Below are 273,375 nucleotides of genomic sequence, written 5' to 3' on the forward strand. Positions count from 1 at the left end.
GGGATTAGTAATAGAGTGTGAGCACCGATTCAAATTTGACCTGGGTTAGTAGTAAGCAACAGCCCTAAACCTATTAGCTGCTTGGTGATCGACATGAAGGAGTCAGTGTTTTCATTCCCAGTGGATATTGCCCACATCACAACTACCTTGCTGGCAGTCTCCACAGAAGTGCTGGGTATTGGATATCCATGGAGACAGAGCTTGTGCTTTCATTCCTGCAAGCAGACCCTCCCCATCAACGCACAATGGTGCGGGAGCTTGCATTGCCATCCCCTGTGCTGTAGGCAAAAGAGGCTTGTAGGGCTAGGAAACCAGCACTTTTTTTTTTTTTTTTTAAAAGCATAGAGCATAGTCCCTGTCTGCAGCAATCAGTGCAAGATGGGTATCATGAAACTGCAGCAGGGAAGAGAAGATTCTTATATTTGCTGACAAAGGTATAAATAGGTATAACTATCCCCAGGGCTCTAATTGTAAAGGAGAATATTTACACCCAATATGCTACACAGAAACAGTTAATCCTTGGGAAAATCTCAGCCCTGGTCTACACTAGGCCAAATTTAGCAGCGTTAAATCGATGTAACCCTGCACCCGTCCACATGACGAAGCCCTTTTTTTCGACTTAAAGGGCTCTTAAAATCGATTTCCTTACTCCATCCCCGACAAAGGGGATTAGCACTAAAATCTGTTTTGCTGGGTTGAATTTGGGGTACTGTGGACGCAATTAGATGGTATTGGCCTCCGGGAACTATCCCAGAGTGCTCCATTGTGACCGCTCTGGACAGCACTCTCAACTCAGATGCACTGACGAGGTAGACAGGAAAAGGCCTGCGAACTTTTGAATTTCAATTTCCTGTCTGGCCAGTGTGGCAAGCTGCAGATGACCATGCAGAGCTCATCAGCAGAGGTGACCACGATGGAGTCCCAGAATCGCAAAAGAGCTCCAGCATGGACCAAACGGGAGGTACGGGATCTGATCACTGTATGGGGAGAGGAATACGTGCTATCAGAACTACGTTCCAGTTTTCGAAATGCCAAAACATTTGTGAAAATCTCCCAGGGCATGAAGGACAGAGGCCATAACAGGGACCCGAAGCAGTGCCGCGTGAAACTTAAGGAGCTGAGGCAAGCCTACCAGAAAACCAGAGAGGCAAATGGCCACTCCGGGTCAGAGCCCCAAACATGCCGCTTCTATGATGAGCTGCATGCCATTTTAGGGGGTTCAGCCACCACTACCCCAGCTGTGTTTGACTCCTTCAATGGAGATGGAGGCAACACGGAAGCAGGTTTTGGGGATGAGGAAGATGATGATGATGAGGTAGTAGATAGCTCACAGCAAACAAGCGGAGAAACCGGTTTTCCTGACAGCCAGGAACTGTTTCTCATGCTGGACCTGGAGCCAGTACCCCCCAAACCCACCCAAGGCTGCCTCTCGGACCTACCAGGCGGAGAAGGGACCTCTGGTGAGTGTACCTTTTAAAATACTATACAAGGTTTAAAAGCCAGCATGTTTAATGATTGATTTGCCCTGGCATTCGTGGCTCTCCTGGATATACTCCCAAAGCCTTTGCAAAAGGTTTCTGGGGAGGGCAGCCTTATTCCATCCACCATGGTAGGATACTTTACCACTCCAGGCCAGTAGCACGTACTCGGGAATCATTGTAGAACAAAGCATTGCAGTGTATGTTTGCTGGCGTTCAAACAACATCCGTTCTTTATCTCTCTGTATTATCCTCAGGAGAGTGATATCTTTCATGGTCACCTGGTTGAAATAAGAAAAGGAGTACTTGTGGCACCTTAGAGACTAACAAATTTATTAGAGCATAAGCTTTCGTGAGCTATAGCTCACTTCATCGGATGAGCTGTAGCTCACGAAAGCTTATGCTCTAATAAATTTGTTAGTCTCTAAGGTGCCACAAGTACTCCTTTTCTTTTTGCGAATACAGACTAACACGGCTGCTACTCTGAAACCTGTGGTTGAAATAGGGTGCTTTTCTTAAGGGGACATTCAGAGGTGCCCGTTCCTGCTGGGCTGTTTGCCTATGGCTGAACAGAAATGTTCCCCGCTGTTAGCCACGCGGTGAGGGAAAGCAAAATGCGACCTTGTAACAAAAGCACATGTGCTATGTATGTAATGTTAACAGCAAGGTTTACCGTGAAAGAGTGTACCCATTGTTCTATAAAATGTGTCTTTTCAAATACCACTGTCCCTTTTTTTCTCCACCAGCTGCATGTGTTTCAAGGATCACAGGATCTTCTCCTTCCCAGAGGCTAGCAAAGATTAGAAGGTGAAAAAAATGCACTCGCGATGAAATGTTATCTGAGCTCATGCTGTCCTCCCACACTGACAGAGCACAGACGAATGCATGGAGGCAGACAATGTCAGAGTGCAGGAAAGCACAAAATGACCGGGAAGAGAGGTGGCGGGCTCAAGAGAGGGCTGAAGCTGAAAGGTGGCGGCAGCGTGATGAGAGGAGGCAGGATTCAATGATGAGGCTGCTGGAGGATCAAACTAATATGCTCCAGCGTATGGTTGAGCTGCAGGAAAGGCAGCAGGAGCACAGACCGCCGCTACAGCCCCTTTGTAACCAACCGCCCTCCTCCCCAAGTTTCATAGCCTCCTCACCCAGATGCCCAAGAACGCAGTGGGGGGGGCCTCCGGCCACCCAGCCACTCCACCCCAGAGGATTGCCCAAGTAACAGAAGGCTGGCATTCAATAAATTTTAAACTTTTAAAGTGCTGTTTGGCCTTGTCTTTCCCTCCTCCACCACCCCTCCTGGGCTACCTTGGTAATTATCCCCCTATTTGTGTGATGAATTAATAAAGAATGCATGAATGTGAAGCAACAATGACTTTATTGCCTCTGCAAGCGGTGATCGAAGGGAGGTGGGGAGGGTGGTTAGCTTACAGGGAAGTAGAGTGAACCAAGGGGCGGGGGGTTTCTTCAAGACAAACAGAATTTTCACACCGTAGCCTGGCCCATCATGAAACTGGTTTTCAAAGCTTCTCTGATGCGCACTGCACCCTCCTGTGCTCTTCTAACCGCCCTGGTGTCTGGCTGTGCATAACCAGCAGCCAGGCGATTTGCCTCAACCTCCCACCCCGCCATAAACGCCTTCCCCTTACTCTCACAGATATTGTGGAGCGCACAGCAAGCAGTAACAACAATGAGAATATTGATTTTGCTGAGGTCTAACCAAGTCAGTAAACTGCGCCAGCGCACTTTTAAATGTCCAAATGCACATTCTGCACTTGCTCAGCCTGTAGCTGAACAGCTCCTGACTACTCTCCAGGCTGCCTATGTATGGTTTCATGAGCCATGGCATTAAGGGGTAGGCTGGGTCCCCAAGGATAACTGTAGGCATTTCAACATCTCCAACGGTTATTTTCTGGTCTGGGAAGAAAGTCCCTTCCTGCAGCTTTTGAAACAGACCAGAGTTCCTGAAGATGCGAGCGTCATGTACCTTTCCCGGCCATCCCACGTTGATGTTGGTGAAACGTCCCTTGTGATCCACCAGTGCTTGCAGCACCATTGAAAAGTACCCCTTGCAGTTTATGTACTCGCTGGCTTGGTGCTCCGGTACCAAGATAGGGATATGGGTTCCGTCTATGGCCCCAACACACAGTTAGGGAATCCCATTGCAGCAAAGCCATCCACTATGATCTGCACATTTCCCAGGGTCACTACCCTTGATATCAGCAGATCTTTGATTGCGTTGACTACTTGCATCACAGCAGCCCCCACAGTAGATTTGCCCACTCCAAATTGATTCCCTACTGACCGGTAGCTGCCTGGTGTTGCAAGCTTCCACAGGGCTATTGCCACTCACTTCTCAATTGTGAGGGCTGCTCTCATCTTGGTATTCTTGCGCCTCAGGGCAGGGGAAAGCAAGTCATAAAGTTCCATGAAAGTGCCCTTACGCATGTGAAAGTTTTGCAGCCACTGGGAATCGTCCCAGACCTGCAACACTATGCGGTCCCACCAGTCTGTGCTTGTTTCCCGGGCCCAGAATCGGTGTTCCACTGCGTGAGCCTGCCCCATTAGCACCATGATGCCCATATTGCCAGGGCACATGCATTGAGAGAAGTCTGTGTCCATGTCCTCATCACTCTTGTAACCGCGCTGACGTCGCCTACTCGCCCGGTTTCGCTTTGCCAGGTTCTGGTGCTGCATATACTGCTGGATAATGCATGCGGTGTTTAATGAGCTCGTAATTGCCAAAGTGATCTGAGCAGGCTCCATGCTTGCTGTGGTATGGCATCTGCACAGAAAAAAAGGCACAGAACGATTGTCTGCTGTTGCCCTGACAGAGGGAGGGGCGACTGATGACATGGCTTACAGTGTTGATTTTAATTCCCTGTAAACCAACCAAGGGGGTGCTTTTGCGAGAAACTGAATGGCCGCCTCAAGGATAGAACTCAGAATCTCAAGGACAGAACTCAAAACTGGGTTTAGCAGGCCATTGATTTCACAGAGGGAGGGAGGGAGGGAGGAGAAAATGAATACAAAACAAATCTGGTCTAATTTCTTGTTTTGAGCCACTTCATCTATCTTTATACATCTTGCTGGCAGCAGACTGTGCAGTACAACCACTAGCCATCATCACCTCCTGGGTGCTCGGCCGAAGACGGTGCAGTATGACTGCTGGCCATCATCTTCTGCTGGCTGCAGATTAAAAAACAGTGTACTGCCAGTAGGACTCAATCGCCATGAGACGAAACAAGGGAAATGACCTGGCTGAGTCACTTCCATGTTTGCCCAGGCGCCTGGTTAAAAGAGCACCCAGGACTACGTCGACAACGGCTACCAGTCATACTGCACTGTCTGCTGCCAAAAGGCAAAAAACTGCTGCTGTGTAGCAATGCAGTACCACGTCCGCCAGCACCCAGGAGACATACGGTGACGGTTAGCTGAGCGGGCTCCATGCTTGCCGTGGTATGGCGTCTGCACAGGTAACTCAAGAAAAAAGGCGCAAAACGATTGTCTGCCCTTGCTTTTACGGAGGGAGGGAGGGAAGGGGGGGCCTGACGATATGTACCCAGAACCATCCGCGACAATGTTTTAGCCCCATCAGGCACTAGGATTTCTACCCAGAATTCAAATGGGCGGTGGAGACTGCGGGAACTGTGGGATAGCTACCCACAGTGCAAAGCTCTGGAGATCGACGGTTGCCTCGGTACTGTGGACACAGTCCGCTGACTACATGCACTTAGAGCATTTGTGTGGGGACACACACACTCGACTGTATAAAAACCCTTTCTACAAAACCGACTTCTATAAATTTGACCTAATTTCGTAGTGTAGACATACCCTTAAACATTGTCCCTCACAAAGCTTCAGTCAGCATCCCCACAGATTACTTACCAGCAAGGGGAGGCAGAGCTGCCTTATTCAGGAGTCAGATGATTCCCTTGTTGCTCTGTGATCTCTGTTCTGCAAGCCCCACCACCATTGTGAATGCAAACTGGCCAGTGAGAGCAGCACATTTTTTGATGCTAAATGCTGCAAGGAGCAGTGTTGGAATTATGTCCCAGGTGATCATTAAGGAGCACCTGCCTCTCCTCAGCCTAGCTTGAATGTAGTTAACATGACTATCCCCTTTACACTGGCTACTAGCCACTATGGATGAAAACTCTGGACACCTGTCTGCTTGAGTTCTGCCACACTTCAGTTGTTCTGTGGTACAGTTACAGGTCTGATCCTGAAAGGGTGTGTTGAATCCACAATTTGTCTCCCTCTGAGTCAATGAGAGTAGCAGGTACTCCACCATTAGCCAAATTAGGGCAAAAATTGACAGGCAAGAACCTTGCCTACAGAATAACTTCATGTCTATGGCCCCTTTCACTGAAGGGAATCACAGCACTTTACTTGGATTAATGATGCCTTCCAATAACCCCGTGGAGTGTGTTCAATTCCACTTACTGTTTCTCAGATGGTAATACAAACGCAGGCCAGGAGATCTGTTCTCTTCATAAAGCTCCATGGAGTGGAGAAATCAGAGGTGAAATAATTTGTCCTATTTTAATATCAATAGGAAATAGATAGGAATACTGATTCTTAGAACTACATGCACCATATGCATTAAAACTAAAAACTCATGCTTTTTCCCTCCCTACATGACTACAAACATCTTAAAGAAATTGCACAAATAAGATCAAAATGTTAGATGTGACCTACAATGAGGAAAAAACACCATGGAGCAAAACCACAGATATGAAAATAGGCCTGAAAAATACATGACAAACCAAAGCAATCCTGTAGAGTGTAAACATAGCATCCGATGAAGTGAGCTGTAGCTCACGAAAGCTTATGCTCTAATAAATTTGTTAGTCTCTAAGGTGCCACAAGTACTCCTTTTCTTTTTATAGAAGAGAACACTAACTTTTGCTATTGTTACCAGCTAACCAGTCCGCGCAGTTACAATCTGCCCTATTAACAAACAAGAAGCCAGAATTTGCTGATGAGGCAAATGTTAACTGAGGATATTGATTTAAGCACTGTTTTGAGGTCTGCAGAGGGATGTTAGTGGTGCATAGGCCTTGTGCTGACCCTCTGCACAGGTATGAATTTCACACTATTGTAAATATTTGATTCAGAGGTTAAGATATTTGGAATGTATTAGTTCCAAGAAGCTAAACATACACTGAGACACTTTTAATGAGCTTTTTTTAATAACCTAATTCATGTCCTGAAGTCCCAATTCAGTTAAATCATAAAAATGATATGAAATCAAGCTTCAGTTTAATTAGCGTGAAAGGTTACACATAGGATCAATATTGCAGACAGTGAGATAAAATACACCGCCTGCTGAATGCAACTAACTTGGATAAAAACACAGTATCGTATTGTTTTAACAGGTCTGGCTTGAAAGGGTAACATAGGGTCAAATCATCTGAACGCACTCAAAGCTTTGATTGTTTACATGTTCTCCAAGGAGCCCTTGGTACCATAGTCTTGGGATCAGATGTTTGCTAATAGAAGGTATTAGCGCCCTTCACTTACAGAGACACCACCCATTACAATTTCCATGCCAGCCCCAATCTACTTCCATAAATCACTGCTTATGTTGAAATAGCTCATAAGACGACACACTGAGGATGCTCACCAAAAACGCTCTAACAATTTTAAAGCATCAGCAGAAAAGAGACCCAGAAGATAGTGTCACATTTCACACAATGTCACATGACCATTTAGTACTGAGAAATCCTTATAAATTTAAGGAAAAAAGATATTAAAGATTGCATACTATCTTGCAATAATTCTAACAATTTATATTTGTCTACATAGACAAAGCCCAGCAAAGCAACTTAAAGTATTTTAAACTACCTGTTTTTATTTCACTTTCATCTGAAATATTCTCTCACACACTCCATTCAAGAATATACTGAGGCAGTAGTGCAGACCTAGAAGCCCAATACACATTATAGAACTTGACCAGTTACTAGGGGTGAATTTCACACCATGCACCACTTTAAGTCCACAATCCAGGGCCTAGAGCCCTAGATATTATTTAAGACTGTCTAACAAGACACAGAACTTTAGAGCAGAGGGTCTGCCCAAGGCAGAATTTCACCTTAGGAGCATACAGACCAGTCCAGTCTGTTATTATCTATTAAGGATTTCAGAACACAGGCAGTATTTTACCACTCTTATATAAAACTCATCTGAATTGGCTTCATTACAACCAGATAACACACACACACACACACACATCATTGCAACCACTTCTACAAACAACAAAAGTTCACAGCAGAGATTAAAAATATATACTTTAAAAGCAGGTGGTTCCGTGGGAATTCTTATATCATGCTCCCAATGAGCCCAAACAATTAGCAATCAAATCACAATGTTTAAAATTCAGCTAATTAATTTGTGCCATTCGTTCTACTTGAGGTTTTTGTGCTTCTTTCTTTTTTCTTCCTGCAATGCCCTCTTGGAAGATTAGACAAAGGAACATACAAAATTAGGATATTTATCATGGCTGGAATGAGAGACCTGGATTCCATGATTTTTAATGTTTAAATAAAATCTCTCTGCCTTGAGGCCTTTCAGCAAGGTGAATTAATGGTTAAATAGCATTAACAGACAACAGCTCATAGACTTTGGAAGAAGAGATCAAGGATGACATGATAGGCACAGAATGGAGCCGATTTATGGATTTGTAGTGGTGCTGCCAGTTGTAAGACCATCAGAACAGGCTGAAGTGACATAGAGGAAGAAAGGCACTGCCTAAAACTTGAAGGTAATGTTTGCGGATAAACAAAAATGTAGAAGAGGAGGAGCCTAGGAGTATGTAAAAAGTGAAAGGAACAGCAGTCACAAGGTGCCCCTAGAACTATAGAAATTGAGAGACTTTTCCGTACTGTGAACTGTCACAGTGACAGAGTTTTGCAAGGTTCCGGCAGTTCCTGTGGAACATGTATGGTTCCAGTCCCAGCAGCTACATGACCATATATTAGTTACCCCCTAAAACAATATTCTGTTGGGATGAGATCTCTGAGTTGCCTTTTAGAACAGGAGACACATTTATTTCCACAAGTCATGTCAACCAAACATACAGACTATTTAGCTGCATCTCCTTGTACTGAGTTCACATCAGGGATGATTATTATATTAGAATTGGTCTGATTTCCTGTAGAGTCTCTATAGATTAGTCACAGGAACCATCTTTCCAACCATCTCGCCAGCGTTCATCCACTTGGGAGCAGTCAAATTCAGACTTCCCCAACTTCCTGTTGACGTCATTATGAAGCAGGCACAGCCACTGGGATAAACTATTCCTGCTGCTGGCATCAGGCTGATTTGTGCGTAATCTGCAGAGGGAAGAGGAATCAAATGCTGTTTACTACTTTATAGGCACTGATTTCACGCTCCAAAGCAGGTGTGTGGCCCGCAGATGGTCAGAGCCTCCCTCATCTTCTATTTTGAGACATCTCACAGAGACCATAAAGGCCAGCATACTGAGATCTGTATTCATTGCAGGCTGCACCTCCACGATAAACTCTGAAATTGACATGGATGCATGTGAGTTAGGTGCACTCCTGAAGCTCCTTATCAGTCACATCCTTGGTTGGGAAAAAATTAGATGCCAGTCAAAACAGTTTATCCATGGCAAAAAGTATTCAGGCTCACAAATAATTTGATTTGAGAGAATCTCTTGGCAAATTAAGAAAATAATAATGAACATCTTTTCTATGTTGGCCTCCATCAAGGTGTTTTAGTCACTAACGAGCTCTCAAATACAAAGCTATCTTTTTTTTGCACTAGATAATTCCATTTGAGGATAATGAATTGGCTTGGGTGTACGGAAGATGGAGCTCCGCCCTCTAGCAGACAGAATATATATCAGCCCTCCTCATGTGTTATATTCAGCCATTCCTTCTGCTGCCTGAGCTAGCGTAAGCTGATTCTTTCAGTCACTGAGGCAAAGCTGTTTTTGGAAGCTCAAAATCATTGATTCTATTTCCCCAATGTGACACAGGCTGGCTAACAACCACAGATCTGCATTATGCAGTTGCTAATCGTGATAAATTGGTACCCCCTCCAAAGCAGTAAAAATATCATTACTGGAGTAGCTTTTTAAGATCTCTTTGCTCCGGTGAAAGACAAGAGGATTTCTCATCTCCACGTAACAAATATGAAGCTCTGTATTGAATCTTTAGTTCCCTTTTGAAAGAAGTACGCAAACACTTCTATAAACTTCTTCATGCAGTTCACTTTTCCTGCTAGATTAGGATATTGATTTGATACCAGAGATTCTTAGCTTTGCGTGACACCGTATGGAATATGTGGAATACTTTATTATATTGTTAATAGCAATATTATAAAATTGCAAGAAATCTGACCAGATATGACATGTAAGGTATCTGTTAAAATGTTATGATTGGCCAAGTAAGATAATCTTATTTATATGTTTGTATTACCTTTTTATTGTGAGTTATAGATATGTATGGTATATCTGTATTTCAAAACTTGTGCTGTGTTTCTGGGCGACACCCCCAGACAGACTGGCATCAGCACTGCCTAGTCTGTCATCAGCAGTACAATGAAGCCATGGAATGAAGCCTGGGGATACACCTTATGAGTCAGCAAGATATGTAGGGGCTTGCCTGTGGACAGAGAACTCAAAGGCTTTTCCATGCCATGTGCTGTGAATTTTGTATTTGGGACAAAAAGTACAAGCCACATGGCAAAAGAATATAAAGAGTAGCTGCATCTTCTCCATTTTGTCTTCATTGCTGCTTCTTACCTCTGGAGTAACTTTTCCACAAACGAAGCTCTGAACAAAGGACTGAATAACCCATCCAAGCTGTGGACATGTTCCAGAGGGACTTTCAAGCCAGTGAACTCACCAACACTGCTAAGAACTTGATAGATGGACTTTATAGTCTTATGTATGTACCTAACTGCTTTACCATTTAACAACTATTTTCTCATTCTCTCTTTTTTCTTTATAATATACCTTTAGTTTTAGACACCACACTGCCAGCCAATCCTTTAGTATTTTGGGTAAGCCTAATATTGACCAACCTAATATTGACCTGGCAATGTGGCTGTCCTTTTGGGTTCAGAAGAACATTTTGTATAGTGAGCAGAGTTTGGGTAGTGAACTGGGAATGAGTGACAGGAAATGGATCACTTGATGATTACCTGTTCTGTTCATTCCCTCTGGGGCATCTGGCATTGGCCACTGTTGGAAGACAGGATACTAGGCTAGATGGATCTTTGGTCTGACCCAGTGTGACCATTCTTATGAGCCAGATTCAAAGCAGCAAACAACAAAACTCCTTTCACTAGTTCTTGGAGCTATTGTGCTGTCTGACAGCAGTAGTGTGTGTGTCCTCTGAATGTGTATGTCCTGTGTCCTTGTTTATGATTAATTCAATCAAAAACTACATTTTGGCAAAAAAATATATACACAATACAGAATAGCCATAAAGACACCAACTACTGGAAAAGTTGATCTGCAAACCAGACCATTAGAGTCCAACACTTTAGGTTGATCCCTTACCTGTAGATATATTTTTTTAAAGACTCACCTTTCCCTCAGATCTTCTGCACATTCTTCACAAGGGAAAAACTTGGAAAATAAGTTAATGAACTGTGTCATATCTTGCTGCTGGGAATTGCTTGGGTGATCTGGGTAATATGCTGCCATAGTGTGAAGGAAAGACCATGTGTTTCTCCCAAGTTCTTCTCTGTCTAAAGGACAATCTGGAGGCTTCTCCTTCTCCTCTTCAACATATGCTTCCTGGGTCAGAGAAACAAGAGGGTTATATGTGCACATTACTACTCGGGATAAAAAATTAACATACCTTACACTAACGCCATATGCTTTTGTTTCTAGCGCACCTTCAATTCAAGGACCATACAGATATTAGCTAATTCCACCTCCTTAAATGAGGTGGACAAATATGATTACTCCCCTTTTTGTTGATGAGGCACAGAGAGGTTAAGTAACTTGCCTACTGTCTCATACGCCTTCTGTCCATCAACCAAGGCCTGTGAAGGGGAGGTTCTGGGTGGGGAGTGCCTCATTCCTACCCCCTGTGAACCATAGCCCGTGAAGGGGAGTTTGGGCAGGGGGTCATCTGTACTCCACTGTTAACCATTGCCGGTGAAAGAAAGTTTGTTTTGTTTTTTTTGTTGGGGGGGGGAGGGTCTCATTCGTATTCCCCCATCAACCACTGCCTATGAAAGGGAGTGCTGAGAGTGTGTCTTATTCCTACCCCCGTCAACCATAGCCTGTGAAAGGCTGTGCAGGCAGGGTGGAGATTCTCATTCCCACTATCCTGTAAGGGGAGTCCCGGGGAAGGGTGTCTCACTCATATGCCCCCCTCCATCACTGAGTGAGGGGAGGGGGAAAGGGGGCTCATTCGTACTCCCCTGCCAAACACTGTCTGTAGGGAGAGGGGTCATTCCCAGGGGGCACATTACAGGGGGTGGAGAACTCGTGAAGGGAACCATTCTCCCCCTCGCGGCGGCAGGGGACTGGGGATCGCTGGGGCTCATCTCTCCCCACAGCCCCGCCCGCGCTGGGGAGGGGGGCGCCGCTCCCCGGCCACCCCCTCACCCCGCTCTGCGAGGCCGTCTGCTTCCGCTGCTCCCGGATCCAGCTCCTGAAATCTGTGCAGGCCCGGCACGGCTTCTTCCTGGGCTGCTCCTCCGCCCCGGCGCCCGGCGGCCCGGGCAGGGGGAAAGGGAAAGAGCCGGGGCCGGCGGACGGGCCAGAAGCCGGGTTTGCTCGGCGCTCACTGGGCGCCGCCATCTTGGAACCGCAATGCATGTTGGGCCGGGTGGCCTTCTTCGCGCCCCGCTGCAACTGTTGGCCTCGGGCCGGGGAGGCGGCCTGGCAGGCGGGAGATGCCTCTGAGCGAGGGGTGAAAGGGAGGAAGAGGCGAAGGAAACGGAAAAGAAAAAGGGGGAAACTTTTTCTTGGGGGTTTCCCCTTCTGTGGTAAAACCCCAGCGTTCTGTGCCCCCCTTCCCCTGGGCTTGGCCCACCCTAAAGCAGCTGCTACAGAGAGTGAAAACTAGAAATTACCATGAAAACTGAAGCCAGAGGAGTCTAAAGCCCCGATCCTTCACACACATACTTGACCTGTTTCAGAGTAGCAGCCGTGTTAGTCTGTATTCGCAAAAAGACAAGGAGGACTTGTGGCACCTTAGAGACTAACAAATTTATTTGAGCAGAAGCTTTCGTGAGCTACCGCTCACTGCACGGGAAACTGAAATCAGTGCAAAGGACTTCCATGGGCTTAGCATCAGGCCCTCAGGGCAGGGCTGAGTTCGCAAGGAGAGGAACGGAAATCGATCAGGGGAGATATTAGTGATACCGACCCTGCTACGGCTATTGTGCAGGGGTGTCAACAAACTCCTCCGTCTGTTAGAGCAAGAAGACAGGTTTCAGAGTAGCAGCCGTGTTAGTCTGTATTCGCAAAAAGAAAAGGAGGACTTGTGGCACCTTAGAGACTAACAAATTTATTAGAGCATAAGCTTTCGTGAGCTACAGCTCACTTCATCGGATGCATTATGCATACTTGACCTGTTGAACCTGTAGAGCTGCTCATGCATTTAAAGCTGAGCACCAACATCTGTTCGCCCAGATGCCCATTCCGTGCCCCTCCCAATTTAACAGACAGGAAAAAATAGAAACATTCACTAACATGCACCAAGGGCTGGCATAATCATGTAAGCACTCACTTTTGGAATTAGTTGGTACACAGCATAGGCTTCCCCCACCATTTAAGTGCCTTAGAAATATTTAGATTTATTAAATCTATAGAACCTAATTGGAAGCTTGTTGAACTCAATAGAAAGATTCCCATAGTCTTTTATGGCAGAGGTTCTCAAACTGTGGTCTGCGGACTAACAGTGGTCTGCGAGCTCCATTCAGCTGGTCCGCAGACAGTTCCCTCTAAGGTGTGGGCCTGGGTGGCCACACACAAGAGAATGAAGGGCCACCACCTAATTAGTGGAGGCGTGGCTCCACTAATTAGGTGCCTGGACCCTGAAGAAGATGCACATGTAAGGTGAGATGGTGGCCTTGTGGGTGGGATAAGGGGTAGGTGGGAAAGGGTAGTGGTGTGAAAAGAGGGAGTGGAGAAAATTTGGGACATGCAGGGCTGCGGCGGCCAGAGAAAGAGGTGACTTTCCCTAGCTCCAGGGCTGCGGTTGTTGGGGAGAGACAGCCCTCCTTCCCAACCTCAGCTCTGTGGTTGCTGTCCTTCCCAGCCTCAACTTGGAGGCTCCTGCAGTGGTGTAGGAGAGAGGGCACATTCATTGCATTAGAAAGGTAAGACTACTGATGTTAAAATATGAGTTGTGTGCTTTTATTTGTGGAATGCTTTTTTTTTAGTTATTATGTTTTTTTTATATAGTTTTATCCAAAGCACTTTACAGTAGTTAGCTAACAGTACAAACAACATTTGGAAAAATCATTAGATGGTCTATTGAGACCTCCAGCAATTTTCAAGTGGTCCATGGATTTAAATAAAAGTTTGAGAACCATTGTTTTATGGGCTTTGAATCTGGCCCATAGACAGACTGATTTTTAACAGGATAAAAGAATCCACAAGAGTCTATACAGATTTGTCTGTAGTGAGAATCTGAACAATAAAGACAGATTTTTGAATAAAATCTTTGCATCCATTTCTTGTCATAGGTTAAAAACAAAAAAATTTCTCATTTACAAAATTCTGGTTATCCAAGGTTTCGACAGGGCTACCCAAAATGGCTGAAGTTTGAAATTTGGTTTGGATGAGATGTTCGCTGAAGCTTTGTGTCTTTGCTTGATTTAGAAAATAAAACTGTTTGAGCATGTACAATACAGGATAACCATGTAAATCCATGTTTGTAGTTAGCAGGGAGAGCCCCATGTTTAAGTTTTTAAACAAAAATGTTACAATCCCCCATGTTCTCAAAAACTTAATTGAGGCTAAAGGTGATTTCATTATTTCAGTTCCCATTAATTAGGCTGAGATGCTGGCATCTCTGAGTAAAGGAAACAAAAAGAAGGAAAACACAACTTAAGGTCATGCTCCTTTAAATATTTATTAACATGTTGACATCAGTGGACTTTTGGAATATTTAAAGGCTTGATCTGATAAAACTTGTCACAATTTCTGTCATGACTTATGACCGTGTTCCCATGACTGGCCTAAAGTCCTAGTCTTAGCAGCAACATAATCACTTAAAATTGGGTTCGTCCCCTGAGAATTCAGCTGGGGAATGAGCTCTCTGAGTTGCAGGTGAAAATAGGAAGCTTCTTGAGAAAATAAAGCCATTTAGGACACATGTACACATATGTTTACTTGTATTGTTTTTAATTATATTGCACCAGGTTCAATTCTTATTGTATTTAAATCATAATAACATCAGTCTTATTTCCAATGGCATCTCCATAAACTAGACACAAGAGCCATCCTTCCAGCCCTCTCGCCAGCGTTCATCCATCTGGGAGCAGTCATACTCGGGTTTGCCCAACATCTTGTTCACATCATTATGAAGCAGGCACATCCACTGGGATAGCTTCTTCCTGCTGCTGGTGTCTGGCTTTTTTATGCTTAAGCTGCAGAGATGGAAAAGAATCAAAACACTACTTACTCCAGTCCAGAATCACTGATTTTACTTTCCAAACAAGGAGTCGCTAAAGTGCTTGCAGAGTTTATAGAGGTGGCCAGAGGCCACTCCCATCTTCAATACAGAAATTGTTCTTACAGAAAATATATGGTCCATCTTGCTCTGAGCAACCTCAACTCACCAAGGTGAAACACACCATGCAGATTCTTGTCTTCTATAGGCCATATCTTAATAACTGATAACTCTCATTAGTGATGAGGTTCTGCAATCTGTTCTGTTTTATAGCCCTTCAGGCTCCTGGCAAGTTATTGATGCTCCCCAAGCTAGACAGAGTTTGGATGCCTCTGTCCAAACTGCTTTGCCTCTGAAAAAACAATCACATTCTCGGGGCTCACTAATACTTTAAAATATCCCCATTGATCAGCATCTTACAGGAGAAAACCTGTTGGCAGATTTGATAACATTTAGCTGATGTTGTGTATTACGGGCTCCTTGTAATTTGTTTTTACAAAATCAGTCTCTATGTCTCCAATACAAACCCCCGCCTTCTCCTCGTTGGTTTCGTACACTTGACTGGCAAGGGCTAAGCCTTCATAGCTATACTTAGAGAGCACGTAGCACATTTTTGAGTGCTACCGTAATCATAACAATAATAATAATAATTAATATAATTCCCATTGTGGGTAATGAATAGGCTCCAGTTTACAGTAGGTGTAACACTGCCCTCTAGAGGAGGGAATATATACCAGCCTTGCTCAAATGTTTACCTGCTTTCTGCTCGTTAAGCTTGTGGAACTGATCATTTTACTTGCAGGGTAGAGGTTGTTTCTGGAAGCTGAAAGTCATTGTTTTCCCCAGCATGACACAGGCTGACTGTATCCACAGTGTCTGTAACGGGTTCTCACAGATTGTGATAAACTGGAACCCATTCAAAAGCACTGAAAACACCATTGCTGGAAGAGTGCGCTCAGGTCTATTCGCTCCTGTGAGCAACAGGATTCCCCGCCACAGAGCCTGTGTTGTCTCAGGAGTTGTGTGCTACTCGTGATATGTCTTATGATGCATTTAAACACAGAATATATCATTTGGGGATGGTGAAAAGGCATCTGCACCCCTGGGAAACAGGTTGATTTACATCCCACATTAACAGAGACCACTGCCTGAAACTAGCTTCCTGCATGTAGATTGTCTTAATGCTTGTCTATATGCAGGGTTGCACTAGTTTCATGTAAGGTGTGATTTTTTTTAAACCAATTTAAATATAAACCAGTGCAAAAACAGGTTTAAGATTAACTGGATATTTTTATTTAAGTCTAGCATTGGTTTAGTTAAACAGGTGCATGTTTGTGAGCAGACTAGATCTTATTCCACAAGGACTCACCTTTTCCTTAAATTTTTTGCACACTTTACACAAGGATAAAACTTGCTCAGTAAGTCAATGAACTGAGCCATCTCATGTTGCTGGGTGTTGCTGGGATGATCTGGGTAATATGCTGCCATGGTGTGAAGGAAAGCCCATGTGTTTTGCCCCAGTTCTTCTGTATTGAGTGGACAGTTTGATGGTTGCACTTTCTTTTTAACCTGGGATCAGGAAAGCCAAAGGATTTGCAAGCACATTAAGATTGTGATAGAACAGCCCTTTCCACTCAGCTTGCATTTAAATCAGCTTGTTCAGTCTAGCATAGGGGTTCTCAAATTGGGGGTTGTGACCCCTCAAGGGGTTGCAAGTTTATTACTGGGGGTCGTCAGTTGTAAGTCTCCACCCCCAAACCCTGCTTCACTTCCTGCATTTATAATAGTGTGAAATATAAATTTAAAACATTTTTTTATATGGGGGGGTCACATTCAGAGGCTGCTGTGTGAAAGGGGTCACCAATACAAAAGTTTGAGAACCCCTGGCCTAGCACCATATTTAAGGGAAAAAACAAGGACATTTAAACTCCCAAACAATATGGATTTATGAGAGAACCCCAGGCCTGGTCTATACCTTAAAACTTAGGTCAACCTAGCTACGTTGCTCAGGGCTGTGGGGGGAAAAAAAATCACACACCTTATGTGACATAATTAGGTTGACCTCACCCCTGCTGTAGGTGCAGCTAGGATGATGGAAGAATTTTTCCATCAGCCTAGCTATTGCCTTTCCAGGGGGTAGATTACCTACAGTGATGGGAAAACCCCTTCGGTCAGTGTAGGAAGCATCTGCACTACAGTGCTACAGAGGGACAGCTGCAGCATTGGACCTGGGCTGCTGTACTGTAGACATTTCCTAACCGTCCAAAGCTCTTATTGGGGACTCTGAAGACACAGAAAAATACTTCCAGTACCTAGAAGCCTCATTTAAATGCATTGGCTAGATGAGTTTGTTTGGAGGGTTTGAACTGAAACACAAGAATTTTTCTCCCCAGAGGAGAGGAGGAAGAGTTGACCAGGAGCGAATGTGGAGCCTGCAAACTGTATGAGGATGGTTAACAATCACAGGGTTTGTAGCTCAGCCTTAGCTGGGTCATCTATAAAGCTAAGAGTCCCTGTAAGGATCTGCAAATAAGGTGAAATTAATCTGGCAGTTTTTGAGGACAAATATGAAATGTCCCAGGAATGGAGGAAGAAAGTGAAGAGAATGGGGGTGGGAAGTAAAGAAAAAGGTGAGTGGCCATTTGGTGGGGAGGGGTTTGGAGGTCATACAGGCTCTCAGAATGATTTGCATCAGTCATCAGCTATTCTTGAGGTTAGCGGGGTGTGACTTCTAGATATGCAATTGCTATATAGGTAGTTCATGCTTCCCACATTAGCACTGGCTCTCGTTGAAGCAGCCTCTTTTGAATATTACAGACACGGAACATCTATAGAAGCATGGCATTCTCTCTCTGGATCTGGAATGCCTACCTTCTTCCCATGTGGGGCCCAGCCTCCAATTCCTGTCCTTCAATGCCACCCACTCATAGTCCCCACCAGCCACTCATTTGGGCTAATCCCAACTTTCCCCCCGGCATCCCCATTATCCCTTCCTTGGGAGGCTGCCCTCCCCCACCCATTCCTGTCGGTGAAATGATCCCCCTTCCATCAATTATTCCTCAGGGACCATTTCTGATCCCCCTTCAACCATCCCCATGCGGTGACAAGAAAATTCCCCAGCCCCTTACTCAGTCCTGCTCAGACCTGCGCTGTCCAATTGTCCTTACCCTGGCTGCTGAACCCGAATCCCTCTTCCTCTTGCCCGTGGAGTCTTGGCAGACTGGGCAGTCTTTCCTCTTGAACCTATTCTCAGCCACAACAAATGGGGCTCCTCCCAGGAGGCCAGACAGAGCTCTGTTCTCTGGGGCAGGCCAGCTAGACGAAGCTGGGCTGCCTTTCTTCTTGCGGGGTGCTGTCATCTTAGATCCACCGGGCACGTTGGGCTGGGTGCTGCTGCTAGGGGCACTGGTCTCAGTGGGACTAGGAGAAGGTGAAGATGCAGAAGGCTCTGAGGGAGGAGAGGGCTGTTTCTTCCCTTGCTTGTTCTTTTTCCAGTAAAACACCAGCATTAGGTGGCTCTTTTTCCTGGGCTTGCCCTGTGCTAAAGGCTTGGTCTGCTGTGGCGGTGCCATGAAAGAGGGTTTTTAAACTGAGGCCACAAAATGAGTCTTTCACCTCTGACGCTGCTATTTAGAGGGTGAAATAAGTATCTGTCTTCCCCCTTCACATCCTGCAGTCAAAGGAAACAATACGCTAAATTTGTTTATAAGTTGTACTGGGCCTGTCCAGAACGATCTCCCTGGCTCCTGCCCTAGGGCTGGATCAGTACAATGATGGACTGATGGAGAGGGTGGGAGTTAATTGTATAGACTTGATGTGGCTCCTACACAGTCCTTAGCCCTTAGCCATGGATGCTGTGGCAGTCCAGGGTGGAATATGATGACAGCGTTATTTGACATCACAATGCCTCCTTGGGACTGGTGGTTACATTTTGGCATGAGCAGGTGAGTCATGTGGGAGATGGAAGGAGCTGTTTGGGTGGATACAGCTTTGTCTCTCCTTATCTATTCCTGGCTCTGTCACTAACTCACTCAATGACCTCTGGGGAGTCACTTCACCCCTCCGTAGCCAAATCTGTAGAACCAGCATAATTATGGGAAGTGTGTTGTATAGATAGTTAGCTAGCCCATGTTGTGTGTTGTATAAATAGTTAGCTAGCCCATGCAACCTTTGACCCCAGAAAAGTAGGGAAGTGTTTCTCCATTTTACTAGTAGGAAAACTGAGGCACAGCTGAAATGACTTACCCTCACAGTGAGTAAGTGGCAGAGCCAGGAGTACAACCCAGATGTCCTGACTTGCAGTCCCCTGCTCTAACCACTAACTATACTCTTCCCTTCTTGGTGAGCAGATATACGTTTGGTTTCCCCGCAGGAAACTTTTAGCTAGTCTTACAGAAATGCTAATGGACAATGGAGCAGAATATGTTGTAGAACTATTCAGTCCGGGTATCCCATCACCTAACTGCGCTTCCTGACATCGGCTAAGAATGGACACAGGTAGGCTGGACACCAGAAAAACCATTAATGCAAGACAGGACCAATTAGTGTGTGTGTTGATCTGCCCAAAGTTTAATTGTGATCCCAGCACTAACATGTGTGGGAGTAGATAAAGATACACTAGCTGGACTGAGTGGAGGAAAGTTCTGCACACCTCCAGGAGGTTTGGTTTGAAGACCCAAGGGAATTTTACAAACCCTGTTCTTCCTGATGAGCAAAATCCCCGCTCTTCCCATTTCAAGACAGCTGAAACAACAATAAAAACCAGGTGAAGAAACAAAGTCTGTCTGCGGAGTCTCTCCGTACAAGTCAGGCAGTACAGAGCCTTTACCCTCTCTGGGGGCCTGATCCAAAGCCCATTGAAGCCAATGAGAAGACTCACTGATAGGCTCATCCAACCCTGGATAGGAGAAACCTATCATGAATAGGTCGGAATATGAACAAGAGGCTACTAGGCAGCTCTCCAACACCACTTTCTACAAGCCATTACCCTCTGATCCCACTGAGAGTTACCAAAAGAAACTACAGCATTTGCTCAAGAAACTCCCTGAAAAAGCACAAGAACAAATCCACACAGACACACCCCTAGAACCCTGACCTGGGGTATTCTATCTGCTACCCAAGATCCATAAACCTGGAAATCCCGGACACCCCATCATCTCAGCCATTGGCACCCTGATAGCAGGATTGTCTGGCTATGTAGACTCCCTCCTCAGGCCCTACGTTACCAGCACTCCCAGCTATCTTCGAGACACCACTGACTTCCTGAGGAAACTACAGTCCATTGGTGATCTTCCTAAAAACACCATCCTAGCCACTATGGAAGTAGAAGCCCTCTACACCAACCTTCCACACAGAGATGGACTACAAGCCGTCAGGAACACTATCGCCGATAATGTCACGGCTAACCTGGTGGCTGAACTTTGTGACTTTGTCCTGACCCATAACTATTTCACATTTGGGGACAATGTATACCTTCAAATCAGCGGCACTGCGATGGGTACCCACATGGCCCCACAGTATGCCAACATTTTATGGCTGACTTAGAACAACGCTTCCTCAGCTCTCGTCCCCTAATGCCCCTACTCTACTTGCGCTACATTGATGACATCTTCATCATCTGGACCCATGGAAAAGAAGCCCTTGAGGAATTCCACCAGGATTTCAACAATTTCCATCCCACCACCAACCTCAGCCTGGACCAGTCCACACAAGAGATCCACTTCCTGGACACTACGGTGCTAATACGCGATGGTCACATAACCACCACCCTATATCGGAAACCTACTGACCACTATTCCTACCTACATGCCTCTAGCTTTCATCCAGACCACACCACACGATCCATTGTCTACAGCCAAGCTCTACTATATAACCACATTTGCTCCAACCCCTCAGACAGAGACAAACACCTACAAGATCTCTATCATTCATTCTTACAACTACAATACCCACCTGCTGAAGTGAAGAAACAGATTGACAGAGCCAGAAGAGTACCCAGAAGTCACCTACTACAGGACAGGCCCAACAAAGAAAATAACAGAACGCCACTAGCCATCACCTTCAGCCCCCAACTAAAACCTCTCCAACGCATCATCAAGGATCTACAAACTATCCTGAAGGACGACCCATCACTCTCACAGATCTTGGGAGACAGGCCAGTCCTTGCTTACAGACAGCCCCCCAACCTGAAGCAAATGCTCACCAGCAACCACACAACAGAACCACTAACCCAGGAACCTATCCTTGCAACAAAGCCCATTGCCAACTGTGTCCACATATCTATTCGGGGACACCATCATAGGGCCTAATCACATCAGCCACACTATCAGAGGCTCGTTCACCTGCGCATCTACCAATGTGATAGATGCCATCATGTGCCAGCAATGCCCCTCTGCCATGTACATTGGTCAAACTGAACAGTGTCTACGTAAAAGAATGAATGGACACAAATCCAGACATCAAGAATTATAACATTCAAAAACCAGTCGGAGAACACTTCAATCTCTCTGGTCACTCGATTACAGACCTGAGGGTGGCTATCCTTCTTCAACAAAAAAAAAAAAACAACTTCAAAAACAGACTCCAGCGAGAGACTGCTGAATTGGAATTAATTTGCAAACTGGATACAATTAACTTAGGCTTGAATAGAGACTGGGAATGGATGAGTCATTACACAAAGTAAAACTATTGCCCCATGTAGTGATTTCTCCCCCCATCCCACCCCCCACTATTTCTCAGATGTTCTTGTTAACTGCTGGAAATAGCCTACCTTGCTTGTCGCCATGAAAGGTTTTCTTCCTTTTTCCCCCCCCTGCTGCTGGTGATGGCTCATCTTAAGTGATCACTCTCCTTACAGTGTGTATGATAAAACCCATTGTTTCATGTTCTGTGTGTGTGTGTGTGTGTGTGTGTGTGTGTGTGTGTGTGTATAAATCTCCCCACTGTATTTTCCACCAAATGCATCCGATGAAGTGAGCTGTAGCTCACGAAAGCTTATGCTCAAATAAATGTGTTAGTCTCTAAGGTGCCACAAGTCCTCCTTTTTCATTTCAAACATGAGATCTGTACTTCCAGCATCAGCCACTGGAGGGCAGTGTAAGTGTCTTTAACCCTTGCAAGGATGTGTGTGTAATGAGAAAGGGGCCTCATCCAACTGGGGAAACAGAGGCCTGACTCCTGAGATGAGGGGTGTCACAGGTTGCTTACTGGTCCCTTGTCTCCGGACAGAACCTCTTATGTGACTTGGGGTGAAGTGCTGCATTTTTTTGTGATTGCTGTAGAAATGGTATTTCACTCCAGCTGGGGTACCTGCCTCACAAGCGGAATATTCTCTTTGGCGTCCTCTGAGAAGGGCCCTCCTTGTTTGTAACCCCCCTGGCGTTTTAGTTCTTGATGATCCTCTCGACAACACGTATCGCTGCAGCCTCTGTGTCTTGTATAAGAGCATCTGTAGCTGACCTCAGAGAATATCACTGCAGTAAGCTACATAACAGCATTCTGGGGTGGGTCCTTGCCCCCTTTTCCTCTCGACCTTCTACTTGTCTGGCACAAGCCTCCTATTTCCCTGGGCATGAATCTTCGCTGCCGCCACCCCTACCATCTGGAAACAGCCTTCCTCTACTTCTCCATCTTGTCCTTCTTCCAGCTCATTTCTTATCTCCGCTGAGAATATTTTTCTCTTCCCGCCCCCATGCCCAAGCTTCTAAATGGCTTCTGCTAGTAGGGTTAATTCTACTGCATTATGAACTCTGCAAAGGATTGAGGGAGGGGCATTTTGTCTGAAAGCTGCTGTACAAAATAAAGTTCCCTGGTAAAGTGTTCTCCTCTGATACTAGATAGTTAGCACTGTGCAAAGTAACATTTGCAGTAGGCAATGGGCTGCCCTCAGAAGGCTTTGGAGGCTCATCCTTGACCAGCATTCTAAACCTCCTGGTTTGGTTGGCTCTGACCTGGATTCCTAATATTCTCTAGGCCTCATTTTTTTTATTTTTTTTTTATAAAGGGGTCTTTACCCGTCCCCCCCTTTCTGTGGGTGAAGTTTTGTGGGAAAATTTATTTGACACCAATGAGGAAATATACGTTACTATTTTTCCTGAAAGAAAAGGAGTACTTGTGGCACCTTAGAGACTAACAAATTTATTTGAACATAAGCTTTCGTGAGCTACAGTTCACTTAATCGGATGCATTTGGTGGAAAATACAGTGGGGAGATTTTTTTTATATATATATATATAACACACACACAGAGAGAGCGAGCGTGCAAACGAACATGAAACAATGGGTTTTATCATACATACTGTAAGGAGAGTGATCACTTAAGATGAACTATTACCAACAGGAAGGGGAGCGGGGGGAGAAGGAAAACCTTTTGTGGTGATGATCAAGGTGGGCTATTTCCAGCAGTTAACAAGAATATCTGAGGAATAGTGTGGGGTGGGGTGGAGAAATAACATGGGGAAATAGTTTTACTTTGTGTAATGACCCATCCACTCCCAGTCTTTATTCAAGCCTAAGTTAATTGTATTCAGTTTGCAAATTAATTCCAATTCAGCAGTCTCTCGTTGGAGTCTGTTTTTGAAGTTGTGTTTTTTTGTTTTTTGTTGAAGAATAAGCACCCTCGGGTCTGTAATCAAGTGACCGGAGAGATTGAAGTGTTCTCTGACTGACTGGTTTTTGAATGTTATAATTCTTGACATCTGATTTATGTCCATTTATTCTTTTATGTAGACACTGTCCAGTTTGACCAATGTACATGGCAGAGGGGCATTGCTGGCACATGATGGCATCTATCACATTGGTAGATGCGCAGGTGAACGAGCCTCTGATAGTGTGGCTGATGTGATTAGGCCCTATGATGGTGTCCCTGAATAGATATGTGGACACAGTTGGCAATGGGCTTTGTTGCAAGGATAGGTTCCTGGGTTAGTGGTTCTGTTGTGTGGTTGCTGGTGAGTATTTGCTTCAGGTTGGGGGGCTGTCTGTAAGCAAGGACTGGCCTGTCTCCCAAGATCTGTGAGAGTGATGGGTCGTCCTTCAGGATAGGTTGTAGATCCTTGAGGATGCGTTGGAGAGGTTTTAGTTGGGGGCTGAAGGTGATGGCTAGTGGCGTTCTGTTATTTTCTTTGTTGGGCCTGTCCTGTAGTAGGTGACTTCTGGGTACTCTTCTGGCTCTGTCCATCTGTTTCTTCACTTCAGCAGGTGTAGTTGTAAGAATGAATGATAGAGATCTTGTAGGTGTTTGTCTCTGTCTGAGGGGTTGGAGCAAATGTGGTTATATCGTAGAGCTTGGCTGTAGACAATGGATCGAGTGGTATGATCTGGATGAAAGCTAGAGGCATGTAGGTAGGAATTGCGGTCAGTAGGTTTCTGGTATAGTTGTTATGTGACCATCACTTATTAGCAATGTAGCGTCCAGGAAGTGGATCTCTTGTGTGGACTGGTCCAGGCTGAGGTTGATGGTGGGATGGAAATTGTTGAAATCCTGGTGGAATTCCTCAAGGGCTTCTTTTCCATGGGTCCAGATGATGAAGATGGTTAAATTTCCTGGTTAAATTTAAGTGCTGTGGGTGGATTTGTTTGGTTGTTGGTTTTGTTTTTGGTCCCAGGAGTAGGGTGTTACACTTACTGAAAGAAGGGTGGCCAGAGGGGACTTTCCAGAACACTTTACAGTCCAGTATTACAGTAGTTAAACACGGGGAGAGGATGCCTGGAGGCCAAAGTTTTCTCAGTAGTGCATAGTTAAGTCTCTCTACTTCCTGGTCTTGGATTTTTTTATTTTATTTTTTTACAGGAGTAAGGACATATAAATATGACTGCCTGCTTTAAAAACAAAACCGGCTGCATTAGACAGACGGGCATGGAGGAGAAAAGGCTGAAGCAAAACTTTCCATTGGGGGGATGGGCAAGTGCTTAGTTCTACTCCAGAGTGCCTCCTTCTGGTTCGTGAAAAAACAGTATATGCTGACTGGTCTGTGCAATGTGGGACATAGAGAGTAGCCAGGAGTGCAAAGGGGGAAGTGAAGAGGCCTTCACAGCTCCAAGGGAGCCAGGAGACCCACCTTACCTTCAGGAGAAAAGGAGCTGTTTTACTTCAATCAAAAAATAAAAATATAAACTTTTGATTTTTTTTTTTTTTTTTTTCCTATGAGGGAAGGAATGTGGTCTAGTGGATAGAGCAGTGAATTGGGCATCAGGCCTCTTGGGTTCCACTCCCACCTCTGCTACTGACTCATTGTGTGACCTTGGGCAGGTCAGTTAAACTTTGAGCCAAATTCTGCCTTAATTTACAACCCCCTTTTTGTTCCATGGACTTTAGTGGGTTCTCCGGGGTGTAGGTCAGGACAAAATTTTGCCTTCCCACTTGCTGAACAGAGATGATAATACTGGGCTACCTCACACAGGATGATGGGAGGAGTAAGTAAAGCTCTTTCACGGACTGTCAATGAAATAAATTCTAGAAATGCAAAGGAATGATGTTAGTTATTTATTAACAACAATAAAATGACTATTAAAATAGAACTAATAATGAATATTAATATCTTGTCATAGAATGACTTAAAAACATTATTTCACTCCATTCCTCCCCCCTTTGTTTCTCTCCCTTTCGTTCACTCTCTTTTGGGCCCATCTGCTGATTTTGGTGTTTTACTTGGTAACCCATTAGAAAGGCATTTCTTTACAAGTCGCTTTTCAGATTTCTTTTAGCCATGATTTTCTGTACTGCAGCCAGCTGGGGGTTCTGCCACTGGAGTGCAATCTGACCTTCCAACCAATCACGGCATCTCTAAGCTCCCTCCTAGGCAGCGAATTGTTTCATGTCACCTTTTAAAAAATATTAAATAAGGCTTCTGGATTGAACAAGGTGTCAAATCCTGATGAGGACTTTGGGACAAGCAGTGATAATTAAGTTTGCAGATGACACAAAAATTGGGAGAGTGGTAATAATGAGGAGGAGGACTGGTCACTGATACAGAGCGATCAGGATCACTTGGTAAACTGGGTGCAAGCAAGCAGTATGTATCTTAATATGGCTAAATGTATCTATCTAGGAACAAAGAACATAGGCCATACTTACAGGATGGGGGAATCTATCCTGGGAAGCAGTGGCTCTGAAAAGGATTTGGGGTGTCTATGTGGTGGATAATCGGCTGAACATGATCTCCCAGTGGGATGCTTCAGCCAAAAGGGGTTATGCCATCCTTTGATGCATAAATGGGAATCTCAAGAAGGAGCAGAGAGATTATTTTACTTTTGTATTTGGTGCTAGTGTGACCACTGTTAAAATACGATGTCCAAGTCTGGTGCCCACAATTCAAGAAGGGTGTTGATAAATTGGAGAGGTTTTGGAGAAGGGTGACAAGATTAGAAAACCTGCCTTATTGTGAACAAGCTCCTTGAGTGTAAGTATTTAGCTGAACAGAGAAAGTTGGGGGTGACTTGAGTACAGGCTAGAAGTACCTACATGGGGAATAAATATTTAATAATGGGCTTTTCAGGCGAGCAGAGAAAAGTATGATGTGATCCAATGACTTGAAGTTGAAGCTAGGCAAATTCAGACTGGAAATAATGCGTAAACTTTTAACAGTCCAGTAACTAATCATTGAGCAGTTTCCCAAGGGTCAGGGTGGATTCTTCATCACTGACAAATTTTAAATCACAACTGGGCGTTTGTCTAAACGATCTGTCTAGGAATGATTTCGGGGCAGCTCTCTGGCTGGTGCTGTGCAGCAGGTCAGACTAGATGATCACAAGGGTCCCTTCTGGCCTTGGAATCTAAGCAGCCAGTAGCTCATCGCAGTTTTTACATTGAGGCCAGTGGAACTTTGGTTGCTTTAGTCTTTGTTTCTCAACCAGCTCCGCAGTTTAACGAGCGTCCAATAGATGCACCCAGAGCACAAGTTCATACACAGCCCTCTCAAATCTCAGGGCTTTGATTTCAGGAGCTGTCAATAACCGGGGACATGACCGACACTGCTGCAAATAGAGGGCTTTTTGTTTGAAAAAATTGCTTCGGGAACATATTTCTTGGAGGCAATAACCAGAGGGCTCCCGTTTCTGCATTGTTGTCCCCCTTTCCCCCATCAGAGTGTTACCTGACCCTGTAATTTAGAGCAGCTGGGTTTAGTGAAGGCCTGTAACTTTGAAATGCTGGGACTTGCCAACAGTGTATCTTTTTTTAAAATCTAATTTATATCTAAAAGGATGGGACATGGTGAATTCTGTTGAATAGGCACCTCTCTTCCTAATTGCCTGTTAATCTGAGTGAAACAGCGGTAATAATACTCAGGGCTGTGATGAGACTTAATTAAATAATTGCTATTTGTATGACTATATTGCCTAGTGTCATGCTGTCTGGAGTGGCTCATAACTGTGAGTGCCGACCTCAGGGCAGACTGTCAGAAAACAAGAGCAGACACCACACCTTGGTGGTACGTTCTATCGTTAGATTTTACCATGCCAGTAACAAGTGTGAACTCCTGGATCACTATCCCAGTCTTACCAGGGAGTTGCAGACAGTCCCCTTAGACACTCCAGTCTATCTTGCCACTCAGACAAACAGGACTTTGATAAAAGATCACTTTAAACCCCCAAATCACACCACGTCAGGTTGCTTCCAGTCCCAAGAGACCAGTCATGTACTCAGATCTTACACCAAAGACAACGCTGATAGCCAATTCTATAGTAAACTAACTAAAGATTTATTAGCTAAGAAAAAGAATGAGTTATTGAGAGGTGAAAGGTAAAATCAATGTAAAGCTTATGCTCAAATAAATTTGTTAGTCTCTAAGGTTCCACAAGTACTCCTTTTCTTTTTTGCGAATACAGACTAACACGGCTGCTACTCTGAAACTTACTTCCTTGTAAGAGTTCAAACAGTTCAGAGGTGAAGCATCTTTCTTTCGATCCATTCTTCTGTCTTCTTCTCACAGAAGACAAGCTGACAGTCTACCTACCTACCTACCTGGGCTTTTTCTTTGATGTCGGTGAGGGAGGAATGCACTGTGAGTCTCTGACCTCAAGTCATCACACACAATGGCCATTTGGTTTGGAATTAGCACCTTTTCTGATAAAAGTCCTTCATTTGCATTCCACAAGGCTTCTTTGATATCTGATGAGTTATTTAGTTAAGTGGTGTTTGCAATGTAAATGTTTGTAATTACGTTATGACAGGACACACAGATAAATACATTTAAAAAACATGTAACATCCCATTAGTTTTATGAAGATTAAACACCCCAAATATGAATCGCTTTGATCTATACTAATGCACAAGTGAATTGACCTGAATACACTCTCTCACATGGCTTGTTCTGCCAGCATCACACCTAGGAGCCCTGATCATGGCTCAGGACCCCATTGTGCTAGGTGCTGTACAAACCCAGAACAAAGGGAGTCCCTGCCCCAGATAGCTCACCACAGAGTGCTTTTAGCTCCTCGAGTGGAAGGTGCTATGAAAAGGCAAAGGATGTTTTCAGAGGGAACAGGGTATATAAGTGCAAATGAGTCTGGCTGCAGGCTACAAGACAGGGCATTAATCCTATTGCTGAGTGACTGAATGGAGGATCTCCAGTGGAAGAGTGGTGTGTGTTTTGGTGCAGGAGTCCTGAGGGCAGTTAGCTGACAACTCTTGCTCCAGATCCTGTGACGCACTGGGTACAAGAGTCCTGAAAGGCATTTCCATGCTTGCTAAAAAAGCAGTCCTGGAGCATTTAATAGGGTTCTACAGAAATGTAATACTCTGCAAATCTGTTAGGCCAGACTCTACTGGCATGAATTGACTTCAGTGGCGCATTACCCATTTACCCCAGCAGAAAATGTGGCACCCAAATAGAATACACATTTTCAAAAGCACGTAGGTGACTTAGAAGTGCAAGTCCTGTTGACTTTCAGCCTAAGTCAGTTAGGCACTTTTGAAAATGTTACCCAAGATCTCTTTTAAAAAAAAAAAAGAAAAGGAGTACTTGTGGCACCTTAGAGACTAACAAATTTATTTGAGCATAAGATTTCATGAGCTACAGCTCACTTCATCAGATGCATTTCCCCACTGTATTTTCCACCGAATGCATCCGATGAAGTGAGCTGTAGCTCACGAAATCTTATGCTCAAATAAATTTTAGTCTCTAAGGTGCCACAAGTCCTCCTTTTTCTTTTTTGTGAATACAGACTAACACGGCTGCTATTCTGAAACCAAGATCTCTAGGATTTCTAAAAATTATTTTATACAGGTCTCCAGCAGGGAGCTATTAAATTCTTTAGAATGACACAATACCTCCACAGAAGTTATCATGGTCTGTTCAGTTCTAGAGGAATTGTCCATAAAACTAGTGAATCATCTACAAAGCACTAGTAAACCAGCCTTAGGAATTTGTCATAGAGATGCTTGTGGAATCATTACCAGCAAGGAAACAGAGCAAAAATTATTGCACCAGGGAAAAAATCCTATGTATTGACATACAAATGAATCATTGGTGGGAAAATTAACACAGTAAAATTCTGTAAATTAACATAAGGAAGAAGCTTAGCTCTATAGGGTGGGGAGGGGGAGGGAAGAGGCTTTGTTATCACAACTTAACAGAGCCCTCGCCCGACAAGAGGACATCTGCCACAACACTGACCCAATGCCTATACATGCCTTTCTACTTGTGACCCTCATGAACTGTCTGTTGTATAGAACACTCATTAGTCTCCTTTCAGATTTGTTCACTGGCCAGCTAAGGTACAAACACCACTTTGTCGCGTCCTGATGAAGGGCTTATCCAAACACAAGTTGCACCCCTTTACTTTAAATTGGCTTAGTTAAACCAGTGTAATTTGTGTGTGGATACTCCCATATAAGCTTTAAACCTGGCTTGTAATTATTAGTTTGTGCCCAGCCAGCTGCTTATTGATCACAAATGCTGTGACTTTAAAAAAAAAAAAAAAAAAAAAAAAAGTAGCTCTATAAAATCAGATGGGAAGGTTACAACTGGAGGTTCCTTTCGTCAAAAATATTTCCTGCATCTCCCCATCTTTATGCAACTCCCCCTGAGTTTAGTGAGCATTTTTTGTCCTTTATGATAGAGCCAGTGGGGCTAAGAGGAAAATTTGAATTCCGTAATTAGGGCAGGAGGGAACCAGTTTGGCTCCAGTAAGAACTGGCTTGATCCTTAATTGAATATGTGCACCTTTTGAGCTTTGGGAAAGTTTTTGATAAAAGTTTTTCTTTAGTTTAGTGCCTTTGCATTTCCCATGGGGAAGGGCAGTTTATGTGTGTTCAAACATTGTTCATTTTAACAGTAGAACAGATGATTACATACATTATCTATCAAAGTGCTTACTGCTGTGAAAACCTTCCCTCCAAGGACGTCAAGGTGTAAGACTAACACTAATGAATTAACCCTCCCAGCTCCCCCAGGAGATGGGTAAGTATTAGTGGGTAAGCATTGTCCTCTCAATTTTATGGAGGGGGAGAATGGAACAAAAAGGCCTTCCCCTTCACTAGGAAGTAAAGGGGTCTATAACTACAGCAAGCTAATACCAGGTAAAATCCTAGTGAAGACAAAGCAGCTTGTAGTTTTCACATGTGCCAACAAGTCAAGGTGAATGCTAGGGTGGAGGCTAGGCCAGCTTACATGTGAAAACTACAACTGCCTTGTCCACAGCAGGATTTTACCAGTGTTAGTTAACATGAGGTCAGAACATACCTTCTTCCCTTGTGAAGACAAGGCTTGAGTTACGCTGGCAGGAATTCAGAGTTACTACATGTTGACACTAAGGTGCATCTGATGAAGTGAGCTGTAGCTCACAAAAGCTTATGCTCAAATAAATTTGTTAGTCTCTAAGATGCCACAAGTACTCCTTTACTTTTTGCAAATTAGAATTTGGTACAAAGGAATGCACTGAGACTTGGGACCCTGTCTTATTCATTATGAGATCCCTGCCTCATTCAATTCACACCATTCAAACCTCACTCCTGTTGCCTTTCCTCTTAAAGGATTTCAAGGTGCTCCAGAAAGTATGTACTGTGCAGCACTGCTGAAATACAGCTGCTTCTGGGGTGGAGAGACAAGCAGCGTATAGCATCATGAAAGTTTTTGTTTTGTTGCCTGAGAAGCTGCTTTAGAAACTACAGCCATGCACCCTTGAGACCCAGAGAACCATCCTGAACACTGTCTTCATGTCTTCCAGTCTAGCCCCGACACAAACATGTCCTGTGCGGACATCCTGTCAAATCCTTTTGAAGTGTGATCTTCGATCTCCTTTTCTTAGAACACAGCAGGAAACTTTTGCCTGCAATGGAGCAACTTTCCTCACCGTCGTAGCTGGAAATTGTGTTCCTAAATGTGTCCCCTGCCCCTTGCATAACCTCTGACAAATGGACAAAGAAAACACAACCCTTAGTAAAATGTGGTGGGCTGCTCCCAAAGGGATGAGCCTGTTGCAACTGATGCTTGTTAATCAGTTTAGCACCTGGTATGTTGATTTCACAAGAAGTCACAAAGGATCTCCCTCCCCACCGGATTTAGCTTCTGAAACCAGGGAACATAAAAGGAAATACAAACCAGTTAGCTGTGTCACCTTTGCATTGTTCTGTACTTTTACCCCATTCAGCTGGGAGCTTCTGGGGGGCAGATGGAAAGACCTGATCCTCTTGAATCTCTGAGTTCCCTCCCCTAATATTTCAGTCTGGAGAGTGACTTTCACCAAAGATCTCAAAGCACTTAAACATTATTGACCCCTCGCATTTACCTTTCCAGGGAGTGGCCAGGTATTATCCCCATTTATAGATGAGAACTGAGGGAGGGAGGGAGAATTTATATAGGTAAAGGTATAGGTAAATTTATGTAAGCAGAGTCAGGATGAGCTCCACCCTGACATCTGGTAGTGAGTTGTGGCAAGTTGTGGAAAAGAACTTCAGGGGCTGATCTCATTTGCATAGGCACACCCACCCCATCTAGCATAAGCACATTGGCTGCTGTGGGATCCCCAGTTTCTCTGTTATTGGGACAGGAAGAAAAAATTATTGTTATCCTGATTATGTGAATCAAGGACCGTGGAACTGTACTTGGCCTTTTGTTATGATGGAGGGACTTGCCATCAACTAAGTAGCACTCGCTAGGCAAGGGACATGGGTTCTAATTCTCAGTGAATTGAGAGAGGTTGAGGACAGGTATTAATACTTGGTGATATTGGTCCCCTGGTGAGGGCCTTACATGCTAATTGCATTTCCTCCTCTCTCCACTGTGGAATATCAGAGCTAATTTTGATTTCATTAGGAGTTTAGTTACAGGCTGCTGAGCTGAATTCACTTTGGGCCAATGGTGCACCAGCACTGGGGCTTCTCTACTACAAGCTGAAATCACAGAAGAGCTAAACTTACTAAGAGCTGAAATCACTGAGTATTGTGTTAAGTAGTGGGGGAGCCTGAAGATATATTGCGGAGCAGTTTGTAGGACGGCTGGCAGAGCAGCTCTTGGAGCAGAGCAGTTCACAGGATGGCTGGAGCAGCTCATGGGGTGGCTGGCAGAGCAAAGCGATTTGTGGGATGGCTGGTGGAGCAGAGCAGAGCCCCATGGAGGGGTTGGGGCAATTGGCTTTGGACCACGTAAGGTGCCCCTTAACCCCTCCTCCCCATCTCCACCCAGGTTGGGAGGTAAAACTCTCTGCAGATAAACTTTCAAACTCTGGTGCTGCACTGACCAGGGACAGAATCTTTTGGGTTGTTGGACTTTTGGGACTTCGGGTGATTTTAGGTTACTGGACTCAAGAACCAAAGGGAAAGGACATGCCCCAATTTGCTTGGGGTGGGTTTTTTTGCTCATGGGTTGTGTTATGAATCCTGTTGGTGCTGTTTCCCCAACATAATGCCACATTGTTTCTCTCTGTTATTAAAAGGCTTTTGCTACACTCAGACTCTGTGCTTGCGAGAGGGGAAGTATTGCCTCTTGGAGGCACCCAGTGGGGGTGGTATATATTTGTCCCAGGTCACTGGGTTGGGGCTCAAGCCGGTTTTGCATTGTGTTATTGGAATGGAACCCCTAGATACTGAACCCGGCCCTTGTTGCTGCCAACTCTGATGGGCAGAAGGGTTACATTTTATATTTTATAAAGGTAATAACAAAATGTTTAAGTACAGCAGAAGCAGGAAGCCTGCTAAACAACCTGGATGATCGATACAAAAGAGCGCTTAAAGATGATAAAGTCACGCAGAGAAACTAAATGAATTCTTTGCTTCAGTCTTCCTGGATGAGGATGTTGGGGAGATTCCCAAACCTGAGTCATCTTTTGTAGGTGACAAATCTGAGGAATTGTCACAGATTGAAATGTCACTAGAGGAGGTTTTGGAATTAATTGAGAAACTTAACAGTAACAAGTCACCGGGACCAGATGGCATTCACCCAAGGGTTCTGAAAGAACTCAAATGTGAAATTGCGGAACTATTAACTATGGTGTGTAACCTGTCCTTTGGGTACAGTAGCTGATTTAATGACTGGAAGATAGCTAATATAATGCCAATATTTAAGAAGGGCTCTAGAGGTGATCCTGGCAATTACAGACCGGTAAGTCTAACGTCAGTAACGGGAAAATTAGTTGAAACAATAGTAAAGAATAAAATTGTCAGACACATAGAAGAACATAAATTGTTGGGCAAAAGTCAACATGGTTTCTGTAAAGGGAGATCATGTCTTATTAATCTCTTAGAGTTCTTTGAAGGGGTCAACAAACGTGAGGACAAGGGGGATCCAGTGGACATAGTATACTTAGATTTCCAGAAAGCCTTTGACAAGGTCGTTCACCAAAGGCTATTATGTAAATTAAGTTGTCATGGGATAAGAGAGAAGATCCTTTCATGGATTGAGAACTGGTTAAAAGACAGGGAACAACTGGTAGGAATAAATGGTAAGATTTCAGAATGGAGAGGGGTAACTAGTGGTGTTCCCCAAGGGTCAGTCCTAGGACCAATCCTATTCAACTTATTCATAAATGATCTGGAGAAAGGCGTAAACAGTGAGGTGGCAAAGTTTGCAGATGATACTAAACTGCTCAAGATAGTTGAGACCAAAGCAGGTTGTGAAGAACTTCAAAAAGATCTCACAAAGCTAAGTGATTGGGCAACAAAATGGGAAATTTAATGTGGATAAATGTAAAGTAATGCACGTTGGAAAAATAACCCCAACTATAAATACAATATGACTAATTTAGCTACAACTAATCAAGAGAAAGATCTTGGAGTCATTGTGGATAGTTCTCCGAAGACGTCCATGCAATGTGCAGCGGCAGTCAAAAAAGCAAACAGGATGTTAGGAATCATTAAAGGGACAGAGACTAAGATGGAGAATATCTTATTGCCCTTATATAAATCCATGGTACGCCCACATCTTGAATACTGCATACAGATGTGGTCCCCTCATCTCAAAAAAGATATACTGGCATTAGAAAAGGTTTAGAAAAGGGCAACTAAAACAATTAGGGGTTTGGAATGGGTCCCATAAGAGGAGAGATTAAAGAGGCTAGGACTTTTCAGCTTGGAAAAGAGGAGACTAAGGAGGGATATGATAGAGGTCTATAAAATCATGAGTGGTGTGGAGAAAGTGAATAAGGAAAAGTTATTTACTTGTTCTCATAATATAAGAACTAGGGGCCACCAAATGAAATTAATGGGCAACAGGTTTAAAACAAATAAAAGGAAGTTCATCTTCACTCAGCATGCAGTCAACCTGTGGAACTCCTTGCCTGAGGAGGTTGTGAAGGCTAGGACTATAACAGGGTTTAAAAGAGAACTGGATAAATTCATGGAGGTTAAGTACATTAATGGCTATTAGCCAGGCTGGGTAATGAATGGTGTCCCTAGCCTCTGTTGTCAGAGGGTGGAGATGGATGGTAGGAGAGAGATCACTTGATCATTCTCTGTTAGGTTCACTCCCTCTGGGGCACCTGGCATTGGCCACTGTCAGTAGATAGGATACTGGGCTGGATGGACCTTTGGTCTGACCCAGTATGGCCATTCTTATGTTCTTATATATTCTGTTCTAGATGGGTTCTTATACCACCCTCCTCTGAGCACCTTCCAAGAATACATTAAGGACATCGGTCGCACATGGTTTGTTCTTTCTCACAGCCTCTCGCTAAGGGGAGAGTTGTTTGTGCAGTGGACAGGGAGGATAAATATCTATCATTTTAAAGAAAATCTGATTTTTTTAATATACACTTTTTAAAATTTAAAATAAATACAGGTTTAATTTTTAAAAAAATCTATTTAAATTTGAAACCAAACACTTATGTTAAGGCCTAAACTCACTACATTTGTTCAAATTTTCAATTGTATACCTAAAATAATGTTAGCAGTACATGTTTGCTGCCAGGTTTTAAGGAAAGTCAAACCACCTAATCAGTGGAAGTCAGTTTGAAGTACTAAACCAGCTTTTGGCAGTAGCACCTTCTTCTGCAACAGCGGTTTATTCAACTATTTTCGTGACTAGTTCATTCAAAGCTGAGACACTGATTAGAAGCTGAAAAAGCAGGAAAGCTTGTTTTCTTCTTCCAGTCTAAGAATAAAAATTAGGGGTGAGATCTACTAGTTCTAAAATCTTGAAAGACAATGGTGACCAGAAACAAACAGTTCAATTCATTAACTACATGTAACATTTCCTTTGTTTATTAGATGAGCTAGTTTTAAATGTAAAACACAGTTTGGTAAACTTTTTTTTATTTATATATCCAACACTTTTCAGGTAGCTTTATTTAATAAAAAAAAATACTAAATGCTGTTTTTATGCATTTTAATGGAATTTTCATTTCCATCGAAATGGAACTGGACACAAACTTAAGGAAAAAAGTCGATAAACGCATCATTCACCATTTTTAACATCAAAAATAAGAATCAGACTAAATGCAAGTTAAGCTATATAGTTGCTTAAATGTATTTGTCCTGGGTAGCAAAAAGAAACACCAAATTTACAGCAAAGGCTCTATTTAGCTGCAAATCAACATGTTTTAGTGGTTACTGTGATGGGTCTTGGAGTACCTAGGACTGAGAATCATCTTATTATCTATCTGCTGACTCCAGCAAGAGGTAGACTTGCCAGGGGTGGCTGGGGTTGAGCTCCCTCGCCTGCCAGCCACTCATACACTTGCCTCTAGACTATGCCAGCCCTGTCTTTGCCTTGCAGGTTAATGATAGGGGCACCCCAGTCCCCGAGTCCCCTTTGGAGGTTTCCTCTGTGACATCTAGCCCCTGACACTGGCTGCTCACAGAAATCTCAGATCCTCTGCCCCCAAAGGAGCAGGGTGCCCCCAGTTTACTAGTTTTCCCTTAAATCACTGTCTCTGTGTAACATGCAGCACTGGTGGGCACTTATCATAAAAACAAACAGGGTTTCTGTGAGAAAGGATAGAGATTCCACGACAAATGATAGTGATGGAAACAAATGGTTACAATGCAAAACAAAACCACAAAAGGCAAACTAGATCCTACACTTAACTATTATCTCTCCTATCTAATAAAGTAGGTCCCCCTGCCCCCTAAGTTCAGTCTGTTGCAGAGCTGGCCGGCTTTACAGGAACCAAACTTTCATGAAGCACCCCTACTCCACAAGAGCTCTTCTCTGTGAATGGATACCAAGTGCTTCCCCTGCTCTGTTATACTGAAAAGATTGTAGCTAATCTCCTTATATAATCATGTAATTGTGTTATCTATTGTTATGGTTATTCCATATGTAATCAGTGTCTAATGAATAGATTTAAACTGCAGGAATATGTGGGATAGGATTGAGAAGCCTGTATTGGTAAAAATGTGTTGGGTATATAAGTAAGGCTTAACGCAAGATCTACAGGCTTTAGGTCGGTAAGATATGAAGGTTGGTCATAGAATGCCTAAGGCCTAAAACAGGTTGGCATGACGAGTTGACCGAGAGATAACCCTGTACCAGTAAAGTGTAAGCTTACAGTAAAAAATGTGTTAAGTGCTGATGTTCTGGAAACTATGCAGCAATAGATAGGAAAATATGCCGCAATGTGCCACTTAACACCACAAGGTAGTAAAAATAACATTTTTGGGGATTCTGTAATAACCTTAAATTGCTATGGTAACTCATTGAGCTAGATGTGAATGAGAAAAGTGGAACTAAGGGGATAGCCAATGAAAACTGGGGCACCCCTCGCCATTCCAAACTGTGGTTTCTTGCAATGCTTTTTCACCTAGCAGAAAAGCAGCTTGAGGACGAGCTTGCTATGGACATCCATCCATGAGGAACTGAGCTGAGATCACCTCTTTGTTATATATACACACACACACACACACACACACACACACACACACACACACACACACACACACACACACACACACACACACTATCAAACAGCTATCACAAGGAGTTCAGTGTTGGTCAGATTTGACCCAGTGACGTAGGATTATTTAGGTGAGTAAGTGACACACAATAACCATCCCAGCACTATTTGAGGGCCCTTTATCTGGAAGGATCCTGAAGACCTTACAAAGTGTGCCTAGCATCACTGAAATTCAGTTGTGTCTGGAGGATGAGAGGGACACTTATGTGAGAGAAGCACTGCACAAGATACAGACGTGCACTCAGAATGCTGGAAACATTTGAGTGGGATTCAAACAGCCACAGAGAAATTAACTATTCTATGCCACAGCTGATGGAGTTAGAGGAAACCAAACACATTCCTAAAGTTCTCTGCCAGATGCTGGCAAAACCTCTCATCCCAGCTGTCATGAAAGGTTACATTTCTTATCCTTGGCCCTTGTAAACAATATACTTGTAGTCAGCTCCAAGCCTTCTTTTTAAATCAGGGCTTGTCTTCGTTGTTAACAAATGTCTAAAACTTTTCCTTTGTTCTCTTGCAATCAGCCTTTAGGCAGCTGGGTTTTTCATTAAGGGCGCTGATATGTCATGTCTTTTCACAAATGACTTCCAAGAGCTGCAAAGGGCAGGATTTGATTCAGAACATATTGTGGGCAGGGAATTAAGCTCTCACATAGACAGCATTCCAGGTGTTAGCTGCCCCACCCCTGCTCTGCCCAGGGTAGGTACTGAAACTGTTCTCTCCTGGAAGTTGATTGTGCCTCTATAGCATCTTGAGGCTGGCTTGAGAATTTCTCATTTGTGGCTTTTTTGGGGGTGTTTTTTCTGGGAAGCTTGAAGCAGGTCAGAGTAAGCAAGCCACTCTCGTGTGTACCCTGAGGACTCCCCAAAACAGTACAGATTACTAAACAGCTTGGACCTGAATCAAACACATGCTAAACAATACCCATAGGTTTCAGTGGTTGTGTAGCTGTAAGAGGCTCATTGCGGGTTACTGTTAGAATCTGACTTCTATGGAACTATGCTGATTTACCTAGATTGAGAATCTGGCCCTGGATATCCTTGTGTATCTTTGTTCTGAGACTCCAGTTTGGTCTTTTATGTGGTGCTAAAGATCTGAGCTAGCACCACTAGCTCCTCCCACTTACTCTGCTTTGTGCATTGGTGTAATGTCACTGATATCAATGAGTTATTCCTGATTTACACCAATGGGAGAGGAGAATCAAGCCCTTCAAGTTCACCTGCCGGGGATATTTCACAAATGATGGAGAGGCAGGCTAGTGGTTAAATGAAGTGGGAACTAAAGCAGCGGACTGGGAGTCAGAGGATGTGGGCTCTATATCTGGTTCTGACACAGACTCCCTGTATACCTTGGGCAAGTCTCTGAAGCTCTGTGCCTCAGTTTCCCTTGTGTACGATGGGAATAATAGCCCTGTCTCCATCCAATTGTCTGTCTTGTCTCCCTAGACTGTGACCTCTTTGGGGCAGGGAATTACCATGTGTTTGCACAGAGGGGCCCTGACTTTGGTTGAGGCCTCAAGGTGCGATTCTAATACAAAGAGGTGCAGCTATTGTCTCTCACATCAGCAGGGCTCAGAACGCCACCGCTGGGGGGTGGGACACATGGCTTCCTGGCACATACTCTCAAACTGGCTTTGTTTGGGGCTCTTTGAGGGGTATTTGTGTGTGAAAATGAGCAAAGGGAAATCTGCTAGCAGTGAGATCTATGGGGTGTATGGACTACACTCCCCAACAGAAGAGGTATCAGCTTCATTGCTGGGGACCTTTAAAACTAGGTGGGGCCAACACTGCCCTCCCTCCCTGCTGCATCTTGTGGGCCTACCAGGGCTCTCTCATTGTTCAAGTCTGCGGGATCTGATGCTGCGAGGTGTCTGGGGAGGATGGAAGAGCCTGGAATGGGGGAACAGAAGATGAATGGGATGAGTGTGACAGGGAGGTGGAATACAATGTCCTCTGCTCTTCATATCGCCAGATTCCCCCCCCCCCCCCATGTTGTTCTCCTGTAGTTGCCTACCCTGCCCTGGGTACCATGGCCTCTGTGGAATCCTGCGCACTGAGCGCCCTTGGGCCTGGCACATCATGGTCACATTGTTAACTCCTCGGACATGGCAGCCTGTGAGCGCCAGACCGACGCTGGGGTTTCTGTGCAAAGGGAGGTGCTGGCAGCCTGAGGCAGGCACCTGACAGTGGCTCTGTGCCCCATCCTCTTTCTGTCCCTGCATATCTGTCAGAAGGGGCCCAGGTGCGGGCAGAGCTCTCAGATGCCAAGCCAGCTGGGGCAGCTGCCCTGCAGCAACCACCCCCTTTGAAGTGAGGGCTGCTGGTTCAGTGCAGCAGGGAGGCAGACAGCAGCCTGAGCCAAGCCCTGCACTCTTCCCTTCCCTCCAGCTGCCTGCACGCACAGCCCAGGCACAGAACAGCCTGAGGGCATGGTGCGGCTCATGGCCAGGCTCAGTTATGAGGCTGCATCTCCGCCTGCAGTGAAACCACAGGCCCAATCCAGCAGGGAAAAGATGTGGCCTGGGACCCTTCACAGGGAAAGGGGAGGAGGCATGGTAGTGTAGCTCCTCAGCAGACGTCACACCTGTACCGCCAAGAGGGAGAATGGAGATCCAGCCAGCTGGAGGTAAAACATCCCTACCCTGCAGCCCCTGCACTGGGCCATAGGGACACCGCACGAGGCAATGCCCCCGGTGCATGCGGCTGTGGCCTACCTGCCCTGCCATTTCCGTATCGGAACAGTGCTGTTCCTACGGGGTCAAGGTGTACCCATGGCAGGGGAGGACTTGGCCCAAACACATCAATCCAGGCACTCCTGTGTCAGCGTGGTTCTTGCCACAGAAGAAAATCTATTGTCTCTGCAACTGGGGTTTAGGAAATTCCAGAGAACTGGGAAACAGGGAAGGAGGGCAGGGAAGCACCTCGGCCCCTGGACGTCGCTCTGACGTGCAGAAGGAGCCAAATTGTATTTGCTGGACATTGGATCAGAAAAGGTAAAAGGGAAGAGGTTTGCCAATTCCTAGCCCGAGGCAGTTTAGGGCTATGTAAATCCTGCAAGGCTAGGCTTCAGACCTGTAATTGCCTAAGGGCTCCAGAGGCAGCTGGGACATAGGTCACCTCTTGTAAGAACAGATCTGCTGCTCTGATTCCTGTTCTCCCACTCTCTGCCCTTTAAGTGCCTCAGACAATGTGGAGTCCATCCAGAAACCTCTTCCCTGCAGGGCAATGTGTGCCTGAGGGGCAGGGGGTGAGTTATGGGGCTTTTCACCTCTGACTCACAAGCATGGCTCTGGCCCTGGGTTGGCGGAGGCTGAAAGTCCTTCCCCCTTCCTGTTAGGTGGCCTCTGAGGGGAGCTGGCACTGCAGCTTGCTGAACGGGTGATTACATCACCATCCTGTTGGAAAGCGACTGTGCCCCTCATGGCTGTCAACTACGGGGCTAACTGCACCTCTGTCCCCATTCTGGTCTCTCTGAGTGCACCTCCTCCGGTGTTTGGCCTCTTGCCCATTCTTGGCCCCTGGTGGGGTCTCAACGTTCTCCTAGCATCAGCCCAGGAGCTGGGGACTCTACTCTGTGTACAGCAACTGCTCGTCACCCTGCAACTTCATCTGACTGCACTCAGGCCCCTACATTTCCTCCTTTTGGGCACCTGAGCTCAGTGATGGCAACCAGCAGCTGCCGTGAAAGCAGGTGTTTTTATTTAGCAGATGGAATAAAGCATTAGAGAGAGAGGATTTTAAAACAATTGAAGGCCGCCCCAGCCAAATACTAGCCCACATTCAGTCTCCTCTAATCTGATGCTCCATTGCAAGCTACGTGCTAGGGGTTCTGCGTAAGTCACAGGAGCAGAGCGGGACCAACTCACATGAGCCCAGATCCCCCTGAGAGTCTGGGAAGCAAGTGGCAGGTTTTGGAATTGAAGGGATGGGAATCTCAGCCCCAGGGGATTGTGGGATAGCACTGGCAGACTTTCCAGACCTGAGTCTGGCAACCTGGACTTGAGCTGCATCTACACTGCAGCGTGCCTGGGCTCTGATGCGCATCACGGGAGGATCGGGCTCTCACTCACCTGCCTCCATGGGCCCAAGTCAAGAGGAATTATTGGCCTGAATCAGACTCCATTCTGTATGGAGGGAATGGGAGCTTGGGCTTGAACCTGAGTCTGCACCGAGCCTGCACTTAGTGTGCAGTGTAGACATACCCTGTGGGACTCTGGCTGGTTCCTCTGGTGCAAACAGGTTTGGGTGCTCCCCAAGGAGCTATTAAGGCTACTTGCTGTGACATTGTCTCTTAATGACCCTTAAGTATAAGCTGTTAGAAAAGCCTCCTCTCTCTTGCCCTAGCTGGTAGGCTGTGCTAGCCAGATAGACCCTGGGGCTGACATCCACCTCCATTTCTGCTACAGTCACATCATGCTAGAAACAGGGCTTGTTACAGCATTAATGATCACCAAAGAGCACCCCCAGATTTATCAGAGCTTATTATTGTCCAGATCTATGGAAGCACAGTTCTTCCAGAGGAATTTATTCAAGAAATTAACTGTACACTTCAGACTCAAAGAAAGAGGCACAACTTGAGTTCCAGGTTTGTCCGTCTTGTTTACCAGGACTATACCCTGGCTGGAGCTCATGCAGAATGCAGTCACAGCTAGAGGCTGAGTAATATATGGGAAATACTTAACCATTATGATATTTGTGGTCTGGAAAGGTCGCAGAGCACTCTAAGGTGGAACTGAGCAGATTTAATAGCAAATCTACACAGCGTAGGATAGGATGTGAACAACTGATTCAACCGAAAATGCAGGGGAAACTGTCCCTACCACCTTGGAATTTGGCCAGGGCTTTGGGGTGAACATCTCTTTCCTGGTAAAAAGCACCTCAGGGGCTCTTTAGTCAGGCCCTCGGTATTACAGCTTAGCCCAAAGACGGCACCTTTAGCAGCACAGTGCCTCCTAATGCCTGACTAGGGCATTGGTTCAACAGTGACTGAGGGAAGAACCTCGCCTGCTGAATCTTCAGTGCTAGTTCCTGGAGTGCCTGGCCGCCCCAGCCAAATACTAGCCTAGCTCAGCCCTGGTTAGCTAAAGGAATCTGGGGGCATGCCTTGCAGCACAAGGTGGCATGGCTTCTGGCACCTCCCATAACTGACCCGGCGTGGCGCCTCAGCTACCCCATCACCCCTAGGTCAAGCCTGAGACACCCTGGCATGGGGGTTTGTGTTTAGGAAGGTTGCCCAGCCTCTTGCCTGTGCTATCACCACAAGAAAGACAAGGTGGGTGAGGGAATATCTTTTATTGGACCAACTTCTATGCGTGAAAGAGACGCGCTTTCAACTACACAGAGAGCGCCTCGAAAGTTTGTCGCTTTCACCCACCAACGTTGGTCCAGTAACCGATCTTACCTGACCCACTCTCTCTCCCACATCCTAGGACCAACATGGCTACAACAACGCTGCAAACTATACCCGAACGTGACATTAACTCTCCATAGCCCTCTGCGGCTAAGTGCACTGCTGCATTAGTGAGCCGAATGTGGCATTATGCGTCCATTGCAGTGGAAGCCAGTGGCCCACACAGTGTGAGAGAGCACATTTTACACTGCTGCCTCTCCCCGGCCCCCAGCAACTTTCATTGGCGGCATGTTCAAATTCTACAATTAGTTTGGTCTGTCCTAAAAAATCCCTGTATTTGTCGCCCAGGCACACAAATTCCACTCGTCGCCCAGGCACACAAACTCCACTCAACGCCCACGGATGCCTCGTTTTCTGTTGCTCTGCTTGAAAACAAAGAGCCGGACAACATAAAGGAAGCTTCCCCCCAGCATTTGTGACTTCACGCTCCAATACTGGCAGACAGTCGTACTTGCTTCTCAAGGGAGCAGCCTACAGTGTTGTCAGTTGAGAGGCATGTCGAAATTGGCAGATCTTGGAATTTCTGGACCTTGTAAATTTCTGGGTGGAGCAGGAAACAAAAATTGGTAGTTTAGCTTAAATCTGATTGGCTGGAGCAGCCAGGGCCCTTCCCTCCTGCTCCTAAATATTTAGTCTGCAGAAGGCAGGTGCCATAGTAGACTCTGCAGAGCTTGAGCCAGTGTGCAGTGAGGGCAGCATCTGCCTGTAGGAGAGATGAGCTGTTGCCGGTACCCTGTTAATGTGAAAGCTGTTGGCTTGATGCAGTGCAAAAAGCAGAAGGTACTTTGATCTGAGTCTCTTTCCTGGAAATATATTGCCCACTGCAAATTAGAAACTTTAGGGCTTTTTCTTTTACAACTAGAGCGTCATGTTAGCTCTTCTGCTTGCCAATAGTGGGATCACAAAGTTATCAGCTGGGACAGGAAGAATCTAACTTTCAGGGCCACATCTTAATAGAATGGCTGCCTCTTGGCTTCCCTGCCTTTCCATCCGTGATCCTGTACATTCCCTCTAGCTCCTTCAGTGATTCCTTACAGAGAAAAGTAACTCTAGGAAAGGATTTAGCTTTTTTTAATTATTATTATTTTTATTTTATTATTTTAAAAGTGCCTTGGCAGCTGGAAGACAGCACTCTTGTGTCTGAATAGCTCTCTGCAGACCCCCAGCAAGTGCTCGGTGCACCCCCAGTCAGGGAATCTCAAACCGCAGCTAAGGTGATCAAAGCCTATTTTATTCCCTTTTTCTTTTTCAGAAGTACATGATGGCTGTGTCCTGGTCAGATCGAAACAACATTCTCATCTATAGGACTTCTGAAGAGTTTAAGAAATTCCATGTAAGTTAACAAATCACCTGGAAATGATTTCCATACTGGTGTTATTTTGTTGCTGCCATTATTGGCAGGGGGGAATGCCATTGCTCATTCTCTCTCTTTCCTTTCTTGCTCTCTGGGGTCACTCAGAAAGTACTGAAGAGAAAATTCCCCATAGAAGGTGGTTTACTGAAGAAATCTGACCGGAGCATTCCAAAGCTTAAAGGTAAGGGGATTTGATAAACAGGAGAGATGGAAGGGAAGACCAACAAAAATGACTGGAGGGGTTGGAGAGAAGGCACTGATGTGGAAAGGGGACTAGAGGTCAGTCACTGGGCCAGAGCTGCAGCTGGTGCTGATTTACACCAGTGCAGAATCTGGCCTATTGTTGGTTTAGAAAAGGAACACATTTGGTAATTAACTTTCCAGTTTAAATATTGATCCAAGCCCTTTGCAACATGATACAGTGCAACCTTCATGTATGATCAAGGGCAAATGTAAGGCTTGATACAAAATAGCACTAACTCCAAGGCACAAGCCATTGAAAATGGTGAGGAGAGACACAGCAATATTTACAGTAATTGATCCTTGTTCTATAGATGAAGTCTCATACTGGGATGGGAATTAGAGATGTGTTGGCAGAAGGTACTGTGTACAAAGCAGTAGCACATTATAGTCACTTGTTTTGCTTCTATCACTTCAAAGATGCAAAATTGATGCAGAGAAAGAGCAGGAATTTGAGCAGGTCAATGGAGAGATTGAAATTGCTGGAAACTTACTCCCAGGAGCTGCTGAAAGCGGATGCTAAAGTCTCCCAGAGCGAAGATGTGATCCAGTTTTTCAAAGCGCAAACCCAAGACCTAGATCCTTCCTTTCCAGAAAACAGGTACTGGTGAATTACACTTCCCCGGCTTTTCACATTTCTGTTTCATAAACAGGGGGAAGGGAAATTTCAATACAAAACATGGAGAAAATTATTTTTTTTTCCCCCTGGAAAATGTTTCCCATTTTGTGATCCACTCTGATTTAATTAGTAATGCAGGAGGACTCAAGTGACATTGGATGATAAAAACACTGATAAGTTTTCTATAATGCTTCCCCCTGTTCTCCTTGCACCTTGATCCCTTTTTCCATTCTCTCACTATTTTCAGGATGCAGAACTTTGCATTTTCTAGATATTGCTGGTTTCACTCAGACCACTGGTATATTTGTGCAACAGAGCAGAAATAAAAATCAGCCAATATTTTCCTTAGTAATAATGTCTCTCAGCAATTCATGATCTGCTTCCCTGCCTGAGATTCTGTATTAGCAACTGCTTTTCAAATCTGAGAACTAGCTCATTTGAAAACATGGTTTTCAATTGGCAAACAGCAAAACAATAATTATTAACATATTCAAAATGAGGCAGTTTTCATTCTAGATCAAAGCACACTCAGAAACAAAGTGAATTTCAGGGTTTTGATATCTTGCTTAATGCAAAATGGATAGAGCAAGTTAATTACACTTTTGCAGTCAGACAAAAAGCAAACAGGCAGGCTAACAACCTGTGTGCAACATGCTCTGACTCTTGCAATTCAGAAGGGTCATTACAAACCCCTGCAAAGTGGAAATGCAGATACTGTTAGGAGTGTGGGCCAGTGGTAAGAGATGGAATATGGGAACCAGGGCCTTTTGAGGTTTATTCCCAACTCTACGACTGTTTTACTGAGTGAGTTTGAGCACCTCTCTCAAATTCTCTGTGCCCCATATCCCACCTGTGAAATGGCTGTAAGAACTCTTGTGAGAGGAGAGCTATGTTTGGGAATGTTTTTGCTGAATGCTTTGAGATCCTATGAAGAAAGAAAAGGAGTACTTGTGGCACCTTAGAGACTAACAAATTTATTTGAGCATTAAGCTTTCGTGAGCTACAGCTCACTTCATCGGATGCATTCAGTGGAAATTCAGTGCATTCCACTGAATGCATCCGATGAAGTGAGCTGTAGCTCACAAAAGCTTATGCTTAAATAAATTTGTTAGTCTCTAAGGTGCCACAAGTACTCCTTTTTTCTTTTTGCGAATACAGACTAACACGCCTGCTTCTCTGAAACTTGAGATCCTATGACCTTAAATGATGCCTACCTGTTGTCCTGGCTTTCTGCACAGGGGTGAATTGCATCCAAAGGATGTTCCTGAAATTGATCCTAAATGCAGTCTCTCTCCTGGCTTCAGAACAAACCAATGTCACACTTTACTTTCCAGCATTATAATTATGCCCTCAGAAATGGGAGATGGAAAGAAAGACCAGCCCAAGCAGCAGAACCCCTCTGTTACTCAGCCAGTGGTCTCCCAGAGCTACAGCTGCATTGAAACCTATGAAACCAAAGACACAAAGAATAGACCCTTCAAAGTTGCCAAGAAAGAAATTGTCGAAGTGTTAATCAAGGACATGACCGGTATGTCTTGTATGGTGGGTTATTTTCTGGTTTTGGATGTGAATTCTAGAGATTTTTAGACTGGTTTGTGGCCTGACAAAAATGTGTGTTTGTGTTTTTTGTAATATGGGGTGTGTGTGCTGAATGGTATAACTTACCTTGTTTACGATTGTAAATATTTTATCAAGAAGAAAAGAACAAGTGAAGTAGGATTTTCTGGTTGGTGGAACAAGGAGTGCAAGTGTCAGGACTCCCAGGTTCTATTCCTAACCTTGGGAGAGAGCATGAGTTGGGGGCTCCAAGATCCTGACTCCCATGGCTGCCCCATTTATAAAAACAATGGCAAGTGTTAGGCAACTTTAATATGGGGTGGTTGCCATCTCCTCTATAATAATTAACATGGGCTGCAAAACTTCAATAATGAACGGCTGAGAAGCACTTTGACAGCAGTGTCCAAGTGCAATGTATTGTGTTATTAAAAGTGTTCCTACATTACATGCTCCCTCCTGCTGTTTGCTGCAGGGTGGTGGCTGGTGGAGAACAAGGATCAGCAAATAGCCTGGTTCCCAGCTCCGTATCTGGAGGAGAGAGTAACTGGGGAGGAGAGTCCGAATGCCAGAGAACTGGATGAGGAGGGTGAGTCTGTTTATCCCTTGCTGTGGCTCTCAGCTGCATGTCACTACACTGACATTTGTCCCCTAAAAGTAGGTCCTGCAAAAAAAATACATATTTCAGCTCAGAATGAAAAACAAACATATCACAGAGAGGAGGCACGAGCTGGTGGTTAACATCCAGGACTGGGACGTGGGAGACCTGGGTTCCAGTGCCCAGCCCTGCCACTGACTTAGTAGTAGTAGTAATAGGATCATAGAATATCAGGGGTGGAAGGGACCTCAGGAGATCATCTAGTCCAAACCCCTGCTCAAAGTAGGACCAATCCCCAATATCTGCCCCAGATCCCTAAATGGCCCCTTCAAGGATTGAACTCACAACCCTGGGTTTACCAGGCCAATGCTCAAACCACTGAGCTATCCCTCCCAACTTGTTGTGTGACCTCGGGCAAGTCCCTTACAGGGATGTCAATTTAAAGCTCACACTCATCTGAACACGTTTACCTGTTGTCATTACAAGCGGCCCTGCAATGACAATTTTCCCCAATTTGTTTCCTTTGTGCTTTTGACGATGACAATTACCCTGTGGGTCAGTTGGTCATTTTTCCGGACACCCAGCTGGTAATGGGACTCAGGGCTAGGGGCAGCACTTGGAACCCACTTTAACTTCCTGAAGACTAACTAGATTTGGAGTTGACATGGTCTCTTTTAGCCTCCAGGCCTCGGTTCCTCCATCTCCATAATCCTTACCCACTGCAGAGGGGCTTTGTGAGGCTCGATTTTCTAATATGTAAATTCACCCTTGTCCAGAGGGCCAGTCTAAAGTGGTGCCTAGACATTGGGCTGGTCCCTCTACCTGGGGTGAATGACCCCCTAAGGCTTGTAAGTTCTGCTGCCCAGGTGTTCCTACCTCTCTTGTTCCTACGCTCTACCCAGGGCTCTCTCTTACCTGCAAAGCAGAAATGACCCCTTCCTCTTTCTTCCAGGGACTCTGTATTACGCTGTGCAGGCCTACGAGTCTCAGAAGGCCGATGAGCTCTCCCTAAATGTCGGGGTAGTTGTGGAGGTGCTGGAGAAATCTGATAATGGCTGGTGGTTGATCTGGTAAGGAGGTTCTCTTCCCCCATACCCCTTCTGAGTCAGTGCTCCATGAGAGAGCCCGTTAGCAGCGGCTCACTCATTCCCAGCCCTGGGGAGGGGGTGCAGGAACCTCTCAGCTTTTGGCAGTGACCCAGACGGTTTTAGAGAACTCTCTCACCCAGGCAGGGATCTTTCCCCTGCCTTTCTATCTGGTACACAGGAATGGGCTGGACTCCCTTGAAGGGGGCGGGAGTCCAGGGATTGAAGGACTGCACTTGGGGACGGCTAGCCCTGTGCTGGTGAGCCTGTCCAGTGCTGCTTGGGAGGAATTAAGAATCCTCATGAAACTTCCAGGGCGAAATCCATCTCTCCCCTGCAAAACCCTGAGTGAACAGACTGTGTGTGGGGAAGCAATCGGAGACTGGCATGGAATTCATGCCTATGGGCTGGGATGGCAGCCACCAACCCCTGCACCCTGTACACTGGTATCCTAGCTGCAGAATCTGTGTGGGCATGGATAGGGTTACCCTGGCAGCACCCCAGTGACCCCTCTGTGCTTTTCCTCTGAAAGCTGTCACGGATCCCGCCAGGGCAGCTTGTAGGGCGCCTTCCCCTTGGGATGGATTCACCCCCAAAGGCTCTATATTTGAGCAACCATTCTACACGTCCCATGGGTCTCATCTGTCATCACATCATAAAAGATGAAGGTTGGAAGAGACCTCAGGAGGTCACCTAGTCCAATCCCCTGCTCAAAGCAGGACCAACCCCAACCTTGTCTCCCTTGGCTTTGGTGTCACCAGTTCTGAGCTTGCTCCTTGTCTTTCCTTTGCCCAGCCGTCCCCCAAGTTCTGTCCCTGTCTCCCAGGTCTGGCGTAGATGGCTGGTACCTAACACCCCGCCCCCCGTCCTGCATTTCCCTGGGATGGGAGTGCCCGTACGGACTCTGATCTCCCCGGCATGGTTGGATCACATGTGAAATTGCCCTTATCCTTAAGTATTGCTTTCCCCTGCCTTTCCTTCAGGTACAATGAGCGCACTGGCTACATCCCCTCCATGTTCCTCCAGCCCTATAAGAACCCGCACAGCAAGTTCCAAACAATGGTGGACACTGGCCTCTGTGTCTCCACCCTTAACCTGCTGCAGGCTGTCAGCCCCTCCAACTGCAGTTCCCTCCCCCAGCGCAAGACACCAGCAGGGGATGGGCCCCCGACTCGCTCAATGCATGAGAGGCTCATAAAGGGCAGGGATCCTCTGAGCAGAATGAGATCGAGATCTCTGAGAGGCCCGCTGCCTGGGGTGGAGAGCACAGCCAGCTACAACCTCACGTGTGAGCTAAACAGCCTGTCTGTTAGTTCTGGGAGCGGGAGCGAACACGGCTTCAATGGGGATTGGAAAGCAGGCTCATCAGGGTCTCTGCCTGGAGTCAAGCAGGCCGGAGCTGGCCTCCTGCAAGCGAGCCTAGGTCAAGCCTCGCCCAGTCGAGGCAGCAAAGCTCCTCACCTCACCAGCAAGGATAGGAATGATTCAGGCTTTGAGGAGGAGTCTCCAAGTGACTCAGATTCTTTCCTTCACAGCCCAGACTCTGCTGCCAGCATCCCCAAGGTGCCCGTGCGACCCGCGGTCCAGGAAATCCTCCAGAAATGCAGCACAGTGACCAAGAGAGCCGTGCAAAGGGCTGCACCCAGGCCAAGCCTGCAACCCTCACCTCACCTCCACCCCGGAGGGGAGACATGTGCAAAGCCGACTGATGCTCTAGAGCATGTGTGCCTCCGATGAGACTCCGTTATCGCCCTGAGCTGGAGGGTGGAGACTGCAGTAGCTGAAATTCCTGACATTATCCTGGCTCAGCCATCTTTTAATTGCCATGGTGGGAGGCTGACGGAGAGGACGGACTCAGCCTTTAACTCCTAGTTGGAAGCTGCTCTTGCATGGTTGCTTGACTGGCTGGTTTGCGCTAATGCACTGGACTCGCTGTTCACACGGGAAGAACTGGAGGCTGGAATGCCGAAGAATTGTCTCCGCTGCAGATGCTGCACCAGATCCGCAACTGGCATAAATGGGGTCTTTCCACTGGCTTCAGTAGAGTTGTTTACACCAGCTGAGGCTTTTGCCCATTAACTGGTTAAGAGGTTAAACTTTAGAATTAAATTAATCCCAGCCATCTACCTAAGGATTGCTTTACCCCATTATTGGGGCATGAAAGGAACTGAGTCCCAGAGGCTAAGTGACTTGCTCAAGGTTACGCAGAAAATAAGAGTAGGAAATTGAACCCTGATCTTGTAAGTGCGAGGCCAGCATCCAAACCACCAGACCAGCCTTCCTCTGAAAGACTTGTACTTAAGTGCAGTGTTAAATCAGTGCAGGCTGGGATCAGTTTGCTTTACACATTGTAACCACATCTCTCTCACTTCAGCACATGTATTCTCTTAGGGTTCACTGCAGCATTAGGCGGTTCAGTCCCCACCCTTGTAAACATTCAGACACTACTGGATGAAAGGATCACATTTGATGGGAGGAGCGGGAGTTCTCTAATCCAGACTTTCTTTTGCTTATTTTGGTAGAGCCAAGTGAATAATTCATAGGAATCATTTATTCAAACTGTCCAGTCCTCTGCTCTGTGAGCTAAGTGTTGACTGCCAATGAAGGTTCTCTAATATTCGCTTAAATTCACCCTTTACACAACCATTCCCACCTGTAAACTCACTTGTGAAGATGCTCATGGAAAAACCTATTTTTAATTCAAAGGCGCTTTAAGCTATCCTACCCCCCGAGCAGTAATTTAATTACCCTTCCATAAATTTGCTATTCTGACTTTCTGAGACATGCCTGTGAGATCACAATGAACCAAGCTGTTTTGTTCAGCTTGCAAGGAATTTATTGTTCTAAATTACATGTATTTATGCCTCGGTTTGATTAAACATATGATAGAACCTTTCTCTGTTTCTTAGAACTCGGACACAGTACTTGGTTTATTTTACTTTTCAAGGATCTGTTAGTTTTAGGAATTAAAATTTGGCAGGTGCTGAGTTTGGAGGGTGATGGGCACAGCCTAGGAACCTGGGCCAGATCCTTAGCTGCTGTGGATTGTCAGAGCTCCCTGGGGATGTGCAGGGAATCAGTCATCTAGGAACACAGAATTACAGACAAAAACTACATGAAAAGAACATTAAGGTTGCAAAGTGCCTGAATTCTGTTTGCCTGTGCAAAGAAAGGTTTCAACACATGGCCACAACCTTGGGTAACAGCCAAATGTCTGCCCCAGCATGGACTGTGATTTCTTTAACAGTCTTTCCTCAAGAGTCTTGTGACTACTCATTTGGCATACCTGCAAGACTGCAGCATTGTAATTGTCTCATGGCTGCCCTGGGGCAGTTCTTAGTTCGTTTTCTTAGACTTTGCTTCCTTCCTGACTAACAAATTTATTAGACCATAAGCTTTTGTGAGCTACAGCTCACTTCATCAGATGCACAGACTAACACGGCTGCTACTCTGAAACCTTCCTTCCTGACTAACCCGGGAGGCACTTTCTGTTTATTTTTAAACCTCTAAGCCTCCTATCCACTCCCCAGTCACTGCCCCTCTTCAATCACTTACTGCATCTCAGCTGGGGTGACCAGATAGCAAGTGTGAATAATCTGGACAGGGGATGGGGGAGTACAAGGCATCTATATAAGACAAGGTTCTGAATATCAGGACAGTGCCTATAAACTCTGGACCTCTCGGCACAAGCACACCCTTTGAGCATACTGTTTGTGCTGCAGCTTCTTCTTTTGAAGATTAAAAATTGAAATCGCTTATTATGGGAATTAGTAGCTTTAACCTGCTTCTCCTGCTATGACACATTAAAGCTTCTCAGCCACTTGAAAGAACGAGGAGTCCTTGTGGCACTTTAGAGACTAACAAATGTTTTTAGGCATAAGCTTTCATGAAGTGGGTTTTAGCCCACAAAAACTTATGCCCAAATAAATTTGTTAGTCTCTAAGGTGCCCTAAGGACTCTGCATTGTTTTTGCTGATACAGACTAACACGCTACCACTGTGAAACTTGTCAGACACTTGAGAAATTCCTGTTTCCATCTAACAGGGAGAAAGATGTGGACACGGTGCCAATGTCTGTGTGCAGAGAAATTAAAAGCCATTAAGAAGCAACTTCCTCCCTCTCTACTCTCTAGGGATCACATCTGCTTACACATGGCTGCAGCTGCTCTCTCTGCATGATGATTTTCAGCTCTGCCTCTCCACACCTGAGCTGTTGCTTGTCCAATCCCACAGGTCAGCCTGTCTCACTGACCTCTCCTGTTGCATCTCATGCCATCAATTGCAACTCAGCATGGCCAAAACTGAATTGGTCTCGATCCCTCACTCCTTCTTTCCCCATCACTGCTGACATTTCCTCCCATCCTCCCAGGCCCCCAAACCTAGGTGTCATCCTTGACTCTGCCTCCCTCTAGCCCCACACATCCGGGCTGTGTCCAAAACTCGGTGCTGCTGCTTCCCTAATGGTTCCACGAGCCAGTCCCTCTCTCTGTCCACACTGCTGAAATTCTCATCTCACTACTTGAATACAAAGAATGAAATAAGCCCGTGGCACCCATGTCGGGTGAGGGCAGGAAGCACTCCTCAGAACAACCCTACTGCCCTCTAGGGCCTGCCCCCAAACCTTTATCTTCTAATCCCAACAACCAGCCTCAGACCAATAGGAGTGACCTATCTTACGGGTGGTGCTGTCCATTGCAAAAGTTCGCTGAGTGGGACTGTCCCAAGCCTGTAAATTCTGTGACTGTGCAATTGGAGCGGCAAGCTGGTCCAGTGCTCTCCTTAACACTGACCGACTCAGCAAGTCAGCCCCTCCCAGGGCACGCTAACCATCCCTGCGCAGGCTCTGTACAGCTCAAGCCAGATGCATCAGTGTCACGGAGAGGTGAGCTGCCCAAGGCACGCTGCCGGGGTGCAGGCTGCTGGCTCAGTGCAGCCTGAGGACGCAGATGAAGCCAGGCTTTTCCTCTGAGTCGTAAATATATTTGTATCTTCCAAATATGTATTTTCCCTTCGTCTGGCAGCGCGTGGGAACATGAGATTGACATCCTGGTCAAGTCAAATGTATATGTAGGAAAGAGAGGCTGACGGGCCCTTTTAATGCACTATTGTAGGTGCATGGCTGTGGAGGTAGTGCACCTGAGAATATATGCTTAAGAGGCTGGCGGGGTGGGGGCAAGGGGTGTCGGATAATGGGGTCGAAGGGGTTTACAAGGCATCTATTTTGCAGTTCTCCCCGTTTCACAAACTGAAAACTAGCTTGTTGCCAACCCAATATATTGAGCTTTTCAGAATATGTTACGTGACAAGCGGCTACTCCAGCCTCTGAAGAAAGAGCAGTAGCGACAGCCAAAGGCTTCAGCAATCCGGAGAGAGAAGAGGGCTCACGGCTGCCTGCAGAATTCCAACGCAGTTTAAGCCAGTCCCTGTGCGGAGAGTCTCTGCTCAGCGATCCATTTCAGCTCAAAACCCGCAGAGGCGTTCTCAGAACGGAAGAGGCACAAACTGGGATGTGCCATTGTTATGTTAAAAAAGGCAAAGGACCCTGGCTGGCAGGCTGTAACGGGACCGGGGGGCGGGGGGGCAAACTTTTTGGCCTGAGGGCCACATTGGATTCCAAAACAGAATGGAGGACTGGGTTGGGAAGGCTGTGCTTCCCCAAACAGCCTGGCCCCTGCCCCCTCCCACATCCTGCCCCAACTGCCCCCCTCAGAACCCCTAATCCATCCAGCCCTCCTCCCTCCTTGTCCCCTGACCGCCCCCTCCTGGGACCCCCTGCTCCTAACCACCCCCCTGGGACCTCACCCCCTATCCAACCCCGCCTGCTCCTGGACTGCCCTGATCCCTATCCATCCCCCCTGACAGGCCCCCCAGGACCCCACCCCCTATCCAACCCCCCACAAAGCCCCTTTCAGAATGCGGCCCTGTGGACATGGGCGGAGGACTCAGGAGGAGCAGGGGCAGCCATGCAGCCGGAGAGAAGCGGCCGTTTCCCCTTCAAAGCACCGCTTTTCTCCGGCCAGCTGTGCGGCCGCCCTTGCTCCTCCCAAGTCCTCCGCCCGCGCTCCTGCCACCCGTGCCGCCTGCCTGCTCCCCTGTGGCTGCAGGTGAGCCTCCCTCCCTGCTCTCCCCTGCCCCCACAGTGCAGCCCCTCCTGTGCTGGCGGTGCAGCGTGCTGAGGCTCCGGGGGAGGGGGGAGAGCAAGGGAGGGGCCAGGGACTAGCCTCCCGGGCCGGGAGCTCAAGGGCCAGGCAGGACCGTCCCGCGGGCCATACTTGGGTGTAACACATGCATGCAGTGAAGTTGTAGCTGAGTAACAGATGCAGGCAGCGGCCAGCAGAGGTGACTTACGAGAAGAGATGGGGGTTAAAGCAGAGGAACTCAGACTAAAGGGCCTCTTGCTGCAGGTTACATTATAGATAACATGGTGCTTAGATTTTAAGTACTAGTAATGAATGCTTTGCAGTAGCGGAGACACTGGTTAAATGGGAAACCTGATTCGATTTAAACAGGGGACTCACCTCCATTCAGCCCAGTTGTTTTATCCTGCAGGTGAGCACCATATCTCAATGTCTGTACTTTGACCCGTTAAACTTTTACCCCCAATCGGGGAGATTTGCAGATTATGTATTCCTTACGCCACCCGCTCCTAAACTGAATTTCGCACCCCTTGATACTCTGTACCTTATTCCCTGATAACCAGAAACTTCTATGCCTAAACTCTGTACCGTTTTCTTTTTACTTCAACATTATCTTAATAAAATTATGATCGTTGCCAGAGCAGCAGCTCGATGTATTAGCGATACAGCAGATTCTAAGTACCTGAGAGAGAAAGGGAGAGAGACTCTGCTGCTGATTTGCTCCTGGGACCTGTTACAACTGGAGAGTAAAGTCTCCAAGGGTGAAACTGGTGTCCAGCTTTTCATGGCAGAGTTTCAGGATCTGGAGCCTGTGTTCTGCAGAAACCAGGACCCATCAGGCATACCTTTCTTCCTAATTAATTATCTTGCAAAACAGTTTAAAGATGTAGAAAGCTATACAATAAGCGCTGAGCAGCAGTATTTGTTCAGTCAGCACAGTTCTGAAGACCAAGGTTCCGATGAAAATACTCCTGTAGAGGCAGGGAGCTTTCCTCCAACAGCTCTTGTTTTACCAATGATTTTTGATCTGTAGATCTCTTTTCATAATGTCATTTGCATTTTCAAACAGCCCTGGGCTTATTAAATGCAAACAAACTAAGGTAGAACAACATTGCAGGGCTGTAAGAAACTGACCAGAGCAAGATCATTCCCTCTTTATATAAACCCATTGTCACCAGCTATCAGAGCAGCTATAAGCAGGATAGCTGACATGCTGGCACAACAAGGTGAGTAAATGATTGGAGAAGTAGCCTTAAGGATAATTGCAGTAATTAGCCCTAACATCTTATTTTGATACATGGCACTGGTCTTTCTCTAGTAACAAAGTTTTAAGGCCCTGATTCAGCAAACTGCTTTAGGCACATGCATGCTTATACCTGGTAAACAGCACAGATTATACCTATTCAGGGAGTTACCACCCCAGAGACTCTTTTCTTTCAGTTTTGTGATCATGCAACCAGCCCCAGGATCTGGGCAGAAGGTACAGCCTAAGCCAGGCAGCTGTTCCATCAGGCATCCAGCGATCTCCCAGGGTTACAGATGCATTGCAGCCTCTGAAACCAGACACAAACAGACTCTTTCAAGTTAACAAGGCTCCAGTTCCCAGTGGATTAATCAGGGCCACCAAAGGCATGTTTTCCATCTGTTGTCATTTGGAGCTTAAGCTGTGAAGTAAAAGATTAGCCACACTGGAGTCTCCACTGAAAGGTTTTGTGGTTGTGAACTGCCAACAAATCTGTTTGTGGGATCTGCTCTTATGGAAATGTATTTGATCAAGGGAAAAATGGGTTTGCAGTTCTTCTGGTTGCTGCACTGGGGTAGCTGGTGATGGTGGAGTACTAGCTAAGACTGGTTCCCAGTTCCGTTTCTGGACAGGACAATTAGGCCTGGTCTACACTACGAGTTTGTCGGATTTAGCAGCATTAAATCCGAATCAACCCTGCACCCGTTCACACAACGAAGCCATTTTTTCTACATAAAGGGCTCTTAAAACCGATTTCTGTACTCCTCCCCAACGAGGAATCGACATCGCTGTTTCGAATTAGGGTTAGTGTGGACGCAATTCGAAGGTATTGGCCTCTGGGAGCTATCCCCCAGTGCACCGTTTTGACCGCTCTGGACGGCACTCTGAACTCAGATGCACTGGCCAGGTGTACAGGAAAAGACCCGGGAACTTTTGAATCTCATTTCCTGTTTGGCCAGGTGAGCTCATCGGCACAGGTGACCATGCAGTCCCAGAATCGAAAAAGAGCTCCAGCATGGACAGAACGGGAAGTACTGGATCTGATCACTGTATGGGGAGAGGAATCCATGCTATCAGAACTACGTTCCAAAAGATGAAATGCCAAAACATTTCAAAAAATTTCAGAGGCCATGAAGGACAGAGGCTACATCAGGGATGCAACACAGTGCCACGTGAAACTGAAGGAGCTCAGACAAATGTACCAGAAAACCAAAGAATCAAATGGACGCTCCAGGACAGAGCCCTAGACACGCTGCTTCTATGCTGAGCTGCATGCAATTCTAGGTGGGGGGGGGGGGGGCGCCACAACTACCCCACCCCGTCCATGGACTCCGAGGATGGGATACTCTCCACTATGGCTGAGGATTTTGCAGATGGGGAAGATGAGGAAGCGGACGAACTTGGGGAGAGCACACAGCACACCGTTTTCCCCGACAGGAAGGATCTTTTTTTTTCACCCTCACTGAAGTACCCTCCCAATCCAACAGAGCCAGAGAAGGGACCTCTGGTGAGTGTACCTTTTAAAATATAATACATGTTATAAAAGCAAGCATTTTTTAATGATTAAGTAGCCCTGAGGACTTGGGATGCATTCGTGGCCAGTACTGCTACTGGAAAAGTCTGTTAACATGTCTGGGGATGGAGCGGGAATCCTCCAGGGACATCTCCATGAAGCTCTCCTGGAGGTACTCTAAAAGCCTTTGCAGAAGGTTTCTGGGGAGAGCAGCCTTATTCCTGAAGCACTTAGAGGAGAGGAAAGTGATCAGGAACAGTCAGCATGGATTCACCAAGGGAAGGTCATGCCTGACTAATCTAATCGCCTTTTATGATGAGATTACTGGTTCTGTGGATGAAGGGAAAGCAGTGGATGTATTTCAGAGTAGCAGCCGTGTTAGTCTGTATTCGCAAAAAGAAAAGGAGTACTTGTGGCACCTTAGAGACTAACAAATTTATTAGAGCATAAGCTTTCGTGAGCTACAGCTCACTTCATCTGTAGCTCACGAAAGCTTATGCTCTAATAAATTTGTTAGTCTCTAAGGTGCCACAAGTACTCCTTTTCTTTTAGTGGATGTATTGTTTCTTGACTTTAGCAAAGCTTTTGACACGGTCTCCCACAGCATTCTTGTCAGCAAGTTAAGGAAGTATGGGCTGGATGAATGCACTATAAGGTGGGTAGAAAGCTGGCTAGATTGTCGGGCTCAACGGGTAGTGATCAATGGCTCCATGTCTAGTTGGCAGCCGGAGTCAAGTGGAGTGCCCTAGGGGTCGGTCCTGGGGCCCGTTTTGTTCAATATCTTCATAAATGATCTGGAGGATGGTGTGGATTGCACTCTCAGCAAATTTGCGGATGATACTAAACTGGGAGGAGTGGTAGATACGCTGGAGGGGAGGGATAGGATACAGAAGGACCTAGACAAATTGGAAGATTGGGCCAAAAGAAATCTAATGAGGTTCAATAAGGATAAGTGCAGGGTCCTGCACTTAGGATGGAAGAATCCAATGCACCGCTACAGACTAGGGACCGAATGGCTCGGCAGCAGTTCTGCGGAAAAGGACCTAGGGGTGACAGTGGACGAGAAGCTGGATATGAGTCAGCAGTGTGCCCTTGTTGCCAAGAAGGCCAATGGCATTTTGGGATGTATAAGTAGGGGCATAGCGAGCAGATCGAGGGACGTGATCGTTCCCCTCTATTCGACACTGGTGAGGCCTCATCTGGAGTACTGTGTCCAGTTTTGGGCCCCACACTACAGGAAGGATGTGGATAAATTGGAAAGAGTACAACGAAGGGCAACAAAAATGATTAGGGGTCTAGAGCACATGACTTATGAGGAGAGGCTGAGGGAGCTGGGATTGTTTAGTCTGCAGAAGAGAAGAATGAGGGGGGATTTGATAGCTGCTTTCAACTACCTGAAAGGGGGTTTCAAAGAGGATGGCTCTAGACTGTTCTCAATGGTAGCAGATGACAGAACGAGGAGTAATGGTCTCAAGTTGCAATGGGGGAGGTTTAGATTGGATATTAGGAAAAACTTTTTCACTAAGAGGGTGGTGAAACACTGGAATGCGTTACCTAGGGAGGTGGTAGAATCTCCTTCCTTAGAGGTTTTTAAGGTCAGGCTTGACAAAGCCCTGGCTGGGATGATTTAACTGGGACTTGGTCCTGCTTTGAGCAGGGGGTTGGACTAGATGACCTTCTGGGGTCCCTTCCAACCCTGATATTCTATGATTCTATGATTCTATGATTCCGTCCTCCATGGTAGGACACCTTACCATGCCATGCTAGTAGCAAGTAATCTGGTATCATTGTATGACAAAGCCTGGCAGCGTATGGTCCTGGTGTTTGCTGGCATTCAAGCAACATCCTTTCTTTATCTCTCTGGATTATCCTCAGGAGAGTGATATCGTTCATGGTAACCTGGTTGAAATAGGGGAGTTTCATTAAGGGGACATTCAGAGGTGGCTGTTCCTACTGGGCTGTTTGCCTGTGGCTGAAAATAAATTCTCCCTGCAGTTAGCCATGCGGTGGGAGAGGGGGCCATTGGCGCCGAGCTGTTCGCGTTTGGCTAGCAAGGATCTTCCCTGATACCAGCCAGGCGGTGAGGGGAGGGGAAAAGCGATCATCCTAGAGAATTGGATGGGAGGAGGGGGTTAGTTTGGTTACTGCTGCTGCATGTTAACAGGAAAACTGCAGCAGTAAATGGCCAACCCCAATGGGCTTTGTTTGGTATGGGAAAGGAGGGGGCTGCTGTTATGAAGATTGCAGAAGTCAGAAGACTATGGCTTACCATGGCCGCCTGCAAGCCGAATTCTGTTGCCTGGCCCTGAGTGTGTGATCTCTTGTTGGATCATATTAAAGTAATTCTGTATTAAAATCACAAATGAGTTTGATTCCAGGGTATTACTAATTAAGAGGTCTCTTGGTTTTTGGTACTGTTTCTCTCCCTCTATGTGTGAAACTTGCAAGCTGCTAATTGTATTAGTACATTCTAAGACAGAGTCTGTTCTCAAACAAATCTTTGTAACCACTACTCTCACAGAGAGAGACTCAAAGCAAGGAATAGCTCAGTGGTTTGAGCATTGGCCTGCTAAACCCAGGGTTGAGAGTTCAATCCTTGAAAGGGCCAGTTAGGGATCTGGGGCAAAAATTGGGGATTAGTCCTGCTTTGAGCAGGGGTTGGACTAGATGACCTCCTGAGGTCCCTCCCAACCCTGTGATTCTGTGAATGGCTATGCAAGAGCTTCCAAATATACAATCCCAATACTCTGCAACAATAGAAATAGCATCCAGAGACTCCCTGCCCTTTTGTTGTATTCATCTCGCTTTGTTAACAATTGTGATTAAAATAGAGACTGTGGATGGATGCTTGGTATGGATAATAACTGAATGATCAGGGAGGTGCCAGCCTAAGAATCCACTGTCCATCAGCTGAAGAAGGCGTCAAGTGGAAATAACCAGAGGACCCCCACAGAGCAGATTGGAATCCACCCAACAGCCTCAAGAATGGGAGAACCAAAGAACAAGATAACATCTGGCAGCACGGAGCCGTCAGGAATGTGCCATCTGGTGATTGATTCCGCAACAGCATGATGAAGCCATTCCCATAGAATGGCATAGGAAGAAATTCCTATAAAAATGGACTCTAGAAAGTGAGAACTTTGGGGTCTGGTTCTGCAAACCAACTTCCAGGAGCAACAGATGAGCATCTGACGAGGCCCCGCTCCCTCCTCATGTCCAGGCCACCTGGCCAGAGGCTTGGCATGAGCAGCAACTCTAAGGCTGGTAACTATGATAACAACCTTGCAGAACCTGTGTGTGTGTATGAATGAATGTGTGAATAAATATGAAATTGAATGGAATGTTATAGTTATAACTAACTGCTTACTATGATTCTTTCTGTATTCACAATAAATGTGGCATTTTGCCTTTTCCCCTTTAATAAGATCCTGCTGGTTTTTATTTTATTGGTATAACATTTTGGTGGAGAATTGCAAAAGGGGGAATATGGGTAAAAAACCTCAGTTATTGTAAATATTGGTGTGCACACCGCCAGCTCTATTGAGCTAGGCATTTCTATTAGGTTAACCAGACCTGCTGGCCTCCGGGAAGGTAGCAGGGGACCTGCTGGCCTCCGGGAAGGTAGCAGGGGAAAGTGTATAAATTAAGCTAAGATTACTAAAAACAATCAGGTTAATCAGACCTGCTGGCCTCCGGGAAGATAGCAGGGGAAATCAGGTTAATAAAACCTGCTGGCCTCCAGGAAGGTAGCTGGGGAAAGCGTATAGATTAAGCTACGATTACTAAACCTAAATCCTATTGTTCACTGAGGTATCAGGGGCAGCAAGAAGGCCTAAGAGCCAGGCTAAGCTACTAGATGGAATAAGGAGTAGCAGGTTCAGAAAATCTAGGCTGTGTCACTCGCTGATCTGGGCCAGGTATGATGAGGAAATCTGATAAGCTATGATTTCAGAATCTAGGCTGGGTCACTTGCTGAGTAATACCAGGAGTGACAAAGAGATTGAAATATCCGAGTTAAGATGTTTAAATAAAAAAAACAGGGTAAGCCAGTACCAGAGGGAAGAATGGAGTCAGAAGGAACTCCAATCTCACCTTTTGATACAAAAAAATTACACCTTTTAAACAAATCTTTCAAAAATTTGGGCACAGTCCTTGGACTAAACAAGCCCTAGCTGATGTCTGCACTATTTTGGACCTAGAGGATAGATTGGCTCAATATATCCTCATATACAAACCTTCTAGTGCGGCCAAAAGAGATGCAGCAGCAATTTGGTTGTTGTGGGAGGCATGTAAGGATTCTTACCTCCGCTTGTGGCACTTTAGAGACTAACAAATTTGAGCATAAGGTTTTGTGAGCTACAGCTCACTTCATCGGATGTAGCTCACGAAAGTTTATGCTCAAATTTTAGTCTCTAAGGTGCCACAAGTACTCCTTTTCTTTGTGAATACAGACTAACATGGCTGCTACTCTGAAACTTACCTCCGCTTGTCTTCATGTAAAGAGGAAAAGGCACAAACGGAAAAGGGAGCAGACAATTGGAAGGTGCTGACTACAAATACCCGAAATCAGCTGAAAATAGTGAAAGAGGCACTCCAGGAATGCAAAAAGAAAGAAAGATTCCTGGCAGACCAAGCTAAAGCCTCTGAGAAAATTGAAAGAGAAAATCATGTGCTCCAAGGTATGGTAAAGAAATTAACCTTGAAGCAGGGCAGAGCACCTGCAAATCATAGTAGTTGTGAATCACTAATTAAGAGTCTGAGACAAACTTGGGCTTTGCCTCTAAACAGGTAGCAGCCATTACAGAAGGTGAAGGGGGAGAAGGTCCTATGTAGGGCACCCCCAGGCATAATTACAAAGAGAAAAGAGAGTGAAAAAGTTAACTCTGCAGAGGCTGGAGGGAATTAAGCAGCTAAACTTTGTGAAAATGTTAAAAAGGAAAAGTGTTAGAGAAAGCGCATTCTTGGTTTCTTTGCAGCCATTCTGAAGGAAAAATGGGCTCTTTTCCAAAGGAATGTCTGCAAATTAGCCAGGCAAAAATAAACTGATTAAAATCATTTGACTGGACAATTTAGTCAAATTTGCTAAAAGAACATGAGGGGATTCTATTGGAACTTAACTGCCTCAAATGTATAAAGGGAATGTAAGATGTAAAAAACAGAGCAGTGGGGAAGGGATGTTAAGGAAAAGAAAATGTGTATGTATCTATCTGTGTGTGTGTAAATATGTAAAGTTATAAGGACCAATTGGTTTTGTTTTTGTTTTAAATAATGCCACTAAAAATCCATTTGACTCTTTAATTCAAAGTTGCAAAACTGATAGACCTTTTTGCTAGACACAGGTAATTAGTGTTGTTTGGCTTTGGGATTTGGCATTTAACCCTTAAAAGGTAACTCAATGCTTTACAAAATTTAAAATGTTTTTAAGTTGTGGCTGCAGCGGGGCAGTCAAAATCAGGAGAATAGAAAAAAAAATCTGGATTCTTTGTGTGTGCTTTTTGTAACAAAATAGCAGATGAGAACTGTAGTAAATAAATAATAAATTAAAAAAGACAGTGCCCCTCTGAAGCAACAGCAGGGGTGAGGTGCACAAAACAAAAAGAAGCAATGTTAGAAACATTGAGTCTTAAAATTGCTCTGAGTAATCAGACTGTCACTTTGATAAAGGTACATGAAAACTCTAAGCAAAAAAAAAAAAAGTTTCACCTTATGTAAAAATTGATCTGGATAATGTTATAGAAAAACTATGGAAGGAATGTGCATTTGCCCCAGAACATGTGCAAGGTATATTGTAGAAGAGGCAAAAGAAATGCAAACATACCATGCTACTTTAATTAAAATGCTATTAGGGCTCCAAAGGGAGCCATAATAGGTTGGGTTTTCTTTTTCAGATTGCTGTGTTTTGGAAGCAGAAGTTAAAGTAATCAAAACTCTGGTGAAAGTTGATTGTGTCCCTTTTAAGATAGAGTCTCTGAGCTGCTGATAGGTTTCAGAGTAGCAGCCGTGTTAGTCTGTATTCGCAAAAAGAAAAGGAGGACTCGTGGCACCTTAGAGACTAACAAATTTATTTGAGCATAAGCTTTGTGAGCTACAGCTCACATCCGATGAAGTGAGCTGTAGCTCACGAAAGCTTATGCTCAAATAAATTTGTTAGTCTCTAAAGCGCCACAAGTCCTCCTTTTCTTTGAGCTGCTGATGGCTTTAAATCCAAAAGCAGGAAGCATCTGTGAAAATGCAAATTACCTAAATGATAAAGGAAGGAAAGAACTAGCAGCACAAGGGAGCTGCAGATAAAGGACATACCTAGTCAGCAAACAAAATTGTCTACATAAAAGGCATGGTATAACAAGATAATTTTAATAAATTTAATGATAATAAGTACCCCTGTAACAATGTATAGTGTGTATGATTTTTGGAAAAATCATTTAAGGTCATATGGTAATGATGCTTCTGAGCTATTACCTGTAAATAAACTTAAAGCTTAACACAGCAGGAAAAACGTTATAAACTTGGTCTGCTGTATAAGAAGAAAAACTGAGGTACCCCACCTCATGGATTTAATGACTAAACAGTGGGATAATTTCCCCATAACCCTTAAAAGATAGAAGCTATTGAAACCTGGCCTGCCTATAAAACAAAAACAGGAAAATATGGGGGTAATTCCTCTGTTTTGCCTGCAATCAGCAAGTTTGTAAAAGAAATATTTTAAGCAATAATCTGCTACCCCAAAAAGGGGTAAAAACATCTTTTGTCTTTCAGAAAATCAGGAAAAGCTGATGCCAGCTGAAGAGCAACCCAATACTATGAATCTACTGTCAGAATAGAAATTGTGTTTTGTGTTCTATGTGTTGTCTTGTCCTGTTGCTAGCACTGTTGTGTGTTTAAAAAAATAAAAATAAAATAAAAAAAAATACTGCAGACCTGCAGGTAATTAAAAATAAATTAAGCTCTCTGTCCCAGCTACAGGACAGCCTGATACAAAAACAAGTACATGCCAATGTAGACTTGGTCCAAATTGGTCTGGGTAATCTAAAAACCCGATGGAATCTTTGGAAATGGCTTAATACTACCACATGGCTTATGCATAAGAAAAAATTTAGAAATAGGAAACTACACAGCCATAGCTATGGGATGCACTGAAATGCAGATACTTGCCCCTAGCTACTTTGGAATATGAAATGTTCTGGATCATATTGGGAAATATTAAGGGTTTGATGCATTTGTTAAAACAAAGGAAGAGATCATTGTTTGACACTTATCAATATGAATGGATGCAATACGTTTCCAGTATTGTAAAACCAGACTTGTTAATTAGAGAAATTGTTGTCAAAATTGCACGCCAACAGTCCCCTGGAGGCAAAGGTATTGAAGATTAGCCCACTCCCCATATTACACATGGGACCCTTCTGGCTACCCTGGACCTCGAGCCAGTGGGCTGGGGAGGGAGGGAAGCTATTGGACACTACAGGTTGTACCGAATGGACTCCTCAAAAGTGGGTGTGCCTCACCTTGCCTGTTGCCCCAGAACTTTGTAGTAAAGATACATCACTAGGATCACGTATGAGGGATGAATTGGGTCACAAACTCAAATTTCCTCACAGTACTTTTTCCTGAATAGGCTACATAGAAAGTGACACTGACTATTATAAATCTTAGTGTCAAAAGGGGGATTATATTAAAGTAGTTCTGTATTAAAATCACAAACGAATTTGATTCCCCATAGTTTAAATTCCAGGGTATTACTAATTAAGAGGTCTCTTGGTTTTTGGTACTTTCTCTCTCCCTCTGTGTGAAACTTGCAAGCTGCTAATTGTGTTAGTACATTCTAAGACAGAGTCTGTTCTCAAAGCAATTCTTTGTAACAACAACTACTCACACACAGAGACTCAAAGCAGTACTCTGTAACAATAGAAACAGCACCCAGAGACTCCCCGCCCTTTTGTTGTATTCATCTCGCTTTGTTAACAATTATGATTAAAATAGAGATGGAAGATGCAGATGAAAATTCCTCCAGCAGCTGCAAATGTTTCAAGCCTCCCTCCTCCGTCCCAAAGGCTCTCTCAGTTAAGGCGGCGAAAAAAATGCACGCGCGATGAAATGTTCTCTGAGCTCATGTAGTCGTCCGGCACTGACAGAGCTCAGCAGAATGGGTGGAGGGACACAATAGCAGAGAACAGGAAAGTGGCCGATGAACATGAGGAGAGGTGGCGGCAGGAGGATCAGAGGAGGCATGAGGAAACGCTGGGGATACTGCGGGATCAAACAGACATGCTCCGGCATCTAGCGGAGGTTCATGAACGGCAGCAGGATCGCAGACTGCCGCTGCAGTCCCTGCTTAACTGCCCTCCGTCCTCTCCAAGTTCCATAGCCGCCTCACCCAGACGCCCGAGAACATGGGGTGGGAGGCTCCGGGCACCCAACCACTCCACCCCAGTGGACAGCCCAAGCAACAGAAGGCTGGCATTCAACAAGTTTTAAAGTGGCCTTTTCCTTCCCTCCTACCACACCCCACCTGGACTACCTTGTGAGTTATCTCCCTATTTTTATAATCAATAAATAAAGAATGTGTGTTTTTTAAACGATAGTGACTTTATTTCCTTTGCAAACAAGCTGTGATCAAAGGCGGGAGGGCTGGTGGCTTACAGGGAATTAGTCAACCAAGGGGGCGGGTTTTTGTCAAGGAGAAAAAAACAGAAGTGTCACACAGTACCCTGGCCAGTCATGAAACTGGTTTTCAAAGCTTCTCTGATGCGCACCACTTCCTGCTGTGCTCTTCTAACCGCCCTGGTGTCTGGCTGCACGTATTCAGGGGCCAGGCAATTTGTAGCTGCCTGGCGTTGCAAGCTTCCACAGGGCTATTGCCACTCGCTTGTGAACTTTGAGGGCTGCTCTCATCTTGGTATTCTTGCACTTCAGGGCAGGGGAAAGCAAGTCACAAAGTTCCATGAAAGTGCCCTTACGCATGCGAAAGTTTCGGAGCCACTGGGAATCATCCCAGACCTGCAACACTATGCGGTTCCACCACACTGTGCTTGTTTCCCAGGCGCAGAATCGGCGTTCCATGGCATGAGCCTGCCCCATTAACACCATGATCTCCAAATTGCGGGGGAACGCGGTTTTAAAGAAAAGCGTGTTCATGCCTCATCACTGTGCTGCTGTCGCCTCCTCGCCTGGTTTTTCAGGTGCTGGTTCTGCATACACTGCACGATAATGGTGTTTATAGCGGTCATTACTACTGTGGTGAGCTGAACAGGCTCCATGCTTGCTGTGCTATGGTGTCTGCTCCTGCTCGGGCAATTGTTTGACGTTGCTCTGGCGGAGGGAGGGGCAACTGACAACATGGCTTACAGCGTTGGCTTACAGGGAATTAAAATCAACAAAGGGGGTGGCTTTGCAAGAAGTAGAATGCCCCCTCAAGGATAGAACTCAAACCTCAAGGATAGAACTCAAAACTGGGTTTAGCAGGCCGTTGATTTCACGGAGGGAAGGAGAAGAAAATGAATACAAAACAAATCTGGTCTATTTCTTGTTTTGATCCACTTCATCTATCTTTATACATCTTGCTGGCAGCAGACTGTGCAGTACGACCGCTAGCCATTGTCATCACCTGGGTGCTCGGCCGAAGACGGTGCAGTACGACTGCTGGTCATTGTCTTCTGCTGGTTGCAGATTAAAAGACAGTGCACTGCCGGTAGGACTGAATCGCCATGAGACGAAACTTAAAAGGGAAATGACCTGGCTGAGTCACTCCCATGTTTGCCCAGGCACCCCTGACCTCATTGAGGTCGTTTAAAAGAGCACCCTGGACTACATCGACGACGGCTACCAGTCATACTGCACTGTCTGCTGCCAAAAGGCAAAAAACTGTTGCTATGTAGCAATGCAGAACCACGTTTGCCAGCATCCAGGAGACATACGGTGATGTTTAGCTGAGCGGGCTCCATGCTTGCCGTGGTATGGCATCTGCACAGATAAGTCAAGTCAAGAAAAAAGGCCCTTGCTTTCACGAAGGGGGGCCTGACAATATGTACCCAGAACCACCCGCGACAATGTTTTAGCCCCATCAGGCACTGGGATTTCTACCCAGAATTCAAATGGGTGGCGGAGACTGGGGGAACTGTGGGATAGCTACGGACAGTGCAATGCTCTGGAAGTCGATGGTTGCCTCTGTACTGTGAACACACTTCGCCAACTATATGCACGTAGAGCATTTGTGTGGGGACACACACAATTGACTGTATAAAAATGCTTTCTACAAAACCGACTTCTATAAATTCGACCTAATTTCGTAGTGTAGACAAGACCTTAGACAGGACAGTCACAGAAGAGGGTGAGTTTTAACGCAAGAGTTCCCATTTGATTTCTGCCATATCTATCCCATTTGCGCTGCATATCCAGACTGCATGCAGCACTTTGACCCTAAAGTTCTCAAAACACTTGAAACAGGCTGGCTGAACGTCATTATCCCCGTTTTACAGACTGAGGAAACAGAGGCCCAAAGAGGCTAAGTATCAGAGCTGGGGAGAGAACTTGGGCCTCTTGAGTTGGCCTTAATATAAAATGAAAAATCATTGATAACTTTCTGCTGGAATTTGGCAGTAATCAGCAGACCCCCCCCACAATCAGGTTTCTGTAGAGAGGATTTTCAAACATTTCAGGGTCTGAATAGGAGTGCTTGAAAACACATTCACACAAAAAGAGTTCTTGGCACAGTAAAACTGATCTGCACAATCACACGGAGTGGGTTAGAGAGCAGGGGATTCAGATAATTTCCCACTGATTTTCTACGTAGCCTTGGGCGACTCAACTTCACCTCTCACCCTCAGTTTAGCAGCTTGTCAAGCTGCCACACTGCCCTACTTCAGATGGTACAAAGCTTAATTAACAGTCTCTAAAGCATATCTCTATCCTCCGATGGAAGGTACTGAGTGCACAGTATTAGCACAGAACGTTGTATTTAAAAGGGTAATCAATACTGGCACCAAAGTTTATCGAGCTCAGAATGAAGACAAAACATTTGTTAGTACTGAAGCGATTGCTGAAGTGCTGGAAATAGCAAAGCCAGGTGAAGTTTGCATTCAATAAGATCCCACTCCTTTTTTTCCTGGTATTCTGCTGTTAATGTCCATGCAACAAAGATAAAACAAACACAGCGATGTGCAAATTTTGTTTAGGGTGCCAGAGTGCACAGCGGTGCAGATGTGCCGGGCTACTATTCAACAGATGTAGATTAGCAAGCACCTCAGTAACAATGAGATTTAGGACTTTACTCTTTTCCTGTGCGCTCCTATGACCCTCCAAACGGCATCAGTGACGCACGTCTACTAAATCTATCCCAGGAAACATTGCTTGCATTTGTCTGTCTTTTTCTCAGGCAGAATGGAAAGCTGGTAATGCCTACCCTCTCCATGCCCCAGGTTACCCTAAAGAAAGGGCTGTGCGCACCAACAAGCAAGGGATACTTCACTGGAGGTCGATACAGAGAATGAGCAGAGATACAGGCTGGTGCAGAGACAGAAATCGGGGGGTTGGGATGGTCTCCCAACAGGGTGCAATGCTAACGATAAGAGGACCTTTGCTCTAGAACAGACACAGCCTGTGTCCGACTTGGGCAGGCAGCCTCTCCCCTCCTTATCTACAGCACTGAGGAGACAGCGAGTCGAGACTGGACTCGCTCATTTATAAAATCGAACTTGAAATATTTATTATAAAAATACTCAAACTGCAACGTGGGCTGGAAGAGCCAAGTAACATTAGCGTCCGGCACTTTCAGGCAGTGTGCGTGCCCTTGGCTCGCCAGTCATTCCCCTCAGTATACTGCAAGCAGCATATAGATCATCCCAGACTCATGTCCTCTTCCCGCTTTGACACATCTGCTAGTCTCATATTTTGCCACATGAAATCGATGAACATGGAGGCTTGTACTAAGCGGCCTAGTCTCTGGAAATGGCGCTCTGCAAAGAGGAAAGAAAAATTATGGCTAAACAGAAAGGGTTAAGTTCAAGGAAAATCAGGAAGAATTCTCTTCTCTGCCCTGACTGAGGCTAAGGGGGAAGGAGAGGCTGCTGAGTGTGTATCATCTTCACAGACTTTGAAAAATTATGTTTCAGTGCTGGTAATAAGACGCCATGAAGCAATAATGCATTCCACAGTGCACAGGAATGAAGATGGAAGGGCTGATGGCCGAACACAGCTGGCAATACTGCAGTGTTCTGTTGTCTACAAGCTCTCTGTGTCCAAGGCACAGCTCAGATACCTGGCTCTAGGGCACAGCTGAGATCAGGCGCTGCGTGCTGGCGATGCTGGTGCTGGGGGAGTTGCCACAGGAGCACCTCTGGATGAGTGAGCCCCTGAGACAACAGTGCCACCGTTTTAACAGAGCCGAGATGCGGTCTCTTTTGTCACTCACCGGTGTAAGGCAGAAGGGATTCCACAGCAGTTTTAATCCCCTCATACTGCAGGAGACACTCTGGCGTTTCATGCTTTAGGAGGATTTCAAGGACAGCCTGAGCCTCGTGGCAGTTTCGAGAGTTTGTGTTCCAGGTCACCAAAAACTTCAACACTGACTCTACAGAGAAAAGCCAGTAATTCAGGTGTGTGCAGTTTACACACACAATCTCAAGGGCAACATCACCCCACAAGAGATGCCAGTTCAGGAGGGATCTGTTTTCATATCCGGCTGGCCAGGCATGACCGAGTGACAAGCTTGGGGGCCAATAGTAACTGTATATCAAGTCCCTCACTGGATTGACTGTGACACTAGTTGTTGTCAGTCAACCTATCAGTAACATATGGAAGTGGCCTTGTGAACAGAGACGGTGACAGGGATACAAGTGTCCGGGTTCTAAATTCCTAGCTCTGCTCCTGACCCAACTTGGGCAAGTTACTTATTCTCCTATGTGCCGCCATTTCCACATCTGTAAAAATAGGGCTAATAGAACATGGCTGCCTCCTAGCGGCGTTGTGATGCTTTGACACACCTGGATGGAAAATGCTACCAATGTGCAAAGGATCATTGCATGGCTGTGGTCTGTGGCCACAGACCAGCCTGTAGCAGGCTCAGGCCTACATCACCACTGGCCACCCTTACTGATTGCAGCAGCCACGCTTGGTGAGGGTGGGAGATCAGTGATGAAGAGTGAAGATTCTAGTCCTTCTAGTTTCAGTACAGAAAACAGGCTTCTAATCTAAAATACTCTTTTAGTCATACGAACAATAGCTCAACCAACCTTTCTGATCCTTCCGCAGTCTAAGGATGTTCTTTTCTAAGTTCTCTTTCCCGTTGGTTTCCTTAAGGATAACTAAAAGGGAAAGTGAAGAGACAGGAAATAATGATAAGATTAATTTCTAGAAAATAAAAAGATTAAAAATAAGAAGCCAAGCTTTGGAAGCAGGAAGTTTCCAACAATTTGGGATATTTAATGAGTGTGCAACACTATATCCTAAGGTGTGCTGTTGCGAAAACAGGTGTGCGCCTAGGAACTTACCTACACACAAAATAAGGTTTTGTTATGAAGGTTGCAAATTCAAACACTCCAAAGTTAGGAAATACCAGTGTTGCCCGTGAAACCTTAATTCTGGCCCCTTGTGCGGATGCATTATGATACAGTCTTTAATTACATGATCATATGGTTAAGGCAACCGAATGCTGCCCTAGAGAATTGGATTCTCTCTCTGCCTCTGCCCCAGATCTCCTGTGTTCTTTTAACCATTTTTTGCATACGATCAGAGAACGTTTAGGATACTGTACTATGTCAGTACCCTGGATCAGCCCAATTCCTCATCACCAATGAAAAAACATGAAAGCTAGGCCTAGTTTCTCTGCCAAACTCTAAACCTGAATTTGATCTTCAGGAAAACCAAATCAGCAACCTGACTCTCAGCACTGAGAAGAGCTGCTTGTGGAGTAACTGCCATGACCTAGGTGCTCATTTAAAATGCAGACAAATACTGCAAAGTAACAATTAACCTCAATAAAGATTGTGGTTTGAGGCTGTTGGCTTTAGGGATGAAAGCTGCCCTGTCCGCTAATTCAAGGCCCACTGCTCCTGGACAATCAGTCACTGTGCATGATGCTTACAGGAGCCATTGAAGCCTGTACAGTGCTGTGTTTAACATCGGTCATGCTCTGACCTTTTCTGAGATGTGCTTGTGCTGTGAGATCAGAGGAAACACTTGCTGTTGGGCACAATGCAGTGGGGCATTGGTGATTTCAAATCAGAAAATAGAGGTGACAAGAAAAGGGGAAAATAGAAGTGGGAGGCTCCTGGACTCTGGGTTTCTGTCTCTTTTACCTGACAGAAGGGGATGATTTGGAAGACACCAGAAAGAACTTTGACTGACAGTGGATACCTACCCTTGACCACTGTCAGCACTGTGTGTGGCCGATCCAAAGAGATTGCTAGCCCTAAAGCTTTCAGGTATTTTTTCTCATGGAGCAGGTTGGAAAGCTCTTGATCTCTGTAATGCAATCAGGAAGAAGAGGTTGTCAGATGTTCATTTACTTGACAGAACAAAATGTTATACAGAATGCAGCAAATTCAATGGTAACAATGCGTAGAGATTTAATGTCAAGAAGTTAATAAAGTAGGCTTCCCAGTGAAAATCTCAGTGCCATCATTGTGTTGATAATTATCCTGGCATTATGTTAAAAGGTTTCCTGAGCTATTCTGTGCTGTCTGACACAGGAGAAAATGAATGATGAGTAAGTTTCAATGGTCTGACTTGGGTTATCGCAGCAGTATAGAACCCTGAAGTTCATGGACTTCCAAGTTAATAGTTATTATATAAAGACTTTATGGGAAGCCAAGATAGTCTCTTCATCCACTGCTGTAGGTTAAGAGAGATTACGGGGCAGACAACCAGATAAACAACAGCTTTGCTTTATGAATAAGAAGGAATGGGACGGCTTTAAGTGTAGTTTCATGGGGATGGCACATGACAAGAGACAATATACTATCCATAGTATTGCTCAGGGTTACTCACTTCATAATCTGCTCCTCTTGCTTAGCTTGCTCCTCTTCCAGTTCAATTTCAGTGACATCCTTTAACAGATCACAACACAGCCGCTGTCAGTCTTGCTTAAACAGAGTTTGATTTCCTCTTTATTCTCTTTAGCAAGATCTTTATGTGGGGTCTCAAATGCTGAATCTAGCTGCTCCCCAAATTATTTACAGCACCATGGACTTGGCCCCTTCCAAGCCATCGCTGGTGCTCCCGTTATGCCTCTCGTTGCTTGCAGGCTGCTCAGGGCCATTTTCTGTCCCTGCCTTTAGAGAGAAGTGGCCAGTGCTGTTCTGGAGCCTTGGCCGAAACCAGTATCTACCTATTCCCATTTTACAGATCGGGAGGATGAGGAAAGCAGAACTCAGGCAGCCTGGCTCCCAGTCTGGATTTTGACCACTAGACCACACTCCCTCAATTCTTTTCTTAAAGCAAACTGAAGGAGGACCATGTACGATACCTTCCACAGGATGACACAGGAATCGCTGGATGCTGTCACGACCAGGTCATCCTGTTTGTTACAGTGGAGACCCCACACTTTATCTTCGTGACCGTCTAATGTTTTCACACACTCATTTGTTTTAATTGTCCAAAGTTTCAAGAGCCCATCAGAACCGCTTTTGGAAAGGAGAAAGAGAAACCAAACGTAAACCCCTAGACTTAAATCGGCACTGGACAGTCCTATTCTTGCTCTGCGACATCCTGTCAGAAGTGAGGGTTTGGTAAAAGCGACACTCTCAAACCATCAAGGGACCCTGTCAGGTTAAAAATCATTTCAAACTAAACCAAATGATGCTATGAACATCCCCTTCGGGTATTCTTTCCATCCCGGCTATTCACATAGCCCCGACCGATCATGGCAGTATCTGAGGCACTCAGAATCCGAATGTATGTACCCTCCCCCAGCACCTCTGGGAGGCAGGGCAGTGCTGTTATCCCCATTGTACAGACAGGCAACTGAGGCGCAGAGAGAGTAAGTGACTTGCCAGGGACAGGAAGTTGGTAGCAGATGTGGGAAATGAACCAGTGTCTCCCAAGACCCAGGCTAGCACTTTAGCCACTGAACCATTCTTCTCTGAACTAAGAGTTTTAAACCCCAATTTACGTCTCACTGTGTAGGTAGTTCATTGTTTTTTTCCATTTCTCTGCTTGGACAGTGTAAAGATCATTCATTCAGGTTTTATTTCGGTTTATAACCAGTAAAGGCAGAAAATCCTTTCCTTGAGGGTTCTGCATTCGTTTCCCTTTGGCTGATTAACCCTTCCTCTGCTGCTCATGCCAGCTACAATAGGTGAAATGCCCCTCCAGAGCTGCTCACATATTGGGTACATCTCATGTCCCAGATAGTTCAGTGGAGGTTATTGGAACACAGCAGCACAGGTGCTAGACTGGAGGACAAATAGGAGCGGAACTAGCACTTTAGGAAAGCTGAGCAGAAATCCCGCATTTTCTCATCAGCAAGGTGAACTTACAATTCACTTCTGGGAAAGGGCTACAGTCAAGGCGGCTGGTGCTGACTCTTCTGGTTGCTGGTTTAAGAACCAAATCCAATGTCAGTGTAAGCAGGTCCAACTCCCACTGACTTCAATGGGAGTTTCACCTGCTTCCTCCAGAGCTGAATGTGGTTCCCTCTCTCGTCAGAATCCCACCTGCCAAGCACACCTCTCTCCTCGAGAAAGGGGATCATCAAATCAACAACTCAACCTCCTGCTCAAGCCTCTGTTTGCCAGTTCGCTGCACTGGCCTAGCTTTCCCTAGGCTCCCAGAGAAAGGTCTTACCTACTAAGCAGCTGTGTCCCACGGCTCACGAAAACTATCTTCAGCACAGAGGCGTCGTGACCTTCAAAAGTCTGGGGTGGAAAACAGTAAGTATAAAAAGAAGTAACAGAATATTAGACAGCCAGGTCACAGGGGAAACCTTGCCTCACTGTTTGGGGCTAAGAGGCAGTTTGGAATGGCGCTCTTCTTTCACAAGAACAAAATCTGTACCCAGATTCTAGATAAAGAAGTTCCAAGCAGGCAGACCATATCCCCGGAACTTGTGTTTTGCTGCAGGGTGGGAGAGATATGAGGGAAGAAAAGACGCATCCCAATACTACTTTACAGACCTTAGTGTAACTGCTTGAACATGCAATCCAAGGATAAATCCCACATAGTGTGATCAGAGTGAGACATTTACATTAACTGGATCAGTCAGCTGCTGAAAAGTTGATTCACCTTCTTATTGTGTCAAGCAAACATTAAGATGGGAGATACCACCACCGGGGAAGAGCCAAATGGGGATCACAGCACTCGGACTGCTAAGTTATCTAAAAGTAGGAGCATGCAATAAGATGAGTGCAATTTAGCGTCATCCTCCTCCTTCTAATAATGAGACAGACTGACGGACTGGAGAGATGTTTCTCCATTGAAGACCAAGAGGCAAATTACTCTGTTCTATGCCCATTTCCTCCAAGATCCTGGCAGTGTCACATCAATCCTGCCTGCACTGCTCCTGGGTTGGCCAGAGTAGGAAGCAGGTTACTCAAGAGTACCGCTAAGGGGCTTGCTGCCTTTGCAGGTCTCCGATCTTGATGGCCTGGAGAACAAACCCAGGCCTGAACAGCTTTTCCCTCATCATGGGAGTGATGTTACACTTCTGCTAATCTGGCCAAGCCGTGTCTGTCTGGAGCAGCCCTGATGAATTTCTGCCACATTCAGTGTATGTCTAGACGACCCAGGAGTATGAATTTTCATTACCTTCAGACAGCTGAAGTCATGAAGTCCCCACAGCTTCACAGTGCCATCTGCTGAGGAGGTGGCCAAGACTTGATCCACAGGAGAAAACTGCACACACCAGATCCCACGCGTGTGTCCTGAGAAGATGCCTATCAGAGAGCAATCAGGACAGGACCACAGCTTGGCCGTCCTGTCCTGTGAGCCAGTGGCAATCAGTTTGTCATTTGGAGAAACCGCCACACTATTTATATCCTAGAGAAAGTCACACAGAAGGAACAAAGCAGTGAAATTCTTTTGCCAGCACTAAGCAAACACCTGGTTAGCCCAGGGCTGAGAACGGAGGAGCGAGAGAGGTACAAGTTCTGGCTATGCTCATTCTGAGACCTCAAGATTCATTGTTCCTGGGACTTTACCTGTTTTACAGCTAACACACCTGAGAAGATCTATTCTGTTCCAGCTCAACTAGAAACTAAATACAACATTTTCCCATGATGTGATCTCCCCAGCACATGAAATCTTTCCTTTTGTGCAGCTGTTCTATGCTTATATGTTGGTGCCCCCAGGCCAAGTCCCACTAACTCTATCAGTCTCAGACACAAATCTGTTTCTTGTCCTGATCTGAGATTCCTAGAGAAGAACTAAAACATCTGAATGAAAGCCACAGACAAAGAGGGGAGAAAAATACATAAAGTATCAGGGTTGGAAGGGACCTCAGGAGGTCATCTAGTCCAACACTCTGCTCAAAGCAGGCACAATCCCCAATTTTTGCTCCAGATCCCTAAATGGCCCCCTCAAGGATTGAACTCACAACCCTGGTTTAGCAGGCCAATGCTCAAATCACTTTGGGAATTTTTTTCTTTTTAGTGAAAGGAACAAATGGTTTCGGGGGGATTTCCGTAGCCTCCACCTTACAAATAAAGCACTGATTTTCCTTGTCTGATGTCAGTGGAAGTTATTTCATCAGTCACGTTATTGCCTGGAATCCATAAACATATGTTTTACAAAGTACTGAACCTTGAGGCCAAAGGCACTCAAAGCACAGAACACAAGAACTGCCTCGTTGAGCTTTCACAGAAAAAGAACCTTCTCAAGTCTGCTGAGATTTTACCTTGTCATGACCCCTCTCCGTCACGTGGGCATGAAGGATTTCAGGGCTGGAGACCAAGCCTGCTTTTGCTTTGGCAGTGAGGGACTCTGGGAGATTCCAGACTTTGATCGTACAGTCTTGGCTGGTGGTGACTACAAAGCTCTCTTTCATTCTGGAAGCGTGGGGGGGGAGGGGGAATAGGAAAAGGAAAAATGTCAAATGCAATAAAGCAAAACAATTGCTTCACCTGCACAGAGAAAATGGCTTTTCTTTCTCTAGCGCCATCCTATGCACTCAGTTGAGATTTCAAACAGCTCAGTGTTTTAATGTTTTCCAAAGCTTCAGTTCATTTCATTTCAACCCTTACAACAGACCCCACAGTTCAGCTATTTGCCACAGGCACCATTACTCCTCTGGGCCAAATCTCACTTACTGAATTGCATTTTTTGAATACAGAAATTGGGCTGCAAAAAGATACAAATGTGAAGAAAGGAAACAAGTTTATAAACAAGCAAGTTTTCTCAGCAAGTTCTCTTATCTCAGTAAAAAGAAAAGGAGTACTTGTGGCACCTTAGAGACTAACAAATTTATTAGAGCATAAGCTTTTGTGAGAAGTGAGCTGTAGCTCACGAAAGCTTATGCTCTAATAAATTTGTTAGTCTCTAAGATGCCACAAGTACTCCTTTTCTTTTTGCGAATACAGACTAACACGGCTGCTACTCTGAATCTTATCTCAGTGTTTCTCCTCTGTCCCAAACCCTTCCCCGTCTAATTCACTGTAACGTAATCCAGGAGCTAGACAGACCAAGGCTCCTGCAGCTTTTTGTTCTTCTAGACAAACTTGAACCAGGTGAACAAAGAGGAGAAGAGCAAATATAAGAGCTGGGGTTGGAGGCAACAGGGTGGACTAAAAATGCCTCTCTTCCAACTTTATCACATTACAAGCCAACACGTTCATCCTGACTGCCCTGGGCCATTGCAGAGGCAGCCGCCTTAGTTTACACAGACTGTGGTTTCTTCATTGTGAACACAGACCACATGTAAGAAGAATGATGCCTCCATTACCTTGAGCAAGAGAGTGCACCCACTCCATGGGCGTGACCCAATCCTTCGGCCATGCAGACCACCTTGCCGGCTTTATCCATCCGCCAAACCCGGAGGCTTCTGTCCTGAAACAGGAAAGGAGAGAAACAGTTATACTTTTCTGACAAGTGAACAGAGTAGTATTAATAGCCAGTATGCTTGGTATTAAAAAATAAAAAATAAAAAAAAATAAAAAAAATCTGTGCCTGCAGTCATTTCATCACCACCACCTCAGGGCACAGATAGAAAACTGTAATGAGGGATTCCAGCTTACAGTCCAAGCAATATTCATAGAGTCATAGAAATGTAGGACTTAAGAGATTACTTAAATTCACTCTCCTGTGCTTAAAAATCTTTGAAGGGGATTCCACAACCTCCCTATTATCCTTTTCCAGTGCTCAGCTATTCTCAGAGTTAGAAAACTATCCTAATCCAACCTAAGTCTCCGTTTCTGCAAACTAAACGACACAAATTAAAGTTAATTTTAATGGTAAGCTAAAATTTACGTTAGTTACTTCATTTCTGATCATCTATGCTACACACTGCTCCCAGCCACTTTTGCAGCAATTAATAGCTCTGAGCTCACATGCTGGAGAGAGAGACTTACTAACAGTAGCACGAATACTGAAGATCAAACAACTGGGATTTCCTGTTGGGACAGTATACTAAAACCAACCCATATTTTTCTAAGGACAATGTTAAAAAAATGATAGGAATAAGGAAATAGGATTTAAAAAGAGCTTGGATATCTATGAAATGTCTATTTCAAAGGTGAGGTGGACAGAAGTTTCCATCAGTACAAAAGCCCTTTCCAAAATCAAGGACAATGAGCAGAAAACTGCCCACAACGATAAAGATCACTGTAAGCAATAGGCCTTCCTAAGCATTCAGGAAAGGAAATATTATATTACCTTAGCACAGCTAGAAAACATCAAGCCCTTTCTGAAGACATCCAGGGCAAGAACCGTTTCTGAAAGGAAAGACGGCAGCGATTACTGTTAATTATTTGTAGCGCCTAGGAGCCCTAGTTGTGGGCCAGAACCCTATTGTCCTAGGCCTATTTCAAACAGAATAAAAAGATGAATTCTGAGCTCTTCAGAGCAGGGTCAAATATAAAACAAGAGCTAACAGATGGAGGCAGACAGATGGGGCAGTGCAAGGAAACAATGGAAATACTGGTCAGCATACTCCGCCCAGTAGTGCTGAGACCAGTGCTAACCACTGCCAAGTTGCCGTGATGGCTATGAAAAAAAAAGGGGAGTTTTAAGAAGGGTTTTGAAGGATAATGAGTTTTGTGGATGGTTACAGGGAGCACCTCCCACACGTGAGGGGCAGCAACAAAATATTGTATTTAGACAACAGACATGCATGAAATAATGCAGTCCGCCACCCAGCAGGGGTGAGAAGAAGCTCTGCGGGACTTAAAAACACACCTACACTGTGGACTCTGCCGTTTGCCAGTAAGTACTTGGCTAAGTTTGTGGACCTGGTGTGATTTGATTAGACGCTTGCAGTCACAAAGTGCACTACCACGCAGAGTTGGTCTTCGCCTCCACTCACCCTATCTAGAATTTAAGAAGATTTCAGTGCTGGCGAAAGATGCTAAACCAGCAGCCCTGGAGAATAAAGGCTTCTTTTTATGCAAAACAGGGACAGCATGGAGAGCAGCGGGAGCTTCCACACACACCGCCACAGAGCAGATGCCTCCATCCTGCTCTGGAGAACTAGAGGGCACTGCAGCCTCCACACAGATGAGTCTTGGGAGGAGAGAAGCCTGATCCAGGGGCGACCCACACAGTTCCTCACTGCCCACTGCAGAGCTGACAAGTCTCTAGGTCCCTGCATACCTGTGTGGCCATACAGGATCTGGCAGTGCGATGTTGCCAGCTCAAACACTTTCAGCTGAGGGCTGTTGGTAGCCACAACAATGTGAGAGTCAGCAGGGCCAAGGAACCGCACATCCAGAACCTCCTCATTGTAACCTGCAAACTGAGGGCAACAAAACAAGAGACAGCTTAACAGGCAAGGAACGAGCTGGCGAGAGAAGACCCAAATGACAGCCATGGTGGTTGGTAGCACTGCATTCATGTGCATTCCTCGGGATTTTTTATCTGATGCCATGCTTAAAAACAATCTGACATAGCACAGCCTCCATTTAAATACATAGACAGTTAAGGATGTGGAGCATTCCTCGATGGTCTGTCCCTCACTGCCCTTTCATCTCCGTTTCATTTCTTTAAGAAGAAATCCCTGCAAAGAACAACCTATAACTCCTGATGCCAGGTCTTTGGTTCATACTGCATGGGCTCCAAATCAGTACATTGCAAAGCTCTCCCAAAGAAACCATATCAAACCTGTGCTCTGTGCATTGGAAATAGATCTGAGTACCAAGGAGAAAAGGGTAAGAACATAAGAACGGCCATAATAACTGTTATAGTCTTGGCCTTCACAACATCCTCTGGCAAGGAGTTCCACAGGTTGACTGCATTGTGTGAAAAAATATTTCCTTTTGTTTGTTTTAAATTTGCTGCCTATTAATTTCATTTGGTGCCCCCTAGTTCTTGTGTTAGGAGAAGGAGTAAATAACACTTCCTTATTTACTTGCTCCACACCAGTCATGATTTTACAGACCTCTATCATATTCCCCCCTTAGTCATCTCTTTTCCAAGCTGCAAAGTCCCAGTCTTATTAAGCTCTCCTCATACGGAAGCTGTTCCATGCCCCTAATCATTTTTGTTGCCCTTTTCTAAACCTTTTCCAATTCCAATATATCTTTTTTGAGATGGGGTGACCGCATCTGAACGCGGTATTCAAGTATTCAAGATGTGGGCATAGCATGGATTTATATAGAGGCAATATGATATTTTCTGTCCTATTATCTATCCCTTTCCTAATGATTCCCAACATTCTGTTAGCTTTTTTGACGGCCGCTGCACATTGAGTCGATGTTTTCTGAGAACTATCCACAATGACTCCAAGTTCTCTTTCTTGAGTGGTAACAGCTAATTTAGACCCCATCGTTTTATATGTAGCAACAGCTGGGGAAGATGGAACCATTAGACAAAATGTTGTCATTGAACATGGAGTTGTCCCAAGGCACGGTGGGGGAAGAGAAGAGGCACTGAGGTTTGGTACATGGTACCTGCTTCCTGAGCTGAAGTGTCTGGGCATCATAGAAGATGATATTATGCTCTGCAGTCACAGTTGCGATCTCATTTTTCCCCGGCACCAGCATGCAGTGAGTCAGACTGTGTGCACTGCCCTGTTCTTTCTCCTTGGAGTCCACACATTGGTAGGGCACGGGCTGGGTGTACACGCAGGCAGCTGTGGCGGCATCCCAGATATGCAGGACCCCTAATGCATGGGATGTACACTGCCTGTAAGTTGCATTACAATACCTGCATAGTATACTCAGAAAAGTCCTCCAAGGTGTGTCCGTTCAAACTCCAGCCTTGTCTACAGGGGACAGCTGTGCTGGTTTACGTAACAGTGTGATTTTTAAACTGATTTAGTTCCCTGGATGTCAAAGGCTGCTTGGACACTCTGACTTTGGTCTAAGCCAAACTTATTTAAGGTTAGCTAAAATTGATTAGGAACAGGTTTAAGCTAAACCAAAATAAGCCACTCACACTGAAGTGTCTACAGAGGGGTTTGCGCTGGTTTAAAACTCAATTTCATTTAAACCAGTGCAATTTTCTCATGTAAACATGATGCCTAAAACAGAAGGTGTTTTCTACATTAAATCTAGACTATGAAATCTGAGCAGACATTCATCCCCCACTCATCACCGTGGTATCTGGGACTGTAAAGGCTTAGCAGAAATGGGGAGGGGGAGAAAGTGGTGCCTTAAATATCCCAAGAGTGACAGAACAGGTTCATTGAACTGGACCTGGCTTTCAACAGATACAAGACAATCTGAATAATGCTGAGCCCTGACAATGGCTGGCCACAGAGTGTAATTTACTTCTTCTTACACCTTGGAGTCTGGCAGCGACAAGACAAGAAATTTCAAAGGGCTCACTCACCTTTGCTGCCAGCTGTGAGAAAGTGAAGCCCTCGTTTCTTCACACCCAAGTGTGAGAAATCTCCATCCTCGGGTAACAATACTGCAGCCTCCACACTCTGTGAGAGACATTGACAAACAATGAGGTGCAATAAAAGATAAGTCTAATTTAACAGCCTGAGTAACCACTTGGAATCATGAGCAGGTCCCTTTTCTCCTGACTAGAAGTCATATACCACCGGGGAAGTAATCTCACCTCATATATAGGGACAGTCCTCTTGGCTTCTCTTGTTTTCAAGTCCCATACCATACAGATTTTATCTCGACCAGAGCTGCAATAAATGTTATAAAGAAAAATTCACTATCAGCACCTTCCAGCCAAGACTGTCAAAGCAAAGTCAGATGTGGAGCTGTGGCTAGTCAACCCCTCTCTAGGTCAGGCGCGGGATGAACAAAGCCACACACAACCCTGTGAGGTAGTTCAGTATTAACTCCAATTAACATATGGGGACACTGAGGCACAGAGCATGATTAGGTGAAACCCAGACCCTCAACATCTCTCTCTCGGAGCCCCACCTGAGCCTCAATGTGCTGTATTGTCACCCCTTCCTTCCCTCAATAGCAAACCCCACGGGCAGCAAGAGAATGCCATATGTTTCTTGGGGATGAGGAATCTAAATGGAGAATCTAAATGGAGATCTGATAAGCTCATAAGTCTACCTGATGAGTGTGTCCTTATCTGCAGCAAAAGCCAGAGAGGTGACAGCACTGTAGTGGCCGTTGAGAGAGGCGATACACTTGCTGGATTTCAGGTCCCAGATCTGGATTTTATAGTCCATTGAGGAGGAAAAGAGCTGCAAGCGGGAGATATCGGGATGGAACTCGACGATGCTAGCGAGGGAGGGAGGGAGGGAGGGAGGGAAAGAGAGATTAACACAATGCAGGCACAAATCAACCAGCATCGTCTCTGATACGGCAATAACGTAAATATCTAGCATCTATGACAGATCATTCACATTATCTAAACTGGGGTTAAATTACTGCACTCCTTTGTGGAATCTCGTTTATCCACAGTCTGCCCACTGAAAAAATTTACAATAGGTCTTTGCCCTTGGAAATGCTCTACAGAGTCCATAAATTGTCAATTGTGGGTGTCTCAACTTGAGTTCACAGAATTCCTTAACCATATCATCTCCCTCCCTATCTTTTCCTGCCAAAGCATAGCCAGTTGTAGCCCTGGTCCCTCCATTAGCAGATCAAAAATTGGAAACAGAGAATAGTTTTGGATCTGCTCAGTACAAGTCATTTTCATTCCCCTTACCCAGAACGCACTTCTTACTCAGTCATCTCAGGATAATACTAATGATCAGATGGGGATGGGGCTAAAAAGATTGGCAGTGATTGCAATTGTACAGCAAGATCTGCTAACAGAATTGGGGTCACAAACCCAGATTCCCAAGCTGCTGCTCCTTATTTCAGACAGAACACCTGGGTGGAAAATTGTCTCTGCTAGTTTCCCTAATGGAAAAGGGAGGCTAAGAAGATTTTCTCCTTACTGTACAACCCCTGAAGATCCTTTCAGGTTATGCGTGCAATACTGTTTGACTACATCCCAGATCTTAATGGTACTGTCACAGCCACCTACAAGAAGAAAGGATACGAAGGAATTAACAACAAAAATGGGCAAAACAGCAGGGCTGGGACACTAGCAGTTGTATCCGTTTCACAGGTTACAAAAGCAGAAGAGGCAAAATGAGAGAGAGAGAGAGACTCCCACATCATGCGACACTGAAGTCAGACTGTACCTGTGGCCAACAAAGTGGAAGTGGGGTCAAAGACCATGGCAGCCACTGGTGCTGTGTGCATTGCTTTCCATGTACGTCTACACTTGTTCTCTCGCCATTCCCACTGCTTTAAAAGCAATGCCCGGCTTCCCGTCACAAGAATCTAACAGAAACACACAGCAGGAAAAAGACAAAAATACAGAGATTAAGTTAGCCAGTACATTCACATTCTGCATTATGTCCACAGCGCAATTTAGAAAACCCAGAGACAGACAATAGCCAGGAAATGTCAGTTACCAAAAGAAGTTAATTCTGAAACTAGTTTATTTACCAGCATTTTCTTTTTTTTAATAGCAAAAGCCTGGAAGCCTTATAAATAACATAAAAATGTAAGTACATCACTGGACAGAAACGCAATGCTGTAATGCAACAAACAGATACAATTCCCACTCCCCTATATATATTAATTAAGTTTAGAAGCAACTGCTAGTCTTTCAGAAGCAGGCACTACAGATAATAACAAACAGCTAATAAAGGCCTGTTGTAATAATTGGGCCTACAAATTTACTGTAATTGTGAGATGTGACTAAGTTCATAAAATGTCACAATAACCTAGAACAATAAATGGTGATGGGGAAAAGATGCAAAAGGGATACAGAACCAATTAGGACAAACAAAAAGGCCTATTCATATAACTCATTGACTGTGTTAAAATTATGCCTGGTAAACTAGAGAAGGGTGGGACCAGAAATTGACAAATCAAAATTGGTGTGTCAGAAATTAGGCCTAATTGGTAAATAAAAGAATGAGGGAATGGGCTATTCCACCAATCGCTCCTTTTGGGGTCCTCAAAAGAAAAGACTTTCGGGGAAAATAAAAGTCAAGCTAACAACAATTGCTGGCTGGGAGAGAGGCGAAACAGAAGAAGCTAGCTACACCAGCATGGCTGCCACTCCCACCATCTTCTGGGACCCTGGGATCCACCATGACACCATTGGGCCTTTGTCAACCTGATCCTGAGAGATGTCCTGACCTGACCAGACCAGACCAGGCCAGGCCAGATAGAAGGACCCAGATGACATCATCTCTGCTGGCTCTGGCTAAATCTTGTTCAGATCCCAGAGTTTTGGTTCTTGCTGTCACCTTTCTCCCAATTGTGTGTTCTTTTTCTTTCCCACCTTCCTTCTCCTTTTTCTTACTTCTTTCTTTTTGTCTTCTGTCTAATAAGCATCTGGATTAGCCAGGCAAGACTATACATTTTGCAACATTGCCGTAAGTTAAAAGCAATGCCCTAAACAGCCTGATGCTGGTACACGTTTGCCAGGTCTTGGGAGTGGCTGATGAGACCATATGCCTATGTTTCTCCAGCAGTGAGGCTGCAAGTGAAAGTCAACACCAGAGACAGAGGCTGCATTTTTTCTCTCTACTATTCTTTTCTCTTCCCTCTTGTGTTTGCCTTGTTTTGTCTTCTAGGAAACAAACAGCAACTACAATAGCTCCAGTCCATTTCAACTACCTTCTCTTTTCCACAAAAAGGACAGTTATTACCACCTTTAAAATATGAAAGTTGTTAGAAAAAAAGCCTTAACATTTTACATGCTTTTGCGGTTTTTCTTTCTTTTCTGCATCTTTAGTAAAAGGTTAAAAAAAACAAACAAACTAGCAGTGTTTGCCAGTGTACTAAGCAGACTGATGTCTCTGTTTACGAAACCCCAAACTTTGTTTAAAACTGTTCAGTGTTGGACAGTGACTGGGTCACATTAACATCTTTGGCTCTTTGGGTCATAATATTCCATCAAAATTAATACCATAGGCTCCAATCCTGCAAACGCTTAAGCACATACATATTTGCAAGAATGGGTCTAGAGTTAGCTCAGAGTAAATTAAAATAGCAGCCGGTACAATCTATGCACATGCACAAATTGAGTATATTTGATTGTATACCTTTCCCTCTATGTTTTTTGTCTCCTTAGATTATAAGATTTTTGAGACAGGGACCATTTCCCTATATGTGTTTGCTCGGAGCTTGTCACAATAAAGTTTCAATTCAGGTTGTGACCTCTGGGCACTATTGTAACATAATTATTAAATAATAATTCTCTTTAATTTATATAGGATGCAAGTTTGTTGGAAGTAGCAATTCAGACTGCACAAAATTTATTAGAAAATCCTGTCAGAAATTAAAGATGGAAGAGTCCAAACAGACACCATATGGACCATTGTCCTTTGCAAGCGTTGCTGACATGATTATTCATGGGACCTATTAAAGTGAAAGGAAAATAAGGAACCAAGTGTAACTTGTAACATACCTCATCATCAGGGCTAAGAACAAATGATGTAATGTCCTCTTGATCATCCTATAAATGGAAGAAAGAGGCAGTTAAATCATCTGTGCAATATTTTTAAATGCCATGTTGCCCTATTCTCTTTACAGGTTTTACATTGCCTACACATGCTACATCGTTTCTTGGGCTCACTGAGTGTGCGCTTCATCACAGAATCTCCTGCCGAGGAAACTGCAGAATACCCATGAACAAATAAGACTAACAGGACTGGGTACATTGTACTGGGCTAAAGAATACTGGTTCCAACAATGTTACACTTCTTTCCTGGACTGAGCAGTTCCAACCTGTTGAGGTGGGGCAGAAACAGGGTGAAGTGTTTGAGTGAGATTCCCAGGGAGCTGCTTCTAGCTTTCATTTAGCTCATGTCACTGTCAAGTGCAGACTCTTCATTTCAGTGGCAATCCAGAGGTAAATCATTCCCAGAGAGACTGTTCACAGGCAAGTTTCCTACTCTGACCAGAAGGCTCCCATGCTGACGATATCACTTCAGCCCACCAGGATGCATGTCCGCAAGCACATCTCACCACCGGGGTCTGGAGTTTGAGACTAAATCCAGTTTCCCATGATAAATAACAAGTACATAAGAACCACCATGCTGGGTCAGACCAATGGTGCGTCTAAGCCCAGTGTCCTGGCCTCAGAATGACCAGTGCCAGCACATCAGAGGGAACGAACAGAACAGGACAGTTTCGAGTGATCTATCCCGTCGTCCAGTCCCAGCTTCTGGCAGTTGGAGGTTTAAGGACACCTGGAGCACGTGGTTGCATCCTTGACCATCTTGGCTAATAGCCATTGAGGGAACTATCCTCCATGAGCTTATCTAATTCTTTTTGAACTCATTTATACTTTTGGCCTTCACTGCATCCCCTGACAATGAGTTCCACAGGTTGACTATGCGTTCCATGAAGAAGTACTCTCTTTCGTTTGTTTTAAACCTGCTGGCCTATTAATTTCACCCAGTAACCCCTGGTTCTTGTATAATGTGCAGGAGTAAATAACCCTTGCTTATTCACTTCACACAGTCATGATTTTATGGACCCCTATCATATCCCACCCATAGTCATCTTAGTCCCAGTCTTTTTCATCTCTCCTCATATGGAAGCTGTTCCATCCCCGTGATCATTTTTGTTGTCCTTCTCTGCACCTTTCCCAATTCCAATAGATCCTTTCTGAGATGGAGTGACCAGAACTGCACGCAGTATTCAAGGTGTACCGGGGATTTATAGAGTGGACCATGACTGCACAGATCCCACTTGGATGGGTAGAAAAGTGGTCCATTCAAGAAGAAAAACCTGTGCGTTAGTACAAAAGTACTGGGAAAAGAACATTTCCTTTCATTCCATGTGCAGACGGTGCTTGTTATGGAAACTCAGAACTGCTTCTTTGCACCACTGAGAAAGGCCCTCTTTTATACTGAGACATGAAACTGTATTAGCCACTTCCTAGCAAGAACTAAATTTTGAAAATGTTTTCAAATCTCATTGTAGCCAGGGACATAGCAAATAAATAATGTATCTGTCTGGATTTAGATACATTTCTCATTCTTCAATATTCAAACTTTCTTCTCAATGCCTTTAGATGAATGCCCCAGTAATAAAGGTAAAACACCCTTTGAAAGTCATTTGAAAATACTGAATTAAATACATCACATTAGTAGATAAAAGTTAATCTAGAAAACTTAAGTTAGTTTGATTTTGCATCATCTCACCTGTTCGATGCTATGAACAAGTGCTCCTGTTGCAATGTCCATTATATTTAGTTTCGTCCCACAGGGGCAAAACACGTGTTTTCCATCTCGGCTGATCTAGAAAGAAAAACAAAAAAGTCTATGGCACCAAAAAGAGAGTTGATGTATGTGTCATGGTTTACTTTCCTCCCCCAAGATTTCAGTAAAAGAATTTGGGGCTTGGCATACCTGAACTTTCCCTCCTTTGTAGAAAGGCTCAATTTTCCTAGACACAGCATAGCTGAATGGAGAAAAAGAAACAGAAATAGAGGAACAGTTAAAATAGACTGATTTGTTTACACCATTTTCATTAAAAGCACTTTGAAGTGATTATTCATATGCAGGAATACTATATGTACACGTCTTACCAGAATTAAACCTGCTAGAAAAATTGTAGCTAAATAAATATCAGAAAATAAAAAAAGACCAACATGTGCTATGTATAGAAAGAAATGGACTATCTGAGTCATGTACCAGCAACATAAATTATAGTAAAATGCTTCTACGTAACTGCTCAAGTCTATTCCTGTAACATCTTTTCCTTTATGAATTCCTGCTTCAAGTTTGTGAAGACAAGAGAGTCCAACAACAAACTATTCTGGATTTCCCAGAACTATTTTATTGTTTTGTACAGGGACTATGAAAGTTGACAGTTTCTAATAGAGCTGCGCTATTCCACTAAAAGCATCAGAGGCTGACACAGCAAACATGTGCCACTCACTGAGACAGCATTGTAACCACCAGTGACTCAATGTGCATCATGTTATGTTTAGGTGATTTGGAACAAAAACTCTGATTCTAACATAGCAGAATCAGAATGTTGTACTGTTGTAAAACTGTAGCCTGAGCACAAAATCTGCTCACTAGCAGTGATGATAATAAGCACTGTTAAAAACCTATAGAATGTAACACAGGATAAGATCCTGTCAAAAGTGGGTCTGACAAATCCGACAGTTCTCGACAGTACAGAATCATTCTGTATTAAATCTACCCAGCTTTTTCTTAAGGAGATGAGACCGATATGCCAGAGGTAGAACCCTCACTCCCAATGTGTTCTGTGGGTGTTATTAAATAACAACTACTAAGAGGCGGCACTTTGGAAGGAAGGGAGAAGAGCCATGAGAGAGTTGTGGGTCACAGCCTGGCGAGGGGAAAGCAACTGGTATCTGAGAAACTCGATATTATGTCTATGTCACAGAATCCCAGGCTTGTCCCATCTGCACAACAGCACAGAGACTGCCACTTGCCTGGCACCCTCCCAGCCGCTTTCCTGGCAGACACCCCTGTGCCACAGCACCCCTTCCCGCCACAGCAACACCAGGGCTTCCACCATTGCACCCCCATGGCGATGGCACAAACGTGCCCCTCGCCATTGACAGCAGCACAGATGGAGAACGGCACCCCCAAAAGGCTTTTGGATCTCAGACACAAGGGACCCAAGGGGCCCTTTTTGCTTCCTGGGGCTCTCAGCTCCCATCCACGCTCCTTTGCTCCCTGGGGCTCTCAGCTCCCCACCCCCGCCGGCCCCTTTGCTCCCTGGGGCTCTCATGGCCCCCCCCTTCCTCCCTGGGGCTCTCACCCCCCCGGCCCCTTTTCTCCCTGGGGCTCTCAGCTCTCACCCCCCCGGCCCCTTTTCTCCCTGGGGCTCTCAGCTCTCACCCCCCCTTCCTCCCTGGGGCTCTCACCCCCCCGGCCCCTTTTCTCCCTGGGGCTCTCAGCTCTCACCCCCCCTTCCTCCCTGGGGCTCTCACCCCCCCGGCCCCTTTTCTCCCTGGGGCTCTCAGCTCTCACCCCCCCTTCCTCCCTGGGGCTCTCACCCCCCCGGCCCCTTTTCTCCCTGGGGCTCTCAGCTCCCACCCCCCCTTCCTCCCTGGGGCTCTCACCCCCCCGGCCCCTTTTCTCCCTGGGGCTCTCAGCTCTCACCCCCCCCTTCCTCCCTGGGGCTCTCACCCCCCCAGCCCCTTTTCTCCCTGGGGCTCTCACCCCCCCGGCCCCTTTTCTCCCTGGGGCTCTCAGCTCTCACCCCCCTTCCTCCCTGGGGCTCTCACCCCCCCGGCCCCTTTTCTCCCTGGGGCTCTCAGCCCCTCCCCCGGCCCTTTTGCTCCCTGGGGACCTCGCCGTCCCCGTCGCTCACTTGGATTTGAAGCGCACGGGGGCGCTGCCGCGGCGGGCGGCCGCCATGCTCCCGCCGGGCCCCCGCAGCAGCTCGGCCTCTCGCTTCCCCGCCCCCACCGCCCGCAGGGAGGCCGCGTGGTTCCGGCGCTCTCAGGTGGCCAAGGGCGGAAGCCTCACTTCCGGCGCTCCCTTGTGACGTCACCCGCCCCTCCCCTCCCCACGCGCCCGGGGAACTACGGGCCCCGCCACGGGGAGAGCGGCGTGTTCGGGGGGCGGAGCCTTCACCCGGCCCGACCGTGCAGCCACCGGGGGGGGGACGAGGCCGCCCGCAGCAGCGCCACAGCCCGGCTTAGGGCAAGAGGGAGAAGGGGGAAAATCAGGCTCCAGTTCAGCACCGGCTCCCAGGGGGCCGCAGATGCCCGCGCTGCCCCCTTGGGGCCCCTGCAGGAGCGTTCCCCCCTCCCCTAAACCCTGACTGCATTGTTCCCACCCCCTAAACCCCTCCCCCCCGTACCAACACACGGCTTCAAGAGTCCACATTCAAACAAGGCTAACAGTTGTGGGAAGGTTTCAGAGGAGCAGCCCTGTTAGTCTGTATTCGCAAAAAGAAAAGGATTATTGTGGCCGCTTAGAGACTAACAAATTTATTAGAGCATAAGCTTTCGTGAGCTACAGCTCGCTTCATCGGATGCAGTTGTGTGAAGGTAACATGAAAGCCGGGCCCCCGTGAACCGACAGGGTCCTAAGCCATTACTTCGGCTGCTTACAGAAAGCCTTCGCACTGCGCCATCCCCGGCACTGACAGCCAGTTGGGACCTGACGGGGTAGTCACTGACGAGGCCCAGAAAACGATCATCCTCGTCGACATCACGGTCTCCTTCGAGAACAGGACGCCGGCCGTGCGCAAAGCCCGAGCTCGTAAACTGGAAAAATACGCCCCCCTGGCCGACACCCTGAGAGCAAAGACTACAAGGTGCAGATGGATGCCCCGATCATTGGAGCCCTGGGCACTTGGGACCCCTGCAACAAGCGTGTGCTGCGGACCAGCGGCATCGGTCGACGCTATGCATGGTTTACGCGGCGCCTCATGGTCTTGGACACCATACAATGGTCCAGTGACATCTACATCGAACACATCACCGGCCACCGACAGAACCAGGAGGTGTGATCCGGTACGATTGTGCATCAACTAGGGGAAAGGGACTGAGACTTTTTCCATATGAACTGGAACCATAAACTCACTGAACATTAAATCCCACCAAATGAGGGGATCTGCTCATCATACTCCACACCTGAATATAGCCATTATATGGACAATATACCCCCATAGCTCAATGTCTGCACTTTGACTCATTACACTTTTATCCCCACAATCAGGGAGATTGCAGATTATGTATTCCTTACACCACCTGCTCCTAAACCGAATTTCGCATCCCTTGGTAATCTGTACCTTATTCCCTGAAAACCAGAAACTCCTATACCTAAACTCTGTACCGTTTTCTTTTTACTTCAACATTATCTTAAAAATATGTGTGTCTGGAAAAACTATAGTTACCTAAACTGGGATTTGGCCAGTACACCAGGTTTTACCCCCCTATGCTAGAAAGATATGCTGGGGCCAAGCTAACGGCTTAGGATACATTTTAAAAACCAATAATAACAAAAAAAAAAAAAAGTAAAGTATCATTGCCTCTTGTAGCCTATTAAAACTTTTTTTTTTTTTCAAACCAGCTTTTTCACCCAGCCCAAACTTTCGGGGGGGGGGGGGGGGGGAGAAGAAAGCTGGCACTGACAGCCACTACTTACATCCTTTATCCTTAGAGACTAACAAATTTATTAGAGCATAAGCTTTCGTGAGCTACAGCTCACTCCGATGAAGTGAGCTGTAGCTCACGAAAGCTTATGCTCTTAATAAATTTGTTAGTCTCTAAGGTGCCACAAGTACTCCTTTTCTTTTTGCGAATACAGACTAACACGGCTGCTACTCTGAATCCTTTATCCAGCAGATGGTCTGGCCTAGTAGCAGACCATACCCTGCATTTGGCCTTAATGTTCACAACAGCCCTTCTGGTTATAAGCAAGTCAGGTGGAGAAAGGTAAACATTTTCAAATTAGAGTAACTGCATGTGCAACTGTATTCCACATGCAAAAAGCATTTTATACACAAGACTGGTCAAGCATGGAAAAATTGCAGGCACATGTTACCCGCCCAAAATTCTGTTACTCTTACACTCTAGGGGCCCCCACCTTTATCCAGCTCCTAGGGCTCAAAGTGTACCCCTCTTAATTTATGCACCCACCCATACCCCATTCCTAGGACTCAGGGTACCTTACACTCTGTGGGATTGCAGGGTCTTTTACCAGTGGAAAGAGCCTCACACAGTAATATCCTTTTTACCCTTTATTTAACAATTACCAAAAAACAGAATGCAAATGCTACACATACAGTGCTCACCACTCCCAATAAGACAGATGAACTTTTCTTGATGGCCAGTCAGGATCAGGTCCATCTGGGGGACTACAGTTTCTGCATGGTGTCAGTGGCAGTGTTGGGGTCTGGCAGGTCTGTTCTTGGGGCTGTATCCTGGAGTAGGTTCCCAAAAAGCTTCCTTTTGGACCCAGTTTATATAGTGAAACTTGAGTCTTGCTTAGCTATACCTTAACCAATGATTTTACTAACCAACCTTAACATACTGTAATAAAATTCTCTAACCAATCATACCCCACCATTGTAAATAATTTTACATGTAGCAAAATTAATTATGTAACAATCAAGGAACCAGAGATCATACAGACAATAGGGAAGTGAGGACCATAAAGATAAAGTAAAGAAATGAGGATTTCACAACCACAACTCTTGATAAGTGATTTCTTGCCAGACAGAATGCTATCAAACTCTCCTCTGTTTTTTCCACCAAATGCATCCGATGAAGTGAGCTGTAGCTCATGAAAGCTTATGCTCTAATAAATTTGTTAGTCTCTAAGGTGCCACAAGTACTCCTTTTCTTTTTAAGTTTTCTTTAGCCATCTTAAGATCTGTTTCTTTATCTGGTGATAGTGGGTGCTATTAGGACAGGATCTCCTTCTTAACAACCTAATATTACATTGTTTTATGTAATTTAGATGGAATGCGAGAATGCAACTTCCTGCTTCTTAGATAATGACTGCTGCTCTTAATATGGCTGCAGACAAAGGCCTTATCCTTACACACATGGGTATAGGTAGAACCCCTTGGACAATAAGTAGCTCAATGACAAATGAGTGTAAACTTGTTCATTCTGTACTGTGTTCAGATTATGCCTCATTATGAGATTAATAAACTTGTACAACTGGGTATCTGAAAACATGATTGCTCTACAAGAGCACAGATTAAGTGTCAAACGCAATTGTGATTAGTGATCATTTGCTTCCTAGTTGTAAAGAAGCATTTGATAAACCAATTACAAAAGGTACTTCAGCCAGGATTAAAACCCCATTTGGAAAAGTCAGAGAAAAAACAGTGTCTACTCTTAAGACGGCTTTGAAAAGTAATAGTTTGGGGAAGGAACAGCCTGGGGCCAATAGGTCAGCTCTTACTGCAAATAGCAAGTTGTTTTCTGGAATAGTGAATGAAACCAAACTTTCAGTAAGCAAATATTTTATTACACACTGAAATACACAGGCAAACCAGACAGCTGCGTCAATTTATACTGTCCCCTAGAAGCAGCATTTTTAGCACGGGAAGACATTCTAATAAGTCTGACATATTTTACGCATACAGTAACCAGGCCACCACTTTCTCTAACCACCCTATTTAAGTGGTTTTCCTCCATAGAGGGGCAGCATTTCTGCTGCAATGCATACTGCTGAGTAGTGCATATGGAAGTAAAGCCCTTTAAATTGCTCCCTCAAATTAAATCATCAAACTTATTACAGCAGGGCACAACATCCTCTTATTCTGTAGATCAACGGTTTTCAAACTTTTTGCATTGCATTGACTCCTTTCACACACCAAGCCTCTGAGTGTGATCCCCCCTTATAAATTAAAAATGGGGAGAAGAAATTTAATTTAATGAGGGCTTGGGACCATCAGCCTTGTGACCTCCATGTAGCCACTTTGCAACCCCTTGAGAGGTCACAAGAACCCCTGCATAGACACTCTGATCTACCTGAAAGCATAAAATCCATTACCTTTCTACAGCGACCCAGTTTCACTATAGGCCTCTAGGCAATACTGGAATACAAATAGAATAGCCCTATCAATGCAATACCAAAAGAGCATCTTATCTCTTTGGGCTTTGTACTACACCACCATAATATGCTCTTGTTTTATAAGGCTTTACTACAGGAGGCAGACACTGTGGGTAAGGCACTGGATTGGAGTCAGGAGACCTGGGTTCTATTACCAGCTCTGTAAGTAGCCTGCTGTATGATTTGGGGCAAGTCACTTTACCTTTGTACAGTCTTGTCTATTTAGCTTGTATGCTTTTCTGGGCAGGGACTGTCTTGCTATGTGTTTAGAGCACCAAGCAGCCCAATAAGCATTACTCATTACAATTTGACTACTCATGCAAACAGCCATACTAATTACTGGTCAACTTATTTTGCTGAGTAAGGACTGGAGACTCAGATGTTTTCAGCATTAAAGACTATCGGTGTTTAAATGAGATTGTCTTCAAAGAGCCTCATTTATAAGCTGAGCAGCTGCATTTAGTATATTCATATAAAAAGTGGTACAGATGTGGAATGTTGCTCAATGGCTTTTCATGATTGTTCATGTGTGATCCATGGCTCTCCAGACTCCCATAGTGTGCTGGAAGAAAAACAAATGTATTGTTTTTAGAAATACCAGTTATACCAGACTTACCACCACCCCAATATGTCCCTCTCCTCCCAGGTTACTAGCATCTACCTCCCAAGGTCTCCCATTAGCCTGAGTTATAGGAACATGGGTTTTATTCCCCACACATTGCATCTGTGGGCAATAAGCTTAATGCTCCTGTTGCTGTAGGCACAGTTATCTCCCCAGGAGCCATTGCAAAGGCCAGAGGTGATTTTCAGACAGTGCCAGAGAGCAGCCTGTGCCTTCCCACAGCCCAATGGCAGTTTGTCTCTCCAGGGCCCTTTCCCCATTAGCACGAATTAGCCTTTCAGGCCTTTGAGGGCAGGCAATGAGCCAGCTCACCAGAATGCGAGACTCCAAGAGACACTAGACTCCATGCAGAGCCCAGGAAGAAGTGAGAGATCCTCTGCAAGGGCAGGTCCCTGGCAGCCTATGCATACTGGGGGCCCCAGCCCATAAGGCACCAGTAGAACTACACCTCCCAGCATGCCCTGCGGAAGCCAGCCCACAGCCAAGGAGGAAGGGTGGAGCAGGGCATGCTGGGAGGTGTAGTCCTTGTGACATGTGCCCATCACATGCAATAGAAGGCCTGAACTATCAGGATCCCCCCTACCCCTCATGATAATGCTCCATCACCAACACGGCACAGCACCTGGGGTGATAGTGGGGCTAACCTGGCCTTCTGCAGCCTGCTGCCAGGCTCCACACCATTCCTCACTCTTACTGGGATCTGCTCCCTTGAGCTCGCCTGCAGGAGGTGTTGCCAAGTCTCACAAGGAAGGAAAAAACTCCAAACCCCACCACACCCCACAAGCCCACCCCCTTTCAAAACAAGCTCAGCTCCTTTCAGGTAAAGGGGGTGTTTATACAAATTCCACAATTTTTTTAGTTCAGTTTTGCTGCATACAACGTTGTTACACATTAAAATACATTTGTGTGTACGTACTTTAAAAAAAAAAAAAAAAAAAAAGAAGGTTATCCTTACTCTCTCCATCCTCCATGATATGTTGCCTCAATGTAGTACATTCCTACATTGAACCATAACCTGGTGTGGGACAAAATCCTTACAACAAATCCCCAGTCTTCTTAACCAATAGCGGAGGTGCAGTATGCTGCTCAGAGTCCGGCAACCCATCCTGTTCCGGTGCTTGGACTTCTCTCAGGTGAAGAATGTGAACGCTTGTTCCACATCAGCATTACTCAGAGGCATGGTGAGTAGGGAAAGTGCAAACAGGGCTAGCTCTTTAAAGCACTGTTCACTACTACGGTCTTGAATATTGCATTGTCCTCATCTGTGCTCCTCCACTGCTGGAAGTTGATGGCTTGATACTGTGCATCAAAGGCCCCCAAATCACCTTTGAAAATTTTCAGCATAGAGATGTCATTAGTTGACGTTTTCCCTGAAAGAGAATAACTGATGGACTAGACATGGACATAGATTCCCACTGATTAATATTTTCTGGAAGTCTCAACTGTACTTGTTTAGCAGCTTCAAGAGCTTTGCCAAGTTTTGCATCTCCTAAAGCAACAGTAAACAGTTCTCCAAAATTAATAGCACACAGTGGCAAGTGGCTGGCTGGGTTACTCAAATTGACTTCAAGGAGTTCGCTATCAGATAAAGGGATACTTTCTGGAACCACTTTTGATAATGCATCCGATGAAGTGAGCTGTAGCTCACGAAAGCTTATGCTCTAATAAATGTTAGTCTCTAAGGTGCCACGAGTACTCCTTTTCTTTTTGCGAATACAGACTAACACGGCTGCTGCTCTGAAACTTTTGATATAAGAGCACAAAAGAAAGACTGGAGGCAGTCCAGCATTCTGAAGGCATTACAGCCAGAGTTGAATTGGAACAGTTTGAGTCCTGCAGAACTGGCCTTAGAAACCAAACACAGTTTACTGACAGGATCAAAATACATCTGATGCAGAAGTTCTGCATCATAGCATCGTTGTTTATTTTTTGCTCAGCTCAAAAATGCAACTTTAACTCGCGCTCACATCAATCATGAACTGAGAGCTGTCTAGTGTCGGATAGCTGATCAAGCTTCAGTGGCATGTTACCGTGATTAATCAGTTGGTACATCTTCACATCTCAGAGAGAGCGGTGATAAAACCAGCTATAGGAATGAGAGACTAAAAGCTCTCGATTGGCTGGCAGCATTTCTACAGCTTTACTGGAACACAGCTGGATAGAGTGACATATACATTTGATCAAACTGAGATTCCTATTCCTTTGGAGATGATGTGTCTAGACAGACTTTTTCTTCCCGATCATGATGCTATAGCCATCAGTCCCAATTCCAATCCACCTACTGAAACCGGATCAATACGGTCAAGAAACTGAATCAGTGCTTTTGCCATTTCACTTTCCAAACGGACTAATCCCAAAAACGTAGACAACGGTTTTGTAGAAGGAGGAACTGAAGTAGTGCACTACAATGCAAAGCTATTTTACCATGGCAATAGCTGTGCTCTCATCTATAACCAGTGAATACCGAGACTCATCAATGTCTGATGAGGTCAGAGAACATACAGGAAGCAATAACACTGTTTATTAACACCATGCATTTTGTGCGATGCAAATTTACCTTTTTCATAAACTGATCCAACAACTTCCCAGAGGTGATCCACAGAACTAATCTCCGAGTGGCAGGCAATGTAGCAGGCCAGATTTAAATCTGCTTGGTGCATCATGGTTGAAGGCTTTGACTCTATAAATCCAGTATCTGTCAGGTGCATAGAAGAAAACGGTGCTGCATTTGTTTTAGGTTTGTCAGTCCCTGTATGTTGCAGAAAGTCTGCATGATATGCACAAATCTGGATTCTACAAAATTTGCACGCAGCTTTACTATCATCACCAACCACAGACTTGATCTAATCTTCCAACTCCTTTTCTTTCACCCACACCTTTTGGTATTTGTTTCCATATTTTGCCCATTTTGTTGTTCGCATACTGCTCTTTTGTTGGCTTAGCCTCAAAATGGCATCTAAGCATGGCTTAACTGAAACATGATAGACTGTGTCAAGTGGGTGGGCCAGAAAGTTCACAAACTTGCCACCCACCCTGCAAGGAACTCTGGGTAGGGGAATAGGACTTGCATGCAGCATCTCCCACCCTCCCACCGTAAGGAGCATAGGGTAGGTGAGTGGGACTTGCATGCAAGTCTGCTCCCTCCCCCTCAACAAGGATTTCAGGTGGCTTTCCCTACCAGCACTGCAGTATCCCACGGGGGGGGGGGGGAGAGGAAGGAGGCTAGGTTTGCTCTCCCCACTCCCTCCTCAGTCATAGGCTGACCGGGCCTAGCCACACGAGCTACTTTGTATGCCTGCCTGAAGTTCAGAGGCCCCAAGGCACGGAGATGACTGAGCAGCTAGTAGCCACAGATGCACCCACCCCCACAACTACCCCGTCAGGGCCCCCCCCCCACCCCACCATGCACCACCACACCCACTGCCCCTGCCAGGGCCCCTGTGTAATCCCCCAGTGCTCTGCACGGTCTAATCAGACACCCCCCCCACCCTTCATTACACCAAGATTCTTACCACCCCCATTTCAGACTCTCCCCCCAAAAACAGCGTCTTTTACCCCCCCCCCCAATTTTCCCTCATCACATTTCCCAGGGGACAAGAGGGCCCCTTCTCCTCCTCATTCTGCCTCCATATCCCCCGCCCCACACACACACACATTCTGGGGTCCCCCTTTGGTGACACCTCTCCAGTGCCCCTCCCCCAGAGCCCATGTATCCCACCCCCCAGTGCGGATGCAACTGCCAGGCAAATCGCAGGCCGCTCTAGCCTCCCCCACCCCACGACCACCCAAACCGACCCCCACCCCCGCCCCCTCACCTAGTGAGCCGGCAGCCACGTGCTGGGGTTTGGGCGAGCGCAGGCGGCAGCGGCGGCCCCCGTAGCAGCCCGCAGCCTTTTAAAGCTTTTCGGACCAGATTGTGCAACCGTCAGCCAATCACGGTCTCGGGCGGGAAATTTAAAAAGCGCCCCTCCCCCCTCCCCAAGCGACAGGGGGCTTAAAGACACGACCAGGCACGTACCGAACAGGGAACACGTGCTCGCGGGCCGCTGCCCGGGGCCGACCGCTTTGCACATGCGCAGTGCAGCGTCTCGGCCTGCTCCAGACCGGTTCACCAATCAGGGGATACTATCCCCGCGAGCCTGAGTCACGCTCGAGCCGGGGCTCCGCCGCGGCTACCCACGCATGCGTGCAGCCGGGGCGGGACGCAGCCCCGAATCACGCCAAGCGGCGCAGGCGTTCGGCATTTAGGGGGCGGGGCGCTCCAGTGTCTGGGCGAGGGAAGTTCTCGCGGGACCTCGTTTGCTATAAATAACCAGCTGCGCGTGGCGGCGGCCTTCTAGTCTGAGAGAACACGTAAGGCCGCGCTGCTGGACCCGGGGATCCGCTGCCATCGGGCCTGGGCGCTGGGCGGGCGGGACAGGGCCCCGCTGCCGAGGCTCTGCCGGCGGTCCGCCTCCCGGGCACAGGCCTATTTCCTGCCCCGGCTGGGGCTGGGCCTCGATGGCGGCCGGGGAGAGGCCCGCGGGGAAGGGGCCAGGGGCGTTTGGGGCCTGGACCCTGCCCCGGAGGAACTGGTGGGAAGGGACAGTATTGCAGTGAAAGGGAGAGCCAACCCCGCTCCCCGACTGCAGGAGCCCAGCGTGCAGCCTCCAGGGCTGGCCTGAGGGGAGAGCAGCTGGTGCCACATGAGGAGAGCGTAGAGAAAGCTCTACCCTAAGAAGGGCTGAGAGTATCTTTCCCCCATACCTTGGGTTACCGAAACCTTTCTAGGCTGTGCCCTGTTTGAGGATGGCATGGCTGGTGGAGTGATGGAAATGGGAGCCACATTCCCTTGGGACTGTGGAAAAGGAATAAGAATCTATTTAGAAAAGCTAGTTGGAAGTGGATAAGGGATAGTGCGGTAACTGGAGCAAATGCTAAAAGGGGGCATGCTCCCTATGTTGTATCTTAGACCAGATCACTTCAGTTTGGGGAATTGCACAGGCCTGGTGCCTATGCTGCCCTTGGGAGTCCGTGCAAGTTAAGCAGTTGTGCAAGTAAATATGTATTTATCCCTTTTGTATAGCAAATGGCGGACGACGCCGGTGCTGCTGCTGCAGGAGGTGCGGGTGCTGCAGGCGGAGCTGCAAGAGGGGGCTTCCGCGGTGGCTTTGGCAGTGGTCTCCGAGGCAGAGGTCGGGGTCGTGGCAGGGGTCGTGGAAGAGGGCGTGGGGCCCGTGGCAAAGCTGAAGACAAAGAAGTGAGTCTTTTTGTCAACTCTGCCATCTTTATTTAGTCTTTAAAGACTGGGCCTTCTTTCTGTCTGTAGTTCTAAGACATGTATCTATGTTTAATGTTTTGTGATGTTTACGCGTTTTAATGTTCACATGTGGACACTAATGACAAATGCATTGTTAGAACTGGGAGCTCTGTTATACTTGGATAGTCTTGTGTGATTGCTAATAGAAAATAGCTACTGCATGATTGGTTTTCTAAAAAGGTTTTTTCAAGCTCTACATAAAGCAATTTTTTCCACTGGTGTTGCACTTTAATGATAAAATGCACGTTACTGATAAAGCTAAAGGAAAAATAAAAACTTAAAAGCTCTAAGGGGCACAGCATAGTTCTTGTATGCTTATAACAGACTGGCTGGTCACTGACATTTATTGGGCATTTGTTTTTTTTTTCAGTGGATTCCTGTCACCAAACTTGGTCGCCTAGTCAAGGATATGAAAATCAAGTCTCTTGAAGAGATTTATCTTTTCTCCCTTCCAATCAAGGTAAGCCTATATGAATTGTGTAGGTGTCTCAGAATTAGAGTGCTCACTAATAGATGATAAAATAAGTTGATTTGCAAATGTAACAGATGTCGCATTAGCCATTTGGGAAATTATGATTCTAAAGATCTGTCCCACTTAAGGGTTTAAGTGGTTGACAGTAGATGGGATTCATCTGCTCCCTTGTGATGGAACGCTGCAGTTGTCTCAAGTGGATTGAGTCTCCTGCCTTTCTTTGAGTTACTGGGAATAGGCTTTGTAAAGGTAGTATAATGCCTGATATAATGCAGCAGCTGTGTTCTGATCAAAGTGGAAAATCCAGGTTTCAAATCGCAAGTCAAATTTATTTTGACTTAAGTACATTGAATTGTACTGTGGATTATATGATGTAGTTTGAATGTTTAAAAACTTGTGTTTTCTATAGCAGATTATTCAAATTTTACCTAAATTTTGTTAATGCTATCACTCCGTATTGGTACATAGAACTGTTAAGCTTCCTGCAACACAGCACAGAAATTATCAATACTGTCTTAAGCCTGTCATGAGGTAATGGGTAGGTTTTGAACTGTGTGTGATTGATTAAGTTACTTTGCTTCCTGCAGGAATCAGAAATCATCGACTTCTTTCTGGTATCTTCCCTGAAGGATGAGGTTCTGAAGATCATGCCTGTCCAGAAACAGACTCGTGCTGGTCAGCGTACCAGGTTCAAGGTAGCTTTTTACTCTTGATTAAAATGGAAGCAGATTGTTTCATTGAATTGGAAACTGTTCCATCTTTTGGCTGATGTGATACTCATTCTCCTGGTATATGTTGAATAGTAAAGAATCTACAGTTACTTCCACTGGTGTTCACAACATTAGGTGGTATTGGAATTATTAGATGATAAATCATAGATGTTTATGAGCCCACCTACCAAATGTACAGAAGTCAGATCATAAGCACTGTTGTGTTAATTATTTATTGAATACCAGTTGTAGCCTTCTGAGTGTAGCCTTATAAATAGCTCTTTGGAAAATTCACAGTTCATTTATATTGCGTGATAGTGGTATGGTTCACCAGGAACTGAGTGTTGTGGACACAGTGTATTTGGTCCAAAAGAGGGAATGCCATGTGGCCAGTTTTTGAACCATTCAATGAAAGGCAGCCTTCTGGCCAGGAGGTGGCTGCAGAGGGTATTCATGAATCAAGATCCCCAATTCGCTCTTCAACCCGACCTATTCTTGGCTTAGGAACAGGGTTTGGGGGTAAAAGTTAGTTTAACAGCCTACCAGACCCCTGGTACAAATTTGAGTAGTTGGAGTTGCTGTAATTTATACTTGGCTGGAGTGGTGTGTAACTGAGTAAATGGAAGGTAGCAGTGCTCCCCTGTTGTATGGGGAGTTGCAAGGGTGGTGGCATAGTTGTAGGTATTGCCCCATGGAAGAACTCTGCTGCCTTTAATGGCCTCTTTACACTTCTGGAGTTGCAGTGCAGAATTTGTTGCAAGAGGTGTACAGCAAGTTTGAAAGACTGGAGATTCTCAAAATTCTGATGGAGATAAAGGACTCTACCATAACCAAGGGGCAAAATCTGTGCTGAATGTAGTCTGCAGTGGTAAAAGGGTGATAGGGTATCTTCTTATTGAAAGGAGGTTTGTAAGTGCAACATGTATACACAGCTAAAAAGTTTTTCTTTTAATTTTAGGCTTTTGTAGCTATTGGTGACTACAATGGTCATGTCGGCCTTGGTGTAAAATGCTCCAAGGAAGTCGCCACTGCTATTCGTGGGGCAATCATCTTGGCTAAACTATCCATCGTACCAGTACGACGAGGCTACTGGGGTAACAAGATTGGCAAGCCTCATACTGTACCTTGCAAGGTAAAGACTAATTTGCTTCACTAGAGCTCTGTGCTGAACTTCAAAGCATGAAGGAGTTACCAAAGCTTAAATATTCTCGTAGGATTAGTTGAATGTAACCTACTGTTCTGTTTAGGTTACTGGTCGTTGTGGGTCTGTTCTGGTGCGTCTGATCCCAGCACCCCGTGGTACAGGAATTGTATCTGCCCCTGTTCCAAAGAAACTGCTGATGATGGCTGGAATTGATGACTGCTATACTTCAGCTAGGGGTTGTACTGCTACACTGGGCAACTTTGGTGAGTTAAGTTTTGGGCCAGATGTCCAATCTGTTAACAATTTAAACTGTCTGGCTTAAAATCATACTGTACCTCTGGCCATTTTAGGTGCCTTTGTAATATACTCCCAGTGGATGACTAAATTACCTGTTTTATTTAATACTTATTTTAGCGAATGTTCAATTAAAAGCTCTTATCAAACTAAGAATTGAGCCCCGTATACTATCAGATTGTACAGTGCAGATTGATCCTTGCAAAATTTATTCTGAAGTTAGATCTGTCTTGTAATAAAGGCTTTGAGGCATTGAATTGTAAGGTGTCATCCTCCTATGTGTTCTGTTCAAAATTCTCTCAGCTCTGCTCAGTTACACTTGGCTGAAGTAGTGTGATTGTCGTCATTGGAGAGAGAGAGAAAATGAGTTCAGTATGCACGGCAGAGGGACCGTGTGATATGGTCTCCCTGTTCCTTTTCAAACTCTACATTGTTTTTAGATTGAGGACCATTAAACTCTGAGGCAGGCACTGGCTTTTGCTGTCTGTACTGTGCCTTGCACAATGGAGTCCCAGCCTTGTTGGGGCCTCTCATTAGTACTGTGTAACACAAAGTGCAATGTCTGACTTTTCTCAATAGCTAAAGCCACCTTTGATGCGATCTCCAAGACCTACAGTTATCTGACCCCTGACCTCTGGAAGGAGACTGTATTCACCAAGTCTCCTTATCAGGTAAGAATTAAATCAGTGCATCTGACTTCATTAGGAGTGGAATTCCTTAAGATTTCTATTGCAGTTAATAAAGTGAGGATGTAGAATCATAGAAATGTAGTCCTTGAAGAGACTTTGAGAAGTCATCGAGTTCAGCCCCTGTGCTGAGGCAGGTACACCTAAACAATTCCTGACAGGTTTTGTCTAACCTGTTCTCAAACCTTCAGTGATTGGGATTCCAGTCCATAACTACTCTTAGTTATTTTTCCTAGTATCTAACCTAAATTTTCCTTGCTGCATATTAAGCCCATTACTACTTGTCCTATCTTCAGTGGACTAAGAACAGCCATCACTGATCTCTTTATAAAAGCCCATAATACATCTGAAGACTTATCAGGCCCCGCCCAGTCTTTTTTCAAGATTAAATATGCCTAGTTTTTAACCTTTTTGTCATGTTTGTTGCTCTCATCTGGACTCTCCAAGTTGGTCATTGGTATCTCCTGGATGCCAAACTAGCTAGAGAATAAAAGGGGGGGGGGAGAGCTTGGAGTGTTCAGGGAAAGGTAAAATTAAATTTGTAAAAACTGTCTCTAGTTTAAAATGGATCAGCTCTACAGTGAGGCCTGCAACATCATTTGGTTCAAGGCAGTGAAATGTCTTATTCTTTTGCAGGAATTCACTGATCATTTGGCTAAGACCCACACCAGAGTCTCAGTGCAGAGAACCCAGGCAGCTGCTGTGGCAACTACTTGAATGTTTTTGTATAAAATAAAGTGACAAGTGAACAAGAGTTTGGTGCATTCTTAATTCATTGATGGGGGGATGCAGAGTCAGCTGACAATCCACCAGCCTGTGGATTTGTGTGTTTAAGTGAAATCTCTGTTCATGAAATGTATGGGTACAGTGAGAGGTTCAGCTGAACATATGCTAAATGTGATACAGTAACCAAAGTTACTTTTGGCTAATCCTTTATTTGCTAAACATGTGAATGACTTTTTAAAAAAACTTGCTACTTGAAAAAAAGTTTTCCTGATTGACTTGCCCAAACAAATGAATTCAGAGACAGCATTACTTGTTCAACAACCCACAATAAGTGGTGGGACAGAGGAAACACTTTCATCCTCAGAGAAAAGATTAAGTGAATTAGGTTTGAATGATCAGCATGTGATAGGATTACTGAAACAAGAACAGCCATGGTTTAATTTTTAGGAAGACTCTTTTTAAGAAATGGAAGCAGAGATCAAATGCAAGTAAAGCACTGAAGCCTCCCACTTAAGTGAGGCTGAAAGAAACCAGAAGATCTTTGAGGTTATGTCTAAAACAATACTGTTGGGAGTTACTGTGAAGATACCCACTATTCACTGATATGGCCCAGACTGAAACTTCCTTACTACTAATGGGGGTCTTCTGCTCTAGAAATGAGATCAAATAAAACTTATTTGTTCTGTAGGATCTGATCATAGCTTTCATGAAAAGTCAGCCTGACCACCTGCCTAATGTAGACCATACATAGGAACTAGTAAAACTAGTGTTAAATGTTTAAAATGACCTCTTAATGTGAAAAACCATTGATCTATTGACATAGTTGATGATGAAGGGGCCCCCTGAGTTATCTTAGCAGTTCAAGCTTTCATGCCAAACCCAGGGAAGTCTTCCTGATTAGTTTATAAAGATGAACAATTTTGCTTGCAATCTGTTCCTGGCTAGAGCACTTTTTCTAGTAGTGTGCATGACTGGCTGGGAAGGGAATGCTGCTGTTCTGCATACAAGGATGAGTCCTGCCAGTGTTTTTGCTCATTTCTTTACAACAATGGCATTGATAGTTCTGCTAATACATTCACCTCTTAGCAAGGCTGACAGCATCATAAGCTCTTGAACCTAGTTATTGGCCAGAGATGTTCTCTGCAAATGCTTTATTGTACAGTTGAGTAATACAACTCATACAAGCCTCAGCATCCAGGTACATTAGAAGACTCACAATACAATGAGGAGTAACACAGCTACCACTCAAAATCTGTCACATAATACAGTATTCAAACCTTAAACTTCAAATACTAATTGAAGATTTGAGCTTAATCTTTTGCTTCTACTTGTGCTTTTCTTTCTGCAATCATTCTATGTTTCTGCTTCATTAAACATTTTCTAGCAGTTCCATGGGCACCAAGATCAGCATCTAAAACAAGATTAGAAGAAATGTGAAGTGTTCAATCAGGTGCTTTAGCTTGATGCCCCACTGAAGACTTTAACAAGGTTTTAAATACCATCCACCCCCCTTCATTACAGTTCCATCCTCTGAAGCAGGGGTAGGCAAACTTTTTGGTCTAAGGGCAACATCTGGATGGGGAGATTGCATGCAGGGCTATGAATGTAGAGCTGGGGTGTGGTGTTCAGGAAGGGGCTCAGGCAAAGGAGGGGTGTAGGGTGTATAAGGGGGCTCAGGGAAGGAGGTTGGGGTGCAGGCAGGGAGGAGGGGTTCAGACTCTGGCCCCACTTACCTGGAGCAGCTCCAAGATGGCAGCAGTGCACACCAGGGCAGGCTCCCTGCCTGCCTTGTCCCCGGCCCTGCACTGCTCTGGGAAGCAGCCAGCATCATGTCCCTGTATCCCCTCAGGGAGAGGGCTCCATGCACTGCTCTTGGCTGTAGGTACTGGCCAGGAACAGGGAACGGCAGCCAATGGGAGCTTCGGGGGAGGTACCCAAAGGCAAGAGCAGCAGGAGGAGACCTCTGCCCCCTGCCAGGGGCTGCAGAGATGTGGTGCTGGCCGCTTCCCAGAGCAGCACAGGGCCCATGGTGCCACAGGGGTGGCAATCCTGCAGGCCGCCATAGTTTGCCCACCCCTGCTCTGAATAAAGCATAGGCACAGTTCCTTTCTGAGCACTTATCAAAGAGGGTTGCTCTAGGGCCCCTCTTTCACAAGCTAGAGCACCAGTCTCCAAATCTTTAGGTTAGGTTTAGGATATTAGACATCCTTTCCTGCTCTCTCCCCCTGACCCCAGTCATGCCACAGTCAAACCTGAACATTTTTCAAATAAATTGAGGCCTTAAATGGCCTTACTCACATCTATCTTGATAGGCTTTAGCAACCTGAGCAAACTGCTCCATCTCCTTTGCACAGTTCTGAATGAAGCTATGTCCTTCCCTCTGCTGGCAAGCTCCTACCCTTTCCTGAATTATCTTCACAATTTCCTGATCAACTTTCCTGTGTGAGAGAGAGATCAGTGTGACTGTGGCAGTGACAATAACTTCCTGCAGCTGGAGAATACTGTAATAAGTTATATTCTGGATAGAACAAGAGACCATTTTATTAGCTGCTTTAATAGAGGATACAATTAAAAGGCAGAACTAAGCAAAATCAAGCCCCAGGAGCTTGGCAGCAATGCCATCTGTAGTGGCATCAGAGAAGGAGAATCAGTAGTGATCTTTGGGTTCTACTCTCAAAGATACTTGTAACTCTGTCAGGGATAGATGAAAAACCCAGCAGCTACCCAATATTTGAAATAAGCTTCTAAGGAAGCTTATTGGCTTTGCTAGCCGAAGAGAAGCTTCCTAAAGTGGAGCAGGAGCTGGGGGAAACCTCAGAGTGGAATATCTACTATGACAAGCTATGACTGAATCAGGCACAGGCTTCTAAACTTCCATTGTGGGGCGGGGGGGGAGGGGGGGAAATCTACTGCGATTTTTGCACCTTCAAACCACATGAAAGCTGCATACCAATCCCAAGCAATCTACTAACAGAAAAAAAAAATCCTGTGCTCGAAGAGACTCATCAGTAGGTTTCATCAATGGAATAAGGCTCCAAAGCCATGACAGCTATGCGGTAGGTATACATACATGTCCCTCCGCCACTGTGCCTCAGCTTCAAAGAAGCATACGTAGTCATTCTCCAAGCACTCCGTTAGATCCGGCACCCGGGGGTAATTTCGATGATAGTAATAAAATTTTTTCTTCGCGTGTTGGCGCTCAATCCATTCTGCAAAAGTCAACCACCACATTCATGCACCTTCAAGGTACTAATCAAATATTCCCTTCAAACTGTGCTAAACAAGAGATGGACAGAACCAACTAAAACAACTACTGGACACGGTACAGTCCTTGTTTAGGATGGAAATCATACAGGACACATGATAAAAATTGTCTCCATAACCTAACGTGTATTGGGTGACTTGGAAAATAAAAATGAAAGGAATTTTGCAATATGTATTTTGTTCGGCAACAAAATCCTGAGTTACTTTCTATTCAGCCTATGTACCACTGACTGGGCAGGAACGATTGATAATATCAGGCACATGTCCATCTGCCATCACTTTCCAGAACTAACTCTACTGAGAGACTGCTAAGCTGGAACACTAGAGAAATACAGTAAACGCTTAACTACGATGTCTTAAGTGCCACAAAATCAGGCAGGTCACTTGCCTTCCGGGTTATCAGCCTGATATTTTCTATCACAGAGTTCAAAACAAACCAGGGAAGGGAAACCAGCGTTCCTCACTTTATCAGAAGTGATGAATGACTCTCCATCAAAAAGCAGTAAGGGGGGCGGGGGACGACTCCACAGAGCACACGGCACTGAAAGCAACCCGGCACCGGGCAGTACCGCCAGACAGGAGTGGGACACATCCCCAGATGCCAAGCCCCGTCCTGGGCAGATCATAGGAGCGGCCACACTGGGTCAGACCAAGGGTCCATCTAGCCCAGTGTCCTGTCTTCCGACAGCGGCCAGTGCCGGGTGCCCCAGAGGGAATGAACCGAACAGGGAATCATGAAGCGATCGATCGTGGCTGGGATGGAGCTCGGAGGGGACGGTCTCCCATGACCCTCCGGCAGCAACAGCTCAGCCGGGGATATCCATGAATAGGGTGACCAGATGCCCCGGATTTTTGGGGACTTTTTCTTATATAGGCGCCTATTACCCCCACGCTCTGTCCCGTTTTTCCAGCGGCTATTTGGTCACCCTATCCATGAAGCCGAGCTGCCTGTTGCCGCAGCTGTCAGGCGGGGGCGGGGAGGGCTCCCCTACTGGGCGGCTGGGACCCAGCACGGGGTCGGGGTGAACCCTGACCCGAGCGTGCAGCCCGAAGCGCTGCCCCGGGGCTAGGCCTAGCTCCACGGGGATGGGCCGGGAGAGGCGGGCGCCGTCCGGGCACGGCTAGGGGCGGGGAAGGGCCCCCCCTGCACCGACCCCCGCTTGGCTGCAGGGGGGCCCGATCCACCCAGCGGGGCGGGGGCCCGGCCCGCTACCTCGGAAGAAGGTGACCGGCGCGTCGACGCTGTAGTAGAAGAGGGTCTGGATGATGGTGACCGGGTTAGGCAGCGACGTCCGCTTCTCGGGGACGGGGGTGCGGCTCGGCGGCCCCTTGTACACCTCCGGGTCCCAGTCATCCGGCATCGCGACACAGCAGCGGCCCCGGAATCTCCTTCACCGCCGGCCCGGACAAGATGGCGACCCCCGCCCCCCCCTAAGCTGGAAGAGGGGGGGGTCACGTGACGGCAAAGGTCAAAGGTGACGGAGACGCATGCGCAATCAGGGTAGCGTCCTGCCGCGCTGCGCTTCGGGAGAGAGAGTCTCGTTTCCGGGGCAGAAAACGGGGGCACCCAATGCGCATGCGCAGCCTCACGGATTCCCCCCCACCCGCCCCCCGATGCCCCTTGGGATATGTAGTTCCTCCGGTCGTTACCGCCTGATGCTCAGGGCTCTCCGCGAGCCTTGGGGAGGGAGCCTCTGCCCGGGCGCCAGGGCAGCACGCGCCGGGGGGGGGGCTGTCAGTATGTAGCACGTGGTGTGTGGTTATATTAGAGCCTGGCAAATGGTGAGCCAGCAACGGTGTCCCCGCCCCATGCACCCCTCGCTCCTTCCTAAGGGGGGGCGGAGCGGGGCTGCCTCAGTCCCGGGGAGAGCGGGCTCCAGGCGGGCTGGAAGGGGCCAGAGGGGGTCAGTACCCCTGGGACCCCCTTCCCAGCCTCGACCCGACGGCCCCCGGCGAGCCTGGTACCGCCCCCCCCCTTTGCAAAGAGCTGTGCCACCCCCCCCCCGGGGATCGGCCCCAGGGCTCCTGCCCCCGCACGAGCCCTCTGGGACCCCTACCACCTATTAGTCCCCCTGGCACAAACTCCGCAAGCCCTCTGACTCGCTGCCGGGGGCAGGGAAAAGCTCAGGAACCCTGACTCTGCCTGCTGGGGTCTTGGGCTCTTATTTCTGCCTTTGCTTGCGGTGAGAGCCAGGAGTGGGACCCCGGCGTCCTGACTCCCAGTCCGCAGCACTCACTCGCCTCTGGTGGGACCCCCACACGGCACTGCTGGATCCCCTCGAGCAGAGCGGCCGTGCTGCGTTCAGAAACACGGGAACACGCAGCCCTGTGTGTTGTGATGCTGCCAGCTTTTCAAAAGAGAAAAATGAAAGGCCCCTGGTTAAGTGGTTCTGGAGCTTTCGGGAGGGGGAAGGATTGTGCTCTCATTTAAGTCGAGGACAAAATTCCTTTAGATTTCGACGGGGGCAGGATCAGGCCCTTGAAGACTAACAGTGGGCAATCCCACTGCTACCTGTAGTGATGCTTTAGCTGGATATTGTGGCAACATTCACTTGTTCTGAGACATGGGGCTGTTTCGGGAAGGATTAAAACAATCCGATGATGATGCCCGTCACTTTTTCTCCACAGACAGGGGCTTTATTTTTATTACTAAATGTAGAGATATGAAAAGATCTGGCATCTGTCAAGGTTTAACTGGTTTTCGTGCAAATGCAAACCTCAGCCAAGCTAGTAAAAAAAGAGAAAACAACCTAGGCCGGGTGGCATCCTATCAGACAGCCAATTTGCCTCTCTTTTTAAAGTCTTCATTTAGTGCAAGTACCAGTTCAGCATGATACTGTATGGTACAACATGGACCTACAAGAAAGAAGGGATTGTATTTGCATCTCCCTTCCCCACCCCACTTCTGCTCAAAGATGGGTATTTGGAGACTTCTGTGAGCTGCTGTTTGTGAGTCCAGGAAAAATATTTGAAAATCAGAACAGTCTTGATTTTCATAGAGATGGGTGACAATATTAACTCTTACATATCCTGTCAGATCCCATTAGTCTCTGGATAGGCAGACTATGGAAGACCTGAAGTAAAGGATTAAGCAGATCCCAAGTAACTAAAATGAGTAAAAACAAACAAGGGCTATTAAATTATACTTTACTGATAGATTTTAACCTCTTTCTTACTGCACAGCTAGTTACTTGAGCTAAAGCACACCATCAGATGCTGCCAATGCACCTGTTATGTCCTCTCTGGATAGGACTAATGAAATATCATCACTTAAAGAAATGCTACTGCTGTTGAATAGACACTATTTCAGTGTTGCACAGTGAAAGGGCTAAAGAGATATCAGGAAATGCTTCCCCCCATGCAATCTGTTTGACTATGTGGAATAGTCTCTCTAAAATGAAGTGGTGAAAGCCCTCATTGTTTGGGCTGAACAGAGCACAGGAGACAATATAGGACTGGTGGGTGGGAGGGGTGGGGAGAGGACCCTGAGATTCTTACTCTGTCCATACTTAGTGAAATGGATGAGTTTTGTCTGAGTATGAATTGAAAGCCCCAGTCCTGTGATGAGCTCTGCATGGGGTCAGGATCCACCTGCATGGAGCTTGTTGCAGGATCGGGGTCTGAGCTCAGGATTTGGCCATTTTATGAAGCAGTATATACACAGAATACGTTGACTTCCCTTTAGTGATAGTTCTAAATATAAAAAAAAGGAGTACTTGTGGCACCTTAGAGACTAACAAATTTATTTGTGCATAAGCTTTCGTGAGCTATAGCTCACTGCATCGGATGCATCCGATGAAGTGAGCTGTAGCTCACGAAAGCTTATGCTCAAATAAATTTGTTAGACTCTAAGGTGCCACAAGTACTCCTTTTCTTTTTGCGAATACAGACTAACACGGGTACTACTCTGAAACCAGTTCTAAATATAGTGCTGCCAAGTACAGGAAATCAGATTGCTGAGAGGAGGGGAATCTTCCCTGCCCTGAGGTAACAAAGCAATCATAACATCCCCTTTGGGAATACCCGGCCTAGGCCCCTGCTCTTGGGGAGTTGCCAGCAGGGCAGGCATGCATGAGAAAAAAATCTCTGGAGGTAGTTAATTAGGAATGTAGTTATCTAGCTGGGAGTGATGGGGTTGCCTAGGTATAAATGAGGGCAGAATTTTGTCTTCATATATTGTGCTGTAGGTAGCAATTGTAATTCCCTCCATTCATGTTCAATTTGTTTCTGTGGTAAATTGAGACACTGGCAATTGACCTTTAGCACATCACAACTGTTGTTAGAGTCAGATCCTGGCAGATTTGCTGAGCATGAAATGAATATAGCATTGAATGAAGCCAGCAGCTAAATTTGTGTCTTCAGACTGATAAACATCTTAGGTATTAGACTGTAGAGGCACTTGGTGACTGCCTCATTGGGCTGCTGACCTGTGCTGAAGACATCTCATGGTCTGTAACGTTCCATGTTAATGTCTTGTAGCTTGTAGGGTAGAACATTTAATGGACTTGAGATATTCATTCGGCAGATTAAACCAGCGCATTTGAAACTGGCTTGAAATCAACAATCAGTTCCACTTTGGGTTGGAGAATAAGCTTAGGGGAAAGGGAAACCTGGTACTGGAATTACTGAATAAACAAGAGTGAGTTGTAGTGTAGTGAATGTAAATTTACCCCTTTGCTGCTGGGCTGATTCCCTTAACCTCAACTTTATGCGGCTATTGTAAGAATTTGTCCAACTTCCTCCAAAGTGGTAGTGGTTGCTGTGCACAGCTTGAGTTCATGATTGTGACTTTTCTACTTAATTCTCATAATTTGCTTTACAAAGTACATATTTGACCTGTATACGTGCATGTTCTTCTTATGGTTTCCTTTGTCCACCCTCTCCCATGTCTTCCAAGTGTTAGTTACCGCCATTGATTGTGGCTTGTCTGGATGAGAATGTACGGACATCAAGGCAGGGCCTCACTTTCACTCTGGGTTTGTGCAGCACTGCACACAATGCTATACAAACCCTGACCATGCCCTCTACGTGTGACCATGACACATATTAAGAATAATAATGGACGCCAAAGTGGGGCAAAACTGGAAAACATTGTGCATCTCTTAGCAGAAAGAAGGACAATTATAGTCAAAGTGTTTTATTTAGCAAATCCTCATCAGCAGTTTTCACAGAGACTTGAATGCTTTGATGCAAAGGCTGGGGACTACATTTATAAACTTAAATAAAATCTGTCCCTTTAGGGAGATCTTTTCCTCTGTTACTGGAAATGGAGGAAAAATTTATTTGTGAATTTCCTCCCTCAGGTCTGAGAAGACTTTGAGATTATCCATCCATTGGCAAGATACATAATGGTCTTTGTAATTCATATCATTCCTTTTTTATTTCTAAACATCAAATAGCAGATGGGCCCTGATGTAACAAGCTGCTGTCCTGAAATCTGTAATATACATAGAGCCGATCCAACTGAAGTCCAAGGATTCCCATTGTCTTCAATCAGCATTAGTTCAGACCCATACCCTTCTGGGTTTGAAGGTAAAACTGAATCCTTTTTGTTTCTTGCCTTCTCCCAGTCCCATCGCAAGTTTTCAGCTCCCAGGCATGGCCACTTGGGCTTCCTCCCTCATAAAAGAAGCCGGCGTCACCGAGGGAAGGTGAAGACCTGGCCCAAGGATGATCCCAGCAAGCCAGTCCACCTGACAGCCTTTCTGGGCTACAAAGCTGGCATGACGCACATTCTACGAGAAGTTCACAGGCCAGGACTGAGTAAGAGGCTTTGATTGAATCAGTTAGTTCGAGTCAGGAAAGAATAGAGGGAAAAGTCGCTTATGGCTGGCTGGGATGGATAGCTCGTGGGGATTGGAAATGGGTGATGGAGCCCTTCCTCTCTAACCTAGCCTGGATTTGAAATGGCAGTTCACCAATGACCAAAAATCATCTGGCAGCTGTTTAGACGTTCTCAGTGCAATTCCTACCTTATATCATAAGGTCATCAGCACAGCTGGTATTAGTTAGCTCCCTGTTGGCAAAGAAGCCAAGCAGCGAATGGCCCACTGAGGGATAACTTCTCTCATACTCTGCATGGGGTCCCAGCGTTTAGGTGGGGAAATTGTGTTGCTTTCTGGGCAGTAGACAAAGGTAGGTCTCCAATTCTGTGCAACTGGCATCCCCATCTGCTCTAAGCTAATTTGCCTTTATAAAAGGCGGAGACACCAATTGACAGTTGCCCTTTGCTGGGACATGGTGTAGTTGAAGGTGCATTGAGCACCATGAACTTGGGTATCTAATTAAAAGAATTACTAGCCACCCATGGCTCTCCTGAAAGAACCTTGTCCTGTGAGACGCTGAGCAGTCAACTCCCATTGACTTCACTGTTACACCCTTTGATTTCAGAGCTTTCCAAGAGGGAAGAGGTGGAAGCAGTCACAATAGTGGAGACCCCGCCTCTGGTAGTGGTTGGGCTTGTGGGATACATAGACACCCCCAGGGGCCTGAGAAATTTCAGGACCATTTTTGCTGAGCACCTCAGTGATGAATGCAGACGCCGCTTCTACAAGAACTGGTAAGACTCTCTCGGTGCATGGGTTTCCTGGCAATTGTAACAGCATCCCCTTTCCCCACCCCCATGTTAGCCACAAAAGGCTCCCCGTAATGAATCCACACTGGAATCCTTCACCCATCTGCAGCTGCCTCTGGGGTGAAATCCAGCAGCTGTTTAATTGTGCACAGCTGTGCGACACGACCGTTTTGGCTTCTGTGAATAAAAACGTGTGCGCACAAATTTCTGATTAGTGTAATAATAGTACTGAGTTATTAGTCTTGGTGATGTGGCAGTGAATTCCACAGGTTAATTATACATCGCATAGCTGAGGCCAGATTCTGCTCACCGTTGTAATTGGTTCACCAAAGTAACTCTATTGAAGTCAGTAGAGTAATTCCAGTTTTACGGGGCTGTAAATTAAAGCAAAATCTAGCCCGTGGCCCTTCCGTACCATTGTAGAGTTTGACTCCCCAAATCTTGGAGCAGCAGTGGGGAAAGTGATCGCTTGAGTCTTTGTAATTGAGCAAACTTATGGCTTTAATAGTTGTGTAAACATGCCTTCAAATCTGGCCCCTAAAATGTCCGTGATCAAGAGAGACTGGTTTGTCTCATTTCTATTTAGCTCTATTTTTGCTGGTGTATTTTGACTTCACTAAATGAGCAAATCAGTGGACGTCAACTGGAGTCTCTATACAAAAAGCTGCCAGAATTACAAGTGTTGTCAGTCCATTAATGTCCTTCCACTATTTCCTACTCTGAGCTCCCTCTAATGGTCTCGTGTGTTCACCTCAGCTTGGTGCAATGAGCCATGGATGCATGATGCTTCCAATAGCATGCCTTAAGCACTTAAGCAACCTTGTCACACATGTTGTACTGTGTTTCTGAGATTCTGTGCTTCATTATTCCAGTCTCCAGCATAATTAAAAGGCTCCTGTCCTTAGGCACAAGAGCAAGAAGAAGGCTTTCACCAAGTACTGCAAAAAATGGCAGGACAAGGATGGGAAGAAACAGCTAGAGAAGGATTTTGCGGCCATGAAGAAGTACTGCAAGATCATTCGAGTCATCGTCCACACTCAGGTCAGAACTTCACACAGTGTGTGGGGCTTGACCCCAATAACCTGTTCGAGTGGGGCGAGGGCTTGGCAGCTGGGAGCAACTAGCAAGTGGGAATCAGGGCATTTCTCATCACTGGAGGGGAATGGAGGGTCTTGTGGCTGGGAGGGGGATGGGGCCTCTTGTCACTGATGCGGGGATTGGAGTAGCAGGCAGGTTAGTGGGTGCTGGAGATGTGGTATGTGCATGCTGCAGGAGGTGCATGCTGACCGTTGCAGCCACTTACCAGAGAGCAACCTCATCCATTTGAAAGTGCAAGGGGGAATCCAACAGGCACAATGGAAGTCTCTACACTTGGATTCTCCCAGGAGCCTGGCACTGACACCCCGACTATTGTGGAAGGCTTGGGCCTGTGGTTTTCCATCTCCTTGCTGCTGCTCGGGACCCCGGAGAAGCCACAGAGCTTGCAATGGGAAGTGCCAGAGGCACTTGCAAGCTCGTTGGGAGGGAGCAGGCATTGCTCCCAAGCCCCTCAGTGAACGCTGTAACGCTGGCACCCGGAAAGGGTCAAAGGCCCACTGATGAGTTCATCTCAGATTAGCAACTGGTGTCAGGTGACGGGGTAAAAATAACCTGTGAGCCTGGCTGCAGGGAAGGGCTTGCCAGGTGCCAGAGCGACTGGATACTCAGGGGCTATTTGAATTTGGATCCTCGGGGAGCTTTCAACTCCCCAGAGCCCAGGAGGGTCTGGGCTGGCCCGTGGACACAGAGGCCTCCCTTTGGGCTAGTTTGGGCTTGTCAGCTTGCCACAGCAGTTCTAAAGTTGTGTCTGTCCACGTGACATGGACAGGCCGGGCTGCAGCCATCACTACCAGCTGATTTTGAAAAGTGGGATGTGACACTGCGTGAGGTCGCTGGGAGGGGAGGTGATGCCGCAGCGCTGCCTTCTAGCACTGTGTGAGGAGGGGATCGTCTTGGGGAGCCTGGGGCTGGTCGCATGGCCGTTTGTGGGATTGCATCGGTCTGAGCTGCATTGGTGGGGCTGGCAAGTGCTGCTGAGGCTGGGGAGAGGAGAAGGCTGCCCACGGTGCAGAGTAATCAGCTGGAAATGCAGGCTGATAGCACAAAACACTGCTGAGCTAGACCCCAGTCTGCCTGTGCGCCTCTGAATAGTCCCGTTGGAGATGGTAAGACTATCCCTATAAGTAAGGGCTGGAGGGTTTGGCCCTGTGGTTGTATCCATGCTGCTGCTGCACAGCTGGTGAGCTTCAGTGACGTACACTGTTCCCACAGATAGGCTCCTGTTAAAATCTATCCAGCCCCTGGGCTCAGAGGATTCTCTGCAGCACTCCACAGTGAATGCTAGTTAGCAGAGCCCAGTTTCCATTTGTCTGTGCCCGGCTGCCCCAGGAAGAGTGGGCTTTGCTCTGTTCCTAGCCACACCGTGTACTTAGTGTGTGTATGCTTAGTTTATATGTGTGTGTGTACATATATAGATGTGTGCACACTTAAGGGATATATGCTTAGTGAAAGTGTGTGTGTGCTTAGTGAGTGTGTGTATACACACATGCTGTGTGCACACATGGGGATGTGTGCTTAGTGTGTGCGCATGTGTGTGCTTAGAGTATGTGTGTATACATATATGCTGTGTGTACATGCATATATAAATGTGTGCAGACATATGGGGATGTATGCTTAGTGAAAGTGTGTCTGCTTAGTAAGTGTGTGCGCATGCATGTGCTCAGTGAGCATGCACATTGGATGTGCCTCACTCACACAACAAACACTTCATGGCTTGATGGGTTATTTTTCCCCATCAGGGTTTAGTTTGTGGGGGACCCTCTAGGATTCTCCCTCTCTTGGTTCCATCTTCTCTCTCTCTCTGGCTGACTTGTCCCAAGCTGCAGGGGCTGGAGGCAGCTCCCTTGGAGTCCTGTTCATGCTGCTGGCTGGATGAGGTGGCAGGAGAGTAAAGCCAGGTGCCACCTGCTTGCCTCTCTCTTTCCCAGGGCGAATGGACCCCCCACCGGTGAGTGCTCTTCTCCCCCTCCCCAGTCAGGAGTCTGCAGCCCTGCTGAGATATAATAAAAGCATAAGAGACCCTGAAATGCCACGTCTAGGGCTTCGCTGCTGGGGAGACAGTATGGTGAGTGGGTGCTTTACGTACACCTGGGTAGACAGATTAGCTAGACTCAGGCAGACTGAACTGCAAACAGCCCACTTGGGTCCAAGCTGGCCCTGTTTCCTCCCCGCAGCACTCAGGGATATTGCCCCTGGGAACACATTCACACCCACAGGCCTGGTGTCATTTCTTGGCCCTCGCTGCCCAATGCAGATGAAGCTGCTCCCGCTGCGTCAGAAGAAGGCCCACGTGATGGAGATCCAGCTGAACGGCGGGACGGTGGCCGACAAGGTGGACTGGGCTCACGAGAAGCTGGAAAAGCAGGTCTCTGTGCACGCAGTCTTCAGCCAGAACGAAATGATCGACGTCATCGGGGTGACCAAGGGGCGCGGGATGAAAGGTACAGGGGGAGGGAGGGTCCTTTGCCAAGGGGCTTGGCATGGATCCTCTGAGGTGGATGGGCAGAGGGGTGCTTACACATTGCTTGGGTATTGTGCTGTGGGGCCTCCTTGATGCTCCTGGGGGAGGCCATTTTCTAGTGGAGTAAACAAAGGACAGGAAGTCGGGAGACCTAAATTATAATCCCAGTGCTCACACCAACTCAATCTGTGGCCCTGAGCCAGTTGCATGCCCTCTCTGCACCTCAGTTCCTCCATCTGTAAAATGGGGATAGTGACACTGACAGCTATGTCAAGTGTTTCAAGATCTGTGGATGAAAAAGCCATATGAGTGCTGAGGACTTAATATGATTATTAATAGTAATTATTTACTAATCTGTAATTGTTAAGGCATGACTTCTTGACCTCATCTAATTAACAGTAATTCACAATTAAACACAGTGAAGAATCTATGCATCATTGTGAATAATTAACATTGATGCATAGAAGCTTCACCTTGTGTGACATCCACAGGAGAACAGACTCCACTTTATTTTGACTGTACATTTCTTTAAAACATTGTTTTTAGTGTTGGTGAAATGCCTATTCCCAGAACAGGTACAACAGAAGCAGTGGTAGTGCGAGCATCCCACAGACAGTACACTGCAACCCCCCATGTCCTGGGGGTCCTCTTCTGGAGGACAAGACGGGGGTTAATTTCTCATTCCCTCATTTCATCCTCAGCCTCACAGCCGAGATGACCGACAGGGGGGGACAATTGGTGCCAGTAGAGGTGGTCGTCCTCGAGATGTAGGCTGAGCAGCAGCCAGACTGAGAGGCCCCCCACCTCATTTCACAAGGGACACCAAAGAGTTGCTGGATTTGTACCCATACGTCTGTTCTCTTCTTAGCAGATTTGGTTCCGTTTACCTGGTTCAAAATGCCCTGTTATTAGTTATGGGCTTAGTTCTCATGGGAGCCCTAAGGGCACTTGGCCTGCTGAAATCTGAAGTAAACAAAATAAGGACAAAAGGTCATTTCAGTGCTGACAAAACCAGAGTGTGTGTTTGCGCGCGCGTGCGGAGGACACACCATGGTCCAGTCAGTTCAATGCAAAGTGAGTACAGTTCTGTCCATGGGCCCCTGATTCTGAAAATGGCTGTTTGCTTCAATCTGACCCACTGTCTTCTCATAACTTGAGATGCAACATAAGACAAACCCCACAGACACTCGCTCTGATTTCTGGCTCTGAAGCACCACCACCTGTCCCCCTTGGCTCCTCCTATAGTATCATCCCGTCCTGCTTTCCTAGGGGTGACCAGCCGCTGGCATGCCAAGAAGCTCCCAAGGAAGACTCATAAAGGCTTACGCAAAGTGGCCTGCATTGGAGCCTGGCATCCAGCCCGGGTGGGCTACTCCATTGCCCGGGCTGGCCAGAAGGGCTACCACCATCGCACGGAGCTCAACAAGAAGGTATGACACCGATGTGACACCTCCCTTGGGCCTAGTGCAGTTTCTCCTCTTTTCGAGCCCCCTTCTCTCTCCTCTCCTGTACTGAGCCATCTCTCTGTCATGCATGTAATTTCAGGGCAGGAGGGAATTTAAGGCTTCCTTTGGTGATGTTATTATTGTTGATTATTTTTATTACCATAGTGCCTAGGAGTCTGAGTCACTGACCATGACCCCATTGTGCTAGGCGCTGTCCACACAGATGGGCAGGGACATACTCTATCCATTGCCTGCTGACGACATCTGAGATGAGCCTATGCGTTTTATCCCAACCTAGCATCTCGTTTTTTTGTGCTCAGTTGGTGACGCTTTGTTTGTAACTGTGTCCTAAAGCCGTTAACTCCATTTCAACCTGGGCTCTCACCCAGATTTACCGTATTGGCCGTGGGGTCCATGTACAAGATGGCAAAATAGTGAAGAACAGCGCCGCGACGAACTATGACGTCACCGAGAAGACAATCACGCCGCTGGTAAAAGGGCTAAAGAAATAGGAAGTGTTGGGGCTGGAGCTGGGACTCCTGCATTCCCGAATCCGCCACTGACCAGAGATGTGGCCTGGGGCAAGTCACTTAAGGTTTCTGTTGGGGAAAAGCTGGTTGGGAAATATTTTTTCTGGCCATACAAATTTTGATTTTAATTCCTAGTTTTGTTTTGTTTTGAGTAACCAAAAGTTGCAACATTTTCCACATCCAAAAAACAACAGTTTTTTTCAGCTGGCATTTTTTGCCTTACAGGCTTTTGGTTTGTCAGCAAAAACCCAGAAAAATCTCATCCAAGTTGGAAATGTCAGTTTGGACAAAAAGTCTATTTCCCATTTAAAGAAAAGGTTTTGAACAAAAAATTGCAGCCAGCTCTATTCTCTCTGACAGCTTGCCCCTGTGTAAAATGGGGGTAATAGTATTTGTAGACCTCACGGGCGGGCTGCACTGTGTATGATAAGCGCAAAGCATATTAATGGTTAGTTAATAAGTAGGATGATTAATAATTAAATAATAAATACCCTGCTTTGCAATAGCAAATGTCACTTCCTGATGCAGATCTGTTAGCCACACATCTCACTGCTGCAATCCCGTCCTCTGCCTTTTCCTGCAGGGTGGATTTCCTCACTACGGTGCAGTCAACAATGATTTCATCATGCTGAAGGGCTGTCTCATGGGCACTAAGAAACGGGTGCTCACACTCAGAAAGGTAACCCCCCCCTCGAAAGTAAGTGCCGAGGCTGCGCGTAAGGAAGGAGCTGATTTTGTGAGTCATGTAGTGATTTTCCAGGGGACCATTTCCCAGAGAGGTGTGTTGCTAGGCCATTCTCACTGATATGGTGTTTCCAGTTTCAGATCAGCCAGTCTCGTCTCTCTTAAGAACAGTTTTGCCATTTGTTGGAAGCAGTCCTTGCATAATCTGACACACTCTGCTACTTCATTTCAGTTACTGGTGGGCAGGCAATGGCACTTAAAGTCATGCTACTCTGGGTACTTGTGGTACCTTAGAGACTAACAAATTTATTTGAACATAAGCTTTCGTGAGCTACAGTTCACTTCATCGGGTGCGTCCCATGAAGTGAGCTGTAGCTCACGAAAGCTTATGCTCAAATAAATTTGTTAGTCTCTAAGGTGACACAAGTACTCCTTTTCTTTTTGCGAATACAGACTAACACGGCTGCTACTCTGAAAGCTACTCTGGGTGTGTCTCGGAGGAAACCACTGTTGCTGGAGTGATTGACTAATGGACGTGCATAAAAATGTCTTAATTCCACACACATCAAAGCATGCTTTCATATTTCTGGTTAAACATAAGCCTAATATGTTGTGACTTTTCTTCTCCAGTCCATTTTAGTGCACAGCAGCCGTCGGGCTCTGGAACCCATCGAACTGAAGTTCATTGATACCACTTCCAAGTTTGGCCACGGCTGTTTCCAGACTTCTCAAGAGAAGAGAGCTTTCATGGTGAGTTAATTCTCTGCAGGCTTTGCAATCAGAGGGCCAGGTTCTCAGCTGTTGTGAATTAACCTCGCTCAATCGATTTCAAAGGAGCTACACCGATTAACACCAGCTGAGGACCTGACCCAGAAAATAAAGACCACCAATGAATGAACAGGACTGTCTTGCATAAAGGGCAGTTCAGCTGCCAGAAACAATGCTAAAGAGGGAACATGACGGTTGAGAGAGTCATACAAGCTAGCCAAAGCCAGCAAATAATGTACCATATGGTCAACCAGTTTGCACTCACAGTGCATTCAACAAGCCGTTAAGTTGGCAGCATCTTGTTGGACATATGGTGTCTTTCACTCCTAATTGTACATTTCTTTGATTTGGTTGGACTGACTTAAACTTTTAATGTTTTTAAAGGAAAAAGGTCAGGTCGGATTTGGCCTCATATTTGGGATTTTGTGTAAATAAGCTTTTCAATACCCAAATCATATACATTTTAAAAATCTCAGCGGAAAAGGGTTTATAAACAAAAAACCAGACAGACATTCCTTTATATTGTTTGCAGCCTACCCCGCCACCACATTGTGCTGTGGGATAAATCTGAAAGTGAAATTGACTAGATACTAAGTGGACCAGATCCTCAGCCGGTGTGCATCAGCATGGCTCCATGACTTCAATAGTGCGATGCTGATTTACACCAGGTTTGGGTCTGGCCGATTGACTATTAGACTAGTTAGTTTCAACATGTGTTTAGCTTCTGTCCAGGTAAGAAGGACTGGCTATAAAACCCTTTCACACCACTCTCGGGATGGCTGGAGGTTAATGCATAGGGCTGCAGCTTCGACACTGACCACTCCTGGAGACTCTCCTTTTGCTCATGTGCTAGGGGGCTGAGCTTATGGAGCAGGAAGATATGAGTTCTGTCCCTGCTGTCACCTCTGAGTGGCCAGGGTGGCAGCATGGTGACATTGATAAAGTCCTAAGTGGCCACAGAAATACTGCTGTATTAAACCCATTATCTTGAAGCAGCTGAACTTCTCCTGTCGTGGGGTGAGCACCCAGAACCTTCCCCACATTTTAATTTAATTCAGTAACATTTAGCTGGTCAGAAGCAAAACAATAGCCCCACAAAGCACGAACCACCATTTTCTCTCTCTCTTGTAAACTAGAAGAGCTGGGACCCCATCCTCAGCAGGGGTAAATCTGTGTAGCTCCATTGACTCATCTGATTTAACCAGCTGAGAATCTATCCCCTTGATGGTAACCCAAACCAGAAACCCCTACTCCAAAATTCTGCTCAGAAGGAGTTGTCATATGCAACCTCCTGAAACAGGATTGTATAGGAAATTCTCCTGACACAACCTCATCTATCCAGTCACAGTCATGATGCTATAATGTAATCAATATGATTACTTTACCACTCAATCTTCCAAATCACCCCAGGCCAGCTTGCCGGGCTTAGTAGCAAACCAGTCATTGAAGCTTTCCATGCTGCCCAGCTAAGCAAACTGCCAGTCCAGGGACAGGCAATTCATTATCCCCATTCCTCCAGGGTTAGGAGGGTTTCTAGAGACCACAGCTAGACAGCTGCTGCCTTTCAGGAGGAGAGCTGAGAGTTAGCAGCCAGGGAATAGAAATGACAGCTAGTGTTGCAAGCCTTGTGCAGTGAAAAGGGGTCACATCTGAATAGAAATTCCACAGCATCCAGCTCACCTACTGCCTTTCTAGGTAACACTTGAGGAAGGCTTGTAATGTGGATCTTGAACTCATCAGCTAGTGGTGATGGGATCTCTTCTTTTCACCTGTTCATTTGTGTTTTAGGGCCCCCAGAAGAAACAGCTGGTGAAGGAGAAGCCAGAAACCCAGGAAGAATTGTAGGGGATTGAATTACACATGGCCACTGTAACTTGGCACCTCCAATAAAGGGACTTCAAACCAGGCCTAAGCTGTTCTGTCTTCTTCTGGCGCCGTTATTAATAAGCTTAAACTAGTCCCTGTTTTCGGTGTCTGGTGTAAATGGAGCTTGGTATCAGTCAATCCCAGAGTCTTCTCCCCATGTATTGAGATCCACAGGGCTGCTGAAAAGGCAGTCATGGGGGAAACTGGTCCAGTGAAACTCCGATCCCTGGAGATGCCTTTTCTTAGCTGAGCTGTATAAGGGTCCGCTGGGGACTCAGGAACATCCCCTAGATCCTGTCCTCTAATTCTTTCGTGCTGTCTAGGGAATGGCCATTGGCACTCTGAGATACAAGGCGTCAGTTGTGCACTACCCTTGCTGGCAGTGCAAGGAAAAGCTGTTTTCCCCTGGCTGTTCCCAGAAATGAAGTGACTGTGCAGCTCCACGCAGGGCTGTTTACGGTGGGCATAATAAGCCTGCTCTGGAATTCGTTAGCTAACTGCCCCTTTTTAAAGTCAATCGAGTTTTGCTATCAACTTCCATGTAGGAAGGCTTGGGCCCAAAGCCTGCCCTCAGGTCACCAAGTTCTCCCATCCTTCCTGCTATGCTGGGCACAGCCAGGAGTGGGAGGAATCCTCCTGCAAGTTGCAGAAGAAGCATGTCAGAGTCACTCCTGCTCTACTGGGAGCACCAGCTGGGGGATTTTATCTACAACTGACATGCTGCCTTTGCTTTTTCACTCCCAGGTGAGACCCCAGCTGACCAGGCTTCCCCTTCCTCCTCAGTGCTCAGGAGAAATCCCTGTCCAATCAAGGCCCCGTTGGCTGGCATCTGTTCCAGAAGAGGAAAAAAAGAGCTGGCACAGATGAATCCTGTAAGGCCTGGAAAAGCCGGGCATGTCAGCAAGGCTGGTTCTGCCCTGCCTTGTTTGGGCAGGATGATTGCATCTTTCATAGATTCATAGATTCCAAGGCCAGAAGGATGGAAGGGTCTGGCAGGGCTATTGGAGAGGATTTTCACTGTGACTGATTTGCTAGTATTAGTCACAGTCTGCTTCTGGCTACTCTGATCTGTGAATCCAGAGTGACCCCACTGACCTCACTGGAGCTACTCCAGATTTACATTTCTGTATCCAAGAGCAGAATGTGGCTCAGCATGATCGTATCCATCATGCCTTTGTATATGTATGTGACTAAGGACAAAATGCAGCCTGGGTGGAAGCAAGTACATTTCCTGTAACTTCAATAGAATGCAGATTCACACATTCCAAGGCCTGAAGGGACCATTGTGATCCTCTAGTCTGACCTCCCAGATAACCCAGGCCTGAGAACTGCCCCACAATCATTCCTAGAGCAGATCTTTTAGAAGAACATCTAATCTTGATTGAAAGATTGCCAGTGATGGAGAATTCCCCATGACCCTTGGTAAGGTATTCAATGACTTAATTATCCTCACCGGTAAAACTTTACACCTTATTTCCAGTCTGGATTTGTCTTGCTTCAACTTCAGGAAAAAACGGTCCAACAAGGAGGGGATACTTTTTTCTGGAAGTTGAAACTAGATGAATTCCTTGAAGAACCTGCATTTCCTGGACAGCAGCAATGGAGAGTAAGAAGTTCCCCAGGAAGCCTCGTCCCCAGCTCCAGATGCTCTGTGGAGGCTAGTAACGCACTTGCCCAGCGCTACTCGGTGCTGGTTAGGCCTCAGCTGGAGGACTGTCCAGTTTTGGTCAACAAGATATAGAAAGGAGGCAGAGAAACTGGAAAGGATCCAGGGGCAAGTGACAAAGATGATCTAAGGGGTGGAATGCAGCCATATGAGCAAAGGCTGAAGGAACAGGGTGTGTTTAGTTTGAAAAGAGGAGATTAAGGGGGGATATGATAGCGGTCTTCAGATACTTGAAAGGCTGCGATAAAAAGGATGGAGAAAAGTTGTTCTCTCTTGCCACGGAGGGCAGGACAAGAGGCAAAGGGTTCAAACTACAGTATTTAGATTAAATCTCAGGAAAAACTCCCTAACTGTAAAAACAGTCGGCCAATGGAACAGACGCCTAAGGAAGTTGTGGAAGCTCCTTCACTGGAGGTTTTCAAAAGGAGGCTGGATAGCATCTGTCTGGGATGTTTAGACCCAACAAATCCTGCATCTTGGCCGGGGGTTAGGCTAGATGGTCCCTTATAACCCCATGGGTCTACGAGCTACTCATCCCTGGATCTCAAGGTGGAGTGGTGGTGGTGGGGTGGGAAGTATCCATTGTACAAATCGGGAGATGGGACAGTTAGAGGGGGCTCAGGATTGTGCCAGTTGCAGAAGGTGGGGGAGGCTCCCATTGGTACTGATTGGGAGGGTGAGAGAGATGTCCTTTCATGCAGGACTAGTGTAAAGTGATTTGTGCTCACATGCCTCAGGAGGGAGGTGGGGGGAGGGCTCTGGCTCCTTCCTGCACTGTCACTAGCTGACATTTTACCCAGCTGATTACAAGGGAAGACAGGCAGGAACTGTGCTGCTGCAGGGGCTCATGAGGATGCAGCTTTGTCCATCTGCGTCGCTGCTTGTCACTGGCCTTTGCTGGGGGAGATGAAAGTGAACATGGCTGGGACAGCGTCATCACCTGTCACAAATCGTTAGAGAGCCCTAAGTCGGGCTGGCACCCAGTTAGAACAGAACAAAATAAGCAGAGAACAGGAGAGGAACTGGCTCGTTATTCTCCGAAAAGGACGCTGTGCAATCAAAATCTCTCCCTTGTGTTTGAATGACAGGTGTCCACCCTAGCGTGGCCCCTCAGAGCCCTGATCATAAATTTATAGATTCCAAGGCCAGAAGGGATCATTACGATCATCTAGTCTGACCCGCTGTAAAACACAGACCAGAGACTTCCCCCAAATAATTCCTAGAGCAGATCTTCTAGAAAAACATCTGATCTTGATTTAAAAATCGTCAGTGATGGAGAATCCCCCACAACCCTGGGTAAATTGTTCCCATGGTTAATTACTCTCACCATTACAAATTTACGCCTTATTTCCAGTGTGAATGGTGTGAGGTTAGGCCACCATTTGAACTCTGTGATACTAGCGAGGGAAGATAGCCCTGAATCTGTTCAGAGGACTTCAACCCACTTCACAAAGTTGTCAGTAATATTTCGTGTCCACTCCATAAAAGGTAAGGAAATATTATTATCCCCATTTTACAGATGAGCAAACCAAGGTATAGATTGGAGAGTTGGGAAATAGCCAAAGCTGGGAATAATTTGTAAACTAAGGGCTGGGGGAAAGCCGACAGATGTGGAGGACCATGTGATTCGGACAGACACATTCCGTGGGGGGGGGGTTGAGATTTATTAAAGGGGATACACTATATCCTAGTAAGGAGGAGAGGATAGAAGATGGTAAAGTACAGGTAGGAATGGAAGAGAAACAGTCAAATAAAAAAGAATCCCATTCAATTACATCACATGAAGGCAGACAACTAAATATTGACACATTTTATAAGTGCTTGTATACCAATGCAAGAAGTCTAAATAATATAATGGGTGAATCTGAGTGCCTGGCATTAAAGGAGGATATTGATATAATAAGCATAACAGAAACTTGGTGGACCAATGATAATCAATGGGACACGGTAAAACCAGGGTACAAACTATAGAAGAATGACTGAGCGGGTTGCACGGGGGGGGGGGAGTGGCACTATATGAAAGAAAGCATAGAGTCAAACATAGTAAAAATCCTAAATAAATCAGACAATATCACAGAATCTCTATGGATAGAATGTCTATATGTGAACAGTAAGAGTATAGCGGTAGGAATTTACTACTGACCACATGACTAATGTGATGCTGACTGAACCCAGAATTACAGAAGCTACAAAAGCAGAAAACCCAATAAAAATGGGGTATTTCAACTATGCCCATATTGACTGGGAACATGTCACCTCACAACGGGATGCAGAAGTAAAATTTCTAGACACCATTAATGACTGCTTCTTGGAACAGCTAGCTCTGGACCCCAGAAGGGGAGAGGCAATTCTTGATTTAGTCCTAAGTGGTGCACAGGATCTGGTCTAAGAGGTGAATATAACTGAACCGATAGGTAATAGTGACCCTAATGTAAAATTTAACTTCATGGAGGGGGGAACACCAAAGAAACCCACCACAGTAGCATTTTACTTCAAAAAGAGCAATTACACAAAAACGAGGAGGCGAGTTACATGGAAATAAAAAAGAAAATGAGTGAAATGCCTGCAAGCTGCATGGAAACTTTTGGAAAACCACCGTAATTGAGGTTCAAACAATATGTCTACCCCCAAATTAAAAAATAGTAAGACCACCAAAAAAGGGCCACTGTGGCTAAGCAACACAGTAAAAGAGGCGGTTAGAGACAAGAAGACACGGTTTCAAAAGTGGAAGTCAAATTCTACTGAGGAAAATATCAAGGAACATAAACTCTGACAAGTGCAGTGTAAAAGTATAATTAGGCAGGCCAAAAATGAATTTGACAAGCAATTAGCCAAAGACTGGAAAACTAACAGCAATTTTTTATTTTTTTTAAGTATATCAGAAGCAGGATGGCTGCCAAACAATCAGTGGTTCCACAGGATGATCGAGATGCTAACGGAGCACTCAAGGAAGACAAGGTCATTGCAGAGAAACAAAAATTAATTATTTGCATCGGTCTTCACTGCAAAGTACATGAGGGAGATTCTCACACCTGAGCCAGTCTTTTTAGGTGAGAAATCTGAAAACCTGTCCCTGACTGAGGTGTCAATAGAGGAGGTTTTGGAATAAATTGATAAATTCAACAGTGATACGTCACCAGGACCAGATGGGATTCACCCAAGAGTTCTGAAGGAACTCATTTGTGAAATTGCAAAATACTACTAATTGCTACATATCCTATTGTTTAAATTAGCCTCTGTAACATTGATTTTTAAAAAGGGCCCCAGAGGCAATCCTGACATTTACAGGCCAGTAAGCCTAACTTCAGTACCAAGCAAATAAAGAATAGAATTTATCAGACACATAGATGAACACGACGTATACATGTGTTGGGAAGAGTCAACATGGCTTTTGAAAAGGGAAATCTTAGAAAAGAGACAACTAAGGAGGTATATCCCCTTCGCATAACACAAGAACCAGGGGTCACCCAATGAAATTAATAGGCAGCAGGTTTAAAACAAACACAAGGAAGTACTTCACACAATGCAGAATCAACCTATAGAACTTATTGCCAGGGAATGTTGTGAAAGTCAAAAGTATAATTGGGTCAAAAATAAGTTCTTGGAGGACAGGTCCATCAACGGCTATTCGCCAAGATGGTCAGAGACACAACCCCATGCCCTGGGTGTCCCTAAACCTCCATCTACCAGAAGCTGGGACTGGACAACAGGGGATGGATAAGTCAATAAATTGCCCTGTTCTATTCACTCCCCCTGAAGCATCTGGCAACGGCCACTGTTGGAAGATGAGCTACTGGGCTAGATGGACCGTGGATAGTTAGTTCTACATCCTGGTCTTTAGTGAATGGTTCCAAAGAAAAGCCACACTGAAATGGCAATATAGACGTGAAGCACAATAAATATAACTGGAAAATAACAACAAACATATCCCAGCCTGAATCCCTGGTGGATGAATGCAAACTTTATTGCTTCAGTTCGGCTCTTCTCTTACACATCCACCTGGTCTGCAAAGCCCTTTGTTTTAACATGGTGTCGTGATGTTACTTGACAGAATCTATTACTTTTATTGCATGGAGGATCAAATGGTCCCACTTTGTGCCTCATGCTGTAGTCCAGATGGGCGCCTTTCATCGTTGTACTGTACAGGGTTGGTCCTCTTGGTGTTTTCAGATGCTTGTGGCATTGCTGGCAGCTGAGATGTGTCTCTCCTGAAACGCGCCACAGCGAGGAAGCACAGAGCAAACTAAAATGCCGGTAGGAGATGACTTCTCTCTGTCTTGTTCATTGCAAGGCAGAGGGGGCCAGCTTCAGTGGGGCACAGGCCTCGTCCAGAGGGGCTCAATACCAAGGGAGCCCAGGCTTCTCCTGCTAATGGCCCCATCAGGGTAACTCCCAGGGCAGAATGGAACCGGGGCGCAATGTCTGTGAGCATCAGTGAGGACAAAGGCATGCCAGGGAAGCTGTGCCAGCTGAAGAGTTAACCCCTTAATGCCCAGCAGTGCTCTCACACGGCTGGTGCTCTGCAAAGCTTGACACACACCACTCGATCTCCCTCTGACCTCTGCTCCACTGGCTTCCTGATCCCCACCTCCTCTGCTGGCTGGCTCACTCCAGCCCTCCATTTTGGGGCTCCCCCAGGTCTGGGATGGGAGAAGAGGGCTATTGCTGTCTCCTCCTCTGCTTTTGACCCATTAGAGGTGCTGCCACAAGCCCTGATCTGCACAGTGCTTCGTGCCCAGGCATTCCCACGGCCTCCTGCTTTCCCCGGCGCAGGGTGCACTGCCTGGGGGATGGGCTGGACCCGGGCAGCTGACACTGCTGCCTCTGTTTTTGTCTACAAACCGCTCTCTCTCTGAGGCTCATAGGACTTCCCCTCCACTCCCTTCCCTGACATACTGAGCGCTCCCCCCCTTAGGTATTGTGGAGTTCACCCCCACGTCCCTACCCTCTGCCCCAACTTTGCCTGCTGAAACACTCCATGGATTTTGACATGTGACTGTTTCAGCCCCTCTCTGCACCACTACTGCCTGGTTACCGTCAAATGGCTGCTTTCCCCACTCTCCCCCTTCAACTAAACTCCTGCCACAGCCATTGCCTGGCCAGGAGCAGGGTTTTGCATCCCTGCCTGTACCTCCCATGCGCTTCGTTCCAGGCTGATGGGCACATGGTCCTCCCCTCCCCAGGGCTGGGGCTGTCAGAGCCAGGTAACCTCACTGTTATGTGTCCAATTTGTGTGGATGCCGTAGGGATACCCACAATTCCATTCAGCCTGCTGGGTGGTGGTGAGACTCAGAGTACAATAAAATACTTGTATGGGCAATGAGGGTTATGGGTTTTTTGTCTGTGTTTCAGTTCATTTCCTGCCTGCAGTTTTCCTGGCAGACCCGGCTGCCCATTTAAAGGAGGTCCAGTGCTGATGCAATAAGCTTGGGCCATTTCTGATCGCAACGTCTGATTAACACTTCTTGGACATCAAGCAACCCTCTCCCACCCCCCCCCCCGAGTTTCTTGCACCCCCTTTTGTAAAGCAGACAGTGCTGAGCAAGTTCCTGCCTTGGCTAGCACAGAAGATGCCCACCTGGCTGCAAAGGAGTTGTATTAATCCAGAGGAACCTGGTGGTGATGGATGAGCTACCTGGAGTTTTGTATGCTTGGGTGACTCCAACTTGCTCCTCCCCTGGGGGTGTATGTTTCTGTCCTTAATGTTCTGCGTCATATTTGAAGAAGAGACTCCTTTGCTGAGCTGGGGGATGCTGAAGACGAGATGGAGAGATGAACTGGGAGACTTCAGACCAGCATCTTGGCTCCTGTGTGGCGACCGATGGCCAGGCTCAGGTTAGCTGGGCATCTCAGCAAATCCTCCAGAGTTCTGCCAAGTGTCTTGACCCAGCCAGTGGGTCACTCTTCAGAGCCACTTCTGGCTATCCGCTGGAAGGTCCTTGAATGGCCCCTCAATGGAGGGCTGGGGTTCCAAGCCGGAGTGCATGATGGGAATGATGAGATCATCCATGTTTGGCATCACTAAAATTTTCTGAAAAAGGGAAATTGGACAAAATTAAAACCATGGCATTAAAAAAACCTTCAGAGGGACAAAGCTGGGAGCTCTGAAGGGCTGATTGGTACCTGTTGCTACTGTCCCACTGTGGCTTAGAACCTGGGATCCAGCTTATGATCAGCAGAGGTGTAATGGAGTGGCTAATGCATACATGCAGCTCTGCTGGCTGGATGCAGCACTCCCCGGTTTGTAAGGGCTTTTTCCCCCTGCCTAGTGGCTAAAGATCAATAAGAGCCGTAACCCAATGGAGCATCTCCTTCAGCTCACTGGGCAGAAGCCTGTTTTCGGATCAGTAGGTCCTGTTTCCCATGGCAGCAGATGTACGTGACCATAGATCTGACAAGACAAGAAGACGTGGCTTGTCCTTGCTGTGGTTGGCCATTCTTAAGTCAGGTTGGGTGCTGCTCAGGAAACTGGCAACAAGGAGTTCTCAAACCTCTGCACCTTCCTAGCTGGCTAAGAGACATTAAAATCCTAGCAGACCACGCTGGTGCAGGGGGCTTTGGGAACTTGCAGCAGATCTTTCCACCTAGGCCTTGCCAATGGTCTCCTGACCAGAAGCCTAAGAATAAAAGGTATATAGTAACAGGTCTAACAAGGGACACAAAAGAGAGAATAACTTGAAGGCATGTAGCACCTTCAAACTCCTGGAGATGCCTCTAGGAGCTGAACTTGGCTGAATGTCTTTGGGATGAGAATCAGCTGGTCGGCTCAGGAGCCAAGGCTGTCTCACCAGCGCCTTCTGGTTTTAGCTGGGTGGGGAATCCTATGAGAGCAGCTGCTCTTGGAGCACTTCATTGGTTTGAATCAAACCTCTAAAAAGTTTAACTCGTGTTTCTCAACTTTCCAAAGAGGCCCGAGTCCAGTTTGGTTTTGGCTCTCTCCAGATTGGCCTGAACCAAAACTTGGGCCTGAACATCACTGAATTTGGAGATGCCCAAACTCTATCTCCTTCTTTAAATGAATCAAAACCCTGGATCTAAACACTGCCCAAACTTGAGGTTTGCAACATCTGGCCCCAGAGTTTGCAGGCCCATCTTTACATTGTTTAGGTTCCAGTTGTCCCATCCTTGGTTCTGATCCATCCCCAGTGTGCTCATCATTTCTCTCCCAGTACTCTGGGAGCAGGTACCTGGAATTCATGCTGCAGCTTTCTCTCAATCCATTCCGTGATGTGGATGAAGGTGACTTCCCGCTCGCCCAACTTCGGGTGGACTTTCAGCTCCAGCTGGGGAGGGATTCGGAAGCTGTACCTGGAGGGGGAAGGAAGGAAGCAGAGACCATCACAAACTCCTTGTGCTCCTGCACACATGGCCTGGTGACAGGGGAGTGCAGTCTCTGTGGCCTATAAGCTGTTGGCCTCTGCTGACATTGCCAGTGAAAGGGCCACTTTGGGACACTTGTCCATTAGGAGGTGGGCTGAGACCCACTGAACAACCATCAGACCACAAGAGATTTTGGTCACTAGCATTACCTGGTGCTGGATTTGGATCCATGACCTAGATGGGAAAAGTGTGACGTGTCTGGCCCAATCCCCTGAGCAATCTAGTCCCTGTTTTGGGAGAATATTTCTGCCCATGTTGAGTTCCCTAATCCTAAATTTCAGGCCGAAACTCCCTGACCATGTTCCACTAAGCTCTGGGAAGTAGAAGCCGGGCTATGTGGCAAATCACCGCGTGGTGGGACACAAGGACTCTCCTACCAGATTCGGTCTGTCGGGGGTGGAGGAATGTTCACAGCCACGGTCCCGGCCAGCTCCTGGACTGCCACCGTCAGCAGCAGCGGCGTGTTGGACACCTCCTCGATCTTCTTCTTGATGAACTCGTTTCCAGTGGCCTTTTGGAAGTACTTGGACTTGGCGATCTTATCCACGAAGCGCAGGATCTTGCGGCTGGTGCTGTTGCCGCCGCCATGGCTAAGCAGGGGGATGAGGGGAGACAGCGTCAGCCTGCAAAAGGGGGCTGCTCCAAGGCGGGGTTAAGCGGGGGCCTCACCTCACTCGGTCCCCACCCCATTCATCCTGGGGGCACCTTTCGCTTCCTGTCAACCCCTCCCCCTCCGCGGTCTGTGACTCTGTGACATTCCTCCAGCAGGAACAAGCCACCCTTCTCCTTGGCTCCCAGGACATGGAAATCCATCCAGCAGGAGGTGCTGGGAGGTGTGAGCCTCGCACGCTCCTACGACTCTTCTCCTTCCCGATGAAGCTATTAGGGAAGACTTAGGAGACAATAACGTGCTTTTGCAGGGCGTCGGACTCAATGATCTAGCCAGCCAGCAGTCCCATGCTCATCGTGGGGTGTCTAGGGGCTGTGATCCCGAATGGCTCCCCGCAGGCAGGGCTAGCTGAGGAGCCCCTCTTCTGAGAGGGGGTTGTTTGACTGGGATGCGGGAAACCTGGGTCCTGACTCTGCCATGGCTTCACTGGGGGATCTTGGGCAAGTCACTTACCCGCTCTGTGCCTCAGTTTCCCCATCTGTGAAATGAGATGATGATCATGACCTCCTTTTTAAAGTGCTTTGAGATCTACTGAGGGAAAGTGCTATAGATGGGTTAGGGATTATTAGTATTTTATTAGTAATTATTTACCCTTCAGCAGGAGGGGGGACGATCCTCTCTCCCAGGGCTCCAGAAGGCTCTGCTGCAAGGACGTCTTCCTCGTCAGAGGAGCCGGCGCTGGAGGACTCTGCATCGCTGTCTGCCAGCAGGATCACCCGAGGTTTGGCCCTGCGAGCAAAGAGGGAGGGGGTGAGTCCCAGTGGGGGCCCTGGTGCTGTGGCACCCGCAGACTGCACGGGCCTGACCGCCAGCCAAGCCTTTACCCATGACTCTTTGTGTTAGCCCCCAACGTGCTGGTGCTGTCTCTGGTGTCAGACGGGCAGATGCCAGCAGCAAAGGCTGTTGGGGCTAATGGCACGAAGGCTAGTGCAGCCTCATGGTTCTGGTGTCTTCCCTCTAGCTCTGCAGCATGCGCCAGGTGCTTGGGAAGAGGCGCCGGTGGCAGGGACACACAGCAGGGTCACGTCTGTTTGTTATACTAGGATGAACATGGATGCAGCAGGGTGGCCTGGCCCTTTAAGGCTACAGGCCCAGGACAGCCTGTTCTCATTTTAAACCCAGACCCAAGGCGTGCTGGGACTTACAGTTTCCAGGACCACATGGAGTTGTAGGTCATTCTAGCCAGGCATGCTGGGTGGAGGAGGAAGCAGGATAAAAGCAGGATATAAGCAGATGTCTATCCCCCCAGGACAGAGAAGAGAGCAGGACATAGCAAAGTTTGGGGGTATGTGGGGTATGTGTGTGTGCGCGCGGATTTCTGTATAGAAAGAAGTATCTTGGAGGGCTTGCAGGCTTCTCTGCAAAGGGAAACAGAGAGAGAGGTCTTATCGTTCCCTGTAGACCTGCAGGAATCCTGGAGAAAGTGGGGGAGCAACTGGGGATTTGGGCACTGGCCTGCAGGGGAGATTGTGGGGGAGTGTGTGTGTTCTTTCTTTGGATCTGATTTGTCTGTTGGTTTTCCTGCAGATTCCTGTGAGGCAGAGCAGGGAGTGACTGGAGCAGGGTGGTCTGGTGACCCAGGGCGGACTGGGGGAGACTTCATTTGGACTCTCCTTACCCCAGCATGGGAGGAGTTTAATTTAGCTGTAGGATTATATTAAACTAAGAGCAAGAGGGAGAGGGGAAACTGAGGCAATGGCCATGCCTGATAGAGGAGAGGTAAGAACCTGCTACAATGGGGCTCTTCCGAGTCAGTTTCTAAGGTGAGGGGGGTTAGTGGGACTTGACAGATCCCTGGAGCTTGAGGTAGACAGTGGGACTTCCCAAGCTGTTATTAGGGGTGAGAGTTTGGGGATGGATGCCCAGCCAGGTCCCATTAAAGGGGGTCTGAAACTCTTACCCAGTGCTGTCTAAATGCAGGAGAGTCTGGGCAGCTGGCTGGCTTGGGGACTCCAGAGCCATCTCCCATGCAGGCTGCCCCAGCTGGGCTGATCTCATAGGAGTTCTTCATAGTGCTCGCTGGGTTTGCCAGTAGATGGTGACCCCAGCTGAGGCCAAACAGATCATCCTGGCATCATGCCTTGATCTCTCTTATTGCATGGCTTGTGCTGATAGCTGTGGCATGATCAATGCCCACCCTGCTGCCCCTGAGCTGTGAAGTTCAACCCCTTTCCCTGCAGGCAGCATTGTTCTCTATTTAAGTCCTTTACCAAGGGATCTCGGCTTTAACTCCCCTTTAAGAAGAAATAGCCTGGTGACACTGACCTACATGCAGTGTCAAGCTGGGGAGGAGTTTGCAGGGGGAATGCAGCCTGCCAGCCTAGTGTCCCCCTTAGAGCAGTACTGGGGGAGGCAAAGGTTGACACCACGCCTTCCAGAGCGTATTCTTAAAATGTGGCTAATTAAGGAGGCTTGTCGCTATCTTTCCTGTGTCAGATCAATCCCATCTCCTTGCCAGGGCAGAGTGGTTCTGTGAGGTGAGGGATTTGGAGTGGTAGGGAGGCAGGGCAATGCACATATTGCAATCCAAGCCACGTAGAGTCATCTTGGTTCTGAGGTATCGGAAATACAGTGAAGCAAAGAGCTTTGGCTCCAGTTGCAGAAAGATTTAATGCATCCATGAGCGGACGTTAAAGCTTCATTGAGCTGCTTTCTCTCCATTCCCCGAGCGTGGTTTTCTCCATTCATCCAGCCCTGGCCTCTCCATTCCGTACCTCCCCTCCCTGTGGCTGGTGCAAAAGCCTTCCTCCTCTGCAGCACCTGCCAACTGGAACAGCCTCCCTGGATCCTCTGGATCCTCATCACTCTCCATCCCCTTTCAAATCACAGGTGAAAACGTATGAGGCCTAGCTGAGCCCCAGTGTAAGTGGGTGCACATCCAGGAATTTCACTGTGGGAGCTGTGCCAGGGCTGAATTTGGCCTGATCTTCTCACCTTTGCTGTATCTTGTGAGAGACAGAACCTCTGAATCTCTCTCCTTGTGCTATTTGTGATTTATCTCCGTAAAGCACTATGGGGATGTGCAGATGATCCCTGGCAGAATATCCCCGCCCTGCTGGGATGTACAGCTTTCCAGTATCCGCATCTGCAAAAGCTGCAACAAAGCAGGAGTGACCGGCCTTAAAGTCAAATGCTACCCCTGGATCCTTAAAATGCAGCCCCTGGCCACCTCCTGCCTGTGCAAAGCCAATCAGCTGCTGGGCCTTAGCACTGGTGAACTCGAACCATGAGCAATTTCTCTTCCTGCACCAAGGGAGACAGAAGCGAGCAATTATTATGGCTCTGTGCATTTACCCAGGTTGAAAACAAAATTGGAAGCAAGGTAGGTGAACATCTGGGCTCTTGGCAAGCAAACAAAGCAGCCCCACATGTGACAAAGATCCTGGTGCTGACCAAAACTCCCATCATCTTCCATCAGAAGACTGATCCAGGAGAGGATTCTTGTTACAACCTGCAATTCCAGCTCTGGGCTGACACCAGACAGATCTACCTCTTTGCTCCAGACCCCTCCTCCTCCTGGTCCAAACAAAGATCTCAGCCTGTCTCTCTGACGTGTCCTTGGTGATGTCTAGCTGTCAGCTCAAGCTCAATGTGGCTAAAACAGCGCTCTTAATCTGTCCCCCTCAAATTCCCCCTTGCAGATCCTTTCTCGATCACTGTGACAACACCACCATCCTGCCTCTGACTCGGATCTCTCTCTAGGTCTCGCATCCAGGCTGTGTCTAAGTCTTGCAGATTGTTTTACATACGGGTAAGATGTAGCCTTTCCCTATCCATCCACACAGCTAAACCTCTCAGCCAACATCTCATCTCTCTCATCTCAGTTACTGCAGCATCCTGCTCTCTGGTCTTGAGAAATGCTAGCCTGTCTAGCTAATAGCTATTCAGAATGCTGCTGAAAAAGATCAGTCTCCTAACCTATTGCTTTGACCATCATCCATCCGCTGGTCCTGCATCAAGCAGGAGCTGCTTGTCTTCATTTTCAAGGCCCTTCCCAGTCAACCCTCACCCTAACTAGGATCTCACACTTGCTACTGAGATGTCAGCTCCCACCTCCGATCTGCCCATGATTCCAGCCTCCATCACCTACTCGTTACTTTTTCAAACAAGCACCTTCATGCTTTCTCCCATCACGTCTGGAAGAAGCTCCCTGTAAAACACCCACAAAGCTACCTCATAGCCCTCCTTGGATGCTCCTCCAACTCTCCTTTGCTGCTGAATGTCTTCAAAAACTTGACAATGGTTCCGCCTCCGAGACGACTGCCTATCATGCTGACCAGTCTTGTCTCGTGTACCCCTCTCTGTATCCATCCGTCTTCTCTTGTCCTAGATTGGGAGTTGGTTGGGGGCAGGCAAAGTCTTTTTGTTCAGTCTGTACAGCGCCTAGCGCAAAGGGGTGCTGGTCTATGACATTTCAATCTATTATTTACAAGATGAACAAGAATTCATTGGTTCCTTTCCTCCTAGGAAATGTAAAAGCAAGGGCAAGAACAGGGCCTGCTGCTGAAGGATGCTGGGTACCCTCACTGGTCATGGACTCCATGGTGTGAGGGCTCGCAGCATAGCAGCCACACTTGGTAAGGCCAGGTCTCCCTTTAACTTACTCAGGGAGCCCCTATCTTGCATCATGGGGCCGAATGAGAGGATGTTTGCCAGATCAATGCACCTCTCGCTGCAGTCACCTGTCACCCAGTTCTCCCTAGCCGGCAGAGGGAGCAGGGAGTCAGGTGGATAATTCTCTAGGCGAGCCGTGCACACCACAGTGTCTCCATAGCAGAAGCAGGTGCTCGAGTGGCGGGCTGAGCCCTGAGCCCCAGCTCACATTCTGGCCCGGAATGGCTCCATTAAAAAGTCAGAGCAACTAATGATCTGTCAGCAAATATATGGCCGAACAAAGCGGAGTGCTCCAGGATCAGGGATGAGAGTCTGGCCTCATCAGACATCAGCTGCTAATGGACAGTAAATGGCAATAGATCCCCGGTCCATTCTGCGTCAGCTAGACAGTGCTAAGTAACAACACAGGCAGTTTCTCCAAAAGGCAGAAGAAAACCCATTCCCGTAACTTGTAAATAAGCCAATGACGGGTCCAGCAATTTGTACAAGTGTTTCAAACAACAAAATTCTTCCAATGGTGCTAACTACAATCCCAGCAGATCACTCTCTGATGAATAGGTGAAGGTTTGCAACATGCTCCTGAGAAGGAGTGCCATGTGTATGTGATTAGTATGATTCATTTGCACTATCGTTACAAGCAGTTGACAGCCTTGTTCACGGCTGGTCAAGTACAGCTAAAGGCCAGGCTAGTGCAAGTTTCCTCCACTCCATTGTCTCAGAGACAAGACCATGTAAGTGAGCTACAGCAGATCCAGTTCCTGTGCTTAACCAGCCCTTGGCTTCTCAGCTAGCTTTGCTGGCTGCATTGTGAACACAAGTCCACCAGGAGCTAGACCAAGAACCACCATCTTATTTCATATACTTCCAGATGGTAAGAAGAGCACTAGCAACCTTGAGTTGCATTTGAACCCAAGAGGGAGAGGCCAGAGAAGAGAAGACTGAGGGGGAACATGATAACAGTTTTCAAGTACATAAAAGGTTGTTACAAGGAAGAGAGAGAAAAAATGTTCTTCTTAATCTCTGAGGCTAGGACAAGAAGCAACGGGCTTAAATTGCAGCAAGGGAGGTTTAGGTTGGACATTAGGAGAAACTTCCTAACTGTCAGGGTGGTTAGGCACTGGAATAAATTGCCCAGGGAGGTTGTGGAATCTCCATCATTGGGGATTTTTAAGAGCAGGTTGGACAAACACCTGTTAGGGATGGTCTAGATAATACTTAGTCCTGCCATGAGTGCAGGGGACTGGACTAGATGACCTCTTGAGGTCCTTCCAATCCTATGATTCTATGACGTTGGTCTCCCTGATCCGGTGAAGCAGACTTCTTTTGAAGAGCAGGACGCAGAATGGAGCCAACAGCCTCGTTCCTTCTATGCTTGTCTTTTCCCCTGCTCTTTATGTTATCTGGAGTAACTCAGAATTCATCCACTTCTGGGCTGTCCCCTCTCCTCGCCTAAAGCTGGTCATGTTACGAAAGGTTTAACTTTCCAGCCCATCTGTGCTTTCAACAGAGCCCAGTTAAATGGAGAATGAGGCCAGGGGCTCTGTGCCCAGGAGCAGGGTGGGAAATAACACCAGGCCATGAGAACATTCACAGCTCCAGACAGAACGTTTTGTCCTGATTTAAAAAAACCCCAAAGCGGCACATGGGGAGGGGGGAGATTTTTGTTTTGATCACCAATAAAATGATTAGAGATTAGTCCGGAATGCAGCTGTCAGCTAACTCGGAGCACAAGCTGTCATGACAAACAAGCCACAAACACACGCTCTTCTTATCTTTTTATTTTATTAATGACTCTTTCCTAGAACTAACTTCCCAGCTGTCTCCATCCTGCTGAGACAAATGGAAAATATTCAGCACAGATGGCTTGATAAAACCCTCCAAATGGAGTTGATTTTCATTCGACTTATTCTTCTGCCCCAGCTGATATATATGACTCTGGACAGCCTCCACTATCAGACACCTTGTCCCATTGCTCTGGAATAATCAAGTTCTTCTAGATGCTGCTTCAGATCAAGACTGACCAGGTTCCGTCTGATTAGAGCATGGAGTTAAATTCCATTTGCCCTGTGCCACCAGGCAGGGAGGCGAGCTGTAGAGTGCAGCTATGCTGCCCGCAGAGCCCTGTGAGGTGCCCTTCAGACCCATGATTTGCAGACCTCACTGAATTATAAAGCCCTTTCTGTTCAGTGTAGAGACAGAACAATGGAGTGTCCTGGATGCCTTGAATTAATACACAAAGGGCTTCATATTCTCGTCCAGACTCAGTGCTCCTACTGAGCATGGCTACAGAACCGACTATCCTTCCTCCTGGAGAAATGGTGGGACCAGGGTTTCCTCCCCACTGAGGTCACAGGAGTGAAGGCCCAGTAATGCTTTAGGTGACCTTACCCTTCCCCACCAGCAGCCGTCTTGCCCACTCTCCTCCCACCAATGCCTCTTTCCCCAGCTTGCACAAGTTCATCTTTGTCTCCAGTGTCATCTGTAGGGAGCCGTTGTAGATGACTCCTTCCACGTCCACCCAAAGCCCTGCAGAGAGGACAGGATGCAGGTGACCCATGGTCCCATGAGTCTGTGGTGTCTGGGAGGATGCATAGGTGCCTGCTACAAAGCCTGGTTTGAGAGCTGGTATCGCATAGGCAGTACCAGCATCCCACGCTGGCCTCATTCCTTATTCCTGACCCGGCTGGAATCACCTTTTGGAGGAGAGGGAAGCTCAGCGTCTATCTATCCAGCCTTCCCTCCCTCAGCCCCGTCGTGCCTGCCTCCCGATTCATGACCCATTCTGTCCCTTGGCTGCTCTGCTTGAGTTCCCTGTGGAACTGGGCTCCCGTCACTGACGCTCTCACTCGCGCAGGCCCCTGGAGAGCCATCAGAGGATAATGGCCTTTAGTCACGACTCTAGATGCGAACGGGTTGACACAGAGTCCTCGAACCACAGGAATCTGTGGACTTTACCCCGTTCAATCAACCACCCTGGCCTTGGCTGGGTAGCAGCTTCCTTGCTGCTTCCATCATAGAAGAAGGCTGCTCTGGAGGCAATGCCCTAGGCTGAGAGGCAGGAGGTGCTGGGTTCAATTCCTAGCTTAGCCACTGTCTCCTGGGGTGAGTCACTGAATCTCTCTGGGCCCCACCTGTGAAATGGGGTTGAGAAACAATTGCTTTCTCCCACCTTCTGCACGAGTGCGTGCGTGTTTGTGTGTGTGTGTGCGCACAAGCACATACAACCTCTAGCATTGTGGGAACCCAATCGTGGTTGAGGCCTTTATCCGGGCATTAATAATGCAGGATCCCTGTTCCACACATTGGGAAATGCAGCAGGTTCTTGTGCCACCCGTAGCAAGGACTCCACTGCACTGCCCTGGCTTCTGGCTGCACAGAGCAATTATTACTATACCAAGTGGGCCGCTGGCAGCAGGAAGATGGCTTTGTTTGAAGGCTCAGCGTGGCCCCTTTATTTCCCCCTCCTCTGTTCCCTTTACACTGGCCTCTACAAGCAGGCTGAGAGAGAACCGTGCGTGAATGTTTTGAGCCCGTGCGGGCTCTCCCCCGCTTTATCTGAGGCTACACAGCTGGAATGGAGACTGAGGTGCTGGTGGGAGATCTGGAGGGATGCAAGGGGACATGCATGAGTGAGAGGGGGATATACACACGCTTGATTGCTCCATGATGAGGAGTCTGGCAAACAGTGTGTGGGATGAATATTAATCCAGTGTCTCCATTGAGTGGCTCTTGGGGGGGATGACCTTTCTGAGAGGGGGATGACTGGAGACATGGGAGGGTTAATGTGCTGTCACAGCTGGGTTGTGGGATGCCTAGGACAGAGAAAGACAGGTGCCACTGTCTAGGGGATCCAGAGGCATCTGCCCCAAATGCACTCCATTTGGGGGTAGGGTTTGTGACCTTCCATAAGACCTTGTTCCAAGCTGTGCTTCACTGTGAGTGGCTAACCCCTCTGCTACCCTCAGGCTGGTTGCCATGTGAGTCTCCAAATGGAAGAAAGTGGGTGTGGGCGTGGAAGCACTGGCTGTGGTGCCCGAAGGGTTAATCTGGCTTAATTCCCGTGCCCTGTCTGCCTTTCTCCACACCTGGCCCCACCCCATGCTCTCTCCTCTACTCCAAGCCTTCTCTTTCACTGTCCCTGATGCAATCCTGGACTTTTCTGCCCCTTGACATGCTTCTTCCTTTCCCCTAGGAGGCTGCCAACTTGCCATTCCCCCAGGGCTTCCCTGGGATGACACTTGGCAGCGTTGACAACTGCCCTTCCCCATCCTCCCATTGCAATGGCCCCCGCAGGGAAGGGGCCGAATGCAGGGGGTTGGTTTTGGGTGTTTTACTTGCCCTGTTTTCCTATCACGGCGAGGAGCTATCACTGTCCAGGGGGGGCGGGGCTCTCACTGTCCAGGAACCTAGTGTATAGCACCCCCGGTTATAACCCTCCAGTTCAGAGTGGCCCCCATTTGTAGCTGTCTCAGTTTGGTTTGAATGCCCACTTTGGGTTTTCTTTTGTCAGTCAATTAATGATGGAGGAAGGTTCTGGATCGACAGCACTGGAGATCAGAAGCCAGAGCACAGGGAAGCCCTGGGCAGCAACAGTGCAAGCTTTTCCCTTACAGCCCCACCAATGTGTTGCCACCCTGACCCGGAGGGATCCCTCCTAAGAGTGACAACAGAGGTCAGTCTCCATGGAATACTGAACTGTAGGATAATCTGGTTGTGGGTGCATTAGCAATGCCATAGGGCCAGATCCAAAGCTCACGGAAGTCAGTGTAAAGCTCCCATTGGGAGTCTTTGGATGAGGCAGGCAGGGCCATCACTGTGGTGGAACCAAGCTCGTCTCAGATAGTTGCCACCAAGTAACTTCTACAGACTTGTTGCTCTAAAATGGTCTTTGTCCGTGGCTGATGGGCACAAAGTCTGGTCAGTTTTCCACGGGGGTGCTTTAATCTTCCCAAAACATGTTTTAAAAAATAAAGTCTTGAGCCTAGTTCCTACGTTAATGCAAAGTGACGGGGGCTAAGGCCTGGTGCGAATGCACTGAATGGGCGGGTGTGGGGGATGCTATTGGACTCTTACCTCGGTTATCAATGATCGGACTGGAGGCACTGAGAACGAGGGGGATGGATGTCCCCATGTCCAGCTCGGTGAGCGTGAGCTCATTCATAAAGTACGGGAGCTAGGTTGGAGCGAGAACAAATGAGAGCGATTAAACCCAATCTCCTTCCAAGCAGATGCAGAAGGGAAGCTGCTTATCATTAATCAGAAATCAGAAACGAGGCTACTGGGCTGTTTAAAGAGGCTCTGGCTGAGCTGTCCAGCCAGGATATGGGGCCATCTCGACAAAGCCGTCAAAGTAGGATGAGCATTATTCCAGCAGTAGAAATGAGAGCTGGGTAAGATCTACTGGGTCCATCCCCCAAAGCCCTATGAAAGACTGTTCTTGATGACAGTTGGTTTCTGTAGGTGTTGTAACTGTTACGTTTTTCTGCGTCCCAAACAATTCTCCAAACAAACTGTGCTCCAATCTAGCTTTTTTTTTTTTATTATTATTTTAAAGCCATCTCCATCTCACAGGAATAGACTTGCTGGATCCCTGGGGTTAAATTTTTAATTAAAAATGTCATTAAAACTGGACAACTCATAACCCAGTGAAGACAGACCTTGGGGAGGGCAGAGTAGGAGAACACTTTAAGAGAAGGGCTCTCCAGAATGTCTGAACTTGTACCCCGGCTAATACATGCTGCTTGTCTAAGGGCTTCCTGCTCCATCCTTGCTGGCTTAATGGATGGAGCGTAAGCGTCTCCAAGCACTGAAAGAATCTTACTGCTCATGGAAGGTCCAGTACGAGGCCCCTTCCAAAACCAATCTACTTGAAACCCTTTCTAACTGGTTTCAGATGGGCACATTTCCCATTGTGCCTTGTCCCTGCCCTGGAGGGAGGCCCTCTGGGGGATGGGGGGAGAGGAGATTACCATCTCTGTGGCCCAATTTATCCTTGGCTCTCTCAGCAAGGAGGCCAGCAAAGCAGCCCATTGTGCTATGTGCTTTTGTGGTATGGATGCCTGTCCCACTAAGAACTGATCTGAGACCAGCTTGTGCCCAAAGGCAACCAGAGCCAGCAGCAAATGGCTTTCCGTCACTGCTGTCCCAGGCTGAGTTTGAATAAATGCTTCCCAACTGCGCTGTTAATTCATAATTATAAAGCCAGAAGGGGCCATTGGGATCATCTTGTCTGACCTTCTGCATAGCACAGGCCACAGGACTGCCCTGAATTGATGTGAGCTAGCGTGTGTCTTTGAGAAAAGCATCCAATCTTGATTTTAAAAGATTCCAAAAATGTATTCCTCATTCCCTAATAAACCCTTTAACTTTAATGATGAACCTGGATCGTAAGTTTTCCCACCAATGAAATATTGAGAAAGCTGGGCACATGAATCACCAGTTCACAGAGCATCAGTTAAGTCTTTGGTCCATATGTCAGGCTTGATTGCATGTATAACTTGACTGCCAAATCCTGTTCCCATCAAAGTCAATGGCAAAACTCCACTGACTTTAGTGAAGGACTTGGTCCATATGGTCCTAAAGGCAACTTGATGGATGCATCACACTTGCATCACAATGCTCTGAAAAATACCAGAGCCTGGACTTTCTCTTCAAGTCCTATTTCCCAGCCAATGAGACGGGTGGAACACCATGAGGTTCTTCTGCAAGGGAAAACAAGGATCCATAGCGTCTCACCTTGATTTTGCTTAACTTCTTCTGGATCTTGTTTGACACTTGGTCCATCCAATATTTCTCCCTCAAGAAGTCCCAGAAGATTCGCCCAACCAGTGCATTCATCCAAGCCATGGACAGTTCACTGCTGCCATTCATGTCCCTGAGGAACTTAAAAAAGAGCGAGCGAGCGAGAAATAAGAATGGCCACGTATACGCTACAGAATGAATGAGACCCACAAATGCCAAAGGGTAATGTAAGTATCAGATCAAATTAGTGTACAGTAGTATCCCTGACACTCACATACTATATTTAGAAAAGACTATATATATATAAACATATCCCCAAAGGACCTGATCCCCAGGGCCGCAGCACGGAAGGTGGAGAGCAATGAGGAAACCGGCCTGTAGTAACTAAATATACTGTACATGTGAGACGGACACAACTATAGGCACAGGCATGTAGTGTGGTCTAGTGGTTACAGTAGGGGAGTGGTCACAGAAGAGGCTTGGAATCAAGTCCCATCTTGGCCTCTCTGTATCTCAGTTTCCCCATCTATAAAACAGTGAGGAAGGAGATGAGATTCATGCACTTTTCTAAATCACTGTATAAGGGAAAAGGATGGTGAGGATGATGATAACTTGCAGGTGCTTCCCATTTACAGTCATGAGATCATGGGCTGAATAAACTCCGAGACTGAAGGCCCAGGTGCTTCTGGCAAATACCCAGACTGAAAATCTGGCCGAAAGTTGTGATCTCACTACACTTCCAACCCAAAGAGGCTCACAGATGCATCGAGACTTTCAGGTGCTTTTCTGAAAAGCCCTGCCAATCTTATGGGGTTTGCCTGTCAAGGGACTCTGATTCATTATTGCTATTAGAAAAGGAAGACTTGTGGCACCTTAGAGACTAACACATTTATTTGAGCATAAGCTTTCGTGAGCTACAGCTCACTTCATTGGATGCATTCATCCGATGAAGTGAGCTGTAGCTCACAAAAGCTTATGCTCAAATAAATGTGTTAGTCTCTAAGGTGCCACAAGTTCTCCTTTTCTTTTTGTAGATACAGACTATTACGGCTGCTACTCTGCAATCTATTATTGCTATTGTTTATTAGACATAGCGTCTAGGAGTCCAAGATAGGTCAGCTCTTCAGTTTCTGTAGAGACATGAAAGGCATGGTTTCCCTTTACAGGGAATGTGCTGTTGCTCACGTACTTCTGCTTATACCTGAGGCAGGATCTACATTCATTCTTTCTTTCCTATTAATAGCTGAAAGTCTCAGAGAAGAAAATACTATGAGACAATGAAATGGGATTCCAAGGAACCCTTGAGCCAATAAGGAAAAGCTAACAGAACCCATGCGTCCCATCAAAGGACCGCACCGCTCTCACGGCTTGAGGTTAATGGGAAAAGAGAGCGACAGATCAACAGAGACTGTCCTGAAGTCAATGAACCCGAAGGTTCTGCCTTATTTTTCAGTGTGTCAAAAATATCCTTCCAAGAATGCAGCCTGTGATGGAGTAATGGGTAACATGTATAGGACAGGGACATTCCGAAGTGTCTGGAATGATAATTGATTCACAATTAGCAGAAATTAATGTCTCTGTTAACTAAGTTGCCATAACATGACATATTCTTTTTTAGGTACTTTATGAGTCTCTAAGATGACACTATGGTCCCAGCTATAAAGCAGGTATTAACTGAAGCACCGGCACTGATCTACCCAGCTCTTGAGAACACATCCCTGAAGAATTTACAGGGTAAGAGCTATTTCTAATAACCCCCTGTTAGTTCTTTAGAAACGTTGCCTTCATTTAAAGCATTGTCAGGACGTGCAAATGCGGAGAGGTCCTCGAGTGGTTGTGGAATTTGGCCATATGTTGGATGTCATATTGACACACATAGCTTGGGAGATTCTAGTTCCAGGCTAGAGGGCCTAGAAAGGATCAAGTGATCTGAGGGCCATGGACAAATCTTTTATGAGAATTCACGTGTCTGTTTCTCTAAGCATCAGGATTTCTTGCCAGACTACGCCGTAGGCTCCACTCACCTGTTGGGTGGTTGGGCTGCCCATGGCGCTGTGACAGGGGCTCTGGAGGGGGCTGGTGCCCGTTTCTGGCTGGACTAACCGGGATATGTAGGTGCTGTAATCTAGAAGAATCTTCTCCCGGAGGGTCCCAGCTAGATCCTTGGGTCTGAACAACAAAGGGACGTCTTCTGTGCTTCCCCAGCTGCTGCCACTGCTGCAGATGCCCTTTCCTGAAGGGCTGGAGAGCTGGTTCGGACCGAAACCTGGGAAACAGAAACAAATGGAGCTAGTGCTCTGTCTGCGTTCAGTTGAGGTGAGTGGAGAAAGAGGAGCATGGCAAGCAAATGGCATACTGCAAAGCCAGACGGATGGACGGACAGACCCATCAACACTGAGGGTGGGTCTATACTTCAAGGTGGGGAGGTTTCCCAGCTGGAGGAGACGGACTCCTGCTCGCTGTGCTCGAGCTAGTGTGCTGTAAGCTGAGTGAAGCTTGGCGGGGCGAGCAGCGGGAGGGGTCAGCGCCTCAGATGGGTACATACTCAGGGCAGCTAGCCCCCTCCCACCACCATGGCTACGCTCTCTGTATAGCACACCAGCTTGATCAGAGCTAGCGCAGAGACATCTCCTCAAGCTGGGAATCGCCCCACCCCCACCCCCAAAGTGTAGACACACTCTGAGATACAATTGCGCATCTAGGAAAGGAAGGAGTCTTTCCCTGCCCAGGAGGAAGATGCAGAATGCCTGAGCAGTGATGATCAGATTTTTCTATTCAACTTCAAAGCATTTGCCACACTTCAGCCAGTTAATCCTCATAACCTCCCTGTAAGGGCAATGGGTATAATTAGTTCCATTGCACAGACAGAGAAACCGAGGCACAGATTGGTGCAGCGACTCGCTCAAAGCCACAACAGGAGTTGGAGCCAGGTTTAGAATTCAGACGTTCCTGGGTCCTAGTCTGTTGCTCAGGCCACCAGACCACGCCTCTGTCCCAACCACCGATGCAATACACTGCGGGCACTCTGCATATCTCTGCAGGTGAGCGAGGCCTTGGCTGGCACATCCAGTTGTTTTCAGCACCCTTTGCTGCATCTCAGTCGGGGATAGTTGTTTCTGGAGCTGAGTGAGCTTTGCCATCATGGACAATGAATCCGGATTGCAGCCCACCAAACTGAATCAGCGTCTGAAGCTAGTTGTTATTTATCTCAACGTAAGGACTCTTACTCAGAGTTTTACTGGTTGCCATGAATATTGAGATTTTAAAAGCCTGGTACCTTCCAATAAACCTGCCATGGAGAATGCCAGCAAATCTGTTGCTAAAGAGTTGCTGAAAATGCTTTTAGGCTGGGGCATGGTTGAAGCTGATCGGTCCATCTACCATCAGACAGCCCCCTCTGTCTTTCTCCAGATTTAGTGCTCACACAATTGGGCTCAACTTCTTTGACTTTAGTGGGATTATACCTGTTTACCCCCATGGTGGATTTAGCCCACAGCAAGCGGATATAAAGCCCATGGCTATAGAAGTGACCTCCTCCATTGGATTATCTGTATTTGCCTAAATGCAAAAAAGGACACCATGGGCCGAATGTTTTACCGAATTTGCCTTCGCCCCAGCTGGCACTTTGCATCTCGTGACAGTCCCATTGGGAGGCTGTCATAAGATGTTGGAACCACTCTTCTTTGTCCCTTCCTGTTCTTCCAAAGAGGTAGAGGGTCCTTTCCCGGAGGTCCCCTGGAGGCTTCAGAGGGACGGCCTGGCCTGGTGTCTGAGTCATTTTCAGGATTTCATCTCTTGGGAGGTCCATGTCATGCTCATTTGAGCTTCTGAAATTCTGGTCCTCTTGGTCTGGGAACAGAATGCAGATGGGATATTTCTTGTTCCACATCCTTTTTCGGGCCAGGCCCGGTGGGAAGAGAAAAACCTGCAATACCAACAAATGCTGTCAGCAGGGAGACTAAGCCATGGGGACACCAAGCCGTGTAGCCTGGTGGACAGGGGAGATAATCACATGGTGCATCCAGCCACAGGGACTCTTTTTATTGGAGACACAGTGAAGGAAGAGCAATGGCTTGGCTATGAAGAGTCCCAAGGGCCAAAATGGTCCAGCTGGGGTGAAAAGAACTTACCAAATGTTCTCACTGAAGGCCAAAGCCCATCCATGATGTGGCAGGATGAAGTCCAGCATTAGGCCTGTACCACCCAGCCCCAATAGGACGAGTTCAGATTTAAGGCTACATCCATCTGTCTTGGCTCACTTTAAACTAGATGCTTTCAGCTATTCTGTGGGGACTGTTTTATCTCCTCCGGCGGAGCCCTACCTGGGCATTGCTCATGTTGTAGTACCGATGGCTGACAAAGGCCACGTCGAGTGTTTCTTCTTCAAAGGCGGCTCGGCGTGGGACATTGTTCTTGGGGTAGGAGAGCTTCATGGCGGTGCCTTCCAGCGTCACAAACACTGAGTGAGTGAGCGATGGGTGGTAGATCTCCGGGTCGTAGAAATACATCTCATTCATCCAGCTCTGGAAGGAAAAGTCTGCATGAGATTACGTCTCGCAGCCGTGTCTGGCTAGTGGATTTACTGTGGGGCCAACTGTGGTATGTGCTCCTTGCTGCTTACAGTGTGATGGGGATTGTTTTTTGAGCCGGTTGCTTGCACTTTGAAAGGAATTGCTGTGACACGCCCATGAGAAATGTGCTATAAAGTAGGAGGGGATGAGCGTGCAGGTAAGGTGTGGGTGTGATGCGGGCGTGAGTTGGAATGTGTGTGCATGCACACATGTGGGGTGGCCTGGGATGCACGAGTGCACACACGTGTGCGGGGAGATGTGTGTGCTGAGTGGTGAGGTGGAAGGGGTGTGTGTGTTCATGGAGGTGTGTGAGTGTGCACATTATCTTTCACTGGCGTGGGGCCACGAGGACAAATAAAGTGCAACTTTACAACAGCAACACAGCAAATTAACCCACGGACTCCAGCCCTGCTCCCCTGGAGACGAGAGGGGCTTCACCAGTATAAAGTGATCAGGCTTGAGACGTGTCTAGAGAAAATGGGGATGATAAAGAATTCCCTTTGAACTAACGCAACACTTAGCCAGCAGTGTGAAATCACGGCCCGGACCTCCCAAAGCCTGTGTCCGCTTGAACGTTTCTGTGACCTCCAGGGCAGCATTTCAGCACATTTGCTCCTTTCCAAAACACACAAGGATCAGCCTCCTGGCTGCTTTGCCATTAGCCCGTTCCTCACCCTGGCCCTGAAATATCCCCCAGCCAGTGCACTGCGGCGGCGGGACTGGTAGCTGGGACTTTTGACTGGCACGTACGCAATCCAGTCCCTGGGTCAACAGGGTTCGGGGAGTGACTGTGTCACTAATGCAGCAACAGAATCCAAACCAGGAATCAAATCTCCTACTCAGTGTCTGTCCCAGCTCCCTACCTTGTCAGCCCGAGGGGGAAGCATTTCTCTTCCCCTGCCAGAATTCCAACCCTCTCACAGTAATCCATGCTGCTGCCTTTCTAACCCCCTTCGCTTCCTCTCCAGCACTGACGAGCCCTCCCCGTTTTCTCTTCATGCCCAGACGGGTGCTTAGCCTGCCCCATAAGAGGCCGGTCTCTGGCCAGCAGCAATGCTTCAGGGAGGAAGGATGGGTACGGGACTGGGACTCAGGAGTTCCTGGCTCTGCTATAGCCTCCTGCGTGACTAGTCACATAGTCTCCCCGTGCCGCAGTTTCCCATCTCGTAACCATGACGGGGATAATAGCACTGCCCTACCTCACAGGGATAAATTCATTGTGTGGTGCTCGGGGATCGTGGTAGTGGGGGCTCTAGAGGGATTGAAATAGACGGACACCAGCTGAGCTAAAGGAGGACGCTGGCTGGGGATTTGCAGTGGGCTGTTGGAGTTGCTGGGGACATGGTCGTCACACGCACAGAGCCAGTGGATTAGACACACTCTCCAGCAGCCAGCCTGGTCCCGAATGTCTCGGGCCCACAGGGGTTCCTGTCGCAGCTGGGGTGCCGCCGTGTGGTGGGCGCTGTCTGCCTGCACCCAGACACCATGGGGATGATCAGCACTCAGAGCACGGCTACCTGGCCCTGGAGTCGCACGTTACAGAGCCGCGCTCTGGATAACTGCTGTCCCCCTGGAGCAGACTGGCACAGTCCGACCCCTGAGCAGGCACCCTCCCCCCACCCAAATGTATCTCCTACCTTGAGGACGTCTGGTTCTCGTGGCTTCCTTGTTAGCAGCTCCGAGCGCCGCTTGTCCTGCGGGGACTGTCTGCGCCGGGGAGCCTGGGAAGGCTTTGGCACAGACAGCAGGATGACTAGGAAGCCCAGCACGAACCCACAGGCCAGTCCCAGACAGAGGCCCGAGAGGTAAGGGGGCAAAGGCAGGATGAAGTAATTGTAAGCCAAGATGGCAATGCAGGCGAGGGTGTTGCATGGCACCGGGCTGCCAGGCTGGGCTGTGGGGAGCTCATCCAGGGGCTGCCGCAGCTGCACCTCCTCCGGGCTGTTCTCGCTCTGCTCCACTTCCACCACCTGGATTACATCTCCCCAGGAGCAGATCTCGTACCGGCAGTTTAAGGCGGGCCCCCACTTGTGCTCCAAGGGGAAGCCGTCCTTCTCCTGGGTCCTCCGGATTGCTTTGCTCGCGTGCTCTCCTGGCCGGTCGCTCTCGGCTTTCCCGGGGCTGGGCCTAGCATCCTTGGCGTCCGCGCTAGTGCAGTCCCCACTGTGACTGGACGGGGAGTCATGGACATAAGCGCTGGAGTGAGGCAGTTTATACTTGGCTGAGACGCTGTTCTCATCCCTGATGATTTTGCTGAGCCTGCTGAGGGGTTCCTGCATGGCCTCGGAGAACCTCCTCTTTGTGTCTTCAAACTTGGCCTCCTGCGCCCTGAAGAAGCTGCCTTTGCTCTCTGAAGGGGAGATATTGGGGGAGGAGGGTGCTGTCCTGGAGTCCCCGTCTCTGCTCTTGGGCTGGGTGATCTGCCTCCACAGATGCACGTTGAGCTTCGAGTCGGATTTGGACTGCGTCACCTCAGGCTCCAGGTGGAAGATCTCCGTCGAAATGGACTTGACCAAGTTCAGCAAGGGCTGGGGCTTGAGAGGACAGCTCTCCTTGGCTTGTATCTCGGTCGACAGGGACTTCACTAAGTTAATGAGGGGCTTGGGGCCTGGGGAGCCCTGCAGATTCGGGGGGGCAATGGAGCTCTGTGGAGAGAAGCCAGGCAGGTGATAGAAGGGGATGTCGGTCAGGAAGCCCAGCTCCGGAGGAGAAGCCGGAGGGAATGGCCGGTGGAACGAAGATCCAGGTTGGCCTTTGCACTGCCTGGTGTCCACATACAGAACTGTGTTCTCAGGCAAATTGGCAGCTCCTTCCTCTTCGTCCTTATCCAAGGTGAAAATCAACTCACTCCCGTCCAGGTTCTCCCAGTCCTCTTTGCTCCTGGCACTGGCGAACTGGTTGGTTATCTCTTGGGAACTGACCATCAGGTCTCTTTGCTGAGGTGAGCCCGGGGGAGAAAAGCCCTCTGGCTCCAGGGAAGCTTTGGCGTGACCAGCCATTGTTCATATCTCTGCTAGTGTTGGTTCTGTAAGGAAGGCACAAATGAATGCAAGTGGGTCAGAGCCCAGCTCCTAGGGCCCAATTGACATCACTGTCTAGGAGAACTAGATGGAAGGGGAAAAAAAAACATATAGGTGACACCCCCTCTGCCCCCCCCCGCCGTCACATAAATGGGTACTACGTGCACGGTGTTAATATGGAATATATTATACCAAATATAAGTGTTGGGTAATCATGGCAAATTGTATTATGCTGATTCTTACTCATGTATGCTACATATTCCACAATATCTTGGAGCAGTATAACAGCAGTTGTTCTAGGCAGATAGACAAACTGAAAAAGGCAAGACACAGAAGTGTTCTACCCTGGCACAGGTAGGAAGTGCCTTCATGGCCCACTGACTTTGGAAAGGTGTGTTTCCAAACAAGAGAGAAGAGGGGCTCAATGGAGTACCAGAAAAACAAGGTACACAGCCAATAGGTGATTTTTTAGTTTTGGGGGGATGTGCATAGTTTTATGGCTCCAATCTTGTGAAAACGTATACTCGCAAGTAACTTTACTCACATGAGAAGTCTTGTTGAATTTAATGGAACTACACATATGAGTTAACTTATTCACATGCGTACGTCTTAGCTGGGTTTGTAATTTGCTGTCACATGCACATGAAAAAACAACGAGGCCCAACTCCTGACACACACACAGATAGCACTGACACACACTAACCTGGACGCGTTACCTTATTCAACCTACTTTTAAAAAAATGCATCGTGGGATTTCATCTGTAGCTTTTTTTTTAATCCGTTGTACGTTAGAAATGATGCCAGAAATCTAATAATTCTATTTGTGTTTTGGGGGCAGTTTATCTTACAGCACTATGATTTATTGGTGGTGACTGATCTTCTTAGTCTCTTATGGCTAATGGAAGAACAAACCGCCAAGTACTAAACAGCATTATCTTACTTTTCTAATTGTGTTGCTTGCTTAATAGATATTTGAAGTTTAAGCCAGAGTTACCCATGTGTTCCATTAACTTTACATTGACAAATGGTTTTAAAACTGTATCTATGATCCCAATTCAATTAAACAAAAGCTTGTGTTATAAGAGGGAAAAAAATCCATAATCTGAATTTTTACTAGATTTACAAAAAGTTTAACCTCCCCCCAAAACTACTTGTTTTACCAGAGAATTTTCCAAGTCATCACAACATATTGCCAAATCGCTCCATCGAAAAATATCAAACAAACACAACCCTCCCAAGCAATTGGTCAAAAAATCAGGCAGGAAACATTATTAATCATTATTCGCATTTGTGGGTATGCATTATTTGGAGAGGAAAGCTGTTCCAATGGCTAAAGCATTGGGCTGGGACTTGGGAGATCTAGGTTCAACTCTGGACTCTGTGCTGACTTCCTCTGTGACTCTAGGCAGGTGACTTAGGCCCAGTTCCTTAGAGTTATTTAGGCGACTAACTCCCATAGAAATCAATGGGAGTTAAGCACCAAAGTACCCTTCAGGATCTGTGCCTTAGTCTCTGTTGTTTCATTTCCCCCACTGTAAAATGAAGACCATAACGCTTCCTTTCACAATCTCCCTTTATTGACCTTGCCTGTTTGGACTGTGGACTCTTTGGGACAGGGACTGTCTCTCACTATGAGTATGTACAGCCCCAAGCACAGTGGGGCCCTGACTCTGTGGGGGCTGCTAGGTGTCACCACACTACAAATAATAAATGCAGTATTTGCTATTCTGCTTGGGAGGGGGCAGGAGTGGGGTGAAAACTTTTACCATTCTGGCCAGAAACTTCTGCTAATGACACGCCACAGGAAAGTCATAGTGATAGCTGGGCTAGAACTCTGCTCCCCTGGCTCCAAAAGCACAGATCATTTATGTTACAGGAGAATCTTTGTTAGCAGTATAGGGCCCATGACACACAGTTGAGCAGTGCTTATTCCATCCAGTAGGGGGTAGAGGGGATATCAACATAAGAACATTAGAACATCAGAATGGCCATACTGGGTCAGACCAAAGGTCCATCCAGCCCAGTATCCTGTCTACCAACAGTGGCCAATGCCAGGTGCCCCAGAGGGAGTGAACGTAACAGGTAATGCTCAGTGATCTCTCTCCTGCAACCCATCTCCCCCCTCTGACAAACAGAGGCTAGGGACACCATTCCTTACCCAGCCTGGTTAATGCCATTAATGGACTTAACTTCCAAGAATTTAACCAGTTCTCTTTTAAACCCTTTTATAGTCCTAGCCTTCACAACCCCCTCTGGCAAGGAGTTCCACAGGTTGACTGCATGCTGAGTGAAGAAGAACTTCCTTTTATTTGTTTTAAACCTGTTGCCCATTAATTTCATTTGGTGGCCCCTAGTTCTTATACTATGGGAAAAAGTAAATAACTTTTCCTTATTCACTTTCTCCACACCACTCATGATTTTATAGACCTCTATCATATCCCCCCTTAGTCTCCTCTTTTCCAAGCTGAAAAGTCCTAGCCTCTTTAATCTCTCCTCTTATGGGACCCATTCCAAACCCCTAATTGTTTTAGTTGCCCTTTCTGAACCTTTTCTAATGCCAGTATATCTTTTTGAGATGAGGGGACCACACCTGTACGCAGTATTCAAAATGTGGGCGTACCATAGATTTATATAAGGGCAATAAGATATTCTGCATCTTATTCTCTATCCCTTTTTTAATGATCCCTAACATCCTGTTTGCTTTTTTGACTGCCACTGCACACTGCGTGGACGTCTTCAGAGAACTATCCACGATGACTCCAAGATCTCTTTCCTGATTAGTTGTAGCTAAATTAGCCCCCCATCATATTGTATGTATAGTTGGGGTTATTTTTTCCAATGTGCATTACTTTACATTTATCCACATTAAATTTCATTTTCCATTTTGTTGCCCAATCACTTCGTTTTGTGAGATCTTTTTGAAGTTCTTCACAGCTTGCTTTGGTCTTAACTATCTTGATCAGATTAGTATCATCTGCAAACATTGCCACCTCACTGTTTACCCCTTTCTCCAGATCATTTATGAATAAGTTGAATAGGATTGGTCCTAGGACTGACCCTTGGGGAACACCACTAGTTACCTCTCTCCATTCTGAAATCTTACCATTTATTCCTACCCTTTGTTCCCTGTCTTTTAATCAGTTCTCAATCCATGAAAGGATCTTCCCTCTTATCCCATGACAACTTAATTTACATAACAGCCTTTGGTGAGGGATCTTGTCAAAGGCTTTCTGGAAATCTAAGTATACTATGTCCACTGGATCCCCTTTGTCCACATGTTTGTTGACCCCCTCAAAAAGCTCTAAGAGATTAGTAAGACATGATCTTCCTTTACAGAAACCATATTGACTTTTGTGCAACAATTTATGTTCTTCTTCTACATGACTGACAATTTTATTCTTTACTATTGTTTCAACTAATTTGTCCGGTACTGACGTTAGACTTACCGGTCTGTAATTGTCAGGATCACCTCTAGAGCCTTTTTTAAATATTGGCGTTACATTAGCTATCTTCCAGTCACTGGATACAGTAGCTGATTTAAAGGACAGGTTACACACCATAGTTAATAGTTCCGCAATTTCACATTTGAGTTCTTTCAGAACCCTTGGGTGAATGCCATCTGGTCATGGTGACTTGTTACTGTTAAGTTTCTCAATTAATTCCAAAACCTCCTCTAGTGACACTTCAATCTGTGACAATTCCTCAGATTTGTCACCTACAAAAGATGGCTCAGGTTTGGGAATCTCCCTAACATCCTAAGCCGTGAAGACTGAAGCAAAGAATTCATTTAGTTTCTCTGCAATGACTTTATCGTCTTTAAGTGCTCCTTTTGTATCTTGATCGTCCAGGGGGCCCACTGGTTGTTTAGCAGGCTTCCTGCCTCTGATGTGCTTAAAAAACATTTTGTTATTACCTTTTGAGTTTTTGGCTAGCTGTTCTTCAAACTCCTTTTTGGCTTTTCTTATTACATTTTTACACTTAATTTGGCAGTGTTTATGCTCCTTTCTATTTACCTCACTAGGATTTGACTTCCACTTTTTAAAATATGCCTTTTTATCTCTCACTGCTTCTTTTACATGGTTGTTAAGCCATGGTGGCTCTTTTTCAGTTCTTTTACTGTATTTTTTAATTTGGGGTATACATTTAAGTTGAGCCTCTGTTATGGTGTCTTTGAAAAGCGTCCATGCAGCTTGCAGGGATTTCACTCTAGTCACTGTACCTTTTAATTTCTGTTTAACTAACCTTCTCATTTTTGCATAGTTCCCCTTTCTGAAATTAAATGCCACAGTGTTGGGCTGTTGAGGTGTTCTTCCCACCACAGGAATGTTAAATGTTGTTATATTATGGTTACTATTTCCAAGTGGTCCTGTTATTGTTACCTCTTGGACTAGATCCTGCACTCCACTCAGGACTAGATTGAGAGTTGCCTCTCCCCTTGTGGGTTCCTGTACCAGCTGCTCCAAGAAGCAGTCATTTAAAGTATTGAGAAATTTTGTCTGTGCATTTCTTCCTAAGGTGACATGTATCCCGTCAATATGGGGATAATTGAAATCCCCCACTATTACTGAGTTCTTTATTTCGACAGCCTCTCTAATCTCCCTTAGCATTTTATCGTCACTATCACTGTCCTGGTCAGGTGGTTGACAATAGATCCCTACTGTTCTATTCTTATTAGAGCCTGGAATTGCTATCCATAGAGATTCTATGGAACATGTGGATTCATTGAAGATTTTTATTTCATTTGATTCTACATTTTCTTTCACATATAGTGCCACTCCCCTCCCCCATCCTGCACGACCTGTTCTGTTCTTCCGATATATTTTGTACCCCGGAATGATTGTGTCCCATCGATTGTCCTCACTCCACCATGTTTCTGTGGTGCCTATTACATCAATATCCTCCTTTAACACGAGGCACTCTAGTTCACCCATCTTATTATTTAGACCCCAGCCGGTTCATTACAGTGCCAAGCAGTGTACTCAAAATGAGTCGTTAGAAATGAATTCCAAAGCAGACCCCACGTTTCTGTGTTCCTGTTCCAAATAGCCAGGTTGGGGTGTCCAGTGCTGCTCAGATTTACAGTGGAGAAAAATAATCCTTAGCATTTATAGAGCTTTGGGGGCCAAATGGAGCCCTGCTGTCAGTGGGTGCATCTAGCCTGGCCTGCTTACACAAGTGCTGCACTGGGCCCTGGGTCTTCAAAGAACTTTACAGACATGAATTAAGTACAGGCTGCACAGCAGCTGCCTCTGGCTCAGTTTATATAATCTCACGCTTCATGGGCTTCATATTCCCTCCCTCCTTCTGATTTACATGAGCAAATTGTTCCCAGAATAAACCTGACGGATGACCCAGTCCATCCAGGAATCATTGCAGAGAAGGAGCATCTCCTTGGGGCTCCCGCGAGCACCCACCGCACTGGACCTAGCCACTGTATTTTGCTGGAGAGCTCCCTGTCTAGCTACAAGGCCTTTGCAAACGCTTTCTTTTGCAGTCAGCTGTGTGGATGCGGCACATTTGTTAGCTATGGTGACTGATTTGCATTTACACTTCTGCCGTTGTCAGGAGGCGTCTAGAGGTGAAGAACAAAGACGCCTGTTCAACTGCACTTAACCAGCATCTCCGCAGAAGCCGTCTCATATCATTCCACGCCGTGCAGTAGATGGAGATTTACCTCCTTCCAGTGAGATCATAACAGAAGGCTGAGGTTGACCTTGCAGCTTTCGCGGCATGCTGATGTTCAAGCTTCAGGGTTCACGATACCCTGCACTGCTGTCGCCCATTCTCTTGAAGCTAAACGAGCCTGGCATTTTCTGAACACGCCTGGCATGTCACAGCCCACCTGGGAGGCAGAACAGCTGTTCTCATCCCCATTGTACAGATTGCTAAACAAAGGCAAAGTGAAGTTAAGATCAAGCACAAGAGTTGTCAGCAGAGCTGGGGAGACAATCCAGTGATGGCTATTACAGGTGTGCCTAGAGACCCCAGTTAGGCCCCATTGTGCTAAGCCTTGTACAGCCGTGTCCCTACCCCAAAGAGTTTACACTCAAAGTAACCCAGGAGTCTGGACTCCCATTTCCCTGCTCTGTGCACCAGAAAACACGGCCTTCTTTTCCTCCTCTGTACAATGGGGTATGCAAGTCCTGGAAAGGGTTAATGGGCTACTGATGGCCAATCAGCTTGTCCTGGGACATTTGGGCAGGAGTCAGGCTTCCAGGGAGGAGCTAAAAGGGAGAGAGAAAGCAGATGTGGAGTTCTCACTGTGGGAGAGAAGGCTGGGCTGTGGCTAATCAGGTGTCCCAGGAAAGGGAAGCATGTGAGTCCTCTGGAAGGTGCCTAGCCGGAGCATGCTGGAGGCTGGATGGAGCAATGGAAGACCAACAGGGAGACTGAGTCTGAGGAGCTGCTGTCCTGCCCAGGGGTTACCAGGGGGTTCTCTGGTAAGCATGTGCTACTACGCTGCTCTCAAAATAAAGCCCTTCCCACCCTTAAAACTCTTCACTAACTGCCTCTGTATTGGTCTTTGCTCCTAAATGTTGCAGTGTGAGAAGACTGGAGACTAGCGTATCAATACATGCTAACCACGCGCCATGCAGGATTCAGGGTATATTTGTTGTTACTGTGGTTAGGCCTGTCTGGTAGTGATCAGTCATGTTAAATGAAGCTCTTTTTAAAGGTGTGGTTTAACTGATTATGTTAGGTGACTGGGGTTAACACCCTGTCCTGAGAGCGATTGTGATGAAAGATTCGACCAGTGCCCTCCTTAGGATAGTGTAGATGGGCCTTGGATACATTGCTCCTCGCCAACCACTTCACAGAACAGAACTAAACCCTGACCTAGGAGAGACCTTATTAGCTGCAAGGCCCAGGTCCTGCCATCATTAAGGAATTTACAGGTGCAGACCCTTAATGCCAATGCACTGCACAGAAAAGCCACGAGAATGATTAAAAGACTGGAAAATGCAGCCAACAGCAAAAAGACTTCAGGAGCCCAATTTATTTGTTTATCTTATCAAAGAGAATGTTATTGAGCACAGTCCGTAAGTCCCTATATGGAGATCAGAAATTTGGTAATAGAGGGCTCTTCAGTCTAGCAGACAAAGGTACAACCAGATCCAATGAGATCAAAGCTAGACTACTTCACACTAGAAATAAGGTACAGATTTTTAGCAATGAGGACAATTAACATCTTACCAAGGGATTCTTCATCACTGGCAATTTTAAAATCAAGAGTGGATGTTTTCTAGAAGATCTGCTCTAGTTAAAGTACAGCTACTGGACTTGAAGCAAGAATTATTTGGGGAAGTCCTCTGGCTTGTGTTGTGCAGGAAATCAGACTAGATGATTGCAATGGTCTCTTCTGGCCTTAAAATCTATGATGTTAAAAGCTCAGACCACTGCACGCTTACTCTGGTGTCAGACCAAATGAAGCTGCACTGCCTTAAGCTTTGCTCTGTATCAAAGCAGCATGTCCATATGAGGGGTGTGCACTGGTGTACATGAGCTAGTTACCCACCTGCAAATGTCTTTCGTGTAGACAGGGTCCCCTGTGAGGAGCAGCTAGTACAAGAATAGAGGTGCAAGATGGAGCCTGAGCAATTCTTCAACTCTGCCAAACCACATTCAGCACCGTTATTTATTATCTGTGTTGTGGCGGCACCCAGAGACCCCCCCATCGGCTCATTGCACAAACACCTGGGAAGAGAGAGGCCCTGTCCCTGTCCCGATCTACTCGGCATGTTTCAGTTTACCTATGTGGTGGCCTGCAGAGACCTTGCAGATGGGTGTGGAGAGATGGCTGGTCCCATAATGGTACCTCCCCAGTCTTATTTTCAGCTACCAAATACCACTGAAAGAAGCTAAAAACATATAAATAGTTTCCTAAGGTTCCTTTGTCCTTGTAAATAACAGCTGCAGTTGCCCCAGGGATGTTACACAATTGCCAGTGGGAATGGAGCTGGTCTGAGCAATTTTCATCCCTCCCATGGATAAGAAAGCAGTGTACAAAGAAGGGTGAGTATCATGATCCTTATTTTACAGATGGGGAAACTGAGGCCTAGAGAAATGAAGCGACTTGTCCAAGAGCAGAACTGGGCCTGGGAGCAGACGTGGCTCCCAGTGCATGCTCAGACTGCTGCCCCTATTGCCTCTCGCAGAAAACCTACCCACGGAGGAGGGGGTGGGCCACGCTGTGAAAAGGGCTGTGAATGCTCGAGTCACACGGCCGTTGTGCAGATTCTCTAATGCTGCTTGCTCGCAAACAAGACCAGATTGTCCTGAGTCACGGTGTCGTCTCCACACACTGAGCCTGCTGCCTCTTGGGTACCTGAACTAGCTCCAGGTATGGAATCGGCAGATACTGGCTCGGAGCAGCTTTTGCATTCAGAGCCAGATCCTGAGAGACCCGGACCTTTTGCTGTGTCAGCAGCAAGTGCTTGAGGGCTCAGCACCTCTCAGAATCTGGCCTTTCTTCAATTATCTGAGCCATATATTGCTTGGTTTTTAAAAGCTAAAAAGTCCGATATCCTAAGAGGCCGTTAATACATCTGCAGCCTGTTCAGTAATAACAGCTTGTGTTTATATAGTAGCTTTCATCCAGAAAGAACTCAAAGCATGGTACGTGCTATATATAAACCACTGAAATGCAGCCACCTCTGGGGAACAATGGCAGCAATGCACTGCACTGCCCCAGGGGGAGGAGGAAGGCTGGCCAAGGATGCCAGGACAAATCCTTATACGTAAGCTGGGGATCAGACAGGGGCCATTAATTGCCACGCAAAGCAGGCTGTACCTTGGCTACAGGTCTTGTCAGAAAGACTTACACCCATTCCCGTTCCATGCAGTGTGCATCTCTCCTGGAAGGTTTAAAGAGCTGGAGAGTCTGCTGGGATGTCAGTATGGACTTTCAGATACAGTATGTAGGTTAAACCTGGTGCTTAGAACTCGAAGCTGTCCCCTGTGATTTTTACAGGTGAGCCTAGGATGATAACCTCGCAGGTTAGCTCAGGGTTCAAAATGGGAAATATTTAACCAGGGGAATTCTCTGGCTGCCATCTTTCCTCGCTGCCCACGTTATGTTAATTGCTCCAGTTCCTCAATTCAACCATAAAAAAGGCTCTTTGCACAAGAATTTTGGCCTGCTTTGTAGATCCAAGAGATCTGAGAAGTGCTGGAGCTAATCTAAACCCAAGATCAGACCCATTTTGACCTACAGTTCATGGAAGAGCTTACAATAGAATTATAAAGAATAAAACTCAGCATGCCAGTGGCAACTTTCATCAGATGGTCTCAAAGCGCTTTACAAACACTAATGAATTAAGCCTCCCTGGAAAGTAGGGGGGTATTAGCCTCATGGGGAAACTGAGGCACAGAGGTGAAATGTGATTCTTTTTTGCCTACTGCTTCAAACCCCCTCCCTTCCTTTGAATGGTATCTTTCTCTGTGTGGATAACTAAGCTCACTATTCCCCCACTGTAGTGTCTTTTGCTCTTTACACAATGTACAGAATATGAAGGAACCCTATGGTACAATTGGGTCCACATAACTGTGATTTGCCAGGCCTAGTTCCATGAGTACACCACTGCACTGGCAGAGTGCTAGTGACTTCTGAAACATAGAAGGCAGGGAGGGTCACTTGAAAGCTCACAATCCGTTATTTTTTGAGGCATATTACCCAGTTCTGTACACCTTGGAAGGTGCTACAAACATCTACACAGACAAGCTAGTCAAAAGTGACTACAGAGTTTGGATGTGTCCGTTTTTAAGGGCCAAGTGTGAGACCTCCTAAAGGGGGCTGATTTTCAGAAAGTGCTGAGCACCTCCTCTCCCCCAGCAAAGAGTCCCTTTAAGGCATCTCAGATTAGTCACCCAAACACTGAGGCACTCCAAATCACTCATCACTTTTGAAAATTTTGGCCAAAAATACTAGGAAGGGGGTTTCAGCTGGATCCAAACTTCCTCAGAGCTTGTGGGTGTTTGGATCCAGGGGTCTGATTTGCTCCAATAGAGCAATGAAGGAGAGCTGCACCCTGAAATGATCCAGTGTTTAGGATTGTTCAGTTGGGACAGTTTGGGCTGATCTTTCTCGGAAAGCACACCCATGTCTCTAGTCTGATAACACGTTAATTGCACAAAGCCGTAAGGGCTACCGTGTGCTATTTACAAATGCTATCTGATCATCTTGTAATATAAAGGTTCACCCAACTTGAATCTATCCAATTAAAGCTCCCAGCATCTTATTCCCAGATGAGCCATTGCCAAATTAGTGTTTGTTTGTTGCGAAATTAGCCAGAGTTAATTGAAAAAATAATTTCAAGAGTTCTCTCCAGCCTATTAAACCTGTCAGTGGCTGCTTGAGAAGGGAGCAGGCTGCTGGAGACTGCGCCAGAGTTTTGCTTCACTTCAGAGAGACTGATTTATGAGCCAACCAAAAGGGTGAGAAATCCCTCATCTAATTATCACTGAAATATACGGACACAGAAAACAAACTGCTGTGGTTATTAGTCTGGTGACTGGAGAGCTCTTCCAGTTGCTCTTTGATGAGGAAGTGATGCAGTTTTAAGGAAACCAAACTGCAACCAAAAGATGTAAATTGTCTGCAAACTGACCTTTTTATAAAACAGATCGACGTATTCCAGGCAAAAAGCTTGGCCAAACGCTGAGAAATCAAGTGCCCAAAAGACAGGACATAGACAGAAAAGGCTGAAGCTCAGCTTTAACTCTGTCGTCTTGAGCTTCTGCTTTAAAATATTTGACTTATCAATGAATACTAGAGTCAATACACATTGGAATTTCTTATACAGCCTCAGGGTACAATCTTCAAGCTTGGCTTGATTTTTTTTTTTTAAGTTGCCATGAAATCTACAAAACAAGCCTAGCTTGAAGAAAAGCAGCATTATTAAGTTATGGCTATATATTCTGACAGCTGGTTTTGATTCAGATGGGTCAGGAAAGAGTAAATCCTGAACCAAAATAGGCTCTGGGCAAGTGTGTGACTCCTTGAGCAGCTTTGTCTGGAGGTGCTAGCTTCGGAAAGAACATTGCGATCAGTGTCGCCCTGAGGGTATCATGGCAGCACCCCTGGGAGTGGAATTGCTCTGCCTTGCTCTTCACTGACTCAGTCTGCATGATGCTCAGAACAGTGTTGCTGATAGTCCTGGATGGAGCTGTCTCCAGCCCTCCTGGACCAGAGAATGGGTGTAGGCAATGGCAATAATGGGGTGAAACCGGGGAGGTGCTGGAAGTCCCTCTCCCACAAAAGGCCAAGGTCACTCTGTGCACAACCAGTGAAAGGGGGAGCGAGACAGGCTCTTTAGGGCAGGAGCCACCTTTATTCTGTTTGTACAGCACCTAGCACAATGCACCCTGGTCCATAACTGGGGCTATCGTAATACAAATAATAGGACCTGATACAGCCCAAAGGCTCCTATGCCTCTTGGCTTCACTGCCTCACTGCCCATGACTAGTTGCTGCGTCAGACTCCTTCTCATCCAGTGGATTAGATTTGTGGCCCTTGTAAAAAGCTGTTACTGGTCAGGACTGAAAGGCATTGGTACAGCTGTGTGTAGGAGCCTAGGACTGGACCAGCAGGAGATGCTGCAGGTTAGCAGAATGGTGTCACGCTCAGGACTGCAACTGCAGGGAGTTGCAGGTGGGGACTGAGGGGCAGTGGCAGAGCTGTGTGGGTGGGGAGTCCAGAGCTGGGATAGGGGGCGGGGAAGGAGGCTGCAGGACAGCTCCAAGGTGCATTGGCAGAGCTGGGTCAGACCAACAGCTGGAACAGTAGGGTGGGTGCAGGCTAGAAGTGAGGTGCCGAGTGGGCACGGGGAATACTATGTGTCTGGGCGGAGGGCCATTGGCAGGCCTGGGCCGGGAAGCTCAGTCCCAACCTCCTCTGCCTTGCCTAGCTGGCACCATCCCAGGTTTTCACCTTTCTGAGCATGGATAGTCACAGCTCGGCCCAGATAAAAATAAAACTGGGAGGTGCAGAACGTGTGACCACACTCCCCTGCCTTGCACCTCTGGGTCGCGGTGTAAGTGCCGGGCTGATCACGAGGTGCTGAGAGCGGGGGAGTGTCACTTTAAAATGGCCTGGAGGGCGGGGGGTGGTGGTTGTGCGGGTGGGTGTTTTATGAGTGTCCTTTTCTCCTGGATGGGCTGAATTCTGATCTCTGTGATGGGGGGGGGGTAGCCCCAGTGACAAAGGTATACCTGAGCACCCAGGGAAGTTAGCAGTTCCCGGTTCCCTTTACTAATGCAGCTTGGGGAGGAATTTCTGTCTTCTGCAGGGGATACAAACTTAATACCACCCTGACCACTGGCTAAAGGAGGGGGAGTTCTTAAGTCTTTTAAGACGTCCCCATGAGCCTCTGGTTCTCTTTCTGTCCCAAACAACGACCAAGGGACTCTTTCTGTCCCACTGTGATCTAGAGCTCAGGCTGTTGGGTTGGGAGTTGGATGACTTAGGTCCTAGTCCCAGTTTGGGTAGTTGCTTTGGGTAGTTGCTTCCCCTCCTTTGTGGTCTCTGTTTAGCCTGTGAGCTCTTCGGGGCAGGGACTCTCTCTTACTATGTTACTATAAAGCACAAAGAACCCTGATCCCAGGTGCTGCCATGATACAAAGCAGTATAATAACTTCTGTTCAGTGAATGTGGTGGGCACTCTCTCCTCCACAGTCTCGTCTCTGCGTTGCTGTTTTCACTGACCCTAAGCATATAGCTCACATCCAAGAGCCCGGGCATCAAGGAGAGAGCCCTATTCCAGTGCTGACAAGCAGCAGAAATCTTGCTATGCAAGCAGTGGGATTCAGACATGGGGTCTGCATGGGCTCAAGGCAGATGAGCGCTACATCTCTCATTGACCTCCATTGTAACGGGCTGTGACCCCTGCTGCGATTCAGGACTCATGCTGTCTGTTCATTTGCCCCAGCTGATGCCATCCCTATCTGCTGCTACTAACACTGTGCTGGGCATCACAAAGATCAGGCTGGCCGCACACTAAATGCATTGAGCCACATGCAGTCCTGGATAAGCATGTGCGGTCCCTGTTGGTGTTAAGGGGTGGAGGGTCTAACAGGCGTGGCTCGAATCTGGATAAGAAGCCCCTTTGTTTAATCAGACTATATCTGATTAGAGGAGAATTTTTCAGGACAAAAATCCCTTACAAGCATAATCTACTCTTGAGAGAGTATCACCATGACAATGGTACCTAAACCAGAGGTTATTGTAAAAATATTCGCAAAAAGAAAAGAAGTACTCGTGGCACCTTAGAGACTAACAAATTTATTTGAGCATAAGCTATCCAATGAAGTGAGCTGTAGCTCACGAAAGCTTATGCTCAAATAAATTTGTTAGTCTCTAAGGTGCCATAAGTACTCCTTTTCTTTTTTCAAATACAGACTAACACGGCTGCTACTCTGAAACCTGTAAAAATATTATAAGCCCAATTCATCCTTCAGGTTCATACTCTGGCAGCTTCACTGCGTATGTCCCGAGAGCCAGATCCCAGCTGGCAGAGCACTATTGAAGTTAGTAGAGCAGTGCTGATTTACACTAGCTGAAGACTAGCCCCCAAAGAGGCATTTGGCCCATTGTCTCTTATGAGCCTTTTCCTGCCTGTTTGATCCCTCTGAATCGTAAATACCCGGTATTAAAAACAACACATTGCTTGTTCTACACACCACAAAGCAAGGCAGGTAAGTCGTGTCCTCAGCTTCCCGTCCCCCACGGGCCCCGCTGCCACCTCCAGTGACTTGCTGCTCTCTGATCCACAGGATGCACGCTCCAGCGAGAGGTCCTCGCTTAATGGTCCCTCGGCACCTGCCACCGATAACAAATTCCGCTTTGTCCTCTGGGAGGGAGCTTTGCAGAAATCTATCTGAGATGAATGACTGACCTAATTTGAAATGGCAGCAACCAGAAGGCAGAGTGGCTGCCACCGCCTGCCTGAGCACAGAGACTTCAAAGCCCTGGGCACAGCCACTGTTCAATTCGGAGCTGCGCCCGGACTAGCTGTTCGTAACCAAAGAACCCAGAGCCCTCCATGTACACCTGGATAGTCACTCTGCTCTGGGTCTAGAGCAGTGGCTCTCAACCTGCAGGCTGCTTGTGGCCCAATCAGCACACAGCTGTGTCCCACGTGACATCCTCAGGGCCATACAGGTAGTATATATATTGTGTGGCTGTGGCCCCCATAACACGGAGAGAGCTGCATCCGTGGCCCACAGTGATAAAGCTATGGGAGCTGTGTCCTTTCTTTGCTTCTTCATGTTGGAGAATGAAGGCTGGACCAGGCATGTTTTCTTTTATTTTCAAAATGTGTCTCTATTTTTTTACATTAAAAATTCAGGCCTTGTCTCCTCTGTCTCCATGGCCCACTGGAGAACTACTGGGCTTATAACATCAAAGGTAGTGAGGACGAGAGGGGATCGCTCATGATTTTTATTCAGTTTTATCTAATGGTCCTTTTAGAATCTGGGGAAAGAGCTGTCTTTACTATGGAACCAGCGCCTTCAGCTAAAGGCTCGGAAAGCTTCTGATCCACATCACTGAGTCACCCAAGGAGTCATCAGACAAAAACAGGAAAGAAAAGACTTGAGATACCTGATATTTATAAGGAAAAAAAGAACCCTGCATGCCAACATGCTCACACATGCACCTTTCAGGCCCCATAAAGAAGCAAAACAAAGGGGATTGAATCCAATCCTTTCTTTTGAAGATCATCTTCAGAGCCACTTGGTTCTCTTGCATCGTTAGCAGCCGACACCCACTTCAGTACATCCACCTGATAAAAGCTATGGGCAGGATCTTGCAAAGGGCTGTGGGTGAGTAGCGGGGGCTGGACTGCAGGATTGGAGCCTAAATATTACTGGCTGCTGGCATTGCATCCTGCAGCCCTTATACATGCGTGCAGCTCCCTGATCCTGTGGGGATCTCAAGGAAATCTCCTGGGGCAACTGTATGGAGACCCTTTGCTTCCAGTCTGTCTCCCAGCCACCTGGGGGCCTACTTCTGTCCCTGGACAGGACAGCTGTGCTGTTAGGGTTCCTTGACAATGGCAGCCCCTTGAGCCTGCACAGGGTGGTGATCCATGGACTGAAGATTCAGTGTATTACCTTTCTCCTGTTTGCCCTATGGGTTTGGGGGACTGGAAGAGACCTGAGGAGCCCAGCTGCTACCCTCAGGTTCCCAACTCTCCTTTCCTTGCCCTCTCTCTGTCTGTGGATCTAGATCCACATGGAGCCCCCAAGAGACAGCCATTGGAGGTGCATACTCAAGAGCTCCCCTCACTCCACACACTCCTAGACTGATCCATTCTCATGTTCCAAGGCACAGGGCATTCAGTCTGCAAGGTCCTGAGGCAGGGGCTGTCTGTTGTAACCCTCTGTACAGCACCATGCACACATCTGCAGGCAATAGAAATAAAGAACAATGACCACTGCTCTGAGAAGAGTGATGCCGTGGCGCCAGGTCCGTAAATCCTGCACCCTTCCCCAGCGCTGTATTCACTAGACAGACATGTAAAACCCATGCCAAAGCAGTGGAGGATACAGCTGCTTGGCTAGGTGGATCCTGATTGCACGGGGAGGAGAGAAACGAAGGCCTATCTGTCCCTCTGTTGCGTCCACCCACGGTCTTGCTCCAGTCGCCAAGTGGGAGCAGGAGTCTAAGGCCCTGTTAAAACTCCAGCAGCACTGCAAGGATTATCTGGTCACTGCAAGGTGCTTGGGAAGGAGATGGTCTTTGGCCTCTTTTTAAGTAAATTTAGTAGCGGCAAAGGGTGCCAGGTTGCCATGCATGGGCAGTGCCAGGGCACCCTAGCTCTAGGCTTCCCTGCCAATAATCCTCTCTCTTAATCTTGAAGAATTGCCTCTAGTGCTCCTAAAGCATTTTACTCTCCACACCTAGTGTTTGGTCTCTGAGAGGGGTTTTTGGGGGGGAGGGAGGGAGAGAGGGAGAGAGTAGAAGGGGAGTAGATGGTGGCTTTTTCTGCTGTGCATCTCTAAACCTAGACCCTGGGAACCCAGCCAGCCATTCTCCACAGTTCACCAAACCCTCATCCGATGGTAAAATGGTCCATCCTACTGAGAGGAGAAAACCCCCATGAGTCAACACTGAACTACTGCAGCACTCGCTCCCAGCAGTTGAGGACACCATTGAGGCTACCTGGCACAGAGGGATGGATCACCTTGAAAGTCTATAGCATATGCTGAACTGGCCACCTGCAGCAGAAATTTCTCACACTATCCTCCAGTGCCACATAATCCATCTCACACTGATAGAACAGGTGAATTCATGTCTGCTCAGTTTTGAGCGGCTCGTAGTGGAAAACCCATCCCTACGCTACTATATATATATTTGCAATGCACATATAGATGTTCCATTAGTGAAAGGAGTTTGGAGGTTCTTAACAAATTCTGCAGAAATGTGTTAGGCAACCACACCCCTGGATCTGTTCACCCCGGGCGTCTCCCCCCGGGCGGGTGATTATAAAGAAAAGTTCTCCAGACCAATCTCTTGAGCTCCTCTCAACTCATTGCAGCGGTGACACTCATTTCTAGCCATAAAAGCTGCTCTAGTATTCTGCTGCTTCCAACGCAGCGCGGGCTGCCCGCCCCAAAGAGGACTTTACCCAGGGTGTGTGCAGCACAGGGACAGCCCCGAAATCATTCCCGCCCTAACAGGAGGGCAAACACCAGGCTGAGACACAGGCTGCCTCTGGGATTTCATAGAAGGGACCTCAGGAGGCATCTAGTCCAACCCCGGACCAATCCCCAATTTTTGCCCCAATCCCTAAAGGGCCCCCTTCAAGGATTGAACTCACATCCCTGGGTTTAGCAGGCCAATGCTCAAACCCCTGAGCTGCCCCTGCCCCGTAAAGCTTGGAAGCCGGAGGTCTGAGCCCCGGGCAGCCCCTGCGGCAACCCCGGCAAGCCCAGGCTGCCCCAGAACAAAGTTCCCCGCGGCGTCGCTGCCGCCGGTTGCTGCGCGGCCGGGCTCGCAGGCCGGGGCCAGGCGCCCGCTGTTCCCCGGGCAGCGGGGCGAGCCCAGGCGGACGCGCCGGGGGACTCACCTGCCCGGGCGCCGGGGAAGCGAGGCGGCAGCGGCGGCCCGGCCCCCCGCCCCCGGGAGGCTTCCGCGGGGGACGCGGGCGGCCGGAGAGCCAGCGAGGCCACGGCCCCGCCGCTGCGATCCGCCCGCGGGCGGCTGCCCGCGCCGCGAACCCCTGCGCCCGGGCGGCGCTGCGGCTGCAAGCGGCTGCCTGCCCGGCCGGGTCCCCGGGGGCCGAACTTGGCTCCCAGAGTCCCCGGCTCCTGCTCCCCCTGCAGCTCGGTGCGGGGCGGAGCTCCGCGCGGGTCGCCCCGCCGGGAGAGCCTTGCCGGGCGGGCGGAGAGCGGCCCGGGCCGCGGCTCATTGTCAGCCCCGGCTGCTGCTGGCAGGGCTGGCGCTTTGAGCGGCTAGAGCCTTGGAGATCCCCGCCTTGTCAGCGCCAGCCTTCCTTAGCTGGGGTGGGAATAAGGGTCCCCCCCAACCTGCAGGGGTGGCAGAAGGGCTCGCTGCTCTTTATAGAGGGAAAGAATAAGCCCCTCCGCTGTGCCCCAGCGGCCGAGATGCTATAAATACCCCATCCTCCCCCCGGCACTATGCTAACGTGACCGCAGCTGGCTCGTCTCCCGGTGCAGGCTGCTCACACGGGGAAGGGGCAGTGGTTTGCGAGTCCCCCAGGCAGCCCCTGCAAGCGGGGTCGGTCCAGACGCAGCCCCTGCGAGGGGAGGAGCGTCCTTTCAGGGCATCTGTTTTAAGGAACAGTGGTTAATGTTAACAGTTAATGTTACCATTAACATCAGTAGCGAAACGCCAGGATCAGGCCCTCGAGGGAAAGCCTAATATTGCAATAGGAGAGCTGAGATTCCAGACTGGATGACTGCAGTGCCCTCAACTTGGGGCTTCAGCTGAAGACTGCTTGAAAGCTTCAGCTAGTGAAGAATGCAGCTGCCGGTGTACCTGGGGATCTACACCTAACCCCTCTGCGGCAGAGCCTGCACTGGCATCTGACTCATTTCTGGATACGGTTTAAGGTGAGGGGTTTTAATCTATAAATTCCTTTAGGACTTGACCCCTGCTCTTATATTATGTTTCAATATGTATTGTAACCCTTGTTACCAGAGCAGCCAGCCAAAAAGTCAGGATCTTGCCATTGTTCCAGTTAGTAGGAGAAATTTGATGCAATCCTGTGTATTTACGAAGAAGGTACAAAGTCCTGTTTCCCTGCACCCAGCAAGAATCAAACAGCAGGAGATGGTTTCTTTGCTCACAGCTCCAGGCCCCTGTTAGCCAGCACTCAGCCCCAAAAGCTCTCTCTCTGGAGACTTTTTGCAGTGCCAGGCTCCCACAGCTTGTTATGACAGTACCTGGTGCTTCCTTGTCGCCTTTTGTCTCAGCTTCTGTCCACTGTTTCTCTCATAGACACACACACCTTCACAAAACAATAGCTAACACATCCCCTCTGCCCATGTGTGCCTTCTGGTTTGGGAGGTGACATATGCCTGTGTTTGGGGTGGAGGCTGCTATTGTTTCAACTACCTACTTACCTGACTTCTTGCAACTATCTTAAATGGAGGGCAGTGGTTACCTTCCCCCATCCCACACAATTTCAAAGAGGTTTAACCTGTCCCAACTCAGAACATAATAGTAGTGTCTAGAAGCCCCAGCCAAAATCAGGGACCCATCATCACACATGCTGAACCCCTGGGAAAGGCAGTAGGAGAAACCAAGTACAGCTCGTCAGAAAACAGTAAGTATTGTCCAATCAACATTTTGAAATAAAGAATTTTTTTTATTCCAAAAATTTCATGGATTTTTTTAATTAAAAAAATTTCATGTTTTTTTCTCCAACAACAACCCCTACAAAACAAAACTATTTTCTCCCCCTGCCCGCCCCCTCCAGTTTTATGTTTGGTTTTGGTTTATAAAAATTAAACATTTTTCAGTAGTTGGCATTTTAGGTATTTATATTGTTTGTTTTAGAAAACTGAGAACTTTGTTGTTGAAGAAGTGGAAAAATTCAGACATACAAAAGCTTCTTCACAATTTTTTTCTTTATCAAAGAGGCCAGTTTTAGGCAGAAAATCTCTTTCAAACAGAAAAATGTAGACACCTGCTCTAACCATGAGGCAACATAGCCACTCGTGAAGGTGGATTTTATTATGTGGATACCAAAGATCACCATCTCATTTCACATAAGTCACCAAGGAGCCATCATATGGTGACAACCTCCAACCATAGCCAGAGACGACGAGAAGTATGGTTCTTCATAGCCCACTGCCAAACCAAACCAGTCTGATCTCCTTAAAATGGCTTTTAAAACTAGAGGGGCATGGCCTACATTTGTTCCATGTCTGGTATTTGAGCTCTGAGCCATTGTCTGCTCTGTGGCCATTCTAAAGGTCATAGTTTGGGATTAAGAAGCCAGGTATAAACCAGCCAGTTTCCACTTCATGCCAAAGTGTTTACTACGGAGGATGTTTTAAGCAGTTCTATAATCTGAGACACAGCCCTTTGCTGGCAGACATATCCTGGAGGCAGTGGCATAATTAAAATCTTGTTATAACAATAGCTGAACGTATGTATTATTCATAGAACAAACCACAGCTGTGAATGTTGCATTTGCTAGTGGCCCCACAGGTACAAGCTACCATTATTAATGAGACAGCGGAGAAGAAGTGAATCTGTTTTAGGGGCCTGATCCTGATTGGTTCTGGTTGCTGGAGTGCCAGCAATTTGATCATCAGGGACCAAGATACAAAAAAAAAATCACTTAGACAAAGTGTGGCAGGGCACTGCTAGGAAAGCCCTTAATCAGCTCCTGCTGCCCCAGCCCCAATCAGGGGGAATGGATTGGGGCTGGGTAAATAGCCAGTACTTGCCTGGGAACTGCCTGCACCTGCCAGCCTCATTAGCAGGAGCTAAAAGGCTGGGAGGAAGTGGAAGAAGGGGGGTGGAGACCAGGAGGGGAAGGAGCCCCCTAGTCTGTTGATGGTCAGGCCAATGTGAGGCCAAGCCATGTAAATAGTGGGAAACTGGTGTTGGGAAATGGACACAAAAAAAGAGCAAGGGGGTTGCACCAGCTTGGAGCATCCCTGCATCTTTAAGGAGCAGGGCCAGGGGGCTGAATCCTACAGGGCGTGGCGTGCTCCCTGTTACACAAAGGTTTAACCTGGCTATGTGACCAGTAGTTGATGCATTCCTTATCTGTTTGAGATTACAGAAAGGCCCCTAGAACTCTGCAGCACTACAGGACTGTTGCCAGTCCAGATACAAACTGAAGAGAATTCTGCAGCCACGAAGAAGCATCTCTGCTGGTGAGTCCCTAATCTGGGGGATTTGCTACAATCTGCAGGATCCCACTTTGCACCATTAAATGGGCATAATAATGCAACCCACACTGCAGATCCAGGGTGTTAAACAGACACTGCCAAACTCTGCTCAAGAAGTCTTTTACAAATTGTGGTGTTTGATGCAAGCAGCAGCCACATTTGCCTTTGGCTGCTTTGACAGTGAACCTCTGTTTGGACCCCATAGCTCAGTGGTTTGAGCACTGGCCTGGTAAACCCAGGTTTGTGAGTTCAATCCTTGAGGGGGCCATTTAGGGATCTGGGGCAAAAATTGGGGATTGGCCCTGCTTTGAGCAGGGGGTTGGACTAGATGACCTCCTGAGGTCCCTTCCAACCCTGATATTCTATGATTCTAAGTCTCCCTTCCGCAGCATCAGGACAGCAGCTTCATAAGAGATATCACTCAGCTGATGGCAGTTCAGTCTGGCTGAGTGAATCAGAATGAAAAGACACTTGCCAAGGCATCCTGAATGGCAGAGATTCTCATAGTAGGCTCAAGGAAGAGTGATTAGCGTTGGGAACATTTGCCAAGTGCCTGTAATGCCCCTGTAAAATGTACATGCAATAAGCTCAATTGCCATCTTTTGAAGCCTCAGCTTTCTGTAAGATTTGGTTCCTTGGCCTCAAGAAGATTTGAGAATTGCTGGTGCATGGGAAGGGACTCTGCTTCTGATAGGGTTGACAATTCTGTTTGGATCTATTTGCGAGGTTTCATCCCCTGACGTAATGGTATTAGTGACTGACCTACTGTCGTCTAAAACTCTTTGATGACCGAGCCATCATTTTGCCTTCGGTGGAAATAAGGAGGATCGTATGAATCATACTTTCACATTTTAAGCATGTTGCATAAATAAACAATATTGCAAAATCTCCAGTTGTACCGTAATGTGAATCTTATTTTTAAATCGTGAGACTGGGTTTGAGTTACTTAGCTGGTTAATGTGTGTTTAAATGTTTGCATGTATGCGTGCATGGGTGTGTTAGTTAATTCCGTTATTTTAAAATACAGAAATACAGCATGCCATTAGAAAATGACAGATGCAGCAAAAACTCCCCGATTAGACTTATGTAACGGAAAATGCTCAATGACACAAAATGCATTCTGCTGTAAATTCATCAACTTTGCAAAGGCAGGTTTTATAGTCAGGGGGTTTTATACCAGGCATCATTGTAACAACAGCAACACTTATTTTTTTAATGGTACATTTGGAGCTGCTGTGTTTTGACGAGCCCTCACCATCATCCATTTCTGTTTTCTTTTTTTGAAAGCGCGAGGCCATTGCAGGGTAGCGTAGACTAAAGAGAGAACACGAACGTGCCCGCCTGCACGTGTATTTTCAGTTATGGTGCACAGACTTTACATCATGACATAAAAAGTCGCACAAGGTAAAGAAATACAAGCACAATGAAACCGTTGGACAGGCAAATGTGCATTACCATGGCGTTTTAAACACTAGTTGGACTACTGTATAAATTGGATTCAGCGTTCAATATCCATTTCCAGAATGCCCTATGATTTATCTCCTGGATTGCTCTCAGTAGTCTCCTGTAGATTTATATGTAATTCCAATAGACTCAAGGGCAATCTTGGAGGGTTGCCAACCCTACTTCTGAAAGGGGTTGAAAATGACCCCCTAGGAAAGAATGGGGTGTTTCAGTCCTAGTGGTAAATCCCTGGGGAAGGGGACAGAGGAAAATGCATGAAATGCGATTGCTATGTTTCCTGCTGAGTGCTGCCTTTGGAAGTCGGAGGGAAGAGATGTGCTTTTTCGGCTACGCACACGCACAGACAAACGGCCCAATCCGTACTCCGGTTAAATGAGGAGTGACTCTAATGAAGCTAATGGAGCTGCACCAGTGTAAAACTGATGGGAGCGGTGACTTGAGGCCTGTACAGTGGGCCTGATTCTGATCTCGTGTAGACTGCTGTGAATCAAGAGTAGCTTCACAGAAGTCAGTGGAGTTACACTAGTGTGGAATCAGGGAAGAGAATCAGGTCCCAGGGGTAACTGCACTGAATTCATCAGTGTAAAACCAATATAAGGGAGATCAGAATCAGGCCAGTATCTTGGGCACTAGGGCAAGCTAACCTAGTCCTACCTGTCTGTCTAGGCTGCAGGCATTTTGACCAGGTTCCTTGCTGCAGTGCGTGAGTGTCTCAGAGCTCGTAGCTCTTGGGGGCTGCATGCTGCAGTTCCAACAACCTCTGTCTGCGCAATGGAGAGCGTAGCTGCAAACTGACATGGATGGGGCCAGGTTCTCAGCCTGAGAAGAGTGTCTCTAGAATACTATCAGGGAGATTTTTACTACTGCAACATTGGGGGGTGGAGGGTGGGAGGGGCTTAAGTCAAATCTCTTTATTGTTCAAGAGTTGCAGCCTCTTTGAACTGCCCATGCAAATGAATGCTTATTGGTCCGAGGCCAAAAGCCATCCAGGAAAAGGGTATCAGTGAAGCAGAGGTGGATTAAGGTTTCCTGGGGCTCTGGGCCAGAGCAAGTGGGGGAGCTCCTTCCCACCCCTTTTGCCTATGGCTCGCCCCTATTCTGCCATGGCCTTGCCCACAGCCCTACCCCTTCCTGTCCCTGTTCCACCCAGAGTCCTTAACTCCCCCCAGTTCTGCCTCTCCACTACAACCCCCTGCTCTGTCCCCGCACCAGGGCCCTGGGGCCCAGCAGGGAGTGAGAGCACCTCCAGTCCCAGGGCTGCAGCGGGGGTCCGAGTGCTGGGTCTTCCCTCGCCACCCCCTGCACTTCTGTGGGGGACCAGGTCGGGGCGCTGGGGCTTCTCCCGCTCCGCTAGCTGCTTCTGCTGGAGAGCAGCATTGGGTGCAGGGGCTAGGCTTCCCCTGCCGCCCTGTGCCTGGGGGCTTCTGCCAGGGACAGGGTTGGGGGCTGCTGCGGATTCCCCCACCCGTCACTTCTGCTGTGGATCAGGGTCCGCTGCGGAGGTTTTCTCAGCGCTGCTCACCCGGCGGCAGGGGCTCTGGGCTTCCACGGCTGGGTAACAGATTTTTTTGGGGGGCCCCTGGACAAGGGCCCTATCGGCCCAGTGGCTAATTTGCCACTGCAGTGAAGGATCAGGCTGTGGCCTGATTAAATTAAATTAAATATTTATTTAATTAAGGGTTGATGGGTCAGACAAGGCTATTGGAATGGATTCTGATTCGTTAGTATCAGTCCCCCGTCTGTTTCTGGCTATATTGATCTGTGAATCCAGAGTGACTCCATTAACTTCACTTGAGCTACTCCAGATTTGCACTGTTGTATCCCAGAGCAAAATTTAGCCCTTAGCATGATAATATCCAAGGCTTTGTGTATGTATGTGACCTGGGGATAAAATTGAGCCCGGGTGTGAGCAAGTATGTTTCCTGTGATATCAGTGGACCTGTAGATTCATTGATTCCAAGACCAGAAGGGACCATTGTGATTATCTAGTCTGACCTCCTGCATAACACAGGCCATAGAATGTCCCCAAAATAATTCCTAGAGCAGATCTTTTAGAAGAACATGCAATCTTGGTAAATTGTTTCAGTGGTTAGTTACTCTCAGATTTCCAGTCTGAATTTGTCTAGCTTCAACTTCCAGCCATTGGATCATCTTATACCTTTCTCTGCTAGACTGAAGAGTCCGTTATTAAACATTTGTTCTCCAAGTAGGTAGTTATAGCCTGTAATCAAGTCATCCCTTAAGCTTCTCTTTGTTAAACTAAATAGATGGAGCTCCTTGAGCCTACCGCTATAAGGAAAGTTTTCTAATCTTTTAAACATTCTCATAGCTCTTCTTGGAACTCTCTCCAATTTACCGACATCCTTCTTGAATTGTGGGCACCAGAACTGGATACACTATTCCAGCAACAGTCACACCAGTACCAAACACAGAGATAAAATAACTGCTCTGTTCCTACTTGAGATTCCTATTTATGCATCCAAGGATCACATTAGCCCATTTGGCTACAGTACCGCTCTGGGAGTTCATGTCCAGCTGATTATCCATCGGTACTCCCAAATTCTTTTAGTCACTGCTTCCCACATCCTGTATGACCTACATTCTTTGTTCCTAGATGGGTACTCTCAGGGTTCCTCCCCCCACTCTGAACTCTGGGGTACAGATGTGGGGACCTCCATGAAAGATCCCCTAAGCTTATATTCTACCAGCTTAGGTTAAAACTTCCCCAAAGCACAAATCCTTTCCTTGTCCTTGGACTGGTATTGCTGCCACCACTAAGTGATTTACACAAAAATTCAGGGAAGGGTCACTTGGAATCCCTATCCCCACAGAATATCCCTGCAAACCCCTTCACCCCCTTTCCTGGGGAGGCTTGAGAATAATATACCAGCCAATTGCAATGTGAGCACAGACCAGACCCTTTGTCTTCAGGACACTGAAATCAATGAGGTTCTTAAAAGAAGAACTCCATTTATAAAGAAAAAAAATAAAAGAATCACACCTGCAAAATCAAGATGGAAGGTAATTTTACAGGGTAATAAACAGATTTAAGAGAACAGAGGATTTCCCTCTGGGCTCAGCTTCACAGTTACAAAAACAGGAATAAAACTACCTCTGTAGCATAGAAAAATTCACATGCTAAAACAAAAGATAACCTAATGCATTTCCTTGCCTTACTTACAATTTCTGTGGATTTAGATGGATTATTTCAGGTATATTTTCAGGAGATGTTGTACCTGCTTGGCTTCTTCCTCTGTATAGAGAGGGAACAACAAAAGAGAACAACAAACAAATCCTCCCCCTCCAGATTTGAAAGTATCTTCTTTTCTCATTGGTCCTTCTGGTCAGGTGCCAACTTGGTTATTTGAACTACTTAACCCTTTACAGGTAAGGCAATCCAGTACAGTTGCCAAGGATACATAAAGGTTGCTACCCTTCCCCCTATTCATGACAGGTACATTTACATTTAGCCATATTAAAACATATTTGCTTGCACCCAAGCTTACCGAGCAATCCAAATCGCTCTGTATTAGTAACCTGTCTTCTTCATTATTTACCACTTTTCCCAATTTTTGTGTCTTCTGCAAACTTGATGAGTGAAGATTTTGTGTTTTCTTCCAGGTCACTGATAAAATCATTAAATGTCATAGGACCAAGAACAGGTTTCAGAGTAGCAGCCGTGTTAGTCTGTATTCGCAAAAAGAAAAGGAGTACTTGTGGCACCTTAGAGACTAACAAATTTATTTGAGCATAAGCTTTCGTGAGCTACAGCTCATCCCTACAAGGCCTCACTAGAAACACATCCACTCAATGATGATTCCCCACCTACGGTTACATTTTGAGACATATCATTTAGTCAGCTTTTAATCCACTTAATGTTTGTCATGTTAATTTTGTTTTGTTCTAGTTTTTTCAACAAAAGATTGTGTGGCACCACATCAAACACTTTCCAGAAGTCTAAATTTATTACATCATACTATTACCTTTATCAACCAAATTATGTAATCTCATGAAAAAAAATCAAGTTAGCTTGACAGGTTTTATTTTCCACAAAACCATGTTGATTGGTATTAATTAAATTACCCTCCTTTAATTCTTTATTAATCAAGCCCCATATCAGCCACCCAATATCTTGCCTCATATAGATGTCAGACCGACAGACCTACAATTACCCGGCTCATCCCCTTTACCCTTTTAAAGTATTGGCATAACATTAGCCTTTTTCCTGTCTCTTGGAACTTCCCAGTGTTCCAAGACTTGAAAATCAACACTAACCATCCAGCAAGCATCTCAACCAGCTCTTTTAAAACTCTTGGGTGCAAGTTATCTGGACCTGTTGATTTAAAAATGTCTAATTTCAGTAGCTGGTGTTTAACATCCTTCTGAAATACTAGTGGAAGGAAAGAGTTATCATCATCTGATGAGACTACATCATCTGTTTTTTTTCTCTAATACCGAACAGCAATATTTATTGAACACTTATGCCTTTTTTGCATTATTATTGATAATTCTACCATTTTCATCTAGTAATGGACCAATAACGGTATCAGGATTCTTTTTGTTCCCAATATACGTAGAAAACTCCTTTTTGTCCTTAAATCCTCTAGTTGCTTGCATCAGCTGTGAATGGGGCCTGCGATTTCTTTATAGCATTAGATAGTTTATGTTATCACTAAGTAACTTTCTTCCTGACATGCTGAGTGACAGGTATGGAACCAGAACATGTACAAGATAGGTAGCAGCTGTCTTCTATCATAGTCCTAAAGCAGCCTCTGCTAGAATTAATTCTCCATAACCCAGTGAATCAATATACTTTCCTGATGTTGCCCTCAAGGCTGGTGATTTCTGTGATGCAAGGGAGAGAAAAAGCATCAGTTAAATAACTGATCAGGACTCAGGTGCCCTGGGTTCAATTTCTGGCTCTGCCACTGCCTCCCTGTGTGACCTTGGACAAGTCATTGATTCTCTCTGGGCCGCAGTTCTCCACCTGTAAAATGGGGATAATAATGCTGCTTTTCTTCCACCCTTTGTCTATCTTATTATCTACTTAGATTGTAAACTGTTTGGGTCAAGACCTGTCACTTGTTATGCATTTGTACAGAGCCTAGCGCAATGGTGTCCTGTCCTTGATTAGTGCCTTATGGCATTATTGCAATGTAAATTCATAGCATTTAAGGCCAGAAAGGATCATTAGATGATCTAGTCTGACCTCCTGGGCATCCCAGCTTCATAAATTTCACCCAGGTACCCCTGTATTAAGCCCAGTCGCTTGTGTTTGGCTAAAGCATCTCTTCCACTCTGGATCTGAAGACAGCAAGAGAGAGAATCCACCACTTTCCTTGGGAGCATGTTCCAATGGTTAATTGCTCCCAGTGGTAACAATCTGTGCCTTCAGTTTGCCTGGCTCCAGCGTTCCAGACACTGATTTTTGTTTTGACTTTCTCCACTAGATTAAAGAGCCCTATAGGACCCAGTACTTTCTCCCTCTGAAGGTCCTTATATGCTGTAATCAGTAATAACTGAAACGTGACACCGGTCCACTGGGAACTGTACTGAGACAGGTTTCAGGGGGCAGCCGTGTTAGACTGTATCAGCAAAAACGAGAAGTCCTTTTGGCACCCTAGAGACTAACACATTTATATAAATTTGTTAGTTTATGCCCAAATAAATTTGTTAGTCTCTAAGGTGCCACGAGAACTCCTTGTTGTTTTTGCTGCACTGAGACAGTGCATTTGACAAAGGCCATCAACGGTCAGAAGGAAACTGAATTGATTGTATTTATCTTTGAGGTGAAGAGCTCCACCTCCCACTCCAAATCCGTTCCCCCTATGAACCTGCCCAGTGAGAATATGAGATTGCTGTTGGTCATTACTTTGTGTAGGTTAGCAATGTCCATGAGTCTAACAAGCAGCTCAAAATATGCCACTTCGGATGAGTGAGGTCTGGAAGTGTCCTTCACAAACTCTTTGCAGCAAAACCCGTTATTCTCTAGCGGTGCTTGCTCGCTGCTGCAGGGCCTGGGTTGCTATCAGCCCTGTGCCATTCAGATTTCTTCAGTGTCCAGATGAGACATGAAGTGTCTTGGGCATCAGGCAGATCCTCCGCAGGCTTGTGTATAATGAAATTTCAGCTCATTTGAAAGGTTACAGGGGAAGGTTGCGGGAACTCCTAGAGACGGAGCAATTTCTATTCAAACAGGGAATGTCAAGATAAACATTATGGGCCAGATTCCAATGTCCGCTACCCCAGGGTAAATCCAGAGGAACTGAGCTGGGTTCCTGGGAGTTACTCCGGACTTGCACGGCCGCAAGAAGGGGAGAAAATCAGGACTAAGTGAGGAGGGGGAGCAGGAAGAGAAGCCAAGAGAAGAATGAAGTTAGAGCAGGCCCCTAGGTGTCTAGCAGCGGTTAAAGCGGTGGTGTCAGCCCAGTTTCACGCTGGGGTAAGCGAGAGGAGACGCAAGCTCAGGTCCTTATTCCGTTCTCAATCTGCAGCCCCCGCGGATGTCAAATCGGTGCAAGTTACAGCCCCTGCCCCTGGCGCCCAGGGAAAGTGATCACAGCACCCCCGGGGGAGGCTGGGGAGGCTTCTCACCCCATCTGCACCTCTGCTGGATTTGGCCCGGCGCCCCCCCCCCAGGAGCCTGTGCCCCTCATGCCCCCTGCTGAGGACTCGCACCCCGACCGCTTTCGGCAGCGCCTCCGGACCCCGGGACAGACTGAATCCCCGGCGGGCAGGGCCTGGCCCTGGTGTCCGTGCTGAGAGGTGCTGTCTGCGAGAGGGGAAAGGAAAAAAAAGCCCCTTTGCCCCCCAACCATTTTGGCAAACATGGGGGGGCCTCAGTCCCCCTGGGGCAACTGCTGCCCCCAGTGCCAGGTTTTGCCCCCTGTGGCCCTCTGCCAGCGCCTGGGCTCGGGCTCAGCCCCCGCCCCGCGTCCCCCCTTTGCCCCTTTTTAGCCCCTCCCGAGAGCAGCCCATAGGGCCGGGGGAGGGGCAGCGGATGCGCGGAGCATGCGCAGTGCGCCGCGAGTCGCCCGTTCCGGCCATGTCCTTCTGCGCCTTCTTCGGCGGGGAGCCGCTGCGGAGCCACTTCGAGCCCGGTACGGGACCCGCCGGGGGCTGCCCGGAGCGGCCGCGGTGCCCCGGCCATAGGGGCGGCCGGGATCCGTAGGGGTGGCCGGGCTCCCACTGTCCATAGGGGTGGCCGGGATCCATAGGGGTGGCTGGGCTCCCACTGTCCATAGGAGTTCCCTCTCTCTTCATAGGGGCCGGGATCCCCCAGTTCATAGGGGTGGCCAGGATCCATAGGGGCCGGGATCCCCCTGCCCATAGGGGTGGCCGGGCTCCATAGGGGTGGCTGGGCTCCCACTGTCCATAGGGGTTCCCTCCCTCTCCATAGGGGCGGCCGGGATCCCCCAGTCCATAGGGGTGGCCGGGCTCCATAGGGGTGGCTGGGCTCCCACTGTCCATAGGGGTTCCCTCCCTCTCCATAGGGGCCGGGTTCCCCCAGTTCATAGGGGTGGCCGGGATCCATAGGGGCCGGGATCCCCCAGTTCATAGGGGTGGCCGGGATCCATAGGGGCCGGGATCCCCCTGCCCATAGGGGTGGCCGGGCTCCATAGGGGTGGCTGGGCTCCCACTGTCCATAGGGGTTCCCTCCCTCTCCATAGGGGCAGCCGGGATCCCCCAGTTCATAGGGGTGGCCATTGCCCATAGGGGTGGCCTGGCTCCCCCTGTCCATAAGAGTTCCCTCTCTCTTCATAGGGGCCGGGATCCCCCAGTTCATAGGGGTGGCCGAGCTCCCACTGTCCATAGGGGTTCCCTCTCTCTCCATAGGGGCTGGGCTCCCCCAGTCCGTAGGGGTGGCCACTGCCCACAGGGGTGGCTGGGCTCCCCCAGTCCGTAGGGGTGGCCACTGCCCGTAGGGGTGGCCAGGCTCCCACTGTCTATAGGGATGGCCATTGCCCATAGGGGCGGCCGGGCTCCCCCAGTCCATAGGGGCGGCCGGGCTCCCCCAGTCCATAGGGGCGGCCGGGCTCCCCCAGTCCATAGGGGCGGCCGGGCTCCCCCAGTCCATAGGGATGGCCTTCAGCTAGGGGGCCAGGCTGCTGGGGCTTGGAGGCAGCAAGAGCCCCTTTGCCAGCCCTCTCCTGGTAACATAGGGGCCCTGATCAGCTTAGCCATGGGGCCTGGGTCTGAGCTCCCCCAGTCCCCGGTTGGCTGCACAGAACCCCAGACCCGCTCTATAGGGCGCTGAGCCCCCAATGTCTTCCCATCTCCTGGCGCAGTGGCTGCGTGGTGTCACTCTGAACTGGATTCTTCCCGGATGCCAGCCACGTGAATCCCCAGGAGGTGCACAGGTGCTTGCAGAGCCCCCTGGCATGCCAGCCAGTGCGTGGGAGTGGGAGGTAGCTCAGACTGCCCAGACCTCGCTGGGTTGGGCAACAGAATAAGTGGGGCCCAGTCTTGCTGGAGAAACCGCGCCAGAGCTGGGGTCAGCCGGAGATGGGTGTGGGCCAGGGCTTAACATGGGCTTCTGTTCTGAGCTGTGCTTGGGCCAAAGGTGCATAAGGAACAGGCCAGTGTGTGTGACAGAGAGGACTCAGAACTGTGTCATAGTCCCTGTACTGCTTGTAGCTAAATGGGATTCTCTTTAGTTCATGTGACAGGGGCTTGCAATTTTGCAGCAGAGGGCTCTGAGATTTCATCTCTGCCGCTGCCATGAAATCCTTAGTCCTATCTTGGTCACTGGAAAGTGACAGCAGGTGGCGGCAGGTTTGGCTAAGCTGTGTAGGTGACCTGTTGGTATATCCTGGCCTGAGTCCATGTTTAGCAGGGCTGTATTGTAAACCATCCTTTGAGGTGATCTTCTCTGACCTTGAGCGCTGTCTGGGCAGCAGGATCCCGGCGTTACAGGTGCGGCACACACGTGACTGAATTTGCACGGTTAGCTGCCACCCGGAGTTAACCCGTCATTTCCCCTGTCCCCCTCCCCAGGCATTTACATCTGTTCCAAATGCGGTTATGAGCTGTTCTCCAGCAGAGCAAAATACCAGCACTCGTCTCCTTGGCCGGCCTTCACTGAAACAGTGCATGCCGACAGCGTGGCCAAGTATGAAGAGCGGCCGGGCGCCTTGAAGGTGCTGATGAAAACCTTGTAGAGAGTAAAGCAGAAGCTTGACAGCTTTCCCTGACTTGTCCCTGTTAAAGTTGCAGTGCTGCTCGCTGTCTGAATAGCAGCACAAAGCGCCTGCCTGTGGGTTGGCCCCAGTTCATTCGTTTTCCTCCCTTGCATCTTCTAGGTGTCCTGTGGCAAATGCGGCAATGGACTGGGCCATGAGTTCCTCAATGACGGGCTGAAGAGGGGGCAGTCTCGCTTCTGAATATTCAGTAGCTCGCTGAAGTTCATCCCTGCAGGTAAGGGCTGCACCTGGACAGTCCCTCTGCCTGGTTTGGTCATCGACTCCAGTGTTTTCCAGGGTTTGAGCGAGGGCATGTTTAATAAGAATGGATTTGTCTAGCGTCCGCATTTGGTGTCTCCATCTCCAAGGACCGGTGTTAAGGCAGGCCTCCTCCCCCGCCGCCCCCCACATTCCCAAACACAGTTGGGGCATTGAGAGTACCCTTGGGAGCATTCTTGATCAGGCCTGCTGCCTGGCAGGGAGTGAGGTGCCTTCATTTGTTTCCCTCTTTCTTCCACCTCTGTTAGTGAGACAACCACCGTCCAGGATCATGGCCGTTGTGGCAGAAAGCACCTCAGGCTGACTCAATTAAAGAATACTAGGAAATGTTCTTCCCTGGGGTCCTCTCTGGTTAAGTCAATGGGAACAGGAGCAGGCGCCAAGCTGATAAAGTGATGAGGCTGGAGCCGCGTTGGTAAACTCTCCTGGGTGTGGTCCCACTGATCTCGCTCTCTGTGAGATTTTTGTTGATGAGCCTCATTGTGCTTCAGGTTCAATTAGGGGTGGCTATTTTTTATTAGGTCATTGGTGACGGGCTCAGATAAACTGAGAAGCTACCCAGAGTCCTAAACAAACCTTCCAGGCCTTTAGATTTTAAAATGAATAAATAAATCAATGCTCCTCTGAACTTCCTGGGCCAGAAGCAGGGAGTGTTGGAGAGGGTCCCTTCCAGCGAGCTTTCTAGTCCAGTGCTGCAGATCCCAAAGCAGTTTGGAGAAGCAGCCAAACAGTTTGAGATTAATATTTGTAAAGGAAGGACAGGGAAACATGAGTCCTTGTGAATGGAGCTGGGAGAGTTAGCTAGTGCAAGTTGGCAGAAGAAGACAAGGACATGTGATGTGGGTTTTAACCAGGCTGTAGCTTTATTAGTCAAGTTAAATCCAAAGTTCCAGTCGGGGGACAGCCCAGTGTGGTCACTTGCACCCCACTGATCCTTTGCCAATTCTTGGGTTCCCCCACTGAAGGGGGAACCAACCATCACATTAGGAGAGTCTGTGGGCACTTCCACTTGCCCACTAGCATCCCTTCCCTTTTTGGGGGTTGAGCAAGAGGGAACCTTGACTAGCACCACCGTCAAGCACATTGGAGAGGTAGTCCTCCCGCGATAGTGCCCCATCCCCTGATTCGCATTTTCCCCCAGGGGGTTAGACACACTGCCTCCATCCATCTTGCTGGATGTGGAGTCTACATCAGCAAGTTCCTGCACTGGGCACCCGCCAACAGTTGCGACAACTAAATGACTCTCAGATAGGTCCAGCTGAGTCCTCTGGGAGGGGAGAGAATCCCAGCCTGCCGGTTGCCCCTAGGTTTTGTTACAGGGAAGGTGAAATAACCGAACCAGCCTCAGCCAAGCTGGTGATCTGGGGAAAAATTCCTTCCCAGCCCCCAAGTGGAGATAGCACAATGCACGAAGACCTAGATAAGTGGGGCAGCATGGGTTAGCTGCCGGAAACCAGCAATCAGGAAGTAGCCCTATCATGGCTCCAAATCCTGCAAGACCTCAAATCTACCCTGGAAGTCCAGTGTGGGCTGGAAATTTCACAAGCCCTGTCCTCTCCTTTTTCCCTGTCCCATCATGGGAGGCCCCCAAACTCCCTCAGCTCAGGGCCTTCTTAGCTAGGTAACTCCTCCTGTCTCTCTGCCCCCTTCCAAAGTGTGTTAGAGACGTTAATGATGTAAGTTCTATAAAAGCCTTGTTAGAGAGGTAAAGATGGCCCCCATTTTACAGGTGGGGAAACTGAGAACCAGAGGGCTTGATCCTGCTGCCAGGGGAGTTCTGCAGAGCAAGGATCAAGGTTCTGAGGGGCTTTCCCAAGTGCCCAGAGGGTGCAAGAGCAGCTCCAGAATTAGAACCACAAAGTTGGCGCCTCTAGTCCCCAGACCACAGAACTTGTGAAATATTAACTATGTTCATCAAAACTTCCGGTGTGTAATTAGCAGGGGATTCCAGAGGAGTGGTGTTGAAATGCTGATGCATTGATTTTGTTCCCCCTCTCTCAGACAAAGCAGAGCAGGACCTGAAGAAGTAAGCGGGCTGCTGGACTCACTCGCTGCTTATAGTGGACTCCTACAAGTTACCCATTATTTCTTGCGATAACGGTTTGGGATCAAGTGCCTGTATGCTCTAAATGAGAATCTAGTAAAGCAAAGATCCTCCAGGCTTCTGCAATACAACGCCTCCTGTGAGAGATCTGTGCTGGGTGCTGGTTTGTTGGCTGGGAACATGGGATTGGGGGAGCAGAAGGGAAATGGGACACTGATCTCTGGTTGTCTTTGCTCTGTCAGGTGGGTTCTCGCTTCTGTATAGCGAATGTTGCACAGAACATGTGACAACTTCTGCTTTGAACCATCTGGTTGCAAACTTGTACATAGTTGGGACCCTACCAAATTTACGGTCCATTTTGGTCAATTTCATGGTTGTAGGGTTTAAAAAATGGTAAATTTTATGATTTCAGATATTTAAATCTGAAATGTCATGGTGGTGTGACTGTAGGGGTCCTGACCCAAAAGAGGGTTGATGGGGGTCACAAGGTTATTGTAGGGGGAGGGTCATGGTATTGCTGCCCTTGCTTCTGTGCTGCTGCTGGTGATAGCGCTGCCTACAGAGCTAGGTGGCCGGAGAGTGGCAACTGCTGGCCGGGAGCCCAGCTCTGAAGGCAGAGCCGCTGCCAGCAGTAGCGCAGAAGTAAGGACGACATGGTGTGGTATCGCCACCCTGACTTCTGTGCTGCTGCCTTCAGAGCTGGGCATTTGGCCAGCAGCTGCTGCTGTCTGGCAGTGCAGAAGTAAGGGTGGCAATACCGTGATCCCCCTACAATAATCCTGCGACCCCTGCCCCCCAACCCCCCTTTTGGGTCGGGATCCCCAATTTGAGAAACGCTGGTCTGCCCCGTGAAATCTGTATAGTTCAGGATAAAAGTACACAAAACACCAAATTTCACGAGGGAGACCAGATTTCACGGTCCGTGACTTGTCCCCTAAACATAGTGAATGGGGAGGAAGCAAATGCTGTAACTCCTTCTCATCCATCAAACCCTACCCCCAGCTCTCCCATGTCCCAAAACATCCCAGCCTCTGCCCAGTACCAGCTACTGAATTCCTTCTCTCCTGTCCATTATAAGTAGCGTGTATGATGGGTGAAATCCTGGCCCTATTGATGTCAATAGGAGTTTTGCCATTGTCTTCAAAGGAGCCAACATTTCACCCTTTATTTCCAGAATGGGTGGAGATTCTGATCTCTTATGCCCATGTAAATCCTGACTTACTCCACTGAAATCATTAGGGAGTGATGCTGGATTTAACTGAGATTCAGATCGGGCCCCATTCTCACATGTTATTTTCTGGTCTGGGATCATGGTATGAATTGCCCTAGATAAACCCTTCCAGGATGGTTAGGGTAAGGATGTTTGGATGATCCTACCAGATAATGCTCTGGGTATTTTATCAGTTTTGCACACAATAGAAATAATTTTAGAAGTTGATTTTATTTTATTCTGCGTTGGGCCTGATTCTGATCTCGCTGTGTGCTCATTTTATTACTGTATGACTCCACTGGTCTTAGCAGAGTTATTCTCGATGTACACCGGAGAAAGGGAGCTCAGAATCGGGCCCTTTCAGCAGCAACTTGCATAACTCAGGCTTTGGAAATCGTGTGTGAATAACCTCTAGATACTAAAGGGCTATTATACTGATTTCCCCTTGAAATTGCACCGCATCCTCCCCTTCACCACACTGCCCACCTCCGTTCCCTTGGGCTGGAATGTGCATATCTTCCTTCAGTCCCTGGATCCTCGTTTGTTCTTTGATCAGTCCACAGGGACACCAGTACAAATGCACGATGGGGTTGCTTTCTCCTCCTTGAGTCTCTTCGGCTGACTCCTTGGCAGGGCTCCATTCTGCTCTGTTACTTTAGTGTAACCCTGGAGTAACTCTGTAGGTGGTGGTGGATTTATGCCACATTAAGGTCCTGATCCTGCTGCCGCTGAAGTGGGTGGCAAAACTTCCACTGGCTTCAGCGGTGTAGGATCACCACTGACCCTAAGTGAGATCAGAGTTTGCCGCCAGCTGGACTGTTGCAGCTCCAAATGCCATCTTGAACCATGTAGAGGTGCAGGAAGACCCCCTTTAACCATGGTAGCCTTCTTATGGCTCAGAGGTTGGAGGTGCACAGTATTATGATAACTACAGTGCAGCGGGGAACTGGGTCCACCCCCAGTGGGCAGAGGGCTAAGGCACACTGATGGCAGTATTACGGTTCATCTGCACTGAGGGGCACTTTACAAGCTTTTCTCTGCCTGCCTTTTGCCTGCTGAGGGCAAGGGAGGGGACAGGGACACAGTACAAAGAACGTGACATCCCCGCTTAGCCCTGGGGCCTCTGCCGCTGCTTTTGTATCTGCCGCTGTAACTGTCGACCTGATAATAAACCACTGATTCATTATCCCGGAGCAATAACTTGCTTTACGAAGCATCCCTCATGCGGACCCCTGTGGGGAATAAGTCCCAGATTTCCTCTTGTTTTCTGGATCGTCGCTGTATTGAATGGCGGGATTGGGAGGGAGAAAACCGAAGTATTATTATTTTGTCTGAGTGCCCAAAGATGTGCTAGACATGTCACAGTCATATGTCTTTGGGTCAGAGACCCCGTCTTCCTCTGCATTTGTACAATGCCTCACACAAGCCTTGCTGCCTCCTAGGAGCTGCTGGAGGACAAATAGCAAGTTTTGTATTGCCACCCATCCCCATAGTATCTAGGCCCCTTCCACATAAAAGCGATAGTGAAATCGCTAATGGATTTCATGGAGACTCTGGCACTTCTTCCCTTTTGGGGTGGAAGTTCTGCTTGGGAGAGTGTTTCTAGTTCTGATTTTTTTTTTAAATGTGTATTAGTGTACTTTGTTTTGTTTCGGGGCCATTCTTGTATTTTTGGTTGGGCTGGGGCTGGTTGGAAAGAAGGGAGGGGTCAATGCTGTGCCGCTGTAATGGTGAAAGGGCCTTTTGGAAGAACTCTCACCCATCCCGGTGCAAGATTGTAACCCCAGAGACACACACTTTATCAGGAGGACTCTGCCTCTGAATGGGTTTATGTCTTCTGAGTAGCTCGGATACAGTCAAGGAGCTTCCATCTGGCTGACTCGCTGGAAAAGGAGTGTGTGTGTGTGTGTGTGTGTGTGTGTGTGTGTGTGTGTGTGTGTGTGTGTGTGTGTGTGTGTGTGTGTGTGTGTGTGTGTGTGTGTGTGTGTGTGTGTGTGTGTGTGTGTGTGTGTGTGTGTGTGTGTACACTCTCTCTCTAGCGAATGAATTAAAATATGGAACCAAAACTAGAAGTGCTTTCAGTAGCAGTGCATCAGTCACATGAAGTTCTGACCATGATGCAAGCTTGATTGTTTTACAGTGGCTCTGTCACAGGCGTAAGTTTCTGCACAGCATTTGCCATCGTTCATCTCCATTACTGTGTCTAGGTGGCTCTTTGACCGCTTTCTCCTTAATCTGGAATCTGCCTGAGTCTGAGCCTCATGCCTCTTCTAGGGTGGAATCTGCCTTCTGGGACCATAGGGAGCCAGTCGAACCTTCCTCCTGCAGTTGCCCCCGGCCTTTGGACAGGGGGTGCACGCCCTCTCTTGTTGTCTCTGATGCACAGCTCTGCCCTATCTGCTACCAAATATTGCTGCTTGTGCTCTGTCTGTATATGGATGAGCACACCAGTTCTGGCTCACTTACACTGGTTGATAATCAGATTTCTGTATTAGGTCCAAGCTGCTCCTCAACTGATTAAACCTTTGAGCCAAGCTCTTCCTCTGATCTGGTCATCTCTAAGCATTAGGCAAGGTCATCGGCTGCTGGCCAACTTGTAACTCCAGGACTTAGCCCCACTGCAAGTCCAGGGCCATGTCTGCTTCTTGCATTTAGCACTGCTCCTGAAGAGCCTGCTTGGAAATGGCTGGGACACCTTCCCACTTCCTGAAGCAACGCTGATGCCTCACCTTTGGGTTTCAGTCATTTTCGTGTGGTGTGGAATTGCTGTGCACCTTACCAGGTCTCCGGAGGGCAGGCAGGATGTGAGTTTAGAGCCTGGGCCTGCAAAGACACATGTGAGTGATGTTACTGACACGCATTGTCCCATTGAACTAGATGTTCAGGTTCAGATGGAGAAGACAAAAGGGGACAATGAGGATGGAATATGGGCAGGGGCAGGGCATAGGAGGAGACATGGGGGGTGTGTGTGGCAAAGCCATGGAAAGCTTTGGAGACTAGGAGAACCATGAGTGTGCTAGGGAAGTGGAGCGAAAGCTACCAACTCACCTCAGTGCATGGCAGCCCTCTCTGGGAAGGGCCAGCTCAAATCTTGTGGTCTCATTTTCGTCCTTTCTTACTGTTGTAGCTGCAGGCTGAAACGAAGGCTTCTCTGCGAATCCACTCTCCTCCCCCCACAAGCACTTGAATCCAGTTTCCTTCCAAGCCTTATTCCACCATCGTTTTTTTTTTAAAAAACAAAATGTGATTCACTTTCCAATCAAGCTTTTGTGTGTCAGCCTTCAGCCTGGAGCAGTCTTAAAGACAGGCAGCGGTGAACGTGGGTTCAGGAGAACCTAGCTCTACTGAGCATTTGTACGTGGGAGGGAGAACAGCCTCTTAGGTGACCTAGTCATTGCTTTGCTTGTGGAAAGAGATTGATACTTTGTCGCAAAGATTCGCTCTCTCTCTCCAAGCTCTCTTTGGTGGGAGGGAACGCTCTTGGGAATGCAGAATCATTTACAGCAATGCAAGGATTGCAAGGACAACATCCTTCTTTTCTGCTCGTCCTGGAACCACTACTCAGAGTGTTGAACATGATGCAGTCTGTGCAGAAGTAAAATATGGGGGAACGCCGCTGGCCAAGACCACAATCCATCAGGAAGGCTAGTGGTGGGGGGTCCCCCAAGACTGGAATAACAGGGATGTCAGAACTGAGGATATAGCCTACAGGGTGGATAAGGGGTGTGTTGGCAAAGTTTGTGGGGAATGGGTGAACCCAGGACTGGAGCAGCAGGGGATCCTGGATTGAGCACATGGGCCAGGATCAAAGTGCATTGGGTGAGCTCCATGGCGGGAGCTCAGAACTGAAATAACAGAGGTTGCTGCTTGAGAGGATTGAGGTGTATCAGCAGAGCTGTGAGTGGCTGTTGAAAGGGGGCAGAATTGGATTTGTCTTATTGATGATTTAATATAGAATAGTGCTGGCAGATCTTAGTATCACAGATTTTCTATCACCCAAACTTCAAGCTCCTGTTTCCTTTGTAATGTCCCCCCTTCTGCCGCAAGCCAAGCTGAGTATTCTCCTCCCCTTCATTCTGGTGCAGGCCCCATTGTTCCTGGAGTTTGTTTGTTTGTAAGGAAAAGATCTGATTCATTCGGCCTCCTATAGCTGCACAAGAGAGACAGTCTTTACTGAGATTGTCAGCTCTTTGGAACAGGGACCATCTTCTTTTATATATGTTTGTACAGCACCGAGCACAATAGGGTCCTGGTCTATGACTGGAGCTCCCGGTGCTCTCACCATACAAATAATAATAATAATAATTGATGATTCCTTCTTTTGGAAATGGCCATAGTATTCAACTGGGTTTAATATTGACTTGCACTACCCCAAAGCGACACTAGAGGGTGCAGTTGCTATTCCAAATTTCTCCTTTGCCCAAAGATGCATGTAGATGTTCAAGTTTTTCCGCAGAAAGAGTTGACTTATCATGAGCATCCAGTTTAAGGTGACATTGCTCGTGAGTAGTAACAAAGGAAACAAGAACCGTTAGCTGGGAACAAGGGCTATAGTGGGACTGAGTGGATTCAATCATTAGAAGCAAAAAGAAAAGGAGGACTTGTGGCACCTTAGAGACTGACAAATTTATTTGAGCACGAAAGCTTATGCTCAAATAAATGTTAGTCTCTAAGATGCCACAAGTCCTCCTTTTCTTTTTGCGAATACAGACTAACACGACTGTTTCTCCAAAACCAATCATTCGAAGCAGTAATTTCGAAGGGAAGGAGGGGGTGTCTTGCAGCCCACCTGGCAATGGCCTTACATTGCTTAACGCTGAGGACGATACCGCAGCCCTGTAAATGGTCATGATGCGCGAACAGAACACAGAGTAACATATGCTCCTTCCCCAGAGAGCTTACACCTTCTAGTGCAGGGGTTCTCAAACTTCACTGCACCCCGACCCCCTTCTGACAACAAAAATTACTACATGATCCCAGAAGGGGGGATCAAAGCCTAAGTTCACCTGAGCCTAATGTAAGCCACTCCACCCAGGGCTGAAGCCCTTCGGCTTTGGCCCTGGCCCTGGGTGGTGGTGCTTGGGCTTCAACTTTGGCCAGCAAGTCTAGTGCCAACCCTGGCGACCCCATTAAAACAGGGTCCTGACCCACAGTTTGAGAGCCGCTGCTCTAGTGCATAATCAGGGCTACAGATCCGGTCCAGGAGCATGGGGAGACTAGCCTAGCAAGGAGTCATGCAATTAGAGGCTTTTAAAGGTCAAATCCTGCCCTTCCCTCAATAGGACAGACGTGTCAGGCCTTTTGCAGGGAGAGTTACACTCTGAGTGCCTAGAGCTGAGAGAAGCTGCAGAAATGGTGTGTGTGGGGAAGGTGTAATGCAGGATGGTGCTCTGCGGGGATTTGACCAGGGCAGCATGGACAAGTGCGGGCTTGGAACTGGGGATGGCTGGTGGATCCATGCATGCCCGTGCACATCCATGGCCTGGACTCCCCATGATCCCTGGGGCTGGAGCCGGCCCTTCCTAAAGGCCCCTACCCCATCTCTTTCCGGAAGCTGCCAATTTACAGTCTATCCCTTGAGCACTTGTGCATGTGGTGGGACCATCTAGAGTGAGCCCCGTGTCACCTGGGGCTGGGAGGATGCCCCTGCACCCAGTCAGAAGGACAATCCCTGCCCTCTGGTCTTGACCTTGTGAGCACTTCTACCAGGTGTGCAGTTGTTGTGATTCCATTCGACTGTGAGCAGATGCTCCGGGGGGTGCAGATGAGGGTCTGCGCTGGGCTGAGCCCTCTGCCCTGGGCAGGGGGGAGTCCCAGGCCCCCTGCTGGCCCATTCAGTAATGGCTAGTGAGAAGGGGGCAGAGAATGGGCATGGCTGAACAGCATGAACTTCTAACAAAGCCTAGCTCCCAGGATGCAAGCAGTGATCTCATTAGTGCGGGGTCAGGTTTGCACCCCCCGTTCTTTGGTGCTGCTACCCTCTGTCCTTTGCGCTGTGTGGGAGCACGCCCCAGGCAGTGCTATTGAAATGCCCATCTGCTATCTGGGCCTGATCCAGAAACCACGGAAACTGCTGCAAGGGCTGGCATTGACTTGGCCGCAGCATTGGAACGAGAGCAAAAATAACAGAGCAGCGAGGATCTAAGTTTTATGAGTTGATGGCACCTTGCACAATGGTGACCCCACTCCCTTTCTATTGCCGGGGCTTTGTGCCCTGCTTTATGCCAGCAGAACTCAGTGTAACTCTGGCCTGAATCCAGCCCAGGTGTTGCAGCTGAGAATTATGTTTCCCCAGCGTCCTGCTATTCCAGTTTTGCAATCTGCAGGCTGCCCAATGAGCTTTAGCTTCTCTGAAGGCTCCTTCTAGGCTTCTCTCTCTGCTTGGATCAGCCAACAGCTTGGGTAGCATATAATAAAATCTCCTACAATACTCATGACTTATTTGGAGTGAAAGGTCTGAATTATGCCTCCTTTCCTGGCTTTCTCACATATGGAATGCGCTAAGGATTTCGATGTTAACTAAAGACTGTTTCAATGAGAACACAAAGCCAGGAACAATAGGTATTCACGGTTCTGCAGCGACCAACTCCAGTTCAGTAGGGCTTGCCAACCCAAAGTCTTTGCAGGAGTCTGCAAGTCTGCTGCTTCCCTCTTTGCCCCTTTCATAACAGTCTATAAGTTGATTCTTAGTTCGCTGGCATGGTGCAGCATGTGCCTATAAATCACGACTTGTTTCCTGGACGGGCATCGGTGAATGTTATTCTGTGCCAGACGAAGAGCTGACAAGTCCTAGCAGGGCAAGGAATGAGGTATCTGCTGGGATAGCGTCCGGGGCAATGAGTGATGAAGATTTTTTAATGTCAGCCACAGCACCTTGTGGCAGGGCGCAGATGCCTCAGCTGGGAGCCGAGTCGCTACTTTGATCTCCTGCCAGCGTATGGGGAGAGTGGCGAAGAAGGGCTAAGGTCCAAGCAGGCACCCGGAGGGGACACAGGGTACAGCTCCGCGATGGAGAGAGGAACCTCCGAGGAGGCTGAATAGCTAAGGGGATTCTCTCACCCTGCTCAGTCTTTTGGCTGCTGAGGCTGTTCTTGTGCACCTAGATCAGGTGCCTGGGTGCCTCCAGGTTGCTCAGGGAGTTGTAATGAAAGGAAGAGCTTTGGGGCTTTGGTGGGTGCCAGGTTGTTTCTGTCTATATTGGGCCAAGTCCTGCAGTCCTTCCAAATGTTGCACTCAGACAAACTCCTAGGGATGTCTCTAAGCAGGGGCTGAGTAAACCTGGAGTAAAAGCTGGCTAAGGACCACAGAGTCTGGCCTACTGGGTTTTGTAAACACCTTTATGAAAACAGAATGGGGAAAGCTGCAAGGAGCCCAGTTCTACCCCCATAAGATGGGGCCTGATCCTGCAACGTGCCTAGCCCCTTCTGTGACGTTCTGATCATCCTCACTTCCCTGTGATGTGGGGTCTGCGGGTGCTCAGCATCGCACAGGATCAGCCCCTAAGTCAGAGAGTCATAGGAATGTAGGCCTGGAAGGGACCACGGGAGATCATCAAGTCCAGCCCCTTGTGCTGAGGCAGGACCAAGTAAACCTAGACCATCCCTGACCGGTGTTTGTCCAGCTTGTTTTGAAAAAACCTCTCTTGCTACAGATTTCGCCCATTACAACTTGTCCTGCCTCCAGTGCACATGGAGAGCAACTGACCACTGTCCTCTTTATAACAGTCCTCAGCATATTTAAGTCACAATTTAGCTTATGCACTGACACTGTGAGTTCTTCCTGTTTATTGCCAATATGCCTTGCATTTGTGTATAGACACGTTGGCCCTATTGTAATTTTGAATGTCTCCCGCACAACACCTAACTCTCTGTTGAGGTCTCCTTTTTTATACTTACCTGGGGGCTTTTGTCACCTGCCCCTTTGAACTGAGTTAATAGGCCTCCTCATTAAGTTGGTGGGTCAGTGTGCAACGATGATCTTCTGCTTCTTGGTCAGGCAGACTCCATTTCATCCTGCTTGCCTAGCTGGCTTGCAGAGCTGGAGGGGAACAGGGCGTTTGGTCTTTTATTGAGATTCGCTTGTCTCAAGTTAACCTCGCCTTGCAAGCTGCCCAGGTGCCACAGTGATGGGCGCCGTATAAACACTGCAGTAATAACAACAATTGTTTGGAAAGCCTCATTGATCAGGGGGCTCAGCTATGTTTGCGCCTCCATGTGGTGGGATCTTAGCATTTTTTCCCCCTTTTTTCCTCTCCCTTCTGTTCCAATACTTGGCATCCTGCTCCTGGGCCCTCACTCCCTTGGGGATCCCTGCTAGCCCCTGGCCACCACTGTCAAGAGTGGCCAGTGATTTTGGATATCATGGGGGGCCTGATTTTGAACAAGTCTCAAGCACCCACCAGCTGGAAACCAGGCCCCTTTGCAGTGTCTCAGAAGTTGGGTAGCACTTTATAAAGCTACAGATCTTCACCTCTCTGAACATTGGTTTGGGCAGCCTCCGTGCGTCCCTGGAGATGATCGCTGGGTTGGCTTCTTTCACAGCCACACTTGGAATCATCACTAATTCCCCAGTTTGTTCCCACGCCTCCATCTTCATCCCCCGCTGCACTGTCATCGGCTCCTGGTGGGCTGATGAGATTTCAGTGCTTCTGCTTTCTTCAGTGCCCCCTGCAGCAAGATGGATCGTGCAGTGATGCAGACAAGCCGCAGGCTAAAGTCAGTCTGTCTCTTTCAATATCGTTTTCAGCCCTAACGCATCTCGTACTATTTGAGAAGGAATTCAGTTTCCCTGGAGAATAGCCAGAGCTAGTGTAAAAGCCAGTGGCTGGACCATGCCTTGATGCAAAGGAAAAGATGACTCCAGCGTTTCTCTCTTGCTCTCTTTTTTTTGGTTACAGTTCCATTTTTAAAAAATATACTGAAAATGATCTTTCCAAGGGGTTTCTTTGTTCTGCTGTCAGAGCATTAAGAATGCCCCCCTTTCCCTCTCTCATAGTAGGAGCCCATCTCATAGTAGGGGCTAGCCAGATGACACTTCCAAACCTTAGGAGATTCATCTGTCATTAACCCAATTCATGGCCCCAAAGCAGCCCAGGCCAGGAGTTCTCCCTAAGCAGCATGATGATCAGCTTCAAAGTGACATCTCATGCAGTCCTCCTCATTCCAAGACAGTAGGTAGAGGGAATTGTGTGGCTGGCAAGGGGAAGAGCCAGAAGGACAGGCAAGGCTCAGGGGGAAAGCAGAAGGGATAGGATGATGGAGACCTTGGCTGCTGAAGAGAGGGAATCTGGAGTAGAGGGTGGGCCTGGGTTCCCCTACCTGCCACTGGGGAAGTGGCACAGACCAGGCAGTGGAGAGCGAACTGCCTGGGATACTTTACCCCAAAAGACTTGGATACCCTGGAAGAGGAGGCCCATAGTGACCTGGCCGGAGAGCCAAGTCACAAAGTGGAAGCTACAGCTCCTGCAGGGAATGGCTGCCAGGTGAAAGAGGATGACGGGTGCAGAGACTGCCACAGGAGGGTGCAGCACCTGGCAGGAGCTAATCCCCAGGGTGGCCAGGAGAAGGTGCCCCTAGCAGTGAGTGGACCCTGTGACTGGTCCACATTGGGCTTGTGCTGTACACACGTATAGTATAGTCCCTGCACTGAAGAGCTTACAGTCTAAAGTGACAGAGTGGGAGGTAAAACGGGGGAAGTGATAGGAATAGAACCCAGCACTCCTGACTCCCAGTCCAGTACCTAGTCGCTAGATTACATGGCCTTGCTACTTTACTTTACTTACTTCCAGCAAATGACTTTTTGACCTAGACAGACATTGCATGCAGAAAACCCAATCATAGCAGGCAGAGATGGTTCTAGGGTCCCATTACTGGGGGGTCAGAGGGGGACAAGTGGGTATTTTGGGGCCCCTGGATGCCTCTATTTAAAAACACACACAACCTTCCAAGAGTCCAGGGCTAGTTAGACCCCTGTAAAATCTTGGATTTTAAAGAGTTTTTAAAATTAAAATTTGGCTACTGTATCAGTATTTTGCTGTGATTTATAATTTCTATAAAGGATGAGGACGCTCCAATCTACTGCTGTTCCACTGCTTAACATTAGAAACTTTGTACATGTTTCTGTACATGAAACTCTGGCCTTTCTGACAATGATTTGTGGCCCTCTGAGGATTGTTTGGGGCGGAGGAGAGATTTGTCCCCCTGGTAGTACTGGTCCTGATAATAGGTGGATAGCTCCATGCAGCCTAATGTAATTATCCACATGTGTGTATGATTCAAAACTGATAAAAAGATGTACATTTCCCAACCCTCCCCCACCCAGACATAGTCAGCCTGTGGAACTCATTGCCACATGATGTCATTGAGCCCAAGAACCTAGTAAGATTCCAGAAGAAACTGGACATTTATATGGATAACCAGAATATCCAGTTATAATAGTTAAAGCTAACAAAAACTTTGGAAGAAAATTCACACCTCATACTTCAGGGCATCAGCTGATCTTTAACTATTAGGATATGTCTATGCTGCAAAGAAAAACCTGTGGCACCGAGTCTCAGAGACCAGGTTTGTGGGGCTAAAAAGAGCAGTGTTGCCATTCCTGCTTGGCTGGAGCCTGGGCACTGAGACCCTCCCTCTTGCCGGGTTTCAGAGCATTCGCCAACCCTTCTGTCCATTGTTAGAGACCTCTGCAGCCCTGTCTGGGATTCCCATTTGTTCAAGAACATTCCTATTTTCTGCTATAACCTTTTCCGGTGCTTGTTCTGCTGAGCGCCTGATTGCTCTATCACTGCTTGTCATTGTCTGTGATGGGCTCTGATGAGGCCTGCCCCACTCCTCCATCATTAAACCCTTGTTTTGTTATTAAACTAATGACAATTCTGACTTAATAAGAATATTTTGCTTAGTTGAGCAAAAGAGGCCTCTCATCAGCACCATGAATATAACGAGATAAAGGGCTTTGAGGACAGAAATTGAATTATGTTACCAGGCCTATGTAAACTTCGCTACTTGTTTAAAAAATCATTACTTTCCTTCCCAATAGCCTCAGTCTGACCTTGTTTTTTTTTTCTCTTTTGCACGGCACAGAGTGGACATACCTCTTTGACCTCCATAGAAATGGCTGGAGTGAAAAGTGGAAATGTCGGAGAGGAAGAGAGAGTGACTCATTTTCTTAATAATAAAAAAAAAGAAAGAAAAATTCCTATAAAAATTACATTATATTAAAAAATGACCACCAGACATTAGGAAGTTCTAATTATTGTTATTCCTTTAGGCAGTTAATTAGGATAAAGCAACAGTCTGACCCAAGATTACACTGAGTGCAGTAGCTAATATATATATATATATATATATATATACACACACAGACATACACACACACACATTTGCCATAAATCCTTTCTGCTTGAATACACAAGGACAGATCCTTATCTGGTACAAACCAGCACAGCTACGTTACAGTTTAGCCATGCCAATTTGCACCAGCTGAGGATCTGGGCCAGAGACTCCACTTGAGGCTTCTACGCAGTCAGAGAACAGGCACTGAACCGCATGGACCTTGTGCCTGATCCAGTCTGGCAATTTCTAGGCTCCTTTCTCCCCAGCAGTGCTTAAAGTGGTCTGAAAAATGTGTGTGTTGATGGGGTCTGTCATAATCTGGGGGCAGGAGTTTTGGCAAGACTGCTTCAAGTGTGCTCCAAGCGAACCAGCTTGATTTATTTAATTTTTTTTGGCTGTCTGAGACCCGTGGCAAACTCTGCCCTTTAAGCACTGACCCCTGCCCCCCTTCATATCTGCTCTTCAGTCAAAAGTTTTTTCTAACATCAGCTGGTGCCTTCCCCAACTCCCCTCACCACTCCCCATGGAGATTTCAGAGGAAGATCTTTATGACTGTGTCCTTATTTGTATTACAGATAGGAGAGAAGATGTAAAAGCCAGTGCTGAAATCTCAGTGTTTTTACCTCTCAGCAGCTGTCTGAACTGGAGACACTACCTACTGCGTGATGGACCACGAGTTCTTTAAGACTTAATGAGACAGATAGAAAACATCTGGCTCACAATCAGCATCCCTGGTGACATACTGAGAGCTGATGTGTAGCCAGCAGTTTGGTATCATTAACCCCTTCTGGGGGCTCAAGCCCAAAAATGGTGATGTCCAAAGTCTTGAAGTCCCCAGACAGCTGTTACATCCTGACCTCTACCCACTGGCTACTAGAGCTATAGCCCCAGCCATGGTACCACCCACGGGAGCTCTGATTGGAGTATCTCCCGGCTCCAGCGATATTGGGGGGGAGAAGAAGTTAGGTTTGAGGATGTTTATGGGAAGCTTCTCCTAAGCACGATGCACATGATTTGTGGTGCCATGCTACTCAAACCAGGATCATGGTCCCATTGTGCGAGGTGCTGTTTGGACATAGAGTAAGGCACAGCCCCTTCCCCCAAAAGAAAAGGAATACAAACAGAGATGAATGCCACTGAATAGAAGATATGATTTTTATTTAGATAGATACGTTATACAGTATCCATCCAGCTTTATTGTGATTTACACCGCTATCGGTGAGATCAGGATATGGATTATTGTTAGTGTTTTGTACTGAGGAGCGTTGCCTCTTTTTCCTGCAAGTGGTGCAAGTAAATGGTGTAAACACGTGCGTACTTAGAGTTCTGAGGACAAAGAAATACATTGTTCACAAGACAGCCCCAGCCCCCCCATTTTAGGAGCTTCTCTTCCTGTTTGGAAGGTAATTGCTCATCACCGATGAGAATCTTGCTAAGACTTCTCTTGCTCTAATGTGCTTTTTTCCTTGAATAGGGGCCTTGTCATGATGTCTAGTCTCTCTCAGGGTTGAGATAATTCATAGTGATCCAACAATTGCTCTGTGCATGTGTGGAAGTGTTATTCATCAGGTCACTCCCAGCACCAGGGGTTTCTTAGTGCATCTGACCTCTAGTTTGGGTCTTCTACTAGAAGCACAAGGTCAAAAGTCACAATTTGAACAGTCTTGATTTTACAGCTGTGGATGTCTAAAGTTTCCGCAAGTTTAACCTTCCTGCAAAGACCACATAGAACTGCCTATTCATTACATCTGCAAATTGTCAGAAGGAGCGTTACGTCAAATTAGCACCAGACACTTGTCTTCCAAGTTGCTCGGTTTGAGCGGCTGTGTGATGGGGCGACTTTGAAAACCGGGCCAGATGGTATAGTCCAAACGAGGAAGGTCAGGTACAACTATCCAAGGTTGGTGCAGCAGTTCCATTCTCGGGAGACAAGGTCTCATAAACTAGCTGGCAGCTCCAAGACTACGGCTGGTCAGAGAGACAGATCCTGAGTGACCGTGATTTATAACAGCTGAGCGTCTGGTTCAGAGACTTGTCTGTTTCAAAGCTGGGTCTGATCTTGAGTTCCTGCTGCTGTTGAGGGCACTGGCCCCTCCCCAGATGTAGACCTAGACTCTGTACATTCCATCTAACAAATCTTTAGGGTCGTGATGTGCTAACAATGCCCCATGCGTAGGATTGCGCCTGCATTCTGTGTTTTGTTTAGAGCTGGTGAAAGGTGTGGCATTGACAGCCCTGTACCCACAAAACAGATGGAGGATTGACAGTGCAGCAGAGGCTCCCCTACTGCCCCATCCCTATCTTGGTCAGAGCTGGCAATGTCAGGGGAGCTCCAGGGCCCATTCAGTCCTGGGGCTCTCTGCTGAGACTGCCACAAGAAGGGTACTCTTAGTGCTGGCTGGGGTGGTGGCTTTTGTGATGAAGGGCCTGTGTCCAGGAGGAGCTGGACTGAACTCAGATGTTCACTGCTAAATCACGCCTTCACAAGCGTAGGTCTGTCAGTCAGATATGACGTCATGCTGTAACCCGTTGTTCAGTGTGTGTCCTGCACCCCTCTCTGTGCCTGATCTACAGGGGAGGTGAGGCTGTTACAGCCCCCAGCTACAAAGCCTGGTTCTTTAGTCCAAGTCTGTGCTGTCAGCCCAGTAAGTCCCTGGTTCAATCCCCAGCGTCGACCAAGATGGCGGCCGTCACAGTGGCCTAGGGCTGGACATGCCAGTGTAAATCTAGGGTGAAGCCTAGTAGGAGGCTGGTAGATTTATACTGGGGAAGCTGAGATTAGAATCCATCCTCACTGCCTCCCTCGCAGCCCCCTCAGCCTTCCTGCTCTCCTCCAAAGTGACTACAATATCACTGCCTTGCATAATGACAGGTTTCAGAGTAGCAGCCGTGTTAGTCTTGTATTCGCAAAAAGAAAAGGAGTACTTGTGGCACCTTAGAGACTAACAAATTTATTAGAGCATAAGCTTTCGTGAGCTACAGCTCACTTCATCGGATGCATCCGATGAAGTGAGCTGTAGCTCACGAAAGCTTATGCTAAAATAAATCTGTTAGTCTCTAAGGTGCCACAAGTACTGCTTTTCTTTTTACAATATCACTGACACTGCCCAGCAGATGGAGAGCATAGTCCCACTGCTAGGGAGCTGGCTTTAGTGGGGCCGTGTTGTGGGAAGGAGGAGAAGCCATGGAGCAGTAGGATTCCTCAGTGCCATTCCTGCCTACCCAGCAGATCTTCTCCATGGCAGTCCAAGCTGGAGGGGAAGCTTCAACGCTCTTTAACAAGGCGCAGCCCGCATGCGCTGTGGTGTTAGCTCAGCTTCACTGCCTGGTGAGGACTTAAAGGCTGCTCTCACCTCCCCTGCGATGGAGAGCCTAGCACGGGAGGCAGCACTGGCCTAGCTTAGTTTTTGAATGCTCGTGACATGCCCTTTGACAGTGGACCCATCGAAATGGGTGGAGGATAAGAAGGTTCTCTTTATCCCACCTGACTAGGGTTAGCCCACTCTCTGGCCACGTATTAGCTGTCTAAGAAATATCCCATCTAGAATTAAAGCTGCTCCTTGAGAATTAAACTGTGTTGCTAAAATATACACCCACCCTTCCTTTCCTATTGGCTGTTCTTTCCTTGTCTCCCTGGAGAGTGGAATTTCATGCAACTCCACAATTGCTAAGCCTTTTTCTACCCCGCATATCAACACTGCCGGCCCATTTCATAAAACAGATTTGATGCACTTTATGTAATCTAATTCTCAGGCTTTTAGAATTGTCGTATTTAAAAAGAATTGCTTTAATTACATCTGGGGCTGTGACAACTCAGCAAGGGGCTGTAGCTATTTTTTTTGTCAATTGCATACAATAAAATTAGATTTAAAAAAAACCCCTTTGGATTTTACTGACATGCAGAAAAGAAGTTTAATTAGATGAAAGTCGTCTTCCTATCAGAATCCTCATTCACAATCCTTCTGAGAGCACACCTGTCAATAGAGAAAATCCAAAAACATCTGGAGAAAATTAAAGGCTTATTTCACTGCAGTCTCTGATAATAACTTCATCTATCTTTATTCCTGGCTGCATCACTCCCAGCAGAATTCATACACCTAATGGGAATGGCTAGGTGACCCATTTCAACGAGTTTCCTTAATCCAAGTGAATCTCTTAAAGCCAGGAGGTGTTGACATTTGTTTTCAGTTTGTGGTGTGTGTTAATTAGGGAGATAATGACTGGAAACATTCACAGCTAGTCTGAGCTTTCTGGAAAACTGTGTAGCCCAAGGAAAATTTAAATAATCTTTTCCCCAGCTGCTGAGATCTGACTTTTAAAGCAATTAGTAAGGGTTTATGTGTTAATCAGTCATACTTACATGCATCTCTCTCCTAATAATATTCTTCATTTTGTTATATAAAAATATATGCCCCTTTTGACACCCCCCTCCCCGTTTTCTACATTTGAAGCAACTGATTTCATTCTGAGCATTATAGCAGATTGTATTTTACTTGAGTGGATCCAGCATCAGCGGATCAAGATTTTCACACCCTTCTTTCTTTTTTGTTATCATTCCTCCTCACTCTTTATTGGCTTGCACTGATGATGTTGGCGCTGGTTGTTTGTAGTCATGCCTGCTCTGACTCTAGCTGTTGATAGCTTGCCCTTGTACAAAGCTCAACAAGGAATGCTAGTGGGGCCTATTCCACTTTCAAGCAGGGGTCAGCCCCTCCCGTGCAAATTGCAGTTTTTCTTGCCCATACTAGGGGTTTTGCACAGGGCCAGCTGCCTCAGCTGGTCATTGATTGCTGGAATCAAGGACAAATTCCCAAAGAAGTCAAGGCCACAGTGAATAAATTGGTGATGAATTTATGATGAATTCAGCCCCTTTTCTGTTTGGGAATTATTCACAAATGGATCCTGATTTTCTCTGAATGGGTTTGTTAATCTGCCAAATGTTGTGAACAGGACTAGGGCAAAGAACTACTTTGCACATCCTCTTCTGATAACCTCTGTAATATGACAGTCCGCAGTCTATACTTTCTTCCTTCCTCTCATCCATTTCTATAGAACAAATAATCTTACCTATGCTGCTCGAGAGTGACTGCATGTATAATTAGGCAGGCCAAAAAAGAATTTGAAGAGTAAGTAGCAAAAGACTCAAAAACTAACAACAATTTTTTTTTGAAGTACATCAGAAGCAGGAAGGCCTGCAAACTATCAGTGGGGCCACTGGATGATCAAGCTGCTAAAGGATTATTCAAGGAAGACAAGGAAAAGCTAAATTAATTATTTGCATTGGTCTTCACTGCAGAGGATGTGAGGGAGATTGCCACACTTGAGTCATTCTTTTTAGGTGACATCTGAGAAACTGGATGCCTTGCATAATGACAGGTTTCAGAGTAGCAGCCGTGTTAGTCTGTATTCGCAAAAAGAAAAGGAGTACTTGTGGCACTAACAAATTTGTTAGTCTCTAAGGTGCCACAAGTACTCTTTTTCTATCTGAGAAACTGTCCCAGATTGAGGTGTCAGTAAAGGAGGTTTTGGAACAAATCAATAAATTAAACAGTAATAAGTCACCAGGAACTCAAATATGAAATTGCAGAACTACTAACTGTGGTATGTAATCTACCACTTAAATCAGTCTTTGTACCAGGTGATTGGAGAGCAGCTAATGTAATATTTATTTTTTAAAAAAAGGTTCCAGAGGTGTTACAATGTTTCAGTTACAGGCCAGTAAGCCAAACTTCATTACCTATTAAGTCTGTAAAAGCATGACAGGTGTGAAGAAAGTGAAAGGAAGTGTTATTTATCCCTTCACATAACACAAGGACCAGGGCTCACCTGATGAAATTAATAGGCAGCAGGTTTAAAACAAATGAAAGGAAGTACTTCTTCACACAACGCACAGTCAACCTGTGGAACTCACTGCCAGGGGATATTTTGAAGGCCAGAAATATAAGAGGGCTCAAAAAAGAATTAGATAATGGAGAATAGATCCATCAACAGACTGGCACCTGAGCTAGATAGATTAAAGCTTTTATTAGCCAAGATGGTCAGGAATGCATCTCCATACTTTGGGTGTCCTTGAACTTCTGATTACAGATGCTGGGACTAGATGGCAGGGAATGGATCACTCAAAAATTGCCCTGTTCTGTTCATTCCCTCTGAAGCACCTGGCATTGGCCACTGTTGGAAGACAGGGTACTGGGCTAGAAGGACCTTTGGTCTGACCCAGTATGGTCGTTCCCATTTTCTTATATAAATGGAAGCTCATTGAGGCATGAGAAAGGTAAGTGCTCAGCAATGCTTCCCTTGGTGCGTTCACAGAACTCCCAATTGCAGCAGCAGGAGCTTTTGTCCACATCAAGTGAAAAAGAGATCCTGGCAAAAATTTCTCAAGCTCCAATGAAGCATCCGATGAAGTGAGCTGTAGCTCACGAAAGCTTATGTTCAAATAAATTTGTTAGTCTCTAAGGTGCCACAAGTACTCCTTTTCTTTTTGCGAATACAGACTAACACGGCTGCTACTTTGAAACCTGTCAAGCTCCAAAGTGATTTTCAATGAGACACAGAGGATATCCTCACTGCAGTCTTGGGGTGAGGTTGCTGCTCATTGTAGATGTCCCTGAGCTAGCTTTGATCTCGCTATTGTCTGATAAAAGAAGATTCTTCCCTGCAGACCCCCTGAATCCATGAAGCTGGGAGGCACCGGTTGCTGCCAACTCTCTGAGCTTCCTGTTGCACCCAGCTGAGGAGACATTTTTTGGGAAATCCCAAAAAGGGACTCCCATGGAATTTTTTCATGTGTTCCCAGGGTTTTTCCAAAGGAGCTGGCTATTTGGATTATGATGCCAAGCCATTGTCACCTCCCTCTGTAAATACCTTGGGGACATATTATCATGTTATGTCTTTATGGCACCAGTGAAATCACACTAAATATATTACAAATAGGGCCTTTTGTTGTGCCACCAAGTTTTTGAGGTTGGATCTGTTAGCCACACCATTTTGCATAAACAGCTGGTCTGTTTAGCTTGTGTCTGCCTAAGATTCATTGAAGTTCAGGTGAGTAACCTTTTGCATAATGTGGAGAGCATCTGTAGCTACTGTCCTTAAGTGATGGGACTCAGACGGAATGTGCTCATCTGCATACGTGAATAAAGCACGGAGCTCAGAGCAATGTGCTTTCTTGCCTCTTTGGAGGGGTCGCCTTCCCAGCTATTATGGACGAGTCCTGACTTGAAAAGCTCTGTGTCCTTTGTGCTGTCAGGGTGGTACTTTTCTTTCTACTGAACTTCATAGGAGCACTCTTTTAAGTAATACACTTTATGTCTACAATAATGATTTGTTGCTTGTAAAACCACCGTGATTAACTATGGTTTAGCCTTCTAGTTTCATGTCTTATCATGTTTCATCTCCCACAAAAGACATTTACAGTCTATTTTCAACTTCAAAGTGAATGCTTTTTTGCGGGAGCATTAAGGAAGGCAAATATTTAAACAGAACCTGTATGGTATTGGCCTCTCTTGATGTTCCCTGCTGAGTGAGGATTGATGTCTGCCTCAAAAGGCAGGTTTTTCCTATTGTTTTATCATCAGTGATTAATATTTTATGCTTCCAGTGTTATATATTTGCTGGTTGGCACAGGGCTATCCTGTGCTCTCTCCATGTATTACATGTCTAGCCTTTATGCAATCCAATATAGGAAGTGTGACTCTTGGCAGCGTCCCCGATCTTATTGAAGCCACATGCCGAAGTTTTTTTGAATTAAGCTCATCTGGATGGCATTAGGACGGGTGGCATGTTTTTCTTCTCTGCTAGTATCTATCGACTGTCATTTTTTTTATGCTTCCTGGCACACATGCTGCAAAGACACAATTTTGCTGGTATCATGCATTTTTGTTTAGTTTTTTCACAGCCCTTGTCTTTTATAGTGATTATTAGCGAGGCTGTTTAATAACGTCATCACAAAGTCTTGCACTGTTGTAGCAGCTTCCATCCTGAAGGGATCTTTATAGAAGGCCACATCTTCAGCTAGTGTAAATCAGCATGCCTACTGTCAGGGGTGAACAGGCTCTGTGCTCTGGGACCACTCTGAATGAAGTTCAGACAGGACTGTCTTGCAGTGTGACTTCCCTCCGGGCACACTCTCACTAAGGCGAGCCTCCGTGGCTTCAGCGCCTCCTGCGTCTGACCTCAAACCTCTGACCTCCCTCCCAGTTTCACGTCATGAGCTCCCCGCAGTGTGTCCACCTTATTGGGACACCTGGGGAAGCCTTGCACACACACCCAAAGGGGCCATGCTTTGCAGTCAGCAGTGACTGAGTCAGCAGTGACTCAGCCAGCATTGTGAAAGGGTTTATTAGTTGTCTGGAACACAGCATAGAACAGTTCTTGATAGCACAGGAAGTAGGACGATTCAGCAAAGTCCATCTTGGGCGGGTGTGGCGGGGGGATCCAGAGCCCTGGGCTCTGCACCCAAACCAGGAGACCGACCAGCTTCCAGTAGCCCACCCTCCAACATGCCCAGTTGCCTCTCCTCTATCTTTTGTCTCTTTCCTGGGCAAACTGGTCAGCTGGCCTCCACCTCTCTCTTTATTCTGTAACTCCTTCGGCTGGCTCCTTGCAGAGGATGGGCCCTGGCTGTCAGTTGCCAGGACACAGAATGTCTGGCCATTGTCTGTGCCCATGGAGCTAGGTGGCACTCATACCTGCCCCCTAGGGTCTCTGGAATGATCTCACACCCTTTCCCCATCACCTAGATACTTGTGCAACACATAGGGGAAACTGAGGCACACAGTATTCATGCAAAACATTAAGAAAATTCCCACTTCATCACATCCACATGTATTTTAACGGAGCTATGCCAATGTACACCCGCTAAGGATCAACACTAGTCTGATTGGGAGTTAGGCTTCTAGGCAGGGTCTATTTTTATAAATAGAAGTAGGATTTTATTATTAAAGGCAGGGGTCTTAATTTTGCTAGCATTTTTACACCAGTTTTACAGCCAAGTAATGTTTCTGGCTTCAGTGGAGTCACTCCTGACTTACCCCCTTGTGAGGTCCGAATCAGGCCTCGCTGGACGATTCTGAGGAAATATAGTAGGAAAATCCTCCTCGCAGTTAAGAGCACGAGCTGACCCTTTCAGTGTGATCCATGCAAGGCCACATTTATAAGGGTGGGGAGCTGAGAACATGGGTGGCCCCTATGGACGTTATGATGTTCATAGAATAACAGCCCTGCGAGAGACAGAAATGACCTATGAAGATAGAAGTGGCCTCCACCAGCATCCACGGTTCCCTGCAGTGCATGATCCAGTGCTCTGTCCGCCTCCGTGATAAATGTCTCATCCCTTGTCCTTGGAGAGTCCGTTCCACTCTTAGGAGATATTCCCCTTATATTCATCCTTAATGTCACTCTCTCAGTATCATTCTGTTACACCCAGCCCACTAGGGACACCCACTTAAAGCACCCTAAACACTGGGGTTGAATCCTGCAGTCATTAAATGGAAAACGCTAATCGGCTGCAGTGCGGCAGGACAGGCTACTAGTCCTTCTCCTGGGTTGGTGTTTTCATCCTCAAGCACTTACCTCTATGGCTCATGCTTCTCCCATTCGAATGAGTCACGGTTCCTATTTCCCGTTTTATGACAACTGTCGTAATGAGGCTGAAGGGCTTGATTGTGAGAGAGCTCAGGAACTTAGCAAGCAGGACAGATGATGTTGTGGGTTTCAATTGCTAAAGGAGACAGCCTGCCGCATGGCATTCTGGCTGATGGTCTACCTGGAGCAAAGCATTTCTTTCATTTGGTGACAGGTTTCTTTCAGGAACAGCTTTAGGTATAAGAGTAGGACAGCTGACGGAAATGGGAATTGCAACAGGTCAGAGGCATTCCATGGAAGGAAAATGTTCCTGTATTATCTGTAGACTTTCCAAGACTAGGAAGGACCATTATGATCATTTAGTCTGACCTCCTGCATAATCCAGTTCATAGAATTTCACCCAGGGACTTGTAGGAGATGGAAGACCAATGATAAGACAACACAGAGAGAGGGTCTGGGGATGACAGGCATGGATAACAGGATAGTTATAGCCCTTGTGATTTCTGAAGAGACCCAGAGATAGCAGCTATTTATCTTCTGAAGTGGATTCAGCTAAATCACAAGAAAGACATTTTTATTTCAGAATAAGTGTGTCCACATGGGAACTGTTGCAGAAGAGCTTATTCTGCAATAGCTATTCCAGTCAATTTCCTCGTGTAGACAAGTCCTAACTTGATAAAGAGATTTTCTTGTGACCACTTCCCCTCCCATTCATAACCAGTTGGCTCCAGTCCCTTCCATTCATGACCCCTTGGCTCCATCTCTAAGCCCATTCACAGTCATGTGGTCCATGTCCCCATGTCCCCATTGGCCATTGAATAAAGCCCATAGTAGTTGCTTATGTGGAAAAACTATATTAGGATATGCAATTTATCAGCTGAAAATAAAGGAGGAGGAACCAGTCCCATATGACCAGCCAGTGAGCCATGGAGCACCACAGAAGAACAGTTGCTCTAAAGCGTCCTGTTCACTCTCTCTTTCCGCACCCCCACGGGGACTGGTGCTGCTGGGCATTTGAAAGCCACCGAAATACTGCTTGAGAGGCAGGTGGAACTAGATGGTTGCCATTATTACATTATCCCCGTTCAGTGAAGCGGAGTGGATTAATTTGGTTAGATGCCTCTTGATATTCAAAAAGACAAGCTCCCTGTTTGAACTATCGGCCAGAGAATTACAGCAGGAGGAAAATGGCTTTCTTCATCCTCAGTGAGAGACCAGGGTGAGACTCAGAATTTAGAATGAGGATTGGTTGTGGGGGATGTGATAGAATCATAGAAATTAGTGAGAGAAAAGACCTATTGCTGCTATTTATTTGTATACGATAGTGCCCACCAAAAAGAAAAGGAGTACTTGTGGCACCTTAGAGACTAACAAATTTATTAGAGCATAAGCTTTCCTGAGCTACAGCTCACTTCATCGGATGCATTTGGTGGAAAAAACTAGTGCCCACCGTGTACTTCCCAGACAGACCAGAAGGGACATTCCTTGTCCGTTTCCTGCTCCCATTGACTTCACACTGATGTAGGCTTATTCCCTGTAATGAATTCACCAGTGCTTTTCCCAGCCAAGCAATGGAGCTCTGACTCCTCCCACTGAGAGATTATTCTACAGTTGATCTCACTTTTAGGAGAGTTTTCCCTTCCCCTCTCTTCAGCCTAAATTTTTCTTCATCAGCTTCATCCCATTATTCCTTGGATCACATCCTAGATGTTCACACTCATTAAATACACATCACTTTCTGTCTCGGACTCAGACGATTGTACTAGAATCACTTTGAGCAACAGCAAATAGTATAGTCTCAGGCTGGTATTTAACAAACCAGAATACAGCACATCCTTAAATTAAGAACTTTCAATCTTATCCACTGCTGGATCCCCTTGAGTGGAAAGAGGAAAAAATGGCTTTTTTCCATTGGACTTGCAAACATTAACATTTACACAGTTGCTGCTCTTTCTTAAAGCACAATCAAGCTGTTAGCAAAACCATCGGACTTCAAATTTCCAGGTCAAATTTGTCAATGCAGGATGAAAATAGCCCAGAAACAAATCCTTTGCTTTGAACATGATGACATGCTGGTATATATTTGTCTGAATGCAAAACCTATTAGACCACGAACTACAAGGGCTGGCTCTGCTTATCATCTAGTTTAGATTTAATATAATTCAATTAAAATGAGCAGTAAATATAGCTCGTTTTAATTTAGACAGAGGAGTTAGTATGGCGCTAGCCTTTAATTTCAGGAGTAGAAAAGCTGCAGGCAACCTGCCAGAAATCTCTCGAAGCCTTCATGTTCTCCAGGTTTCCCTGATCTTACCCTAGATGTCTCAGCTTGCAGGCTACAGTTCAGACCACCCCCTAGTCAAGATGTTCAGTGCATTGAGTCACAATCTGCTTGTCTTAAAAAATTAAGCAGGCCACTTATTGAAGCAGCTTAGTGGAGGGTTCTGCAAATTTTTTGTTTATATGACACCATTGTTAGAATGGAATGTAAAATAGGGATTGGAAAGATACCAGGACTGAATAAATGGATACAGTGTATTCAAGGAGGAAAGGAGAACTGACAACAAGAGAACCTGCATATATCTTTCAGAGTAGCAGCCGTGTTAGTCTGTATCCGCAAATAGAACAGGAGTACTTGTGGCACCTTAGAGACTAACAAATTTATTTGAGCGTAAGCTTTCGTGAGCTACAGTTCACTTCATCGGATGCATGGATATATCTGTGGCTTGACAATTCTACTACATTATAAAGACATTTCTTTTTTAAAAAGTTTGCATCTTTGATGTATCAGACATAGGTATCTATATTGATATTGATATAGCTAGATATATAATTTTCTCTTTGCCATATTGAAGTAGTGTTGGGCCTGGATCTTTAAAGGTTTTTAGGTGCCTAATTCCCATTGAAATCAATGGGAATTAGGTGACTTTGGTGTTTTATTGTCATAGTTGGGCTCACCAGCAACACTGTTACTTATCTGGCAACTAACTGAAGTATAATAACAGGTTTCAGAGTAGCAGCCATGTTAGTCTGTATTCGCAAAAAAGAAAAGGAGTACTTGTGGCACCTTAGAGACTAACAAATTAAAGCTTATGCTCAAATAAATTTTTAGTCTCTAAGGTGCCACAAGTACTCCTTTTCTTTTTAACTGAAGTATTTCTTCTCTTCTTTCTCCTCGGCATCCCCAGGTGCATAAGGTGTCCACCAGTTTCTGCCATTTATTTTGGTTTTGTGCTAGTCTCTTCAGGCTTCTGAGTGGCCTGTTGATGGATTTGGCTTCTTTCTCTGTGTACTGTGTAACATTTCTCTCGGTTGCCCTCTTTTTCTCTTTCCAGGTGGGGTTCATATGATCATTCGCTGTGGAAGCTGTGTTGGTGGCTCTCTTAAAGCATGTCCTAAATATAACCTTCAGCATCTTCTTAACATATTTGATGCTTTAGTTTGGTTTGCTTTACCTAGCATTTCGGATGTTACCAGAAACTCTTTCCACTGGATTCTGAAGATCTTCTGCAGGCATTTACTTTGGAATGAGTTGATCTCCTTATCCATTTGTGTTGTAGATTTCTACCACTCTTCTACATAAAGGAGGACAAGTTTCAAGTTTATGAAAGTTGTCTGATGCTTTTGATATTCATTGGTTGACTCTAGCATGGCGTCACCATCATTGCACCTCTCGTGCCACAAGTACTGCTTTTCTTTTTACTTCTTCTAGTGTTTCTTTGTCCATGCTAAGGATTACTTTTGGAACATTGATAGCCATATATTTTCTCTTCCCCTTGTTGATGAACAAACCAACTTGTTTTTTTGTATCTGCCAAATGGTGGGTCTTTCCTTCCATTAAGCATTGTGTTGAAGTAAGCAGGACAATGTCACTGGCAAAACCAAGGTTATCCAATTGTGCTTTATCATTTATCCATAAAATTCCGCAGTTGCCTTCTGAAGTTACTTTCCTCAGGACATAGTCAATGACCACTGCAAACCATTGACTGGTGTCACCACCTTCCCTGACTGTACGTTTGGCATTTCTAGTAGTTCATTTGGGCTTGGCGTATTTAAAACAGCCTGAAAATGTTCTCTCTATCTTTTCCTTTGTTGTTCTCCTCTACTAAGAATCTTTCAATTTGCATCTTTAATAGGGACTCTAGCACTGCTAAAGTTTCCTGTTGGCTGTTTGTTTGTCTTATACAAGACTGGAAGGTCACCTCCTTTGGCTAGCATCTTCAGTCTCTTGACATATGCTAGCAATATATGCCCTTTTATCTCTTCTAGCTCTCCTTTCCCCCTCACTGTCTAGAGCTCTGTATTCTTTTTGCCACTTGCTTCTTTCTTCACATGTCTTAGCATTCATGAGATTTTGCTTTACACTTCTTCTCTTTTCCACTGCTGCCCAAGTAGCATCACTAATCCAGTCTTTACTTTTGGATTTTTTGTTATTAGAGCTGTCTTTGCACTTTCTAAATAACACCCTTCAATGTTTTCCCAAAGAGTATCAATGTCTTGGTTTTCTTCAGTTAATTTCATTAGAATTCTGAACCTGTTCTTCAGTTCAAGCCAAAAAGCACTTTTTGTGTTTGTGTCTTTTAATTGTGCGCTATCGATGTGCTGTCTTCTTTTAACTTGTTCATCCTCTTCAACTTGATCATCAAGTTAGTGATACAAAGGATACGATGACTGCCCACATCTGCTTCCCTGTACTTCTGCCAATGAACATTCATGAAATGCAGAGGTGATCTATCTGGTTCTTTGTAGTACCAAGTGAGGAGTTCCATGAATTTCTTTATGAGGAAATATTGGTCTGCCAATCACTAGGTTGTTCATACTGCCAATTGCTAGTAATTGTTCACTCTTTTGGTTCATGTCCAAACCCCTACCGTGCTTGTCCATAACTTTATCCAACCCATCATTGGTACTTACAACCTCTGTGTTACAATCACGCATAGTCACCATAATATCATGTGTTGGGACGTGGGTTAACACGTCCTGTAACAAATCATAAAAAGCATCTTTTTCCTCATCTGGCTCTTCATTGGTTGGTGCATAGCATGGTCTGACTGTTAGTTTGAAGTCTCTAGTCTGAAAGCAAGCTCTAATAATTCTTTCAGTGACTGATTCTCACGCAGTCTGTGACTGCTCAACTTGATTTGATATTAGAATTGAGATACCAGTTTCATGTCTATCATCCACATTCCTGGCGTACATGATGGTCTTATTTGTTTCTCTGAAGTATAGTTGAAGTGAAACTGTCCATCTACACTCACTAATTCCAAGGACATCAAGATGGTGTCTGTCCATTTCTGTCATTACTTGAGCAGTTTTAGTAGCTTTGTACATTGTTTTCACATTCCAGAATCCGATTTTCATTACTGATCTGGCCTTGAGCAAGGGACTTTTCAGGACACGGACTTCTCTATGTGTTTGACCAATGCCTGTCAAATTCTTTACAGAAGTTGATCTTTTACTTGAATCTACTGCAGACCAATATGGCTGTTGGTGTTTGTTTCCATAGTAAGTTTGTTTCTACGTGAAAGGGTTACCAACATTAGGCCCACAGCTCCTTATTCATTATTCTAAGCTGTCTGCATTTGGACACACTTCCGTCCACCACCAATGGGATGCGCTTGGTAGCATCAGATGCCCACTTCTCTGCTATCTTAAAATATAACAGGCATTCTTTTCAAGATCTAAATAGTTCATCTCTGATTGATTCAGGACACTGGATCAGAAGGTGGGAGCGGGTGGGTTCTTACAGCATATGCAGATGTTTGGAAGTGTATCCCATATGCATATGGCACAAAAACCAATGTGAGATCTTCATCAGAGGTGTTCCGGCTATTGCACCATGCCACAACAGTGTCCCTGCAGTGGCCTACGGAAAGGCACTTACCAAACAAAATAGAGGAGGGGACAAAGATTTTGTTCTTATGTTATTGCCATTCCATTAGTCCTGTCTAACATGCTCCCTGGAACATAATTATCTTGAAACCATATTAGCATCCTCACTGGTAGCACTTGTTTTAAGTTCCTCAAAAGCAGCTGCTGTGTCTGCAGATGGAAGAAAAGCCAATGCATCAAGATGCCAAGATTATTGTTTTCAGTTTGGTTTTTATTCTGGTAAGAACCTTTTAGAAGGACCTAATCACAGATCATAGATTGTCTGGCCATAAGGGACCATTAAAATCAGTTAGTCTGACCTCCTGCATATCATGGGGTAGAGAATTTCACCTGGTGATTCTTACATCAAGCCCACAACTTATGGATGAACTAGACTTTTGGCTCAAGATGAAAAATGGCATGTCAGGATGTGTCATTGCCATGAGCAGTGCTTCTGATTTAGAGATGTGGGAAGAACCGGGGCAGCATTAGTGAACCCCACAGGCCCCGTTTTGGTCCCCACCCTCAATCCAACATCTTCTTTTCACGCTTGGAAGTTATTTTTGAAAGGAAAGAGGCACGACACGCAGTGGACACCTGTGTTATTTCAACCAGGAGGAGCTGACTCAATCAGATACTACCATGCCATTGACAGCAGCTAATCTCAGTTGCTGTTGCAGTGGACTCCGCATCTCAAAGCTCTCAGGCTGCGCGAGAGAAATCCAGTGACCCACTCTTTTCCTGTTAATGTATCTTGAACATAAGAAATATTTCTGATGCAGTCTTGTGTGTGTGTGTGTGTGTGTGTGTGTGTGTGTGTGTAGGGCCATTATAGATCATGAGGCCATAACTCCTGCAATAAGACAGCCCTCTGGTAATGAAACTCATGAAATACACCCTTCTTTGTGCACTAGTCCAAGTGGAATGTTTTTTATCATCCCTCCTGACATTACTGCATAGTTTAGATTGTACTTAATTAAAAAGATCCCCCTTTAACGGGCGGCTATTAAAATGTAATTTTGAAGATTGTTCTTTCTTCCTGTCCATCCTACATAGAGTGAATAGATGGGAACACTCGGGCATGCCTGCTCCTTGCACAAACCAGCATAAACAGGATGCGTTCTAGACTAGGGCAACTTGGTCTGTTTTACGAATGCAGCTCAGTCACTTAATAATAAAATGAGTGCTGGTAATGACATCAGGGGCCGGTTGCAATAAAACTTCTCAAGTAAAATCCATAGACTTGTGATCCAAGTGGTTCAGATTGATTACATGGTTCATCAGATTGAAGCATCCACCCAGCTGGCTGCTTCTCTAACTCACCTTTCATGATCTAGAAGACGCTACATGAACTAAGACGCTGGGATTCCACCACACCTTCCACTGGAGGATTCCAAAGTTTTCCACACGCACTGAGACTCCTCCAGTGAGGTGTGGAGCATCGCTCACGGGGTATGTCAGTTCCTCTTAAGGTTAGTGGCCCAGCTCTGGTCCTCACTCAGTCTTAACTCTCATTAAAGAGAGTGGGAGTTTTTCTTGCAGAAGGGTTGAGTAAATAACTCATCTTTAGACCCCATGCGTGTTGAAAGAACTGAGGCCCCGGGTTTTAAAGGTATGTAGGTGTTGCTCTGCTCAGCTGTGCAAGGCCGTAGTGACTTAGATGGCTAAGTCCCATTTTCAAAACTTAGTAGCCTAAGTGCCTTTTTGAAAATGGGACTGACCTCACAGGATCAGGCCCCAACTAATTAATCCCGAGGAGGTGAGTAAATATCATTATCCTCCATTGTACACGCGAGGAAATGGAAGCAGAGAAGGGAAGGGATTTGCCCACAGGTCACACGATCAGGCTGTGGCTGAGCTGGGTGTAATAGCTCTCCTGATTCCCCATCCTGTTTGTGGGCTTTAATAATCCTGGCAGTGGGACAGAGCGCAGCTATGGTTTTTTGCGGAATTTGTTCTTTCCCAGACTGTTTGTGCTGAGTTTATTTGGAAGCACACAGGGAAGGGGTGTGCGTGTATGTGTGTTTGTGTGTGTGTATGTGAGACCTCGTATCTGCTTTTACAAATCGAAATCCTTTTGTTTGTGGTGGAGCTGTTCCAAAAACACCAGGGAAGTGATATTGTTGCAGTTGTGTCAATGGCTGGCGTGTCCACTGAGAAATAGTAGCAGCCCGAACACGTGTCTCCGCCTATTCAGGTGGGTGCTAACTCTTAAGTCTCAAGAAATCCAGACAGACGGAAAAAGGAGGTAAACACGAGGAATCAGACTAGGGGCAGGTGAAACAGCTCAGAGAAAACAAGAGCCCCAGGCTGTGGCCCAAAATTTGAACTGAGCCTTTCTGAAGATTGAAGAAGGTTTGACAACGTTTGATTTCTTAGGTATTATTCCTCCCTGCTAACTAGATGGGATCTGGTTTCTCTCTAGGCCCAGATCAAGGTATATCTGGTCTGTCCAAAAGCAAAAAAATATCCAAGAATCTCAGGGAAAAGCTGTTTCTGAGAGATTTCCAATCTAGCTCGGCAGGCCCAAGAGAGCCAGGTTGTTCAGATCAGCTTCCATAGTTCTAGGCTCCTAAGCCAGACCTGAATTCCCTTTTGGGGCCTCCTTATCAGAGGCACAGAACTGTCCATTGTCCTTTTTAAACCCATTTCTGCCCTGTGTCCTGTGATATGGTCAGCAGGCCCCTCCACGACCTATGTAGGGACAACAGGGGCATGTCCGTCAGGGAGTGAGCAAGTGAGAGGGAACCACAGGACCTGTCTGTGGTCAGTAGCTTCACTAAGGACTCTCCTGTATATTCCTTCCAGCAATGCTCTGTCTCCTGTCCACTGCACTATGCTTCTACTCCGGCCTGGTCTCAGTCTTCCAGCAGAGATTGCTGACATCTGAAGGTGTGAAGGTGAAAATGACTCCCAAAGGGGCAGCACAGAGTCAATTTGCAGCATTGGGTAAAGTTCCAGGCACTTGTGACTCTACATGGGGGAGGCAGTTCCCACGCAGACTTGCCCTGCGGGGCCCAAACTAAGGCTGGCTTTTATTAATGTAAAAATATAATCTATGGGGTATTCGAAAAAGTCTTCCCCCCACATTGCTATAGGCATCCGGTGCTAATAGAGTCAGAGAGTTCAAGGTCAGAAGTGGCTGGCTCGGCACAAGTCTGATCTCCTGCACATCACACACCACCAACGGCACCTGGCACCCGCACACTAAATCCAGCAATCATCATTTTCTCGTTTCCCTTGCACTGGATCTTTGTTCCGCACGTGGCTCTCGATGGGTTGGGAGGTCAGCACCGAGGATGATCACTGTGGTGTATCGGGCCGCTTGGCCATGTATTCGCACTGCTTCTGCCACTGCCCAGACACAGACCAGCATCCTGAGCAGGATCTGCCAGTCAGGCGAGTGGCTCAGGCGGCACGTCTGACCGTGCTGATCACTAATTAGCGTGCTGGTCCCTGCTGAACCCAATGGGTACTTTATCCGTACCATCCGGCATCGGTCAGCACTGCTGCCAGGAGCTGTAGAGGCTAAGTTTGCATCAGGCTTTATCACCCTGCAAACTGTGATTTGGCCATGAATTGTTCTGAAGCCTCAAGGCATGATTTAGGTGCCCGGCTCTGTGCATGTGCTTGTTTGAGTCAGTGTGTGTCTGCTTGTTTGTGTGGGTATGTGCACATGTGCTTCTCTGCCTCTCATATTATTTCATGGCACAGGAAAATTGGAGAGAATTTTGATTTTGCCCTAAAAGTTGGATGAGACTTTCAGATTATCCCTATGTAAAGAAATAAGACCTTCAAGAATTGCCATCATGTGAGAGGAAAGGCACATTTCTCCGTCAGTCTCTCTGACAGCATAGTCATTTTACACTGGGTCTCAATCTAGAAAACTAGCACCATCACTTGAGACATTTAGAACTGAATACTGCTTAGCACTTTGCACTTCCAAAGCACTACGCAAACACTGACTAACACTCCTGCGAGATGGGTAAATCTCATCCCTATTTCACAGATGGGGAAACTGAGGCACAGAGCAGGGAGGTGACCTGTCGTAGGCCAAACAACGAGACAGTGGTAGATGCAGGAATTGCTGGCTCCACTCAGTCCTCTAGACTTTGCCATCTCTTTTAAAACTAGCTCGGACAAAACATTGGAAAAGAGTCAGGAGATTCCTGCTCAGGTCGGGGAATGGACCAACTGGCCTTTTCTCTCTGTCATTTCTATGACTCGATCCATCCCCAGTGTCTGAGCTCAGACGGATGTGAACGATCTTGTCCCCAGCTTCAGCATGGCAATGCCAATGCAAGTGTCTTTGATGCTGGGAAAGATGGCCAGCAAGGTCACACTTTGTGAGAGCCAGGTGCCTGTACTTCCTGCCTTTCCTGCCCCAATGTGTACTCCTTTGACGATGAGCCCCATATTTGCTTTTGATTTACACTTCAGTGGATGTGCTTGGTATCTGGTAGATGGGAAAATGATTGTTGCTCGGGGGCAGGCTGGATTAGAAGAGCCCTCAGCTGCTATATTAAGACTAGGTAGGACTGGAAAACAGGGATCTGCAGCCGATCTGAATTCCAATTGTAATTTTCCCACCTTCCAGCTGGTCCACATCAAAGTCTTTCACTGAGAACCTCAGCTGTGCTGCAGAGTCTGTGATACCAGGAGCTTGAATATTTATTTGTAAAGGGGTAAAGATTTTCAAGGATGTAAATGAATTGAGAGCCTAAATCCTATTTTCAGAAGTGACCCAGGCACTTAGGAACATCAGCCTAGATCCTCAAAGGTATTTAGGTGCTGAACTTTTGTTGATTCTGATGAATTCCTTTGAGGGGCTGGGAGCAGTGGGTGGAGGATACAGGTTCTGTCCTTTAAGCAAGCTGGGATCTCTCTAGGGAACAGCTTATGCCGGCTAATGAGTGATAGGCAATCCTGTGCAAGGACCCGGTGATATATGGACTGGATGCTATTTACTGTATGGAAGGGGGTTGTAGAGATGTTCCACTGAGCACAGCAGCTGCCACCACCATCCAGCATTTCACATGTATTATTTAATCGGAGAAGGACTGCGCTCTGTGATGGAGACTTTTACCACGAGATCTCAAAGCACTTTGTAAATGTGAAAGCATCCTGCTTGGCCCCCCTGCTGAGCTCAGTCGGTATCATTATTGCCATTTTACAAGCTGGGGAAACTGAGGGACAGACCAGTGAAATCATTTGCTCAGTGTCCCACAGTGCATCAGCCTCAGGGCTGGCAATAGAACCCAGGTGTCCTGGCTGCCAGGTCTGTGCTCTGAACGCATAGAGCTTTACATTTTCAAAGGAGTTGATGGATATTAAAGGATGGATACGCACTACCCACCAGTTGGATAGGTAAGCATGGTTACCGTGAAGTAAGGGCAGATTATAGGAAAGCACAGACACCTGGGTCCCTGTGTGACATTCACCTTTACAGCTATCTAGCAGCAAAGAGCTTTCAAGTGGTTGGGGTGGGGGCAGTGGGTTGATTTGCTTTAACACGGGAATTGACTCCTGATTGTGTTAACTTTGTGGCTAGTTAGCCATCAGCCAGACTGGGTGCTGGAGGATGAGGTGCCCACAGGTGAGGCTAAGGAGAGGGAACTGCTCAGTTTAAAAGGGGGAGGGGCTGGTTTTACAGGAACCTAGTGTCTTTTCTTAGCTATTTAATGAGGATTTTTAAAATGCAAACCATTCGGTGGGAGGTATCATAGACACTGATCCTCAGGCCCCTATGTACGCACAGGGGCAGGTGATGCAATAGAAGGCCTAGTGCACAAAGACATTCACATGAGCAGAAGCCAGAGGTAGTGGCTTTGAGTGAGACAAGGGCAGAGACTCTGTGGCCATTTCACAGACTTGGACTAAGGTGGCTACTGGCAGCGTTTTCAGTCTGTGGCGCTCAGGAGCGAGCAAACCTGAGTTAAAGAAGAAATCTCTCTCTCTCTAGTGGTTTGGGAGAGGCCTGCCCAAATGCTGGAGCTGGTGTGTTTCTTAGTAATCTAAGGGCTTATACAGCCAAAGCAGTAGCAGTCGTAATGGGAGCTGAAAGGCACAGGGACTGTGCAGAGAAGGCAAGTAGTTTGGTGTTGGGCTGGGAAGCTTGCAAATATTGCCTAGTATCTCTCTTGGGGGGGGGGGGGCAAAATTCCCTAAGGAAGACAGATATCAGTGGAAGCTGGATGATAGTCTTTGTTTCTCACGGGCTTCTGTGCTGCCTTTCTGACTTCTCTTGTTTCCAAGCCTGCTGAGAGCTGAGCAAAAGGAACAAGAGAGGCAGGAGAGATTGTCTTCTAAGGAAACATTGCAAGGACTAAATCTGCATCAGTTGGTTATGGGTGGGCTGTGATACCGATCTGAAAGGTATAGGGTAGAGAAATTATTTAGAGCGGTAAGGGGGCATAACCAGGAGTCATAGGATGGTATAAAGAAGAAAAGTTACAATGGTTACTGGGTATGTTTCCTAAGAGCCAGGTGGACAAGGTAGCCCCAGTGCTTGAGATATTTGAAACTAGCCTGAGTAAAATGCCAGGTCATAAATTGAAGGGGTTGATCCTGCATTAGACTAGATGGGACCTACCAGGGGTTTCCCATCTCTCGTTTCTCTGACTGGACAAGTTGTCTTGTGAATAGTCCTGCATCTTTATTTCCCTACTCCCTTTGGAATATGTTGACCCTGTTACTCCCCATCTCTGCCTTACCCTGACCTACACAGTGCAGTTGTAGCTGTGTCGGTTCCAGGATATTACCTCACCCACCTTATCTTTCTACCTCTGCCACTTCATATGGGTCAGGTTTCATAGAAGGCACAGTAAAATCTAGGCAGAATCCTAGGATTACCTAGTTTAACTAAGACATCAGCATAAATACCCCATTGCGGAGATTCAAAGTAAATCACTCCAGGTCCAAAGAAGGGCAAATTGTTTCTATTAATTACAAACAAACAAACAAACAAACCCAAGACTCATGCCCTGAGCCGCGTCCTTTTACACATTTTATTGTGTTTTTAAAAGAATGAACAAGAGATGTCCCATAAACGCTAATAAATGTCAGAGTGAAATATCCTCTAATAGACCGATGGTTGTAGTGTGCAACCCCTAGTCCGGGACATAAAGCACGGAGAATATTGCCCAATAATTCTTTGACACCAGATGCTGGAGATGCATTCTTAAAACCTTAACAAAGGATCCATATTGTGGGAGCTCCAGTTCCTCTGAAGAGCTATAATTCCAAACAAGTCTTTGCAGGCAAACTTGACTATGTAAACTAGCTCTCATCTGCTCTGAATGAGACTGCCATTCACAGAGGAAGCAAAATCTTTTGGCTACAGTGTTTGGGTTTTGCGTTTTTTTTTCAGTTGGTCTTTTGATCAAAAATAAGGATTGTTTTGAAATGTGTAACACAGTTGAAAGGGTGCACAGGAACACTGATGGGGGCAGCTCAATACCCCAATGCTTTTATGCTGTAGCTCACTGCCTCCTTGATAATTGTCTCTTAAGCACTGGTAGTCAGCAGATCACTTGCTAGTGGTCTATGAAGAGCTTGCTGATCATGTGGAGGTGTTGTCCTTCTTCCCAGCTGCTAAATTGCATTCAAAGAAACTAAAACCACATTAAATACTTCCCTGATGTTACTTTGTGACGTAAGCCATCGCGGCTGTTGCAGAGGGTTGTTCTGGGAAGGGAAGGTTTGGTGCACATGGCCCTAAATAGATCCACCTCGGCTCCCTGTGGTCATGAACGCAAAGAGTGGCATCCACAAGTACTCCTGTTCTTTTTGCGGATACAGACTAACACGGCTGCTACTCTGAATCCACAAGACAGTCTCTCTCCCAGTGTAGTTTGGACTACGAATATGGTTAAAGAGCCCTGCTCTAGCTCTTCGCCTCTAGGAATCTAGATTAAATTTTGACTGAAAATAAGTTTAGTGGGTAAAAATCCAGTGCACAGTCATTCATGTCGTTGAACCACGAAACTCCAAACTGGGCGAAATTCACATGGCTTGGTTTGTTCATCATGCAGCTTCTGAACCAAAGGCTAGCTGCTCCCAGGAGCACCTGCTAAGTCCTATTCCTGATGTATTGCCAGGAGGATTGTATGAGCCCTGAGACAGGAGAATGCCTTCTGCTCTGGCTTTTCTGAATGGGGAAGGTTCAGGATGCTACCCAAATGTACAGACATATCAAAACAAAAATATAATAATCTTCTAAGGAGCTGGCTAGTATATATGTGCACCACTGCTGCACTCAGTGTAGAATCTGAATGGCTCAACTGTGTGTCATATGCCCTATATTTTCAACAGTGAATGGAGATTGTCCTTTAGCTTGAGTGTTTTTGGAACTGACAGCAACCCCTGCTGCTGCTGCTGCTAAGTTCTGAATGGCCACAGCATGTACCATGTTGATAACTATTATTTAATTGTATTACAGAACTATCCAGAGGCCCCAGCTGAGATCAAAGCTCTGTTGTGCGGGGTGCTGTACAGACACACATTAAGGGATAGCTCCTGCCCTAAAGAGTTTACAGTCTAAAGAGACCAGACAGGCAAAGGGTGGGAGAAAGGAAAGGTTGTTATCCCTATTTTACAGATAAGACATTGAGCCTGGAAAGTAAGTGACTTGCTCAAAGTCAGGCAGGGAACCTGTGGCAGACCTGGGAGCGGAACCAAGACCTCAGTTCCAGTCCAGTGCCCTAGCCACTAGATCATCCTTCCTCTCCAGGGTGCTACGTGTTAGTGGCAGAGCCGGTTTACCCCTTAACTAGAATCAGGAGCAGCAGCAGCTAAACGAAGGGCTCTCTCAGTGAAGTTGGCAGGTGCTGTAACTCCAGAGCCCGAAGCTAATGGTATATTGCTAACTAACCCCATATAGCTCCGGAGTGAAGAAGGCTTCTAGGTTCAGTCCTTCCCATGGGTTACATATGCAGAGTTCTACTCCACATTATTCCATGGAATGGGATCCGCTGCTCCATTTGAAACTCTAGTTCCTGCCATTCCTTCCAATTTTTTTCCACATTCCCCTGCCCTTACTACCCACATTGCTCAGATTTGGTCACTAGCACTGATTGAGAGATGCAGACAGCTTACTTAGACTTGTACAAGGCATAGAAGAAAACACGGGCCCTGCCTCGGAGAGCCTTCAGAACGCTGATCCACATTTGCAGGAACTGGGAGCCAGCTTGAAAAAACAAGATTTTAGTTTAACAAGTCCAAGCCTTAAGGTGTATCTACACTGCAGTCAGGAGGTGTGATTGCAACCCATGGACACGTGCTGCAATCACATCTATCGATCAAGATGACGTGTAGTTCACATGTGTAGATCAAACCAAGCCTGGATATGTCTCCATGTCTGATTTCAGCGAAGACATACGCTTATTGATGTACAGAGTTACTGCAATTATTTGTGCCAATCTGGAATCTGACCAGGGCTGCTATCTGTGTGCACAATCCCCTGCATTTGTGCACACTGTCACAGGAGATGGACACATGCATTTGCAAGCCTGTCTTGTTTGGCAAATGGACCCCATAGTTATTATTCTTGTGGGATAAAGCTATTTGCATAAGCTAGTTTTCCAGGAGTCCTTTTTTCCTTAAAAGCAAATTTAATACTGGGGAAAGGGCTACGTTTATTTAATATTTCACTGATTTATTTGGATAGCCCTGAAGACCTGATTTTATTCATACCATAGGTAAAGTGCTGGCAGCACAATGCAAGCTTCTCCCTTATGCCACCCCCCACCAATGTTCTTCAACCCTAACCTACAGGGACAAACAACCTCCAGCAGAGTAAAAGGGTAAACTGAGTCTCCAAAGCACATTCACCACTGGCCTGTGTGAAACTGCCACCGAGCACCAGTTGTAGGCCTGATCCAAAGCTCATTGAAGTCAATAGAAAGGTTTTGGATCAGACTGTGTGAGAATGTTATAAGTTCAGAAATTTGGGGTCTCTTGGGGCCCCAGTTTAATGGAGCATTTAATCCACAGCTTATGCTTCATGGGAAAGACCTTTTGCTACACAGTTGTGCAGTGATCATTTTAAAACATTCCATTGCCATGGAGTGAGGTGTTTATAAGATTGGCTGGAGATAAAATCGAATGTTTCTTGTTTTTGTGGCATATGTTTGTACATGGACTTCCCAGGAGGGACTAAAAAGTTTTTTCTATTAACATTTTTTGGCAGATGTAGATTAATGTAGGAGACAATAATAAAAAGCTATAATTCATAGATACATGCTGAAGGGAGAGGCTGATCATGACTTCTGTTAAGACTGCTCATGTGAATGAGTCACCAAAAATATCTGAAATATTCATTTTATGTCTCCATCAAGGGCCGGTACGGTGTATAATCAAAATAATTGTCAAAAGAGTGGTTTGGACTCAAGCTCTGTGGCTGAGATTCATCCCATTGCAGAAGGCTACTGCAAAGCCTAGGGGTCACTTAAGCCCTCAAAACTGAGTTTAAATTGGGCTCACGTCCTCCTGTGCACAGGGATGAATTTCACCATACGGGAAAAAGGATTTGAGCTTTCTCCAGCCTGTGAGATGGGGTACTGAGAGAGAGTCCTCATTTTACTTTCCACATACAAAAACGTAAGAGGCAAAAGCCAGGATCTAGCCAAGGTCTCCCCAGCAGGCTAGGCCCTACTCAGAGAGCAGATAAAGCATGCTTAGGTCTTGTCCACATTACAGATCCAAACCTTGTTTTCACCCTGTCAAGGAGGCAAGTGTGCTGGAACTAGTCTCCCAACCAGGCTGAATGCGAAGCACCTTAGCAGGAATTGTGCTTATACCAAGTTGAAATTTGCTTCTGAAGCTTGACTTAAAGCAACGTAGAGGAGGAATTAAACAGAACAGTGGCCAGGTGTCCCAGGTGATCACAACAGCTTATCACAACCTTCCTTTAGTAAAAGTCTACCCCATGACCAGTGGATAAAGCAATTACATGTCCAGTCAGAGAAGTAGACTGTGAATAATCAGGGTAAGGGGAAGAAATAGGATCTCAATTGGAATAACTTTCATGAGTTCCTACAAGGAATGGGAGACTCCGGCATGAATTTTCTTCCTCTTAGACCCTTAGCCCTGATAGTTCCCCTCAAGACTGTCTTACTTCAGCTCCTTATCCTGTGGAGATACACAAGAGAAGAGATACATGGGAACTGCTGGACTCCATGCTTTTGGATATGCATATGACAATCATTATTGTATTTCTCTATATGTTCCAATCGATGCCTTCAACAAGACTCTTGATAATAAAAAAATCCACGTGTTTCCAAAGCAGCCTCTTTGCTTGACCGCTAGAACTACGTCATCTGTTTGATCTCGTGTGGACTGGTGTTAAGGTTTTACTTGCTGCCAAAGGGGCTGGAAACTGCTCCACAGGGGGATTTCTAAATCTAGTGCTGAGTCCCCATAACAAACCCTTCCCAGCAAGAGATACGAAGGCAGAACTCCAGCCGGCATGAAAGATTTAATGGCTGTGACCTATAAAAATGTTTGTAAAATTAGCAGTTAATTAACAGTAAACAGTGACTGTAATGGATGTCATTTCCTGCTCATGTTAAGCAAGAGGAGAGATGCTGTTAATATAAAACTGGGAAACAAAAATGCTGTCACATTTGTTTTTGCTCTCATCCAGAAAGCGACTGTCTTGCAATAGCAAAATTCGTGCTAAGCACATAAAAGCCTTTATATAAAAATGGGGAAGTAATAGTGATACTCTGTATAACTCCTTCCTCCAGAGGCTCTCAAAGCACTTTACAAACACTGAATTAAGCCTCCTTGCCATCTCTTACTTTCACATCTTCATTTTACAGATGGTGAAGCAACTTGCCCATGGTAACACAATGAATCAGTGGCAGAGTTGGGAATAGACGCGTGTTTTCCTGATGTCTCTGGTTGAAGTTAATGGAAGTCTTTTCATTAAATTCCATAGGCACCAGCTTGGCCTCTGTTACAGTTACTGCCTGTGAAGCTGCCCAGATGCCAGTTATTTGTTGTTAATTTGCAGGATTCCTGTTTTTTGGGGGACCTGTAATTCTCCTCTTGTTACATGTGTGCCCTTGAGCCAGTCAAATAAAATTTGGAAGCTGAACAAGGGGATCTGAATCAAGGACTGCAAAGCATTTGCCTTAGAATTCTAAGAATTTAGAGTGAAAACCCCTAACAAATTAAGGACAGATGGATCACAAAAAACCCAAACCAAAACAACCAAATTCCTGCTTCTCTTTGGTGTCAGTCTCTGAAATGTGACCCTTTTCTATACTGTTGTACCCACCCAAAAAATACTTCGCATGCACCATACAAAAGCATCTCTTCCCTTGGAAACACAGAGTGCTCTAAAGCCATAATGAATGATGTTACACTAGGCATCCATTTTCCAGCAGTAGAGAGGTTATTTTACTTCTGTATTTGGCAGTGGTGTGACTGCTGCTGGAATACTGTGTTCAGTTCTGGTACTAACAATTCAAGAAGGATGTTGAAAAATTGGAAAGGGTTTAGAGAAGAGCCACGAGAATGACTAACAGATTACAAAACCTGCCTTACAGTGGTAGACTCAAGATCAATCTATTTAGCTTAACAAAGAGAAGGTTAAGTGGTGACTTGATTACAGGCTATTACTACCTACATTGGAAACATATTTAATAATGGGCTCTTCAGTCTAGCATAGAAAGGTATAACAAGGTCCAATGGCTGGAACTGAAGCTAGACAAATTCAAAGTGGAAATAAGATGTAAATGTTTAACAGTGAGGGTAACTAACCATTGGAACAATTTACCAAGGGTTGTGGTGAATTCTCTATCACTGACAATTTTTCAATCAAGATTGGATGTTCTTCTTAAAGCTCTGCTCTAGGAATGATTGTGGGGATGTTCTCTGGCCTGGGTTACACAGGGGTTCAGACTGGATGATCACAATGGTCCCTTCTGGCCTTGGAATCTATTAAACCACTATTGTACGGCCAAGTATTTACCTCGGCGGATGCTGCTGACCTCACCTGGGATTGGATGTACTCTGGGCTCTGTAGTTATCTGGCCTGGCTGGGTATTTTTGGTCCCATTCTGTTCCTTGAGATTCACATGCTGGCTTCCCTGGGAGCAGCACAGAGGTATCTCATCCCTCATCTCCAGCCAGCGATGTAAAGTATCTCACCACCCTCTAGCCATTTCCTTGCTCTCTGGACCATTCTCAACTGATGAATCTTATATGTTCAGTTAGCAAGACCCTCCTTGATCCCAACTCCTCACCGAGGGAGTGCTCTGCTGTTCGCTGATGTGGCTTTTGTGGTTTAACTTCCACCTTCTCTTCTTACCCGCCCTACCCTATCACTACCTGGGAAAGCTTCTGCCAGCCTCTCTTGCACTGATACTCCTGGATCCCAAAGTGTTCCAAACAGGACTCACTTTGCTATAGTTTCTCTTGTTTGAGCTTGTCTAGGCCTCCAGGAGGCGCTGCTCAAGAAAGAGCCTTCTTCTGTCAGTGTCATCTCCTGCACAGGGATTTGATTGGAACTGGAACCACACCCTCTGTCCCGTGTAGCTCCTGCCCCCCCAGAGTGGGTCACACCTCCTGACTATGACCCACCAGTGGTTCATGTCTTTTAATCTATCTGTCTCTGGCAGCATCAGTGAAGGGCCCCTTTGCATTTTCTGGTGGTCTCTGGGATCATCCCAGAGGCCAGCTGTGCTGCTGAGCAAAAGGGAATCCCAAGGGAACTCCGTTGCCTTTCTCACTCCTCTGACCACATTCTCCCCTTCTCCTGACAGAGCTTTTTCTCTTCTTCCCCTGGTGCTCTCCTTCATTCCATGATCCACCTTTATTCAGTGGGGCGGCTACAGTTACCTCAGTCCTTCTTTCCAGCTCTTTAAATAGATTTCAACCAGATGCAAAGTTCCTCTCCATCAGTTGCAAGCGTCTTTCGTTCTGTTCTGGGGTGTGTTACATCAATCATGGTGTAAACGCACTTGCAGGAAACCCAGGTGTTCCTGTGCATTTTATTTGAAAGCCCCATGGCGAGATGGCAATCTCTGTGTGTGTCAGAACAATGATAGTTCATGGAGGAGCAAGACCTTAATGCTTCCTCTGGGTAGCCCACATGTTCCCATCCTGCCGCAGAGTAGAGATTTTCTGCTTTTAAGATGCTGACACTTCATTTGAAAGAGCACGGTGGGGAACATACGACAAGAATTAAACTGCCTCATCTACCCTAATTCAATACTACAGTAAATGACTTTAGGGAGCTCAGTCACAGACTGAACCAGCCGTGTAAATGTGATTTCCGTTAGTAATCTGAGGAACAGGAAGTTTCATTCACCCAGGCATAGCCCTGAACTGGCTATGCCTAAATATCGGAGCATTATTTTGCTGAAGGTGGCTGCTTGTCATACAGAGTTGAATGTTGCTGTGAAGTAAAAGATCTGTTTAAAAAGAAACACCCCGGACATGTGGTCACAGCTCGTAGCGTTGTAACAAATCTAAGGGCTTCACAGTAGCCGCTTTAGCATGTTCTCAATGTGGAGGAAGGCTGGAGTCCAAACGGCATCAGGCATTGAATTCAGAAGCGTTTAATATTATTGTTTGTGTTACGATAGTGCTCGGCAGCCCCCACTGAGATCAGAGCCTCATTGCAGTAGGGACTGTACAAATCCATGATAAGGGGCAGCCCTGGGGGCACATCCAAGTGACAGCAGCCTCTCCGGGCTACATTATGGGCCGCAGCAGCACCCAGAGTCTCCACAATGTGTGTTCTGGGTCCCTGTCCCCAATGTCACCCCCTATGCTGGGGTTTGCCATGGGGATCTCTTGGCTGTCTCCCACAGTGTCTGGGTTGGTGGAGTTCTGTTCCGGATAGCTATGTGGTTGTAGGGCCCCTTAAGGTGGCATGAAGGGGCTGGAGCAAGAGTGAGGGGTAAGACCAGAAGAAATTAAATGCCTTACATGAGATAGCACAGGGAGTCTGTGGCAGATTCCAGAAATAAACCTGTATATCTTGAGCCCCCCACCAGTGCCTTAGCCACATGCCCATCCTCTCTCTCCAAGCACTGCCATTGACTGTAGTGGGCGTGCTGGAATATTCATGGGACGTGAACCTGGTCGACTTGCAATTCTCTTTCGGAGCTGAATGAACAGCCTGGACAGTGTTTTCACAAGTCAGCTCTCCTTGTCACCATCTCAGCAAGGAGCTCCTTTCACTGTGAGGACAATATTCCTCAGCTTTCAAATCTTGCAGAGAACTTGTCTGCAGCAAAACTCACTGCTCAGCATTCCTGGAGAGGCAGCTTTGCCATTTTCTTCTGGTTAACATGCAGTTCTCCAGAGTGGTCCCTGGAACCTGGGTAGGTGTTTGGTTGAGACCATGAACCGTGTTACCTATAACTTCATTAAAGAGCCCAGGCAACTTCTTCATTTCCCAAGCTCCGTCTAACCTTATCTACCATTCCCCCTCCCATGGTCTTTGAGTGGCTATAGCCAAATGTCAAGGGAAATTGCAAGAGCTAGGCAAGTTCTGAACGCATCTAAGGATTGGCAAGGAATTCTACCACAGTTATATCTATTATATAATAGTACCTTTGATGTCAGGCATTTGAGTCTGAGATTGTTACAATTACATATATACTGGGGCAAATCCTCAGCTGGCATTGCTCCATTCACTTCATTGGAGCCATGACCGGTTACGCTGTCTGAGGATCTGGTTCACGTAGTCTATGATTTGGATCAAACAGAAATCTGTTCAGACTTTGGCACATTGCTCAGAGCCTTTCACAGCAAGCTTTTTCAGACTCCCACACCTTTGTGCTGACTTCAGCACCTAAAATATTCCTGATGCCAGGTTCTGGGGTTATTTTGACCGTGTGTTGTTGACCCTAATGGGCAACACAATGCATAATTGTTCCTCTGAGTAAAATCAACTGGCAAGAAGGCAGTGGCTGGACTGGAGAAATTAAAATACATACAGTCCACTTTCTGATCTGCCTTGGCTTTGGTCGGCGCTGGCTGAAAGAACAAACCCTTTCAAGTCACAAATTATTACAGAAAGAAAAACAATGGGCTACTCTCCCGAAAAATGGGTGTATAAAGAAGAAGCAGGAAATACTATTTTTTCTCTGAAGGTGCTATGGATAATTGATGTTGTGTAGGGCTAATTTTATTATGGCGTGCTTGATACATTTCCATATGCTGAACAATGCTCAATGACATCCAGATGAAGTGAACATTAGTGCAGACTGAAAACGAGGGCGCGGATTAGCAGAGAGGAGAAAAGTGTGTGTGTGTGTGTATATATATATATATATATATATATATATATATATATATATATATGCGGTGTGCCAGATGCAAACAATAAGACCAACGGATCTTGATTTCATCTGTCACGTAATTGGACTGGAAGTCTGTGCATGCTAATGATTCCACATCAAGCGGCGTGGTGTTCAGATGTGACCCATTTCATTTTGTGGGAAGAGGGGGGTATGAAATCTGCAGTGGCCATGATGAATATCCCCCAGATGTTATCCCACAGGGTACGAAAGGTCCACATGTATGGTATTAATAACTTTTGAGAGATCTGAGGTTAAAAAGGACCAAGAGGCATTCACATGAGTCCTGTTATGTTTTGATTCCAAGGGGCTAGGTGTTTAGCTTGCATTGTTCACCTAGTGCAGACCCCAAATGTCAAATCATGGGAGACAACTTCAAGGATATATAGCCAAACAAAAGTGAGGGTGGGGAGGGGGAGGTTTGAATACAGTGCTCTGCACTATTCTTACAGAGGATCTGGGGAGGACTCGAGGTTTATTTACTCTCACAATTGAAAAAATCTGCTTTCTGAAATGTATGCAACCCACCCTGCACTGAGTGAGATTTGCCAGTGACTTCCTTGGGAGCAAGAGTGGCCCTTCACGGGGTTTCTAAGGGGTGGGATTCAGGCTGTTATGATCATCCCACCTGAGGAAGAGGGGTCTTGTATGTAGGGTGCTACCCTGGGATTTAGGACTCATGGGTTCTTTTCCCAGTTCTGTCTCTGACTTCCTGGGTGATCCTGCTCAACTCCCTCTCTGGGCCTCAGTGCCACTGCTGTAAAGTCAGGATAGCAATACTCACTTACTTCCCACCCTTTGTCTTGTCTCTTTAATCAGGCAATGTCTGCCTAAAGCAAAGGACAGGGACTCAGGAGACCTGGGTTTTAGTCCCAGCTGAGTCACTGGCTCCTTGGGTGACCTTGGGCAAGTCACTTCCCCACTTAGTGCCTCAGTTTCCCAATCTGTATAATAGGAAAAGTGCTTAGACAGCTACTGATGACACTAGGTATTGTCCTTGTTATTTGCCCATGAGCTCTTGGGGGCAGGATCCATCTCTCACTCTGCATTCGTATACTGCCTACAGCACAATGGGGCAGTAATCCCTGAGCAGGGCTTCTAGGTGCAACTGTAATACAAATAATAATCACGTGATTGCGACTCTCTCTAAATCCATGATTGAGATTTGAGGAGGCCCATGTGTAAGGACTGGTGTGGAGCAGCGGGATGTCAGACTGCCCAGTGACGAGGTGGAAGCTGCTTCTTTTCCTTGCTGGCAGAGTCAGTGAATGGCGCCTTGCCAGGAACCATCCTGAACACTTTTCAGGTTTGATTTCACTGCTCTGGAATGTCTCTGAACTGGCTGGAAAGTTAAGAGTCAGTTAATCTCCTTTAAGGCTGTTTACTTACCCCCACGTCACAGGGCTAGTTATCGGAACAATGCCCAAATGTTCCCCCAGATCCATCATTTCCGCAGACACAGATTGCTCGTCTGGAGAGACCAGGCTCACACAGTGCACCCCCTGCCCTCAAAGGTAGACAGAGAGGAGCTGGGCTGGTAACTGATGGGGCCAAATTCAGACCTGAGGCAAATGGGTGGATCTAGGCAGTGGCGCCTGCTTATGCTGGCGTAGCCCTGACCCCTTTTTGAATACAGCAGGAAAGAGAAGCATTTCTCACCTAGAGAGAATGTTCCAAACAGGAGACAAATGGCCATTTTGGCCCTCATAACTGATCTAAAACCAAGGGAGATTTGAGGTAATATGTTGTTGGAGAGGGGCCATGCAAGATGAAAAGAAGAGGGCATTATTCCAGGGGGTAGCTGAGCCAGCCACTCTACAGATGTTTCGTTTGCTCCGGAGGACAGTCTGCTCACAGGAGCCAGAAGACAGCAAGACAAGTAGCCTGCTAAGAGAAGCTGGAGGGTCTGTACCCACAGTGAGTTCCCAAAAGAATGAATGAGGGGAAAAAAGAATGCCCTGGCGGGCGTAAAACTGGAGAGAAGAAAGGTAGCGGTACTTTGCCAAGCTGCGCCCACAGGAGACTGCTCACAACGGAGTGTGTAGAGGTTTAAAATATGATCACTCATGCTGCCTGGGCTCAGCTCCCCCTCAATAGCTGTGTCCACACTATGAGCTAGGGCTGTGATTCCCCTGCTTGTGTCCACACATTTACACTAGTGCGAGCATACATAGCATTGTAACAGCAGCAGAGACACACCTGAACCACACCATGTATAAGCCTGCCTGGAACTGGGGGGTACGTATTCAGCCCAGCTCAGCCATGGCTGCACTGCTGATGGCACCCACACTAGCTCCAGTCTGCCTACATGGGAATACAGCTATGGGCTATGCAGGGCCTCCACGACGTGGCTTTCCCTCACTGACTTTTCTGCCCCCCTGGAGCTTGCTTTCCCTTAGGGACTCTCAGAGGCCTTGTTGAGCTCAGCTTTGTTCTTCCGTTGTGGGGGTCGGGAAATAGAGTTGCTTTCCGAAGCCCCAGCTGCCACAATGAGCTGCCGTTCACAGTAGGATGTGTGATCTTCAGCTCCCTGCGGGACAAGAACCTGGGACTATAGGAGTAGCTGGCTGATGATGCTTCCAGGTTGCCATTGGAAGCTTAGGCTGGGATGCTGCTGGAGGATCGTAGGAAGCTAGACACTACAGGAAGTACCACCCAGCAGGGCATGAGTGGCGGCCCCTCGCAGCCCACTGATTGGCTCATGCTGGTATATAAACCAGGAAGCCAGCGTCGGGTGAGGTCTGAGCAATGACGTAGACTGTCTGTTTGCTTCTGCACCAGACCTCACTTTGCTGTGGCCCCTCGACTCTGGCTTCTGATTTCAGTTCATCCTTGACTCTGCTACTTGTCTGCTGCCTGTAACCTGGTGCCTGACCCTGACTTCCCGGTATCCTGACTTGGCTCAACCCTGACCCCGCTAATCGTCTCCTGACTGCAACTTGGTAACTGACCAGTCTGCGCAGGCTGCCCATAGCCCCGCCCTGACGTTCCCTCTCCTTTCTGATGTGCTCTGGTAGTAGTGAAAGAGTTAACAGCGTTGACATTGAGGGTATATCTGCAGAGCAATAAAAAACCTGTAGCCTGTGTTGATGTTTGGGCTCAGCCTGTGCCCAGGTCCCAAGGCCCACCCCACTGGCAAGGTCTCAGAGCCCAGGCTTAACCCTGAGCCCAAACGTCTACTCTGCAATTTTATAGCCCCGTGAGCCTGAGTCAGCTGACCCAGGCCAGCTGTGGCCCTGCTGTGGGTCTCTTATTGCAGTGTACACGTACCCATCAAGTTTTACCACTGGGCATCTGAGTTCACACCCATTGAGAGGAATGGGATAGGTCACACCTCTCCGAGCACCTATTTTGGGTTTTGCAGACAGCACTGCACTAGTTGCACTTGTTCCCATTTTCCAGGCTTTCAGCAATCACAGCAGCTTTAAAAAAAACAAAACAAAACCTGAAAGCTTAGCTTGTGGAGAACAATAAAGCAGCACGAAAGAGGTGCCAATACGCTTTATTGGTGCATCCTAACCCAGAACCAGGTAACTTAATAATCCAGTTCTCCTGGTCCACCGGAAAGACTATTCCATACAGAGCATGTGTGTTGGATTTTAAGTCCCAGGTGTGGGTTCCAAAGCCTATTTCTGGGATTTAAAATGTATAGACTTACCCAGAAGGTGAATCTATTAATGAGTGAGACCCATAAGAGGAGACATATATCATCGGTATTAGTCTGTTGCCAGCAGATGGAAGCAGCTTTGGTTTGCTGAGTTTTCTTGTCTGAAGGGGTGGAATAAATATTGATAGATGTTACACTGATGGATTTGTGCAGATCTGGGTTTATTCTTCAGGACATTCTAGGACATTCCTCCAGTGGGTGTTGGTGCAAAATTCAGGATCAATGTTAATGTTATTCAGCTAATTTTCTCTACGTGAGTCAGGCAGCATCTCTCTTTGGTAGGATTTACTGAGTTCACTCAGGGGCAATTGCTGATGATTTTAGAGTGCCTTTTGCAGAAGGAAAATCAGATGGGCCCGGTAAAATGATCATGTTTGGAAATGGCACTGCATTCAGTGTGGACAGAGCTGGTATACCTGCCTAGGTACAAAATCTTGAAAGGCCACGATTACATGTAGTCATCTTGGGCAGAGAAGGTCACCATGGATGGCAGGTATCATAGGCTGGGGGAGGGCATGCCCAAACAGCTGGGCATGGCCCCACCCACACTCCATCCCCAGCCCCACTCCTGCAGTTCCGGTGCTCTGCTCTGGCCCAGGCTGGCTGGGGCTGGGGCTGGGGCTGGCCGGCCTACCATGGGGACTTGGGGCGGCTGGTGCTTGGGCTGCGCTGCTCATCCGGCATGCTGGGGCTGGGGGCCACAGTGGGATGCTCTGAAGAAGATTAGAAGACCGCTAAAGAGAGCTCTTGTCACTCAGATAGCATTGTAAGCCTGTACTAGAGCACCGAGTCCCCAATAACTACGCAGGCCTTGGGTTCCACAACATCTTTGTTCCTTGTTGTCCACTATAATACAAGACCCTACCGAGTGTACTTCCTCCAAGAGCTCAGTGCACATAACTGCTCCCCCTTGGCAAAGGAATGGTGTTTCCTGTACATCATTCTGGGAGTTGCATTTCTCAAAGTCTTGTTGATCAAATGTGCCTGCTAGTGAGCTCCCTGCAACAGCTCGAGGGGATTTCCAAAACAGTGCTCTGTGGTATCTCCCACTGCTGTCCTGGATAGAGCTCCCCTTATTTAGAGCTGGCATCTGGGGAAGGCTTTAGAGCATTTCTGGGATGCATGTTGGGCTGTGGACTTCACTAGCGATATGGCTCTTTAGTGCTTTCATTCTGCAGACCACTTCCTAAGGAAAAGAGCCAACTCCCCTCCGATCACCTCACACAGCATGGTTCTCCAGGGGGATCCACGGGATCAAACCCTGTATTGCTTACCCTTCTGACATTGCACTACATGTAAGTGCATGAGGCCACTGTGTTGGGAGTCAAGGGAGGATGGGCCAAAGATGGGGGTTGGTTTTGCCAAACCTTATCAGTTGGGCTTAGCTTTGTAAAGCTGGCACCTGGGCTCATTTGGAATTTGGGTCCATTTAATTAAAACTCCCAAAGTTTGGGCAAGGAGAGAGTTTGGGTAAAAGGTTTTGGTTCTGTCCCATCTCAGTACTGGAAAAACAGGGTTAGGTTTGGTTCTGAAAGCCTAAAATCAGTGGTGGTTTGGAAGTAGGCTCCTTTTGTATCTGATGCACCAGGGTTCAGTGAGGTTTGCATGACAGAGTCTGGCTTGGGCCCACCTCTAAAACAAGGGGTTGGCTTTTTCTGCCAGAAAGGTTATGAAGTGCAACATATTAACCTTGATTCTTTGTAAGGGGATTGGGGCATGTGGTTCACTAAGATCATATACCATGTGGGAATGTCTGCTCTATCAGAACCAGATACCTGTTGTCACTGCATGAGCGGATCTTCGCCCGTAAGAAGCTTTTGTCTCTAAACTAGCCAGCAGAGAGGGGCTACCGTGGATTGGGTTGCATGTGGCTACTAGATACGATACTAACGCTAGTGAAAGCAGCACAGACAAGTGCCTACAATCACCAGAGCACCTGCAGTTTATGGGTGTGAAAGGTATTGCAGCCCCGGGGCTACCAGATCTAAAATATACTCTGCACCAGCTTTTATTTGAAAACATTCCAAACCTTCCTCTTGATTAGTTCAGCGTGTGCATCACGTATTATGAGAGATTAGTAACGTCTTTTCCTGCTTTTCTGGGATAGGCCCAATAACCTTCTCCATAGGGTAAATGAGAGGATTTCACCAATGTACAGCAATGAGCGTTTGAATTACCTGCATTCCAACCTCCTCCCAACCATTTGCCAATGTACTGGGGGGGTGAGGAGGTGGCACCTTGATTTTTCTCCTAAAATGTGACACTTGCTTGAAGAAGTGTGACCTACAACAGCCTTTGGTTCTAGCGATCGTGGCTTGCGTGTCCATTTAACTCTCTGGATTAAACCTAAGAGTAACCCTTTAATGAGACTTTTTACACAAATCAGGCTTGTGGGATCAGGTCCACACTTCACCTGAGTGGCAGAGACCACATCCTGTCACGCAGACCAATATTGTCTCATTATTTCTTTGTACTCCCCCATTGGTCGGTCTGTAGCCACCTGTTGTTTCATACTTGGACTGTAAGTTCTTTGGGGCAGAGACTATCTTTCACCAGGTATTTCTACAGTACTTACCAGCAGCTATTGACTATAATAATCAATGATATCCTACTAGTGCTGTTGAGTTTGCCCCTAGCTAGTATTTGTCGACAAGTCATTCGGCCATAAGGATCAGGCTGGGATTAATTTATTTTTGGTGTTCTTTGATGTTTTCAAAGGTAGGAAAGAATTTCATACATTCCTCAGTGCCCCTTAGCTGTGGGTAAAGAATGTTACCGCCTGTGGGAATTCTATTCACAGTAGAACCAATTATAGTTGACTGATCAGCCATGGTATTAAAATGCCCAGTTGAACTTGCTTTTCCCTTACAAGATGAAGATTTTGCTTCTCTGCATGTGGAAAGTTCATGGTGTTGTGGATCCAAATGTAACAACTGAGCCAAAAAACAAGGTGTGTGTGTATGTGGGTTTGATACCCAAATTAATCCTTTTAGAAGGATTTCATTGTATACAGGATTTTATAATAGTGTCAGCCCTCTGCCAAATGATAGGGGATGTCAAGGTTTGCAAGTCACTTTCCCACTTAAGTTAAAATCAGTGACACAGAGCCTGGGTGTTTTCTTAGTGTAACTTGTTTGCTTACATGATACATACCGGTCCTGGAACAGAGGTGGTTACAAATGGCATGCCATCAATTTACAGGAAACTTTTTGGACTTTGGGTGTTTGCTTTTTGGCTGGAAAGTCAACATTTTCAAAATTTTCTGCAGAAAGCAGACACTTTCCATGGGAAAATTTCATGTAGTCAAAAGCCCAATTTTCCATTGAAAAAGCAGTTTTGATGGAATATTTTTGAGCAGGCTTAGTACAAACATATACTGAGAGACAGTCCCTGCCCCAGAGAGCTTACAAGCTAAATATACAAGACAAACATCGGGTGTCAAGGGAAGCAGAAGCAAAAAGAGGTGAAATGACTTACCCAAGGTCAGCAGCAGAGCCAGGAATAGAATCCAGATCAATCGAGTCTAAGTTTAGTGCCCTATACCCTGGATAATACCATGTTTTATAGTAACTATCAATCCTTTTCCTTTTGAGTAAATGATGTAACATTGTTTTTGACAATATGACACACTATAGCTAATTACCCAAAGGAAGCTATAAGAGACGACAATTTCCCACTTGTTAAATAATCCGGCTTTTTCAGAACTTCCACCGTATATAACAAAAGTGTTAAAACATGAGAATTTGCTGTTAAATAACAACAGTGGCAATGATAGCCCCAAATACTCGTTAGCTGTACAGATCACCATGTTTACCCAAAATCTCATAGAGGGGACAGAAGAAAACCCAGGTTTTTTCTTTCTTTGCCTTCCACAGATTGCCATTCCTGTCAGATCTTATTAGTTACATATAGCTCTGGGCATTCAACTCTCATAAGTCTAATTCTAGACTACCTGTGAATTGCTGTACCATTAATTTCAACAGCTGTAATTTAAGAGTTTGCATGAAGCATTTGACTATTCAGGGGAATTAGGGTATTATCTCATTATGTTCATTACCTGATTCACTATGTGTTCACTAGCTGTTCTTAATGACAGAACTTTTTGTAGTCTGAGGGTTTTCACAGAATTCAGATTGAACTAGACAAGAGGAACAGATATCTCTCTCCTCCCCCACTAATATGGCTTAAAATGTCTCTGCCTCACTTATTCTGTCCTCACAATTCTAGGAGATACCTCAGTATTACTGTCCCTGTTTTATATGGAGAGATGAAGGGATTTGTCCAAGGTCACATAGGTTGTCTGTGGCAGATCTGGGAATAAAACTAAGATCTCTCAAGTGCCAATGCAGAGCCTTAATGACAAAACCATCCTCCTCCTCAGAGCAGCTGTTCTCTCTGGCCACTCAGTTTAGCCTAGCTTATCATCAAAAGTGTACATATTATTTTTACACCGCCCAAAGTGTGTAAGCCAATTAGCTCTGCCTCTTAGCAGCACTCCCACAAGCTGTGGGAGCCGAGTGGCACCTCAAAAAAGGTGTGAAATTCCTTCCGACCTTTGGAAACATCAAAGGAAATGAATGCCGATTTGATCCTCAGGGGCTGTTCCCCTGCTGATCAGCGGGGCAATCACGTCAGCTCATAGAAACCAATATCTGAACCACAAAGCAGAATGACAAGTATGGGCACAATCTTGTTAGGTGGCCCTTAATTCCCATGGAAGGCACCTTGCGGGAAGTGTTCTGCATCAACTCGGAGCATGCCCTGAAAGGGATGACCATGAAGGGCCAGATCAGCTGGTGTGGATCCTTGGTTGGTAAAGGAAGGAATTGCTCCATCCAAGCATGATGGCTGGTTATGAAGTTACAGCTTGGAACCCCCAGGCTGCAGCCTTGTGATCCTCCCTGCGGAGCAGGAAGTGACACTGATCCGAGACCACCTGGTCTAGTTTCACTGTCCACGTTGAGTGTAGTACACGCCTCTCCACCGGCATCTCATTTTCAGGGATGACATTCATTTGTGTCCCCGTATTACCTATATTCCAAACATGCATTTGATGCCCTCTTCCCGCTTTATTTTTATTGCTGAAAATTACTGACATAAAACGCAAAGAATCATTAAGTTGAGGCTCTAGGGAGAGTTATTTGCAGTGACAGAAGGAATCTCAGGGCATTTTCAGTTTCCTGCATGGATGATTTTTTTCTGTGTCCCTCTCTTTGGGTCTGTATCGTGGTGTCCCACATTTAGGCCCTGGCTGGTTGAAGGGTATGTTGAATTAAGGTCAATGGAATAAATGGGCCTAAGGTGTTCACATAACCCAGATATTGTCCAACAATAAACAGCATTAAACAAGGTTTGGGGTTTGTATACAGTCTGCTTAGTACCATGGCAAACACGCTCTTAAAAATCCTTTTAACCTTTTATTAAAGACACAGAAAAGAAGGAAAAACAGTTAAAGCCCTTGAAATGTGAAGTATTAAATCCGGCTGTTGTGATCGCATCCCTTGTTCCCTGTCCCACTTGCTGCAGAGCGCTTTAGAAGGAAAACCACCCTTATTCAGCAGTCTCGTCAATGGTGTCAAAGATGCCGATAACTGTCCTTTTGGGGAAAAGAAAAGAAGTTAGGTGAGATAGGTTGAGCTGTTGCTGCTGCGGCTATTGGTGTCACCTTCCTCAGGTCTTGGGGGGTACTCGACTCCCACTCTACCCCAGGCCCGGTCCCTATTCCACCCCTTCCCCCAAACCCTCACCCTGCCCCACCTCTTCCTGACCCCATCCCGCCCCATTCCCCCCTGGCCTCTTCCTGCCCCTGCTCCTCCTCCTCCCCACCCAGTGCCTCCTGCACACCTCTGAACAGCTGATCGTGGGCGGGAGGCACTGGGCAGGAAGAAGATGCACTGATCCAGCCCCGGAGTGCCCATGGAGTCGGTGCTTATGGCTGCTGCTGTTAAAGTCCAATCCCATTTCATCCACGGTGGTGTTTCGGACTCAGCTGAAGTGGTAGGGGTGGCGATGTCATCTGGGTTCCTCCCTTTAGCTTGGTCTGGTCAGGACATCACTCAGGATCCGGGTCATGAAGGCCCAGGATCCCAAGGGAGGAGGGGGTGGCAGCCATACGATGAAGCTCATTCCAGTAGCCTCTATCTGTTCTTCTGTCTTCCCCCCTCAAGTTTCTTTAAGGACCCACAAAGGGAATGGTGGCTGGAATAGCCTGTCTCCTCACTATTTTGCACACCAGTTAGGCCTGGCTTGCTAGGGTGACCAGATGTCTGGTTTCTGACAGGAACACTTGGTCAAAAAGGGACCCTGGTGGCTCTGGCTAGCTCCACTGACTGGGCCGTTGACTGTCCGGTTGGCGTCGCTGTGCAGCAATGGTGGCAGGCTTCCTTCTAGCCTCCGCTCCGTGTGGCTCCCGGGAAGCAACTGGCACGTCCCCACTCCAGCTCCTATGTGTAGGGCAGGGTGGGGATCCTAGGGCATGCAGGCTGGATCCTGCCCCTCGGTTAATTTAATCAGGCCCGTAGTGCTCCCTGTGGGGCAGGAGCCACAAGCACCAGCTCGCCCCGTTGCTGAGGGGGGGAAGCCCTGAGTCTCGGCACCCCCCCCCCCCGCCGGGCTGGAGCTTCTGTGCTGGCTTGCTCCTCTGCGGGAGGAAGCCCCAAGCCTCCACGTCCCCGTCCCCATGGGGCTGGAGCCACAAGCGCCGTTTTGATTAGATGAATAGAGTCATTCTGTCTCCTTTTCATACCTTTGCTTATTAACATTTGATAGGTTATTGTGTCATCTGATGAACTTTCACATAGTTTAAACAGTTAAGCTTACAAGTAGGGTGCGTTTGTCAGCCAGTTATCACAACTGGTGTGCTGTAGAGCAGAACGTAAACCAACAGCAGGACTCGTGATGAAAGGAAGGTCTGATCCTGCTTCCATTGCAGTGAGTGTCAAAGCTTGCACTGAATTTGAAAAGCGACTGTCGCCTCCCGCTTTGGAGAGTATGCCGGCATAGGTGGTAGTTCAAGAGAACTCCGCAATTCTCAACGCAATGGAGGGTGGTTTGCTGCGAACCCAGAGGCTCGGCTAACATTTTATTTTTCAACACTGAAGTGTTGCCTTCTCCCACAGGGTGTTTTCCAGCCCAGTCACCCTGTGGGGCAGGGCAGCAGATCCTCTTGGTCACCACCATATAGGTGGCGATCAGCGGGCACCGCGGGAAGGTTAAGGATCTGTTGTTCTCGCTGCCCCAGTAACTAGACCAGAGTAGGAGGATCAGTGGCGAACCATGTCTTTTCTCCCTAAACGGTGCAGACTAGTGAGAGAACCAGAGAACCTCAAGAGGAGAGGTGCAACCTCCTCATCCAGCTGGAGCCCCGGCCGCTCGGGAGGAGACAACCCCCCCCCAATGGAGCTGCTTCTTCCTGCCTCAAGAGCCTGACTCCCCAAAGTAGAACACTTTAAGAGAGTCAAACAATTCAGTGTTTGCAAGATTGGGAAGTGAGCTGTAGCTCACGAAAGCTTATGCTCTAATAAATTTGTTAGTCCCTAAGGTGCCACAAGTACTCCTTTTCTTTTTGCGAATACAGACTAACACGGCTACTATTCTGAAACTTATCTCATGATACCTTGGTAGCAAGAGCAGGTGCTACTGTTGCCGCCCTGATTAGTCCCACTGGCTGCAATCAGCATCAGGTCTGGAGAGAAGGAATATAAAATGGGTGATCAAATACTGGATTGAGACTGGGTCCCCCATCCAGTCCCACTGATTCCAAAGGATGCAGCATAGCATGGAATTCACCCAACCATTTTTATCTTGAGTGTCCCTTTAAGGGCCAGCTGGAGCCTTTCGGTTACTACTTCTCATGCAATGGGCTCTTGCCAAGGTAACATCAAGAACTGGATTTTGGAGGATGGAGGAGGGGAGTTGACGCGATCCAGGAGTTGTTGCTGGACTTCTTGCCGTGAGAGGGCAGGGGATGGTGGTGTTCAGCCTGTTGTAGGTTCTGTAGCCTATTCTCTGGGGATTGCCGAGAGGACAATGGTCCCATGGGGACAGGAAAGGGTAATTCCTAGGGAGAAAAGCCAGTGTCTGTTTCAGATGGAATGGAAGCTCTTTCTGGCTTCCAGCGTTCTACTTGGCAGGGTTTATTAAGCAACGTGTTTATGATGATCTGGTGAATGGAAACAGTGTAGCTGAAATTTGGGTTTCTCAAGTCAAGCACTGGCATTTCTTTAAACCCCTAAACAAGGGAGCCGGGGGCGAAGGAGCCTGCCACTGTTAATATTTAATCTGGTGGTTTATTTTTTTTTCTCAACATCACTTTTTTTTCTGCTTCCAAAGACCAAACAAATTGACAACAAAATGACATTTGGGAATCCGCTGACTGGCAGGGGAAGAGTCTTTGAACTGTGGCTTTTTCTTTCCATGTAGGAGCTAGAGAGAATTTTTTCAACCTTGTTTGTTGGATTACTTTTTTTTTTTATTGCTGGGCTCTGTTCCAGATTTTGAATTTCATGAGCCCATACCTTCCCCTTCCTCTCAGTCTTGCCCTGTGAGAATTTGGCTGGATTATCTCCAAATAAAAATGAAACCCTCTTCTGTAGAATATTAATGCTGGGCACTCAGATGTTGTGTAGACTTCTTCATGCAGCAAGCCAAGCCCTGAGACTTTTTGTTTAAAGATTCTTGTTAAAAAGATGGAAACATGTAAAATTCTTTGCTTGACTCACAATTGCACCCATTGCAGAGCAAAGGGTAGCAGACTGAAGGGATGGAGCTTCAGCCTGTATACACTGGAGCAATACTATTGACCATAGGGAGGCTCTGCTGATTCACACCAGCTGTGGATCTGGCGCTTGTGTTCTCATGTAGTTGCATCAACAAAACGGTTTATTATATGGTTAAGGACAATCCTTTGCCTTTATATGGTGGCTTATGTGTGGATCTCAAAGACTTTTGTAAAACTTTATTAATTCCCACATCCTTGCCCTCCTATGAAAGAAGAACCAGCCTTATTTTACAGATAGAGAAACCGAGGCCCAGAAAGATTATGCAATTTGCCTACATTCACAAAGCCACTCAGCGTCAGAGGCAGGATTAGAAATCAGAAGTTCCTGGATCCTACTCCCATATTCTAGTCCAGATCATTCTGTCTGTCAGACAGAGCAAATATCTGAGGTTTGGCAGCTCATGCACATTGTTTGATAATTTCATAGAGACCACGGAAGGGATAGGCCAGTCAAAAAGAATAATCCAGGCGAGCCAATAACTCAGACTTGTTGACATGTGCAAGCTGGCCTGTGACTGGTTATAGGGAGCTTTTACACTGGTCACCATTAGCATGTAATTCACAGATCAGATAAGGTAATAATAATGAGGAAATAATCTTAGATTATTCCTCCTAAAGCACTTCACAGACCTTAACTACTATGCAAATGACAACCACCACTGAAATGCAGTTATCTTTGGAGTGTAAAGTGGAAGTTCTTTATCAACGCACAGCAACCCTATCCAACAGAACAGGACTAGAGCTGACATGTTCTATGTCCCATAGCAACTGCAGGGTTGGCAGGCTCTAGTGACCTTGCTTTGAATCTGGTATGAAGAGGGATTTAGCAATGTGATTGGGGGAGGGATAGCTCAGTGGTTTGAGCATTGGCCTTGCTAAACCCAGGGTTGTGAGTTCAATCCTTGAAGGGGCCATTTAGGATCTGGGGCAAAAATTGGGGATTGGTCCTGCTTTGAGCAGGGGGTTGGACTAGATGACCTCCTGAGGTCCCTTCCAACCCTAACCTTCTATGATTCTATGATTGACAGATGCTGAATTGGCCTCTATTGGCATAGAAGGGGCTTGGCTGAGATGGAGAATAAGAAGTAGCATGTGTCTTCTGTACATATCCCAGACCTTCCAGGGGGAGTGACAGTGTACAGAATCAGAGTCACTGGCCTGGCCGGTCTGTTCATCTCTCTCTCTCTCTCTCTCTCTACCTGGAAATGCAGGATTCTTCTCTGAAGAAGATATTTGCTCTTGAGTTGTCCAGTCAGATCTTAATTCAGTTGTTCTAAGAAAAAGAAGAACGTTTCCATCACTTCTCTTTGGAGATCAGTTCAAACACGAATGGAGCTGCTGTCAGGATGTTTCTCCAGCTTTCCATCCCCTACTGCAATACTGTACTATTTCTCTTTGTCATATGGGACTGGACTAGATGACCTCTCGACATCCCTTCCCATGGTTCTATGATTCTATACCCCATGTATCATGCTGGGTAATTCAGAACTTCCTAGCTCCCTCTTAGGATGTCAAGGGTGATGCTTCCTGACAAAGATATTCAAATTGTCGCTGTCGTGCGATGGTCTTTAACTCCTACTTGGCATTGGCAGACTTATTTCTCTCATTGCCAGGAATGAATCCCATCAACCAGCTCCCTCTAACACAATCATTGATGGCATCAGCCGCTGATGTGTTGTCTATAGAGGAGTGTTGGAGCTAATTTGATTGTGGTGATTCAAATTAACGCTGTTCCAAACAGCTACAGATTCTGAGCCAGGAGAGTCTCTCTTGTTTTAATTGTACTTTATGTGCCAGATCCTCTGCTGGTATAAACCGGTAGTGCTCCTTTGCAGATGGAGGTATGTTAGTTGACAACTGCTGAGATATTCATGAAACACTTTAATGTTTGGAACCCCATTCAAAATTTGCAGCTCTCAATTCTCCTCCCACTTTCACCAGTTTTGCACCACTGCAACTCCACTGATTGTCCTTGATTTACTCCATTGCAAAAGAGGAGAATCCAGGACTGTTCTCTTTTCGTTTTCCTCAGTCTCAGAGTTTATGGCCTTTTGTCATAATGATTAACCAAAGACATAAAACAAGAGCAAAGTCAGTAACTTACACTCTAAAATGCTCTGTGCTGCAGTTGATTTATTTTTAGCTTCGGGCCATGAAGTATTAGTGTTAAAATAATGTACTGTCATTCCAGGAGGTTTAGAGAGCCATTATTTTCAGGTACACAAATGGCTCACTGAAGTACAGGGCTTTTCAAAGCCATCTCCTGAACCGGGATATTATTCTTATTCAGAATTGGTTTCTTCTTTCAGATCGGGTTTTCAACCCCTGGAGCTTTTTCTTATTTAGATGCTTTAAGTGGATCATGTGCTCAGAGAGTGTAGATCCTGTTGAGTTCAATGCAGCTACTCTGATTTACACCAGCTAAAGATCTGGCCCCAGGCCATCTGTTGTATTTTGATGTCTCTTGGATACCTGAGGACAGACTTGTGGTTCCATGAGGTCTCTATTCATATTTGTTTTATCTTGGGTAGCTTTTTCTCTGGATTCCTTCTGTGTGACCTCACGTCTGATAGTGCTCAGGCACTGTGGTGATAGGTGGTGGTATAAAAGCCTAAAATAGATACATTTTCCACACGATAGACTACAAGGTGTGCCTGGCACTGACAAAGTGAACACAGAGATCTTTTTTCCCCCCCTTATTGTTGTCTGAAGGTAGCTAGAAGGTGGATCAAATATAAAGTCAGCGGTATCAGAACCACTCACAGAGCCAGCGCTAGACATAAGCAGACTAAGCAATTGCTTAGGGCCCCAAGCAGTTTAAGGGGGCCGCCTATTAATTATTAATATGTGTAGAAAAAATATTCCTGCTTAGGGCCCCCAATGGGCAAGCACCAGCACTGAGCACTCATCTGTCTTTGGCTCGGTTTGAATAAACACGGGCTCTTTTCTCAGTCAGTTTTCTTCATGGAAAGATATCAAGTCCTTTGAGTCAGAGCCTCCTACCCTCGCAGACAGCCAGGGGAATCCAGAGCAGAATACTGTCTCCCGCCCAATCTCTGTGCAGGTCAGAAATAACATAGCATTCAAACACCACCAAATGTTTGGGGGGTGGAAATCCAGAGCTGGATGTCGAAATTGCTTTGTGGGTCTTTTTCTAATCTGAACTGGTTCACTCACGTGCCAGAAGATGAGAGCTAGACTGTGCCGTGGTCTTAAATAACTGAGCGGGCGGGCAAGGCCTTCTCCACGCTGCTGCTTGTTCTGTCTGGATTTTGGGTCCAGAGCTAGAGCAGAGCTCAGACTAGGGGGTGGAGGAGACAGAGAAGGGACAGAATTGTGGTTGCACTTCCAGGTTAGACTTGAAGGGGAAGCAAACAGAGCTGGGTGGAGGATAGAAACTCTGGTTCAAGAAGGATTTTGAGATTTCAAAATTTGGCTCCATTCTGAGCTGGAGCAAAACCTGAAAAATCTGAGAGTCTCCTCAATGGAAAATTAAAAAAAAATCATTTTGGATTGTTTGAAATGTTTCATTTTGATTTTGACTTTTAAAAAAATCTTGGTGTGACATTATAATCTAAAATAATCCAAAATAGAAACTGAAAAATCAAAATGTTTGGTTCCAACAATACCTAAATGGGATGTTTTGACATTATTGGAACTTTTTTTTTTTTAAATGAAATTCCCAGTGAAACTGACCCAGTTTCTCGAAGCATTTGAATTTAGATGGAACCGGAAATATGGTTTCACCAAAGTTTCTCTGGCCAGTTCTACAAGTGAGCTACCCTTGTTACAAGACTGCTCCATGTCTGTACATTGGTTAATAGAGAAGGTGCTAGTAGATGGCACTCAAGAATGTGTAGTGTAGTTCTTGGGTTTTGTAGCTTCTTATTGTGCACTGCAGATGGTTTCCTTTGTGTAACTCTTTACAACAGCTCTTAACAAAACCCTTTTGAGAATGGCAGTAACGCATAGCAAAAGCAAGAATTTTGATTGCCTCTGTCAGGTAACAAGTAAATAGGCAGATTTTTCTAACCGTTTTTTCTGTATGTTACCCATGTCGCAGCCTCATGCAGCTCTCTGTATGTGGACTAGTCACTGCAGTTTGGCTCTGTCCCATTGCCATGACTAGTCCACAAGTTCACTCCCAAGAGAAGATGACTCTCCCAGGGGTGTCGTTACATGTATATGATAAACCACAGGGCAATGGGACAGAGCCTGATCCTGTTACACTCCGGACAATTCTGTATGTTGGTGAGATTTCTCAAGTGAGCAATGGCTGCAGGACTTAGCGTATGGCCTGCCTGTAGCAAAAAAGCACATGAAACCTTTGAGCAATAAGATTGACCAGGTAATGATTGGATGTTCTTTACATTCCAGTACCGAATGATTGATATTTAAAAAAAATATGATCATTGATCAGTGTTTTTTCCAGATTTGGCCCTGGCCTTCAAAATCAAAACACAAGTTCCTCTCACGTTATCAGTTTGCCAAACTACAGCTTGGCACAGTAGTCTGTTGCTGTTTTCGTATATCTCAACACTGGCCAAACCTGCTGGCAGATTTTGAGTTATATAATTGCTGAGGGTTTTCCCCTTTAAATGTTGTAAATAAAAACCCAAACAAAATTTGAAATCTGCCCTCAGGCTTAAAACAACTCTCTTGTACCATATTTCAGTTGAGAGTAAATGTTTCAAGTGAGTGAGCTCTCTTGGAATAAAGGGGTTGGTGCTGGACGTACTGCAACAAGGTGAATTTATTGTGAAGTCAACTCTATTCTTAGAGTAATTGTACGAGAGTGATGAAGCACGTACAAACTCTAAATATGGACAGGTTCAACAATGGTCTTTCTCAGCTACATCAGGCACTAGATAATTTTATTGCAAAATGTCTCTCTCTATGTCTCTCTCTCTCTTGCCCTGTCCTCACCACTATTATATCTACAGGCTGCAACAGACGATAGCTTTAATATCCATATTTTACTGCACACTTTCTTTGAACGATGAGTCTGATCTTGCACTGGGAGTTTAGGGTGTGCAAGGAATGCAGGATTGGGTACTGATAGTGCCCTCTGGGTAGCGTACACACACTCAAGGATACTATGAAACTCCAAATCTGTGTTCTCTACAAAGAAGAACCTGATCCCCAGAGTTTGGATCTGAATCCAAACTCCACCCAGCTTCAGAGATGCTGAGCTCTTGGGTTCTGGTTAAGTTCGTCTCTGGATCTGTGCCTCTAAAGAGGGATCTGCTTATGATCAGGACATGAACTAAGCCAGAAACCTAGGTTAGTAAATCACATGGAGCTGAACTGATGCCTCAGGATCTATCCAACACAACACTAGATGACGTTGTTTTAGACCTGAGGATTAGTACAGGGTGGGTGAAGTGCTGGAGAGAATTAGAAAGATACATATGCATTAAATATTGCTGGGCTGTTAAAAGCCTTTGTTGGGATGCTCCCAAGCTCATTAGAGATACATCTATTTGGCATGTAATTAACACCAAATGAGATCAGCAATGAACATGAAATTATGGTCCCACTGAGTTATTAAGCTTGTAAATGGGAGGTAAGCAGTTGACATGATACGTATGGCCAGTCAATCAGCTACTCATCATACAAATTGACTTAACCAGTGTGTCAGACGTGTGAAAATAATTACAGGCAATCCCAGTGTGCTTGAAGGGTTGATAACCCTCAGCGGGTGGAAGGATAGATAGTTAATATTAGGGAAGCTTAAATTCTACGAAGTGCGAGGAATAGCACAGCCTGTCAGGGGAGCCCATGGAACCCAAGAGTAGAGATTTTTCCAGGCTTGCACAATTATTATTTCTATGTGTTAGTACCTGTGGGCCATAACCAAAAGCAAAGCCCCGTTGAGTTGCATGCTGTAGCCACATACTGTACGGGACAGTCCCTGTGCTGAAGAGTGTAGGACATCAGTGGGACTTAGGCACCTAAAGACGTTTAAGGATCTGGGCCTTACAAACTAAATAGGCAAGAGAGTGGGGGAAAAGCAATATTACACTTCCTACTTTAGGCACAGAGTGGTCAAGTGAGCCACCCAGGGAGAGATGGCAGAGCCACCTATGGCAGAGCCAGCCTTTGAACCCCCATTTCATGACGTCCCAGCCAGTGCATTAACCATAGGGGCCACCCTGGATGCCCCTTTCTCAGGGTGGTTTTAGAGACAATGAAATGGAGCCTGCCATGGAGAAGGGGAAATGACTCATGAACCGTCTTGTTCAACTCAACTGATTTCATGATGCTAAGTCAAATAGGAAAGTCCTGTCCCCATCTGCCAAGTGATGGAAAGGCACAGAGCATCACAGAGAAATGTACAAAGCTTTTAATTAACCTAGCGTAGTATTTTAAAGTTTATGGATCAGTTGTTCTCCATGTCCTCTAAAGGTAGGACAAGAAGCAACTGGCTTCATCTGCAGCAAGGGAGATTTAGGTGAGTTATTAGGAAAAACTTTCTAACTGCTAGAGTAGTGAAGCACTGGAACAGGCTTCCAAGGGGGGCTCTGGACTTTCCATCATCATAGGTGCTGGAATTAGGGGTGCTGGGTGTGCTGCCATATCCCCGACTTGAAGTAGTACTAATAAACCAAATACATGATTTCTGCCTCCCTTTCCCCCTCCCTCCCCATAAAAATTGTTCCAGCACTACTGACCTTTATTGGAGGTTTTTAAGCACAGGTTGGACAAACACCTGCTAGAGATGGTCTAGGTTTACTTGGTCCTGCCTCAGTGCAGGGGTCAGGGGCTAGATGACCTCTCGAGGTCCCTTCCAGCCCTACATTTCTATGATTCTGATTATCAAATGCTCCTACCTTGTGCTCATTTCACATTTGTCACGTTCTTTCCCTTCCCTACACGGCACATCCAACCTGGAAAATCATCTCTGCCACTTCTTTTTCAAGTAGCATCATGCAGTGGCTTGGGGCACATTCAGATTGTGGAATCATAGAAATGTCGGGCTGGGAAAAAGCCTTGAGAAGTCCAGTTCAGTCCCCTGTGCTAAGGCAGGACCAAGTAAACCTAGCCCATCCCTGACAGATGTTTGTCATTAACCTCCTTGTCTTTGGGGTGTCTGTATTCCACTACCTACTCCTACATGCAATTTCTTGTCAAGCACTGGCCCGCTCTATCCACCCATCCACTGAGGGAGCTTTTCAAATGCATCAGCTAAAAACCCCATTACTTTCTCTGTCAGGAGTCAGACTCACTCCCATTCTATTAGTTTTGTGGTACAGTAATATTTTACCCAGCAAGACAGTCTGGCTACATATTATTAGACTGGCTTCTTCTGGAAAGAGATTTTTCTCGGCTCAAAACCAACTTGCATCGCATCTGGAATCCAATTGTGGGTAACTAAGCCTTTCTGTGGGACTCTTGAAGTGTATATATCTGAACCTCACGGATCTGATTCTGTTATGGTGTAAATCAGGAATAATGCCATTACAGTGAGTGGGCCCCATTTACTGTTGTCCTGCCCCGGTGCAAAGTTATTGTGAAATGCTATGACTCTGACTTTGGAGAAATTTACCCCAGTGGTAAAAATGACTGCACACAGTGTAGGGGAATAGTGGAAATATGCCCAGTGCAGGTACACAGCTGTGACTGAGGTCAGAATCTGACCCTATATACATATATACTGTGCATTGCCTGTCAGATTTGCAATAGCAGGATTCCCTGGATCCTCGACATCAACTCAACCTTTCATCCTTGAGCTAGACAAAATAAATTCTGTGTCTGTGTCTCATTGAACAGGTGTCCCCTTCCCTCTTCTTGTGCACAATTCACAGTGTGTGGTGGTTCCTGCCCTCCATCCCAGACAGCTGCATTTTGTTGGTGCTTTATGCAGATAGGCAGTTTGTAAAAGTGCTTTTGGATGAAGAGCACTAAACAAATATAAAATATGATCATTTCTTCAGGGCTAATGTGTTGTGTTTCCCAAGTCCGGTTTAATTTTTGTTGCAATATCAGTCACATCTACACACATCTAAATAGACTACACAAACCCAAGAGCAGCTGTGTGTTCAGGGCTGTGTGTGAGGGGAAATAAAACATTTCCCACTATTTTGATTTGGTGCCTGCCCCAAATTACACACCTTCAGTTGCAGGATCATGCAACAGCTCAGTTGGTCTTCCTGGGAGAGGGAAATATAATCACTCAGAAATGATTTGTTTTCATATGGAAAAACTAGTCCCAGAATGGAACCAAGTTAGAATTCCCAACCTCAGGTGAGAACATTCAAACCCTTTGGAAGTTGTTGGTAATATTTCATACAACTCGCTGCTGGGGATGGAGTTTATGGGACCCAAACAGCCCTGCCTATTGTCATCAAAAGTGCACATTTCATATAGATAATAAAATTGCAGCTTTTTCAATTCATTGGGTTTGGGCTGTTTTGTCCTGCTATGAGGATTATTCATCTAAAAAGCAGCACTCTGGGGATGGCTCTTTCTGCAGCTCCATGGGGACTGGGCTACTGCAAGCAGATGACAGTTCTAAGCAGGGTGAAGCAGAGAAGATGGAGGGTGGCTGAATAGAAAATAAATCTGGCGAGCCCTCCTCCAGGGCTGTGGATGTGGAACCTGAATTCATCCGATGAAGTGAGCTGTAGCTCAGGAAAGCTTATGCTCAAATAAATTTGTTAGTCTCTAAGGTGCCACAAGTCCTCCTTTTCTTTTTGCTAGAGGAGGATTTCCAACCCAGGCAGCCCTAAGAAGAGAAGTGGGAACAAGAGCCGCTTTAGTTTGTGCAGCTGTTGCTTGGGAATGCTTTGGGGCTGGCCCAGTCATGGAGCCTGACGGGCCAATGGCAGTTCAACCCTGCCAAATGAACGGTGACAACTCTGATATCCCATTGACGTCAACCCGGAGCTTGGGGTGAAGGAGAGGGCCGGACACGTTGCCGGGGTCCCTTAGGACCGTTGCTAGCTCCCACCTGCCGGTCAGGTGCCATCCAAGCTCTCTCCGGCTGGTGACGGGAAGCGTTGTGGCGAAGAGGTGAAGTGTTCTGTCCCAAAAGGAGCTCAGCGGCAGATTTGGAGTTATAACCCGCCATGTTCTTGCCGTCGCGCTTTGCTGTCTCCCTGTTGCTGATTAGAAGAGCATGGAGCAAGGACAGGGCAAGGAGCGGGCTCGAGGAACAAGCACCTGGGATCTTCCCAGCACTGCCTGGATTGTCTCATCCTCCCCAACACTCCCCTCTGCCCCCACAGCTCTTCATCAAGTCTCCCTGCTCGGCCTTCATGACTCATGAGCTCGCTTCTCCCTAGAGCCGGTGAGGGGGAAAGGCCTTGCTCTGCTCCAGACGCGCCTCGCTGGGAAGAGCCCACCAGAGACCCCACAAGATCCGTCACATCCGCTCCCCGGGAGGCTGCTCGAGTGCTTGGCTGCCCTGGGAAGGGAAATCTCATACCGCTCTGGAGGCTGCATTCCAAAGCCGAGCCTTGTGTTACATCCCAGAGCGCTCGTGAGTATCTGTGGCCACAGGCATACAAACACCGTGGGCATGGGCTAACCACATACAGGCTTGGGGACCAGAACTCCCAACCTTTCGCTCTGCCCCTGGGATCCAGTCTTGCATACACACAAGCAGCTCTGAGTCTGGCCCACAGAGAGCCGTGGTGTACATCTGCAGCGGCCAAATACCCTGCTAACCCTATACTGTGTTATCATGCAAACGCCCACGCACAGGGGCATGAGTTTGAGGCACCCATCCTCCTCCTTTAGTCTATGAGTTACTCTGTGTGCTCAAGGCACAGAGAAAAGATGAGCCTTAGCACCACGATCATGAAAACCTTTTCGCCCCGGCCCAGAATCCACTCACTTTAATAATGACGAGGATGAAAACAAGTTAGATTTTACTCGCCTGTTCAAAAAAATCACTCCTGTTCCTGGGGCAAAGAAGCAGGGGGAGTTTTGCAAGGGTACTTTAGAGAGGTTATTTGATTACTGGTAATCACAGCTCTACAGAGAGGTGTGGAGCCGGGGGGGTGGTGGTGGTGGCAGGAAAGACTAAATATATAAAGCCCCGCACAGCTGACTGGGGCATTAGGGTGCAATTTGCCACCTTCCCCTGACGCATCAGCTGTTGGAGAGAAGATGGTGGCCCTGACAGGATAATGCTCTGACAAATACTATATGCCCCAACAAGGAGGGAATCTGTCAGCCAGAGACTAGTGTCTTTTGGGTCTTCCCCTCTCCAGATGTGCCTGAACAGCTTGCATGCCCCCCTCTCCCGTTTCAGGCAGCTGAAGAGCTGTAACTCACATCACTAATTCCTCTGGCTCGACGAGGCTGCAGCTGGAGGCTGACAAATAATAGTCACTGGATGTTAGCAAATGCGTCTGTGGTCAGATCCACCGACCATCTTGTCCTGCCCGAGGGGAGCAGGGGGCAGGCTCCCAGTTCTCAGAATTGCATGGCATGGCACGCTCTCGGGGATGACTCGCACGCACTTCAGCTCCTTTCTCTTCAATGAGGCTCCACTGGCGTGACGAGCTGGAAGAAAGCTGCTGACGAGTAAATTCAGCAGGTGACCCCTCAAGTGTGTATCCGAGGTGGGCGTGACCCACTCAGGCTAATATCCGGGGCTTACTCCCTGCTGGCCATTTGTCGGCACTGTCCCTTCCTGATCCACTGCTGGGTTGTTACGTAGCGAGCCGTGCACCCTGACCTCTTGCCATGCACTTTCTCAGGCCGCATCTCCAGGGGACCAAGGGGCAGCGGCTGGACACCACATGTGCTCCCATTTGACCAAGCACATGTTGTTCTAAAATCCTGCCACCGAAAGGGTTCCCTCCCCAGAAATTTCTATAGACGGGTGTCTTCTGTTTGCTGCCTCCCCACATGGTGCCCTCTCTGACCCCTAAGTGGGGAGGTTTGCTGAGAGGGGTTAGGAGTTTCAGGGGCTTGGGAGGAAGCTGCATTGGGGAAGGGGCGTCTGGATCCACACCTGGAATTCAGGGGGTACTGATGGAGGGTAGCTAGAGTCCCACAAATGAGGGGGGTGGAAGTCAGGGCAATAGCCCAGCAGGGCTGTTCAGTTGTGGGTCGCAGGTTGCACCTTCAAAAGCAGGCTCGAGGGCCTGCTTCTCCCACTTGGAAGGCAGTGCCTCTCTCTTGCCAGCGACGGCCCCGCCAGCTGCATCGTGCTTGCAAAACGGAGCCTGGCAGGTGAGTTGTGAAAAGCAAATTGTTTTGTGTGATATTAAAAATGAGTCACATGCATGTTGAAATTTCATGATGGGCTTGGCAATTAAATAACAAAGCTTGCAAGCCTCTCCTGCCCTCAGCAAATGCCACGGGGTACTATTAAACAGAAGCCAGAGCTGCTAATAGGAGCAGGATCTCACTGCAGCAAACAAATCCTTTCATGGCACGGAAGAACCAGAGGGATAATTACCAGGGAACGGGCTTCTCTGCTCCTTCTGAGGGGGCTTCTAGGCAATAAAATGATTTGGAAAGCACACACCCCATGCCCCCCACCCCTGCTAACTGCTAAAACAGTTGGCAGCTCAACCAGTCTCTCTCAGTCTTTCCTGTACCGATGGGAGCCTGCAAACTCCGATTTTGGCCGGCAGCTGGTTTTGCAGGCAGTGAGTAGGCGGGGGCGGCTCTTCCTGGTGTTCAGAACAATCACAGACCCCAGCACGTTCCTCAGACCAACAGGCGTTTGCTTGGCATGAACCCTGCAACCGTCACCTGGGGTTGGGGATGGGGGCTGCAGTCGGCCCAGAGAGTGAGGAGCATGTCAGCCCCCTACTCACCCAGACTGGTAGCTCCTGATCCCAGCCGCATGGCAAGTCTTTCCTCAGCAGAGATCTCCCTGCTGAAGGGACGTGGGCTTTCCCTCTGAAGCCCCAGTGGATTTACAGTACTTGGCTACACTCACAGTCTTTGGAGTCGAGGCCCCAGCCCGCCAGAATGTGCTTGAAGGCAAAGCCACACTCTGGTCTTTCTCTCCTCTGTAAAACAACCATCATCAAGTGACGGGCAGGCAGCCTCATGCCTGGAACGCCTAAGATAGTGGCAAGGAAACACTCTGCTTTCATGAACCAAGCAGGACAAAGCCGCTGCCAGGTCCCATGGCTGGAGTTGGAGACCTCGCCAGCCCTGTCTTGGAAAGCTAATTCAGCGCAATGAGCCAGCCACTGATCTCAGGCACCCTGGTGTAAATCTGGACTCTCTTATTGGAGCCACTCTGGATTATACTGGTCAGCATGATCTGGCCTGAAGTAACCAAACCATTCCTTTGCAGTAAGTATGCAGCCATGCCACTGAGATAAGAGGCGAAGGAGCCCTGCTCAGGACTGACTGTGTCTCTCGATCTGTGAAGGTCTCAAAGAACGATGCAATGTGGGATAAAGGCCCAAAATGAGGGACACATAAATATTATCCTTGCAGGAGACTGACCATGCTGTGGAATCTCTCCTTCAGTATGCCAGACTCTTCTTAGCACTTCATTGTCTTTACTTCTGAAGGAAATAATTTTCAACAGTACCAGCAAGTGGGCACCAAACCCATGTCACCCGAGGGAATTTTGGGATTGGAAGGAAGGCACTTGGGAGCTCAGAGTTAGGAATTAATACTATGAAAATTCACACTGTGATGTTGACCTGACTTCATAGTGGCTCAGTATTTTCCTTAAGGTAATAAATTTGTTAGTCTCTAAGGTGCCACGGGTACTCCTTTTCTTTTTGTGAATACAGACTAACACGGCTGCTACTCTGAAACCTTCCTTAAGGTTGTAATTGATATGTTTATTTGCAATATATTATTCAGACACTAGATGTCACTGTGTGGAGTTCCAGACCCAGAGTGATCCATGGTAAACAGACAAAGTTGGGATTCAAGCTTTGTGGAAGTGTCTTTGTTTGGTTTGTAGCTGTTTTGTGTAACAAATGCCGCCTCTTAAAGATGGACTGTGATTCTGGATATCGTAACAGAGATATGTCATGATTTCTAGCAAATGACAAATAGTGCAGCAATAAAACACAACAGAACAGACTGTGCTACTTATATCCTGCAATCAAAACATACTGAGAATTACTCACTTATTTACATTTCTGAGGTTTTAAATCTTGTAAATGTTTCAGTTCCTTGCATAACAGGACTGTCTGTAGTGCAGTGGCATCACTATAGTTACAGGCAATTTGCTGTATTCAAGTTTTGTTAGAACACATAAAGAAAAATCTCGCCATGGTGATGCTGGCTCTATGTCACTTTTTGGGAAATTATATTCTCCTTGCTTAAAATTCCTCCGGTAGATTCAGATGGATAATGTACACCTTCACCTTCTACCCTGACCTACTTAAAGCATTGCTGAGCATGTTAAAAACAGATGCCATGTTCTACTCCAGAAGTGGTTGCACGGGGTGAACAGTTTAAAATAATTTTGTTACATGAGTTGGGATCTTTTTCTGAAAGGTTCTCTATAAACAGCAGACCATTAAGAAATCCAGAGGATTTCTATCCAGAGTCCAAACCCAGCTTTGGATCAAAATCTCATGACCATCTCCTCTCATGAGCCAAACCAAACTCTTAGGTCTGAAGACCTCCCAGATGCTAAGAAGGTCCGAATCCAAATCTGGAGTCAAATTTTGCCACTTGGGGGCTCTCTGGTATAAATGATTAATAAAAATCAAGGCCCAGGTCTGGTGATGGAAATCCCCTGGGAGTCTATAAGAAAGTATTTTCCCTCCCAACATGCTTATTCTACATTCAAACCCATGTGCCCTGGAGCAGGAAGACAGAGACACCACAACCAGTGGGAGATCAGTAACAAGCTGATTCTCATTAACGTGACAGCCACTCCTTTCCATAAGACTTTGGAAATTTCCATCAGTCCTGAAAGGTCCTTTTCACTCGCTGTACCACAGCAGCCAGTAGTTACCCAATTAGAAAGAGAGACAGTTCAGTCTTTCTGCTCTGTCCTCATAAAAATCCCCATGCTAGTATAGATCAAAGGCAGAAAGGCCCCTGTCATAAACCAGCTCTGGGCTCAGACAAAAAGCGGGCTCAGATAAAAAGCTAAAGTTTCACAATGATATTTTCTCTCCCCATCTATAAAAAATGCTGCTTCGGCTCTGACTCCAGCAGGAAGGATCATTAAATACAGGCTCTTCCACTGAAGCAGAGGCTGGTCATGCCCGCAAGGTTGCAAACAGTTATCATTAGTATTATCTCCAGTTTTCACATGCTCGTAACTTATCTTGAGGGCTGTGCTTTCCCAGGCTTGGGCTTTGCCTGAGGGCCATTTGTTTTTTGAAAGTTTGAGTAAATTCCCTTAATCCATTTTTTTTTGGCATTCCAGGAGAGTTAAAACCAAAGCGAACTGGGTCTTGTAACAAACAACAATAACCTCTTCTAGCCACACAGTCTCAACCAACATAGCTGACGCTTGACAGCTGAAACTTGGGCTGGAATGTAGCCCTTGGTGAGGAATGGAGGTGCCCCACAATGCACTGGGTGACCATGGCTGTGATGTTTCCAGGGCTGAAAGTCCTCATCACCACTCTGTCTGCAGGAGGAGAAAGAGGGCATGTAGCCCATTTGTGGAGATGATCTGCAGGCATCTCACCCCTGATCCTCAAAGGGTGTAAGTGGGGCTTTAGTGGGCTAGGTCTGGGGGGGAATGACAGGTAGGGATTCCAAATACCTTTAAGGATCTGGTCCCTTCTGCTTCTATGTAGCTCTGGACTTTAGCTGTTCTCTGGGGATTTTCTCTCTTTTTACTAAGGTGGACTGTGCTCCTTTTATACCTTGCATATGGCTTAAACCCCACCACTTAATTTACTGTAATAAAAGACCCGTGACCGTGGCTTCTGGCGTAGTTCTTCCACTTTTATCTGCAGCGGTTATGCTGCAGTCATTTGTCACTGTGAAACATATAGGATAATGAATGAGACACACCTATTGGTACAGCAGAGACTCGAGAAGGTCAGGCAAAGACATGGGGCAGGTGGACTGGTTGCTTCCCTTTCCAGGAGTATAATTGCAAGAGATCATTTTCCATGAGTCTCCCATGTGGTTTCTGGATCCACTCACCCCAAGGAGTCACTACCTTAATGTTGGAAAACCTGCTGCTGTCTCCTGCAAATGGTCATTGATGCATCGCTATTGGACAGGTGATTGCATAGCCAGAGACTATAGCCGCGTCCACATTTTGGTGCCAATAAGCATTTGGTGGAGGAAGCAATAAATCACTGATCCTGAAAGCTTGCAAAGGAGGCCAGAATCTTAGCAAATTGGAACCCAGAGATTATGGTAAGATTCTTGATGTCAAGTATTGCTTTTGTTTTCTAATGGCTACATTTTGCCAGTCGTCACTAAGGTGAAGGCCTGCTACAGCCACTAGCCAACGGGCTCAGAGATGGGCCAAATGCCATCTGAATTTTTCTGCTCTTCAGTGGCCTTTATGAGGCTAAAAGCTGTCTGCCATATTCAACTGCAGCGAGAAGCAGCTGTCAATCAGTTTGCCTGCCTGGCCGTTTGGCATTTCTCTTCTCTAGATCAGGTTGCCCTGCATTGCTGTGCAATAGGGTTTTTTTTTCCCTACTATCTACCTCACTGGGGTCAGGAGTCCGAGAGCAAGCCGAGAGGCAGGATTGTCACTGCAGCTGGCAGGGGAGTCCACCTCGTTGCATGGACCTGGCTCTTGGGCTCCTGACTCTGGCTCTGATTCCTGGCTCTGGCCCAGACCATGCTGCTCCGGCCACCCAAACTGCAGTCATCACAGTTTGCACAGACACTTCCTGGAACTCCTCCTGGGCTTAAATAGGGCTTCTGGACTGAGCAGGAGCCAGGAGGGAAGCCGTTAGTCTGGCCTTCTGAGGTGATCTTTCCTGTTGTGTTTGTCTCCACGCGGTCCATGTGATAACACACACCGACACTGTCCTATCATGGCTGCTGGGCAGTGGGGTGCAGGTGCAGGTGTATTATGCACCCTATAATCCTGGGTCCTTACCTTCCAGAGCTTCCCAGATAGGAGTCCTTCCCAGTGTCTAGTGTACTGTGGTACAGGGACATCCTCTGTTGGAACACAGTCTCTCCCTAACCGTGACCCCCCTGCTGTTTGCATCCTGCCTCGGCATGGTCACAACACAAACCTGTACCACGGCCACCTCCATTTTCCTGTTGCACCAGCACTGACTGGTTTTGGTAATACCCCAGCGCTACTTGGAATAGCCACAATCACACTCAGGATCTGTTAGTACATCAAGCAGCTTCTTGTCTCCGTGGTGGGGATGCCAGGATCTCTGCACCAAGGATTGTGGGGTTGGCCACAGCAGGCCAGATTCTGACCTCACTTACATAGTGTAAGTCCACTGGCTTCAATGGTGTTACTCCTGTGTAGCTGAGATCAGAATCGAGCCCACAGGCTTTTTTCCTGAAATGTTTCCAACCCCTTGTAAAACGCACGCGTCAGTTTGGATTAGGGACAGGAGAACTAGTTCAGTTAAACACCAGACAGGACCCACCACACAGGCCCAGCCAGGAGGGGTGTGTGATCAGAGGCCATGTGGCGTGAAGGGAGGTGGGTGGGGTTAGGCAGCAGGCAGGCCTGAGTTCTGAGTCTGGCTCTGTGTGGCCTAGAGAAAATCCTATCCCCTCGCTGCTTCAGTTCCCCACAGAAGAGGTGTGAAGTGTATTGAGTAGGGCAGCCCTACCAAATTCACGGCCATGAAAAATGCGTCACAGACTGTGAAATCTGGTCTCCCCCCCGTGAAATCTGGTCTTTTGTGTGCTTTTACCCTGTACTATACTGATTTCATGGGGGAGACCCGCGTTTCTCCAATTGGGGGTCCTGACCCAAAAGGGAGTTGCGGGGGGGTGTCACAAGGTTATTTTAGAGGGGGTTGTGGTATTGCCATCCTTCCTTCTGTGCTGCCTTCAGAGCTGGGTGGCTGGCGAATGGCGGCTGCTGACGGAGGGCCTAGCTTTGCAGACAGCAGTGTACAAGTCAGGGTGGCGATACCATCCCATGCCATCCTTACTTCTGCGCTGCTGCTGGCGACGACTCTGCCTTCAGAGCTGGGCTCCTGGCCAGCAGCTGCCACTCTCCAATTGCCCAGCTCTGAAGGCAGCGCTGTTGCCTGCAGCAGTAAGGGTAGCGGTACCGCAACCTCCCCCTACAATAGCCTTATGACACCCCGCCCCCGCACAATTTTTGTGTCAGCCCCCCTACAATTACAACACCATGAAATTTCAGATTTAAATAGCTGAAATCATGACATTTACTATTTTTTAAACCCTATGACCGTGAAATTGACCAAAATGGACCGTAAATTTGGTAGGGCCCTACTAATGAGCTAATGGCTGGTTGGTGGTTTGCACATCTGAGGCACTCTGTAGGTGCTAGGGATCGCTGTGAGTTAGGGGTGGGAAACACTCCCCTTTACTCATGCCATGCTTAGATCCTCATCCCCAGATTGCATTGGACCGAATCATTTTAGTTGTTCAGACTCTGAGATCTTTTTTGGGCACTTTGGACTGACGCAAAGCCCCATTGAAGACTTCAGGAAGAGAGATCAGCTGACCTGCAGCCTCATGTCTCAGGCTTAAATGTTGACTTGTTCATTTATAAACAGGACGATAATGGAATGCTTTCCCCGTGCTGCTGTGGGACACATGGAACACCAGGATATCTGGCCAAGAAGAGAAAATATGCAATACCAATGGGACTTCAGACTCCCAGATAATTAAGCTGGGTACAGATTTCATGTAGGGTTGCCCCTTTCTAATGGCTGGTAACTGGACCCCCAAGGCCCTGCCCTCTGCTCCACTCTTCCCCAAGGCCCCACCCCTGCTCTGCTTCTTCCCCCAAGGGGCCGCCCCTGCTCCACCTCTTTCCTCAAGGCCCTGCCCCCTTCTCCGCCTCTTCCCCCAGACCCTGCCCATGCTCCACCTCTTCCCCCCAGATAAAAATACAATGGACATCAGGGCTTGTCAAATGGCACCTAGATGCACAAGTCAAAACCTGGACTATTTGGGTGAAAACTGGATGGGTGGCAACCCTGATTTCATGCCTAAGTATGGGCTATATTTAGACTAATATCACCTCTGTAAGCATCTTATAGCTAGAGGGCACTGGCTTTCCTATTATTTATGGGTTGCTCTTTGAATCCAAGCAGTTCTGCTGTATTTGTAAAATACAGAGCCATAAGCAGGGAAACAGTCTCTTTAATTGGATTGGGCTGGCCCTGGATAATTGGATGTTTGGAAGCACTCACTTTGATGAAGCTGCACACCCCGTAATGAGTTTACTTGCCTATGTTAGCTTGGCAAACTCCTCTGCGGATCTCCCATGGTTCCCAAGCATCTTTCAACTTGACTGATCCCTTGAGCATTTTTTAAGAAAACCAACCAAACAAAGAACTGGGTAAACTCACCGAAACTAAACTCCACATTCCCTAAATGAGCAGTGGGAAAACTCCATTTGCCCGTGGTCTCCCTCCGCTGCACTGTAGGCGGTGAGACAATCTGTTATCAGATCCAGCTGGAGTCTGAGCTCCGAGTGGTGGGAAAGCAGGAAGTTAAGGCGGGGAGCTGACCTCTAACAATAGGCCAGGAGAAACCACTGGAGTGGAGGCAAGTGAGCCTGGATAAAAGGACAGGAACTGGCTCTCCAGAGGAAAGCCTTGTGTTGTGCACTGCCAGAGCTGGGACGACTCCGCACGGCCTGGAAAGGGGCTGAGAGACGGGCCAAGATCTGAAGAAGTCCAGAGACGCAGCAGCAGGTTGGAAGGAGCAGACCTTGGACGGGAACCCAGAGGAGAGGGGAAGCTGCTATGCCATGACCAGCCAGGAGGGGGCGTGCTGGCTAGAGAGTCACTTCATTCAGGCTTTGTGGGAGCTGGGCAGAATCGAACACTGAATTGTCCGCGCTGCCCTCTGCTAACACTTGTGACTTCAGTGGGGATGGATGAGTGTAAACAAGGCTATGACTTCGTGCCCTGGGGCCAGATCCTCTGCTGATGCAAATCAGCCTCACTCTAGCCTGACTTTGGTAGAGCGGGTGCTCAGTGGCTGAGCTGCCCTCCCAGAGTCTCTCTAGAGGTGCTGGGAAGGGTGGAGGGGGGTGAGAAAAGGGTTAAGATACAAAGGCAAAAAGGAGAAGAGGACCAGAGGGAGGAGCCCACGAAAGGGGCAGGCATGGAGAAGGACGACCAAGAATGTAGGGTGGCTAGTGAGCCCCACTTAGCTCTGATTTCTACCCTGGCAGCCCCAGCTGGGAATGGGGGGAAGGGAAAGCTTGTGCCAGCCATGGCAAACATGAAGAAGAATTAAGAGACATCATCAAAATGTGCTGAAACCTCCTTGTTGGCTTGAGGGTGGCTGGGGTGAGCCTGGGGCTGGAGGTTCCGGCCAGTTATTAGTTCAGCACCAGTTTGCCCATGGCTATGAGTGAGGCTATTAAGCAGAAAGAGGAAGAACAAAGAGAAAGATGAAGGTGCTGCCCCCTGGGATGACAGTGGGGCCAGCTACAGGCAACTGTTGTAGTCCGAGATGGGCATAAGCCATCAAGTTAGGATCTGGATCCAAATTTTCCAGGTGTTCAGCTCAGGGGTGAAATCCTTGCTCCATTAAAGTCTAAAGCAAAACCCCCATTGACTTCAATGGGGCCAGAATTTCACCCTAGTTAGGGTGGTATGATCTTGAGATGGGGTCCACTGCAAAGTTGAGCTGTAAGTCTGAGCTTCCCCAATGTCTAAGAATATTGGGATCAGAGTTTTTTCTTTGGAGCCATGTCCAGTGTTTGGAAAAGCTTGGTATATTTTTCACAGGTTTCTGATTGCCACAGGGAGCTGGTCTAGTCAAGGTATTGCTACCATCCAGGAATGGAAATACTCCAAGCAGGCCAAAGGCATTAAGGGCTTGCCCTGTGAGGCGCAGAGCACCCTTGATGTCCACTGAAGTCTGAGAGAGAGAGAAGAGCTCAGCAACTCGCTGGACTCTGCCTTCAAAACATATGTGCAAATCCATCCCATGGTTACGGATTGTTGGGCCCCATGCACACATATATACAGCTTTTAAATACCATTCCCCAGACAATGCCCAACCAATGCATCACCACAGGGGTTACCAGTGCAGGCTCCAGAGAAATCACACAACTCCAGCAGCAGCCAGGAAGCATCTGCAGCTGATTAAAGCAGATGTTCCATAGCAGCCACCGGCAAAGGGGTCCCTGTAGTCAGCTGTTGTGGAAGCAATGAAGTCTGGCTGAAGGGGAAGGGGTAGCCATGGTCTCTTCCAGTTCTCAACGGGAGATCAGAAATCCATGTTTGGGGTTCTGTTGAAACTGCACATTTACCATGGAGTTCAAAAGCCGTGTGGAGCTGGGCTACATAATGACCCCATAAGACATATTGCAATGTCCTCATTATTGCAAACCTCAGACAGCTTGAAGGGAGAATTCAAGTCATTGTGAGAATCATCAAGAGCAGTGATGGGCTAAGGTGGGAGCCAACAGCTCAGCCTATGTTCTGCTGGGGACCACACATGTTCAGATGGGCCCTCCGGATTGCACAACCGTTCTCCTTGCACATACTCAAGTGCGTTGGGGACCCTCACTGTGTGGCAGTCCAGGCTAGGTTTAGTTTTGGTCAGTCCCTGCTGAATATGGGCCCGAGTCAAAGCCATAGCTCTTGTGCGGGGTAAGAGTGAATTTCCCTATTGCTCAGTGCATCCAGCAGGTTACATGCTTTGCTGTTTCTAATGGCTGTCTGACCAGCGCATTGCTAATGTGTAGCTTGTACCACTGCTGAGTCTGGCTCCAAGGCATTTGTGGTCCTGAGACTTCAGGTACCCTGCAGCAGTGACTTATGTTGTCAGACTTCAGGTCCATATGCTGCCTCAGTTTCCCCTCTCTGTCATCCCCCAACTCCCAGTGCGGGTAGGTTGCTGAGATGAATTACCCTCCAGCAGCATCACAAAAAATCCATCCCTGCCAGAGTTAATCAAAATCCAGGTGGAAAGCCAAGAGCCACCCCTCCACCCAGAATCTTGCCAGGGTCTTCTCAGAGTGTGTCCTTTTCCTCCATGGTCTGTAGCTCTTCTCCCGGGCTCCAGTCAGTCCCTCCTTCCTCCTGTTGATTTGGATGGCTGCACCACCTCATAAAGGTGGCTGCACGGGGGGAACTCACATCCACCCTCTACTACAGGTCACTGGCCTTAGGACCCTAAACCATTGAGCTATCTACCCCCATACTTCCCTGCCTTTCCTTCCCAGGACCCCCTTCCTATGCACCAAGCCAGGCCTCCTCCCAGATGCTTTCCTAGCTACTCTTCACTAGAACATCTTATTTCGAGTCTGCTCTCCCTGAGTAACCACAGGCTACCCTTATAGCTCCCAGAAGGCTAGTTCTTAGTCACATGACCCTCTTACCCATTTCCTTCAGCTTGGCGGATGGGCTAAACCTGGCACAGGTGAGGCTGAGATGCAATCCCCTATTAAAGGGGCAGTTCACCTTGAGACATACTCACTCTAGCCAGCATATGGTGGTCCCTTGTTGAGTCGCCCCTTACTAACTAAAAGTACTCGAGGGAAAAATTTTCCCTGGATAGTCATTTCTTTGGGTTCAAAACAATCTTTCAAATGGAGACTAATGAGCTCAAGCCAGTAATAATAATCTAATAAGTGAAACAAACAGCATTTTGCATTTCATTAGCCGGGTGTAGGAAACGGAGAGGATCATTTTACCATCCGCAGTGTCTGCATGTGATTTCCATTGAACGCTTGCCGCTTATCAATAAATTTGCACACGCTGAAATACTTTCAGCTGTGTTGGATGGAGAACTTGATACACTCATGTAGAATTATTAATTGATAAAGTTGAGTCCAGACAGGCCTTCTTCAGAGCAGCCCAAATCAAGATTCCAGCTGTGGAATTTAGAACGCCAGCTGGGATTCCAGATGTTTTCAGCACTACTTCCCCCACGCTGCTGCCACAACATGCCAGGCCAAGGGCCCGTTCAAAAGCAAAGGCAGGCTGCTGAGTTGGTGTAAACTAGTGTCGCTCCAATGAACTCAGCAGGGCTAAGGCAACTGACATCAGCTGAGGATCTGGCCTCTAATTTATAAAGGATTTTTATTCTGACTCTGAGCACCCTGGTTGAATTATTCATTGACAAAATGGACCTGATTCTCCTTCCCTTATCCCAGTGTAAATCAGGAGGAATGCCATTAAATTCCAGTTAGTTACATTGGTGTAAGCCTGTGTTAGACAAAACCAAACCAGAATCTAGTTCTTTTTCTGATTATGAGCCAATCACTCGTGGTTGTTTTTTTTCAAATGTGCTTATTACTCATAAGACTCCACTGAATAATCTGGATGAAAATACTTCTAGGTGATGGGATTTGCGCAAACTGTTCTCTTCAACTGTTCACTATTTATATTGTCTAGCTGGTCATCCAAGTCACATGGTAGTTTTTCTGCTCCCTGATTGGATGACTTGAAACTTTCAAAGGAGGAATCTAACAAATAGCGAACATGAATTTTCAGATGAATGATTGCACATGCTAAAATTTGTGAAACGCCAGGGTTTGTGATGAAATGCCAGTGATTGTCTAAGTACTTGTAAAAATGAGAGCCCATGAATAGAAGGAAATGTAACATAGGATTAATATATAAAGTCACAAATCAAGTTTCTCAGCTCTGTTCTCTACACCTATAGGGGTGGTGCACTCTGTAGTTTGTGAAGTACAATGCACCTAAACCCATGTGGTATCTCCTGCTATTCCTGTCCTGAGTCCCCTTGGCTCAGCTTTGCCGATCAGCAAACAGCACCTTAGACTATTCTTGTTTTGTGAACAGATAATGGCTAACATACTGTGGGTTCTCCCAAGGATGTGGAAGGGTATTAACACCTGGCATTTTAGTGGCATTAGGAAAGGTGAAAATCTTAAGTGGAATTAGTGGTTATGAAAATAAACTTCCCCTGGCCTCTGGGAGTCCTGGGTTCAAATCCTGATTTGCTAGAGGTCACAAGTGGGAATTGTTAGTTCTCCAGTGGATATTTGTCCAGAGCAAAAATAACCAGCCCTTTCACAGCTGAGTGTAATTGGCAGTCGTTGCAGAAGAGAAGTGCTGCTGGTTAGGCTTGTGGTGTATCCACAGAACTATCTGTATGGGGCATCTGCCTCTTGTATACCCTCAGCACCTCACAGAACCTTCCGGAACATCACCTTACTCCGATTTAGACATGAACAACGACAAAGCCTCTTTTGGGAATGGCTCATTCCTGCTATTCCACGGTGTCCCGAAGAAAACTGACCCCCAGCGCCCTGCATACTGCTCCGTCTTTGTCTAAAGCGTTTTCACTTGACAGTAAAAATAGGAACGATACATTCCTTAAGAAAGGGTGGGACGGAGAGCTTCTTTCTGTAAGCTGCAGCTGCTTAGCGGGGCAGGTTTGTCTGTGTTCATGCACCGGGCTAATAGAACTGCCTTTGAGTCTATCTAGTAACTACTGCCTCTCCCAGTAGTGTAAATCAGGAGCAACTCCATGGCAGTCAATGGAGACAGGCCAGTGTAAAAAAAGTGTGAGAAGAGATCCAGGCTCAATGGGCACAGTTCAAGTCTGGTGTAAATGAGTGCACTTCTGCCATCATCAGTGTGTGATTGGTATGTTGGCACCATCTCTGTGAACACTCCTGCATTTGTCCCTGGGTTTTTCCACACGTGCCCAAACAAAGCACTTTATTGGCCATTCAAAGGGCTTTCCCATTCGTCCACCTCTAACTCAACCCTCTGTTGACTTGGATTTCATAGAATCAGAGAATTTCAGGGTTGGAAAGAGACCTCAGGAGGTCATCTAGTCCAAGCCCCTGCTCAAAGCAGGACCAACCCCAACTAAATCATCTCAGCCAGGGCTTTATCCAGACGGGCCTTAAAAACCTCTAAGGATGGTGGTTCCACCACCTACCTAGGTAACCCATTCAGTGCTTCACCTCCCTCCTAGTGAAATAGTGTTTCCTAATATCCAACCTAGACCTCCCCCACTGCAACTTGAGACCATTACTCCTTGTTCTGTCATCTGCCACCACTGAGAACAGCCGAGCTCCATCCTCTTTGGAACTCCCCCTTCAGATAGTTGAAGGCTGCTATCAAATCCCCCCTCACTCGTCTCTTCTGCAGACTAAATAAGCCCAGTTCCCTCAGCCTCTCCTCGTAAGTCATGTGTTCCAGTCCCCTAATCATTTTCTTTGGCCTCCGCTGGACTCTCTCCAATTTGTCCACATCCTTTCTGTAGTGGGGAGCCCAAAACTGGACGCAATACTCCAGATATGGCCTCACCAGTGCCCAATAGAGGGGAATAATCACTTCTCTCGATCTGCTGGCAATGCTCCTACTAATGCAGCCCAATATGCTGTTAGCCTTCTTGGCAACAAAGGCACACTGTTGACTCATATCCAGCTTCTCGTCCACTGTAATCCCCAGGTCCTTTTCTGCAGAACTGCCGCTTAGCCAGTCGGTCCCCAGCCTGTAGCAGTGCAGGGGATTCTTCCGTCCTAAGTGTACTTGTCCTTGTTGAACCTCATCTGGGAGAGGAATTATTTAAGCTTAGCACCAATGTGGACACAAGAACAAATGGATATAAACTGGTCATCGGGAAGTTTAGACTTGAAATTAGACGAAGGTTTCTAACCATCAGAGGAGTGAAGTTTTGGAATAGCCTTCCAAGGGAAGCAGTGGGGGCAAAAAACCTATCTGGCTTTAAGATTAAACTTGATAAGTTTATGGAGGAGATGGTATGATGCGATAACATGATTTTGGCAATCAATTGATCTTTAAATATTCATGGTAAATAGGCCCAATGGCCTGAGATGGGATGTTAGATGGAGTGGGATCTGAGTTACTATAGAGAATTCTTTCCTGGGTATCTGGCTGGTGAATCTTGCCCACATGCTCAGGGTTTAGCTGATCGCCATATTTGGGGTCGGGAAGGAATTTTCCTCCAGAGCAGATTGGAAGAGGCCCTGGAGGTTTTTCACCTTCCTCTGTAGCATGGGGCACAGGTCATGATGGAGGATTCTCTGCTCCTTGAAGTCTTTAAACCACGATTTGAGGACTTCAATAGCTCAGACATAGGTGAGGTTTTTCGCAGAAGTGAGTGGGTGAGATTCTGTGGTCTGTGTTGTGCAGGAGGTCAGACTAGATGATCAGAATGGTCCCTTCTGACCTTAATATCTATGAGTCTATGAATCTGTTTCTTCTTGGCCCAATCCTCTAATTTGTCTAGGTAACTCTGGACCCTATTCCTACCCTCCAGCATATCTACTTCTCCCCGCAGCTTAGTGTCATCCACAAACTTGCTGAGGGTTCAATCCATCCCATCATCCAGATCCTTAATGAAGATGTTGAACAAAACTGGCCCCAGGACTGACCCCTGGGGCACTCCACTTGATACCGGTGGCCAACTAGACATTGAGCCGTTGATCACTATCTGTTGAGCCTGATGATCTAGCCAGCTTTCTATCCACCTTATAGTCCATTCATCCAATCCATACTGTGGGAGACCGTATCGAAAGTTTTGCTAAAGTCAAGGTATATCATGTCCACTGCTTCCCCCATATCCAGAGAGCCAGTTATCTCTTCATAGAAGGCAATCGGGTTGGTCAGGTGAATTCATGTTGACTGTTCCTGATCACCTTCCTCTCCTCCAAGTGCTTCAAAATGGATTTCTTGAGGACCTGCTCCATGATTTTTCCAGAACTGAGGTGAGGCTGACCGGTGTTTAGTTCCCCGGATTCTCCTTCTTCCCCTTTTAAAAGATGGGCACTACATTTGCCTTTTTCCAATCATCCAGGACCTCCCCCGATTGCCATGAGTTTTCAGAGGTAATGGCCAATGACTCTGCAATCACATCAGCCAACTCCCTCAGCACCCTCAAATGCATTAGGTCCGGACCTATGGACTTGTGCATGCCCAGTGTTTCTAAATAGTCCTTAACCATCTCTTCTGTGCCCTTCACCACTGAGGGCTGCTCACCTCCTCCCCATACTGTGCTGCCCAGTGCGGCAGTCTGGGAGCTGACCTTGTCTGTGAGTCTTTGACAAAAGACTCTGCCCAGCATCCTCTTTGACACACACCTGCTTTGAGGGCTGTGATTTCTCTCTGTGCTCACCCAAAGGGGCCCAATGAATCTTCAGCTGAGAGCTCCCTTTATCTCCATTCACAGAGAGAACATGGTGCTTGAGCCCAGCTGTGGATCCTTTGCATGTTTGCACTGAGAATGCACCTCCTCGAACTGGGCGTGAGGGCTCATGAGACTGGCAGGTGAGCACACGGCATTGGCCTTGGACTAATGACCTCTGGGAGGTCACAAGTGCTAGTGGGGCCTGGGAGGTGAGAGAATTGTGGTTTCTAATCTGGCATCTGGCCCTCTCTAGCTGGTTGATCTTGGACAAGAGACTTGTCTTACTTGTGGGTTACCTTAAGGCCAATCTTAAAGGAGGGTGAAGGCAGACAATTGCCTTGACCCTATAGATCCTTGCATGGGGCAAACAAGGCTATTGGTCTCCAGGGCAGGTGTGACTGGAGACTCCATGTAGGCATGAGGTTAAGCTCTGGGTTGTGGGGAGCCCCTTGTGCACTGAATCCCTTACTTTTAGGGTAAAAAGGGGCAGGGTATGGGTGGAACATGGATGTGTCTGATGAGAGACAGGATTCAGGGGGCTCCTGATCATGCTAATGCCAAGGAGAGTCTTTGGTGCCTGGACAAAGGAGGCTGTCTCTCTCTCGCTCGCTCACTCTCTCTGTCTCATTGATGCTGTATCATGTTCTGCAGTGCTCCCTGCTCATCCCCTTTTACCTTGTGCTTATGTACACAACCCTGCAGATGGGCGCTGTGCCTGGCCAAGCCTCAAGGCTCCAGCTGGGGTGAGCTCTGCGATGGAACATACAGACAAAGTGACCGATGCAGAGTCACTCACTCGCCTGCTTAGCCAACGTTTGAGTGATGCTCTAAATCCTCCCCGTGATCAGACACCAGCAGGTGCATGACATCGATAGGAGCTGGCAAGGCATTCTGGGTGCTGGCAAGGCATTCTGGGTACTGCCAAGCCAATGAGCCAGCCATGAGTTCCACTTGGCTCAATAATAGGCCTGGCCAAGTGAGGCATCATGGGGACACGCTCTGAGTAAACTTTCTGAGGAGGCCCACACAGCTCTGCCAATGCTCCTCAGTCCCTGAGGCTCCAACCCAAGGGACTCTCACACTGCTCTGCACGGCTCACACCTTGATTCTGACCTGTAGGACATCGGCTGTTCAAGTCCTCATCTCTGCCAATGCACCTCAATTTGAACCTGTGCCAGCCTTGGGCCTTCTCACTTCCATTGCAAACACATCTTGATCCTGGCCTGCAGCATCCCTGCTGATCCAGTCCCAGTATCCCCTACCCAGCTCTGCCAGTGCATCTTGATCCTGACCAGCAGCATCTCTTCTGTGCCCTTCTGGGCTTCCCCTGAGTGCAGATTCCCAACTGTACCAGATTTCACAATTGTTGTGATATAAACAGACATCCACTGTGGGACTAGGACCGAGAAACCACTAAACTAGAACTTTCCCATTTGAACCCTGGTCTCCTGCATTCACACACTGGCTCCCTGAGGAGTTCCTTTCTATTTCTGGGGACCACGGGTCCAGCAGCAAACCCCATGATACGTTAACATTTTGAATTGGCCAGGAAAGTGATCGGATACAGCATGAAAAGACATATTGAAATGGCACAGCTTGTATCCAGGAAGCACGGTTGAAAGACCTCGTGGCTGATGATGGGACAAACAGGGATCTGTCAGTAGACAGTGGCCATAGCCAGCAGCATACTGAGTGACTGTGGCAAGAGACCTTTCAACACCTTTAAGAAACTTACTAAAACCTTCACTCCCCAACAGGGCAGTTATCAGGGCAGTAGATGAAAAGGTGTTAACAGAAGAGGTAGATATCGAGCGGCCCTGGAGAGAATATTGTCTCAATGAACCACTGATGGATGGCCCAGACGTTAGCAAGAGTGAGTGCCCAGTGCCCACGCACCATCCAAATAATGACCTCAGGCAAATCACTTCACCACTCCCTGTGTGCCTCGATTTCCCCTATGTCTGCCTTGTCTTTAGACTGCAAACTCTGCAGGACAAGGACTATGCCTCACTATGCCTCTGGGCAGTGCCTAGCACCATTTGTAGTGAGTGGTCATTTACTGAGCACCCCTTTGTGGCCAGGGTTGCTTTGCAGGCACCCTCCCCCTCTTAGCACCCTCTTGCAGGTCATAGAATATCATAGAATATCAGGGTTGGAAGGGTCCTCAGGAGGTCATCTAGTCCAGCCCCCTGCTCAAAGCGGGACCAATCCCCAACTAAATCATCCCAGCCAGGGCTTTGTCAAGCCTGACCTTAAAAACTTCTAAGGAAGGAGATTCCAGCACCTCCCTAGGTAACGCATTCCAGTGTTTCACCACCCTCCTAGTGAAATTTTTTTTCCTAATATCCAACCGAAACCTCCCTCACTGCAACTTGAGACCATTACTCCTCGTTCTGTCATCTGCTACCACTGAGAACAGTCTAGATCCATCCTCTTTGGAACCCCCTTTCTGGTAGTCGAAGGCTGCTATCAAATCCCCCCTCATTCTTCTCTTCCGCAGACTAAACAATCCCAGTTCCCTCAGCCTCTCCTCAGAAGTCATGTGTTCCAGTCCCCTAATCATTTTGTTGCCCTCCGTTGGACGTTTTCCAATTTTCCACATCCTTCTTGTAGTGTGGGGCCCAAAACTGGACACAGTACTCCAGATGAGGCCTCACCAATGTTGAATAGAGGGGAACGATCACGTCCCTCTATCGGCTGGCAATGCCCCTACTTATACGTCCCAAAATGCCATTGGCCTTCTTGGCAACAAGGGCACACTGTTGATTCATATCCAGCTTCTCATCCACTGTAACCCCTAGGTCCTTTTCTGCAGAACTGCTGCCGAGCCATTCGGTCCCTAGTCTGTAGCGGTGCATGGGATTCTTCCGTCCTAAGTGCAGGACTCTGCACTTGTCCTTGTTGAACCTCATCAGATTTCTTTGGCCCAATCCTCTAATTTGTCTAGGGCCCTCTGTATCCTATCCCTACCCTCCAGCGTATCTACCTCTCCTCCCAGTTTAGTATCATCTGCAAACTTGCTGAGGGTGCAATCCACACCATCCTCCAGATCATTAATGAAGATATTGAACAAAACCAGCCCCAGGACCAACCCTTGGGGCAATCCGCTTGATTCCAGCTGCCAACTAGACATGGAGCCATTGATCACTACCCGTTGAGCACGACAATCTAGCCAGCTTTCTATCCACTTTATCGTCCATTCATCCAGCCCATACTTCTTTAACTTACTGGCAAGAATACTGTGGGAGACAGTGTCAAAAGCTTTCCTAAAATCAAGGAACAGCACGACCACTGCTTTCCCCTCATCCACAGAGCCAGTTATCTTGTCATAGAAAGCAATTAGATTAGTCAGGCATGACTTGCCCTTGGTGAATCCATGCTGACTGTTCCTGATCACTTTCCTCTCCTCTAAGTGCTTCAGAATTGATTCCTTGAGGACCTGCTCCATGATTTTTCCAGGGACTGAGGTGAGGCTGACAGGCCTGTAGTTCCCAGGATCCTCGTTCTTCCCTTTTTAAAAGATGGGCACTACATTAGCCTTTTTCCAGTCGTCTGGGACCTCCCCCCATTGCCTTGAGTTTTCAGAGATAATGGCCAATGGCTCTGCAATCACATCCGCCAACTCCTTTAGCACTCTCGGATGCAATGCATCTGGCCCCATGGACCTGTGCTCGTCCAGCTTTTCTAAATAGTCCTGAACCACTTCTTTCTCCACAGAGGGCTGGTCACCTCCTCCCTATGCTGTGCTGCCCAGTGCAGCAATCTGGGAGCTGATCTTGTTTGTGAAGACAGAGGCAAAAAAAGCATTGAGTACATTAGCTTTTTCCACATCCTCTGTCACTATGTTGCCTCCCTCATTCAGTAAGGGGCCCACACTTTCCTTGACTTTCTTCTTGTTGCTAACATACCTGAAGAAACCCTTCTTGTTACTTTTAACATCTCTTGCTAGCTGCAACTCCAGCTGTGATTTGGCCTTCCTGATTTCACTCCTCCATGCCCGAGCAATATTTTTATACTCTTCCCTGGTCATTTGTCCAATCTTCCATTTCTTGTAAGCTTCTTTTTTGTGTTTAAGATCAGCAAGGATTTCACTGGTAAGCCAAGCTGGTCACCTGCCATATTTACTATTCTTTCTACACATTGGGATGGATTGTCCCTGTAACCTCAATAAGGATTCTTTAAAATATAGCCAGCTCTCCTGAACTCCTTTCCCCTCATGTTATTCTCCCAGGGGATCCTACCCATCAGTTCCCTGAGGGAGTCAAAGTCTGCTTTTCTGAAGTCCAGGGTCCATATTCTGCTGCTCTCCTTTCTTCCCTGTGTCAGGATCCTGAACTAGACCATCTCATGGTCACTGCCTCCCAGGTTCCCATCCACTTTTGCTTCCCCTACTAATTCTTCCCGGTTTGTGAGCAGCAGGTCAAGAAGAGCTCTGCCCCTAGTTGGTTCCTCCAGCACTTGCACCAGGAATTGTCCCCCACTCTTTCCAAAAACTTCCTGGATTGTCTGTGCACCGCTGTATTGCTCTCCCAGCAGATATCAGGGTGACTGAAGTCTCCCATGAGAACCAGGGCCTGCGATCTTGTAACTTCCGTGAGTTGTCGGAAGAAAGCCTCGTCCATCTTATCCCCCTGGTCCGGTGGTCTATAGCAGACTCCCACCACGACATCACCCTTGCTGCTCACGCTTCTAAACTTAATCCAGAGACACTCAGGTTTTTCTGCAGTTTCATACCGGAGCTCTGAGCAGTCATACTGCTCCCTTACCTACAATGGAACTCCCCCACCTTTTCTGTCCTGCCTGTCCTTCCTGAACAGTTTATAACCATCCATGACAGTACTCCAGTCATGTGAGTTATCCCACCAAGTCTCTGTTATTCCAATCACATCATAATTCCTTGACTGTGCCAGGACTTCCCGTTCTCCCTGCTTGTTTCCCAAGCTTCTTGCATTTGTGTATAGGCACTTGAGATAACTTGCTGTTTGTCTTGCTTTCTTAGTATGAGGCAGGAGCCCTCCCCTTTCGCGGGCTCCTGCTCGTGCTTCCTCCCGGTATCCCACGTCCCCACTTACCTCAGGGCTTTGGTCTCCTTCCCCCGGTGAACCTAGTTTAAAGCCCTCCTCACTAGGTTAGCCAGCCTGCTTGCGAAGATGCTCTTCCCTCTCTCCATCTCTGCCTAGCACTCCTCCTTCTTGGAGCACCATCCCATGGTCAAAGAATCCAAAGCCTTCTCTCCGACACCACCTGCGTAGCCATTCGTTGACTTCCACGATTCGATGGTCTCTACCCAGGCCTTTTCCTTCCACGGGGAGAATGGACGAGAACACCACTTGCACCTCAACCTCCTTTATCCTTCTTCCCAGAGCCCCGTAGTCCGCAGTGATCCGCTCAAGGTCATTCTTGGCAGTATCATTGGTGCCCACGTGGAGAAGCAGGAAGGGGTAGTGATCCAAGGGCTTGATGAGTCTCGGCAGTCTCTCCGTCACATCATGAATCCTAGCCTAGTCCACTCTCCACATTAGTACCTGTGGAGAGAACATGAAAACGGTTGCTTACCTTAAGAGCTGCACGCAGGTGTTCATGTGGGTAACACACCCTCTGCCTGGGGCTGGCTTAAAAACAAAAGCAGTTCTTAACACTCCTTGAGGTCCCAAAATACAGTCCTGCGCCCCACAACAGTCTGTACTTAGCTCTGGTGTCATCTGTCGCAGCTCGAGCTCCTCTTCCGTCCCAGTCTGTTCTCACAGCCCATCCCCCCCTCTTCTGATCTGGAGTTCAGTCTCCTGGCCCTGTCTCCAGGTCCCCAAACTTCTAGGACCCAACTCCAGTCAGGTTTCCTCACAGGAGTGGGGGAGTGGCTCTCTATGTCCAAAAGGGCAGTACCTGTTTCCACGTCACTGGTAGCTTGGAAGAAAATGATCTGTAATGCTTATGGATCAATGCCCTAACAAATAAAGGACAAGCTGGGGTATTAGTTGGTGTCTGCTACAGATCACCAAATCAGACTAGGGAACAGGACGACCAGCTCCATATGCGCCTATCTACAATGTGTAGGAAAAAAGCTGCATGATCATGGGGGACTTCAGTGTGAGTAACATATGCTGGAGGTCGCATGTTGCCAGTACTAAAACAGCCTTGGAATTTTTAAACATGCCAGATGACAATTTCCTAACTCTAAAAGTGTTACAGCCAACACGGAGGAATTCTTTATTAGACCTTGTCCTAAGAGAGAAAGGAATAGATCACAGAGCTAAAAATAATGGTAGCTTAGGTACTAGTGATCATGACTTGATCACATTTATAACATGCAAGTAGAATAAAGTCCAGACCAGTAATATACATTCCTGGTGCTTTAATAGGGCCATTTCCACAAAGCTCAAAACAGATATGAGCTAAATCAGCTAGGAGAAAGAATTTAATCAGAAAAGAATGATCGTTGGGAATCATTTCAGAACGCCTTACTAGAAGCTCAAAAAACCACAATCAAGGAAGAAGGTTGTGCTAGTTTAAAAAACCAACCCGGTTTAGAGGGAAGGC

At 46.9% G+C, this 273,375-nt stretch overlaps 9 protein-coding genes and 2 non-coding genes across 17 annotated transcripts; 5 read left to right on the top strand and 6 right to left on the bottom strand.

Moving 5' to 3' along the window:
• Positions 1-6,632: 6,632 nt before the first annotated feature.
• GFER (growth factor, augmenter of liver regeneration) lies at positions 6,633-12,571 on the bottom strand. The gene is made up of 3 exons (XM_038419147.2): positions 12,073-12,571; positions 11,039-11,250; positions 6,633-8,812 (listed from the first exon to the last, which is right to left on the bottom strand). Exons 1-3 carry the CDS (start codon positions 12,283-12,285, stop codon positions 8,650-8,652), a joined length of 588 nt encoding a protein of 195 aa, XP_038275075.1. The 5' UTR covers positions 12,286-12,571; the 3' UTR covers positions 6,633-8,649.
• A 961-nt stretch (positions 12,572-13,532) lies between these two features.
• Positions 13,533-50,083, top strand: NOXO1 (NADPH oxidase organizer 1). Its single transcript, XM_038419632.2, has 8 exons — positions 13,533-13,793; positions 44,081-44,161; positions 44,288-44,363; positions 44,843-45,023; positions 46,376-46,569; positions 47,071-47,184; positions 48,146-48,263; positions 49,262-50,083. Exons 2-8 carry the CDS (start codon positions 44,087-44,089, stop codon positions 50,013-50,015), a joined length of 1,512 nt encoding a protein of 503 aa, XP_038275560.1. The 5' UTR covers positions 13,533-13,793; positions 44,081-44,086; the 3' UTR covers positions 50,016-50,083.
• LOC119862627 (FAD-linked sulfhydryl oxidase ALR-like) lies at positions 14,840-18,663 on the bottom strand. The gene is made up of 3 exons (XM_038419634.2): positions 18,259-18,663; positions 16,461-16,660; positions 14,840-15,068 (listed from the first exon to the last, which is right to left on the bottom strand). The coding sequence occupies exons 1-3, from the start codon at positions 18,661-18,663 to the stop codon at positions 14,906-14,908; spliced, it is 768 nt and encodes a 255-aa protein (XP_038275562.1). The 3' UTR covers positions 14,840-14,905.
• An 18,762-nt stretch (positions 50,084-68,845) lies between the features above and the next one.
• On the bottom strand, positions 68,846-89,235 carry TBL3 (transducin beta like 3). The gene is made up of 22 exons (XM_038420314.2): positions 89,051-89,235; positions 87,106-87,157; positions 86,899-86,994; positions 85,155-85,202; positions 82,867-83,008; positions 82,618-82,702; positions 81,782-81,952; positions 81,318-81,393; positions 81,084-81,180; positions 80,201-80,412; positions 78,906-79,047; positions 77,970-78,028; positions 77,041-77,144; positions 75,997-76,147; positions 74,910-75,140; positions 73,950-74,020; positions 72,631-72,787; positions 72,153-72,211; positions 71,524-71,627; positions 70,397-70,468; positions 69,577-69,735; positions 68,846-69,121 (listed from the first exon to the last, which is right to left on the bottom strand). The coding sequence occupies exons 1-22, from the start codon at positions 89,095-89,097 to the stop codon at positions 69,003-69,005; spliced, it is 2,454 nt and encodes an 817-aa protein (XP_038276242.1). The 5' UTR covers positions 89,098-89,235; the 3' UTR covers positions 68,846-69,002.
• Positions 79,414-103,242, top strand: RPS2 (ribosomal protein S2). Of its 3 annotated transcripts, XM_043493783.1 has the most exons (10): positions 79,416-79,421; positions 81,460-81,465; positions 85,550-85,554; positions 98,949-99,122; positions 99,553-99,642; positions 100,242-100,349; positions 101,323-101,496; positions 101,612-101,771; positions 102,382-102,473; positions 103,125-103,242. In XM_043493783.1, exons 4-10 carry the CDS (start codon positions 98,952-98,954, stop codon positions 103,203-103,205), a joined length of 876 nt encoding a protein of 291 aa, XP_043349718.1. In that variant the 5' UTR covers positions 79,416-79,421; positions 81,460-81,465; positions 85,550-85,554; positions 98,949-98,951; the 3' UTR covers positions 103,206-103,242. The 3 variants fall into 3 exon arrangements, with proteins under 3 accessions (XP_043349719.1, XP_043349718.1, XP_038274967.1); XM_043493784.1 differs by lacking the exon at positions 85,550-85,554 and having other exon boundaries at positions 79,414-79,421; XM_038419039.2 differs by lacking the exons at positions 79,416-79,421; positions 81,460-81,465; positions 85,550-85,554 and adding an exon at positions 98,083-98,236.
• Positions 93,947-94,076, bottom strand: LOC119863114. The gene has a single exon (XR_005295500.1). It is a non-coding gene; the product is annotated as a small nucleolar RNA ACA64 (small nucleolar RNA).
• On the top strand, positions 102,096-102,235 carry LOC119863109. Its single transcript, XR_005295495.1, has one exon. It is a non-coding gene; the product is annotated as a small nucleolar RNA SNORA64/SNORA10 family (small nucleolar RNA).
• Positions 103,243-104,334: 1,092 nt separating the features above from the next.
• Positions 104,335-108,009, bottom strand: NDUFB10 (NADH:ubiquinone oxidoreductase subunit B10). Its single transcript, XM_038419040.2, has 4 exons — positions 107,692-108,009; positions 106,285-106,423; positions 105,513-105,652; positions 104,335-104,625 (listed from the first exon to the last, which is right to left on the bottom strand). Exons 1-4 carry the CDS (start codon positions 107,837-107,839, stop codon positions 104,525-104,527), a joined length of 528 nt encoding a protein of 175 aa, XP_038274968.1. The 5' UTR covers positions 107,840-108,009; the 3' UTR covers positions 104,335-104,524.
• A 2,392-nt stretch (positions 108,010-110,401) lies between these two features.
• Positions 110,402-121,945, top strand: RPL3L (ribosomal protein L3 like). Of its 4 annotated transcripts, XR_006274734.1 has the most exons (10): positions 110,402-112,241; positions 112,869-113,037; positions 113,958-114,093; positions 116,405-116,591; positions 117,881-118,041; positions 118,446-118,547; positions 119,170-119,265; positions 119,901-120,020; positions 120,771-121,733; positions 121,827-121,945. XR_006274734.1 is itself a non-coding variant. In XM_038419038.2 (9 exons), the coding sequence occupies exons 1-9, from the start codon at positions 111,881-111,883 to the stop codon at positions 121,881-121,883; spliced, it is 1,389 nt and encodes a 462-aa protein (XP_038274966.2). In that variant the 5' UTR covers positions 110,402-111,880; the 3' UTR covers positions 121,884-121,945. The 4 variants fall into 4 exon arrangements, 1 of the variants encoding a protein (XP_038274966.2); XR_006274735.1 differs by lacking the exon at positions 118,446-118,547; XM_038419038.2 differs by lacking the exon at positions 120,771-121,733.
• Positions 121,946-128,695: 6,750 nt separating this feature from the next.
• LOC119862686 (testis-expressed protein 2-like) lies at positions 128,696-167,850 on the bottom strand. Of its 2 annotated transcripts, XM_043493941.1 has the most exons (13): positions 167,636-167,850; positions 149,184-150,571; positions 147,298-147,498; positions 146,573-146,900; positions 145,000-145,241; positions 142,970-143,116; positions 141,308-141,407; positions 138,618-138,760; positions 135,126-135,130; positions 132,212-132,349; positions 131,328-131,540; positions 130,758-130,878; positions 128,696-129,601 (listed from the first exon to the last, which is right to left on the bottom strand). In XM_043493941.1, the coding sequence occupies exons 2-13, from the start codon at positions 150,543-150,545 to the stop codon at positions 129,476-129,478; spliced, it is 3,126 nt and encodes a 1,041-aa protein (XP_043349876.1). In that variant the 5' UTR covers positions 150,546-150,571; positions 167,636-167,850; the 3' UTR covers positions 128,696-129,475. The 2 variants fall into 2 exon arrangements, with proteins under 2 accessions (XP_043349876.1, XP_043349875.1); XM_043493940.1 differs by lacking the exons at positions 128,696-129,601; positions 130,758-130,878; positions 131,328-131,540; positions 135,126-135,130 and having other exon boundaries at positions 138,623-138,760; positions 167,636-167,848.
• Positions 167,851-179,390: 11,540 nt separating this feature from the next.
• MSRB1 (methionine sulfoxide reductase B1) lies at positions 179,391-186,311 on the top strand. Its single transcript, XM_038420401.2, has 4 exons — positions 179,391-179,503; positions 181,401-181,543; positions 181,706-181,820; positions 183,866-186,311. Exons 1-4 carry the CDS (start codon positions 179,404-179,406, stop codon positions 183,892-183,894), a joined length of 387 nt encoding a protein of 128 aa, XP_038276329.1. The 5' UTR covers positions 179,391-179,403; the 3' UTR covers positions 183,895-186,311.
• Positions 186,312-273,375: the final 87,064 nt, after the last annotated feature.

The sequence above is a fragment of the Dermochelys coriacea genome, chromosome 10 (genome assembly GCF_009764565.3).
Source record: "Dermochelys coriacea isolate rDerCor1 chromosome 10, rDerCor1.pri.v4, whole genome shotgun sequence".
Taxonomy (NCBI): domain Eukaryota; kingdom Metazoa; phylum Chordata; order Testudines; family Dermochelyidae; genus Dermochelys; species Dermochelys coriacea.

Coding starts and splice junctions, on each gene's coding strand:
- LOC119862627 (XM_038419634.2), bottom strand. CDS start 18,663: ATGGCACCGCCACAGCAGACCAAGCCTTTAGCACAGGGCAAGCCCAGG. Junction 16,661..18,258: donor ATTCGGGTTCAGCAGCCAGG/GTAAGGACAATT, acceptor TCCTGATCCCAG/GTTAAAAAGAAAGTGCAACC. Junction 15,069..16,460: donor GCAAAAAATTTAAGGAAAAG/GTGAGTCCTTGT, acceptor CCATCTCTGCAG/CTTAAGCATAAAAAAGCCAG.
- RPS2 (XM_043493784.1), top strand. CDS start 98,952: ATGGCGGACGACGCCGGTGCTGCTGCTGCAGGAGGTGCGGGTGCTGCA. Junction 99,123..99,552: donor GCAAAGCTGAAGACAAAGAA/GTGAGTCTTTTT, acceptor TTTTTTTTTCAG/TGGATTCCTGTCACCAAACT. Junction 101,497..101,611: donor CTCATACTGTACCTTGCAAG/GTAAAGACTAAT, acceptor TGTTCTGTTTAG/GTTACTGGTCGTTGTGGGTC.
- GFER (XM_038419147.2), bottom strand. CDS start 12,285: ATGCATTGCGGTTCCAAGATGGCGGCGCCCAGTGAGCGCCGAGCAAAC. Junction 11,251..12,072: donor AGACGGCCTCGCAGAGCGGG/GTGAGGGGGTGG, acceptor TCTCTGACCCAG/GAAGCATATGTTGAAGAGGA. Junction 8,813..11,038: donor GCAGAAGATCTGAGGGAAAG/GTGAGTCTTTAA, acceptor TTCCCTCTGCAG/ATTACGCACAAATCAGCCTG.
- LOC119862686 (XM_043493941.1), bottom strand. CDS start 150,545: ATGGCTGGTCACGCCAAAGCTTCCCTGGAGCCAGAGGGCTTTTCTCCC. Junction 145,242..146,572: donor CTGGGGCGAAGGCAAATTCG/GTAAAACATTCG, acceptor TCTGTTTCCCAG/GTTTCGGTCCGAACCAGCTC. Junction 143,117..144,999: donor GCAGCCCAACCACCCAACAG/GTGAGTGGAGCC, acceptor CTCTTTTTTAAG/TTCCTCAGGGACATGAATGG.
- TBL3 (XM_038420314.2), bottom strand. CDS start 89,097: ATGGCGGCCGCCCGCCGCGGCAGCGCCCCCGTGCGCTTCAAATCCAA. Junction 78,029..78,905: donor GATCCTGTATGGCCACACAG/GTATGCAGGGAC, acceptor CTTTCCTTTCAG/AAACGGTTCTTGCCCTGGAT. Junction 77,145..77,969: donor TGTTTTCTAGCTGTGCTAAG/GTAATATAATAT, acceptor TTCCTGTTTCAG/GACAGAAGCCTCCGGGTTTG.
- RPL3L (XM_038419038.2), top strand. CDS start 111,881: ATGGGCCCTGATGTAACAAGCTGCTGTCCTGAAATCTGTAATATACAT. Junction 114,094..116,404: donor GAGTCATCGTCCACACTCAG/GTCAGAACTTCA, acceptor TGCCCAATGCAG/ATGAAGCTGCTCCCGCTGCG. Junction 116,592..117,880: donor CAAGGGGCGCGGGATGAAAG/GTACAGGGGGAG, acceptor CTGCTTTCCTAG/GGGTGACCAGCCGCTGGCAT.
- NOXO1 (XM_038419632.2), top strand. CDS start 44,087: ATGATGGCTGTGTCCTGGTCAGATCGAAACAACATTCTCATCTATAGG. Junction 45,024..46,375: donor CCTTCCTTTCCAGAAAACAG/GTACTGGTGAAT, acceptor TTTACTTTCCAG/CATTATAATTATGCCCTCAG. Junction 48,264..49,261: donor AATGGCTGGTGGTTGATCTG/GTAAGGAGGTTC, acceptor CCTTTCCTTCAG/GTACAATGAGCGCACTGGCT.
- NDUFB10 (XM_038419040.2), bottom strand. CDS start 107,839: ATGCCGGATGACTGGGACCCGGAGGTGTACAAGGGGCCGCCGAGCCGC. Junction 105,653..106,284: donor GCACAGTGGCGGAGGGACAT/GTATGTATACCT, acceptor TCTCTCACACAG/GAAAGTTGATCAGGAAATTG. Junction 104,626..105,512: donor TAAAGCCTATCAAGATAGAT/GTGAGTAAGGCC, acceptor ATCTTGTTTTAG/ATGCTGATCTTGGTGCCCAT.